Raw genomic sequence first — 243793 nt, forward strand, 5'->3', positions numbered from 1 at the left:
GTCCATTAGACATGAAGATGGCATAAAAGCTTGTCGGAAATTTCTGAGCCCCAGATCAATCTCATATCTGAAGCATTCGGAGATGATTGTTCAGATGATGAGATTTTGTTTGGAAAATAACTTCTTTGTCTTTAATGATGTTTATTATAAACAACGACAAGGGACGGCGATGGGAACTTGTTTTGCTCCCAGTTTTGCGAATTTGTTCATGGCACGCTGGGAGCAGCAAGTGGAGAAGACTCACGAGATGTACCGTGGCCATGTGAAACTATGGCTACGATACATCGATGATCTGTTCATTATATGGGAGGGCACACAATGCAAAGCACTAAGTTTCGTCGTGGGCCTTAACAATAATGACCAGAACATCAAACTGGAAGGCCACATGGATACTCAGAGTATGGTGTTTTTAGATCTGCATGTGAAGGTGTCTGATAAGAAGTTAGTTACCAGCCTATACCGCAAAGAAACTGCGGGGAACACCTTATTACACGCGGAGAGTGGACATCCAAGGGCCTTGATTAAAAGCATTCCCTTTGGTGAATTTCTCCGGGCTCGGAGAAATTGTAGCACTGAAGAGGACTTTGTGGCTGAAAGTGTTTGCATGGGAGAACGCTTTGTTGAAAGAGGGTATCAACCTTCAATCATAGAAGCTGCACGGAAAAAAGCCAGTGAAATCAGTCACCAATCTCTGTTAGTTTCCAGTGAAGTCTTAAAACCTGGGAACACCAAAGAGGAAGTTAGATTCATCTCTACTTACCATTCCAAATCATGGCAAGTTTTCAACATTTTCAAATGTCACTGGAATGTGTTGAAAACTGAACCTACCTTGAATGAGGTGTTGTCTGAAAATCCTAAGATAACTTACAAGAAAGCTCATTCTCTGAAGGACAGGCTAAGTAAGAATGAAGTGAGTCTGACTGTAACGAAAACGAGTGACATCAAAGGTTTCTACACCTGCATGAAATGCAAAGCCTGCAGGTATAGTCACAATATTAAGAGAGTCTTCTTCCCTGTCGAAGCAACTGAAAAGATAATCAACAAACACCTTACATGCCTGTCGGAGTATTGTGTGTATGTCTTGACATGCCCATGTGCTAAAAAATATGTGGGAAGCACTATGTTTCCTGCAAAAAAACGTGTCCTAGAACACATGAGATCTGTTGAGAATAAAGATCAAACCTCACTGATTGCACGTCATTTCGAAGAATTACACAAAAGCAACAGGAATCTGTTGAAATTCTTTGTAATCGACAAACTCCCTGACATGAAAAGAGGTGGCGACAAAATCCGCAAGTTAAGACAAATGGAGAATAGGTACATCCTAGAGCTCGATACCCTGATGCCCAGAGGCTTGAACTCTGAAGAAGAAATGAAATGGCATCTGGGGGATTAGGGTATAGGCAAACTGTATATGCTGAGTTTCTCAGTGGGTGATCGTTACCTTATCCACCTAGATATGTAACAGGACCCTTAGTCTTCACAGTCCAGTCTGTTATTTTAATTAATACTTTTTAATGTATGTTTCACTGTTCAATTCACTTAGCTTTTGACTCATTACAATTATGGTGGCATCTTGGTATGCTTTAATTTATCAGTATTTTGATTGGTCCACTCTCTTTTGTCTTTTGTGTCTCACTTGTAGGTATTGAAAGGTTAATGGTGCACAGGAAGAAACTCTACAGAGATATTTATGCCTGGAGCGGTCTGAGTTTATGCACTGTTTATACCACTCACTTGAGACTTTTGAATTCATGTAGACATTTATTTAGTGCCGTTTAAGAGGGCAAAGTGAAACTCACTTGAGGAATTATGAATATCACTGTTATTATTGTTTCGATCGACATTTGTTTACAACTGCTAATATTATGTTTGTAAGTAGAAAATGCCCATATGGGCAGTATTGCAAAATTCAAAATTCAAAATTCAGAATTTTTATTTTATTTAAAATGTAATACTCAACCAGGACTTAATTTGAAAACGAATTGCTTCTCAAATGTCAGAATGATTTTGTTTAATTACCGGGGGTAATATGTCTATATTATTTTGATAATATTGGTTTCTAGAAACAATGAAGTGATATTATTACCAGAAACGCACTTATTTGCACTTATTTGCATTAATTAGAGTAATTTCAAATTGATGTTTTAAGCAAATTATTTGAAACGCATAAGACAGAGATTTATTTTTCTGTGGACTATCTGAATTATGAGAAACACACTCCGTTCCAAGATGGCCACGATATGTGATGTTTTGAGTCCTTTCTTGATTATCATTACACTTAATCACGTGAAACTTTATTTAATGTTTGTTCACTGTTTTGAAACTACCCGTGACCAAGGCGAGTTGTCTCGCCGAAACGCGTTGGGCTGTTTTCATTGTTTCATCACGATGCTGCATTGAAATAAACAAATGAATTTGGAAGAACGCACTTGATACTGAATCGTTTTTGCAGTTTCTCGAGGGGAGTGCAGGACCGTAGCGCTGCTACGTTTGTGGACCTGAATATATATATATATATATATATATATATATACATATATATATATATATGTATATATATATATATATATATATATATATATATATATATATATATATATATATATATATATATATATATATACTAGCAGCCCGTCCCGACGTTGTCTGGGTATGAATTGCTGCCGGCCAGTAGTATATTGTTTTGTAGGATTTCGTTTTGATAGCATTTCTTATCTGTGACGGGCCTGTGAAACGCTCCGATTCACAGTGCACTGCTGATGCACTTAAGAGTGCACGTTCAGTAGTGTGTGAACTCGAGTTTCCCTACTTTATTTTCCCTTACAATATTATATAGCGCGAACTCGAAAACATGGCATGAGCACAATTTACATTACAGAAGAACACATTCCTTTGTGGTAGGCACGGGGAGACAAAGCAATTTGCCTGGAATCACAAGATGTTGAGCTGTTGCCGAGATTCGAACGTAGCTCCCCAGCTCTAAAGTTCGCAATTCTAGAACTTGTGGCGGGAGGTGTGTCTAAAAGTGTATGTTGGTGCTGGCCATCAATGAGAGAGACCTGTGAATTTTTCAAATGGATGGTGAAAAAATACGAGTATGTTGCTGGAGATGTGGGCCGCCGTGACACCAATGTACTTACCGGGGGAGGGTAAACACCCATTATTCCGCAACTTTCTTTCCGCATACCATCACTCCGCATACTTTCATTACAAAAGTACCATGACTCCGCAATGCCATTATAACGCATGGCATTACATTTTATATGCTTTTACCATGCATACATTTACAACAAAATTTGTTGTAAATGCATGAATGGTAAAAGCATGTTTTTTTTAAATGTTTGGATAAGGTAAGTATGGGTATAGGGGTATATGTTTTGGGGTACTGAGGTATATGTTTTGGGCTGTTTGGGTATTTTAAGGGTTCAGATATAGTTTTGGGTTATGGGGTACAGGGGTAGTTTTAGGGTTTAGGGATAGGTATGGGTTTTGGGTACAGGGGTATTTTTAGGGTCCAGGGCTAGGTTTGGGTTTTGGGGTATAGGGGTATTTTTAGGGTTCAGGGTTAGGTTTTGAGGTACAGGGGTATTTTAAGGGTTCAGGGCTAGGTTTGGGTTTTGGGGTACAGGGGTATTTTTAGGGTTCAGGGCTAGGTTTGGGTTTTGGGGTACAGGGGTATTTTAGGGTTCAGGGGTAGGTTTGGGTTTTGGGGTACAGGGGTATTTTAAGGGTTATGGGCTAGGTATGGGGTTTGGGGTACAGGGGTATTTTAGGGTTGAAGGGTAGGTTTGGGTTTTGGGGTACAGTGATATTTTTAGGGTTGAGGGCTAGGCTTGGGATTTGGGGTACAGGGGTATTTTTAGGGTTCAGGGGTAGGTTTGGGTTTTGAGGTACAGGGGTATTTATAGGGTTCAGGGCTAGGTTTGGGTTTTGGGGTACAGGGGTATTTTTAGGGTTTAGGGATAGGTTTGCGTTTTGGGGTACAGCGTATATTTATAGGGTTAAGATGGGTTAGTGTTTAAGGGTGTTGGGGTATTTTAAGGAGTAAGGGTGGGTTATGAGTATGGGGTGCAGGGGTATTGTAAGGGAGCAGGGTGGACACCCGGAGCTGGAATGTACATAACCTGGGAAGAAAAAACTATGAAATATTGGGAACAACGCTCGCTTTTTTTCCGCAATCCCGCGCCACGCACACGCCCACGCCCCCAGCACACACCCACAGTACACGATATGAGACATGGCATGAAGGGCGGAACGTACCACACGCCCCCAGCGTTTGTCTCGCCCCCAGCACATCTCCACAGCACAACGCAGACATGCCCACAAGGGACTACTTTTCTGGCACGGTTCTTTTACCTTTTAAATGTATATGGTGGGCGCCTGCATAGCCTATGTCCTTCTGCTGCAACTGCCCTTTCCAACGCTGTATTGGGTGTTGTGATTGGTGCTGTGGTTCCTGAGATTACCCGCCTCAAAGGTTTGGGCTTTCTCTTTATTATATTAGTATGGATAGATACAATTGATTTCACAAGCACAGCGCAAGCGTTATGCAGGAATAAACTAAAAAGTGCAGACAATTTATAGCGCCACAGTCTCATAAACTTGGGCTTCTGGTCGCAGTGGTGTCTGCAACCCTTGCCAGGGGGGGTGTAAAAATGCCTGTTGCAATCTCACTGTAATGCTGACAAACCTTAACATGTGCAGACAATTTATAGTGCCACAATTCCCGTAAACTGGGGCCTCTGGTCGCAGTGATGCTGGTGTCTTCACGCACTGATTAAACGCCTCATTGATCACTGTAAAGCAGCACTTTGGCAGATACCTGACAAAACCTCAGCACCCAAATTGTTTGCGATGTAGAATTCCATTTTTTATAAATGTGATTTTATAACAGGAGAGACATTTACTGTGAGTGGTGTTAAAGTGGAAACAGCAACAAATATGAAATGACTTCACGCGATGAATATCACAAACCACTGATTCTCTCTCCCTCCCCCGCCTGCCGCGTCCATGTTCCGTTATCAGGTGCTTTTATCAAATATCTCTGCCTCTTGTGAGTCTCAGTAGTTCCGGGGGGGAGGAGGGTTAATCCGGGCCTCAGTCCCTGTATTCCTGCACACTTTTACAGATTCAGAGTAACCACAGGCCTGTTTTATTTATTTTTCTGAGTTGTCGAGGGGCCTTCTTTTTGCCTGTTTATTCATTTATTTGTAGCCCGTCCCGATGTTGTCCGGGAGCAAAAGGCTGCTTCTGGGCCCCCGGCCGCCCCGACGTTAAGGCTGCTTCAGGGCCCCCTGCAATACTGACACCCGTCACAAATTGTCTGCTCCTTTCCGCGCTCCAGGAAGTCCCTTACCTCACGTCCCCACTGTAGCCGCCGCTCTCTTCCGTGCTCCTCCCGCCGAAAGCCGCATTAGTTTTCCTACCCACGGCTGTACTCCTCGCGCTCCTGATGATGTCAGCATGTTCGTGTACACGGCCGGCGCTACTTCCAAGGGACTATTTTTTTAGTAAGGTATATTTTTTAAAGAACGTATATTTTTGGGGGTTATATAGCCTATGTCACTCTGCAGACCCTGCCAATTCCAATGATGTATTGGGTGTTTGGATTGGCGCTGTGGTTCCCGAGTTTACCCGCCTCAAAGGTTCCCAGTTCTTACTTTATAATAGTAGTATATATATATATATATATATATATATGTATATATATCAGAATATGGTCTGTTTGTGAGGGCAGCTTGCACTGCTGCAAAATACCATCCTTAAAATAATGTCCAATTGTATTTACAACATAAGTCTCAGCAGACAATATTGGGAGAGGCGACAAAGTAACACAACCCTGCCTCGGGCGTGTTCTAATTTCCTTTCATACTCTGCTAATAGCTCTGCCCTAAAAACCCGACCGCCCGGAAAAGCTTCCATCTTTCAAGGTGCTTGGATTTCATGTTTTTCTGTGCTCCCGGTGATTCACCCTGAAGTGCTTTAGGCGACACCTTGGCTACAGGGCGAAGATGTGGCGTAACGACCAGAGCGGCCGATTTACAATTACAAGTTGGTAAACCAGTCTCGGCGTCGGCTTAGCATTCTGTGATTCTGGTCGAAACACTTCACCCTCCCGTGTCTACAGATCATGAATGTGTCCTTGTGTAATGTTACTGGTGCGCCGGTGCTTTCCAGTCGAGTTCAGGCTGCATAAAACTGCAACAACAACAAAAACACCCGTTCATGGGACATTAAAAGGGAAACCACGGTCGAATGACTGGGCTCGTGGAAGGCCGAGCACAACAATTCACCCCTGTGCATTCATCATTGTGCAGTGTACTTTGTGGTGACGTGGATAGATGAACGGAGCAGGCCAAACCTTCCAGTTAGCGCAGGTCGCAGGAAGGGTGTTTGGAGGGGTTCAACTCAGAATAGAACAGAACAGAACTTAGGGGCATATTATCAAGGGGGGGCGACAGGCACTTTTCGCCGGTTTAGCGGCCGCTAAGCGGCGAAAATTCTATCGCCCTATTATCACGCTGTCGCTAACAGCAGTTAGCGACAGCTTGAAGGCGATAGCGAGCGGTTTGGGGCCCGCTTTGCATGTCAGCGATATTTATCGCTAATGACATGCAAAGTGGGCGTACCCAACCCGTTAGCGACTGAAAGCAGTCGATAACGTCGCTATCGCCTATTCACAAGGCTGGCGTGGCGACGGAAATATTCCCGCTATCGCCAAAAACTAACGCCTGCTCTGAACAGTTCTTAGCCATGTTATCCAATGGGAGGTGGATAACATGGCTAAGAGCATTTTGTCGCTAATGCGAGAATATCGCTATATTCTCAGCGATATTCTCGCATTACGCCACTATCGCTGAATATTTTAGCGCTATGGAGAAAAACGTTGCTAATAGCATGTTTTCTCCGCTAACATATCCAGCGATAGGCAGCGATAAACAAAAGTCGCTAAGCGCATTTAGCGATAAATATCGCTAGTTGTTGGTAATATGCCCCTTAGTAACAAAGCCAGCAGGGCGATAGTTCGAGCGTTTGTATAATGGGAACGTTTTCTTAAGATTCACTAACACACCCTCAAAAGGTGTAACATGGGTCACAGCAATGCCACCTGCCTCTAAGCGGCCACGCCCCCTGCACCTATTCCTCCTTGCATTTAGACCACTCTTCCAATTTAAACAAAATATATTTGTTTTATATTGCACCGCTAAACCCCACAGGGTACGAGAGCTCTTTACAGAGAATGGCAGAAACGTGACCAATGAACCAGTCCCTTACAAAAATCAGTTGCAAAAGCTGGCAGCAGGGAAGAGATAAGGATACACGGACACATACTTTGCAAACTTCAGTGTTGCTGGGAAGGGGTGCGAAAAATAAGCAAGTAATACAGTTGCATTCCTGGAAAAATAGACTTGGGCTATCCCTCTTAACAAATGAGGTGTCCCTCAAAAAAGGGGTCCCAGGGTATTATCTGGCCTTAGTCTTTCAAGCGGATGAAATATACTGCTATGGTTTCCTGAGAAAAATAACCGTGGAATGCAAAGTGCTGCTTCAGCCCTCTGTGGAATGTGCCCAGTATGCATTTCTGTGATATTTGTACAGAAAGAAATCTTCAAACCCTACACTGCTGTAATGTCTGAGCTGAGGTGCTGGTACAGGCACACAGAGAAGGGCAACCCTATTTCCATTTCTGCAAACTGGAGTATGGGACTGGTGTAGCAAAGGTTTTTTTTTCCCATTCTGTGTCTATAGGGAAATGCGTTAAAACTTAATAGGCGAGGTTATGAATGGTACAAGATTCTTGATAGCAAAGCCTCTAAGCATTGCTGGAATGTGCCAGAGTGACTCTTTGGGCAGGTGGATTATGACAGCCTTCCAACCTTGCTTTCCTTGTTTGGAAATGCGTCAAAAGAGGTGGGGTCACATTGTAGAAAATAAAAAAAAATACAATTCTGAGAGTGAAAAACACTGAAAAACACTTTGTGATTAGAAAAAGGTGAACAGAAGCAGGAAGGGTACAGGTAAGGAATAAGAATTAAAGAAGGAAAACCCTCAGGGGAACAATATAAAGAAGGAATACCCTCAGGGGAACAAAATAAAGAGAAGTGGCATGTGGGTGTCCCTGTTACTTAATCATTAATAATAAATAAATAAATAATTGTGTTTTAGCAGATTAAAACAAAATTAATAATCCAATATTCATGATAAAACATTAAAGGTAAGATCGTGTAATTAATTGCTATGACGTTCATCTCCCAAGAGTAACCTCGAAGTAAACAATAAAACAAAAACAAAAATAACACGGAACTAGTTTAAAATATTGTTCTGTGTGTTTATATTCAGGTGTCATCATTTAGTATCAAGAGGGCCTCGTAAGGTAAAGCAGAGTAACTCACTACATGTGTGGTGCAACTTTATTTTGCATATATTAATGCGTACATTTATAGAGTGCTCAAACCCTGCCACATCCCAGGACTTAATCCGGGGAGAGTTAGCTGAGGTTAGTGAACTAGAGACTCAAAAGCATTAGTTGCCAATGATCTCGTGAAGGTTTTAGATCTGGTCTAAAAATAGCTATAGCTGTCTATCTTTTCATAATAAAAAATACATACATTTATATATATTGAGTGGCCTTGGGTGAGTCTTGTTCATCCAATGATCTGTTTAGGTGTCATTCACTTGTTGCTTCCACCCACCACAGCATATAGCATGGGGCAATAGCTCAGCCTACGTCATCCATTGGCTACCTTGAGTGAAGACATTTTGTATACTTGTATGTGCCTAGCTGCTTTAACAGGAGTGCTCTTCAGTGCCAGACAGGAGTGTCTGGGATGATGGACCATTCTTTTTTTTTTATATATATTTGCAATTTTTTGCATATTGTTTATATTTGTTAGAGAAAAAACACATTTTAAAACTTGATGCTTGCCAAGGCCAGCCCTTTAGGCTTTGACAATGATTGTTTTATATGTTCATCTCTAGCAGACTTTATGAAGATAGTTCAGTCTATTAGGGCATCTATATGCATAGCATCTATATGCATAGCTTCCTCTATTAGGAGGCGTCCTTATGATTTTTGGCAGCAAGGGTGTACCAGATGTAGCAATGAAGGATTCTAGTGCTTCGAGGTCTTCGTGCAAAGGTGAGCTGGTTGGAACTGTCAGTGGCGTCACTAGGGGGTTGTTCCTCGCCTCCTGATACGTAGCAAAGGAATACGATTATTTAAATCAGAGGCTCACGGTGTCACCCAACCCATTACCCGCCCGCAGGCCAAGATTATTATTAGGCTGCTGTACGACGTCAGCGTCCGGACGTCAATGACGTTCAACTTCCAAACGTCACTCACGCAAGGAGCGGCGGAATGCTTTTGCGTGATCCACTGAACCCAGGAGTACCGCGCGGCCGATCCCCACCTGGCCCCGCCGGAGGGTTTAGCTCCCGGGGCTCGGAGTTTTCTTTTACCCCATATTTTCCTGATTGTGCCCCCACACCATGGCTCACAGGCGGGGGCCTCCGAGACCGTCCGGGGCCCGCGGGACCTCGTGTGCAGACTGAGGTAACGCGCCTGTGCTGGATGCCGGCTTACTTTCACAATATTAAGCAAGATCAGTGAGACTTTCCAGTGTGTTCCACATCTTCTAAATACAAACGCTTCCCCGTGAGTTGCACACCCTCCAAATGCAATGCAAACATTCTGAGATGGATTTAGCATAAGAACCTTTATAGTAATCTGTGCAACTGTATTCTTTAACTTTCTTTTTTTAAATTTTTTTTTTACTTTTTATTATTGAAGGAAGAACAGAGAACACATATGTTATACATTTCAAAAAACAAAGTATATAAGTAGTTACAATATTAATTGGATAAGCAGTTTATGGAAAGAAAGGCGTTAAAAGCAGAGATCTGACAAATACTAAACTTTGAAAAAAATAGTAAAGGAAAAGAAATAAAGTCATCCAAACGATATACCAGTATTTGAGCTGGCCTCGTTCTCTTTCTAGTTCATATAGATCATGATTCATAAAAGTTTAGCCAGATTTTTTCCTTCTTCTGTAAAGCCCTAGGGCCCCTATGTCTTGCTAATGACAGTTCCATAGTGTTAATTTCTTTCATCAAGAGCCACCAATTGAAGACATCTGGGATATCCTTAGATATCCATAGTCTAGCAATAACTAGCCTGGCGCATGCAAAGATAATAGTTATTAATTCTTTATAGAGACAATTCGTTTCTTGGATATCTAGTAAGAGCAATTGTGCTGAAAGTGGTGGTGTCACAATTTGTTTGTTATTTAAGATTTCAGACAATCCTTTCCAGACTAGCAAGAGCGCTGGGCATGAGTAAAGCATATGTTCTATGCCTGCCTCTTCATGATCACATTTCGGGCACTTAGTTTTCTTATTTTCTTGATTGCCCCGTACCCAACTAGCTATCCTCTGTGGTGTATAGTAGAGTTGGGTAATGGTTCTGTACGTATGTAATCTCAAGCTAGTAGACTGGACGATCGAGTTTATGTGACGTAAAGAATATGAAATCTGTAAGGGATTGATATTCATACCCAATCGGAGAGACCATTTGGCAGCTATTTTCGTATAGTCTTCGTTTTTACCCTGTATCAAATATCCATGCCCAATGCTTATCAATGATTTTACTTTGTTAGAATATAGACATTTAAGTATGTCTGAGTCTATCGCTTCCATAATTTTCATTTTAGAGAGCAGATAATCCCTTATCTGGATATATTTAAAATATGTGTTATCCCTTAAGTTATAAATAATTTTCAGTGCTTCAAAATCCAAAAAACCGTTTTGTCCATAAAGATCCCCTAATGTATAGATGCCGTGTCTCTTCCAAAGGGAACCTGCTCCATCAGAGAAAATATCAGGAAGCCCTGGATTGTCCCATATTCTGAGCTCTGTGTTGTAAAATGATATTTTCCCAATAGTCATTATTTGGTCCCAAATTTTTTTAATGTGCCTGGCTGACTTAAATTTCACTCGCTTGAAGTAGTTTGGATCTTGCGAGCGGTGCAAAAATTGGTTGCTATCCAATCCCAACATGAGTCGGTGAAAAAATAATGGACTGTCATTTTTTAACAAACTTCGAATACGACAAAAGAAAGTAGCTAGAAAGTAAAACCTAAAATCAGGAAATGTTAATCCACCCTTTTCTGTTGTCAGTGTTAGTAATTTCAACGCCCTTCTCGCTTTTTTGTATGCCCATATGAAGCTGCTACATATACCCTCCAGTTTCTTAAAGAAGATGTTATTGGGTTGCAAAGGGATAGATCTAAATAAGTATAACACCTTCGGCAGGATTTTCATTTTTACTAGATTAATACGTCCCAAAAGACTAATCGGGATCTTATGCCATTTTTTGAGTGACTTTTCTGTTTCTTTTAGAAGAGAATCATAATTTAGCGTAATCATTTTATCGATATTGGATGCTAATTTAATGCCTAAATAACTTGCGCATTGACATAAGCCTGGGATCGGTTCCAAAGGTTTGTGGTTGGCTATTACCTGCGTTTTACCTACATTTAATTTGTATCCTGAGACATGGCCGTAATGAACAGCTTCTTTTATTATTTCAGGTGTAGCTTTTACTAGGTCTGTGGTGAATACAGCTATATCGTCTGCAAAAGCAATGATTTTCAAGCTTTCTCCACCATGTACAAATGGGTATATATTTCGTTGCATAGTAAGTGCATTTAAGAATGGCTCCAAGGAAAGAGCGAAAAGCAGGGGAGACAGAGGTCACCCTTGTCTGGTTCCCCTCCCTATTGCAAAGCTCCTTGACTCTTTTCCCCCTTCGCTGATTATAGCCTGCGGGCTGTCATATAATGAACAGACCCTCTGTAAGTATTTACCCTGAATGCCTGTTTTCTTTAATGCTTCCCACAAATACTCCCACCCCACTCGGTCAAATGCTTTTTCGGCATCTAGCATAACCATTCCGAGTGGGGTGAGAGTAATCGAGGCGACATCAAAGGCTATAATTGCTGTATTTACATGGGCCGTTGTATCTCGCCCTGTCACAAAACCATGTTGTTGTGAATTGACCAAAATCGGCATATTGGGTGCTAGATGATTTGCTAATATTTTAGAGAAAATTTTAGCATCTGCGTTGAGCAGGGAAATCGGCCGGTAAGAGCCACAATCTTCCGGTGTTTTTTTTTTTTTTAGGAAAAAGACTATTTTGGCTACTTTCCATGACATAGGAACTTTTCCCAAGCTGTCTATAGAATCGATGACATTTTCTAACAAAGGTATTCATTCTTCTGCGCAGACCTTATATAATTCCAAGGGCAGACTGTCCTCTCCAGCCGCTTTTCCCGGTGGTAAGGCTAAAATCGCTGCATTTATTTCAGATTGTGTTATTTTGGAATTAAGAAGTTGCAATTTTTCCTTAACAGTATCTTTAGGTATAGGCATATATTTAGCCAAGTATTGTGTGATTCTAGCTCTGGAAGGAGTATTTTCAGGAGTGTATAAGCTTTGATAGTAGTTAACAAACTGACCAAGGATTTGTTCTGGTTGGTCGTATTCTTGTAAGTCGGACCCTTTAATCAATTTAATGTTAGTTCTCGCTTTTTTATCCGCAACTTTGTATGCGAGTATTTTCCCGATTCTATCTCCTCCTTCATATTGGTTTAATTTATATTTATGTATTTTAGAACAATATCTGTCTCTTAGCGTCTTTTTAAGAGAAGATTGTAGTTTTAATAATTCAAATCTTATCTCCTCGATATTTCCATTTAATAACTTAGTTTCATCGGCTAATTTCTGCTCCAATAACAATATATCTGATGTAGCTTTTTTAGTAGTCCTACGATTTTCGGCATTGAGTCTGTAGATAAATTGTTGAGTAAACCCCCTTATACTACACTTGCATGTGTCCCAGACTACGTCAATTTTAGCTGAGTTAATATTAAATTCTATAAATTCTTTAATATGCTTCTTTAGGGAGGTGACAAAGCCCAAGTCAGTCAATAAATATCTCGGGAATGTGAATTGTCTTAAATCTGACCTTGATTCATCATTTTCAAATTCTAGTAGTATTGGATTGTGATCGGAAGTAATCCTTGGACACAGTTCAATCTTACAATTACTCAGTATTTGATCAGTTGCCCACACCATATCGATTCTCGAGCAAGATCTATGGGGCGATGAGTAGTATGTGTGTCCCGCTAGGTTGGGGTGTTTATGACGCCATACATCTTTAATGTTAAGCAATCTACCTAGCTCAAGAATCGCAGACCTGACCTTACGCATCCTGCGTGGAGAGCCGTGTCCGGTAGAATCAATTTTATAATCTATTACGCAATTAAAATCTCCCATCACTAATGTTTCTCCCTCCCACTCTAGTAACTCAATACTTAAATATTCAAATAGTTTGGGGTCGTCTATATTAGGACCGTAAACCATACATAAGACAAACTTTTGGTGTTCCATCTGAACTTGAGCTATCGCCCATCTCCCCCGTGTATCTGATGATGTTTTTGTAATTTCTATCGCTAATCCTATCTGTTTTAGTATAGCCACCCCCCTAATGGAGGCACCCAAGGTTGAACACACCACAAGCTCGTACCCCATTTGTGAAAGCAGTTTCCTGTCTTGGTAGCTGATATGAGTTTCCGAGAGAAGAGCGAATTGAGGTTTATAGATAGCCAACTCTTCTTGAACCAGTCTCCTCTTTTGCTTACTATTGAGGCCAGCAACATTCCAAATTAATAATTTTGTGGTAGACATAGCTTACGTCTAAATTCTTTGTCTTTCCTCTGCCTTAAATCTCTATTAAAACGTTTCATTACTCTGTCTGCACCATATTTCTTCCTTACAATACATTTTTCACCCATTTCCCCCCCCCACCCTCCCTCTCTCAACCCCGGTCCTTCCCTTCCCACCCAAGTCCCTTTGGGGGGAGCACCCCTCTATCCCTTGCTGCCGCTGGTGTGGCAGCCTAGTGAAATGGCTAACACGGGATAGACTCATCCCTCTTATGGAAAAAAAATTGTTCATTAAATCCACAAGAAACACAACAAATATAACAGTGTGTGAGTTATATATATATGAACCAGAGAACTAATACATACAATACTTAAATTCAACCCATTTTTTTTTCTTTTTTTTCCCTTCCCTTTCCCTTCTCCATCCCCCTGTTATTCTAACATGATCTGATATTTTAAGTACAAACATCCATAGGCTTGCAAGCTAACCCTTTCATTTCTGCCTTTCAGCTGTGAATTTTTCTAGAGCCATAACCGCCTCCTCTTGATCAGTAAAAAAGAAAGGTTGCCCATTATTAATTACCTTAAGCCGAGCGGGCTCTTGTAGATATACTGTACAGTTAATAGCTTTGAAGGAGTCTATTAGCTTTCTAAGCTCCCACCTTCTATCCATTGTTTCCTTACTTAGGTCTGACCGTACAAAAAAAGATATATTGTCAATAAGAACCGGACTATTGGGTTTAGCCTTAAATAATACAGCTTGTTTTAGCAAGAAATTTCCAAAGTATATCAAGATAGGTCTTGGAAATTTGCTATTTTTGTTCTTGTGGAACAGAGGAAGTCTGTGTACTCTCTGTAATTAAGAGTCTCAATCCCAGTCAGATAAATCACTGAACGCTTTTTGAAATAATTTTACTACATATGACCTAGCGTCAGCTCCCTCTGCCCCTTCTGGTATCCCAAACAGTCGAAGATTTTGCCTACGTGCCCTGTTTTCCATGTCCTCTACCTTAGTCTCTAGTTTGGATATCCTTGCGGTATGTTGTTTAATTAGCTCATCCGAGCAAGTAGATCCTTCTTCGATTGCCACAACGCGTTGTTTGAGGTCTTCCATTTCTAGTGTAACCCCCTCAAGCTTTCCACATACTTCACTCATAAAAGCCTGAATTTTTGTGTTGTCTTCTCTTAGTTGCAAGAAATGCTGCTGGCTTTCTTGTCTTTGGGCAATGAGAGTTTGCATTATCATATCTATGGTAGTCAGATTTGGTTGGTCTTTTATAGTTGCTGCCCTGGAAATCTTTCCATCTCGTGTCAAGTTAACCGATTCGGTATTGTGAGGACTTGATGACACAGCATTACCTGAAGTTGGCATATGGCTTATTTCAGATGTTTCTATTTCAATATCGGATTGAACCACTTCCACTGAATTTATCGTTATGTCATTCGCCCCATCGTTCTCTGTCCCAACGTTCGACGTCATAAGATTAGGAGCTAGCTCCGATGTAGTTAGCTGTGAGTTGTTGGGGCTTTGGTCTCCTATCAAATCGACTGGAGAATTTAAAGTAGGGCTAGACAAGTTCGTATCTGGTATTGTGCCCGTAGCCATATCCTTCTGAGCTGTATCTATTGGCGGTATGATTCCGTCTATGGTTGTGCCTGTATTTGTCATGGGGCCAATATTCTCCAGTCCTGAAGTAGTTTTTTCGCCCCCCTTTTGGTGCAGGTCTTCATCAAAACTAGCTCCAGAAAGCCTCAATGCCATATTCTTTACTCCCCCTTTAGCCTGTATCCATTTCCTAAGTGGACTATCATCGACCATGATCTTAGTCTTTGACCCAGTTTTAGATACAGAGGAGGAATTGTCTTTATTCAGCGATTTGCCGAGAGCTTTTTTCAGTTTATTCCTAGCTTTACTTTTTATCTTCCTTGAGGCGGTTTGTTTAAGATTGCTTTGTCTATTGTGCATAGTTTCTGTCTCACTATCTCCACCTTCTGACACCTCTTCATACTCAAAATTTGCTCCATCTTCATTTGCCTCGACTTCGTCTATTAGTATGTTCTCTGTTATGCTTATTATGTTCTGGTCTGGTATTCCATTGGGCCTATTAGGATCTATTATCAGCTGAGTATCGGATGTTAGATCAATTTTTGGATTTTTGGGAGTCTCTAAATTTTCTATATTTATTTCTTTGACGCTTTCTAGTTGGTTTCCGATTGGTATTGTTTTCTCGCAGTCAGACCTTGTCTTCTCTCCAACCCAGGCACCGTCTCTATTCAGAGTTTTAGTCGTTTGATTGAGATTGTCCTCTGATTTCTTCTCCCCTGTAGCCTTGCCCTCAGATTCAAGCAATTCTGGATGCTCTGACAGGTCTGTAGGCGATTTCAACGCTGACACTGGGTTATTAGTAATTGAAATTGGAATTGAAGGGGAGTTATGGGTTACTTCACCCCTGGTAAGTGATTCTGACTCAATGTTTCTAACAAACCTCTTAGCAGATAGACCCGGGCTAATTATTTGTCTTGTGTCCAGTATGGTACTTCCTTTAGCCCCTTCAATGGTTCCTACAACCACCGCCGCTTTCCCTTTGCCACTATTAGCGCTTTCTATTAGTTTAGAGTTACTCTTAGAGGTAGAGGTTGAGGTGTTAACAGTACCTGAGCTCTCTTGTCCGCCGTTTTTGCCAGTCTGTGCAGATCGTGTGTTCAACTTAGGAGCCATATCCGTGTCTGTATCCTTGTAATTTACCTGTAGGTTATCCGGAATTCTCCTCTCAGCTCTAACAGTAGCTGTGCTCAGTTGCGCCACCCAAGCTCCTAGTCCAGTCCAGCTGTACCAGTAAGTTTGTGATTTAAGAGCTCTTCTTGTCTTCCACGCTGGCAGTATCTTTCTGCTCAGGCGGCTCAGGTGATTAAAGAGCTGCAGCATTCAAACCTCCACCCTCCACGGGTATATTTTTCCCCCCGACATTTTAGGTTTATAAGATTGCAATTGTTGTAATGTAGCAAAGATTAGTTATCCCAGATCTCATCCGCCCAGCCACCGAAACGCTGTCTCCAGCTGTCTCCAGCAATCAGCAGTCAGCAATCCGCTCCTACATGTTGTAGTGGCATCAACATCGTTTCACTCTGGTCGATCAGCCGCCGAACAAAAAAAAACCCAAAAAAAACGTTCTCCTCCAAGACACCGATACACCACCTCCAGCAGTCAGCAGTCGACTTCCAGCTCCCAGCTTCTATGAGGTTCCATAGGTAGTGAGCAATATCGGCACCGCGTTTTCATCAGCCGTATCACTCTGTTTGGTCACACGGGCTGAAAAGCGTTTCCCCTCTCGAAACGCCGGTGATTTTCTTTCATTCGATAGCGGCATCTACACTATTTCACTCTGGTGAGTCAGCCGCCAAGTAGCGTTTCCCTCTCCCCTGTTCGATATCCAGAGTCTCGTTCGCCCAGCCTCCCGAGACACCGAGACACCGCCTCCAGCAGTCGGAAAACGGCTTCCAGCTCCTGAGTGGGTAGTGAGCGGTATCGGCACCGCGTATCCAGCAGCCGTATCGCTTCTGTTCGATCACACAGGCTGTAAGCATTACCCCTCTTGAGCGCCGGTGGTGGGTTTAGTTTAATCGGCTTCTTGCGGCTTCTTGCGGTTTTGCTTAAAGTAACGGGGAGTGCTAACCCGTGATGCCTGTTTCACCTGGCTGCATCAACCCACCATCTTGACTCCGCCCAGTATTCTTTAACTTTCAAACCCACTATCTAAATAAGAGCTGTTGCATCTGGAACCCATTTCTTGGTTGGTAATAAGGCCGTCTGGTAGCTACTACCTATATAGGAACCCGTCAGCACCCATGCATAGTGGCCAAAATGTTGGGGCTTGTAGATGTAAATTGTGTTCTCAAGAATAAACCGAATGCTGAAAAAGTAAATCCTTAAAATAAATGTTTATGGTACAGTTACAAGTTAGTTGAGTAACGGCTGTTGTAAGGTGTGTGTTTCAGCGCCAAGATAATGTTGCAAAGTGTTTTGAGGCCACTTTATCTTTTAAGCTATGAGAAAATAGTCCTAACAGGCAGTTATTTCAGCCGTGTTTGTGTGTACTGGCGTGGCTCCTTAATTAATGGCTTAGTGGCAGTATCCTAACATTGGAGCTGGAGGTATCCCCCCCCCCCCATTAATAATGTGTGCTGTTCTCTCTCTTTCAGTCGAGAATCATCTCGTGTAATAATCCAAGTATCAGGAAATGTTCGGCCTCTCTCTGGTGCTGTCTGCCTGTTTTGCTGCAAACACAAAATGTTTTTTTTGCTGTATTTTGCACCTCTCAGTCTGAGCCAGGCTTCCCTTTTAACAGCCTGGTGTTTTTCCTATCCAGAACTGTCTTCTGTTACTTTTATGTCCCTGTTCCCCCTTGTCTTTTGAGTCTGACATGCCGCTATGTCGCTCTGCGAAGTATCCGACATCAGAAATTGTTTTTTAACCCAGACATGTGTGTACAGTAGGGAGAGTGTATTCAGCAGAGAGTGGGGGAGGGGCAGGGGCAGGGCATGGTGACTTTGTGGGCTTGTTTTCTGCTCTGAAAGAGTCCTTGGTGTGCTGAGGATTATGTCAGTGCGCGCTTGGGCCCGACTGACATAAATCAGTATGACAGGGCACACTTAAGTTCCAGTGCTCGCCAGGAATCCTCAGCAGAACCAAGGCCAGCATGATTGAGAAAGACAAAATTAAACGTTCTGTTAACCCTATGATTTTTGTTCTGTATTTAGCTAACATGGCAGTGAACGCTGACGTGGCCATCATGGCGACCAACGCTTTTAATGCTTCGACCTTCAATTATGTGTTCAACCCGCGATTCTGTTTGGTGATTTATCCAGAAAAGATTTCATTTGAAGCCACAGGATATGTAGATTTTGCTTTTGATCTCATATTGTCATTCTAATGGCCCTGGCAAGCTGTCACATTTTGCTCATCTTGCACAAACATAAAAAGAAAATGGATGCTGTCAGGACCCTGGATCAGGGCAACAGTGCAGAGATAAAAGCAAAAAAAAAGTCATTGTTTTGGTCTCGTTCTACGTTAGTCTTTATGGCATTGATAACACGATATGGCTGTACCAGACTGTAGTTAATGAGATCAATGCTGTTGTGTCGGATATTCGTGTCTTCTTTACCACGTGTTATGGTGCTTTATTTCCTTTCATTCTCATCATTTTTAACAAAAAGATAAATAAACTTTACAAAAGTGACAGTACAGCAAACTAGAAGGTGGGGATGTCTAAACATCACAGATTGACGAACATACAGTTGTTTTTGGTGTGTTGTCAGAGAAAGACAAACCTTTTTCAACAGGACTCTACACATTAGTGTTGTTCTTAAGAAATACCATGACAGCCTGGGTCTGTAGTTCTTATGCTTTTATGTTATGTAGACATCTGGGCCCATAATCGATCAGGTGCACTGGCTCAGCGCGCAGCCGAGTAGCTGCATTTTTGCGTCAAAGGCATCTAAAGTTCATACATGCAACTCAGAAACATTCCAGATTGTATATATGGGTTAGGGAGGGAAAGGAGAACACATAATGGCAAATGAGGGTGAAAGGAAGGAGTGGACATGGAAGGATAGGCTACAGTGAGAATTGAGAGGTCGGTGGGCAGGCGAGAGAGCAAAAAGTAAAGCAAGGAATATGTATAATAAAGAGAGAACGGATACTGTAAGGAGAACTAAACACATGGCCCGTGGCCGCTTCAAACCTGTAAGAATGATTCCGGTCCTTACTTGGGCGCTGTGACATTCATTTCACTATCAATGTATGTCAGATGGCACACATTAACTATGCAGGACTCTTGGCGCTACAGAGTAAATGGAACCATTTACAATAAGGCGATCATTTTAGTTTGCTTAGTGGGCAGTGGCAGTGGCGTATCGAACCTTGAGGGGCCCCCCCTGCAGGGTACGTGAAGGGGCCCCCTCCGGACTCAGAGCTCTCCAGCAGACGTGCGGTGCTGAAAGGGCCCCTTAGAGAGTGAGGGCCCCCCCCACACCGCGGGGGCTGCAGGGGCCTGTGTTACGCCCATGGGCAGTGGGTTGAGACACAGAAAACTGCCTGGCAATGGTTGTATCAACACAGAGTTAGTGGTTATTAAAAGTGGCTTCAGGAAAGGCCTGAACCAGAGAATAATTCAATACGGTGGAAACCAGTGAACTAAGTATAACCCCCAGACGCAGAGTGAACCAAACTGCAGTTAAGTGAGTTTATATTGAGCAAATACAGGCACAAATGCTCGCAAAATACAGGGGACAACGCTGGACACGCAGATGAGCGTCCTGTAACTCGCGCAGGGTACCCTTAGGTAAACAGTGGAAAGGGTGCAGACTGGAAGGCAAACCCGCTGATGGCACATGAGTCCATGCGGTAAGTGGTGAGGGGGTGACACCATGAGTTACCCGCACCGGGTGACACCAACCCTAGTGACGCCACTGGGAACTTTATGCTAGTGTCTCTAATGTGTCATAATAAACGTGATCGCACAGCTCCATAAGGCACTTACTGAACCCCATCCCCAAATCCTTCAACTCCTCAGACCCCTTGTTTATCACATTCAAACTAATTTTCTTCCCACAAACTTTTAGGCTTATCCATTGCACACTCTTCTAGACTCCCAAACAGCGCTTTCCTTACCAAATTATCTTTATTTGAGAACCCGCTTCTCTGTTATCCCCGTCCCTATATCCCAGTCTTTCATAATTTCTTCGACTCTTGTCCAGACATGTCCTCTTTGGCTCTTCATTACTGCTCCTATTTGTATTGTTTTTCAGCACTTTTCTCTACTCCAGGCTCCATCTTTCTAGATCCACTGAATAAATAATTACTCCCAAAGACAACCTTGAAGATCTGCTGGGCAGGAATCTGAGCTGATTGTTCCATGAGTGAAGATTCAGACTCAAAGTGTTATGTTGTATGATTTTTATATAGCACACTGAATAGTTTGAACTGCCCCTTGACACTATTCTCTGTGTGGTGATGTTATTCCACTGGAGTGTTCTCCTACCGGTTCTGGTCTTGCAACCCTCCTCTGGGTCTGTATGTTCTTATTATTACGCTTGTGGTACTTTTTATCCCTGTTAACTTGGCATTTACTTGCTCTCTTTGTCTATGCCGTGTGAAGGACACTGTGGGGATTATTTTGAGAATTGGTGTGGTTTCTGCCCCATTTAGCAACGGAGAATCAATCTGTGACTGTCAGTGGAGCATCTGTTGTTTGGAACTGCTTCCCATTTGTAGCGAAGACATAGTAAACGCTTGGTGGGTATGCGTGTTAACTCCTGGCCAGATATTTGATCAATCATAGCCATTGTTCCATAGTGTAGGTGGTACACAATGAGAGTGCCTGCTGACTTGTGTCCTGACACTGCGTAGAGACCGGGGGGCATAATACCAAGGGCCATTATCGCCGCATTAGCGGGACTTTTCCCCGCTAATGCGGCGATAATATTATCGCCCTATTACCAAGCTGTCGCTAACACCAGTTAGCGACAGCTTTTTATTTATTTATTTTAAAAAGTTTTATATAGCGCTGGCTAGACCCGGAGGTATCAGAGCGCTTTACATGAGCATCAGATCATAGTTACAGGTTACATTGTTACAAAGGTTACATAGTTCTTAGAGCCTGGCAACATAGTTACTTGTAAGGTCGAGATAAACAATAGGCGATTGTAGGCGATAGCGGGCATTTAGGGGCCCACTTTGCATGTCAGCGATAATTATCGCTAATGACATGCAAAATGGGCGTGCCAAGATGTTAGCGACTGAAAACAGTCGCTAACATCGCTATCTCCTATTACCTACAAAGGCGTAGTTTTGGAAATATTCGCACTAAGCGCGAATATCTCCAACAGCTAACACCTGCCCAGAGCAGTTCTTAGCCATGTTATCCAATGGGAGGTGGATAACATGGCTAAGAGCATTGTCACGATAATGTGTGAATTTCCAGCGATATTCACGCATTTCAAATGATTTTGATCGTTTCTGAGATAAACCTTGATGATAGCAAGGTATCTCAGTGATAAAAATCGTCGTAGCGCGGCGATAAAATTATTCCCGCTAACCCTGCTTAGCGATAAATATCGCTATTGCTAGGTAATATGCCCCCAGATTCCATTGAAGTGGTCGAAGCTCAAACTATTCTTCACATCAAAATGCACGTAAAGGGCAGGGTCCACAAGAGGACATCACGATACCGCCCATTCCCAAACCCTGGGTTCATGGAGTAAGTACACTGGCCCGAGATCTCTGTGACCAAGTGCAGGCCTAAGTAAGAAGTAGCTATTTAGTAGCGCCTCCGAGGTATTTGTGGACCGGGCTTTGGAATAGAGGGCTGAGGTAAAAACTGTGGGCAAAGAACGTGGTGGAGATAAAGTATAATGTTGGAGGTTTGGATTGGGTGCTCAGGCAGAGGTCATGAGTAGGGCTATCCAATGACATCCTGAGGAGAAGCAGTGGGAGTCTGGGCTCTCAAAGCACCTTTGGTTGTATGCACGTCTCTGTTTGCCTTCTATAGAAGAACCAGGGTCAAGGAGTGGACAATCATATCAAAACAAGGGCGCACAGTCATGGTGACTGAGTGCTGGGTCCCGGACGATCAGACTGGTCTAAAGACCTCACTGTTCTGAGTGGCAGAGGAACAGGACTCCCCCTTGTTATGAAAGAGTAATGCAAAGTTGCCTGGTTTGAGCTTTAAAGTAGTACATGGAGATGAAGCCATAGGGATCTCTGAGGATACTTGTGCAGGGCTATTGTAAACCAATTGCCTGGAAGGCTTGTGGGGAACAGCGATGCAGTGTGGGTGTGCATGTTCAGGAATGCACGGTGTATGACACAGTGGCCACTTGACTGTCACTTTAGAAACCTGGGTGATGGGGATCAAATGATGTCGTGCTAGAGGAGCATGGGAGTATCTGACTTTAACAAGGAGGTTTCGGTCGAGTGGATTTTCATGTTGGTCAGGCTCAACTACAGTGCGTGAAACAGTGATATAGTGAGGTGTGTCAGGTGAGCTACAACAGAAGAAGTGTATCTGATGCTGTCCACCAGAGCAGAGAGGGTTCAATAAAAATGCTGTTGTCAGGCATTTGCAAGGCTAAGACAACCCCTCCTGTGAGCAGTAGAGTGTGTGCACATTTACACATGGATGCTGTGTGATATGTCGTTTTTAAGGATTTTGAGGTCTACTAGTTGCTGGTAGGACCAACGAGCTATTGAGGGGTGCACTGTCCAAGTCTGGAAGTATCAGTATGACAACCTGATATGCACCAACAGAGCTGTAAGGTAAAGGTGAACAGGCAGGTATGATCACGAAAGTTAAAGTTTGGTGGCTGCGGTTCAAAAGAAAAAGGGCAACGGTCACTCCCTGTCCTGCTACAATTAAAGGATCCCGGGAAAGCCAATAGGGGAGGTGTGGATTGGTGTAGTCCATCATTAAGATGGTTCAACTAGACGTTGAGGTCCATCCGTGGCTCAAATTTCTACTTAGCGCATATACATGTGATCACATATATCATGTGCATTCTGATATTATATTGTGTCCACTATTCTCCTCTACCTATTTTTGCAAGAATCATACAGACTGATTGTTGTTATTTTTTAAGCCCACATAGAGCATGCCTGCTGACTCCCACCTACAGCTGTTTCTATCGTCAAATTGATATGTCTATTGTGTCTATGTATCATATTATTATAATCAACGCAAAGAGGTGGCCAGGGCAGGCAACAGCCTGCCTTCTTCCATCACAACACCCTGAGGATGCAATACAGGGTTCCTGAGGGGTTTAAAGTAGAGGATTGCCTGGATGAGAGTCCCCCATCCCAACTTGTTTGGTCTGCTAGCAGGAAAAAAAGACAAAATCCTTTCCCGGGATATTCTTTCATCACCTACTCACACCCCTTAGATGGAGCAGCAGCTCCCAGTATCATATGATCCCACATGGTGAGGGGGTGGACCAGTATACCCACCTGGGTTACCCTCCCAAAACAGGTTGGCAGCGGGCTGAGATTTAACTATGACTAATAACGACTGGGGGTTAATGTTGAAAGGTAAAAGTTCACTTCTAGTCCAGCTGTTCTCATTCGCTGGTGTAAGAGCCAGTCGCGGGAACTAGGATTGGTGCAAGTCATTATGAACCAGTAGGAAAACACTTGTTTAGCCAGGAGTTCAGAACCATGATTGATTTCCTGAGGTTCACCATAGTAGGTGACCAGATATATCAATAGCACTCTAGTATGTAGTAGGGTGACCAACCGTCCGTAAATTTCACGGACTGTCCGTTATTTTAGTATGATGTCTGTAAGGCATCCGTAATTTGGGGTCCCCAAATTACGGACGCTTTACAGACATCACACTAAAATCAAATTGGGAACTTTCAGGAAGGTATGCAGTTCCCCTGCAAGAAGCTCCATGAATTAAAAAGTTTTCACTCATGGCCTCTCGCACTTATGTTTTAAACTGAAGAGGCTGCCTGCAGCGGCCCTCCCGGACCTCGCACAGACTGTGGAGTGGACGATTGTCATTCTGAGACTGCAGATGATTAGCACCTATAGAATGACTATTGGCCTTATTGTTAGTGATAGCATGTGGTGTGCCTTCTCCTGCATCAGACTAGGGCAAGGCATTCTGCTTCTGTCATGGAGCCATGCTGGAGAAAATAAAAAATAATATAACTGTGGGCGGCAGATCAATCATTTGTGAAAGAACCCAATCTATAGGTCATTTACCACATTGTCAAGGTGGATACTTGTGAAGGGTAGAAGTGGTAACCACTTTTAAAATAGTATTCAGTTCAGTTTCGGATGTCCCTAAAAATATTATCCCTTAATAAATATAAGGTGCAAGGTAAAAGAATTTGGAGTAAAAATGAATACAATAGGCTATTCAGCAAAGTGCTTCTTAATGTCGTGGTACTGGAACAGCGTTCTCACTGTACATTTAAAAGTAAGATTTAAACATACTTTAAAAAAAATACTATTTCATGTTTACTGTTACATTAGCACAAATCGTGATTGCAAAGAGGGTGTGATGTCTCTTTGCAAAGCTGCACACATTCTGAAAAACTATGAAGTGCACGATTGTCTCAAACTTATAGAAACTTATTATGACTCATGCTTATTTTGGTTGTCTATTTACTTACTTATATATTATTGTGCGACCTCTTCTGATATGTCTTTCAAACGTGTTTTGTCCCAAATTTTTGTCCTGAATTTTGACCTTCTGTCCTGAATTTTTGTCCTAAATTTTGATCCTTTGTCCTGAATTTTTACACTAAATGTCCTAAATTTGCACCCATGCCAGTTGGTCACCCTAGTATGGAGATTTTCGCCAACATTTTCCTTACTGTGTGTCAGTTTAATAATCTCATGGGCTGGCTGCAGCCACTTAAAGTCAAGCCAATTACTGATTTCATTGAATATATCTCTTTGTCCCGCAGTCTTTTTTCACGCATGGAATCACAACGCGGTCGTTGCAACGACCGCGTTGTGATTCCGCATACCATTACTCCGCAAGTCGGAACAACGACTTGCGGAGGGGGGCGCTGGATGTTGGAATAGTATAATTTACTATTCCAACTCCAGTCTGTGCGGACACTAGGGAAGGTGTTGGATTTGAAATCCAAATCCCCCCCCCCCCCGCAAGTCGTTGATCCGACTTGCGGAGTAATGGTATGCGGAATCACAACGCGGTCATTGTAACAACCGTGTTGTGATTCCATGCGTGAAAATGTTTTCGGCATGAACGTTGTTTACCATTTCATCTCCAGCTATTGTCTTCAAGTTATTGCATGTGTGTATTTTGAGTATGAAATGCTACAATAACAGCAAACAAAAGAGGGAAGCCCTTGCAATGGCTTGACCTTCTCTGACCAAGATGTTATTAGGGTGCATCATCATGGACGATGGGAGATTGTTGGCTATGAACCAGCGGCCCCATGGGTCCTCTTGGGGCCACTGCGTGCCATACCTGCATCAGAAGGATGTCATTGTAAGGCACTGATGTCACACACATAGTCTACGGGTACTGAATCATGCTGCAACTCCCTTTTGACTGCTGACAGTGAGCCGAGCAAGCCTCTCTATTATCACTTACCATCACCCTTCAATCAAACTGCTGGTCAGCAGTACCGGGGACATCTTAAAGATTTTGGGGGCGGTCGCCCTATGCTGGGGTGGGAAGCAGGCACCCAGACCGAAGCGGTGGTTACAGGATCTGGCATATTGTCAGGACCAACTTACTTGCTACTATGAGGGATTACCATCAGCGTCTCGACCACGGGATATCTGGGAACCTTATACCACATATATGCTGGTGCAGGCAGATGATTAAAGTGTACAATAATTGTATGCACCTTTCAGTGTTCACGGCATTGCTCTTCTTGGGATAGGCGGCCTGATACTACTGCTGGCTCTTGGTTAATGGAACTGATGCCCTAAACTGCATGATAGTACTAAATAGATGATGATGTTAGTACTAAATATGAAAGATGTGCTGGATGTATTGATTCAACCCTGACAGATGTATTCCTTGCCAACGATACTCATACCTGATGTATGTAATTGTGACCACTTGATTGTTCATTGTACTATATGGGAATAGAATGTATGCACATTTCACAGCTGTACTGCGATTTTTCTGTTGTTAAAATGATAAATAAAAAATAAATAAAAGATTTTGGGGGCAATGGACCAAATGTATTTTGTGGGCCCCTGTTGGGAACAGCTTTGAATTTATGATCCCATTTCAACTCTTTCATGCTCTCTTTGGTCAGGTCTCTGACAGTGCACAGGCACACTCCTTCAAATTCTAAATGTGTTTACATCTAATATTCAGGGATAGTGGCATGCTACAATATTAAAACACAACAGCAGCTCACTATTAATATTGAAAATAATCTCTGTAACACCATCCCATTTCTCATATGTGAGGTCCTGTTTTGATTTGGAAAAATATTTTTTTATGGATGTTGCATGAAACATAAACACAACATTTCTCTGCAAAATGACTCAGACTCTCACAGATCGCCTGTGGTATATCTATTGCGATATCTCTATATTTACAGAACCTTTGCATGGAAGGTGATGATGTGAAGATTGTGAGAATGTGGGGGATGATATGTTGGGGGTTGTCAGTTGGAAGCCGGAAGTCGGACAGAAGCGGTGGCTGAGACGTTTCACATTTACTTACGATACTCGAATAAATTCAAGGATATCTACAACCCCGTGTGTGGACTGTGTACCTCTTCACATCACTCACATTAAAGATACATTAAAGGAAAACGGTATTTAAAACAATTTGTTTAAGAATTATTCAAGGTCATCAAGGCAAGACTCTGTAGGACAGAGATGGCTCTATCAGAGGGGCCCCCTGAAAGGCTGGGGCCCTGGGCTAGCGCCCACTTTGTACATGCCTTAAATTGTCTCTGAGTGGTACCACACTGTTGTAACTGGGAACAATGGGGTTTCAGTACCAGAAGAGTCACCTAATTTGCACTAACAAAGGGGCATGGAGCCCTGGTATGAACATGATGGTTAAAGTTAAGGGGAGAGGATGTGACCTAATGGCTAGTGCGTTGATCTCAAATCTGAGGAACCTGGTTCAAGTCTCGGCAATGACGCTCAACATCCTGTGATTCTGGTCAAATCACTTAATATCCCCATGGCTAACAAAATGAATGTGTCCTTGTATAATGCAAATGGTGCTCATGTAAAGCGTTCTGATACCTCCGGGTCATGTTTGCGCTATATAAAACTCCGGAAAAAAAAAACCAAGTTAAGAGGTTATGATTCAAAAGCAAAAGGTCACCCGCCAGTCCTACTGAATCTAAACTGGGTAGGGAAGAGGGGTCCTTGAACTGGTGCAACATAGAGATGAAAAGGTTCGCCTTAAGGATGACACTGGGTCGTGTAGGCACATTTATTCCCAAGTCATTAAGTACAAAAGGCAGGGCAGCCTGGGACATATCAACTCCTGATATTCAAAACAATACATTTCACATTCTACAGACCCCTAATCATCCCGTGCTTGCCATTCCAAACCACCCTTGAGCATTCCAGCCAGCTAACCCAACACGTCTTCCCCTTATACAAAATATACAAAACACAATACTACTAATTAGTTACAACCTAAGGAAAGAAACTTCTACACAGACAACCGTTCTTTTTTCCATCTCTTCCCATCATCAATCATACCCACACACCTCCTCACACACACCACTTTTTTAGGGTCCGAAAATTTTGAATGCCCTTTGACAACAATTCCAATCAACTTGACTCTGACCCAATCACCAACCTTAACCACCAATCACTCCTCTGGATTCACAGCCACATATTTTCTTTGCGCAGCCTTATGCCTCTCCTTAACTTGTACTTGTTTCTCTTCTGACACCTCCAAGCCATTCATCCAAGGCCGCACCAATTTGGTTGAGCAAAGCAAAAGGTGACATCCCACCACCCACATTGGGGGTAGTGCGTATTGCCCACGACAAATCATCTAGCTCCCAAACTCAATCCAAACCATTCACTAACGACAATTGCACATTGTCCTTAATGACTCTGTTGCTCCTTTCCACAAGTCCATTACTTCTGGGATGATACAATGAAGTAGTCACATGCTTTACACCCCAATGACTCATGAACTTCCTAAAGTCATCTAACGTAAATTGTACTCCAATGTCAGTCACCAATACAACTGGTGCATCTTATGTCAAAAACAATGCATGCAAAAAATTTACTACCTCCCTAGTATTCACCGCCCTCACAAACTTCACTTCAGGCCATTGTGAATAATGGTGATCCATTTATACAATGCCGTACCTACAACTCCTTAAGCATTATTATTATTTATATTATTATAAAGGCTTTTGTAGCGCGTTCTATTACTAAAAAATAGTATCCTGGCGCGGAAAAGTGAAGGTAGATCAAAGGAGTTCCTGGAATGAATAACAGAAAAAGGAAAGAGACCTACAGAGTATTGTTAAAAAGATGGGTCTTCAGTCCTTTCTTAAAAGCAATGATGGTAGGCGCTGTTTTAATGTGAAGGGGGAGAACATTCCAGGCTCTGACTGCGATGGACTGGCCGCCTAGTCTGCAATACTTAAATTTAGGCACGGACATTTGGCACAAATTGGCCGACCGGAGGGAGCGGTTAGGGACATAGAGGGAAAACCTTTTCCTCAGGTAAACTGGGCCAATTTGATGAATCGCACAATAAGAAAGGACAAGAATTTTAAACATAATCCTATGGGCAACTGGGAGCCAATGGAGGTCACGAAGTAGAAGGCGAACACTGGAGCACCTAGGTATGTTGAACAGGAGTCTCACAGCGGCATTTTGTATGACCTGAAGACGGTGGATCAGATAGGCCGGTAGTCCACAGAACAGGCCATTCGCGTAATCCAACCTGGAGAGTATCAGAGCGCGAATCACAGTCTCTTTGGCCACTCTCAGGAGGAAGGGAAAAAAACCTAGGTAGAGTTTTCAAAGTGGAGAAACAGACCCCCGTAAGTTTTTTTAAATGATCCTCGAATTTGAGGTCATTTCCGAACCAGACTTCTAAGTTTTTTGCGGGGCCGCCAATGGATTTAGGACAGGGCAGGTCAGCAGGCCAGAGGAGGTCACTAAAATTGTCAGGAAAGGAGCCATACAGCAAAATCTCAGACTTACTTTCGTTACACTTTAGCTGGGCGAGTGCTAACCATCGGAAAACAGAAGATAGGCAAAGTTGGGCCGCCGACGTGTCTAAATTATTCTTAGGCCAGGTGAACAAAAGTTGGGTATCGTCGGCGTAGGCCATAATTTTTGCCCCTAACTGTTCTGCAAGGTAAATTAAAGGGGTAAGATAAATGTTAAAAAGCAGGGGGCTCAAAGTGGAACCCTGTGGGACTCCCGTAGTAAGTTTCTTAGGGGAAGAAGCAAAGGGAGGCATCCAGACTTGTTGCGACCTGTTATCTAGAAATGATGTCAACCAGTCAAATGCAGGACCAGTGATGCCAATAGCGGCTAGTCTAGAAAGCAGAAGGGAGTGGGGTACCGTATCGAAGGCAGCAGAGAGGTCTAATAAAATCAGAGCCGCTCTGCCACCTCCGTCCAAACATTCCCGGATAGCCTCGGATATTTCAACTAAGGCAGTCTCGGTGCTATAGGCCGCTCTGAAACCAGATTGAGCTGGATGAAGTGCCTGAGTGGTTTCAACAAACTTATCCAGTTGATTGAAAGCAATCTTTTCGCAGATTTTGGCAAGAGCTGGCAGCAATGAGATCGGCCGGAAATTGGAGGGGACGGCAGGGTCCAGTCCGTTTTTTTTCAGGAGTCGAAGCAATTTTGCTTGCTTCCAGCAGGCCGGGACGGTTGCAGTGAGAAAAGAAAGGTTAATGATCTGAGTAACCTCGTTTCCAACTATTTCCGCTAGTCACGCAAGGACTGTAGCAGGACAGGGGTCAGAGGGGGATCCTGATTTTAAGGCCGCAAGGACAGCGACGATGTCCAGTTTCGATGACAGAGCAAAGTTAGCGAACTGCTCTGTGGGTTCTGGCATCGCAGGGGGGGAGCCGCCAGGAGAGAGGGGAAGCCATTACAAACAATTAGCAAGTCATCTTGAATTTTGGCAATTTTTTCAACAAAAAACACAGAGAGCTCTTCACACCGTTTCTCCGATGAGGGCAGCAGGGGTTGAGCCGCACAGGGTGAAACAAAGCTTTTTACAATGGTAAAAATTTCCTTACTGTTGTTATTAGCTTTATTAATTCGCCCTGCATAATAGCAGCTTTTGGCTGATCTGATGGCCGCATAATACTTTTTTTGCGCCACCCGCAGATCCTTCTTTGCCTCAGGCAGATTTGCTTGTCTCCAGATCTGTTCAAGTTTCTTACAACCCGATTTGAGATCGCGAAGAGAATGAGAAAACCAGGGTTTGGAGGGGGTGGTACGTAGTCTACAAACCCGGCCTTTATTAATAGAGGCAGCGGTCTAAGCATGTTCTTGGGGACAATGATGTCCATGCCAAGTTTACTCCACAGTTTGTCTGGCACTGGCACCGACTCACAGGACTTGGCACAGTCACTTGAGACTTATCACTTATACTAATTGTGCAGACCACACAATCTCTCACCCAATGCTCTACCTCTCTATCCATGCCTGGCCATCAAAATTTGTCCCTGATCCTTCTCGTCATCATGCCCCTCATGTGCCAACTTTAATTCCTTTGGCACACTCCTTGGGGTGCAACCAATATGTCTGGACTAAGCATGGGCGGATCTAGCGGATCTCGCGTACGCGAAATTGCGGATTTACGGATTCGCAATCCGCGAAGATACGCGAACTCTCGCGGATTTGCGGATTTTCCCATTTTTTGTGTTGGCGCGCGTTCGCGACGATTTTGGGACAATTTCGCAATTGCGAACTTACTTTTCGGCACGCAACGGCCGCGACTATGTTGTTTTTTGGGGCGCGAATCCGTGCGAGATCGATTTCGGGAGCCGCGAATGCTTGCGAATACACTTATTTTTTTTTTGCGACGTGTATGTTCGCGTGCTTTTGCGCGTGTTCGCGAGGCGCTTGTAGCTATACGTTTGCCAAGTTACCCTAGCGGTCGTACACGGGCGCGGCCATCTTGTTTGCGTGACGTAATTCCGTTTCCGGCCGCTATGTGTAATCTCGCAAACTGTGCTGCTCGCTAGTACAATTTCGCGCGTGCTCGCGAGGAAAATCTCGCGCGAACTTACCCACGCGGTCGGGAACGGGCGCGGCCATCTTGTTTCTCATTCATTGCTATGGTTCTGGGCTTGCTTTCTGTATCCTCTCTGAATCTCTGCCATCCTTTGCTTGTTTGAAGTTTATTTAATCTATTTTACTTATTATCTATCCCTCTATTTTTCTAGCTGTATATTTTTGTGTTTTCTGCTACTTTTAGTTACTTTTAAACTACTTTTTTAAACTTTTTTCTTTTCTTCTTCACTATTCTATTTCTTCTTTATCATTTAAGTTTATTTCTGCCCAGACCATGGTAAAGGGAGCCGGGAAGCACCCTGAGAAGGGGAAGGGTCCCGCACCCCGTGCCCGGCTCCAGTGCGGGCGTTTGAGGGGGGAGCAAGTGGTGCCGCGGGAGATCTTCAGCGCGGAGGAAGTGGCGGCACTCATCTTCCACGTCCAGCGCCGCCTCCCCAAGACGATCCTGGGAGGCGGCAAGATCGCGACTGGCTATGGCATCCGGGAGCGCCGGAAGCGGTGGGAGAAGGTGTGCCGGGCCATGTATAAGCTCTCTGGGGTCCGGCGCACATATAACCAGGCCACCCACCGCTGGACCGATGTCATGGACCGGGAACGGGACTTGCTGGACGCGCTCGGCGTAGAGGTCCCCGGGCTTGGTGAGTACTAGTAGTAGTAGCTATTCATCACTACTCTGTTTTATCCGGCTCTGTTATTTGCAAATCTTTGTTCTTTACCAAGAGCAATAATGCTGCCGATTACATTGTAGGTAAATTATATTTCAAAATCTTCTATGCATTTCAGGTGCACTGCTCTCCTTCTCAGTAGCCTTGCTTGCTACTATGCTTATTTGTTTTGTACATTGTGTTCATTTCATTGGCCTGAGAAATTATGTATGAGTGTAGTGTAAAGATAAGAACTGCGTAATGCTAGACACTAAGGGTCATATTTTCAATTACCGGCGCATCCCTGCAAAGTAGCAGGGATGCGGCAGTAATTGTGTGCCATGCCACCACCACCCATTGGCCCAAAACGTCACAGAAGCCTTACGCATCTGTGCCGTAAAGGCGGCGCATTGCTGGAGTTGCGTGCCAACGATGGCGCAGCTCCAGCAATGCTCTGGGGTACCCTATCTCCCCAATGCTGCATCAAGCCGTACGTCGGCTTCAAGCGCGCAGGGTTTGACTCATGCATCATTGTCTTAAAAGTGACTGATTGACATCTTGTAGATTTCCCTCAGCCACTTTTAGGATTCGTCCCTGCGCAGGTACGCCCTCCCTTGCGCCGGAACGCCCCCTGATGGCGCAGGGCTTTAAAACGTGATGCATCGCCCATAATTTCTTTTTTTTTAATATATACGCCGCACCAACACCATGGCGAGTCTTTTGTTCTGCCGCAGCGTCACAAAAGTCACGCAACAATGGAGGAAAATGAGCCGCAAGGGACTTCTAAATCAGCCCCAACAGACTGAAGTCCACTCCTTCCTTTAGACACATGGCTATAAGAAGAAATAGTGGTGGTGGTGGGTGGATTGATAGTTTGAGTATTCACTGATCTGCAAGCAGGATGGACTTTGTCTGTCACTTCGCGTGCTGCGGACTGCTGCCTGCAGTGCCAGGCCTAGGCAAACCTCTTTAGTAGTCTGTTTATTGAGTTACATAGGAACTTTCTAAGTCAACGGTCCGCAAATCAGGCAATACGAATAACGTAGTATACCACATGAGATAGATCCCGTGGAATAGTTGTCTATCTATTTGCTATTTCTCCAAAAAATGTTGTTATTGTTCTTTTGAAATGGTTGATTTGGTTGACAAATCTCATCCATGTTTTCTGGTCTTTCTTTCTTTCATGTTGTACATCAGCTCCCCCCAAGGGCAAGAGGACACAGGAGGAGGAGGGTGCTGTTCAGGATGCAGGCCAGGATCGGGCAGGCGAGGGCTCCTTTGCTGGCCCCAGTAAGTTTTAATTGTAATAAAGAGTACCTATTTTTTCCTAGCGTTCCTCATTCGATTTTTTCTAAATCGTCTTTGATCTTCTTGTAGACTGGATATAAAATCTTATCCTGGCTCTAATATGACTCCCTGTGGTATTACTAGATTATTCTTATTAGTCTGTCTGTGTAGCTAACTAAGATTGGACATTTGGCAATTCCATTGGACTCCCATTCTATTCAGCAATAGCTCTATGCACTGTCTCCTTACTGACTAGATAGTGTGGCAGAGTCATTCAGCTCCCGAAGTCACCGATTATTGATCCCCAATGATCTCTAGATTATCGTACGCAGGACAAGAGAGTACGGAGTCACAGCACAGTCAAGAAGTGTCAGAGGCACTCATGCTTGCAAAAATTCCAAAACCTTTAGCTCATCCACTCTAGTCTGGAGGACCAAAAACCACAGAGTCTATTTAAGTTTAAAAGCTTTATTAAAAGTAAACACATTTATTAAAATCTACTTTGTCATAAAACTATTTAACTGAAAACGGAAAAGTGGTTAGTGCTGACGATTAATTGGACACATTTCTTGTGGTCGAGCCGAGCTCTCACCTGGTTTGAACTTGATCCTGGTCGTGTTCTTAGGAGTCAAGCTTCTGTCTGTTAGGAGAAAAAGTGGTGCGTGTTAAAAATAAAAAGCAAGCATTCATCAGTTGTGCATAAAAGTGCAGCAAGACAACAGCCTTCCCTGGAAAAAGGGAAATTTTTACTTTGGAGTAGACAGTCACAAATTATTACATTGTATTCTGTTTTTTTAACATTTCTCCTAGACCAAATATTATATAGTAGTGAGTGGTGTATTCTAACATTCTTAAATGTACTTTGTAGGTGTAACATCTGGTGACGGGGCCAGCGCGGAGGTGGCTGTGTTGGGCGAGGACTCGGAGGACTCTCGGGAGGAGGCGGTGCAAGAGCCGGCGGACGGTCCTGTGGGGGTTCAAACGGTGGTGGCGGAAACAGGTAAGCTATATATTCCTTACTTATTGAGATTGAAGACTGCATAGTGTGCTTTCTGCATGGGTGTATTACAAATCAACCAGGTAGTAGCCTCCTCGAAATGTACTTCGACTTAGCTGTGAAGTTTTTGGTGAGAAGAATCCCAATAAGTTCTTAGACGAACGTGATGGATGGGATGAACGAAAAGCGAAAGAAGGGTGTAAGTAAGTGGGACGCGAAATTGTATGATGGCTGGCAAAGAAGAACGATATGTGTTTGCTTGGCCCCCGAGGTGGCTGGGAAGGAAAGAATATGGTATGGTGCATGGCTGGGTCAATGATGAAGCAAGGATGGGTGGAAGGACAGCAGCCTGGGTGGGTGAAACAGAAACTGTATGTGTGCGTATACTTTGACTGAATGTATGCCTGGAGCATGGTATTCTCTGACTCTTAGATAGCACATGTGTATCTAGAGAGAGTAGATGGTCGCTGGATGAACTAAGTGTTACCTTGAAGAGCATGTACCACCGCACCCGCACGTCCGTTCCAGTGCAGGGAAGGCAAGGAAAAGAAATTGTAAATGTGTCCAATACTACCATGAATAGTAGCAGTACTTTGTATTGCGTCTGCAATCCCAGCATATATCTGGTTATTAGGGACACTCCGTACCTCTCTTAATAACTTTAGTTTACTTGTAGTACGTCATTCATGTGTGGGTGTATCACTGTTCACTCAATATTAAGCAAAGCACCTAAAGTCATCCCATATGTCATCAAATACGTCCCATGTGAAGTGATAGATAATCAAATTAGTTAGCTTCTTCATTTTCCTTTTCTAGTACTCATTTCCACTGTAGGGTGAAAGGTAAATTAATTAAGCAGTAGCCCTTGTAACAGAGTATTCTCAGTGCCACCCGTAATAGAAAAGTAATAGCTTCACCACCTGCATGTACTGGACCGGTACAGTAACGCACGTCTGTCTCACTCATCATGGTGTGCAACTTTTTTTCTCGGGTGCAAGTTCACTGTGCTGTCCATGTCATTCTGCCGGCTTGCATAAGATAACGTACCAATTTTCCTAAACAAGAGAGAAGAAGAAGAATAAGACTGGTGTACTGTCATAGTCGACTGTAATGGAAGTCCATAGTGGTCGTAGAATTTGTTCATTAAACTACCACTAATGTTAGAGCAAGGATGCAGAAGTGGGAGGTTACATAGATACTGTCCTCAACAGTTATGTACTGTGCTTTCAATTTGCTACTTGTACTGTGACCCAACTTTCGGCTCAATCACTTTGTGTTATTAATGCTAAGGAGCATTGGTTACAGACTATGTCTTTCTTTCTTCATATAGTTGCTCCTTCCAAATCAACAACACGGAGGGAGCAGGCTAGAATGGCCCGGCAACGGAGGCTGGATGCCACTGTCGCCGAATATCGGCGGCTGGTGGCCCTGGAGGAGGAGGAGGACACGCAGTCGAGCTGTGCAACAACAACATCCTCGGCTGGGACCGCTGCATCCTCCTCCGTGACCCCACGGGACGCCAGCATGCGCAGTGCTCCAGCGGGACCGAGCCGGGCTAACAAAGCCAACCGCCACCGCCAAGCAACAGAAAAACCAGCTGCCCCCCACAGGAGCTGCAAGGAACGCCAACGCCGCCTACGAGTCCGAATGTCCAACCTGGAGCAGGAGGTCCAGAGGTATAAGAACTTGGTGAAGGGCCTCCGCTCCGAGCTTGCCACCCTCCGCAAGGAGTATGATGCCCATGCCGCAAAATGCACCAGCAGCACCCTCCAGTAGTGGAGTGTCCCTTGCCCTTTTTTTATAGACTTTTGGGGGGTGGGATTTGGGAGTTGGGATCGTTTTGGGACGTTTCAAAGACAATCGTTGGGGTTAGGGTGGGTCTTGAGGGAGATTATTTTGTTAGGGCTACATAAATATACATTTTTAAACTTTATCTGACCATACCTGTTTTTTACTGCTTTTCAGTCTGGTGGGTGGGGGACGGGGGTGTAACAGTAACTTTGTTTTCCTGAACAGTCGTAGGACTTTAGTAGTACAACCGTCAATCTCTTGTCTACTCCGAAATAATACTCCATTATACTACCTCCCACCAAACGCTTATCTTACCTGTAATTTGTGTTAGAAATTAGGGCTAGGCCCAGGGCTGGCTCCACGTGAAATGGGGATTAACGTTGTCAATCCTGGGCGGGTGACATTTCCTCATTGCGGTGGTACTAGTGGTGTGACACAGTGGCAGTTGCATGCCTATGGAAAAAAAGAAAACGAAACCTTGTTTGTCCTTACTGTAGCATTACAACGGTTACGGTACGATCGAGAATATAGCAGGTGACAGTACACTAGAACAGTGCCATAATGTAGCCTAACAAATGGTAAAGTATTTGCTTGCAAGTATAACTAGTACTTGCGTTGAATTTATTTGACATTGGCTACTACTACTAGAAGATATAGTACTGAAGCTGAGTAAGTCTAGAAGATATCCTCGTATTCCTTCACCAGCCTGTTGCTATGACCTTATCCTCCCCAGCAAGTGTGTGGAATTATTGATGTCATTTTAGTCAGACATCAAGCAAAACAACACAGCCCGGGGGAAGAGGGTTAGGGTTTGTAAAATGGATGGGAATGGGGGTTTCTTTTTGGGTAGGTTTTGTTGAGAGAAGAAAAAAAAAGCAGAGCATGGACAAACAATAATTGAAGATAAAGACAATCTTTGGTTACAAACTAAAGCTAAGCACATGCAGTCACACTCATAGAATAAAACAATGGAGACTGTATCTGTATTGCGTATGTTGTTGGAGTTGTCCTGTTGAATTTGGTAAGTAAGTTGCATGCAGCAAACAATTCCTCTTATTGGCGGCACTCCTCCATTCCAGCTGACGCTTCGTCCATCAATGTTGGTGACCACTGACAGAAGACACCCTGTCCACTGCCTGCCTGGCGGATGTTGACTGAAACCCGGCCTGTAATTATTGAACGGAAAACAGGAAGTGCTATTACAATACCACTGATAAATAAATAAAAGGTATGTACGCTGTGTGGTTCAAAAAGTGACACTTTGATTTCCCTAATAGACAGTACAATATTTTTGAAATTGCGTGCTCTGTCTGAGTCACCTTTTTAAGGATAAATAAGTATGGCCAAAATATTATAGCGGATCTTTCCCCTCAAGGTAGGTGTACTGTAAACTGTGTTTTAGAACAAAATTTGACCTTCCCTGCAATGCTCCCACCAAGACCCTTACTAAAGCCAGTCGCAAAAATGTAGAAGAACCCCAATCAGATCTCCAAAAACGATGCCTAGCAGAAAAATGGTTACAAAACGTACTTTGAAAGTAACAGTAGGCCCAAATACAGACCGTGGATTGTATTCAAACCACTTGCAAGCAAGCAAAAGTATCCATAGCCAGCATCGCTCCAACAGTGCTCTACAACACCAGAACTGCGTTGCAATAGAACCCCCCGAAACACATGCAATCCTGCTGCTAGGGCTAACCCTAACGAACCCTAACTTACAAAAAGTGCCAAAACTGGTGTTTCCTTATGGATTTTGTCCAAAACACTTCTAGCCGGTATTAGACCTTCCCAGGAATGCCCCAGGCAAGACCCGCCAACCCACCCGAAAAAAACCACCCGACAACACCCCCAAACAGCGAAAAAGCTAAATCTCATACTTACAATATCTCTCGGCCTTCGGTCCAAACGCGCCGCTGTGCAGCTAGGTCATCATCATCAATCATCATAAGTCCTGTTTTCCACCACGGATTTCCTGAAAAGCAAATGCAATCAAGATTAGATTGTCGCAGCAGTGCTTCGACAGAGACCCCGGCCGCAACCCACCCACGAACAGCAGGAAGCCCCCCAAAACGCAACATTGAGCAAGATGACAGAAGAAATAGCAAAAAAAAGGCTGTTCCTTAAGGATTTTGTCCAAAACACTTCTATCCGGTATTAGACCTTCCCAGGAATGCCCTAGGCAAGACCCGCAAACCCACCCGGAAAAAACCACCCGACAACACCCCCAAACAGCGAAAAAGCTAAATCTCATACTTACAATATCTCTCGGCCTTCGGTCCAAACGCGCCGCTGTGCAGCTAGGTCATCATCATCAATCATCATAACTCCTGTTTTCCACCACGGATTTCCTGAAAAGCAAATGCAATCAAGATTAGACTGTCGCAGCAGTGCTCCCAGACACCAAAAATCACCCACAAACACCCGGAACCCCGCCAAAGAGCACCCCAAAGGCAAGCAAGTCAGCAAAAACGGCAAGAAATTTCCACCTCATATTTGGTCCAAAACACTTTTGTCCATTACTAGAGCTTCACAGCAATGGGCCCAAATCCGTCAACTCACCCGCAAAGAAGTACAACACCCCCACAAGTGCTGAGTCTTTCTTCATTGGGCGTAATCCAGCACTCTGCTTTGAGGGAAATCGCAGTCTGGAGGAGGAGGATAGAGGAGCATGTTCTTCAGAACTTGTGAACCTGAGGAATGTAGACTGCGGCACCTTCAAATCAATGAGCAAACAAGTGAAGACAGTTCTGCTGATGGTCTTGTTTTTGGGATTAGGTGATTAAAGTTTGAATTAAATTAACTGTGCAAAACAAAGAAAGAGAGACAAACAGGAATAAAAGTGAATAAGGACGAAAAAGAAAGTTATTGATTCATTGTCTCATTTTCAGGCCTCGGTGTCAGGGAATAAGAAGAAGATTTCGTCATCATACTCGGCGAATTCAGGCAGGATGAGGTCAGTGCCACCGAACAGAGAACAAATCCCCTCATCTACGTTGCCGTCCTCCTCGTCTTCATGCGGCGTGCTTTCTCGTACTTTGTAATCTGGTGGTATGAGGTGCTGATTCATCTTGATCATTGTCAGCCGCTCCACATTTTTGGGCGAGAGGCGGCTCCGTTTGGGAGTTACAATGCCACCAGCAGCACTGAAAACACGTTCTGAAGACACACTTGCGAGTGGGCAAGACAAATAGTTTATAGCCAGGTTGGAGAGCTGTGGCCACAATTGTTTTTTGCCATGCCAATACTGCAATGGCTCATCATTAAGAAAGACCTCTGTTGAGTCATTCAGATAGTCCTGCACCATCGACTCAAGGTCATCAACGGTTCCTCCACTTTGCTTACTTTTTGCTGTGCCTGTGACATTTTTTCGAGAACCATACCCAAGCAAACTTAGCCAATCCTCCACAGCAGCCACTGTTAGTGTTGTGTGTGGTGCAGATGATCCACTTGCCGGTGTCTTTAACGGCTGAGAGGTCACTTGTGCCCCAGCCACAGGTGCAGAAGTGGATTCTTGTGACTGGGGATGGCCTGCTGATGCTGATGCTGATGCTGATGTACTGCCTTCTCCTTCAATAACCTGCCGTTCTTTTTCAAACCTCTTGGCTGACCAGACTAGCCAATGTTTGTAATTTTGAACATCTTCATCAGCATAAGGAAAGAATGCTTCGCCTGCCAGCGCCTTTTTGTAGCGTGGATCCAGAATAGTAGCACAAATGTAATGCTGTTCTGACTTGATCTTTTGAAGACGTTCATCACCACGTAGGCGCTCTAATAATTTCTCAGACAAAATAAAATGGTCTTTTTTTTGTACATCTTTTTCAAACTCAGAAGACACCGCCATCAGTTGGTGCTCCAGCATGCACAACAATGGGATAGCTTTTCCCAAATTACAGTCCTCCTGGCTGACTGCACGCGTGAAGAACTCAAAAGGACGAAGCATGTCTGTCAGGCTTTTAACTATGTCCCATTGCGCCGCACTCATCCGCAGGTCCTCCTTCTGAGATGTACCCTCTGTGAAGAAATAGTGATCGAGTACCGTATACTGCTCATACAGACGCTCAAGCATGTAGAAGGTTGAGTTCCAACGTGTTGCCACCTCCTGGATGAGTGCTTTCACTGGTATTCGACTTTGAAGTAGCAGCCTCCTCAGATGCTTCCGGGCCTTAAAAGAATGGCTGAAATGGTTGCACATTTTGCGGCAGGTGGCCATAACCGCGAACGCTGCACTGTCTCTATCACTCAAGAATTTTTGAACTACCAGGTTGATACAGTGCGCCAAACATGGCACTCTGAAATAGCCACCCTGCGACATGGCCTTAACTACATTGGCGCCATTATCCGTGGAAACATAACCAATCTTGCGTTTTTTGGGGGATAGCATTTTCAAGACCTTTTTGTCAAACTCTTCCAAAATGTTTTCTGCTGTGTGACTTTTCTCCAAGCCAAACATGGCTAGTGTTGCATGTTTCCGAGCAGCTTTGAAAACTTTGTCCGGGTCAACACCTGCGTTTAGCTTTGCTTTAACACCTGAAAAAGAGACCCAGTGTGCAGTGATGCACATGTAATCAGCGCCTGCGCCACTGGTCCACATGTCTGTTGTCAGATGTATTGTGTGAACAGCACTCTTCTGCAAAGCTGCCCCAATCGCCTCCAGCACATCTTCATGTAGTGCTGGAACCGCAACTCTGGCAAAATAGAACCGGCTAGGAACCTTCCATTTAGGGCAGAGCGTTGCCACTAATTCTAGAAAACCTACCGCTTCTACAAAAGAAAAAGGGAGAAGGTCCACAGCTAGCATTTTAGCCAGCTTAGTGTTATACAGACGCGTCAGTGGGTGGTTGCGTTCATATGGCACGTCTGAAGTAAGCATTGTTCTAATGTTGCCCTGGACCAAGCATTTACGGGCTGATAATGATTTCGTTGACCCAATTTTGCTCGCTGGTGAACTTTTGTGCGTTGGTGTCTCACTCGCTCCAACACTCTTAGTGTGCCTCACATTGGGTGTGCTGCTGACAAGGGTACTGGGTGTAAGGGAAGTGTTTGACACGTCTTCTTCCTCCTCGTCATCATCAGATGAAACATCAACGTTTCCTTGAATTCGGCCTTTCTTGATCGCATGTAGGTGCGCAAACCATTTGACAGTGTGCTGTCTCCTAAGATGACCTCTCTGGCCTCCGGTACCATAGTTGGTACCTGGCTTACCACGACTAACTGCAACCTTACAAAGGGTAGAAATGGCAAACTTTGGATTTTTTTGACAAACAGTAAAGAAGTCCCAAACTGGGGACTTCAAGTGTCTGTGGGACCTGGAGGAGGCGGCGATAGTGGTTGTGGTGGTCATGAAGCTAATGCCAGATGAAGTGGAGGATCTGGATTGCCCAACTTTTGTACGTTGTGCACTTTCACCGCCACTAATTAAGGTCGAGGTGGATGGAGGTCTCTTCTTGCCAGAAAGAAATATGGAAGCGGGACGAGTTGGTGTACTACTTAACTCCAATGATTGTGGTGTTTCCACTGCCTCCTCATCGACAACATCATCATCATCATCACGCTCAGCAGCTCTTCGGGCTAGGGTCAAAATGTCTGTTTGATGCATGCCCGCTGGGGCTGCAGTGACCTTTATGATGACTGGGTCGTCGTTGGCAGAGTCTTCATCAGCAGCAGTATCCGCCACTTCTTGTTGAGCCTCATCACACTCCATAACTCTGAGACTTTGGACAAGCTTCCTTTTACGCTTAACTACCTTTGTCGGATCATGGTGTGCCTCACTCTCAGACGGCTGTGGTGCTGGTTCCCAAGTTTGATCCGTATCATCAGAAGGAGGTGTGCTTGAAGAAGATGTAGACACCACCCTTGATCTCTTCCTTGCTAGGGGTGTGGAAGACAATGAAGGATCATCAGGAGGAGTGGCTTCCTCAAATGATACCTCGCCTTGATTGTCGATTTCCTGATGTGCCCCTACTTCGGGAGGAACAACTATTGTGGGCACTTGTGACCCTCCATGCACCTCTGCTTGCACATCTCCTTGCGCTGCCTCTCCTTCCACATGTACTTGGGCTTGTACTTGCACATGTGATTGTTGTTGCGGCTGTGGTTGTTCAACACTCGTCAGATGAGCTACAACAACCTGTGTTGATTGAGGGACATTGCTGCTGCTTTCTTGCGATGAGCCAACATCACTGGTCGATGGTGATTGAAGAACTATACTGGCTGCCTCTGCAGCACTCAAGGCCTTGGACTTAAGTTGGCCTGGTGGTGGTGGTGGCACTGAGCCCAATGGAGCGGGGGTGCTGCTGCCAGCTTGGTCCCCAGCAGATCCCGCTGCTGCTGCAGGCATACTTTTTTTTTTACTCCCAAAAAAAGGGGCGGGCGGCACACCAGTGTCCTTGGTAACTTGCTTCTTCTGCTCCTTACTGGCACCTTTCTTGCTAGAGGAGCTACGGGTTACTTTTTTTGGGGCCATCTTCTTCAGAGCAGGTCAGCAGGCAGCAGTTGCACGAGTTGCAGAGGGTTCTGTGTCCAGACGTGACGTCGCGTGACGTTATGCTGCACACACACACCGCTGCAGGACTTCTTCCTAGCACTGGTGGTTCTCTTGAGTCTTCTTGTGCACCTAAAAGCAATGGAAGACAGAGGAACATCAGTTCAGTTATACACCCCAAAAAATTGACAAAACACAGAAAAATGAGCACAATCCCATGCCATCCATGATGTTTACATTGAAGACACCCCACAGAAAGACTAGGGACATGCAAGTATGCAACACTCACTACCCCTGGGCATAATGGATGAAAAGTAGGCAAAATAAGTGCATGCCTCAGACACTGCCTCTCTTCAAAATGGCCCCTTACACCCCAAGCACATGTTGCCTGTACCAGCCAGCACTCAAGATGGCCACCACCACCACCCACATGGCCAGTCCACATCAACAGTACACCCCCAAAAACAGAAAAACAGCCAGAAATCACTACAATCCAATGCCATCCATGATGTTTACATTAAAGAGAGTGAGACCACACCACAGGCACACTCAGTCCATGCACCACCACCCCTGGGCAAAAGGCCACACCAGCAGCCCCCAAAAAACGACAAAAAACAATACAATAAGCACAATCCCAGCCCATCCATGGCCTCAATTATGTTTAAATTCAAGAAGACACCCCACAGAAAGACTAGGCCCATGCAACACTCACCACCCCTGGGCAAAGGGCCCCACCAGCAGGCCCAAAAAAACGACCAAAAACAATAAAATCAGCACAAGCCCAGCCCATCCATGGCCTCAATGGTGTTTAAATTCAAGAAGACACCCCTCAGAAAGACTAGGCCCATGCAACACTCACCTCACCACCACCCCTGGGCAAAGGGCCCCACCAGCAGGCCCAAAAAAACGACAGAAAACAATAAAATCAGCACAATCCCAGCCCATCCATGGCCTCAATGGTGTTTAAATTCAAGAAGACAACCCTCAGAAACACTAGGCCCATGCAACACTCACTACCCCTGGGCATAATGGATGAAAAGTAGGCAAAATAAGTGCAGGCCTCAGACACTGCCTCTCCTCAAAATGGCCCCTTACACCCCAAGCACATGTTGCTGCCTGTACCAGCCAGCACTCAAGATGGCCACCACCACCACCCACATGGCCAGTCCACATCAACAGTACACCCCCAAAAAACAGAAAAACAGCCAGAAATCACCACAATCCAATGCCATCCATGATGTTTACATTAAAGAGAGTGAGACCACACTACAGGCACACTCAGTCCATGCACCACTACCCCTGGGCAAAGGGCCCCACCAGCAGCCCCAAAAAAACGACAAAAAACAATAAAATAAGCACAATCCCAGTCCATCCATGGCCTCAATTATGTTTAAATTCAAGAAGACACCCCACAGAAAGACTAGGCCCATGCAACACTCACCACCCCTGGGCAAAGGGCCACACCAGCAGGCCCAAAAAAACGACAAAAATCAGCACAATCCCAGCCCATCCATGGCCTCAATGGTGTTTAAATTCAACAAAACAGTTGTATCATGCACCCCTAACCAACCCTGGTCCTACTGGATACTGTGGCTACCCACAATATAATTTATTTAATGTTCTGAAAAAGTTCCAAAATTGTACTTGCAGCAACTGTAATGCCCCAAACAAACTTACTTGTGAAAGTTGATTTCTAATCCAAAAGTGATCCAAAGACAGTCAAAAAGGCCTCAAATCCAAATATCCAGCAGCACCCACAAAAAGTAATCCTTCCAGCTCCAGATCCAAATGAAAGTGACCAGGAGATGGACAAAGCACTGGGAGGAGCCTGCTGGACAGGAACAGGAAGTTGGAGACTGTGGGGCACTTCCTTCCTCCCCCCCCCCAAAAATGGACTCCTTGCAAAAAAAAAGGCCATGCAAATGTCAACCTGAGGAGTGATTCTGATAAAAATCATAATTTTCTGAAGGTTTATCCTGTTTGCTGGTGATTTTCTTGTGCAGAATTGCAAAAGCTCTATTTCGCGAGTGCGAGATTGTTCCTTTCCGCCGCAACTACGTGTTCGCAATTGCGAACTCTCGCGAGGTGTGCTGTGCAAGGTGGCAAGCCGCGATTACGTATTCGCGGGCGCCAAACTCCCGCGGGATCACGCAGCAAGATCCAAAATGGCGCGGCACTCGCAAAGAAAAACAACTCGGCAAACGCTAAATGACGGAAAGTGAACGCCGTGCACCACGCCGCGCGCCGCAACCAAGCAAAAAATCCGCCGCGAGCGGATTCACGGATTTTCGACAAATTCGCGAGAGTTCGCGGATTGCGAATTTGCCGAAAATCCGAAAAATCCGCGATTGGTGCGGATTTTACGCCCATGCTTAGTCTGGACATCTTAGAATTCCACTAGAGACACTGAATTCTTCTTTAAAAACCTTCACCGAGTCAACCACAATCTCCTTGGGCCAACCCTTGTTCAAGTATGATATGAGTTCTTGCAATGTCTTGTTTTGCCCTACCACTTTTCTCCACTCCCCCTTATCCATGCAGCACTCTTCATCTGCTGAAGTACACGCAACCACACAACAATCTTCTTCCTTGACCACTTCCCACTTTCGTGTGCAACTACAGGCAAACGGGACAAACAATCAGCAACAACATTTTTAACTCCTGGAATGTATTCCAATTTAAATTGGAACTCTTGCAACCGGTAATGCCATTTGGCAATTCTGGGAATCCTGCTTTGCAAGCTCCCTTGGTGGTGGTGAACAAGCAAGCTCCCTTGGTGGTGGTGAACAGATTGAGCAAAGGTTTGTGGTTCATCCGTAGGGTAAACTCCACACCCGATAAATATTTTCTAAAAAGGTCCACACCCCACCAACACACCAAAGCTTCCCTCTCAATTACTGAATACGTGCTTTCAGCTCCATGACAAGCATCCGAAGCAAATGCCACCAACTGATCCTTTCCATCATGTGACTGCATTAACACTGCACCTAATCCGTATTGACTAGCATCAGTATCTATAATACAGGGATCAGAAGTATCAAACAGTTTAAGAGGAGTTGAATCAGCAACCTCCTCCTTAATCAGATTAAACTCCTTACTGACATCCTCACCCCGCACAAAATGTTCACTTTTCTTCCACAAAAGTCTAATCATCTGTGTCCTTTTAGTACACTTAGACACAAACCGTTCAAAAAATTCTAGCATGTCAAAAAAAGAACGTTAATGTGACGGGGTGCTGGGGGAACCCCGATTCGACCCGGAGTGGTGGTCCGCCGCTACACTCTCACCCTGCCACTTGTCCCCACAGCTGCCAGAGAACGAGTGGCGCGAGACCCGGGATGACTGCTGGACCCCACCGGAATTAGGCACTGGCGCCTTTAACAGGAACAGCGAGGACGACGTGGCTCCGCCCCCTTTTTACGGAGCAACGTCAAAAGGCGGAAGTATCCCTGCTTCGACGGACGGCGTTTCCCTGGAGGTGGACGGTGCGGAGAGAAGTCGGAGTAACGCGAGGGTGTATTCGGAGGAGGACGAAGAGCAGAAGAGACCAGCTGAGAGCGTCAAGCCGGGAGGCCAACGTTTCGGTGCATCGCCCCGCCACGGTCCCGAGGGAGGAAAGTGGCTTAACAAGGTACGGGGCAGAGTTGCGGAGTGGGTGGGACGGAGTAGCCCTACCGAGTAGAAACCGCAGCCGACTGTACATAGCATCCCCTGTGACCCTCCCTTCACGAGCACTGAGAGCACTACGTGACGTGTGTACAGCACTTTCACTTGGTTTCCTTCACTCCCCTAACCCTCATTGATTGTATTGGACGTCCCAGTAACCCGTGGTTCTCTCCTTTTGCTTTCTGGGTCCGTTGCTGTGACGAGGGAGGAAGACCCCAGCTACGGGAGAACAGCCAAGACCGAACTCCTTCCCCAGAGGCAGCAGAGACCCCGGACTCTTCCCACGAAAGCACACTGACCTCCCCCTTATCGGAACATTGTTTTCTTCCCTTGTAAAGAGACTACTACCCCCCCCTGTTGGACTCTCTGTCTGTTATGCAGAGGAAGACCTACATACCAATAAAACCCTTGTTAAAAGCACTTATTAGAGATCCCACCTTTGTGTTCACTCCAAGTTCGGTATCTTCTGAAAGGCAGGTAACTCCTGAGGAACCCCCCCTGGGACAACTGGTGTCAGAAGTGGGATCCGAGACACCATCCATCTGCCCTACCGAGATGGAAGCCCTCATAGACCACATCATTAAAGGCCAGGAGAAGTTGGAATGGGCAGTACAGCAACAAATACAGTCAGCCCAAGCTGACAGGGACTTGATTAAAACCACCGTTACTGCTCAACTTGAAGGCCTTAGGAATGTGTCGCCTCCACCACTAGTCCACACGGGCGAAGTGCGCCAAGTCTCCCCACATCACGCAGGTGTGGCTCTACAAAAATACATAACAGGAGAAGATCCCGACGCCTTCCTCCTCAATTTTGAGAGGGCCGCCCGGGCTATGGGATGGCCCGAAGAAAAGTGGCCATTCATCTTGGCTCCTCTCCTCACCAGTGAGGCCCAGTCTGCCTATCAGGCTGCGAACCCCTTAGGGAACACCGCCTACAAAACAATCAAAGAAGTCGTCCTTGACCATTTAGGCCTGGATCAGGAGGCCTATCGGGTGAAATTCAGAAAAGAACGAGTTGCTCCGGGAGAGAACCCGAAGACCCTTTTCTTTAGACTAAGAATGGCTGCCGACAAGTGGCTAAGACCCGATGTGTGTACGAAGGAAGAAATACTAAACAAAGTATACTTAGAGCAGTTTATGGAGGCCCTGCCTTATGCCACCCAGCGTTGGTTACGACAACATGCCAGTCTGGACGTTAACCAAGCCATTGAGATGGCGTCGCAATTTGCCAGAGCCCAGCCCCGGTCGATAGTATGGGATGCCGACAAAACAGAGAAATCCCAGAAACCGACCCTCCCGGGGAAGCTGGAGAAGAAACCCAAAATAGGGACAGAAGCTATACGTCCCCGTCCATCTGGGATGACCTCCCCCATGACCAGGGGCCCCCAATGTTTCGAATGTGGGGAGTGGGGCCACATCGCCCGGTTGTGCCATCGGAAAAAAAAACCCGAAGAGCCCATGGAAGTAGGCTACCTCCCCAGGACTGTGTTATATTCGGCGGAACTGGGCAGCACGTTTTATGTGAGTATGAAGCTCAACGGACATAAGGTAAAAGCACTACTAGATTCCGGGTGCCGACAGTCGGTGGTCCAGGAACGTTTCGTTGAACCTGAACAGCTGTCCTCCCCTGGCCTAGTTTACATACGATGCGTACATGGAGATGTAAAGCCCTATCCTGTGGCAGAACTAACTCTATACCTGCCCCTGAGAGAACCGTGCCAGGTCAGGGTGGGGGTAGTGGACTCCCTACCGGAGGACCTGATCCTGGGGACCGACAACCCTGAATTCCTCTCCCTCTTTAGGGAAACCCTGACCCCGTCTCCCTCTAACAAACCCCTCATACCATCCACCTGCCTTTCCCCCGAGCCTTGGGTTATCGACAAGAGTTTCCGTTTTGCGCAGACCGAGGACAGGACCTTATACAACGCTTGGGAAGATGCCCATTCTAGCGTAGAAACCCGTGCCCCGACATATCCCAGGTTCTTGATCAAGAGGGACTTGCTGTACCGACAAGCCCAGTGCGACGGGGTTTTTCAATTGTTAGTCCCAAAGTCCTTTAGGGAGCAAGTGTTATTCTTTGCTCATGCCCATCTAACGGCCGGTCATACAGGCAGGGAGAAAACCACGGATGTCGTTCTGCGTAATTTCTATTGGCCCGGTATCTATAAGGATGTCCAGGACTATTGCGCCGGATGCGAGATATGCCAAAAGAGAAACACTCAAAGACCAAGTGCCGCCCCTCTACAGCGGATGCCGATTATAGGAACACCTTTTGAACGGGTCGGCATGGACCTCATAGGGCCTCTACCGAAGACCCCCCGAGGACACTTGTACGCCTTGGTTATTGTCGATTACGCCACCCGGTTTGTGGAAGCTTTCCCCTTGCGTACCACCACGACGGCAGCGATCTCGGAGAAATTTGTAGAATTATTCTCCAGGGTCGGTTTTCCGAAAGAAGTCCTTACCGACCAGGGAACCCCCTTCACCTCAAAACTAATGAAGGAAGTATGCAAACTCCTAAACATCAAACATCTGAAGACATCCGTGTACCACCCTCAGACGGATGGCCTCGTCGAGAGGTACAACCAAACCCTAAAATTGACCTTGAAAAAGATGTTAAGCGCAGAAGGACCTTTCTGGGACAGGTTGCTACCCCTGGCCCTTTTTGTAATCCGTTCACAAAAGCAGAGCAGCCTAGGCTGTTCTTCCTTTGAATTAGTGTATGGACGTCTACCGAGATCACTGTTAGACATGACCAAGGAAATGTGGGAAACAGAGGAAGAACAAGACAAGAGGGGAATGCTGGAATACACGACCCAACTAAGAAATAAACTAGGAAAACTCCGGGAGTTGGCTCACACCTCATTGGACTATCAGCAAGAGAGAAACAAAAGAAGAACTATGACAAGGGGAAAAGGTTACGCACGATCGCTGTAGGAAAGTGGGCCCTGGTTCTTCTACCCTCCCTCAGCAGCAGTTCCAAGAGTGAATGGCAAGGCCCTTATCAAGTTCTGGAAGCCATAGGGCAAACCAGCTACCGGTTAAGGATAAATGCAAGGAAAACACAAACTTACCACATTAACATCCTGGAGGAGTGGTTGGGGCCCCCTCCTAAAGACAACCAGCTGGCCGTACCGACTGCGACGACACAGTCATCCTTACGGCAGCTTGTGGTGAACGAGGAGTTAACCAACGAACAAAAACAAGAGTTGCAGGACGTACTCGCCCCCTTTTCTGATGTGTTTTCTGACACTCCCGGGAGGACCAATATGGTAGAACACAGGATTGAAACTTTACCGGGGAAGATCATGAAACAACGGCCCTACAGAATACCGGCAGCCCGCCGGGAAGCCGTACGGAAAGAAGTCCTCGAGATGCTCCAATTGGGGGTAATACGTCCGTCCCAGAGTCCCTGGTCATCCCCGATCGTTATGATCCCCAAACCCGATGGATCGAAGAGATTCTGCATGGATTTCAGAGCATTAAACGCAGTGTCCCACTTCGATACCTATCCAATTCCCCGGGTAGACGAGCTGGTGGAGAAGATTGGAGACGCCCGTTACATCACCACCATTGACCTCACGAAGGGGTATTGGCAGGTGCCTCTTCGTGAGGAAGACAAGAAGAAGACCGCTTTTGTCACTGACGAAGGCTCGTATGAATTCACAGTTCTCCCGTTTGGCCTTCATGGGGCTCCAGCAACTTTTCAGCGTCTCATGAACCAGGTATTGCGCCCGTACACCACCTTCAGCTCAGCGTACCTGGATGACATCATTATCTACAGCCCCAATTGGAGTGACCTCTTGAGACACTTGCAGATCATCCTCTCAGCCTTGCGGAAAGCGGGTCTACATATTAATGCGAAAAAGTCGAGAGCAGCCTTCACCAAAGTCAACTACCTGGGATATGTATTGGGCGACGGGGCCATTGCTCCCCAAAACGAAAAAATCAGAGCAATAGAGAAGGTGCCTTTCCCCGCCACCAAACGTGACATGAGGGCATTCCTAGGGTTGGTGGGCTACTACCGCAGGTTCATTCCTAATTTTGCGGAGACAGCTGCCCCCCTAACAGACCTCCTACGAAAAGAAATCCCGACCAAACGGTTCACATATCCATCCCGGAGTCAGTAGAAGCTTTTCTGTCATTGAAAAAGTCCCTGACCACAGCCCCAGTTCTCTTATCTCCGGATTACACCAAATCCTTTATACTGGCTACTGACGCCTCTAACGTGGGAATAGGAGCAGTGTTATCCCAGACAGGGGAGGATGGGACTGAACACCCGGTACTGTATGTTAGCCGGAAGTTGTTTCCCCGCGAGTGCCACTATTCTACCATCGAGAAAGAGGCCCTGGCCATCAAGTGGGCCATCGATAAGTTAAAGTACTATTTAGAAGGCACTCAGTTTCTCCTCCTTACGGACCATGCCCCATTGAGATGGATCCACCAGAACAGTAGCCAAAACCCTAGAGTCCTTCGGTGGTTCCTGTCGCTGCAACCCTATACTTTCACTGTACGGCATCGCAAGGGCAAGGACAATGGTAACGCAGACTTTCTGTCCCGGGTCTTTCCTCTCCCCGATCGGGAGAATCCAGGGGGGGAGGTATGTGACGGGGTGCTGGGGGAACCCCGATTCGACCCGGAGTGGTGGTCCGCCGCTACACTCTCACCCTGCCACTTGTCCCCACAGCTGCCAGAGAACGAGTGGCGCGAGACCCGGGATGACTGCTGGACCCCACCGGAATTAGGTACTGGCGCCTTTAACTGGAACAGCGAGGACGACGCGGCTCCGCCCCCTTTTTACAGAGCAACGTCAAAAGGCGGAAGTATCCCTGCTTCGACGGACGGCGTTTCCCTGGAGGTGGACGGTGCGGAGAGAAGTCGGAGTAACGCGAGGGTGTATTCGGAGGAGGACGAAGAGCAGAAGAGACCAGCTGAGAGCGTCAAGCCGGGAGGCCAACGTTTCGGTGCATCGCCCCGCCACGGTCCCGAGGGAGGAACGGGGCTTAACAAGGTACGGGGCAGAGTTGCGGAGTGGGTGGGACGGAGTAGCCCTACCGAGTAGAAACCGTAGCCGACTGTACATAGCATCCCCTGTGACCCTCCCTTCACGAGCACTGAGAGCACTACGTGACGTGTGTACAGCACTTTCACTTGGTTTCCTTTTCTCCCCTAACCCTCATTGATTGTATTGGACGTCCCAGTAACCCGTGGTTCTCTCCTTTTGCTTTCTGGGTCCGTTGCTGTGACGAGGGAGGAAGACCCAGCTACGGCAGAACAGCCAAGACCGAACTCCTTCCCCAGAGGCAGCAGAGACCCCGGACTCTTCCCACGAAAGCACCCTGACCTCCCCCTTATCGGAACATTGTTTTCTTCCCTTGTAAAGAGACTACTACCCCCCCCTGTTGGACTCTCTGTCTGTTATGCAGAGGAAGACCTACATACCAATAAAACCCTCGTTAAAAGCACTTATTAGAGATCCCACCTTTGTGTTCACTCCAAGTTCGGTATCTTCTGAAAGGCAGGTAACTCCTGAGGAACCCCCCCTGGGACAGTTAATGATCTTTATTCTGCGGTGGAGGGAATGCTTTAATAGCCTCCACGAGACTCACTTGGCTCCACCCCTCCAGCAGACAACTTATGTCCTGAATATTCCAACCTGGCCACCACAAATCAGCCTTCGGTCGGTTTCAAAGTAACCCCTCTTTCCTTCAGAATGGACAACACTAAGGTTAAGGTTTCGTCATGTGGTGGTTCATCAGGACCGAAAACCAGTATCAGCATCTTGGAAACACCTGACATTGGCAATGCCTTTAAGCATGGCTTCAATACTCACTGGAACACAGATGAGGTTGAAGCCAACCCAAACGGCATACAGTTAAAACTGTAAGCTCCCCCATTGGTGACAAAAGATGTTAAGTGACGAGAATCCAGATGTAATGAGATTTGATGGTAGGCGGAGGCCAAATCCAAAGTCGTGAAAATATCTTCACCTCCTTCAGAGTGCTTAACAGGTCAGTAATGTTTGGTAGAGGATGTCTATCAACCAATAGCCGCTCATTTAAATCTCAGGTCAATACACATCCTCCAACGTCCCATTACCTTTCTGGCTAAAACCACCGGAGACAGCCACTCCGACAGTGGCTGCTCACAGAGGGACTGCTGCGGGGCTGGGGAGGGGCAGGTGGGGGGGTGGTGGACTCGGACATATGGCGGAACAGAGTAAAGTAAGTAAATAAATAAAACGATTTACCTTGCCCGGTCTACATCGCCAACTCGGTGATGCAGCGCACGCAAGGTAAATAGTTTTATTTATTTATTTACTTACTTTACTCCGTTCCATCATATGCCAGAGTCCACTACCCCCACCCTACCTCTCCCCCACCCCGCCCCACCACTCCGCAGCACTAGCCTGCGAGTCGCCACTGCCCTCCGAACTCTCTATTGGTTCAATTATGCCTTGGTCACACAGGTTTTTAAGTTCTTTGCTTAACTCCTACTTCATGGCAATAGGAACATGTCTGGCTTTGTGCACCACTGGTTCAGCACCTGCTTTCAAGCGAATTTGATGCATGAGCTCCTTAATGTTCCCCAACACATTGCTGAACATTCCGAACTTGCCTTCAACATTGCAGCCAGCTAAACCCAACAAGAGATTATGCCAAGCTCTGCAATATCTTGTATCCTCATTAAAGAGGGTTTCATAGAAACATCAGAACTGAGAGTGTCATTCTTGCAATCTTGGGAGATATGAAATGTGGCCTCATGGTGGTGATATTTTCCCTTTGAGATGCCTTAACCCTTTGGCTGCGGGGTGTTTTCCCCCGCTGTGTGGGGGGGAGGGGTCTGCGCGCGGCGCCGCTGTGCTGTTGACGAGCTTGGCTCGTCATGAGGCACAGCGGAGCTGCCCTCGTGACGAGCTGAGCTCGTCACACCACACCCGTTTTTCGAACGTTCAGCACAGCGGGGTAATTATCCTCGCTTGCGATCGTTCCAACGGCTGTGACGAGCTCAGCTCGTCATGAGGGCAGCTCAACCGTCCCTTATGACGAGCTGAGCTCGTCAACAGCACACAAGGGGTTAAACACCATTGGTTCCGGTGTTTTTCTCCAGCAGCTCTTTGAGGCAAGGGTCTGTCAGTGCATTCATACTATGAAAAGTTATTTCAGCAGCTACTCAGAATGTAGTTCTTGCTAGGTATGAACCTGCCTAGAGGCATTTGAATGGGGAGTCCTTCAGGCATCTGCTTTTCCCCCCTTCTTACTCAAATATTATTTGTGTCCCCATGTCAACTACTGCATTGTTTTCAAGTCAATATTTTTATGCACGCCAAATGACTCACCTTTGTTTTAATATAAAGAGACTACTTCATTAGTTTCATCATCTGTTTGTTTGTGCATGTTAAATCCTGAATGGCAGGCACATCTAAGGATGGTTTAAATCCAGCTGACCTAAACAGGGGGAAAGCAAAACAAAGAGGATGTGCAAAAAAGAAAGTGGACCTTCAAGGGAGCACAGCAAAAGAGAAGGAGAGCTGGAGGATAAGCCTCTGATGTATGTAAAACAAATACAAGCTGTTCACATATTTGACTTTGGGTTTTGCTGGTTTGAACACAATAGTCAATAGCACAAAATGTCATAAGGTTGACTCCATCTAAATCCAAAATTGAACTCATGCAAAAATATTCACCATTTTGAGACCACTCTCTGTGGTATTCCTCCATAGATGACAACTCTGACCATCGCCGTCAGGCAGAGAGCACCTGGAAGGACTTTGACAGCTCCTAAGCTCCTTAGATATTGGTAACTGACCAGAAGATGGTTTTAATTGTGGTTGCTGTATCATGTTCTTTGCCTGTTTAAGAGTGTCTCTAAGAGGTTGTTAACTCTGTCTGTTGCCACGGGGTGGACACCATTGAATTATTCTTGCTATGTTGTGTAGTTCCTATATATCCTATATAGGATCTGCGCTTTCGGATAACATAAACTGTAGGTTTGGTGGTAGACTGGTTCCAAGCACCCCCACCGGAAATGTTAACCTGTTTTGCATAAGCTAGCTCACAGTCCCACTAGAATCTCCTCTTATCAGGGAGAGAATAGTTTCTGGCAACTTCAGAACATGACAACCCTGATCCCTCAGGATCGTGGAACCAATACACTACTTTTCGCTCAATCACTAGTGCTCACTTAGTTTGTCTCAGAGATACACAGAATAAACAGTCTGGGCACTTCAATAAGGATTTATTGAACAGTTGTTATTCTAGAGCAGAATAGATTTGCTGTTACAACCATTAGACAGTAGCTGAGATACATGATTAGCAGTATTACGAAAGTAAAGGGATGGTACAGTTCTACCATTTTGCAGTAATCATGACTAAATACAAGTACATAAAATGCATGATAAGAACGTGCGTACTCCTACAATGTCTCTCTAACTAGATGTACCTAAATGTACCTATCATTGGTGTAGATGTTATGCAAAGAAACCCTCTAGGATCTAGTCAACCCCATTACCTGAGAAAGAAGAGAATATGGGATCCCATCCTGGTCTCGAGTTGGACACCCCGCGAGGGATGTTAGACCACTGTTAGCCGGAGCGTCTGCATGCAGGAACCTCAGCGTCTCTGGTCAGTGTGTCAGCAGGGAAATCATGGTCTCCTCTTTTTGTCTAAGCAAGACATGATGTATATATACCCACAGGTCTCCCCAGGGGTCCTACCTTGCTGTGTTACTGTGTCGGCCTAAAGGATGACATCAGGCTTGAACTTTAACATAGATATTATACAGGAGATGTTCGTCCTGCTGTCAGTCCTGCTGTGCTTCCAAGAAGCCTCATGCATAATGTATGAGTTTCGAACTAGGGGAAAACCCACGTTCTGACTGCAGTGTCGTATCTAGGTAGAAGGTCAGTCCCTATGAACCATTATGTATGTAATGTAGGGAAGGACATAGGTGAAAAGTTGTAGTATTACCTGTGCCAATATAGGGTACCTATATGCAATATAACAGCTACTTCAACAGCGTCTACAACGGTTTGACTCCTCTGATGTTACTAGGTAAGCTCCATATATCACAATAAACTCTACTGATACACATCAAAGGTGGTTTCCTTGTATGATACAGCCCACTCCAAAAGATGTAAGTACCTGCATGAGGGCTGCCTTTATTCTCACACTCTTTGCAACATCCATGTTTATGTACAGCAGCACTCCGCGTACAGTGCACCTGCCATGTCATCAAACCTCATGCCACTCATTAACATGTCATGCATAGCACAAACCATAAACAACACCCTAAAGGGCACCAATGGACTTCATGCAAATTGAAGCACTTAATGACCTCTGCAGGGATATGAAGTGCTATGAGTATTGCAACCCACATTACAGCCAGGAAATCGCATTAGGTCCAGTAAGGGCCTTTACCTCACTGTTTGATAGTATTGAGAGCTTATGTTTTTTTTAGATCAAGTTATGGAAGTTGCATTGATATGGACCTGCAGACCTATGCTGTGCAACAGCTCTGACATCTTCAAAATGTGACATATACAAAATGATCAAAAGAAGTCTGATCACATTTACTACAAGCTGCAGACCGTACAATGTCTGTCTCTTTCAAAGTGCATACTTTGAAAGACACTTTGCAAGACTTTTGGTATTGATTACAGAACCTTTTGTCTTAGACAGCTGGGTTACCCAAGTTTAATATGCACATGTCTGGCTGATCGTCCCAAGATGGCCGGTCAATGGGACATGCACACTTTAAACATAAGTGCAAAGCTCCCTGCCGCCGCTCAGCAGCAACTGCCCCACACCCGGAACAGGAGGGTTCCTGAAAAATAATATGGTAATAAATAAACTTTACTACCATTTTATTTTTCAGCTCTGGGGCTTTTGGGGGCATTTTTTTGATGGGGCAACGCTCTTCCACTCTCACTGAGGAGACACCTCTTCCCAGTTTATAAGAAAACAATTTCAGAAATCTCATCCATGTCATTCCCTTCATACCTCACCCAACCTTCTAAAGATTTCTCTAGGTTGGCATCTGTTTAGTACAATGACTTCTGATTTCAGGAATTTGAAATTCAGTCACTGTCGATCTCTGAAAAAAATATATATATTTACCCCAAAACCTGCAGCGATATGTTCGAAGTAGGTGGCATATGTTGGAAACGGTGTTCCTACAGAATTTTGATTTAGAATAATCTGTCATCAACACACTAGGAGCTATAGGGGGAATCAAAAGGACAGGCCGCCCCCCACTCAACGCACTGTAAATCAACACTAGGCCTGTCCCACTATAAATACACCAAAATCTACAATTCCAACACTAGAGGGGTCTCATAATTTTTGTTTAAACTCCCTCAAAGACATTTTAGTCAAGGTGTTGTGGTGTATCTTAATTAAAATAGCCTACCATCATAAACCCACCCATGCACAAGAAAAAGAGAGAACGTTTTTAAAAATGTATGAGACCCCTCTAGAGTTGGAATTGTAGATTGTGGTGTATTTATAGTGGGACAGGCCTGGTGTTGATTTAGAATAATCTGTCCCATACTTCTTAAAAATAAAAAATGCGTTCTGGATCGCATGATGGAGTCTCCATGGCCCATGGGTGCTCCCTAAGCAAAGGATTCCGTCATTAATATGGCGCCGTCTGGCTGGCCTTGGCCCATATAGGCAGGTAGGTGTGGCGGAAACTGTGAGGTTTGAAATAGTAGCTATCCATGCCAGTGCCACACACAATCCTGCATTCAGTCACAGACACATACATTAAAATTGTATAATCTTTCTTTAAGCACAACTAGTGGCTGATATTGCCAGAGGAAATGAAAGTGGCATGGAAAGCCACAAATGTGCAGCCTGTATACCCCACCTTAGATAAGACCACAAACAGATAAGGCCAGAGACATATTGGGGTGGAGACAGAAATGGACAGATGGGCATGAACACACATACTATTAAATGTTTTATATGAAGGATCAAAAGAAAGGGAAAATGTAGAAACTGAGAGATAGGGAGAAAAGGACATGGAGAGGCAAATAGGGGTATAGATTAGAGATGCATAGAGAGAGAGAGAGCGAGAGAGAGAGAGAGAGAGAGAGAGAGATGTGTCAGAGACATATTGGGCACATCAATGAAAAGAAAGACTAAAATGGACAGTGGCAGACACCATAAGGAGAAAGAGGACTAGAGAAAAACAGGAAGTGGCTGTGTGCTTAAACATGGGTAGAGGGGGACAGAGATGCACAAAGACAGGTAGAAAGGGGCGCATATACACAGAAAAGTACCCAGGAATAGAGAGAGAAGGGTGTGTAGATTAAGCAGACTGCAATCCACAGAGAACGCCCGGGTATTTTGAGGCAAGTAAAAACAGATTCCAGCCCCGTTAGCTTAGCACAGTTCGTTTCTGCATGCATGTTTTCCGATCTGGACTACACCAGCAGGATGCTAGAACTGGAACATATACATACATGCCAATAGACCCGATTCAAGTGGGAGACTCCCGATATCATAAGCCAAAAGTTGCTTCTTTTTAGCCGTCTACCGCCTGAAATCGCCTCTCCTTTACCCCCTTCCGTGCTGATGACGGAACCGCTCCGTCATCAGCCGCGGTGGCGCTGTGCTGATGACGAAGCGGTTCTGTCATGGCCCGCCCGACGCACCTACGCGGTGCTGATTTCGCGCCTGCGCGGCGCTGATTTCGCGCCTGCGCAGCGCGTTCTATTAAGCGGGCGGGGCCATGACGGAACCGCTTCGTCATGAGCACAGCTCAACCGCGGCTGGTGACAGAGCGGTTCCGTCACCAGCATGGGCCCGCCGCGTGGCCCCCCGCCCCCTTAGTGCTGCGGCGGAATAGCCGCCACAGCGATGTGGTTAATAAAAGTCAATAGGGGAAATAAATGTTCCAGATTATTCTGGGATACCTTTTGAAACCATTGTAGACTCCGACAAAGGTGAACCATGAATGAACAAACAAAAACGCTGAAACAAAAGAAGAAAGTGAGAAGAGGGAACATTGAGAGGAAGAAAAAGGGAGAAAGCAGTGGGGAAAAAAAGAGTGTCAGAGATAACGAAAATGGAGAGAGATTGAATCCACAGAAATGAGCAGGGGCTGGTGGCTAAGTGTATTAGTCCATTAATTCTATTACTCTGTGCTCGACCTCATGGTCACAGGTGTGAATCATAATGGATTCACTTGGATAAGAAAGGAATGGGTAAAACATTTTAGAAGTAGAATATAAATGTCCATGTTATGCGCTACTGTCCCCTCCCATCGCTGGTTGTCCCAAGGCTCTCTTTGCTGGTCGTTACCTTCATTTCTTTAGCTGGATTGTTCTGTCAATAGTCGTTGTCTCCCTTCCCAGGTGGCCCTATTTGTATACTGCAGGTGACAGTAATTTTGGGTGGAAAAAGGGGGTGATTCAAAGCACGGAATCTCAAGTAGACCCTAGTCATTCTCTGGATTTTGGATGTGATTCCTTACAGTATTTGCATTGCAGGTAGAATGTGCACACGCTGGCTTTGCCTGATCAGCAGAGATACTTCATATTAGTCACTTGATAGCACTCCATTTCACGTGTTCCCATTAATTTTACTCTGAAACACTGAACAATTTGCACTGATTTAGCCTAATTTAACGTTGGTCATAAGAGCTTGCTCAGAAGGGCCCTGAAACTTTCTACGGGAACCTTCTTAGACTGGCTCATCCATTTCTCTCCCTTGGCTAGTTGCCTCCTTTTTCTCTTTTATCGGTCTGCTCCTTTTCCATCACTGCTTTCTGGGATGTTAACTAAGGAAGTCTGCAGATCAAGCATTAAGGATAGGATATAGGGACAAAGATGTTTAGGTGGTGATAATCTAGGGGAAGAAAGACAAGTATAATACATATGTTGAATGGACAGAAGTGGGGGAAGTAGTACTAAAGGGGGAGAGAAAGGAGAAGTATGAGGAGGAGGGTGAGATTGTAAGGCTTAGGGTGGATTGCACAACTGACACCAGGTCAAGGAGAACCTCAGATTTGCACCTTATGATGTGTGTTTATGTGAATAGTTTCACAGTAAACATATCTGTTTGAATGACCAACCCCATACTAAAAGTATGGATGCTGTGCTTCTTATAGCCAAATCAATAGCTCTGTTCTACTGACCCAGCTCACCCCCTCAGTGAATATCCCTCTCCTATTTTTGTATCCTAGATCACAGTTCGCATACTTTGTCTTTTGCAATTTGACCACTGCTGGAGAGATCTGCCACACGTTGCTGCTCATAGATGACTCTAACAAGAGCCCTCCTGTGGGATCTGAATAATCACAGACTCTGCACACTCACAGACTCTGTGCACCGATATCCTAAAATGTCAATAATAAAAATGACGCCAATAAAGCATTGTGTTGTAATTTGGAATCTTCCCACTTGGTACCTGCCTCCTCCCTTCCCCTCTATTGTTAAGTGGAATGTTCCCAATGATGGTTCTGAAGTGTGCCTTAGAATGTTGACAGATTCCTGTGAGGCATGCTGGCTGTGACAGGAGTGGAGCAGTGGAGACGATCAATAAAGCCTTATTGAACCCACCTGAGGGTCTGTACTTCTTCCACCTGGGTATCTTCTTCGTAACTCTGGCGATGAGTTGGCTTGCGTAAGGGAGCAGCCTTCATCTTCTCCCCTTCGCTGTTCTTCACGAGTCACAAGCTGTATTACCACCGTATTGAGGTACTGTTTCATTGTTATTCCATCTGGCCGCCCCACCATTGAATCAGCAAAACCTTGGGTCATTTTGCTTGCTGCCTTCTACCGTGGGAAAGAGTGCCTGAAGGTGGACCTCTCCCTCTTGTACTCTAGTCTGAGACGGCCAGGACGGTGTTCCTGTCACAACACGACTTCTGAGCAGTCTGCCAGCTGTGTGTCAGCCCCTCAAGCGAGCCCAGGTGTATTTGAGACTGTTGGCAGCTCTGTGTCAGTTCACCCTGTCAATAATCAGTTTCGTAAGTCTGCTACCTGTCTGTCTGCTCTTCACCCTACGGAGCTTGAAGGAGCTGTGCGACAGTTCCAAGTGCGGTGCGGTGCGGCGCAGAGCTTCCCGACCTCGAAGTCAGCTGTGAGGCAGAGCAGTATTTCATTCAGTCAGCTGCATGGGGAAGAGCCTTTAATGTAATGTGAGACTGTCTATTTATCTCCTGCTGTCTTAATCCAAAGGGCGTAGTTCCACCTCACTTAACAGCTTTTATCCCCTTTCCAGTCCCCCCTCATTATTACAGACATGGCATCAACTGGAATGTCCCAACCTGTTTTTGAAAAGATGGGAGAACCAAGTATTCCTTGGTAGGAGTGGGCTAACATCTTTGAGTCCCATTTGATAGCAATTGGGGGAGAAAAGTTTAGTCCCATCAGGAAACAGCACATTCTCCTCCATAACTTGGGTGCACATAGGAGAAAAGTGTATAATTCTCTTCCTGATCCAGTTTTTGATGATGAAGCTGATGAATACAGGGTAACATTCCTCAAATTAGAGAAGCAGTTTGGGGATAAAATGAATGTGGTTTTGGAATGGCACAAGTATTTCTCCCTCATTCAGTGTATCTTGAACTATGTGGCCGCTCTTAGAGGGCTGAGCAGTTTATGTGACTTTGAGGATTTGAACGATTCTCTTATTAGAGATCAAATTGCACGTTGCACTAACAACATAAGAATCCAAGAAAACTTATTACAAAAACAACCTGACTTGGAAGAAGCAGTGGAAATTGCTAAATCTATAAAACAAACTTCAGAATGCCTGAAGGAAATCAGATCGACGTCCTCCAATGATTCGGTCTCCGTAATAAAAGAGTTGAATGCAGAAGATGAGATGTATAAAATAAGGAACCCAAGCGGAGCCAGACCTAAGTTCAAAAGTGAGAACAACAAACTTAAATGTTTTTATGCGGGAGTAACAATCACCTCACCAATTCTCTTTTCTGTCAAGCCAAATCTGCCACTTGCAGGAAGTGTAACAGAAGGGGCCATTTTTTGAGGGTCTGCAGAGATTCCTTTTACAAGGAAAAGCATCGCGAAAACAAAGAACAGGAAGAGGTCACTCAATCAGTCAAGAAAATAATGTTACAAGTGGGAGACCTTACCAAGGTTCATGCAGTCAACTATCCTGTCTGTGATATCAGCTTAGATGGCAACCCCATCAAAGTATTCGGTGACTCTTGCTCTCCCTACACCATCATCAACTCAGCAGATTTTAGCAAGATGAAAATAGCTAAGGAGGAAGGCCTTCAAATCCCTGACATTGCTCATAGTGGGTAGAATCGCGACCCAATTCCCCTCAAGGGAATGTTCAAATCACTCATCACCTTCAAGAGTCGCACTACAGTAGGCAAAGTCTATGTGGTCCATGAGGTGTCCAACCTACTGTGGTGGCAACATCAAAAGGAATTGGAGATAAAATTAGATCCAAACAATCCTGAGCAAGTCCTGGTGATCAGACAATCAATTACAGGGGACTGAATCTGCGAGGAATTCCCAGAAATATTCAATGACAGATTAGGTCTACTGAAAGACTTTCAGCACAAAATTAAACTCAGGAAAGACTCCAAACCTGTTGTGCACAAAACCAGACCCATTCCCCACCTCATGAAAAGCCTTTGAAGAATGAAATGTGCAGGTTACAAAGTCAAAGGATTATTCAACTGGTTGATAGCTCTGACTGGTTGGCGCCCATTGTGATCGCTAAGAAAGACCTGGGCAAAGTGATCAGGCTGTGTGTGGACCTGCGTGACCTCAACCGAAATATCTGGCTTGACAGGCACCCACTTCCTCGTATCCACCAGATGCTGAGCACCATGGGAGATGCAGTGTGCTTCTCTGTTCTCGCCCTGTCTAGTGCTTACCACCAAGTTAAACTTTATCCCGAATCCAGGTGGTTGGCGGCTTTCACCACTCCAATGGGATCTTTCATGTTTTGCAGAATGCCTTTTGGACTAGTGTGTACTGCCGCGGTGTTCCAAAAAATCATGCAAAGCACCCTGGAGGGAATTGCTAAAACTCTCTGCTTCCAGGATGATGTTTTAATCTATGGGGGCACGGTGAAAGAACATGACAAGTGTTTAAGACAGGCCCTGAGCAAACTCAGAGATGCGGGACTCACACTGCAAAGAGAGAACTGCCAAATTGGTGTGAGTACTGTGGAATACCTGGATCATTCTATTTCCAAAGATGGATTTAAACCCAAAATGTGCCTGTTGAAGGCTGTCCAAGATGCAGTCACTCCTATAAACAAGGAGGAGCTGAAATACTTCTTGGGACAAGCAGAATTCATGCAAAATATGTCCGGAAATGTTCAGATCTATCTCATTGTGTAAGAGAATTACTTAAGAACCATGCTCAATTCAAATTGGTTGGAAGTGTCAGGATCCGTAGGCTGGTAATGCACTGACTACGCGATAACGTGGAAAAACCAGGAAGTCCCTCTACAAACTACAATTCGCAGCGGGAACCCGTGACCCCGATGATGCTTGAACCCGGATATAGGAACACCAAACGCTTTAAACGCGTCCGTTTATTCCTGAGTCCCTGCGGCCTTTAGCAATGTCCTGATCCGGAGATTTTTCCAAGGCGGTAAGGGTGCTTCCCGCACCTCGTTCTTGTTCTGGTTTGAGCACTTTGTTTTGACGCTGGAGAGCTGCATTCTCAGCGTTTTCTGGGCCCATGTTTCTCTGTTGGAGAAAACAGCATTTTTGGCTGTGTTCATGCAGAGAAGCCTAGCGGCAGCATTCGCACTAGTCCCTTGCAGACTGGCTGGTTCTTAGCAGGACAAGCTCCTCGCTTATTTACAGTCAGTCAGAGATTTCAGGCAGTGAGAGGCTTGTGAAGCAACAGCGTTTCACTCCTCTGTTATTCATTCCCTGTTGGCGAGATCAGAGGCTTCTGAGTTCTCATGGAGGGAGTGGATCTGTTTATTTTGGCAATTATTTCCTGGAATATAATTTAACATTCATTGGGATTCCCTGCATTTGAGGATCCTTCGAACCTTGCCTTCCTCATTATAACTCACCTCTGCGCATTCTAAAAGACCAGCTGATTTCTGAACTTCTCCAGTGGAGCGCCTTGTGATTTTATGGTACAGAAAGCATTGAGCACATCATTCTTGGTTTTTATTCATGTATGGTCTGTTCTTGTATACCATTTCCCAGGAGATAGGGAGAATTAGAGGGTGTTTGGAAGTTCCTATATTGCTTTGGGACTATTCCACACATGACCTGGGTAGGTGGTGTAAATACATGTTATTCCTATAACCGAGAGAATTGTGGGGGAATGTATAAATACTGATGGATGTTTTCTTCTCTGTACCGTGTTTTCATTTTGGAAGACGGCAATCACCCTCTCCTCTTTATGCTGAGATAATTATACCTCCCGTTTCAACTAGTGGGGTAAATACACAGATTGAAAAAATCATGTTTACTGAGGAGGAAATATTAGAGGCAATTGAGACCACTGCAAATGGGAAAGCCCCAGGCCCGGTTGGGGTCCCTGCGGACCTGTATAAGGCGGACCCGAATCACTGGGCAAAGATTTTAACTTCTGTTTTTAACGCAGCCGTTAACGTTGGGCTACCTGAGAGCTGGGGTCGAGCAGTTATTGTCCCAATTTTCAAAAAGGGAGCGAGGGAAGATCCGACATGTTATCGGCCAATCTCACTCCTAGATTCGGCTGCGAAAATTATGGGAAAAGCTGTTCTAAATCGATTGACAGACTGGTTGGAAGAAAATAATGTTCTTTCGGAACTGCAGTATGGGTTCAGAAAAGGAAGAGGTACTGCCAGCCAATGTTTAAATTTACATCTTCTTATAGGGAAATATACAGTCGCAAAGCAGGGAGATCTGCACCTAGCTTTTATGGATTTGTCGACTGCGTTTGACCTTGTAAACCGGCAAAAATGATGGTCTTCTTTAGCTGACATGGGCTTGGACCCTGTTTTAATATCCTTCCTAGCAGAAATCCACGATAATACCAGTGCAGCAGTCCGCTACAACCAGGATGGAAGTCTTACTGATGCATGGCCTGTAAAGCGGGGGGTACGGCAGGGCTGCATTTTGGCGCCCCTGTTGTTCACGCTTTATATAAATAATCTAGGCGATGCTTTAACCCTAGTTAGTAAAGATATCCCAAGAGTTGGCGCCAAAAAAATACCAGCGTTACTCTATGCGGATGACGCTGTTTTACTAGCAAGAACGGCAAGAGGGCTGCAATCTCTTTTAGATTGTTTTATTAATTTTATGGACTCTCTAGATCTAATAACAAATTTTTAAAAATCACATGCTATGACAATTGGTGGTGGGAGGGCAAAGAAAACATCTTTTTTCTGTAAAGGTCAGGTTCTCACTAAAGTACCCACATTCCCGTATTTAGGTGTTGTTTTTGATGACAGAAGGTCGTAGGTTGCACAACGTGCCCTGAAAAAGAACATATTAGCAAGAGCAACAGGTGCACTGTTGGGGTTTGTAAAACGCTTAGGTTGTAGACCCTTACCAGCTCTTGTAAAAATCTACGATGCAAAGTGTGTACCCATGGTCCTTTACGGGAGTGAAGTTTGGGGTTATTTGAACATGTCTGAGATCCAAACCACAGAAAATTTATTTTTAAGAAAACTGTTGTCGCTCCCCCAAACTGTAGCTGCTTTTAATGTTCATGAAGATTTAGGGGTGGGTTATATTGCAGATCAGATTGCTTTGGCCCCATTGTTGGGGTGGCCTAGAGTGTGGGCGCAGCAAGCACCAAATCTAAATCAGTTAATTATTCAAAACAGCCTGTCTCTAGACAGGGCCCTGGACATCCCTTGGATCAGATATATTAAAATTCAAACTGAGTTAATGGGTTGTCCTGAACTGTTTACGAACCCTATAGCTTTGAGTAAAAGTGCTATTAAAGCGGTAAAGGCCCTGTTTTTGAACAGGTTACAGTCACAGAGAGAAGAAGAGGAACTGGTGAAACCCTCAGTGAGGAGTTTTATAATGTTGAGTACCTCTAAAGACATTCAGCCGTACCTGACTTATATAAACAAGCGGTTCCATCGCTTTGTGCTGATAAGATTTAAGTACAATATGCTCCCATGGTTACTATCCTACCCAAAAGGTTTTGCACAAGTGGGGACATTGGGGCTGTGTCCATGTGACAATTGTTCTGTTCAGAATACTCTTCACATGATCTTTTTTTGCAAGTTCTACGTGCCTCATCGTAGGAAATTTATTGTCCCATTTTTCCGGGGCCAAAATTTTGACCAAGTCAGACCGGCTTTGACTTTTTTACAAATGCTTGGGTCCCCAATGGTCTGTTTTGGGGTAGCAAGTTACATCATTGGGGCGATAAGGACCCGAAATAAAACATCTTTACCATAATTCTGCTATAACCCCCCTGCAATTGGGTGCTTTCTGATCAAGAGTCTGTGGGTAACAAAGTGTTTTTAACTGTATTTATTTTAACCAGGGTTGTAACTTTGTAATGTACTTAGTGCTACCTTTAGTTTGTATCCAGTTATTTAAAATGTGAAAATTGTTGGATGAAATGCTGTACTGTGCTTTGATGGTTTTACATTTTTTAACCGAATAAAGAAGATTCTGATTCACCCTCTCCTCTCTTCTGGTAGAAACTCTTCTTTAAATTCCTTTACAAGTAGAGTGCTATATAGATTCCCTAAGGTATACTCCTAGAGCGTTCTCCTGTTTCATTATATTGTTGCACCAAAGCTGGGTATTTACTTTGTTTTTCATGTGTCATCCATAGGTCTCCCTCCCTGCTGTTCTTACCCTTTCCTTCCCTCGCTTAACTATTCCACTAGTCCGCGTGCACTTATATTCTGGACTTGGGGCAGTTGAGATATGGACCCCTTTCAGCATCAGCACAATCCCGAGGATTCTGGAAGGCGGAACCTGACAGGAAGAACATCAAAATGCCTTTGAGAACATCAAAAAATCCACGGATGCACTACCGTAGCTGGAGCGGATACGAACCGATTCCCATACTACAGGTCTTCTATCACTTGCATTTTTACGCTTGTTTCTTGAAGCTCGTCTATCTGAAGCTACAACTTGCCTTACACAAAAAAGAAAGAAAACATTTTCATTGCTAGCCTTGAGAAAGTCCTTTCAGACTAAACATGTGTCTGCTGCCTGTTGCTTATGTTATGGATTGTGGCAAGAAATTAAAGGACATATAAAAGGAAATAAAGGACACCTTGTGGACTTCCTCTTTTTATATTGATGGTTAATGCCTACACTACAGATTTGGACTGACTTTGGTTGTGCCTCAGCATATGTGTAATACACAAAACAGCTTGATACTGCCCCAGAGCCAATGGGCTTGTGGAGAGAATCAACTGCATGGTAAAGGAATGCATCCAGTAAGCCAGTGTAAATCACTTGGATGTGGAAAATGCCTTACAGGAGAGGTTGTGGGTATACCATACCACCCCCAGTTCTGTAACAGGAGTTTTGCCCTTTACGGCCCTTAGAGGAAGGAAACCCGGTACTAAATTATTTTCTATGTGGTCGGGTGGGGGAGACAGAGTTGTACATGATTCCAACCTGGCCAAAGACATAATTGCACTCCACCAAGCTAAGTATGAGAGCCATTACAATGACAAACATGGCACCAAGAGCCACCATGTAATGTAGGGGACTGGGTACACGTAAAGAAGCTTAGTGGTCGTGAAGGATCTATGTCCAAATTCTTTCAACCCATGAGCATTCCTTCAACCAAACTAAATGTTGCCATAATGGACAATGGACAATGTTGGAGAATGGACAGACTGGTTTGTAACAACCCTCGCCCTGTACCTACCAGCGGGGGTTCTTCAAGCGGCAAAGGAATTGGGCCTCTGCAGCAGAGAGTTCACTGCACGTCCAGAAGCCAAAGTGCCGATCTGGCATAAAGACTATGTCATGGATACCTGAATTATTTCCCCGGGATGTGTCAGCTACTTTCCGCTGTTGCCTTTCCGCCTCTCTTCTCCTTCCCCTGCTCGTCCCCTCCTTTTCTTTTTCTCTCACTGCGTGTTTCTTCTCCCTCCTTCTGTTCCCTAAGGGGAAAGATGTGTTGTAATTTGGAATCTTCCCACTTGGTACCTTCCTCCTCCCCTCCCCTCTATTGTTAAGTAGAATGTTCCCACCTAGGTTTCTGAAGTGTGCCTTAGAATGTTGATAGATTCTTGTGAGGCATGCTGGCTGTGACAGGAGAGGAGCAGTGGAGACAATCAATAAAGCTGTATTGAACCCACCTGAGAGTCCGTATTTCTTCCACCTGCGGATCTACTTCGTAACACAGTGCATCTTGGCAATTCTCCCCACATGGCGTCTCATAATAGTAATAATATGAAGGAGAACTGTAACACAGACTACCTGGGCAGATCTCTGATTACCGTCACTTTCTTTACCCCGTTACCTTTCCCAGAGCCAAAAGATCTCAGAGTGGATGACCTTCTACCACAGTCAGCATATGTAATCAGATAGAGAACATTAAAGAAAACAAGCATTTGCAATGCAATAGGTCTCGTATTAGGAAAGTGTGAGCTATTGGTATTGTAAATGACAATTTTTTTTATGTGTTGGCTTTGCAAAATATAAAAATGAATAGCATTGTTATTCACAAAGCCAATAGCTTACACTTTCCTAATGCCAGTCCTATTGGCTATGGCAATGCTTATTGGTAGCAAGCAAGGGCAGTGCTGTTGTGGTTATGAGTGATGATGTGGTTGGGCTGAGTGATGTGGTGGTGTATTAGAGTGATGTGTGATGTATTAGAGTGATGTGGTGGTGTATTAGAGTGATGTGGTGGTGTCCCAGAGTGATGTGGTGGTGTCCCAGAGTGATGTGGTGGTGTCCGTGGGTGATGTGGTGGTGTCCCTGAGTGATGTGGTGTGTTCCCGAGTGATGTGGTGGTGTCCCTGAGTGATGTGGTGGTGTCCCTGAGTGATGTGGTGGTGCCCCTGAGTGATGTGGTGTGTTCCCGAGTGATTTGGTGGTGTCCCTGAGTGATGTGGTGGTGACCCTGAGTGATGTGGTGGTGCCCCTGAGTGATGTGGTGGTGCCCCTGAGTGATGCCCCTGAGTGATGTGGTGGTGTCCCCGAGTGATGTGGTGGTGTCCCCGAGTGATGTGGTGGTGTCCCCGAGTGATGTGGTGGTGTTCCCGAGTGATGTGGTGGTGTCCCTGAGTGATGTGGTGGTGTCCCTGAGTAATGTGGTGGTGCCCCTGAGTGATGTGGTGGTGCCCCTGAGTGATGTGGTTGTGCCCCTGGGTGGTGTCCCCGAGTGATGTGGTGGTGTCCCCGAGTGATGTGGTGTTGTCCCCGAGTGATGTGGTGGTGTTCCCAAGTGATGTGGTGGTGTCCCTGAGTGATGTGGTGGTGTCCCTGAGTAATGTGGTGGTGCCCCTGAGTGATGTGGTGGTGCCCCTGAGTGATGTGGTTGTGCCCCTGGGTGGTGCCCCTGAGTGATGTAGTGGTGCCCCTGAGTGATGTGGTAGTGCCCCAGAGTGATGTGGTGGTGTCCCCGAGTGAAGTGGTGGTGTCCCTGAGTGCTGTGGTGGTGTCCCCGAGTGATGTGGTGGTGTCCCCGAGTGATGTGGTGGTGTCCCCGAGTGGTGTGGTGGTGTCCCGGAGTGGTGTGGCGGTGTCCCTGAGTGGTGCGGTGATGTCCCTGAGTGATGTGGTGGTGTCCCTGAGTGATGTGGTGGTGCCCCTGAGTGGTGTCCCTGAGTGATGTGGTGGTGTCCCTGAGTGATGTGGTGGTGTCCCTGAGTGATGTGGTGGTGTCCCTGAGTGCTGTGGTGGTGTCCCTGAGGTATGTGGTGGTGTTCCTGAGTGATGTGGTGGTGTTCCTGAGTGATGTGGTGGGGCCCCTGAGTGAAGTGGTGGTGCCCCTGAGTGATGTGGTGGTGTTCCTGAGTGATGTAGTGGTGTTCCTGAGTGATGTGGTGGTGTCCCTGAGTTATGTGGTGGTGCCCCTGAGTGATGTGGTGGTGTTCCTGAGTGATGTGGTGGTGCCCCTGAGTGATGTGGTGGTGTTCCTGAGTGATGTGGTGGTGTTCCTGAGTGATGTAGTGGTGTCCCAGAGTGATGTGGTGGTGTCCGTGGGTGATGTGGTGGTGTCCCTGAGTGATGTGGTGTGTTCCCGAGTGATGTGGTGGTGTCCCTGAGTGATGTGGTGGTGTCCCTGAGTGATGTGGTGGTGCCCCTGAGTGATGTGGTGTGTTCCCGAGTGATGTGGTGGTGTCCCTGAGTGATGTGGTGGTGACCCTGAGTGATGTGGTGGTGCCCCTGAGTGATGTGGTGGTGCCCCTGAGTGATGCCCCTGAGTGATGTGGTGGTGTCCCCGAGTGATGTGGTGGTGTCCCCGAGTGATGTGGTGGTGTTCCCGAGTGATGTGGTGGTGTCCCTGAGTGATGTGGTGGTGTCCCTGAGTAATGTGGTGGTGCCCCTGAGTGATGTGGTGGTGCCCCTGAGTGATGTGGTTGTGCCCCTGGGTGGTGTCCCCGAGTGATGTGGTGGTGTCCCCGAGTGATGTGGTGTTGTCCCCGAGTGATGTGGTGGTGTTCCCGAGTGATGTGGTGGTGTCCCTGAGTGATGTGGTGGTGTCCCTGAGTAATGTGGTGGTGCCCCTGAGTGATGTGGTGGTGCCCCTGAGTGATGTGGTTGTGCCCCTGGGTGGTGCCCCTGAGTGATGTAGTGGTGCCCCTGAGTGATGTGGTAGTGCCCCAGAGTGATGTGGTGGTGTCCCCGAGTGATGTGGTGGTGTCCCTGAGTGCTGTGGTGGTGTCCCCGAGTGATGTGGTGGTGTCCCCGAGTGATGTGGTGGTGTCCCCGAGTGGTGTGGTGGTGTCCCGGAGTGGTGTGGCGGTGTCCCTGAGTGGTGTGGTGATGTCCCTGAGTGATGTGGTGGTGTCCCTGAGTGATGTGGTGGTGCCCCTGAGTGGTGTCCCTGAGTGATGTGGTGGTGTCCCTGAGTGATGTGGTGGTGTCCCTGAGTGATGTGGTGGTGTCCCTGAGTGCTGTGGTGGTGTCCCTGAGGTATGTGGTGGTGTTCCTGAGTGATGTGGTGGTGTTCCTGAGTGATGTGGTGGGGCCCCTGAGTGAAGTGGTGGTGCCCCTGAGTGATGTGGTGGTGTTCCTGAGTGATGTAGTGGTGTTCCTGAGTGATGTGGTGGTGTCCCTGAGTTATGTGGTGGTGCCCCTGAGTGATGTGGTGGTGTTCCTGAGTGATGTGGTGGTGCCCCTGAGTGATGTGGTGGTGTTCCTGAGTGATGTGGTGGTGTTCCTGAGTGATGTGTTGGTGTCCCTGAGTGATGTGATGGTGTTCCTGCGTGTTGTGGTGGTGTCCATGAGTGATGTGGTGGTGTCCCTGAGTGCTGTGGTGGAGTCCCTGAGTGATGTGGCGGTGTTCCTGAGTGATGTGGTGGTGTCCCTGAGCGATGTGGTGGTGTCCCTGAGTGGTGTGGTGGTGTCCCTGAGTGATATGGTGGTGTCCCTGAGTGATGTGGTGGTGCCCCTGAGTGGTGTCCCTGAGTGATGTGGTGGTGTCCCTGAGTGATGTGGTGGTGTCCCTGAGTGCTGTGGTGGTGTCCCTGAGGTATGTGGTGGTGTTCCTGAGTGATGTGGTGGTGTTCCTGAGTGATGTGGTGGGGCCCCTGAGTGAAGTGGTGGTGCCCCTGAGTGATGTGGTGGTGTTCCTGAGTGATGTAGTGTTGTTCCTGAGTGATGTGGTGGTGTCCCTGAGTTATGTGGTGGTGCCCCTGAGTGAGGTGGTGGTGTCCCTGAGTGATGTGGTGGTGTCCCTGAGTGCTGTGGTGGTGTCCCTGGGGTATGTGGTGGTGTTCCTGAGTGATGTGGTGGTGTTCCTGAGTGATGTGGTGGTGTTCCTGAGTGATGTGGTGGTGCTCCTTAGTGATGTGGTGGTGCCCCTGAGTGATGTGGTGGTGTCCCAGAGTGATGTGGTGGTGCCCCTGAGTGATGTGGTGGTATTGCTGAACGCTTCCTCCTGGTCACGTGACTGCATGCAAGCCGCTTTCTGAGCAAGTTGTCATGGCAACTGATGATTTCTATTACTGCAACGTGTTCTGTTTCACATTATGCCCCTGTCACTTGCTTGGAAATTTCCAGCTAAAATATGTATTTATGAGGAGAAAGCTCAAAATCTTCTGCAGGAGGGGAGGGGGAAACAGAGTGGGGTAGAATGGGGGCAGAGATAAGGAAACTTTGAGGAGGGGGCAGAACTTATGGCGACTTTAGGTAGTGCTGGGGAGGGGGTAGGGGGTGCACTATTTCAAAGCCCCGATGGGCATGGGTTTACGCGGCTCCTGGCGGTATGACCTTCAGAGCTCGAGTATGGCTGCATTTTTAATGCACCTCGTTTTCAGTCTTTTCTTATAAACATCATGGTTTTCCATTTGGTGTTATCCACTTGGTACTGTTCAGCTAAACCAAAACTACGGGTCCCAGCATGCACCACTGTAGTTACGGAAAGCCTAAGACTGGAAATGATGGAGTCCTGATACCAGTTGCCCCAATGAACAAATGGCACCAGGGCCCCGAGGCAAGTCATCCAAACGTTTTGGGTTGCTGTAACCATATTCTTCACTTGGTTCTTTATTTCAGTGCTCTTTACATTGTCACCGGTGGTCTACGTAGTGATAGGTGAATGTGCTGCGCCTTGATTCTCATTGTTTTTCCCATCTGTCTCTGGACCGAGCTTTCATGGTATGGGTGGGATGGTGCATGCGTTGGGTTGAAAAGGGGAATCGAGAGAGAAAGAAGAGATGGCGAGTCAGAGTGAAGGGGAGAGAAAGAGGTGAAGTAAGGGGGAGAGGGTGAGACAAATGGAAGACAGACTGCAGCAAAAAAGACGGAAAAGAAGAGAGAGGTGCAGCTATGGAGGCCGTGGCATCCCGGGAGGTATATAAGCTCGAGTATTTAATAAAAAGCAATTGAGGGAAGGGGCGAGTGAAGCTAGGAAGAGAAGAGCGTGAGAAGTGGTGAACAAAGGGACAGCGGAAAGAGAGGCAGAGGAAAGAGGAAAAGCAGTTAAGGAAGGGGGGATATTTAGGGAAGACAGAAAGAGAGCGATTGGAGGGGCGAGCAAGACAGAGGCAGAGCGAGCCAGCGATGCGGAGAGGGCTGGGGAGGGCCTAGACACGGTGTGGGAGGCGGGGGCTGGAGACGCGAGACATGGCCAGACCAACGCGAGAGCAGGGAAAGACACTGTATAGGGAGAGAAGGGCATTCCTTTGAAGTCTGATGCGGCGGGCGGGGGAGCGGCAGCCTTTGAAGTATGATGGGGGGAGCGGCAGCTTTGAAGTCTGATGCGAGGCACAGACAAATGGTACTTTGTGACGTGGCTGGTTTGTGCACGCGCCTGTCCCACATGAACTGTGGCTAATCCGCAGTTTTGGTAGAGTTTTCGGACCGCTTACTAGAATCTCGACAAACAAGCATTGCTAAAGCAATGCTTTAGGTCGAGACCTAAAAATACTAGCACAATAAAGGGACACGCAGAGCTAATAGCATACCGTGAACTATAACAAGCATTGGAAATGCAATAGGTCTCGCATTAGGAAAGTTTGAGCTATTGGTCTTATAAATTACATTTTTTTTAATTTATGTATTTGTTAAAATAGCTAAATTAATAGCTCTGTCATTTACAATGCCAATAGTTATAACTTTCGCAAATGTGACACCTATAGCATTTGTAATGCAACATGTTTTTTTATTTACGTGACTTAGATGTATTAATATTACAAATAACAATGGCTTTTATTTTTTTTGTTAAATTGTTAAATACTGTATTTAATTTGTAATGGCAATAGCTTAAACTTTTGTAAATAACTTTTGTGAAGATTATATTCAGTGTTTTTTATTGTGACGAAAATCCAAGAACAGAAGTGAAATATTAACATCTTTTTTGTGATTTGTAATAAGGCTTGAAAGCTTGAAAACAGCTTGAAACAGTGTCGCCTGTCGTGAACTGAGGGCTATAACTCACTGTGTAATGCACTATGTAAAGGCGACCACAAAATACAGAAACTGTGAATTGAACTTTACAGGTTTGAAATTTAAATGATTCCTTTCTGAGGCCGTACATAAATAATTCATATGTGGGAAAGAAGGGTGGTGGTTGGTGTGGTGTGCATGTATAATAGAGATTGTTTGGAATGAATACCGGGAACGCAGCAATTAATTTGAACCGGGGGTTTCCAGGGCTCAGTACGGGCACTTTATTCTCAGTGTCGGCGCTAATGACAGTTCACACATGGTGGCGCTGTCTGCTTAATTATAAGATGAGAGCAACAACAGTATTTAATAATTCAAAATACATTGAAAATGGCAATTGAGGCTATTCCATGCCATTCGTATTGGGAGTCCTGGAATAGTTTGAATTGTTACACTTGTAACATTGCAATGTGTTGTAGTTGTACTGGTACTTTTATTGGCAGTGCAGGCTGCAGTGGCATCCAAAGAAGGGCCCTGACACTTACTTTTTTTTCAAATATAAATTACGCACTAGTTTCAATAACAATATAGAATTATGCAGAAAAGGAGGCATCTGTGTAAATTTAAGATGATACAGGGGAAGCAGCGAGGAGAGTGCTCTGATTGTGGAAAACAAGCAGCAAGGAGAGAGAGAGAGAGAGAGAGAGAAAGAGAGGGAGTGGGGGAGAGAGAAAGAGAGAGTGGGAAAGAAAGAAAGAGAGAGAGTGGGAGAGAGAGAGAGTGGGAGAAAGAGAGAGAGTGTGAGAGAGAGCCAGTGGGAGAGTGGGAAAGAGAAAAAGAGAGAGAGTGGGAGAGAGTGGGAGAGAGAGAGAGAGAAAGACAGAGTGGGAGAAAGAGAGTGAGAGAGGGAGAGTGGGAGAGAAAGAAAGAGAGAGTTTGGGAGACAGGGAGAGAAAGAGAGGGAGAGAGAGAGAAAGAGAGAGAGTGGGAGAAAGAGAGAGTGGGAGAAAGAGAGAGAGTGAGAGAAAGAGAGACAGTGGGAGGGAGAAAGAGAGGGAGAGTGGGAGAAAGAGAAAGACAGAGAGTGGGAGAAAGAGAGGGAGAGTGGGTCAGAGAGAAAGAAAGAGAGAGGTTGGAAGGGAGAGAAAATGAGAGAGTGGGAGAGAGAGAGAAAGAGAGAGGGTGGGAGGGAGAGATCGAGGAAGAGAGAGTGAGAGAGAAAGAGAGTGGGAGAGAGAGAGTGGGAGAAAGAGAGAGAGTGAGAGAGAGAGAGAGAGAAAGAGAGAGGGTGGGAGGGAGAGAGCGAGGAAGAGAGAGTGAGAGAGAAAGAGAGAGAGTGGGAGAGAGAGGAAGAGTGAGAGAGATAGAGAAAGAGAGAGAAAGAATGAAAGTAAAATAGAAAGGAGAGAGGAGAGACGCAATGAGGGACAGAGAGAGACAAAGGGACAACGAATTTGCGTGAGATAGAGGTAGAAGAGAGAGAGACAGAGTGAGAGATAGAATAGAGAGTACAGAGGAAGATGATGTTGCTTCTTTGCGCCTGTCTATCACAAAGCATGGGGCCAGATCAGGCCTCAGGAATGGAGTGGCAGTTTTTGCAGTCTGGATGAAATAGCTACGCCTGCACCCTTTGATCGCTGGTGCACGGGAGTATCAGATCTGAGCTGAGACTTTACTCTGGAATATATTTGTTCATTTTGTCCTGGTTTTTAGATCCCGATCTTTACATTCAGATATAATTACAGCAATATTTCATGCACTTTGTCTCCGCACTTCAAGGATAGCAGTGGTGATTTGATGCATCTGATATTTGATGGCACTTTTTATTCAGATGGTTCCAGGAGACGACGTTGGTATTATGTGTGATTTCTTCTAATTTTGAACAGGGGTCGCATCGCACTAATCCCGGTCTCAGAGATGAGGAGAACCTCAGGTATCTGACCGGTGACAAGATCATTCATGAGTGAACTATCGGTTCTGAGACATAGAACAGAAGGAGAGCCAAGATAGCGCTGTTGGTCAGAGTGCACGGGTGCATTTGAACGGCGCTATGCGCAGGGCATGGCCGTGCCTGTGAAAGATGACAACCAGGTGACAAGATCATTCATGAGTGAACTATCGGTTCTGAGACATAGAACAGAAGGAGAGCCAAGATAGCGCTGTTGGTCAGAGTGCATGGGTGCATTTAAACGGCGCTATGCGCAGGGCATGGCCGTGCCTGTGAAAGATGACAAACAAGCAGATCATAGATGGAATCGAAGCTGTACCGAGGTGGGGGCTAAAGGAAACCAAAAGAAGTGAACAGTTGCAAAGGGACAACAAATACAGTCAGATGAAGGGCAGGGCGACAAACAAGAAAGGAAACAAGACGGAGGGCATTGCTGTGGGGAGGGGGGGAGGAGAAATGCACACGGCGGGCAGGGGAGGGGGCGGAGCGGGGAGAGCGGCATGAGGGTGTGAAGCAGCCGGGGCCTTTTAAGTGAAGCTAAGCTTCACTTCAAAGGTGTGGGAGGAGTGTGGCTTTGGGAACAGATGGCGATTTGATGATGTGCACGCGCATTTTAGGTCAATGCGCTTGCGCATTGACCTAAAAGCGCACGGGCACAGCACCAAATCGCCACAGTTAGTTAAACTTTGTTTAAAGCCCTATAGTCTCGCTTCTCTCAATACGATTGCGCATTGATAGGTCACGAGACCTAAAAATGCATGTCTATCTCTAACACTCTCTCATCCATCACACCACAAAGCACTGCATCCCATAACATAATAAAGAATCCTTGGTGATCATCACGCACATGGAAACACTTCCTATATAGGATCAAAGTAAAGGCAACCACAACCCCCACATGGTATAGCGTACAATCCACATAGTTAAGCGACTGAGCGCTCCGCATATTTAAGAGCTTCAACATATATATAGAAAGTGCTTTAAAAATGCACAGTATAATGCAATCATTATAGACTCAAGGGTGCACTGAACATCTGGCCATATGGCAATCCGAAATTTAACAGTCAACAACCAAGGCACTTTCGAGTGCCTTGGCCCTTACTAAGCCTCTGCGCCATTTAAATAACATGTACTGTTTGTGACCCTTTTAAATTTAAGTCAAGGAGTAGCTTGTTTCTTGATTCAGTTTCCAGTTATTTCTGTCTCCAATTTATCGCTGGCCCTTACCCCGCAATAGATATAATTGCTACCCAAAAAATGCTATTGCTTTGTCTCTACGATTATTACTTTAAGTTAAACTATATGTAAACTATCTGTAAACTCAGCACGCCCCGTCTCCCTCAATATAACAACCGTTGCCAAATGAAACATAAGACTGACATAACAATAGAGAAATGCCCAGCCCGCTCCCTGGCCCCGCCCCTTTCTGTCAGTCCTTTTACCCGGCCCCACCCATACACAGGAAGCCCTTCTCCTCTTACCCCATAGAACAGGAAGCCACGCCCAGCATGACTACAAGGCCACGCCTTTTCGGGGCTGCGTCAAGAAAGCTAACTCTGAAACAAGGAGGCCACGCCCTTAAACGAGGACGTTATAAACCAACCTCATACTAACCAGGAAGCCCTGCCCCTCTGAAGGACTGTCAGCTTCTCCAGAGGAAAGAAAGCTCCGCCCACCAGCTGCTACCGCGCCTCCGATACGCATGGTGATCCAATAGATTGTTCGACTGCAAAGAAGCCCCGCCTCTTTTCTGTCCGCGAACTTTTGGCGTGGCGCTTGGTTGCCTAGTTACGGGTCCCCTCGCCCTTTGACCCCCACCAGGCTCCGCCCTTCTCGCTGATACGGCGCGCGGAGCTGCGCGGCGGCCATCTTTACCGGAGCGATGAGCGGCCCAAATCCTAAAACGGTTCCTCTGGGACCAGCTAAGGACGATAAGAAGAAATCGGGCGGCAGCGTTCTCAACCGGTTGAAGGCTCGGCGCACCCCTGGGGGCGAGGGTGGACCAGAGCACAGGCGTATTACCCCCATCACTGAGCAGGAGTTGCGGGCGCTGGACGCCCTGAGGCCCGAGCACGTTCTGGGGCTTGGACGTGTAACCGAGAGTAAGTGTTGGGCAGGGGGCGGTATGAACATTTTGAGGGGGTTAACCGATTGAGTCAAACTGAACTACCAGGATGGACTTTTGGGGCAGGGGCGGTGCAAGAGTGGGAGGTGATGGGGCAGAGGACGCCAGCCTACCTACTAGTTCAACGACCAGGAGCCGGAGACTGGCAAGGAGTCCAGGTAAGTGGACATCTAAAGCGAGGGGGCAATCGTATCCGGTGCAGGTTGACATCCCATGGAAACAGTTGATCGATAACCCGTGCCCAAGGAGATCACATGAATTCTGAGATGTGGGGAAGTTAACTGAGCATTTCCTTTAAAATTTCCTTGGTCAGTGTGGTAGAGCGAGGTCACGTAGACTTAAGACTACTTACTTGAGGTTAGAAAAACATCAAGACAAGCAGGCAACAATAAGGCCCACGGAAGTCGTGAAAGTAACAGTTGAGGAAAATGTAGGTATAAGTTTGCTCATGTTCAAAAATACTTTATTCGGATAGGACCATATCCATAAAAGCAAAATCACATACATCAGCTTAAAAGCACACATTCATGTTCACAATAAAAAGGTTTGTGATATTTGTCACAAGTGCAAAATATATTAAACACATACAGCAAGTATCTGATGGAGCCCTCGGGATACTATTCATGGATTACACATAGTTTTGCGAGCCCGTACAGCGGGTCTCAAAAAAGTGCCAACACGGAAAACTAGCTCATCCTCTTCCAGTTTAAGTAAACTCCGGTGTGCATCTACTAAATGGATGGGCAATGTTTCCCGTTTTTTAAAACTGGATTAAAAGCCATTTTGCATACTTTATATAAAACTTGGTATATGATTGCGGTGGAATGTGTTGGGTAGCTGAATATGTCTTTAGAAAGAGACTAGTTTTCGAAGGTCCGTTTGTCATCACTATCTGATGAGAGCAAACAAATGGAGGCGGTAGATGGGCAAAGGTGACTGATTCTACTTGAGGTAGAATGGCTAGGTGTGAAGTATCCGTCAACCAGGGCACACAAGTTGGTATAACATCCCATCTTGGTCCATGGAGCAGAATGTCTGGTTCTTCCACGATTGAAATTGCATGCTCCTAGTTATCATGGGCTTGATGTTGGGTGTAATTATTGTACGTCGTTGGGCCGTCTATGCAGTTAGACTAGGAGAATGTGGAATGACAGCTTTTCAGCCTGGATGCTGAATTGATGTCCTTTCACAAGCAGTAAGTACATCCTCACAAAAGTAGTTCTTAAGTGCCACGGGTTACTATGTAAGTGTTTGCTTTTTGTGACCATAATATATTTTTGCTTTTAGTCTTTTATTTTTTTTATTCAACTGTTGACGATACTCAATTACTTCCCTCAACAAAAAATATCTGCCTAACCCATAACAAAACAAACATGGACTATAAAGCCAACAAGCTCGCCAGTCTTATTGGCTTGCCAGCGTTGTCGGTTAGAGATTTTAGTCCTGTATTCACAGAAGAAGCCCCTACATTTTAAGGAGGTATTTGTAGAAGGTTCGAGTTGCATGTGTGACGTGATAGGTTTTTGATAGTTTCAAACTAATGAGCCATTGTAGCAATTATGCCACTTCATAGGCGTTAACAAATGCACAAAAGCGGGATATTTGCCACATAATGAACTGACTTTTAGCAATTAGGGAGAAATGTGATCCAGACCTTAGGGAGGAAGTTAATGTAATTACTACTATGCGAAACGATTTCTGCAGTAACGCGTACTTTTCCGAAAAAGTGCTTCTAGTATGACCAGCTGTCTTGTAGTTAATGTTTACAGGCCCAAACTTGCCTGTGTGTGTCCTGTTGTTGGCAACAATTGTTCATTGCGATCTGTTTACCTAGATTTCAAGGTTTGTCACGTGTGGCAGCCAAGAAACGGAGTGTGAGGATTGTAAACATCCCAGTAACAATGCTAGTGAACAAAAACAGCAATCGGTTTAAGTGGCAGCTGTCAGTTTTATGGTTTTATTCCCATCCGAAGATAATGAAAATACTGTGTTTGAAACTGATGCTCCTTTCAACCATTGGTGTTATTTAGGGTGCTGGTAAAGTTAGCAACATGTACGCACACCCTGGTGTGATGTGGAAGTTGGTGTATGAAACCCTACCTCTAAGGGTTTCGCATGATTAGATTTATGATCTATTGTAGTGGAATTAGCTGTGAAATGTTTTTTTTAACTGTATTAAAGTGCATGCTTTCAAGGCGGTTTACCTATTGCTGTGTAATCGTTGCAATCCGCTAAGCAGATACTCTATTCATGGGGAGAGTCAGATCATTTATTTGTTAATCTAGGCCCCCCCTGCTTGAGCCAAACCCTCCCCATCCCCTTATTCCTGTGCTGCCTGTCGTAATCTGTCAACTGGTCTGTCTAAGCTTGTTGGAATGTAACTAGCCTTGTTCTTCCTGTTCTAAGAGCCCTGTAAAACCGGACGCAAGGAAAATAAACACTTCAAGACATAAGAAGGTGTTTTAAGTTTGGAAAAGGCAGTCTTCTGGTTTATTTATTTTGAAAGTTTTATATAGCGCGGACAAGATCCTTGCAGATATCAGAGCGCTTTACAGAGAGAAGTACATGAGTAAGCATAGTCAGACAGATAAATCAATAGGTCAAACAGTACAAATCGTGAGTAATAAAACAATTAATACAAATAATCAAAAGTGTCAAACATGTAGCACATATTGGTGCAGAGTACTAACAGTGTTCGAGATAGTAGTTCAGGTGTATTTAGCCATGAGGATAGCTTTTACTTCCTTTTTAGGTTTCGTCTGGCGTCGGAGCTCCTAGCTCCGCCCTGGAGAAATCTTATGTCCCTACAGTGTAGGGCTTAGTTCCGCCCTCTGTTCCATTGGCTAGCTCCATAAATGGAGGCTAGCCATTGGGAGACAGAGGCTGTCAATCACGCTTTCTGGCGAAAACGCAATTCGGGGGCGTTTCTGGGACTTTTTTTAAGTCCCGCCCCTTTGTCCCGGGCTGCGCCGTCATTGGCTGCCGGCCGGGACACCCCCGTGATGTCATTCCCCGGGCCGTGCTGTGATTGGCTGGCCGGCCCGGGACCTGACTTGTTTCTCCATTGTAACCTGGCCGCACTGACACTAAAATATCACAGGTACTGCGTCTTCGCTATTTCCTACGGGTTTCTGCTCCGTGTCTGTGCGCCTGTGGTCTGTTCACTACAACTGTTTGTTCACTACAGCTGAGTTTTCAATAGACTTGTGCAAAAACGTTACAATAAAAGGTGCGCTCCTTTTATCTTGGTGGCTTGTTTTCAATTCTCAAACATTTAAAATTTTATGGTCATCTTCAGAGGCCTACGCTTGATTCGTTTCTCGTGCGTGGGCCGGGCTGGGGTAGAATTGAAATGTTGACCTGGGTTCTTTCTCACTGAGGCCGGGGCGTTATCTGCATCTGGCCGCTATATTTTTTATTTTCGTTTGTTCTTTTCTTCCACTGCACCCAATGCAGCTCCTGCAGGGAAAGCGAGGAGCAGACGTTTTAGCCTGGATGGGGGGGGGGTGGGGGGGTGGGGGGGAGTCGGGAGGGAGGGGAGGTGAGGAAGAGGTGAAGAGGTTCAAAGCGTTCAGATATTTGTTGATGGTATTATTTGGGTAAAAAACCTGGTAGCGGCTTCACAGTTACAATATTCTAGTGCCTGGATATACCTATTCTTTTCAGTTATGGTTTTATTTTAGATTTGTTTTTATTTATGCTCAAACCTTTTACTATCTGTACACAAGATATTTTAATTGTTATTAAAAAACGAATCTTGTAATCTCCGTACCTTGGTGACAGAAAATCTAGTCTAATTTTGTCGAATCAAATCTAATTGTATTTTTGTATACAGCTAAACACGTGTGTAGATGCATTAACTGGCCTGCGCGTTTGTACATGTGAGTTTACTCGTGTGTGTTCAGAGACAGACATAGGTGCAGGCCGACTGTAATTATGCGGTTCTGCAGACGGCGTTCCCGCCTAGTTATTGATTTGCCATAGTGTATCACCTGATCATCTTTCTGTTGCTTTTTACGGTTTTTGTGTACTAATGAAGTGAAACATCTGTCTGGGTAGTTGCGACATGTGTATAACTGGTAAACTAATAATCGCCATACTATCACAAAATGTGGCATAACACGCCGCATAATTTTCCTTTCCTTACTGTCTCATAATTTTGCCCTCTCCGCTGTATACCTCCAGCGGCCCTTCATATATGTATGTTGAGTATGTGTGTTTGCGCATGTCTATGTGTATGCGTTTATGTTTATTTGTGGGTGTCTGAATACATAGATCATGTATGCATGCATGTTAATGCGTGTGTCTGTGAGTATGCGCGTTTGTTTGTTTATATGTGTGTTTTTATCTGTGTGTGTGTGTCAGTGAATCTATCTGTAACTATGTGCGTGTTTATCAAAGTGTTGATAGGGGGAAAACACCATCCTAACACGCAGGTAAATATCTTAAAATACGCTATCATTTATGTAAATTGATAGCTTTATCAAATAAACATTTGCGCCCTGTGAGCCAGCCTTCCTCCTAAACAGCTGCTGTGAAGGGAACATAACCCCTTGTTTTTATAAAATGTCTACGGGGATGTAGTTGAACGCGGAAAACATGCAAATAAAATCCCTTTTATCCGGATCATAAAACGCAACTTTTTCTTCGTTTGACGCCCTTCTCCCCCAGTCAGATGCGGGGAATGAAACGCACTTTTGCAGCCCGGGGCGGCGCGAGCTGGCTCTAATTACAGGGTGGGGGGCTGTGGGAAGTCACCCCGGGATGGCTTGATCAAATTAACGCCGATGACGGATTTATTAGCGCTGCTGCGCCGCGCGGGGTCGGTTCCCACCGGGGAAGGGTTGGGTGGGGGCAGGTAGAGCAGCCCGCAGGGCAGCGGCAAGTGGATTCATTCATACACTCAGGGCCCTTCACAGCGCCGAGTGCGCAGAAAGCGCCGAGTGCACAGAAAGCGCCTAACACACCTGAGAGCACGATCGACTGGCTGGCTAATAATAACTCATGGGTAAGTTTAGTTTCTGATGGGTGCTGTATCAATAGTCTACATTATTGTTATGAATCTGATTATTATGATTATTTTTATTGTATTTTTTGCAAACAGTTAATGCCTGTCGCAGAACAGAACGCAGAGCACCCGGCTCTCTTAAAGCACACTGACTCCGCATGAGTCACGGAGTTAGACCAGATGACTTTCATACTTGTGCACAGGTGACTTTCACAGTTGTGCCCAGGTGACTTTTATACTTGTGCACAGGTGACTTTCATACTTGTGCACAGGTGATTTCACACTTGTGCACGGGTAACTTTCATACGTGTGCACTTTGTGTGAGTTGCTGAGTTCAACCAATCAACATCACTTTATTCGCATTTTTGGGAATCCATAAACGTACAGACATTAAAAATAACACAGCGCAAAATTGACAACAAAGTAGAAATGTTGGCAAATTGATTGAATGTTAAAAAACCGAGGCACCAAACCTATAAACACATTAAAATCCCAAGGTGTACGTTAGACAGGGTATTAAAATCCCTCTACCAAAATATTATCAAACATTAAAAGTACATGAGAAAGTTATTAAAACAGCACGGAGGCGCAGAGTTAAACCAGGTGACTTTCATACTTGTGCACAGGTGACTTTCCTACTTGTGCACATTGTGCGAGTCGCAGAATTAAACCACGAAGACTTTCATACTTGTGCCCATTGTGCGAGTTGCAGCGTTAAACCATGGTGACTCTTTTATACTTGTAAACATTGTGAGACTCGCAGAATTAAACCCTGATGACTTTTTTTTATACTTGTGCACATTGCGCGAGTCGCAGAATTAAACCCTGATGACTTTTTTTTTTTAACTTGTGCACATTGTGCGAGTCGAAGAATTAAACCATGGTGACTTTTTATACTTGTGCACATTGTGCGGGTCGAAGAATTAAACCATGGTGACTTTTTTTTTATACTTGTGCACATTGTGCGAGTCTCAGCGTTAAACCATGGTGACTCTTTTATACATGTGCACTTGCCACATTGTGCGAGTCGCAGAATTAAACCACGTTGACTTGTTATGCTTATACACATTGTGCGAGTCGCAGCATTAAAGCAGTTGACTTTCATACTTGTGCACACTCAGCGCAGTTCCAGACACATGGGGTGTGCACAGAAAGAGATGCGAGGGCGCCCTGCACAGCGCTGTCCTGGGTGAAGCGCTTTTTACCTGCCCTTCAAGTAGTTTGGACTCGTTGGTTACAAATAAAATATACAAGAGAATTGTTTCACCCGGAAGTCATGTGAGGTGGAGTAATTAATGGCATTTGTGAACATTCGTCCGACAAAAGTGGCTGGCGGTTTTAATAATTTCCAAGAGGTTTCTTGGCGCTATGTAAAAAAACACAAACAACAACTTTTGAAAAGGCGAAACCGTTGCATTGTAAATGCTTGTTAAAGAGTGTAGTGGAGGTGGCTCTGGCTTCTTGCCTTGGTTCACAGAGGATGCGCTACCTCTGCTGTATTGCTGTTTTCCCTCCAGACTAGGCCGGAAACTAGATTCTGTATGACGCCTTACTTGTTGTGACCTGGGTGGAGAGTATCTATCTACAGAAATGGTGGTAGATTGCGCTTGCCGAGAGAAGCGTTGTTCAAACCCAGGAAATCCGACAAGGATCAAGTGACTGAAGTATCCGTATGGAGGTCACCTTAATATACATAACATGCTTCAGCCACACGATCCATGTAACGTGCTGCCCCAGAGCTGATAGAAATTCCGAATATCAACGTCTGTATTGTGAACCTATCATTGAGCTGCTGAGCTTTTAATGACTTTGAGGGTCCAGTTAGGACCTCAAGCTAAGCTGTGAACCACAAAGGACTTTCCCCTGCCCAGTACCAGTTACTGTGTCCATGATTAGTTAACTTACCAGAGACTTCGACTGATCCGCACTTTCTATAACCAGAAGTTAGGGTAGGGCTCTGTTCACGTTTGGGGGTAGCAGGTTTGAGGACTCAATACTTTATTAATTCAGAGCTAACCATTGCAGTCGACTCCCTGTGATAATTTTCAGAAGTTGAAATGTTTTCAGAGACTTGGTCAAAGTCCTCACATCCAGTAGGATGACTGGAGGAGATGAGCATTCGCAGCTGATATAAACCCTGATCATGTGACCTGATCGACTCCACCACCCAACTTGGTACTGTTAATAAACGGAGTACCATAACACCTAATAAACAAAACACTATTTTCAGTGTTATTCCATATCCTTTCCACAAATTCTGCACACTTGCTTAACATTTTCTATAAGGACACACCATAGAACATCTGGGGCTTAATGTTTTGAGTTGTAGTTTGGCCCCCTGACGGTGCTAGTGTCTTAGTTTTTGTGCATGTTATTTAGAACTGGTGTTTACATGTACTTGTGAATTGAGTAATCATTTTCTTTTGTTATCAGACTGACTTGGCATTGATGTTATTTCTTGAAGTTTTTTTCTAAGTTTCCATCCATATTCCATTCCCCTGAGTGAGCTGTGCCTGCTGGTGTTTATCTATAGTCAAGTTTCCAGAGTGAGTTGCTTGGTCATTCAATTGGTGTGTTGTGGTGTTGGTAGCCCTGTTACACTAGTAGTAAACAGCACCTACGCGGACTACTGTTCATTGATCCCTGAACCCCAAGAAAAGGTAGCTGAGTAAGTTATACTGAACTTATTGGTGCAGGTGTCTTATAGGTGGAGTGTCCTCAAACAATTAAGCAGTTTGTTTCCTTTATATTGGGAAATGTTGGGGAGTTTTATAGTAGCTTCGTGCTCCTTAGCTGGCCTGGTTTTCTGCTGCTTCCATTTTTTTGTGTTTACAAATGAACAGACTGGAAAATGGGTTTTATTTTTCATCTGTTTTTCTAGGGCATTCGCTACATTATCACCAATAAAGTTCAATTTTTGTAGTATTGGCGTCTGTGCATTGGGGTTGTGCAACCTTTCTCTTTTCAGTTGGGGTTATCAGCACTTTCTGAGATGAAGGTTCATCCATTTGCCTTATTTTGGCGTGACAGTATGGATCTGATACGGTCTCTTATTGTATTTTGTGCAGGCATGAGCTCAGCGAGCTCAAGTCCTTTAAAATCTCCTGTTATCATAGTGCCATCAGTGTGATTCTTATGAACTGAATTAAAATATCAATCAACGATGTTGTTGGAGAAGAGGAACATGGACTGGTGTTTTACACATTTTTCTGTGACAAAGATCCAGAGTGTTATGATTCCGACAACCCTGTCAGCGTAGCACTTTTCTGCAGGGTATGTATGTAAAAGTGGACCATCACCTGGGCTCAAGAAAGCAGCATATGTACAGTTGCTGGTGTTACATAATAGAATATTTTCTTATTTAAAATACACGCACAGATCTTGTGTATCAGAATGATTTAAATTATTGTAATATCAGCAGTCATGATAAAAGAAAATGCTCTGGGTTACAATGTTTGCATTGCACATCCCTACTACCAGCTATAATTGGTGTAAACACTACCTAAAGCATATGTCTATAGTGTTATCTGCATCATAGTTATGGTATTGGCTGAATGATTATTTTTCCTCACAACCTTATTCCAAGTCACGTATTTTCCTGCATATCCTTGGTAAGCTTCCAGGCCTGCAGTCATATATTGTCTCTCTGGCATTTAGCCCAAGCTACCAGTTGAATGTGCCATTCCACAAATGCATAGGTCTTCTACCTTTCTTCCATGTGATTCTGTATGGGGAGGGGACGTTTGTGTAGTATCTTGTATCTGCCTCATTGCATAAACAAGGCTTCAGTTAGAAACCTACCCAAAGGGAAAGCAGTTGTATCAAAGTATGCTTCCTTCGACATTAGCTCTGTGTAGGTCGTGCTGCTTTGTAATGTTGCTTGCTGCATGGTGGACATCAGAATTAAAGTTTCCTCTTTGCTGCCTTTCTGCTTTTTTTTGTTAGCAACTAATGTTAATCTGCTTCTAAAATATCATGGCAATCTTTCAGACACTTTTAGCAGCTATTGCAATTCATAGTAATCGTTTTCTAGGCCCTTAGTCTTTCTCTTGCTTGCCATACAATTAGGCCTGATTTGTATGTAATGTTTTCATGTCCCCTCAAAAGCCCTGACTCATCAGTAGCTATGTGTCTACTATCCGATCAGGTTCCCCTCTAGACCCCTGTCCTCCTTCGGTACTAAATCGTCTTCCTGACACCATTACCTTACCTCTCAAAGACATCTGTAATGCCATGTTTCATACAGGAGTCTATCCGGAGATCTGGAAAAGAGCAGTTATCAAGCCCCTATTAAAAAAACCTTCTCTGGATCCCTTGCAGCTAGCAAACTATAGACCCATAGCTTGCCTCCCCTTCCCGGCCAAGATCTTTGAATCCCTTATGAACCACCAGATCTCGGATTATGTCAATCAACATCACTTACTGGATGATACCCAGTTCGGGTTTAGGCAGGGTCATGGTACCGAAACGGCATTGATAAAAGCAGCAGATGAAATCAGGACAATACTAGATAAAGGCGGAGCAGCGGTCCTCATACTGTTGGACCTATCTGCCGCATTTGACTCGGTCGATCACTCCATCTTGATCGACCGTGTCTCCGCCTTGGGGGTCAACCACCGAGCTAAGGATCTTTTGGCCTCCTTCCTTGCCTACCGCTCACAATCTGTTAAACTGGGTACATTCTACTCACCCACTTTCACATTGCCGTGTGGAGTACCCCAGGGATCATCGCTACGTCCGACACTATTTAACATCTATGTGTCGGACTTGGCGAGGGTCATAAAATCTCATGGACTGAGTTTAACCACCTATGCGGACGACACCCAACTGGTGTTGGCCCTTCACAAGGATGGGGCAGCGGTTGCCTCGGGATTCCAGGATGGCAAGCGAGCCATCAGCCACTGGATGTCGAGGACTTGCTTAAGTTAAACTCGGACAAGACCGAGGTCATGATTTTTGGCAGCCTCTCCCCTGGATGGTCTGACAACTGGTGGCCACATGACTTGGGCCCCCCTCCAGAACCGGTCACTAAGGTTAGAAATCTTGGAGTCATATTTGTTGATAAATTAACATTCTATCATCTTGTTAACACAGTGGTCTCCTCCTCCTTTCTGGTTCTAAGAAAAATCAAAAACCTGCTTCCATATCTACCAACAGATGCGGGAAAAACTCTTATGTCCACCTTAGTTTTCTCCAAATTGGATTACTGTAATTCTCTCCTGCTTAACGCTCAAGAACAGGTTCTAAATAAATTAGTCTATCCAAAATGCTGCAGCCAGGGTCTTACTTTCCACTCCCAAGTTTCATTCAATTGCTGCGGGAATCCGGCAATTGCACTGGCTACGTGTCAGATGCCGCATTAAATTTAAGGCGCTTTGCATTGCCTATAAGGCAATGCACAACTCAGGACCACACTACTTAAGAAAAGCTTTCGCAATTTACAGCCCCCTCAGACCCCTTCGTTCATCTCTGACTTATCTCCTACCAGTTTCTCGCACCAGGACAGTCTCCTGGGGAGACAGACGCTTTCAAGTGGCTACGGCGAAACTTTGGAATACTCTCCCTCTTTCCATCAAGACCAGTCCCACACTTATCATCTTCCGAAAGCAATTGAAGACCTGGCTTTTCGACCAATGACCTCCTTCTGTGTGCTTTGTCCTTTGGTAAATCTTAGGCGCTGAGACACCTTCGGGTATTTGTGCGGCATACAAATAAAAAAAAAAAACATAAACATGTGTCCGTGTATGCCAAGATGGATTGAACTTTAGCAAGAGTTGTTTGGATGCAGGCCGCAGCGATACAACACCTCATGTTTATACCTTAATCTTTTATTGTTCTCGGGTTCTTCTGCACCCATATTTTCCTTCTGTGTACATAATTTTGATAAGGCCCAAGTGAGGTATTTCTGTAACATTTACGTGTCTGTTGGTCTCAGAGAGCCAATGCCACTCACTGACATTTTCTTCTGCTCGGTCATATCTCAGAGGCATTAGCAAAATGCAAGGGACAATATCCTGTCAAAAGCAGAGACCTCAGAGAGGACAACTAGGGAGCAATTTACAGGAAGATCCTACGGTTCGATAGACATACTCAACTGAACTGGCACTGAAAATCTGCATACTGATTTTTCTTGAATATTTCACATTATGCATCCTAATCCTAGTGTTATTTGGATTCTCGCCCTACATAAAGCTCTTGTAGACCGGCCTGACAATGTGAAAGCTAAGACCTGTAGACATGACTTAATGTGTGAAAACCAAGACCACGCTGACTAGTTTTCTCCTTCCTTTTTAGGTCGGGCCTGTAACAGCGCATGCACTGTTCTGGCGAAGAGTTTATGTAAGGGCTTTCAGAAATCACACCAGAGGCTCACATACGCTCCTGCGTGTGCCTTTTGTTTTGTGCCAGGCTATTGGCCTTTGCATGCGTCTTTTTAACAAAGACAGCGCGCAATTTGCCCAAGGCGGGCGATTGCTCCGCCCATGGCCGATCGGTTGCAGTTACCCGGACGGCCGCCATGTTGTTTCAATTATCGTGCCCAGACACGGGTGCGGTAATTGAAACCAGATGTCTCGCTGTGGCGCGCATGCGTGCAGCCACTCGCGGGCTTCTTTGCTTACTGTTGTGCCGCAATGCTGTCCCCTGTAGCGGCGAGCATGGATAGCAGGTAATGGGCACCATTGGTTTCTGCAGTCAGTACTTTTCCTGTTTTTGTTTTTGGGCAGCACACCAAGAAGCGCTTGAACTTTCATAATGGCGACCACGCACCTTTCTTTTGATCTGTGCGACTTGTGTCTGGCACGTTTGTGTTAACTCCATGGGATCTGGGGTCTTTGAGTGCACTTCAGAAGCACAGGTCTCTGAGCGGGAACACTGGAGACACACAGAACCTGAAGCTGCACTCCAAAGGCACAGGAGTCGGAAAGTGCACTCCAGAAAAACACAAGTGTGCACTCGTATTCACGGTGTCGAAATGTGCAGTTAAAAAACCTACTCTTGTACACTTCAGCGACACGTAGGTTAGAATGTGCACTTAAAAAGCGCATCTGTGTGCCCTTCAGAAACACGATGATTGGAATGTGCAGTGTAAAACCTTACTCTTGTGCACTCTTGAGACACGGGGTTTGTCTTGTTGTATGTGGAGAAATGAATGGGTTTCGGAGCACATTTAAGTCAAACAGCCTCAGAGTCACGGAGTGTTTTCAGAGGCTCGGTATTTTTCACCAGAGCCACTATTTCCATATATAGCTAAAATGTGCTTTGCAGCCTATTCGGAGCGTTATGAGGTGGACTCCTTGTACGAACTCGTTAATTCCAGGTGACTGGGACAGCGCAGACGTTTTTTCCGACCTGTGAAATCTTGTTTTACTGTGTGACCCCAAGGGTTAGGCTATCTATCCTTCACCCTTGTCACTAAAGCGGAAAGCATAACTGTTGTACGTGGGCTTACAGAACCAGCTGGTCTCGTCTCATATGGAAGGTCACAGCACTAGCCTGGGGGCGGGGAATGGGTTGTTAAGCAGACTCCATTTACTGCTTGATAATTAAATACCAATTGATCATTGCAAATTGGGGTGAACAAGTTCAATGGACTTACCTCGATAATAAATCTAAATGATTGTTATTAAGGTAGTTTTCCTATAAACGAGACTGCATCAGATGGCCATATGGCCTTACTTTTTTTAAAGTGAGGTGGCTTAGTAAGGTAAGGCTCACCACTGATATATGCAGTGTTCAGATGATCACTGGTCCTAATCCCGGCGGACCTGTGAACCCAGCCTTCCATGGTAAATTGAGTGCCATTTAACTTGGTTATGTACATCAGTTGGAAATGGCTGAAAAGTGCTATGAAGTGCCATTTATATTAAAATTACTGCTCAACAAACATTTAGGTATTCACAAATGGCTTTTGGCGACCCTCTGTTGCATTCTGTGTTTTACTATAATTCAATTAAAAAAACATTGATCTATAGATAGTGTCATCTCTTGGAATGCCACAGTTAATTGCTATTGCAGGGCAGGTAGCAATTGCAGGCAGCTGAAGATGGCACAGCATCGCTTACTTGTGTGTCATATGCATGAAGGCAACAATCAGGGCAAAGGGCGCAATTCATTTGCGGTACAAGACAAATATTAGCTGCCATATTTGCTTGTAAAATAATCTTGTGTAAACATCAATTCAGGGTTGTCAAGTCGAGCAATGTTTTTCCCTGACAGTTACCACATTGGTTTACAAAAATGGTCAAATGTAACAAGAGTAGACTTTTCACACAAAAAAATATCTGCACTATAGAGAGGATGTGACGCGTTGTCTTATTTTACGCGTGCATCAGCAAGTAGTCGATCGCTACAACAGGCAGACTTATCAACAACTAATTTCTCATACTTTCTACCAAAACTAAATAGATTGTGCCCACACCTATGTAGCCGGTTAAAGAAGAGCTTTTGGGGAAACTGCACTTAGCATTCATACATTTAACAGAGAAGACTAAGTTGGTGGTTTTATATTTTTCACTTGGAGGCATGGCATTCTAAAAAGAAATTGTTCTACATATACATTTAGTTAACTAAGGCAACCTGGAGAGTTGTTTCACATTCATTTCTAGCTTCATTCTTTTAAAAAAGCAACCCTGGCTACCAAAAATTGTTTTAATGAATGTGATTTACGTTCAGATGTAATGAGAATATTGACATTATATAGAATGTTTTTTTTCAATTTCTGTTAACAAAAATAACAAAACACATCAAGTGACATTTACAGACCGTACATAATTCTCGGTGACATTCCATACTTTCAAAATATTGTGCAGTATAGACAATCGGTGGAACAAGGGGACACATGCACATCTGCTTCTTCTAGACACATCGGAGGGGCACAGATATCTCCCCTGTATTGATTCTAGGCCTCCCACACTCAACCCCACTTCCTTGGACATCCTCTGGTAACATAAACCGACCTTTCCCTGAACATAGACCAGTCCAAATCCTCTTTCCATTTTGGATCTGACGGTATCTGAATTACTCACGGTCGTTCTGTTGATACCGTCGCCTAAGATAATCAAATGTGAGGATTGTTCCCTCCCCCAGACATCCTTTATGTGCGCGATACCTATAAGATCCCACTTTTCAAAGCCTTTAAATTTCCATAGACTTCCCAACCTCTCCGAGCTCCACAGCGGGGTGGCGAGCGTGAGTCTCCCCTCCCACTTAAAGTGCCTGTTTGCCGCGTGCCACACCTGGACGGCATGGGCCGTAGGTCCTGTGAGCGGAAATCTGCGGGTCTCCTCATAAAACGCATTAGTGTAGTCACCCCCCCGGCACTTGCCAGCAGTCCATAGCGTATCCAGGGTCCTCTGGGGGCCCATATATCCTGTGGTTTACTGCCGCCAACTGTGAAGCCCAATAGTATTTCCTCTGGCAATCCTATCCCCCCATCGTACCAGGGAAGGGTAAGCTTGGAGAAAGCTATGCGAAGCCGGCCAACCCAGAGAAGTTGTCTCACGATCTGCGTTGAATTCCCCACTTTAGATATTTCAGCAGCTACCGAAACTTGCAGGTCCATTACAGTCAGAGGGGGATGGTCGCTCTCTGTTTGAGTGGGGATCTTCATCGTGACTGACTAACTTGCCAGAGATGGAGATAAGAAAACGTAGTCAATGGTCGAGGGATTCTTAAATGTTAGAGACAGATGGGCACCAGGATCCTGTTCCAATGCGATTTGCTTTGGAGACTGTAAATTGTAATTGGTTAAAAAAAGTGATCACGACTTCTTGCTCTTTGGTTTTGGTGACTAAATGAGCTTTGGATCCCAGATCTCTGATGTTAAAATCGTCTTATAACAAAACTTCTGCAGAAGTGAACTCCAGTAAAAGCTCTTACAGATGTTTGGCCAAAAGGGCTGTTGCCAGTGACTTTGATGTTTTAGCTGTGTTTTGGTAACAGTTGATTAAAAGCAAAGGGAAGGCCCTGGTAGAAGTTGAAAGACCGGTGATTAGTACAATTTGCCCTGCCGTTGAGTTCCGATAGAGAGGGGTAGCTGCGATCTTGCACCTATGTTTGATGAAAATGGAGAGGCCCCCAGAAGGTCTTCCATAGGAGTTAGGCTGGGTTGCGGATTAAAAAAGTTCATAGTAGCCACTGAGAGCTGATGGAAACGGAGACCAGGTCTCTTGAAAACCGATAATTTCACTTTTACTCAGATAATATCAGGCAGTGGGTGACTGATGAATATTCCATTAGATTGAGCCTGAAAAGTCTCAAACCAATGGCTGAAAGATTTTGTTCGGAGAAAGCCTTGGTTGAAAGTGACCGCCCCAAACACAACTCTGTATTATAAGCAGTAGGTCTATTTGACAGCTGCACTGTCAAAACCCAGGAATTGGAATAGGCTGAAAAATACCCAGGTACGTATTCTTGCATTTATGCCTTGATCTAAATGGCCCATGCTATCAACTAAAGAGTGCATAATGTGCTAGTTGCATTAAAATCCTTCTGTGGCATGAAGTCCATCTGCATGCAGACTTCTAAACTCCTCTTTAGTTACCTAGGGCAACATGTGGGTCTTGTTTTGTGGATACTTGCTCTAGTTCCTGCTAAGTGGTCAGTTTGACTGCTGCAAGGTACCTGAATATTTGTTCACTTGTAGTCATTCTGGCTGTGCAAACTGCGGCCAGTTAATAGCTTTTTGGGACCGCACATAAAATAGAGGTAGAGCAGTTTCCCTTGCTTGTTGTACACATGGCACCCTTGCTGCAATACTTTTTTTTTATGGATTTGAGGAGTCAGGAAATACACATAAATGGTAACTTGGGAATGGCCAAGAGATTCTAATTTAATTTATTGTGGGTAGTCTGTCGTTGATAGGAAGAGCAAGGGACAAAAATCTGTGCTTTGTTTGTCACACTCCTGCATTCTACAAGCACCAATCTGCATAAATGGTATGCTTGTTCCTAGAATATACGTTTTTGCCTTTTTACCACTGCTTTTGGGATTTGGCCTTGTTTTGTATGCATCATCCGAAAATCATGCTGTGTGCATAGAAGACGACCTCCTCCTGTTAAAGATGGGGGGGGGGGCATGTGCAGTTCGACATCTCATAAGGGTTTTGTGAGCGTACACACACAGCAAGGACAAAATATGCTTATAATAGCTGGCTTCCTGGCCTTTACCAATTACAGACTTGTTGGTTGGGGGAGAAGGTAAAAGGAACAACACACCTAAACTGGGCTACGATACATTTCAGATTTGCTGTTGTCTGCAGAATTCTAAAATTAAGCATTCACATTGTAGAAGTACATAGACAAAATGCAAAAATCTGATGTGGAACGTCATGACAATTGGCTACCCACCTACCATCATTTGGGTAGCATGTCGCAAAACCTGGCTTTTCCAATGCCCTCCTGTAAGCAGGAATTGCTGCTTCATGTTCTAAATAAATACATGCACTCCCTGTGCAAGGAGCTTAAATAGGGCAAGATTCCTTATAAAAAGTTGCCAGATATTGCTCTTGAAGTCCTATACAAACCCCGGAAGTCACAGAAAGCAGCAACCAAGCAGTAAAAAAAGGCAACCGTAAATTCACACGACAGCAGTATTTTTCTCAAATCTGATGTGCGCATCCTTGTGTGTTGGATCTCACTGCAGTGCACTTCAGTTACATCTCGCTGTAGACTCTAGGCGCTACCTAAAGTTTTATATGTGGCTCGATCTTGTGCGAATACACGTTTGCTAAAAAACCTACCAATTAACTGTCTCCTTTGCCCCATTTACTCAGGGATGTTTCAGCTAATGGATATAGGCATGAATCCTGTTACAGTCCTTGTGAGTCTGCACATGGAACTGTAATTCGCTTCCCTGTGCTCTCCAATTTGCATGTACTCCTGGGTTCCTCATGTTTTGTATTGAGTAGTTTGAAAGTCCATCTTTTTATTCATCTCAGTTTAGGCCCCAAAGTTTTGCTGTTTATGAGCTGCTAAATAGTTGCAATTTGTGAAAATGACTGAGATGCATTTGTATGCTATATTGCTTAATTATGGTATCATTGAAGTGAGATGGAGAGGGTGTTGACTTGGATTCTGAGCCGCAACCATGTACACACCACGTATTGCTACAGTCGGACTGCAAACTGGCGTTTTAATCTTTTATAGTCTCATTTGCTCATGTGATAGGTGTATGCATGCTGACAGCTGGGCAGCAAATTTGGTTCAGGCTGGGGGTTGAGTTGTGAAAGTGATTTTCATTATAATAGTGGCCCTCTGTCATTTTTTATTCTCGTATTCTTTTCACAGATTATTTGTGCAAACCTGAAGATAACATCTACAACATCGACTTCACACGCTTCAAGATTCGTGACTTGGAAACTGGAACAGTACTTTTTGAAATTGCTAAGCCTTCAGCCTCGGGTAATTTAATTAATTTATGTTCCATTTGTAAAGCGGCGGGAGTGTAATCTGTCCTAAATACACTTGTGTGCCTTCTGAATTTGGATTTTTTTCTTTTAATACATTTTCTTTTATTTGCTGCTGCTCTTTAATTGTCGTTGGCTTCCCAAAAAAATAGTGAAATTGGTGGCTTCCCATGTTGAAAGAAATTCCTGTCGGGGCGCAGAAGAGTTCATAATGTTGTAAACTTTGGTGGTAGTGAACTGTTGTAGACTACCATCATAATCATAACGTGTACCTCAAACTGAAGCCCGGATCCCAAGAAAGTATGCATGGAAAAGAGTTCCTTCTTTACCACATTAAGATACTTAAATATGGCTGGTGTCCTTTTCAAGGTAAACTCAACACGTATATGTATTAATTACCAGTCGTGCAGTGCCCTACGTACTTCAACATCATAAAGGCATAGAAGGGGTATTATAGCTGGTCTTGGTTGATGACGTCTTGCTAAATGCTGATGAGGGTCAGATTCAGACTCGGTCTGGTGATGCCTCCTTTAGAGTAGCGTAGAGCTATTCTTGGTATTAAAGTTAAAGACTTACCAATTGAGTCCTGTGATAAGTTCCCACATTTTGTGGCAGGAGAACCACTATGATGAAGAGCTGGTCAGGTCTACTGGGTAACAAATCTAGTTCATGAAGTGTAATGGATTATTTTTGCCAATCGATTTTCCTAGAACTCACAAACAGAAGTACACAGACATAAAGCCCGAGACAGATAAAGGGGGGGGGTTAACACTGAGAAATAATGTTTAAGGCCAAATCAGTACCATGTTGGGGTGAATAGGCAAAAATAAGTGGTCTATCTGGCTGCTTTCCTCCATGCTCATTGACTGCATTACTCTACCATAAAATATTTGTATTACCAGAACAGAAAAGCTCAGTATATGCCCTTTATCATGATTGTTGTGCCAAAAACTTAATTGGGTAGTCCAATTTACTGTCTGAGTATGCAGTTTTTTTTAAAGTGCTCTTACTGAATAGATCACATCAGACTTGCTTACTATGTAATTCATGTGACATACTATTGGAGCTACTGCTTCACGTGGGATGTGCGTTTCCATACTGGGAGTCCCTCTGGACATCCTATCTGATTAGCAGCGTGCAGAAGTTCCACACCATGGTAGGAGAAAAGATGATCTCCATGGTCACAACTGTGTCTATTTGCAGCTTGAGCATTGGGCGAAGGACAGTGGCCTGCCTCTGGTATCAGTAGAGGGCATTGCCATGACTGCTTTGCAATTATTTATATCATGTCTTAAAATGAAATCTTATTACTTACATTTTTTGATTATATAAACAATAACATAAAACAAATACTGCGAAAAACAAATCCAGTCTGGTCTGATCAGTATTCATAAATATCAAGTCACAAATGCACACTAGTATCAAGTCATGTCATCATCAAGGGTCTATCAGCATCTCTACACAGTTAAAAAATGTACCTACATCGCACAATGATCCTTGTGTAATGAAAGGCTAGCTGTGTTATAGCATATCCAACTCCTTTAATCAATTTCAAGATCAGAAACCCTTGATATAGAGCCATCATCTACCTCCTTTATTCCCACCCATGTCAATATGCCTAAATGTCTGCTTTTTCGTTACAAAAGACCACATCCCTATGCGAGTCATAGGGCCAGATGTATCCAAGGGGTTTACCCATTCTGTGTCTTTGGGAAAATGTGTTTGTACATATGGCACATAGGTCCTAAGAATAGGGCTCTTAAGTGAGACTCTCACAGCCTGGTGCCTAGTGTGTACCAGTGGCAGTGCACTGAGCTTTCTCTTGTTCTGGGAGATGGCTACTAGGCCTCTAGTCTTGAGTGGCAGATATACCAGTCAGTGACTTTATCCATTGTAGTGTTAAATCTTTGAGAAGTGTGCAAATCGGTCTTTTTGGCATACAGTTCAACACAACTTGGTGTTTTTTAAAGCGGGTAGAGTACTAAACCAAATAAGCCATACAGTCCCAAATAAGGCTGAAATCAATCTCGAGAAAATGTAATAGCCCATTGCAGCTACACAAAGGAGTTAAATGCAGAAGTCAAGCCCTCAGTCAAGGATATTTCCTCTTTTCAGAACAGATTAGACTGTACATTACATAACGTAGTATCTGTAAACCCGATGATAGGCTGGAACATGGTGCCCAGGTAATAGATTGGGGTTAAGAATTGGGGTCTTTACATAGAAAGACTGGGGTCCTGGAAGACTGGAGTTGAAGAGATATCTGGGTCGCAGGGCTTTAAAAGAAATGTAGACAGGTTATCTTTCCTGGGACCCTTTCTTCTCAACATAGTGGACCAGAATTTTTAATAATGGATGGAATTTTAAAGGGACCACAGGGTATGGTTGAGACACACCTAAGACTGGCTTCCCACCATTTATTTTGGCCTGCCTTTTATGCCACCAGCAGACTAGACATATAATGATGGTAACAATCAAAAACAATCCCCTCTTAAGTAAACATTTTAAGATCATCTTTGCATATTTTGCCATGCACACCTTTATAAAAAGGGAAACCGATCTTGCACTCCTTCCACAGCTTAAGAAATGGGGCACCCCCATGGACTCTTGGTATAGTCTACAGTGCTGCTTACTATGAGTGGGAAAAATAACTAGAAGTCTCTTGGCTCGCTTCTATGGATATGTTCTGCCCAGGTGAATGTGTGCAGAACATATCCACTGCTAACACCACATCTGAAAACCCAACTAGATACGAGGACCGATACTTATTTGGCTTCAGAATAAGACCACTTAGTCTGTCACAAGTCGATGGGCAAAGATCATGTACTTGAGGAAGTGATAAACTGAGAGGGATATAGCCAGATCCCTGCGGTCAACCCAACCGGGTGCCTGACAGCGGACCTAGATTTTGAAACGAAGCCCAGGGTTGTACATTTGTCCATCCATCCCCCCACCCACCAGGATATGATGTCATTTATCACAGAGGACCACCCACAAAAGTAGATCGTAGTGCAGTTTGAAGAAGTAGATAAATATCATGTTGGTTCGCTGTGGCACAACCCTGCCCAAGCAGTCTGCCTCAATAGGTTGTTCATTCCCGAGGCTCCCCACCTCCTCCTAGAAACAATCAGTGACTTTACTATGGGCTAAAACCACCTTTGTCTGCAATGTTTATATCCTTTCATGGCTTACATTATTACTTTCTTAATGGTGTGGAGCAAGAAGGTGGGGATTGTCCCTACCTGTTTGTTATTCCTTGTAATTTGGCTTAATATAGGCCCTTAATAGGTTGAAGTCCTCTTCTTTCCAGGTTATCTAGTTGTCTTACTGATCTTGGTAAAACTAGGTTGATACTGGGGAGGGAGTGCAATCTTACTATAGTACCTATACTGGACAAATCTGGATGGCCTGTCTGATGTGGTCTTTGCTAGGTACACACCCCTTTTCAGTAAACTACTGGAAGATCATGCTCTTGTGTATATGTAGAGACACTTGCATCCTTGTGAGAGGGACTGCATTTTGTGTTGTGTACATGGCGCATGTTTCCTACACCAGTTCTACTGTTCAAGATTTTTTGCTTGGTACTAGCTCATAGGATGCTCCCGTACTCCTGTATTTAGTTTTAAGGACCATGGAACCAATTGCGCCACTCTGGTGCATGAACATCTGTATAAATGCCTCGTGACAGTTGTTAATTGTAGACTTTCCTCTCGACAATGAAGGCTTAGTGATCTCTTACCAGACAGTAAGGTCTGCTGGCAAGGACTGCATGAGGGTGCACGTGAGAGAATAGGCTCTGAGCAGGAAAAAGGCTTCGGAAGATCAAATAAAATTAGCGGTGGCCATAAGGGATATTGCCATCTGCTACGATAGGCCCCAGTTCCCTTCTTCTACAGGAACTAATTAGGGCAAGTACGTTCTTAATGTGGATTTTACACCAGAAGTAGAGTATGCTTTACTCTGTTTAAATAGAAAAAATGTTAAGGTCTTTACCTATTAATAGGATTCCACTTGTCCCCAGACCGTACATTAGGTTGCTGAATTAATGTCTGTCACAGTTGACACGTTGACTGTGAATTAGAGCACTGAACCAGGTGGTAGTATCGCTTGTGGAAGAATCGCTTGTGGAAGAAATGGCAAAAGTAATCCATAACATTTGCATTGGAAAAGCCCCACTGAGAGGGTGAGGAGTGAGGTGGAATGACTGATTCCCAATAGTATACTACAAGAGAAACAAGGCCAGAGTCTCAACAGTTGGGTAAAGATCCCTTTCTGAGTGCCAGTTAAATGTCTATTCTTACTGAAAGCGGATTGGAGTATTTTCACCAAAGTACAAGCGGGTAGACTTAACTTGGTCATCCCTGTTCTCATGCAACCAGGTCAAGTATACTTTGTACCTCTGAGACCCTCAGATGACAGTATTAGGAATGGCCAAGATGAGAATGTGGGCCCATGCTTTTATGCCTTGAAGGCCATTACTTTGTGGAGTGTGGCTCTCTTATCGGGGCCATGCAAAGGGCTGGATTGGAGGCAGAGTTCCTAAACTAGGTACTCTGGGTATATTCTAGGCCTGCCATGAAGGCATTGAGACACGTTTGTGCTGTCAAGATTTTGATTTATGCAGACTACATACCCAATACAATGTATAAACTCGCAACGTCCATTTGTGAAATCCTGACACATTTTCATTTTTTGTTAAGTTCACGTGAGTGGGATACTCGTCTATCAGAAATGGACGCGGTAATCCAAAAATGAATGGGGCTTTGTCAGGGATGCCTCAATTCAAGTCATCAGAGTTGCACGCTATGCTGAATGGAGGCCTACGGGTACTGTAGATTAAATCTTATTATTTGGCACAACTTTTCAATTTGTTAGACATCTGTGACCAAACTGCTGTGTTATGGTATTGTGAGGCAACTGCTGTCCTCAATTGAAATAGCATGTGGGGCTCACAGGACCTCTGAGAGGGCAACCTATTTATGCATTCCACAGCTCTTGATTGATTCACTGTCATAGACCACTTCTAAACACCTAACACATCTGCACTAATGCCCGTTTATGGGGTAACTTGTGACATGGGGGGCAGAGGGAGTGGTTGGCGACGGGCATTGGTGGATGCGTATTTTCATAACACTGTCCTGCAGTCCCACAGGTGTTACCTGCACTTTAAGGTAAGCCAGGAGCGTTTCCAGTGCTCCCTTTTGGCTTCAACAACTTGCTGTTGCAGACGTGCTCGCTGCTGTCAGTCTTCGAGCACCTCAAGATCTTGGCGAACTTCTTTACATTGTTTGTGTTCATGAACAATGATTCATTCACTCCTGACTCCTTTGCAGAGGTTGTCATTTGTTGGGGCTCTCCTGGACTCTGTCAATTCAAGGCCTTTCCTTCACATCAGCAAGTCCGTGGCCTTTGGGCTACAATCCTGCTGTTTTTATCCTCTCTCCTGGATTTCAGTGAGCGTATCCCTGAGGCTTCTTGGTCTCTTAGCCTCCTGCACATCTCTGGTCAAGTATGACAGGTTGCACGAGCAGACTATGCAGTGGAATTTGAAGGTTAGTGGGTCAGTCCCAAGGAAATCTGATGGATGCCATCAGGATTTTGTAAGAACATCTCCAGATCTGCAGTGGTGGCTGCTCAAACACAATTAGTCCATCTGCTTTCCCTTCCAGCGCTCGCTGTAGTGATTGGCCTGTCACTACTGGGTTGGGTAGCTCAACTGGGAGAAATGGCTATTGGAGAACCGTGCTCTCCAGCAAAAACCTAGCTCTACAACAATCAGTTGTAGTTTTGAGTCATTTGTCTAGACTTGATCTGGAAGGACCGCAAGTCATCCTATTGATTCCAGATTGCTTGTTGCATCTTCTAACTTTAAAGGTAATCTTCCTTATTCTGATCATTTTAGCTTGACACATGAATGAATTTCAGACATTGTTGGTGCAGCTGCTTTACACCACCAGAAACTGGTTGAGGACTCTGGCTACCTTCTTACTGAACGTCATGTCTCCATTTCATGTTGGCCAATTAATCACCCTGCCAGCGTTAATCTGTCACCCCTTACAAGAGGAGAACTTCATCCACTGGACCCCAAAAAGGCTTTAAGCTTTTACATTTGAGCATACCAAGGACTATTAGATAGACTATCATGTTTTTGTTGTGTTCTCTGGGGCGAAGAAAGGTAATAAGGTGCTGAAGATCTGGTTGAGGTGGATAGTCCTCTGTATTAAGATATGGAGATCACTGGTGAAAAAGTATCAACTGGGGTGTCTGAGAGCTCATTCCATCAGAGCCAATATTTATACCACTGCATTAGCACACTGAGTGTCTGACCGGATATCTGTCGGGTTGCAACGTTGGTGCCAGTAAACAAGTTTGCCAAAAACTACTGTCTTGACATCCAGGTGCCCGAAAAATACTTTTTGCCTGTTAGCCCTAAAAGTCCTGCATGACTGTAGTCCATTCCACAGGTATCTATTGTAAGGTGACAAATCTGCAGTTAGAAACATCCATTCTGAACAAGAAGTTACTTGCATTCAGTAACACTTTCTAGTGGCTACTCCTATCTAACCAGATTCCACAGATCCCGCCCACCTCCATATTCTGTGGAGTGGTCTTAACATCTAAAACGATCCCAAGTTACGGCGCTGCACCGTGGTAATGCTAGTTTCACACTCACTTCTGAGGGCCTGGAAAGAATCAAGCAAGAAACTGACAGTGCACAGTGGGGGCGATTGTATTCAGCTCCAGTCCATCAGTTCTAGGTGGTATGGAGCTAGCGCAGAGCTGCATGGTACCATGGGACTCTAGCTGGAAAAGGTCTGGATCAAATATAGCATCTCAGGAGTATTCCTAGATGAGGAGTCTGTGGCTGAGTATCCACCAGAAACACCATTACCCAATGGTAAGTAACTTGTTGGTCATTGCTATGGATGTAATTTGTAAAGCTAGAGCGCATATTAAATTGTATGGTTAGACATTACTCCTATAAATATGGTCCTGATGTACATTAGAGAGGTTTTTTTTTTGTTTCCAAAATTCTTATCGAGCATAGTCCAGGACTCTTGATATTGCTTGGCTGTTCATACTGTTAAGGCTGAGTCATGATGTAGTCTAATGTACGATATTGTTAAGGAGCTAAGCTTGTGTTTGGCTTGCTCTGGGTCTACCATTGGGATACCAACTAGTTAGCCAATATATGGTAGCACTTGGTTGTGGTTTGTTTGTGCCAATAGTGAGTATGCTTTTACCTGGATTTCCTGTTTAGTTTTTGACAAATGCTAAGCCAAGTAGGTTGCTTAGAGCAGAGTGATCCCCGTCCTACAGGGGTCTGAATTAGTCTCAAGTGTGACCTAAGGCATTGACCAAAAGGAGCATGATACTAAATATAGTGCTGCTGTTCATCGAGGGGGGAAAATGGAGTGGCAGTGAGGAATTTGTAACTTCTTTTGTTGTTTATGTCTTCATCGGGAGTAGGTATTGGAAGGGAAGGAGGTATCGGGGTTCCTCCACTCCAGAACTCAAGCTATCCAACTGCATTGTGCCCACCATTGATCTGCTCCATCGCTGGTCAGCTTGAACCTATACAGGGAGTCTCTGAGTCTGACTAGCTACCAGAGTGTGGAAGATGCTTTGCTCTGTCAGTCATGGCTAGAATAGCGTTAAGTAGGCTGAAGGACTGCCTTGCCAACGTTTGACATTGTATATCCGAGGTCTCCCTCTAGCTGAAAACGTCTGAAATAGTTGCTACTCATAAACACCAGTTCAAAGTAACAACGGGTTCAGGAATTACTCTCTGGTCTTCATTGGGGCTCATGGGTTTCCCAGATCAGTGCTTAAGTAGCTCCTAGATCTCCTAACCCTTCCTCCATTTAAATAATTGCTGGCTGCTTGCAGGCTCTTTGCACAGTTCAAGCTCAGTGTGCAGGGCTGCAAATGACATCAGTCTGTTGTTGATAATGGATTAGGACTAACCCCTGGAGAGTATATGCACAATAGCGGAGTAATATGCTTTAGCATAAGTGGGCTTTTTGTTTACCCGCTGATCATTGTGATGGCAAACTTAATTCTGGCTCCAAACAAGGACTCTGGCTCGAGAAACCAGTTGAAACTTCATCGTTAAAGACTGAAATCGCAAATGTGTTGTACTTGCAGGCTGAATGACCCCAGCATTTCCACCCCCCATTTTCTTCTCCAAATTCTTAGAAGTTTGACCCTTATACATTACCTAACCAAACTTAAGGGATAGTGAAACATCTTGTGTGGATTATACCATTCAGTAAGGCCTACATGTCTGCATTGGAAACAGCAGGGATTGATTTTTAGTTAATAAAATTGTAATTTTTGCTTTTTTTTTTGTTTTTGTGTCTGCTTTTAGTAAGTTGCTGTGCAGTTCTGCGCTACGTTTGTGTTTGTTCATCTCCATTGTTAGATACTATTTTGTTCTGAGACTGAGTAAAATAAATAGCTGTGTTAGCGACGTCAACCTGTAGGGTAGTTTGACTGCAGAACATAGTGTAGAAGAAAGCAAATGCAGAAATATTGGATGATTATATTTCTTCCATCTCTGCACCTCGGGAGGTTTTTCTGCTCCTTTTATTTCCTTTGCACCAAAAACTGCTTTTTATCCTGTTAGGTGGTCTTTTGTTGTGTGATTTGGTTTCCCTACCAGTATTTTGTTTCTGTGGTACAATAAATCAAACAACCAAATGTTTTTCAATGTATGTTCTAGAACAAGATGATGATGGCGAAGAAGATAATGTCGACCCTGATATAAGCGCAGGTCGTTTTGTACGCTATCAGTTCACTCCAGCTTTCCTCCGGCTCCGTACAGTTGGGGCAACGTAAGTCATTTTTGATCCAGGTCATTACCCGTTCTTTAATTCTAATACCCCCTTATAACTCCCTCCCAGTTCTTCCCTCATGCATGGCAGAGGCCATTTTTCTCCGTGCTCTCTGAATTTGTGTTTATAAAAGCTAAAGCGGGTTACTGTGGGAGGTCTGAATTGATCCTGCCCATAAATACTTGTTTTCTACAAAAGGAATACTTGCTCTTTTTTATGCACACTATGAAACTAATCTGGGAATGTTATAATTTGATTTCTTGGCCAGAAGTGTGTGTGGTGGTAATGTCTGGTTTAACTGACAACAGCATCAGGACTACAGCTCATACTAGTGCAATAATTGAGTTGTTGGGTCAAGTGGTCTTGCTTGGGCAATAGAGGTGCCCCAGACACGTGAGATGATCCTGGGTGTCCTTTATCTAATGAGTTTATTTTTGACCTGGTTTACAGAGTTGAGTTCACAGTTGGAGACAAACCAGTGAGCAATTTCCGAATGATTGAAAGGCATTACTTCCGAGACCATGTGCTGAAAAGCTTCGACTTTGATTTTGGGTTCTGTATCCCGAATAGTAGGAACACCTGTGAACACATCTACGAGTTTCCCCAGCTCTCAGAGGACCTTGGTATGAATCTTTTCACCATCTATTGTAAAATTGTGTAAATGTATACCTTATCGGTAGCTGTAAGTAGCAAGTATCCACAAATAAGAAACTACTTCTGCTAACTGATGAGAAGATGTCATGAAAAACACATTAAATATTTGTGATGTGGCTCAATTTGTACTTCACTGTTGGATTTTGTGGTGTTTAGAAAGCAATCATGGAAGGTCCGTATTTGAAGAAAGTCAGTAGTTTTACCCTTGGAGTTACCTGAAACACCTTTGTGAAGGACTCCGTGGTTGGCAACTTTGTATTCCTTTATAGTCTTTATCAGCATTACCACGCCATTGTAAATGCTATTGGTATATCCACAAATGTTGAACCAAGTGATTAATCTTGATTGCTGTCAGAGTTAGGTAGTGAGAGTGTTAATTAGCCTTGATCAAACAGTCCTACTTTTGGATGCCAAGTTCTCTGTATTCTAGTGTTACACAAGTCAAGTAACTAGTGTACACCTAGAAAATACGGAACCAGCCTCTGAGCATCTTGTACAGGTTCACAGGAGGTGAAATACTGGCCCAAGGCAATACACAGACATTAATGAGACTTAAGAAGAAAACCTAAGTCACTGGTTGAGAGGTTGGGATTGTTTGGAATGCCATGAGAAGGATGAGAGGCTAATTTACAGCCAAAGTGACAAGGATTAAATTGATGAGACACGGGAAACATATTGGAGTGAACAAATCTGATTGCACAGGGAAAAGTAGAAAAGAGAATTGGTTGTGGTTAAAAGACCACTCAAAATACTTAAGCAGTGAAAGAACTACAAAACTGAGAAGAATGGTCTTTGAAGCAACATTGTCTTTATTTCATTTGCGGTATTTGTAGTGCAGGCTAGGTTTAGGGCCATGGATCGGTTTATATGTTAGACATCCTTTACTTTAAGGGATATGCAAGTCACCATTGCACAGGCAGGTGTTTTTTACGTTGACTAGAGTGGCAACCTTGCACGTGAATGGATGTTCACTTGTGCTTGTACAGCAAATGCATGGATTAGTGGCAACACTGTCATGGACACATGACCAGACATTCAGCAGTAGCCAATAAGGAAAATAAAGAATTGTAATTGAGGAATAGTTTGATTTACCTATTAAAGAGCCAATTTCTATGCACTGCGTGAGCTTGCACTCGGAGTTGGAATATTTAAGGAAAGGTGTAATCTGCAGAAAGGTAAGGTTGCTACACACTTTTCTGATGAATACTTCTAACCTTAGATTCTTTACCATTTCAATCTCCCCAGGCGCCAGACTGGATTCATTTTTCACCAAATTTTCATACATTTTTGCAGAGTTGCCTCCGAAGGCTGTTATCAAGCAGTGCTACAGATGTCCATAACAGACCTGCAGAGCATCTGTTTGTGCCACATGGGGCCAAAGCATGACTCCAAGTTGTGAAATAAGTGTTCTTATGCATCTGAAGGTCATCAGAGAAAGAGGGGTCAAACTTTACATTGCAATTAGTGGGGTAGGACTCGATCAAGGCCTCCCTAATCAAGGTCTAATTCTGCAGATTTTCACGTTCATTCTGGGTCTCCTTGGTGCACCTACCACCATCATTGACCCATCTGGTTCATCAGCTTGGTTTCCTTCAGCGGGCCCCTCCCTTGTTCTGACTGACCCTGAAAAAGCAGCCCTTACATCGACTGCTGGTCCTGTCTCCACTACACTGCTACATGCTCCACTGCCTGGCCCTCTGTCAGCAACATGAGTAAGACAATAACGCTGTTGATGCTTATTCCCATGTCTCATTAAACCTTTACCTTGCCAGTAGCTTGGATACTGCTCCACAGTTTACCCTACAGCCACACTTGGGCCTTTCTTTGGAGGAGAATGCCTCTACTGCTATAGTGGTTCGGCATGGTTGTGGAAGTCCTGGACCTAACTCTTTCCAAAGAAGAGACTATGGCTAACATTTCAGAAATTTTAGAAACCTGCTGTACTCTTCTGCGCCTTTGTTGCTGTTTGACTATTCCCTAACCAACTCAATCCTGGCAGCTTGCCTAAAAACAAATCACCCCGCCCCTCCACCCCTAATTGTGTGATTTCACAGTTCACCTCCCGGTGACCCAACACCACTCTTTAGAACCTTTTAATAAAGGCAAACCCACATTGTTTTTCTCCCACTCCCGACTGAATCTTCCATTCAATCAATCAGGGGTTTGTTAAAGTGCGACTACTCACCCGTAAGGGTCTCAAGGCGCTAGGGGGGGGGGGGGGTGCAGGTTCCATTCCATCAAGGAGGGGGTCTGTCGAAGAGCCAGGTTTTGAGGTTTCTTGCGAAGATGGGGAGCGATGTTGTCTGTCTGAGGTGGAGCGGAAGGGCGTTCCATGCTTTGCAGCGAGGAAGGAGAAGGAGCGGCCTCCCGATCTGGTCTTTCTGGTGCGGGGGACCACGGCGTAGGAGAGCTGGGCTGATCGTAGGGTCCTTTGGGGTGCGTGGAATTTGAGTCTGCTGTTCAGGTATGCTGGTCCGGTGCCGTGGAGGGCCTTGTGTGCGTGGGTGAGCATCTTAAAGGTGATTCTCGCCTCGACGGGGAGCCAGTGGAATGTGCGCAGGTGCTGGGAGATGTGGCAGTGTTTTGGCAGGTTGAGGACCAGTCTTGCGGCGGCGTTCTGGATGTTTTGTAGCTTGCAGATGAGGTTTTTGTTTGTTCCGGCATAGAGTGCGTTGCCGTAGTCGAGTCTGCTGGTGACCAGGGCGTGAGTGACTGTCTTTCGGTGTTCGAGGGGGATCCATTTGAAGGTCTTACGAAGGAGGCGGAGGGTGTGGAAGCAGGAAGATGAGACAGAGTTGATCTGGCGGTCCATTTTGAGCTCGGAGTCCAGGATGATTCCCAGGTTGCGTGCATGGTCTGTGGGGGTTAGCGGGTTTCCGAGGGCGGTGGGCCACCAGGTGTCGCTCCAGGCATCGGGGTTTGGGCCCATGATTAGTACTTCTGTTTTGTTGGTGTTTAGTTGTAGGCAGCTGTTTTTCATCCATTTGGCGACGGCTTCCATGCCTTCTCGAAAGTTGCGTCTGGCGGTGTTGGGCTCGTTGGATAGGGAGAGGATGAGCTGGGTGTCGTCTGCGTATGACACGATGTTGAGTCCATAGGTTCTGACGATGGGGGCAAGTGGAGCCATGTAGACGTTGAAGAGCGTCGGGCTGAGGGAGGAGCCCTGGGGGACTCCACAGGTGGTAGGTGTGGGGTCCGAGAGGAAAGGGGGGGTCTGACCCGCTGCGTCCTGCCGGAGAGGAAGGAGCAGATCCAGTCGAGGGCCTTGTCCTGGATTCCTGCGTCATAGAGTCTGCGTATTAGGGTGCGGTGGGAGACTGTGTCAAACGCCGCTGATAGTTCGAGGAGGATGAGGGCTACTGTTTCTCCTTTGTCCAGTAAGGTACGGATGTCGTCTGTTGCGGCGAGGAGGGCGGTTTCCGTACTGTGGTTTTTTCTGAAGCCGGATTGGGAGGAGTCGAGGATGTTGTGTTCTTCAATGAATGTGGCGAGTTGGCTGTTGATGGCTTTCTCGATGACTTTCGCTGGGAACGGGAGCAGGGAGATGGGTCTGTAGTTTTTGAGGTCGGTGGGGTCCGCTGAGGGTTTCTTTAGGAGGGGGTTCACCTCAGCGTGTTTCCAGTCGTCGGGGAACGAGGCAGTCGCCAGGGAGCGGTTGATGGTGTGGCGGAGCATGGGTGCGATGGTGTCGGCGGCTCTGTTGAAGATGTGGTGGGGGCAGGGGTCCGTGGGGCTCCTGAGTGGATTGACTTCATTGTCTTCAGTGTGTCTTCGGTGGTGAGGGCTGTCCAGTCATCAATCGCTGGTTTCCGGGTGTCGGGGGTGGTTGGTGAGGGTTCAGTGTGTTGGTTGTCTTCGTCGAAGTTGTCGTAGATGCTCTTGATTTTGTGGTGGAAAAAGGTGCTGAGTTTGTCGCAGAGGTCTTGTGAGGGAGGGATGTCGGTAGACTCGCTGGTGGGTTAGGCGAACTCCTTGATGATGCTGAAGAGTTCCTTACTGTTGTGTGCGTGGGTGGAGATTCTGTCTTCAATCGCTTTTTTCCTAGTTTCTCTGATGAGTTGATGGTGGGCGTGGGTGGCGGCTCTGAAGTTGTTGTGGGCTTCTGTGGATTTGGTGTTTCTCCAGGCCTTTTCGAGGCGGCGGCATGTGCGCCTGGATTCTCGAAGTTCGGTGGTAAACCATCTGGCTTTCTTGGCACGGGTATTGTTGTTTTTCTTGAGGGGGGCTATGGTGTTGGTGCTGTCCGAGATCCATCTATGCAGGGTTCGGGCTGCGGTGTTGGGGTCGTCGTTTTCCACGATGGTTGGGGTGGAGTTGTTGAGTGAGGAGGTGAGCTGGTCGTCGGTGATTTTGGTCCAGTTTCTTTGTGGAAGCAGGTGCTGGTGTCTGTGGATGGTGGGTGTTCTGAAGGTGAAGTGGATGCAACGATGGTCGGTCCATCTTAACGAATTTGCCCTAACAGCAAAAAGGTGTTTTCTTCTGCCAGTTTGGCATAATGCTCCCTGAATTAAGTTTGCCTTCTGGACCTTTACGCTCACTCATGGGGCATGGCATGTAAGAAGATCTTGTCAACATTGCCCGAGGGCATGTGCAACGCATTCACTCAAATAGTGGAAGAGTTAGGATGCAGAAAATTAAATGTAACCACCTGCACTGGGCACTACAGGTGTTGTTGCCCTTTCTTTATGCACTGTTGTCCTCATTAGATGGCATGATTGGATGTATTCAGCCTGATTCTCAGGGGACTTCATGCCATCTTGTTTGCCATACCAATTGATCGACCTCTGCTCTGTGGCAAGAAATTTGAAGACGGCTGAACTATGGTTCGTTCTCTGGGTTACTTTCCCCTACTTGCCAGTTCTATCAGCAAACAGACATGATACTCACTGGAGCTTAACTGTGACCTTAAGACCATTGGTGGTCCAGCATTGCATGCCTTATTGATAATCGATTCATACAAAAAACATATATTCCTTGAGGAATTACTTTGATCACAATTATTTCCGTACTCCATGTTGGTCCACACAGTGAATCCAAATGTTAAATCATACAAAATACAACTAACAGTCACTGAAATATTCAGAAAAAATATATTCTTTTACTTCATTAATGTACAATTTTGTATTATACATGTTGTTCCCAACATTATATCCAAACAGTATTTTTAATCAAATCCTAACACTGGCAAATCCAGATATTCCCAGCATCTGTTCCAGTAATTTATATCATGAAATAAATGGAAGTGCAGTCACCTCCTTTAATGCAGATAATGTTAACATCTATTGTAATCCCAGATTTATAAGCCTGAAGGTATTAACATCAGTGGGATGTAACACAATTAAATGTATAACATTTGGGGTTCTAAAGGATATGGTGTTGACGTTTCAGTCTTCAGTGGGCAGTTAGGTCACTGAGACCAGCTTCAGGACTCTGCGTTGTTGAACAGTTCACTCCTGTGAATACTTGCTTCCTTAAACATTAAATCCAAACAGGCAGCATAAGTTTGAATATTACCAATAGCAAATGAATTGGCTCCTCTCCTTCGCATTTTGTAAGAAACCGCCTGACAGCAATTTCTGATCCGAGCTGGAGATCTATCCACACACGCCGACTCGAAAGTCTTGGTTGTGCAACACCGAGACTTTAGAGTCTGCGTGTGTGAACTGGATCTCCTGCTCGGATTTATGCTGCCTGTTTGGATTTGATGTTAATGGAAGCAAGGCTTATACATCTGGGATTATAATTGATAGCATTATCTGCGTTAAAAGGAGTAACTGCACTTCCATTTATCTCATGACAGGAAGTTACTGGAACAGATGCTGAGAATATTTGGAATTGCCAGTGTTGTGATTTGAATGAAAATACTGTTTGGATATAATGGGAATACCCATGTATAAAACAAAATTGTACCTTAATGAAATAAAAAGATTTTTATTCTTAATATGCCGTTACGGTTAGTTCTTTTTTTGTATGATTTAACATTCGGATTCACTTTGTGGACCGACATAGAGTACGGAAATAATTGTGATCAAAATAATTCCTCAAGGAATATTTTTTTTGTAGGATTAGTATTTGAACCAGTTCCTTGGGGACAATTGGTTTTCCCTGGTGGGTGAATTTGACATTCCAACACATCAGACCAATGGTTGGTTGTCACTTAGACCGTAGTTTGTTAAACTTACTTCTCAAAAAGATCAGAATGTTATCTTTTGTTCAGATTCTGCTGGCCTTGCACCACAAGGACTGGATGTCATCCCTGGGCCTATAGGATAAGTACTTCCATGTGCTAGTCCTGCAGGCCTGCTGGAAGCATCTCTGCTTTTGGTGGAGGCGAGCCCACTTCAACTGTCCTGACTGCCCTTCAGCGTTATTTATTGGTATGAATATCGTAAGATAAACATTGCATCTTGTCTGCGAGTTATGGTTTGCTTGACCATTGTGTGAGTTATGGATTGTGGTCCTAACCATAACTTTTTATAATTTTTTTTAATGGTTTTTCGATTTTGATTCGTAACCATGACTGCAATGAAAAGGTGCTTTTAGGTGAAAGTTTTGAGGAGGTCTTTTAACACACGTTAGGGTTTTCTGAAAAGCACCTATAACTTCAGTGAAACTTTTGTTTTGATTTTCTGGTCATAGGGGCCCACCCCCCAACATTTTTTTTTTTATTGTTGGAGTTAGCGGGTCCATAATTGGGCTTTTGTTTCAAGCACAAGCTCAGCATGTGAAAAATAACAACCTAGGCAATTACATCTAACTTGTCATATATAATAACAGAGGAAAGAAACTAATCATAATATGTATTCTACTGTTTATTTACATATTCAGTTAGAAAATACATGTTTACATTAAAAAATTGATTCTCAAATACAATCTATCAAGTCACATCAGTAATGATCAATTCAGTACTCCAAAATTATACAAAAACAAATTAGCTAAAAGTTTAAAAGTGGCACAAATCTATCTCGACGCGCATTTCGGCGACCAGCGCCGCCTTCTGGAGTAGCCATGTATTACCTAAAGAGAAAAATAATATATAATAGATACCATTTTACAGATCAATAAAAATAATAATACATTCAAGTACTTAAACATAATGGCGTAATATTTCATAAAATTTCAAACTAACCTCATTATTTGACAAGTATATACAAACTATTAATGATTCATGATGCTTCATAACAGTCAAAATGACAAATTTATTTCATTGCTCATTTAATTTGTGAATACTGTATTTTAATAAATGGACAGTACGATTATATTAGAGAGTATATAGAATAAGGGACGTGTTGATTGACACCATATTTATCGGATACCTATCTAATAACACCTTTGATATTTTTAACAAAAATTGACTTCTAAGTGGATATTGGTCCTAATTCTCATATATCTCAATAATATTAGTCCATACTTACTAAAAACGCTGAATATATGGCTTAGTACAGCAGAGGGGCCCGCAGTCTTTTGGTTAAAGAGGAATAACTATAAAAGATAATATTGATGTGCCATAATTAAAAATACTACATGCATGGCATGTCCTGTTAAAGATACACGCTGTACCAACTTCTATGAAATTCAAGAACTTACAATCCGCAGATGCTTGATATTTATTGGTTCGATTCCAGAATATCACAATTTCATAGGTATCGGACTTTTTGTTAACTGCGGAAGACTATATATTAAGCGAAAACAGATCTTTGTGCTTAACGAAGCGGTGTCACGATGACTAAAATGTGAAAAGAAATCACAGAAAAGGGATTTTGTGATTATCTGGGCTAAAAAATGGTTCGAAAACCACGTGTTAAACCATACCAATGAGGACGTTACCTTTAATTTTAAATACCGGAGCTTTGCCAATAATTGTGGCGCTCACATCTGTGCTTCAACGGCTCCTGTCTAAAACTACTGGAGCATAAGGCTAAAACAAACAAGCAAAGCCCATTTTACTCCTTATTCAATCTTTTTCAAGTCTTACAAAAATAGTAAGGTAATGTAAACTTGTAATTTCTTTCAAATTACCTAATGCTGCGTGGCAACTGATGTGATTGCACAGATAGCGATATGAATAAAATACACAAATCTACAAGGGGAGATCAAAAATTGTATTTGATACTTTATAGCTAAATATTGGGTAAAAGATGTAGCTATATCGCCTATTATAGTTACCTAAGCCTTATCCCAGATACGAATCGCCTCCTGGTTGATGAATAAAAGGATTGAGCACTACAAACACAAATGATATAAAGGTGAAAGTGTGCTCAATACCACTATATAATCCCAGTGGGTACGTGAAAAAGGAACGTGAATGATTTCTACATAAGCCTTCCTGCGTTATAATGCGTAAGCGAAAGATCCTCCGGATATGAGGTTAGTTTTAAAATATATACCGCTGTAAGGTGGAAAAATAGTTTTAAGAGATAAGGTAGAATGTTTAAACGCACATAACATCGATAAATAACGGGAGGAGAAAGACATTCTTTATGTCAACGCTTACCTATTATATTATGCGGCTCAAGCAGACCAGAGGCGGATAAAGGCTTACTTCTTGTTTCAAAAATGATGGCAAACTAATCTTAACCTGAGGGGCTTTTTAAGTTAATTGGAGTGACCCCACCTATTTCCTCACGTGATGTTGCTGATAGCTCGAAACGGCAAAAAGCATTGAGCTAGAAAGCGGACCCGATGATAACCGAAATAGATGTTCTCGTATTGTTTGTTAGTTTATCAAAGATAGACAAGGGACTTGATATATGACCCTAGCCTCATCTATTTCTTTGCGTGATGTTACCAGTAACATAAGGATACTAATTTATCTGTTTTCCTGATGTTACCAGTAACATAAAGATGCTAAAAGCATTGAGATAGAAAGCGGACCATATGTTAGTTGCAACAGATGTTTTCGTAAAGCTTCTTTATTCACTAAAAATAAGCAAGGGACCCGATGTATACCTTTGGCCCCATATATAACGGATATCTAATTCCAATATATTACTGCATTATCTTTATATATAGCTACTCAAAAAGAATATATACAGTGACATCAATGGCAGGGATTGTGGGAGATTGAGTCCGAATAGTGGAAATAATCCTAAATCTACCTTGCTGTGTGACTATTAAACCTCCCTAACAGAACTGAATTAGTTTTGTTTTGGAAAATATATATTGAAAGGGACGTGTTAATTAACATCTCCCTAAAAATTCAGTTTGACAGTGTATATCGGAAACAAAAAAGAAAAAGGATTAGTTACTTTTTGTCCTATCCATGGATTAGCATATCGCATTTTCCCACGGAATCTCACTATTTAACCCATTTTTGAATGTATCAAAGACAATCCAATAAACCTCGTTTTTTCCTAATTAGCATACCTCTTTAGAATCTTGCATATGTACTTTTTCAAGTATCCGCCATTTGAATTCCTCTGGACCATGATTCTGCTCAATAAAATGTTTCACCATAGGGGCAAGTATCTTCTTTGTCTTTATAGCAGAGCGATGCTCTGTTAAACAGACTTGAATGGACCTGGAGGTTTTCCCTACATATCAGAGTAGGCACGGACACTGTAAAAAATAGATTACATTAGAGGTTCTACAGTTCCACATTTGGTTTGCATTAGTAGTATGACCATTGTGACTGAATCGTTCTCCAGAAATGATGGTATTGCAGGACTTGCATGAGGAGCAAGGTAGTGTACCTTTAATAGGTTGATTAGTAAGAATAGACTTCTGGACAAACTTCTGCTGACTAGATCGATTATTGAACCATGAATGCACGATACAATCCTTAATATTCTTGTTGCGGCGATGCGCAAAGAGTGTTTTGGCTAGTTTCTGATCATTTGAGCAATTACTGTTAAGTATATGCCAACTTGAATTAATGATCTGTTTTACCTTAGCATTGAGGGTTGGAAGTTTGGTAATGCAGACTACCGGTTTATTTTCTTTGACGGGTTTAACTCTCAGAAGGCAATCTCGATCATAATAGCGAGCCCTCTTGTAAGAGTCTCTCCCCAGCCGGTGAGGATAACCTCTTTCAGTGAATTTAGATCTCATGATACCTGCCTGTTTGTCAAAATCTGTGAGATCCGTACAGTTACGCCTCACTCTTAAAAATTGTGAAAAAGGAATACTATCCTTTTGATTACGGGGTGAAAACGTTTATAATGCAATAAAGTATTTCTTTCCGTAGGCTTTACATATAGGTCAACTTTGAGTTTGTCATGGTCATTCATAATGACAATGTCTAAAAATTCAACTTTTTCAGCACCGATATGTGATGTGAATTTTAGGTTGGAATCAACCGCATTGATCCAACTTAGAAATTCAACTAGAGTTTCTCTCCCATTGGTCCAGACGAAAAATATATTGTCGATATATCTGGACCAATGGGAGACGGACTCATAGAAAGGGGCAATTTCATTGTAAATACATCTATTCTCAAAAGCGGCCATGAATATATTGGCCACCGATGGAGCCACTGATGCACCCATGCTTACGCCTTTAATTTGGCGGTAAACATGAGTGCCAAATCCAAAAGTATTTTCTGTAAGGACTATTTTTAGGCACGTAAGGATATAGGTGACAGGGCAAGGTATCTTCTGTTCTTCAATGAACCACTTGGTGGTCTCCATTGCTGCCATTAAGGGGATGTTACTATATAAGGACTCCACATCTAGTGTGACAAGTAAGTCATTGGACTTACTTATCACACTAGATGTGGAGTCCTTATACAGAGCAAGGTATCTTCTGTTCTTCAATGAACCACTTGGTGGTCTCCATTGCTGCCGTTACGGGGATGTTACTATAGAAGGACTCCACATCTAGTGTGACAAGTAATAATTAAAAATGTTCTCATTGGCCCGAGGTCTGTCTGCCCTGGATCCCGGCGACTGGATGGTTGCCTTGGTCTTGTAGTATGCATGACTTGGTTACCTGCGGTTTAAGGTAGGACAGAAGCGATTTCAGTTCGCAGTGCCCCACTTTGGCCGTACTAGTTCCTCTTGGGTGTTCACGAAAGTGATGGTGGTGATTGTTGCCTTTTTGCCAGAGGTTGGGAGATACCTGTTTTTCCCCTTACTTGGTGGCTGCCGTAGGTAGGCTCTCCACAGTCTGTTGTAAACCGCGTACAGATGATTGAAAACCTACTTCCCTCTTTGGGGTTCCTCGTCAAAGAGCCAAAGTTCTCCTGACTACTTTGCAAAGGCTCCCTTTTATAGGGGCTCTTCTGGACACTGCAGTTTGGAGCTTTCTTTTCTCATGACTAGTCCAGGACATTCAAGTTCTAATCCTCACGTTCAGCTGTGGTCCTGGATTTCAGTGAGCGTGGTTCTGAGACTTCTAGGCCTGCTGGCTTCATTTATTCTGCTTGTCCACTGTGCCAGGTTTGAGAGGAGACTGCAAGATCTGTATTGGTGGCTACAACAACTCAATCTGACCAGCGGCAGATTCCTCTCACTTCCGCATCCAGAGCGGACATTGGTGATGGATGTACCCCTGCTGGGCAGGGCAAGTCTTCTGGGCAGGTGCTCCCACTAAAGATCTTTTGTCCTGGGATGGACATCGAGCATATCTACTTTTTGAAAATATCCAGGACAAAGAACCACCATTCCTTGTCTGAAGAACAGTCTGAAAAAAGATTGAAAGCTGATGCCTCACACTGCCATTGAGGCCAGTCAGATGCTGAAAGGGCTCCCTCCACACCGGAGTACATTTGAAGCCAAGCAAGTCTTCATCCATTTCACATTAAATGCAGCAAGAAGACACCGCACCCATATACTTGACAAAGAAACCTTTGACTTCTGATTCTTTCATGCTTCACATCGCTAAGAAGTCGGCACTTGTAAGATTTACAGAAGACACTGCCTCCTGCCTTCAAAAGTAAGAAGATTGTTGTGGCATGAAGGGCTCTTGTTTGGGGCTAAAATGCAGTGGCATAATGTCAATACTATGGGCATGCTCGCCAGCACCAATAGGAGGAGATGGAACTAAAGCAGCACCCTCATGATGATTATAAAAAGAGGGCTACAGAGGTCTTCGACAGCGGCAGACTTATTTCCAATGTTTGTATCAGATGTTCCTTGGAAACAGTGCAGACCGCCTCAAGGCATGTCAGTGCAGATATACTTTAGCAGCTTGGCTAATGAAGTCTGGATTCCATCTTGAAGTCTAGCAGCACCTCTCAGGTTTGCTAGTTGATGACTAGAGGTGCTCAAGGATGAGCACCGCTGCCAAACAATAACCTTCCTCTCGTTTTCCCGAACACCTGTTAGGGGGAACGCTGTGAGTTGTACCTTTCATATCTTAAAGGAACAGGTTAGTGGTAGATTCCTTACCATAGAATATCCCCAGGCGTCAGACTGGATCCGGAAAGTTTTGCGTAGCAGTACCCCCTGCCCATCAGTAGGAATCGTCTGCGGCTCAGTCGTCAGCGTCATTGGCGCCGGGATGACGTCGTCGGAGTACTTGCGCGCTGGCGTCCGTTCTTCATTTTTCCGCGCCAGCAAGCGCAGATCCGGAAAAAGCAGTACTCCTTAGTCACTTTTTGACAAATTTTTCGATCTTTTTGATCCTGTTTCGAGTCATAAGACTATCGGTGCCGGTAGGGATGCCTGGGTTCAAGCCCTGTGCCGATTGCAACCGACTCATGTCAAGAGGCACAAGAAGTCGAAGAGAAAACATCGCTCTTCCGACTACTAACCCCCCCTCGCCTCCTCCCTCTCCCCTCCCACCTCCCCCTGCGATGTGGCCGGGTGTTCGGGCGACACCGACCACGCTCTCTCCTCCGTCTGGTCCCGTTGTGGCGGCTTCGGGCCCTGCAGCCCCAGCTTTGGCCCCGGCGCAGTCGGCGACTTTGGTCCCGACACCGCAGGGCCCCTCCGGATCCTGGTCGACCTTACGACCCCTCCGCCGGCGCCGACCCCCAGGGTGTTTTCCCCAGACGCCGTCCCCGGGCCCTCCCTCGGTCCGGATCCGGCGTCGCTCGACGCCACATTCGACGCAGAGAGAAGAGCTTCTCTTCTATGATCCAGCCCCATCCTTTGCACCTGACTATCAGGAGATGGGAGACGAGGACGATTGGGAGGGGCCTGAGGACCCTCTGGCACGAGAGTGCCAGTCGTATCAGGACTGGGCAGTGGATCATGGGGAGGCCAGTGGTTTTGACACTTCGCCCGACACTGGCTTTGTCTCCCCTCCTACCGTGGCTACGGAGGAGGGGGCTGCTTACAGCACGGTGCTGACGAGGGTGGCCAAGGTCTTGAGTCTTGAGCTCCCCATCGCAGCCGTGACGACTAACCTCCTCACCGAGGTCCTTAAACCGCAGACAAGCTCTTCGTAGCCTCTACTGCGGTTTAATGAGGCCCTTTCTGACGTTCTGTTGGGCACTTGGTCCAGGCCCGCTACAGGTCCGCCTGTAGATCGGAACGTGGCCAGGCGCCACCGCCCGGCCCCAGGCGACCCTAGCTTCCTGTCCACCCACCCCACCCCGAGAGCCTGGTTATCCAGGCTTCTAACTCCCAGACTGCATTCCCGACTGCTCCACCTGATCGGGAATCCAAAAGGTATGAGCAGTTTAAGAAGCTGTTCTCCTCACTTAGTTTGGGGTTGCGGTCGGTCAACACCGCTTGCCTTTTGGGCCATTATACCCACTCTCTGTGGGACACGGTCATGGATGTGCTGCCAGCTTGCCCTGAGGAGGCCCGGGTCAAACTCGCTCAAGCCCTTGTGGAAGGGTGGAATGCAGCACGGTACTCTATCCGATGTGGGCTGGATACCACAGATTTGCTGGGCTGGGCTATTTCCACGACAGTGGCGGTTCGCCGCCACGCCTGGCTGAGGTCCGCCAACTTTTCAGCTGATGTCCAGAATTCCCTCATGAACATGCTGTTTGATGGCCGTCGCCTCTTTGGCGACTAGGCAGACAGCTTGAGCGTTTCAAGGACTCCAGGGCTACGGCCAAGTCCTTGGGCCTGTCAGGCCAGCGCCAGCAAACTTCTGCCTTCCGGGCCAAGGAAGGGGCGCCCCCTCACTTCCTGCCACGGGCCACAGACTAACATCCAGCGTGGCGGCGGACGTGGTAACTGCCGTGGCGGTGCCAGGGGACAGCGGCGAGGCCAGTCCACATCCACCCCTGCAGCATTCGCCTCAAAGCCTTCCTAGTCCGAGCTTTCAGGCCCATTCGACGCCAGTGAGGGGCAGGGTTTGCCATCACCTCCTCCACAGGTGCTCCATCACTTCGGACAGGTGGGTGCTGCAAATCGTCTGAAGGGGCTACTCCCTCCCCTTCGAGGCGACCCCTCCAGCCATGCCACCGCAGTACCACCGCGTGCCGGGGGATCACTTGCAACTTCTGCAAGAGGAAGTTACGGCCCTCTTGGCCAAGGGGGCCATCGAGCGCGTTCCTGGGCCAGAAGTAGGGTGTGGTTGTTACTCCCACTACTTTCTGATTCCCAAGAAGGGCAAAGGGGCCCTACGCCATATCTTGGACCTGCAGAACGTCAACTGCTTCCTCCAGAAGGAGAAGTTCAAGATGCTGACTTTGGAAGCAGGTCTTAACTGCCCTAGACCCAGAAGACTGGATGGTAGCGTTGGACTTGCAGGACGCATTTTCACATCCCCGTCCTGCCGGCCCACCGGCGTTACCTGCGGTTCACAGTAGGCCGCAAGCCCTTCCAGTTTACTGTGCTCCCCTTCGGCCTTACCAGCGCCCCTCGGGTGTTCACGAAAGTGATGGTGGTGGTCGCAGCTCATCTGCGCATATATGGGGTGTCTGTCTTCCCCTATCTCGACGACTGGTTGTTGAAGGCGGGCTCGCCCCAGACAGTAGTCAGCCACCTCCAGACTACGGCCGACCTCCTGCACCTGCTGGGGTTCTCCATCAATGTGCCGAAGTCACACCTGTGTCCCTCTCAGAAGCTCCTCTTCATCGGAGCGTTTCTGGACTCTGCGCCGTTTCGGGTTTATCCTCCCGTGGCAGCGGGTTCCGGATATTCAGGCTCTGATTCCGATCTTTCAGCCTTTATCCCGAGTCTCGGTCAGGTTGATGCTGCGGCTTCTGAGGCTGATGGCTTCCTGCATCCTTCTGGTGCATCACGTCGGGTGGCGGGTGCGGGCTCTGCACTGGGACTTGAAGTTTCAGTGGGCCCAGCATCATGGCAACCTGTCCGACCACGTCCTGATCTCGGAGGGCACTGCGAGACAGTTGCAGTGGTGGCTCACAGACCGCGATTGGGTCAGCGGCAGATCCCTCTCCCAACCGGAGCACGTAGTAGTGACGGACGCGTCTCTCCTGGGCTCTGGGCACATGGGAGAGGCGGAGATCTGAGGCCTCTGGTCTCCGGCGGAGATCAGAGGCCTCTGGTCTCCGGCGGAGTCCCGGCTTCATATCCACCTTCTCGAGCTGCGGGCGATCCGGCTTGCACTGAAGGCATTCTTCCCTCTGTCCAGGGAAGTGTAGTGCAGGTGTTCACGGACAACACCACCGCCATGTGGTACTGCAACAAACAGGGCAGGGTGGGGTCGTGGACACTTTGTCAGGAGGCTCTGCGCCTCTGGCAAAGGCTGGAACACCAGGGAGTGACCCTGGTGGTTCAACACCTGGCAGGTTTACTGAACGCCAGGGCGGACTAACTCGGCTGCCGGTGCATGATGGATCGATCACGAATGGCGTCTGAACTCTGATATGGGGAGAGCCTTGGTTGGAACTATTCACCACAGAAGAGAACGCGCAATGTCATCAGTTTTGCGCGTTGGAATTTCCAAGGCGGCACTCGCTTGGAGACTCTTCGTTGCGAGTGGAGCTGCGGTCTGTTGTACGCCTTTCCGCCTATACCACTTCTGCCCAGAGTGCTGAAGATCAGGCGCGATCGGGCCCAAGTCATCCTTGTGGCTCCGGACTGAGCACGAAGATACTGGTATCCCGAGCTACTCAGCATGTCAGTCCTTCCCCCCGCTTCGTCTGCCTCTTCAGGAGGACCTTCTGTCACAGGAGCAGGGGATGGTCCTCCACCCGAACCTGTCCAGTCTCCACCTCCATGCATGGAGATTGAGCGGCGACAGTTGAGGCCATTTGACTTGCCTCCCGAAGTCTGTGATGTGATTCTGGCAGCCAGGCGTCCCTCCACAAAATCGGTATACGCCTGCAGGTGGAACAAATTTGTGGCATGGTGCACAGCAAAGGCTGTGGATACCCTTTCTGCTCCCCTTTCAGAGGTTCTCCTCTTGCTTCTTTCTCTTGCCCAGCAGGGCTCTACTCTGAGCACTATCAAAGGCTACCTCTCTGCCATTTCAGCCTTCTTAAGGCTTCCTGATCAGCCTTCTCTTTTCAAGCCCCCTGTTGTTAATAGATTCTTGAAGGGCATCATTCACATGTTTCCTCCTGTTCCTTTCATGATGCCTCAGTGGGACTTGAACCTTGTTCTGACTTATTTGATGTGCGCTCCCTTCGAGCCACTTCACAATTGCCCTCTTCGTCTTCTTACTCTTAAGACTGCATTCCTGGTTGCCATCACCTTTTGCCAGGAGAGTGAGTGAGCTCCAGGCTTTATCTTCTAAGCCTCCCTTTCTTTCTGTCCATCCGGACAAAGTTGTTTTAAGAACGCGTCCTTCTTTCCTGCCCAAGGTGTTTACAGCCTTTCACATCGGGCAGTCCATCACCTTGCCCACCTTCTTTCCGCTTCCGTATCCCTCGATAGAGGAAGAGAGGCTCCATCGTCTGGACCCAAAACGTGCGCTCTCATTCTATCTGGACCGCACATGCCAGTTCCGGGTGGACGACCAGCTCTTTGTTGGTTACGTGGGAGCTAAGAAGGGATGGGCGGTGCATAAACGAACCATTTCTCGATGGGTCGTTTTGTGCATAAAGGTGATCTATATGTAGTAAAAGGGGAGTTTTAGGCTTGGCAACTAACTTTAAATGCCAAGTCAATGTGGCAGTAAACTGCGGACGCAGGCCCTCCGTGGCAGAGCCCCGAGACAGATTTGAATGGCTACTTCTGTGGGTGGCATAAGGCGCATTTAATTTACGTGCCCTGGGTATGTGGGATACCACTGAACAAGGGACTTACAAATAAATTAAATATGGCAAACGGTTGTAAACCAATCCTACCATGTTTTTATGAAGAGAGCACTGAATAGCAGTGGTAACCTGCCCAGGTCTTAAAGCAAAAAAAACACAGGTCAGAAAAAATAAAGGAGGAAGGCAAAAAGTCTGGGGATAATCCTGCACAAAGTGCCAGGTCCAAAAAGTACACCTATTAACAGATGAACTGGAGTCTATTCCTGGAATTCTGTTTCTCACAATTTGTATTACACTTGACATGGTCACTCTGATTTAGTTTATTTCGTTTGCATCCAGATTCAGTGTCTGACTAGGATTTAGTAAGACAGTATTGACAACCAATCGCTAATATTTGGAGTCTGTGAAGTAAAAACTCCAAATCATAACCCAAAACAGATAAGACTAGTAGCAATGACAGGCCGAATAATGTGGAAGGTTTTGCATGGCTCCCAAAAACAGGTTACTATTGGTGGGGGCTATATTCCATGTGGTATGTTATTTCTCTTGCTTTTTCTATTGAAAATCAACTTTTTTTTAGGCTTTTGGATACAGGTCGGACACAATTCCAAGGGCAAGGGTGGTTACCAAGTTAGAGATTTAACTAGTTCTGTTTGGTTCAGATATTACAGACCTCAGTTTTAGTTTAGAAGGCTGGAATGAGTGACAATGAATGTATTTGGAAGAGTTTGTTTTCTCAAATTATGTAGTTCATCTTTCATTTTCAAATAACTCCTCCAGTTGAGCAAGTTTACAGATTCCTTACGTGTGAAAAAATATTGTTCCTTAATAGGAAGAGACTGAATCACCTGAGCCGTAGTGAAATTAAATTGGTTACTTATAATCCTGGTTCTGCGTTGTAGGAATTTTCATTGAGGTGGTACATTTTAGAATAATGTCCTGCTGCGTTAGCCTACCCAGAACACTTCACACCAATACATTTGGTCACGCTTTCTCAGATAAGGTTGACATTTCCATATGCCCATACAATCTGCAGCACCTTTTAGGGGCCCATCAAAAGACAATATTTTTCTGACATTTAGACTGCCAATCGCCAATGAGCACTATCAAGACTACAATACAGCGTTTATGGGGAAAATGATGACTAACATTGAGGGCATTTGTACCCGGGCTAAGAAAACCATCACAAATAAGTTGATATGAAGTGTTCCGTGGTCCAAGGAGTCCAGGCACGGAGAAAGGGGGGGGGGGGTGAATCTTACATTTTTGACTATCAATGAAGATCCTACATTTGCATAAGTAGGATTATCGTAAGGGAGTGAAAGATGTCCGAAACGATGGGAGGAATGTGATAAATATCCAAGAAATATAAAAACATATGACCGATAAGGTAGATGACTGATAAGACAGATGGCTGCTGGGTAGAGTTCAGAGATGTGAAAAGAGTTGTACATTAGGACTGTGTGTGTCAACTTTACTGGGTAATTTTGGACTACATACTGAACAAGTTCGATGCCAAATTAATTTCAGATGGCAACTTTAATCTACATATGCAACGGTTATACTAGCTGTTTCAGCAGCACCCATCCCACCTACCAGGGTCACTAACCAACAAAGTTTACCACTCTCTACCTTAAGCAGACCTCAGAAATTGAAACCTGGTCATCTTGCATAAAGGATATTCTTGTCTGTCGTGTCCACCTCAATCTCTGTTTCTAACATGTTTCTCTAGAACACATCCAGTTTTCTGTTCATACACGAAATGTCTTAACCTTGTTTATAATTCTCGTGTTGAATGAGTCCTGAAATGAGAATGCAGTTCATGTTTCTGATGCACTTTCTCTGATCCATAATGCAGTTAATGATTTGAACCAGTTCTCTGACCTTCCTGAATCAGTTTGGGGTGGAGGGGCAGGGTGAGGCGCTGCCTTCTGCTGTAGAATTTCTTGTAAACGTGTTCCCAGGATCAATGACTTGCAAAAGTTCCGTGCAAGAGTTTCCCCCATCCACATACCGATCTGGAAGACGGAATATCTAGAGGATAGCGCCTCTGTTTTTGTGGTTTGTTTTTTCCTTCAGTTATGTGATCTTTTTTCAAACGAGTGCCTTGGTTCTTGTGGCAGTTAATTGCTTCTACTGGTCAGTTACAGTATCTTAAAAACTCACTCTGAATTAGAAGATGCCAATGCTGATTCTTGCCATCCGTGCATGAATAACATTTCTGGTCCTGTTGCTTCTGTGTATGAGGTCTCTTCTATTGCAGCAGATTCCTTCATGACTGTGTGTTGTGTTATATAGCACGCTAATCACCCATGAGGGTATCCAGGCACAATGTAGCAGGCGTGAGGCCATCCCTGGGGGCTTACTTGAAAAGCCACATCTTTACTTTCTTGTGAAAGTGAAGAGGAGCAGGCTCTGATGTGCGGTGGGATGTTTAAAGTGTCCAGTCTTGTGTATCGGGAGCCAGTGGAATTCCCTAAGGGCGTAGTGTGATGTGGCCTCAAAAGTGGGAGGTTGAGGACTAGTCTGTCCAGTGCTTAATTTGAGCCGGAGGGGCCACCGGCACTTATTTTTCCGCATCAGATTTACCGAGCGCCAGAGAAGGGGAAATGCACAGATTGGTAAAATAGACGAAGAGAAAGGTGGCAAAGCCGCAACAAAGGGATAAAGCAGGACCCTGCAAGAATGAGATAAACGGGCAGAGAGTTTCTGTTAGTGGATTTAAGGCTATCATGTTTGGTATTCGACGGGCCTACAATTCATTGCAACAGCTTTGTGCTACTGAGCAGAAGTTCAGGCACCACCACTTATTCATTTACAAATTAAGCACAGTTGGACTGGTGCATTTTTGGACCGTCCGCAGTCTACTTGTTAAAACACAATGTTTTTTTCATTGATGGAAGAAAATTGAACAGGTAGTTCAGCCTTTGTGTTTTTAAGGTTGGTTCTAACATAATTCTATCTCTAGATATAAATCTTCTCAGTATTTGACCCTTTTGTGCAGAAACCTGCAATGCCAGGGACGCACTTAGTAGACTTTGATGTACAGATGCAATGTGTTGCACAGGTTGTGCTCTTCAGTTTTATATAGGGCAGCCCATTAAATGTAAACCGTGCACTGGCCATGATGCCAGTACGCCAGGTTCTGGTTCTATGTAAAGTCAATATAGCATGTTTAGATTTCAGAAACTGTGCCCACACTTGAGTCAAGAAATAGAGTATTAGTTTTCTTGCAATATATGCCACCCAGTCTGCTGTCCACTGGGGTATTTCCGGGCAGCTACGTGCATCAGTGCTGTTAATTTTTGGTGTCAGGTCAGCAGCACAGTCATTGAGGAACAACTGATTCAGGGAGCTGTTGAAATACTAAATATGTGTTTTATTTCATGGTTTTCGAGCTACGTCTCGTCAGACACATGAGGAATTCTAGAAATGGATTTTGGGTTCAGCTCCTTCTGTGGCCATTTTAGTAGACCTTTCCTTCCACCAGTGCACTGAAATGCAGAGTGTTGTGATGTATGCTATAGCTGCTTGCCAGTTACATATGAATAGCATTATACATTCTTTGAGGTTATTTGCTAAAATCTGTTATGCTTTTAATTTTTTCCCCATCCCTTTCCTTTACATATTTCTTTCCCAAATAAATGCTGCTACGGTTCTGAAATGCATCAGTGGTATTGTCCTTCCATGATCCTCTCCTGTTGCGTAGTTGTCTCCTTTTCAGATGGTCCGTTCACTCCTTTTAACTGATTTCTTAATTTGTCCCACAGTTCGCCTGATGGTTGAGAACCCCTACGAGACTCGTTCTGACAGCTTTTACTTTGTGGACAACAAGCTGATCATGCACAACAAAGCAGACTATGCCTACAATGGAGGACAGTGAAACCGAGTTCTCCCTCCCATGCAGGTCTCTTCTGCAGCTAACAATTCCAAATATAAGAAGGGAAGAAGGCTCCCAGGCGGCTCTGAATACCCAAAACTGGAATCTTGGAGCTTGGACTGCCCAAGTGGTACTGCTAATGCTGCTCCTCCCGTCCCCAACCTCCCTGCTTCCAGCATTGCAATACACATGGTCAGGTTACCTCTGTGAAGGTAGCTCTGCAGAACAGCAGGGTAGCATTTTGTATTGCTGTTTGCCTAGTTACAAGGGAAGAAGCTTTATTTATTGACTCTATAGTATTTTTTTGTATCTTTTTCATTCCTACTGTTTGTTACGCAGACAAAGCTGGCCAGCTACTCCTTGGAAAGGGGTCTAATATCGGCCAGCTCTTCACTATCCGCAATCAGCAGACTCAAGTAGCCAATGCAATATTATGGGGGGAGTTTGGTGGGTGAACATCTCTGGCAGTGAGAAGTTATGCCTTCTTCATGCTGATCAGTTTACTTAATGCACAGTTTTGCCCAACTCTCCTTCCTGTCTCAGTATGCCTCACTGGTAAAGAGTTTGGTAACGCCTACCCTTGTCAGTTTTCTGGAAGAACATTTTCATTGTGTGCCCGTGAAGTGCCTGTGGTGTGTACACCATTCTAATGACCGTTTCTGCCTCATGGTCAAGACCAGTACGTGTTCACGGATATCGTCTGTCACTACCTAAGGAAGCCAGTAATGTGAACAGGGTGGGCATGACTTTGCACACATGAGGTGAGAGGGTACCTTGGGCCAGCCAGTGCAGAGAAACTTGTAGACCTGCTCCTTTTAGGGATTCCTTCTAGCATTCGTTGGTTTCAGCCTATCAAGGTGGTGTACGTTAAGCAGAAAGGCTATGGAATATTTCAGGCACTAATTGTTAACCTGTCAGAACCTACAAAAAAGCAGATTGTGCACATTGAGTTGGTCCTTTTGCAGCCATGAAGCGACGTTACATGTCAGTTTAGCTACTAACTGTCCGAGTTGATTGTTGGAGATGCAACAGTTTTTCCAGGGGTCCAAGGGAAGTGGTAGCAGAGTCTGTGGTTCACTGTAACGATAATGAGCTCGTGCTTTTTGCAAGATCACTATCCTCAAGAGTGTCAAATTGATAGAGCATAATGGTGGTTCAACTTTTTCTGAAGAGAACGGGAAGTTGTCTAGTCTATTTGAGGAGTAGACTTGTGAGAAAGCAATATGCATTGTAAACCTTATTTACAGGTGGAAAGAGTGGGTAAAGACTTTGGCGAGTGGAGTGTTTTTCTGTCTCCAGATGGTGATCGTTGTCCTGTCTTGCTTGGAAGAGTAGATTCCAGTTTATCTTGTGGAAGAACGAATGCATTGAGATTTGATTGGTCCTCCGTCCTTGAATCATTTTTCCATCACTTAAAACTACTGTAGTTAGTTTTTTCTTGGATACTCACAGGTTACACCTTGTGTGCCATGGCTGGCTGCTACTGCAGCTAAATACATTCAGCAGTACTGATGGAGTGAGTGGGGAGTCACTAACATCGCCTGGTAAGCTGTAAAAAGCACTGTCTCTGGCTGTCACTGACTTCCTGCAGGGTACACAGTAGCAGCGAATTACATCAGATACCTCTGGTTTCAGTGTAAGCGACAGCAGCTTGCTCCAGAAGCACACCCAAGTACCCTTGAAAGCTGTATGATAAGAGCAACTAAACTTGTTTGGTGTTCCCTATGCCCAGGCACTTTGAGAATGGCTTCTGCAAGGTTTGTATAGCACAGAACCAAAAAAACATAATTTCTAATTCCAAGCATTTTTACTCAACAAGTCGGCCCGGCCATTAAGAGCACTACAGTCTCTAGGTTTGTACCTCATTTTTCTCTTGAGTACATTTTCCACTGTTTGAAGTTACCAATGAGATCATAGGAGGCTCAGAAGTAACTTAAACATTTCAGAGAAACTGTACGGAGGAGCTACTACAATCCCAGGTTCAGTGACAAGAATATGATGCCCTGGAGTGTGGCATTGCGTTGCTTTCTGCTTCACTATCTGTTCCTGATGTTTTGAAACCTGTTTTGAAGTGTTTCCTCATTGCCCTATCTCTTTCTAATGTACTAAATGATGTCTTGGAATATCTTTAAATTTGCCAGTTCAGAATTCACTGAGCTGCTTGGTGATCTGTAGCAGCAGGATTTGGCTTGCTAACAAGCTTTTGATATGACCAGTGTGCCAGCCATTCTAATTTTCTTAGGATTCAAATTAAAATTTTGTTAAAAAAAGAAAAAAGGTGCAAACTTGAAACTACTGGGCAAGTTTTTACGACCATCCTAAATTTGCGTTCTTGGGCATGATATGAGCAGCATTTTTTTTCTCATTGTACAATGAGGCATACAACTGGTCTGATAGATTCATAAACTGTTTCCTGAATCACTGTACTTTTGCACTAGTCGAAGAAGGATATTTGTGTGCAACGTATTTTGTATCACTCACTGAACGTACTCTGATTCTAGCGACCCGCAGTTTCTGAAAGCAATCCTGATGGAAGTATTTGCCTGCAGCAGCAGTAAACCTCAAACAAAATGGAATACTTGGAGCAAACACATGAATGTTCGATGAGTTACTACATAAAAATAGACATAAATGCACAGTAATGCGTAGGCTAACTTTGTACCCCTGTAAGCTTTCACTTTTTTTTTTTTTTTTGGACCTTGGCATATGGTGCAAAAATGTTCAGCATGTGTTGAAAATCTGCAAGCCCATCTTTCCTTTTTTCCTTCCTCTGACAATCTATTTTCTACGTTTAAGTATATTTAAAAAGGGATGTTGCCCTATAATGGTGTGCACCGATTTTATGCACCCGGCAGTCTCAGACCCTGTTATTTTTTGTATGCATTTTCTCTGTGGCATTGCTTTGGTGCTCTACTTCGTGTTGCTGGTGCACCATCTCCATTCCCTCTACCAGCACAGTCCCCTCAGTTTTGCGTTTTTAACATGCACATTAAGTTTACTATTTTGCAGTTGTAGGTTGTATCTAGTTTCCTTTTGCCGAGTTGATCTGAGATGAAGACTACAGGAGCCCATATCCACAATCACAGTGAGGAAAGTTGGCATTGAAAAATTCCATTGAGAGGGTATTTTCATAGCCCTCTCAACATGCTGCCTGCTTACTTTGGGAAAGGACCAATCAGCCAAGTCTTCCTTTACACTTGGACCATTTGTTTCTGTAGCACAAGGCCCTGGAGCAATGTTAGTGTGTAAACAAGACTTTGACAAATTGTTAGATCACGAAATGTTTTCAGGATGCGTTCTATTTATTTGGTATTCAGTTGTGGGATCCACAGTTTTTTTCCATATGTAGAGAACTGTACAGAAAAGAAAACCGTAACATATTTGCTGTTTTGTAGTTAATTTTATTGGCACTCCTTCCAGTCGTAGTCTGCTCTGGGATGGTTTGGTTTGCGTTTGGTTTGCAGAGTAGACCTTGCACTTTTGTCAGCTGTTTTCGTATTATCTACTCTGTTGGGGAAAATCACACATTCCTCGCAGCATGTCTTAATTGGTCAGCATTACTTGTCTTTTGAAAATGGTAGGTTTTTTTTCCACCTGAAACACCAATACAAACGTTGTATACTTGTGCCGAGTTCTTCCTTAGCTCCAGGGCCGAAGTGTCCATATTTAAATGTATATATATTTTTGTAGGTACTGAAATATATTAGATACAGTAGGTTTCTTTCATGGACATTGCTAACTTGTCATAATGTGTTTTTATTTGTAAATGCTTTATTTACTCCCATCTTTCTGTGAAAAAGTTTGGAAAACGATTTCCCTGCTTAGCTATTAAAAGTTGGATTTCTGTCTGTCTTGTAATGGATGGCTTTTCTTGTTGAAAGTAAACTAGGGGACATATTTGTATAAATGGTTATTTTGTCACAAACAAAAGAAATAAAAAGAATTTTCACAGAGTTGATACACGTTTGTGTGTTCATTTGATGGTAAGACCTTTCTTGGTGTCACCATCTAGATCAGGAATGCTGGGTAATAGTAATTCGTCATTGAGTGTGTGTTGACCTAACGAGCTAGTGCGCCTGCATGTGATAATGAACAAGTTACTTACATTCTGTAACGATGTATCTGTAAGAGACATATGTTATAGATTCATTACCTTAGCAGGGGGCGAAAAATTCACTCAACCGCTCGTATTTGCGAGTCGGATTAATTTAGGTCGAGCTATTTTTAGGTCCTACTTGCCCTTTCTGGGGAGTAGGAATACAAACTGACACTTGACCTCTGCCTCTGAAACCAGAGGAAATATGACAAGATAGCAAGATTTAAAGGCATCTTTATTGCTCATAAAGTAAACGAGCAATAAAAATGCTTTTAAATCTTAACTTGTCACATTTGCTCAACTTTCAGAGTCCGAGGTCAAGTGCATTTCAGTTAGGTCGAGGAAATTTTGTAGGTTACTAGACCTGCAGGGCTAGTGTGTTTTTTTTAATGATTTTTCGAGCCCTGCTTAGAATTACCCCCAGGTGTCAGACTGGATCCATAGAATTTTTTCTTAGCAGTACCCCTTTGTGTCAGTAGGTGGCGTCGGTCGACGCCACGTTCGTCGTCTTGTTCGCTGGGATGTCTTGCGGTGCCTTTTTAGATGCCACCCCTGCGCTCTGCCATCAGTTCTGACACTACTTCCCACACCAGAAGCACAGGGCCATGCAAGACACTGACCACTGGTACGCAAAAGTAGGGCCCTGCAAGTCAATCCCTGTCCCTAGAAGTAAGTTCGCAGAGCGGGGAGGATGGGTGCGGTGGTAAGGAATCTATAACTAACGCATGTATCTTACAGATACATAGTTACCGAAGGTAAGTAACTTGTTCATCTGAAAGATACTGTTATAGATTCCTTACTTTAGAATAGATACCCCAGCAATACCAACCCCAGAGGAGGGTCTGCGAACTAAGTTCTCACCAGAAAGTCCTACAGGACTGAATGGGCAAAATAGCAGTACCTCCAGGCTTTGCAGTAATGTCTGGTGAATGTCTGCAAAGATGCCCCTGTGGCTGCCTGACACAGGTCAGAGCGGAAGTCCGCGAGCAAGAGCAGTAGTAGCCGCCATAGCTCTGGTAGAATGAGCACGGAGCCCCACTGGAGGTTCCTCCTTCACCAAAGCGTAACATATTTTAATACAAAGGACAACCCATCTCAATGTAACTCCTTTGAACAGCCCGACCTTTCTTGGTACCCATATAGCCAATGAAGAGTTGATTGTCCACCCGGAAATCTTTTGTGCAGTCAAGGTAGAAAGACTACGCACGTTTGGGGTCCAGACGGTGGAGTCTCTCCTCTTTGGAAGGGTGCGGAGGTGGGAAAAATCTGGGCAAAGTAACGGTGTCTCCAATGTGAAAGGGTGTAACCACTTTGGGAAGGAACAAAGGCTGTGCCCTAAGCACCACTTTGTCCGGATGCACAGAGAAGAAAGGGGGCTTAGAAGAAAAGAGCTTGGAGCTCACTCACTCTGCGAGCAGAGGTGATGGCAACAAGGAAAGTAGTCTTCAGAGTGAGGTGCCTGAGGACAGTTGTGAAAAGGCTCGAAGGGAGCGCAGATAAGATTGGTTTAGACCAGGTTGAAGTCCCATTGGGGCATTATGAAGGGAGAAGGGGGAAAGAGGAGTAATGCCCCTTGAAGAATCTATATACAATAGGGGAGTTGAACAAAGATGGCTGATCTGGAAGCCGAAGGAAAGCAGAGATGGCTGCAAGATAGCCTTTAAGAGTGCCCAGGGCAGAGCCCTGTTGGGCAAAAGAAAGTATATACAACAGGACCTCTGAAAGAGGGGCAGAAAGGGGGATCCACAACTCATGCCTCAAAGTTGTCCCATTGACAGGCGTATACCGTCTTAGTGGAGGGACGCCTGGCTGCCAAGATGACGTTACAGACTTCGGGAAGGTCAAAAGCTGTCAACTGTCGCTGCTCAATCTCCACACAAGGAGATGTTATGTTATGCTGTTTTGTAACGCGCTCAATTACTGCCGGAGTATCCTGGCGCGATGAAAAAGAAACAGACTAACAGCCAACACTACACACAAAAAAAAAAAAAGGAAAACAAGAAAGCTAGAAGGCCAATCGAAACAGATGAGTTTTCAGCGCTTTTTTAAAAGAGCCAAAATTCAAGGTAGCGCGCAGAGATAATGGAAGCTCATTCCAGGCCGAAGCGGCCTTCACCGCCACTGATTGCCCTCCCAACCGGGCACGCCGGAAACGAGGAACCTGCAGCAGATGTTGAGCGGCAGAGCGCAGGGGTCTATTAGGAGAGTAACGACTAAATCGTTTCATCAAATAGGCGGGTCCTTGTCCATTAATAGCTTTGTGAGCCAGTGTCAAAATTTAAAAAATAATCCTTTGTGGAACTGGCCAGTGCAAACTCTGCAAGTGATTCCTTACGCTCACCCGGCTGGAAATATTACCCAGCAATCTGGCGGTCGCGTTTTGAATCACTTGAAGACGCCCCACCATGTATGCCGGGGAGCCGCTCAGCAAGGCGTTGGCATAGTCGAGGCATGAGAGAATTAAAGCTCTCGCTACTGACTCTCTTGCTGAGGCGGGAAGATAAGGGAAAAACTTCCGCAGCGCTTTAAGGGTCCCGAAGCAGCCCCCAGTCAGCTTCTTGATATGGCCCTCGAACCGAAGGTCTTCTCCGAACCAGACCCCCAAGTTCTTAGCGAGGGCGTTGACTGAGCAGGGCATCGGAAAACCAGCCGGCCACAATAATTCTCTGAAATTAGGGGGGGAAATGACCTTAGAGTAAAATTTCCGTCTTATCCTCATTACACTTCAGTTGTGAAGAAGCTAACCAATTAAAAACTGAGGCTAGACAGGACTGAATCCGCTCTGTGTCTAAGGCAACACTGGGCCACGTAAATAACAACTGCGTATCATCAGCATAGGCAATAATTTTGGCCCCCAGTTGTTCGGCTAGCTCTATCAGGGGGGTCAAATAAACATTAAAAAGCAGAGGGCTCAAAGTGGAGCCCTGAGGGACCCCTGTCAAAAGGCTTAGCCAAAGATGAGAAGGGGGGAAGCCAGACCTGCTGGGATCTAGACGAAAGAAAGGAGCTCAGCCAGTCTAAAGCTAGGCCAGAGACCCCAATATCAGCAAGCCGAGCGAGAAGGCGTTGGTGAGGCACCGTGTCAAACGCGGCAGAGAGGTCCAATAGAATTAGAGCCGCTCTGCCGCCGTTGTCCAGACACTCCCTAACCGCTTCAGAGATCTCAACCAGTGCAGACTCCGTGCTGTGTGCAGCACGGAACCCCGATTGAGCCGGGTGTAGAGCCCCTGACGCTTCCACAAACTCGTTCAGCTGCCGAAATGCCAGTTTTTCGCCAATTTTTGCCATAGCCGGAAGCAGTGAAATTGGCCGATAGTTGGCCAGCACGGCAGGGTCCGCACCTGCCTTTTTAAGCAAAGGAGGGAGCTTAGCCTGTTTCCACTCCGCAGGCACAATGGCTGATTTAAATGAAAGGCTGACGATATGCACAACTTCCTGCACCACCACTTCAGCTATGCCTGCCAGCACCCGCGCCGGACAGGGGTCAGATGGAGATCCTGATGTCAAGGATTTAATCACGGCCAGAGTGTCAGTTACTGAAGGGGGTACGAGCTCCCCCATCCTGGAAGATGATAACCCTAGAGAAGGGGGGAGGTAAGGAATGCCATCCGAGATGTTACTGGAGCTAAAGCTGGACTGAATAGCAGCTATTTTTTGCTCAAAGAACACGGACAGACTCTCACACCATGCCCCCGAGGCTGGGACCATCCGTTGCTCAGCACAGGGGGAAAGAAAGCTATTAACAATCGCAAAGATCTCGCGGCTGCTGTTATTAGCTCTTTCAATCCGGTTGGCAAAATATTCGCCCGTAGCTGTTTTAATGCAGGCATAGTAGTTTCTCTGCGCCCCACGTAAAGCTGCCTTAGCCAGGGGGTAGTAGGTTTGGCGCCAAACCCGTTCTAGCTTTTTATAGGCCAGCTTGTGAGTGCGCAGCTCGGGGGAAAACCAGGGTTTAGATGGGGTAGAGCGCACTCTGCCATTACTACCTCCTTTAGATGAAGCAGTCCCCCCCCCCCGCTACCACCCATTCTTTGAAGTTCAGCACCGTTTTGGAAGATCAGTGCCCAGCACGGGCCTACTCTCATTCAGGGTGGCCGCCAAAGTCTCTATGTTGATTTTCTTTGCACAAACTGTTTTCGCCCCCCTAGTGGTAATTTTCTGGGCTGACCACGCAAATCTGATCAGCCGATGATCCGACCACGTAAGGGCTTGAGGGGCTTCCACCTGGAGGGGGAAGTTTGAGCAAATCACATCGAGTGTGACCCCCCGAATGTGTAGGCAGAGAGACCCATTGGGAGAGATGTGCCAGATTGAAAAAATCACACAGAGCTTTGCATTCCGGGAGTTCCGCTGCCTCCGCATGAATATTAAAATCACCCAACAATAAAAAATGAGGAAATCTCAAAACTCGAGGCACCATAGACTCAAGCAATGCTGTCAGAAAAGATCCTGCCGGCCCCGGAGGCCGATAGATTAACGTACCATCTAAAGTGAAATGGGGAGAGAGGACCAGGGAGAAATTCATAACTTCCCCAACTCCTAAATCCTCCGGGGGGGTCAACTTGAAGAGCCCAGGAATCTTTCAGGATGATTGCCAGACCCCCCCCCCCCTCTTCCCAGTACTCTATCTCTCCTATATATTTTATAGCCTCTGGGGATGGCCAACTCGACATCCGGAGCGCTGGCGTTATTAAGCCAGGTTTCTGTCACAAACAGAATGTCCAGAGAGCCATCAGCGAGGAGTTCAAAAATATCCGCAGCGTGCTTGCTCAGCGATCGAGCATTAACCAAAGCCGCCGAGATTGCGTGGGATGGATTCGCAGGAGGAGAATGCTCGATCAATGTTTCAGCACAGCTGAAGCCACAGGTAGAGCAAGGGTTAAACATAATAAAATTCCCCACACCCCCTCCTGAGCCGGGACAGCTCATGGGACGCAGCGAGCACAACTGCTCACGAGTATAGGAGATACCAGCATTGCCGAAGGTTTGGAACTTTAGGGCAGCGAGTCCTGCGTCCGCCACGGCCGAGGCGCGGACGGGCGCAGACGGGATGACCTTTGGCGCGTCCGCCACGCGTGACCACTGAGCGTCAGAAAGGGCATGATGTTTTTATAGGAGCACGTCCCTCCCCCAGCTAGACCGCTGCCACAGGTTCAGCCGGGGAGAGGACTACTAGCAAGATGGCCGCCCGCCCTCTACACAAACGGCACAACAGCCGCGGTGGACCGGGGCAGGGAAGGCTCACCTCGCCCCACAGAAGATATCAGGTAGGTCGTAGCACCCCAATGATTTAGATCGCTTTTTTAGAGGACCGCAGCAGAAAATACACTGACTCGAGATACGAGTCTAAAATGTGCAAAGTAGTGCAAACATACAGAAATATATCCGTTCAGTCAGCAAGTTTAAAATATTAAAAATTGCAGGAGTATGGCCATAAAGCAAAGCGGGTCAGCATGGGAGCTGCCACCAACCCACTCTCACCGCAGGTGGAGGCTGGATAGGTTCAGGTGAAGAACCCTCCCCTGCTGCTAAGACAGAAGATCTCCCAAAGAGGCAGTCAGAGTAGAGGATCGATGGCCATGCTCAGGCCCTCTGGGTACCAGACTCTTTGTGCCCAGTCTAGGGCCACAAGAATAACTCTGGCCTGGTTGCGCTTGATCTTCTTCAGCACTTTAGGCAGAAGTGGTACAGGTGGAAAGATGTACATGAGGCCGGAGTTCCACTCGCAACAAAGGGTCGACAAGCGAGTGCCGCCTTGGAAATTCCAACGCGAGAATTGCTGACATTGCGCGTTCTCTTCAGTGGTGAACAGATCTAACCAAGGCTCTCCCCACCGCTGAAAAAGACCTTGCACCACCTCCGTTCAGAGAACCTGCCAGGTGTTGAACCACCAGGGTCCTTCCCTGATGTTCCAGCCATGTCCAGAGACGAAGAGCATCTTGACATAGGGTCCACAACCCCGCCCTGTTTGTTTTATTACCACATGGTGGTGGTGTTTTCTGTGAACACCTGCATCACTTTCCCTTTGAGAGAAGGAAGTAATGCCTTCAGTGCCAGACAAATCGCCTGGAGCTCCAGCAGGTTGATATGGAGCCTAGACTCTGCCAAAGACTAGATGCCTCTGATCTCCGCCTCTCCCAGATGGCCACCCCATCCCAGGAGTGACTCATCTGTTCCCACTGTGAGGTCTGGTTGGGGAAGGGGGAGGGATCTGCCTCTGACCCTAGCTTGGTTCGTTATCCACCTCTGCAGTTGCGCAGTCCCCTCTGAGATCTGGACTTGGCTGGAAAGATTGCCCTGATGCTGCGCCCACTGGAGCTTCAGGTTCCACTGCAGAGCCCGCATATACCACCAGGCATGATTCACCAGCAGGATGCATGAGGCCCAGCAGTCTCAGGGTCACTCTCACTGAAATCAGGGATAGAGGCTGAAACATCGGTATCATAGCCCGAATATCCCGGACTCACTGCTCGGGCCCGAAACTGCACTGTCCAGAACGACTCCGATGAAAGGGAGCATCTGAGAGGGAGTCGGGTGACACTTCGGCAAGTTGATAGTGAACCCCAGTGAGTGCAGGAGGTCCGCCGTAGTATGGAGGTGGGAGACAACCTGCTGGGGCGAGCCCGTTTAACAGTCAGTCGCCAAGATAGGGGAAGACTGATACCCCTAATCTGCGCATATGAGCTGCGACCACCGCCATCACTTTCGTGAACACCCGTGGGGTACTAGTAACGCCAACTGAAAATGCTCTGGTTGTCCTCTGGGGCCAGAACCGCTGGCTTCGAAGGCCCAGAACTCCCGACTGGCTATGCAGCGCCCGAATAAGCACCAGCGGAGTCGGGCTGCTAAAGATGGAGTGGAGAGCTTTATAAAATTAACGAAACTAGGCAGGGGATGCTCCGGCCCCCAGAAAGGGCGGGCGGCGTGGAGTCTTCCCAGAAGGAGGCACCGAAGACTGACTTTGAGCGACAACGCTTTGGGTCCCACGTCATGTCAGCCCAACCGGGAAGAATGCGAAGAGCGACGGTGCGTCTTCGTCTTCTTGTGGTTCAACTTACCTGAAGACTTGGAGTGCGACTGGGTGTGGGGGCTCCACAACCGTCTCGAGACCTTCCTCTCGAGCAGGACCTGGAACGATGCGAAGCAGATTGCTGGGCCTCCAAAGGCTTTCGGGACCGCTCCTACAAAGACTTGGGATTCATCGACTGACAGTCTGAGCAGTACTTCAGGTCGTGATCTCGCTCCAGGTACCAGAGGCACACTATGTGCGGGTCCGTCGCAGATATCAGTTTGTGACGGGGCTTGAAACTGGTCCGACAATGAGACATCCCTTGCGCATCAGAAGTTGAACACTCAAAGTCGTCGATAAAAGTGTAGTCAAAAAGTGACTAAAGGGGTATCTCTCTCCGGATCTGCGCTAGGCTGGTGTGGAGAAAGAGAGAACTGATGTCATTGCGCAGGGGCGGCATCTAAATGCTCACCGCAACGTCATCCCGGCAAACACGACGCCGATGACAGACTCCCCCTACAGACGCTAGAGGTACTGCTAAGAGGAAATTCTCTGGATCCAGTCTGACGCCGGGGGGGGCTAATTCTAAGGTAAGGAATCTATAACTAACAATCTTTCTGATGGTAAGAGAATAGATGTTTTTTCAGTTCTCTGGCTTATTATTATTTTTCGTGCTATTGGGAAGAATTAAATATCAAGCATTGGCAAGGCAATAGGTCTTTCCTTTTGGACCTATTGGCTTTGTCGGTGAAGTCTACCAGTGCTGTGCAGCATCCATGCTTTGCAGAATCGGCAAACATAATGAAAGTAAAAAGGTGCAATAATGCATGCACATTTCTACAGAATGGCATTGATGCCTTTTTCTTTTATTAGGTGAAACCAGATGGCAAACTCAGATTTAAGCTAAAATAAAGGACCGCGAGGGTGGAGTGCAATGGAGAAGCGGGTTGGGGGAGGAGGGTAAAAAGCAGCACATAAGTGGTATAGCAACAGCTGTGGCAAGAGGAGAAGCACACACCATGGAGAGAATAAAGAGCACAGGGCTAGTGAGGGGGGAGAAGCACATGAGAGCAGGACAGCAAGCAGCACACTGGGGAGAGCGCAAAACAAAATTGAGGACTAGGTATTTGGCAGTGGTCAAAGCAACAAGAGTGTTGCAACATGCATGCTTGAATGCTTAACCAAAAAGAACTTTCCTAAAAGTGAACAGTGGAAGGCTACAAGTCAACCAGTGGAAACAGTGGTAAAGCTCCTATGCTCCAGAGGAGGGAGAAACCCAAATAGAGGAAGGCAAGACTTTGACTAAGAAGCATGCAAATGAGTGAGAATAAAGTCAACCAGTGGGCAGGCTGGAAGTAGATTTAACGTTCAGAAAGGTCTTTAGCAACCAGTCTGGTAAGCCGAAACCTAAAAACATGGTTCCCTGTGGGCCAGACAAGTTAAATACCATGCACTGGAATTAGAAGTGATTTGGGGGTGCAGGGTTGGCATTCTTGTGGCGACTGGTACCTCTCTCTTCATGCACCATTCTTGAGTCTAGCCTTGCCAGACTCTGCACCCAATCCAAACACCCGGTATAGAGACAGAATGATGTAGGAGCGCCCCTGCTTCCTAAATTCACTAGCCCCCCTACCACATAAGCTGTGCTCAGCATTCCTGCATTGAAAGGGTGGTACGTTTCATGGAAACTGTAGACCATACATTAGTCATCCGGACAACACTCTGGTCTTCTAGCGACTGACCGTGCTCCCACCCCCCTCATTCGCCCAGGTCCAAGATGTTTCGAAGGACTGCTTAATGACTTGATCCATGGATGATTTCTCCCCCAAGTCCCAACAGTATGGTCACACTTACCAGATTAATGCGGCTAAAGGGGTGTGGGGGGAATGTAGTAACGTCTGGGTCCCCATGCAAGAGATGTGATGGTGCTTGATGTAAAATGTCGCTTGTTGCCACTGGGGCTATAGAGAATGTTCAGAGGGGAATTTGCATCCTAGCTGCACAACAAATAAGGGAACACCGGGCAGACGATTTTCCAAAACGAACGCATGGTGTATCTCTGGTCCCAGCTCATTAAGGGCAGTGGGACCTGGGAGCCGGTGATCTTGTTCACATCTGGTTACACAAATTAATGATTTTCTCTCCTGTCATTTCCATGGCTGCAGCTGACAATATGCTCCTTAGGAGAGGATCTTAAAATATCAGAGTTCCCCAGACTGGAATCCGGATTAGCCCCGGCCTCCTGACTCTGACTAATACCAGCCTGCAGCTCCTGCTATTCCTCAGGAGAACGTGTCCCTTGACTCCTTAGTGCGCGTAATGTTCACGAAACACAAATATGAAGGAAAGTAGCCCTTTGAGGCTGGTATGAGCACTGGAAAATACGTCCTACGCAGGAGTGCGCAGACAGCCAATTAGTCCAGAGCAGTCATGCCTCAAGCACCCAGTATGTGAATGTGCCTTTAAACCACGATTCCCACACTCGTGCTTGGTCTTAAAATGTTGTTTACATTTGTAGTCTCCAAACGGTTCTCAAGAACTTTCCCACTGTGTTTAACTTTACCTTCTTTTCACTCTTATTTTATGGTCATCTGTACCAAAGTATCTCCATCTATAATGCTTGCATGGGTAATAGTTCACCTAGTACAAATATTACGTTAGAGTATTTGTCTCCTTGAGATTCAGCCCCTTCCACATGGCTGACTTAGACACTTCATTCTGTGCATGTTTTCTAGTTCTCAAAACCTTTTGTAGAATGCTTCCAGAGTCCCATTCTTCTTCTGCTATGGTTGTCTCTGGATGAATTGCTCATAATCCGGATTTATTTGTGAGTTGAATTGCACATTAAGAGCAGCAACTATTTTGGCATAGTCCTGGTCTTCGCCCGTCTGGAAAGCTTTCAAAAACGTGTTTTGTTTCCAAACTAATGCACATCCACCACGGAGGTGAGCTTGATGCATGATGTCATATGATACTTGTCCCTGAGAGGTGAGTCTTCATGGAACGCAACATAATTCCTCTAGGTTTGATCTAGCAAATTTGTTCCTGGAAACGCTTAATAATTGCCTTTTATGGTACGTCAGCATGCAAGCTTACTGTATCCATTATAATTCCCAGTTCAGTCGGTTACTCCTTATACCAGCTAAATTGGGAATTACGGTCAGAATAAGGGTCGTACAGTAAAAGGACCCTTCAAACTGCAGACCTATGGTTGCTAAACTACAAAAAGCTATTAAAAATCTCCTGTCCGGTGGGACTCTTATAATTATCGTATATATTTTTCCTTTTAAAGATCCCTTTTCTTGAATTACACTGTTTTTTTATTTAGACATAGCGCCAAATATAAAATACACATTTATACATGTCATTTTTCATTGAAATGTGATAATTGTCTGCTTGAATATAGTCAGGTTATTTTGTATAAAATATAAATCAATTTCTGTGCTCTAGTGACTATTTTAAGTAATGAACAATGTTTCATAAAAGCTGATAACTTCCTTTCTTGTTTAATATTTTTAAATAATGAGCATGGTATTAAATCCAGGACGCAGGGTGGTAAGTAAGAAATTCTTTATTACCTGTCCATAAGTGCATCTTCTAACCTCCTCGACCAGCAGCAACTGCCGCTCTCAGAATTCGCCCATAGAATTTCCCTTGCACAACATGCTTTGTTCCATGGCAAACTAAGAAATGCAACATATCTCCTCTTTAGTAAATAATAATTAAGCAAAGCCATAGACAAAATGTGAATATGAAATGACATCATGAAATACAGTTGTGACATAAACAAGCAAAACTATATACACACAAAGATAAATGACATCATGAAGTACCCAATGACCTGGACATTCCGGCTACACTCCACTTCAGCATCATGGCACTTCATTATTTTACTGGCATTCCACACATTACCACCTTCCAACTCCACGGTATTACCCCACACTCTGAACACCCTGCATGGGGTAGACCACACTGACTTACCCTTTCTACCCAACCTTCCTTTCCTATACCTGACCCCACCGCCCATCTTTGAAGGATGCATTTTTAAAATTTGTAGATTCTCCATGCCGCCACTGGTATCCTTGCTTATATTTCTCAACTCTTTCCTTCACTTTGTCACCTCTGCATCACAAGTCACCTTATTCCTTTTGCACATCCTTCCTGGATATACCAGTGAGTGTGGATTTCTTCCTTTTAACAAACAAAAAGGTTCGACACCAGTGGCAGAATGGGGAGTTATTCTATAGTTCCACAACCTTTTCTGCACCTCTTTCGTCAAGTCCAGATTACGACACACCATCAATTGCATAGACTCCACCAAAACACGATTTAACCTCTCAATCAAACCATTCTCCCTGGGATGATATAGTGCTGATGCACAACACCATTGACGTTCAAAAACTCCGCCATCTGACCAGACACAAACTGAGGACCATTGTCGGTACCTTTTTCCTTCGGCCATCCTTCACGCATAAATACCACCACAGCACTAGTATTCATGCAACTAGCAAACTTAACCTCAGGCCACTTGGGAAAAATAATCCATTAGCACCTAAGCGTACTTTCCCATGCATCCTTTAATAACAAACTCCCCACAAATATCCATGCCTAACTTCTTCCATGGCCCATCGGGAATCTTCGCGGGAGTTGTCGGCGTCTTTTGGGATCTATGCATTTTATCACTCCTTGCACATGGCAAACAACTTTTCACTCTCCTCTCAATCATGCGGTCTAGTGCCTGGCCACCAGAAATGCGCTCTCGCCTTTCTTTTCATCCCAGACATGCCATCATGGTCATTGTGTAACATTTACCAACCGATCCCTTAGCTATTCATGTACCACCAACTGTTCACCCCTATACAGTTTACCATCCGACCAAGTGAACTCAGCCCACACTTTGTTGAACTCATCCAACATAACCATTCTCTGCCAGTCCCTTGGCCAACCCTCAGACAAACATTCATAACACTATCCGAGAAAACTTTTGCTAACCACTCCTTCCCTTGAATGGCACATTTTCCACACTCGGAGGCAACCACAATATCCTCCTCCATATCACCTTCTTGCATTTCTTTACCATTGCAACATGACGGTAAATGTGACCAGCAATCAGCACTGACCTTAGTATGGCCAGGAGCATACTTTATCTGAAATGAAAATTCTTGCAAATAATACAACCTCTCGGCTAATATAGGTGTGGCTTTACCCTCACCTTTGGTAGAAAACAGATCAACCAATGGTTTTGATCCGTCCTTAAATCAAATGAACTGCCCTATCTGTAATTCTTGAAACGCTTAATTGCCCACCTACATACTAAGGCTTCTTTTTTAATTACACTATGGGTTCTTTCTGCTACCTTAAGTGTGCGAGAAGTAAAAGCAACAACTCGTTCTTTACCATTTAGAAGTGTTATATAGCGCCTAAATTGCCCCAGAAGGGGTATATCTGCGCTTGTGGACTGACGTGAGGGAACTGGCACTTTGAGAAGCGTCTAGAACAGATACGTTTTCAAGGACTTTCTAAACTGCAGATGGTCTGTACACAGCCACAGTGTAATGGGGAGCATGTTCCAGTGACGGGGCGCGAGATACGAGAAAGCTTTCCCCCCTGTCCTAGACTTGTTAATCCGGGGAACTTTGATGATGGATTTGGAGCTAGATCGAAGGTCTCTAAGGGGAGTATAATGGTTGAATTTCTCCGGGAGGTATGCTAGGCCATTGCCAAACACAGCCTTATGAATGATGCAGCAAACCTTGAATTTTATTCGTTTGCACACTGGAAGCCAGTGCTGCTGCTGAAGCAGTGGAATCGAAGGTGATCTACAAGGGGCATTTAATACCAGCAGAGCGCTGTATTTTGGACTACCTGTAATCAGTCCAACGAGATCTTGTTGGCTGAGACCAGCAGAGCATTACAGTAGTTGAGTCGACTCAAAACTAGCGTCTGAATGAGTCTTCCCTGTATAGTCTGCAAGGATAGGAAATACTCGTCTCAGCAGACTCAACACATGAAAACAGGAGCTCCCTTTTTTTCTCGCTTTGGTCCGAAGGAGCCACTTTGCTTCTGGGTCGAGAAGGTCATATGACCGTCTCTTTTCAGCTGCCAGGGTCTGGTATGCCTCCAAATCCAATCCCTTTGGATATGTTGCACTCCTTCCATCTGTGGTGGGCTGCTGTTAGCCAATGAGTTTCACTGTTGCCCTCATCGGTGGGTTGGGCAGTGAACAATCTACTTGTCTTTTGTCACAGCTGGAACACATGTTTCAGCTGGGGCGGTAGAACCCCTGATCAATTATGCATTTTCAATAGCAGACTCCTGTTTGGCTAATTAAATTGTGGGAGCAGGCGCGGCCTACCACCTAGAGCTGACACAATGAGAACTAGAGCATCAGGCCTGGAATCTGGGCAGAACGCTTAAACTCCCCCACCGTAAATGTGTCACTACATTGGGTCTTGTGTAAGCCGGTCTGATGCTTGTGGGAAAAGATCTACAAATGAAGGCGCCTTGTCTGCAGGGTTAGTGTAGTTGGTAAAAGCGAGAGCCGTGCTTTGGGTCTCTCTTGGTGCAAGAAGCCAGTGTGAGTTCAGCGAGAAAAAAGACGATTGGCATGTGGACCATGCAACACTCACCATTTAAAAGTATTATAAAGTATTTTCAATATTTGGAAAAGTGGAATTTTAACATGCAGAAGCGTTTCACATTCAGACATCAGATCAGACTGTATTACTGCATTGAGAGGCATTTGTTTAAAGGAATAGTTTTAAACATCAACTTAGGAACATCCATGATCATTCTCTTCCGCCTTGATGACAATAAAGTTAGCGATATAATAGGAAAGTCGTCAGGTCAGGCACACCCTATACCTAGCCTGCATTACTTTTTTTCTACATGAAGCAACATTATAGCCTATTAAAGGTGAGACACCAGGCTTTTGTGCAGCTCACATCCTTAATTCCTGCATCTGAAGGGTTCTCATCCACAATAAAAGAGAAAAAGAGGTCACAGTGAAATTAAACATGCCTAGGTTCATCCACTGGGGCAAGGTAAACCCAGGATTGATCCCAGGTTTTCCGTTTTCGTTCCATTTATTTATTTATTTATTTGCGAGTTTGTAACGCGCTAGGATCACCTCCCGAAGGAGTATCTCCATGCAGTTCAATCCATTTCTCTTCATTTTTACGTCATGAAGGCTTCTCTTCGCTGTGCTTGGTGGAGTCGGTGAAAAGAGGTGGGCAAGCCAAAAGGTTGACCGGGAGAGCCGAGCCCGGGGACACGCAAAGCCAGGAAAACAAAATGTTTGCCATTTACATTCTGCAAAAAGCATCCTAGGCAAATATGATAAAATCTCTTAGAAATTCAGAAAACTGGAATTTTAACATGCAGGAGAGTTTCATATTCGAGCATCAGATCATTTCACAGCACTGAGAGGCTTTTGATAAAAGTGATTGTTTTAAACATCAATTTAGGAACATGCATGCCCCTTACTTCCGCTCTGAAAACAATAGCATTAGTACAGTAAGAGGCAAGGCAGTTTTCAGGTGCACCCTATGTGGCCTAGATTCTTTTTATACGTAGAGCAACATTCCCTTCATCCTGGTCCCAGTCTTCATCAGGAATGTAACATTTCTATGGGCACAAAACAGGAAACATTACTAAACCCTACCCATCCTCAGCGTGGTCCATAAATGTCGCCATCCCCACTTCCTGTTTAGTTTCCTGTTAAAATGAGGGGCGTGGTTTAGGGATGCAGCGGTAGTAGCTGGGCTACAACCTCAAACAAATTTATAAAAGTTGGTCTCCCTGCTCGGTTTTAGGAGTTCTTGTTTACTTACATGGGAGTTGCAAGCCTTGGGGAGTGGCAGAATGGATCCAGGAGGCATATAGGATTATGCCACAGAGCCGTTAGCGCGTCTTACCATGGCAAGCATGACTTTCACTCTTCTATTTAAATCCCCTGGAGTTTAGATGTTTTAATTTGTTGTTTGAATTAGAATCAGTGCTTAATTTGAAAAATATAGGTGCCAGGTTCCTCGTCAGGAGGCCAATGCAGCTTGAACCACCTAATATCCCTTCCAGCACTGCAAATTACAGTAGCAAAACAACTACTAACCATCGCACTCCTACAAATTTGATTAATTCAGACTACTCTAGGTCCCTAAAGCTATAAGAATGGCTTCGGTGGCAGGTACTAGTCATTATTAATGTATATGGAATTAAAATTTAGACCAACATGCCACCATGTGGCAGACTGTCTTAAGTGCCGGTACCAAACACTGGTAACCACTGGCTCAAATTAAGCACTGATTAAAAGTGGTCGCATTCAGCCCCCAGGAGTTCATGTATTCTGTAAGGGTATGTACGTCGAACTAATGTTCCAGCACTGGCACAATATTCTCCTCTGTGCAAGCGCGTTCTGGTTTTGTCTGCACATACATTCTCTTTCAGTTTCTAGCACACACAGAATGTGAATTAAAATGATGTAATGGAGGAAAGAGCGCAGTGAGGAAGCAAAGAGGTAGTCTACCTTGATGGCAAAGGAAGAGACAGTTTGAGGTTTATGGTCAATGTATTGGGCAGAAAAGGTCAGTGGGCCGATTGCAAAGTAAGTCTGAGCTAGAAAAGTATCACATCTTTATATTGTAAAATAATTTGCTAGCTTGGTCTGTTTTAATCACTTGCATTCCAAGTGCAAAATGTACTGTGCTGATTAGCATGCTAGTAGAGCAGATTGCTCAACAAAAGGTTGAGCCGCTGGGGGTATTTTATTACATACACTGGCTGTCACATGGGGCCACCAGGACTCCGCATGGGAGAAGAGAAATGCATTTAGTGAGACAGTGTGAACACTTGTCAGGAAGCCCCACCCCCTCAAATTTCTGAGGTTGACTCGACATCTGCTGCCCTCCCTTTACTCGCTTCCAACTCTTTTCCGCTGCCTGTCTCTCCTACGCATATTTCCCCCTCTTCCCTCAGAGTTTACAAATGTACTATTTCAGCAGTATTTAGGAAGAGGGACAAAGAGTCTCTGCACTCCAGCTAAAATAATGTATATACATTTTTCCTTGGAGCGCTCCCTGTTACCAACAAAAATGCTATTTTTGGACCGTTTATTTTGGTTTGGTGGGACTATGGCAAGAATATGTAGCTCATTGCTTGATGCTCTGTTGCCTTCAGCTTGCTCTTTATTGAACAGCTGGTGGCTCTTTATCTGTCAGTTACTTCAACATGCTAAGCACACCCTCAGTCATATCCCTGGCCTCATCTTTAGGGCTACTTTCCCAGCGCAGCTGTGGGCAAGCTATTGTCTTACTAATTCTTTGAAATGAACTAGAATAGTTGTGTCTCGCCTCATGCTATTGGCTGCTAGGTGCATCATCCCACTCCCTAAAGAAATGCTTGAATTGCAAATCATGAGAGAATTTTACATTTCCAAACTACACTGAATCATCACTAAGGCTTAAAGTTTTCAGTTTTCTTGATGTTGACAGATACATTCAAACAGGAAACAGTCTTTTCTTGTCTGTGTTTATTTTTAAAAGCAGAAAACTAAAGAAAATTGTGTGCTTCTTGTGAGTGACTCCTTGTTGTTGTTCATGAATTCAGGACCAACTGCTAAGCAGATAGACACCCAGCGGAGGTAAAAACAGTATGAGATTCCCTTAAATACAAACATATGTCAACATATCTTTGTATATAGTGGTACTTGTAGGTGTAGTGTTTTGTTATATTTGTCACCAGTGCCACCTGGTGGCTGTCTAGAGAACTGCACCCCGATAGAAAGCTGCAGCTGCTATCCAGCTTCACAAGACCCGGCTGGAAGCAATCCAATGCCATCTATGCCCCCTTCTGGTGGGCAGGCTTCGCCCTCTTCAGCCCCCGCAGTGCATGTCTAGGACGTTCATACCCACTGTCTGGGTCAGCCATCAGTTTACCCTGGTAAGCCCCAGGACAAACACCTAGGGTGACCAACTGGCATGGGTGAAAATTCAGGATGGTGAGTGTAACAATTCAGGACAAAGGGTCAAAATTCAGTACAAAAATTCAGGACAGGAGGTCAAAATTCAGGACAAAAATTCAGGACAGGAGGTCAAAATTCAGGACAAAAGGTACGTTTTACAGACACATCAGAGAAAGTTGCGGACTAGTAAGCCCATATTTCTAAACATATTCATTCATTTGCGAACCTATCCATCATGTTTCCTTCCGTCCATCATTTCAGTCATCCATCCCTCCATCCACCCTTTCACCCTAACCATCCGTACCCTCATCCATACACTCTTCTACCCATCCATCCTTTCATTTACTCACCTATCCAGCCAGTCACTAATCCATCCACCCATTTGCCTTTCAGTCATCCATCCTCCCTTTCTCTCTCCATCGACCCTTTCACTTAGCCATCTTTCCTTCCATCCATACACCCACCCTTCCATCTACTCATCCACTCATGAGTCCAACCATTGACCCTATCACTCATCCATCCATCCTTTCACTCATCTATTCATCCTTTTGTCCATCTACCCTCCCTTTCACTCTCATCCATCCTTCCATCCACCCTTTCACTCACTGTCCATCTATTCACCCTTTCACTTATCAGTTCATCAATCCATCCATCATTTCATTTATGCATCTACCCATTCACCTGCCCATCATCCACCCTTTAACTCATCCATCATCCTTTCACTTATCCATCCCCACTTTTACCCATCCATCTACCCTTCCACCCATACATCCATCTATTTACCTTTTCTCTCATCCATCCATTTATCCTTCCTCTCATTACCCATCCATTCACCCTTTCACTAATCCATCCATCCATCCATCCATCCATCCATCCACCTTTTCATATCGCCCAGCTTTTCATATTAATTATGAGCTGAGCCTCTGCCTGCAGAGTTGCAGGCAGAAGAGGCCCATCAAGGACTTCACCCCTGCTGCAGTTCCTAAAGCAAGGGGTGGGGTTGGGTGCGGGTAGAGTTCACTCAGCCCCAGGACATAGGCAATCTGAAAAAGTGAAGTGATGAATGATGCACAGTGCCAGGACACAAGGTGACTGTGACATGGTGTTGTTTCCAGGGTTTCAAACCGGATGAAAAAAAGTGGGGGTCTCTCCAAAGGCGGTATTTCATGTAAGTAAGGGCATGGCTTAAAACACCTAAGCTAAAAATCTGTGCTTAGTATAGTGTGCTGCCTGACTGGTATTTTGCCTGTTCTGTCATTGCATCCAAATATGTAACACAAGTAACGTTACACCTACAACAAGCCAGAACTATTGGCTTTGTCAATGGCTGTTAGTTGCATAAAATAAAAAATAAAAAAGCAGCAACCATGGCTTCAATGAATATAATATTGAAAATGCATCAGTTCTAAAATGATGAGACTGTAAAAAGAACTCTAGCCCCAACTTTTTAACTTGTTCACCGTTTCCCATCTGACATTCTGCCCTCCCTTAGAAGAGGCTGGGGGAGGCCCAACACATGCTTTGCAGCCCAGACTGTCCTATTGTCATTCTGTATGTGGCAATCAGCCCCATACAGAATGACAATGGGTGGAATTGAGCCTCAGGGAATTGAAGCTACATGCAGGGGAACAGTGATGCTCCCTGCATTGCCTAAAATTATGGACAAAAGGTGTCCGTAAAAGGGATCATCACGGACAACGGACGTGAGATCCAATTTACGGATGGTCTGTGGAATTTACGGATGGTTTGTCACCCTAACAACACCCTTGTTGCTCACTCACTAGGGGAGATGACCCACCAGGCTAGGTCTTCCCCAGACGTCGGTCCCAGGCTCACTGTGCCACTGGATTCAAGCTAGCCTGGCAGATGAGGGGTAATACCCTGAAACCGGTCCTAGGATGCTTGTTTCCAGTCCAGGGAGAGCCTGGCCTGGCAGTTCGGGCTCGATTGTTCCCATGGGGAGCAGGGTCAAAACTGATTTCAATATGGCTGGGTCCAAACAGGGGTAGTGGCATGATAAGAAAACGATTGATTAAATCCAGATCTGTGACTAGGTGTGAATGTTTGATTTGTTCAGCATTCTGTCCATCATCTGTTCCTTTTTATTTTGTAGTCTTCAACCCTGCGGCATCTAAACCTATGCCAGCCTGGCATGACCTTGGATGTGATCCTCCTACTAACTCACTCGCACAAACTCAAACAGCCACGCTGAGGAAATAGAGCTAGCACTCACCAGGACCTGGAGACCAGCAGGGTCAAGTGAAGGGAGCTCCACTCATTTTAAGGAGGAGAGAGTGGACGCGGTCTACAGATGATCGGGGCTCAAGCAGACGACGGCTCCAGCGAAGTGCAGAAACTGTGGCCTAGAACAGCACCAAGGAGATACCTGCCCACTAAAGGCAAGACATGCTCCCGGTGTGGGAAAGGGAACTACTTTACGTGTGTCTGATGATATGCGGAAAAAGGGCTACACGCCTCGCTGTAAGATCTCACAGTGGAAAAGACCACCACGGATGATGGAGGCGTAGATCCGGAAAAGGCATCCCAGGCAGTGAATAAAACGACGTCTTCACCATCTTTGCGACACAGCCATTGGACAGTAAAAGGAAGGTGCCCCCAATGTGCACCATGATGGTTGTTTTCTCTGCTGTGACCATGTCCTGTTCATGCTCATGCCCACCCACGGGATGAAGGAAGCAAGCTCCTACAGGAAGCTTTCCTATCCCTTTCTCAGTTTGCTGTTTCTGGGGACCGTGGCACTTTCCGCTGTACCAGACCGGGGGTGGTCTTGCTGCTTTTCTTGTTTTCTGCTGCATCGAGACCATGACTGCCTTCCTGCAGTGGAGTTTGTAATTTGGACACTTCGGCAGTCTGCGTAGGCCTGTCAGAGTCCATAGACGGTTCACAGTGTTGCCCCTCTTGAAAGTTGCCCTACTCTGTAGCTTTCGTACAAGCTTTGGCTCAGCTCCTTAGAATCATAGACTATCCTAGCTGTGGGGAGCCACTGCGCTGGCTGGCCACATGTATTCGGCTTGCAGTTTTTCTGTTGCGGGCTTGAACAAGTGCATCGGGCAGAAGCAGGAATGCAATCAAGAAATCAAAAGCCACTACAGCATCACACTGATTAGCTACATGCATTGGATCATTTTCGCACTGAGTATGGCTATGTGAAATACACTACGTACTTTGGATACTCCTAATAAAAATCTAGGAAAAGTGTTAAATGTCAAGTGTCGGCGCTCTCTCATTACCCCAGTATTGTCACGACAGCAGCTGGTGGAACAGCCGCTAGCTCTTGTAGGTGGAGGCAGCGATCATGGACACTGAATGGTCATTTTATCTCTTCCAGCAAGAATAAATAATAGCATTTTTATTTTACCTTCGGATTGGATCGGATCTTGAAAACAGTTAAGGTCTGACTTTTCCTTCCCTCCACTGAAGTTGAGCAGCTAAGTGGTTGGAATTATGACCATCGACACAAGTAAAGAGACAACCTGTGGTGCTCCGAGTCAACGGAGGACATATAAAATGTATGTACATTGGCTCTAAGGATTACCTCCCTATTACCCCTGAGTTTTTTCCAAAGCTAAAATCTTTGTGACTGATACGGCAGTTTAGCAAAAAAAGGAAATCCCTGAATCAGCCCCTTTTCCACAGGAATCTTCAGGTAAACAGATATAAAAGCTATCCCTGGGCAAAAATACTTGATACAATTGGGCAACAAAAAAGTTTAATCTTCAGAAAGTTAGCCCAGGAGTTACAGGATAAACTAGAATTAACTCAATTGTTATCGCCCACCTAGACATAGATATAGATCTGGATATACTTGCTTATGAAAGGAAGAATAAAACTCTGAATACAACTCCGAAAAATACATTGATTGAAACTCTTTAATAGTACTCCAAGCGTTGAACCAACTCACATGGACAACCTTTCTTTTCACCCCACAGGATACTATGTATGCTTCTCTGGCGTTCTTCAAACAATATATTGGAGTCAATGATGCAGATATTAGAAAAAACACTGCCAATTCAGAAAACATGCTCAAAACTTAACTGCATTTTTTTAATTATTAAAAATACTCTCACCTCACATAATGAATCTCGTTTACCACCCTAGAGTAAAAGAAATAACACAGTTGAAAAGAATCAATTACAAAGAAGGTCAGAGCCAACTGAAGCTGGGAAAGCCTGAGTGACTTATAAAAAAAATAAGCAGGGTGGTGACAACACAGGAACTGTCTTCTCCCTGTGCAAGCTGTTCTCTGAAGAAGCATCAGTTGCACAATCACCCACAAACTTAATTTCCCTAATTTGTTTCCCTATCTTCATAAAACAGTTGATGCACAAGGACAGGGAGATCAGATTAAACTGAAGCAGAAATATGACCAAACAAATCGGAAATTCCAGGGGTATGAGGCATGCTCTAAAAGAGTGCATAAAAAAAGAACAAGAATCACAAGAGACCCACGATGGATAAGATTCAACTTAAAGGAATACTGTTAAGAAAATAGTGAACCTTCTGTTTCTATCACCTTAGAATCAAACACAGACCAAGCCCTAGAACCTTCTCCAGGATCTATCACTGATACCTTCAATGGTTCAGAAAGGCATTTAAACCCACAGGTACCTCAATTTAAAGTTACCTGTCTTGGATCAGAGGAATTAGCACTGCCCTCTAAAGATATTTAACTCATTACTAAGTTTGAGAAAATGAATACAGCAGAAGAATACAGCACTCCTCTACAATGTTTTTAAGGTATTGAAATTAGAGATCTCTTTCCTATTGTTACTAGCTCTTTAATTACGTATATATCCTCAACTTCAATCACTTTACTTAGTAGGACTAAAGTTGACTTCCTTCCCAGAAAAATATCATTTAATCTATAGTTCGAGTTGAATTTGTTCTAATTTGATTCCTTCGATAATCATAAGAGAATGAGACGTCATATAAAAATGGCTTTGATGTAATCAGCATTTATTAGTTAAATCCAAGACGCTCTCATATTTTCACATCTGATATAGAATCTCCTAAGTGTGCCTCTCAAGTAACTTCACCTACCACTTGATATGGGTTGAGGTAGTCCTTTTTGATTTTTGAGAGCTGGGTGGTACGAAACGCCAAGCAGTAACTGTGGGTGACAGTGGAGGACACAGACTGAGCAGAAGTTATGTCCACCCAATATGAAAGGTACAGCTTGCAGCCTTCCCTTAACAGGTGTTGAGGAGAATGCGAGGAAGGTTATTGTTTGGTGGCTGGGGAAACTCATCCTTGAGTACTTCTAGCGACAAAGTATAGCAAAGTTGGGAGTAAAAACTGCTCCCATGGAAGTCCCTTTAATCTGCTGGAAAAAGTCCCCGTCAAATTGAAGAAAGTTGCGAGTTAAGCAAAGCTCCAACAGTGTGAGAGAATAAGCGTTTTTGGAACTGCGTGTGGACGTGTCCATGATTCGAGGATTCTTAAGGATCATTGAAAGAATCCTCGAATCAAGGTCATGCACACACGCAGTTCCAGCAGATTAAAGGGACTTTGCTGTACTCTTCATGGACCACTTAGAAACAGAGGTTATTATGTCCCATTACAATCCATTTCACCACCAAATTAGCCACTGGGTTCGCTACATAGATATCTTTATGATTTGGCATGGTTGTGAGAACACCCTTACAGATTTTGTCAACCGGCTCAATATGCACTGTTGTGGATAGAAATGTTCACTCTCTCACAGTAAGTCATTATTCGCTTTCCTTGATCTACTGATCAGACGTCCCCAGGCGGACTTTTTACATCTCTGTTCCGCAAACCCACAGAAAGAAACACCCTTCTTGCTTGCACTAGTTATCTGCCTCGGGCCCTTATGTATTTTTTACCCTTTTCACAATTCCTCTGACTTTGGTGAAATTGTCCCTATTAACAGGATTTCTTTTCAGAAGCCAGAATCCTATGCACTAAACTACAATCCAGGGGCTATCCAAGCAGACTGATGAGGCAGTCAATGAAGAGGGCCTGGTATTGCCCTAGGGAAGTACTTTTGACACCAAAAACTAAGAAAAACAATGACTGCATGGTTTGCGTAACCGCCTTCTCTCCCGTTGCCTATCATGTAAAGAAGTGCATACTGAAACACTGGCTAGTGTTGAATGCAGGCGAATTAAACTTGGACAGACCATTGTTTGCAATCTGTACGAATAGAAGAATCAAAGATAACTTAGTTAGGGCTAGCCTTCACTACTAAACTTACCCAAACCTTACCAGAAATGTGGGGGTTGGACCCCTGGTTGGGGCATTTCAAATGTGATAATTGCAGCGTCTGTCTGTTCACTATTGAGACAAAACACTTTTCACACAATAATGTGAACATTGTATTGAATCAATTTTCGAACTGCAATACCCTGCTTGTTATGTATGCCATTATTTGCCCTTGTAAATAGATTTTTTATAGGGCACACAACACAAAAAGTGTGCATTTGAATCTGTCAACACAGGAGCCGCATCCTTTGCAAAGTGAGCAATGCACCATTGGTAGACTATTTCAAACTCAAAGGTCACACAGAAAATGACTCACATTGGCAAGTGATCACAGTGATCAAACCCCCACTAACCCGCAAACCTAAATTCATTATTGAATAAAGAAGAACTGAGTGGATACTGACTAATAGCTTACACACTGGTCTGAACAGAGCAGAGCAGAGGACTGGACAACTGTACCTACCCTATGACACCTACTTTACGCTGGTATACTGTGAATGGACTCTACCCTAGACCTAAACCATAACACACTCCCATTGTGTGTTTTACCATATTAATTGATTGGCCCGCTTTGCGAATGTCTTATCTACTAATTGCCCCTAATGCATGAACATCCATCATAGGGAGCATTGCAATGTCATATGTCTGATAAACACAATATTTCCCTCTTACATTCCGATTGAGGAATTTTAGCTCTGTTTATCAATACTTTATTAATGGTTGTCAATCATATTGATCCTCTTATCAGCCTTAATTGATAAGAGATGGCAATTGGTAGGATCTGTGTGTATGTCTTGATTAACTCTGAATACTGGTTCCCCCAGCTGCTTTATATTTTAACACACTATGTGCAGTTAATAACACAATGAAGTTGTTTGAGTATAATGCATATATACATTTTTATGGAGTTAACCCTTCACTCTGCTTCTGTGAGCCTGGATTTCTTATTCAAACTGTTTCACTTTCTGATATTCCTTGCCATTACTAAGATGGCTGCCATGTTGTCCTTCACTCCCTGCTTTTATCGGTCACCCTTTCACTTAGAGTCAGTTGCATGCATGTGCACTATTTTTGCAATATGAACTGCAGACAGAGATACCACGCGTTTGCTGGTCTCATGCAAATGGTTGGTTTGAGGATCCTCCTTCATTCAATGCGTATATAGGGTAAGTGCAGGACACTTCCTCTCATGCTCACACTTTCGCCATACTCCCTTTCAGTTAACTATAATGCTGCAAAGCGGGTTTTGGCAGTCAATGTCAAAACTATCTATTTCCTTGGTAAGCGGTTATTCATGCACCACCAGGTTCTACACTTAATTAATGCGGGGTTGCATGGTAATGTTCAATTTACCTCCTCTTGTTCAAGATTCACATACCACTATATCCTCCCTACATACAAACTTAGTTTGAAGTGACTTGACTCCACTTTGCAGGATTAGGTTTGTGGCAGGTTGTTTTCTTTTGATTTGCCTTACAGTTTTGTTAGTACTCATCCTTATTGACATTTCGTTTTCCTTAGTTTCGTATGATGGATTTATAACCACTCGTCTCAGGATTTCTTCACCCAAACTGGGTTGATGTTAGGTCAGTCTAATTTTCTCTGTAGTTATCTTTAGCTATAAACTATTATGCAGTTTGGTTTCTTCCTCGTACTAAAATCACTTAGTTTACACACCCAGAAACATATTTTTTTTTCAGCATGCTCTTTATGACACCGTGTCGATTGTATGAAGCACGACACTAAACCACGTACATGCATGGTATGAGGTCATGATCTTCTAACTTGGCTTGGTTTATTATTTAAAATCTTTTTTCTTCCCTGCCTCCCCTCCCCTTTTTTGTTCACCCATGTCTCCTTCCTGTTCCTTTTTCCTACAGGCATTTCTTAGTCTCATGCATAAAAAATTAAGTCCTGATGATGATCCCCATACATAAAAGTGGGATATAAACATCATAGACATACAGTACCATGACAATTACAAATGACTTGGGTCTATAAATTGATTGTATTGGTACTTCAGCAATTGTGACAGCATTTGTTCATTATGTTTACAGTCACTGCAAAAATGTCTGAGTTGTAAAATAACATTTCAGTTTCCTTGTTGTTCCCCACTAACGTTTTATTTCGTTTTTGTGTGTTATGTGATTGAATAAATACCTGTATTTTTTCATTTTGAAATTTTGTTAACATAGAACTTATTTATCTTCTATGGTTAGTATTTCGTTTTGAATTTATACTAAGGGACCACTTGTTCCTTTACGAATACTTGTACCCATGGTCCCTTATATACCTCTGAGTTCCCTGGTTTTCAAAACCACATATAATAGAGGTGAGCAAACAAACAAACTATCAGGGAGATCCAAGCCAGGGGCGGGCCCTGGCTCAAAGACCCTGCGCAAAAGCTGTACCATCAAAATAACAGCCATGTGAGAGATGCCACAAACAGGTTAGAATATGATAAAGTGTTCTAAATTTAAAAAAAGTGCATTTTGGTACCATGTATGAGCTTTGACTTTAATATGTATTATTATAACACTGCACTGAGGGTTACTTATTAATAGTGATAGTTTTCAAACATGAATTTAGAACCATTACTGCCAATGTTTCCACACTGGTGACAGTGCCATTAGTGAACCAAGAGGCAAGCCAGTTGTCACGTGAACACTGTATGTGGCCAGATTATTCTAGAGCAACACTGTAGTCTATTAACAATAAAAAACAGGTTTTTGTACAGGTGGAATTCTGAACTCAAACATTTGAAAGTATTTCCATTCCTGATTATTGGTCCAATCTTTTATTCACACATATCAAAGCACAGAAACACATCGTATATGCGACTTACTCACTGCTCTGTGTGTGGCCACTAATCCTGACATTGAGCGTTGCAGCGCTACTCATGTGGGTTTTGACATACAAAACAAAATAAACTAAGAACAAACCCAAACCCCCTTCCAACCCTCCCTCCCTCTACCAGTACTCTGGAGTGAAGCCTAGTGTATTTCATCTGTGATGAGGTGGGACATATCTATTTATCCTCTGTTTGTAATAAGGCCTACTCTAATTCCGTTAGCCGGAGGATGCGTAGGTATTTAGGGCAAGTAAGTTCTCTACATTCGGTGGCTAGGAGGGTGAGAAATGGTAGCCACACCTCGCAAAAAGTGGTCTTAGTAGTTGTAAGAGTGGCAGACAGCCTTTCCATCCCTAACATAGACCATAGTCTGTAGAGCCAGCCTAAGTGTGTGGGAGTAGTAGAGGTTCCCCAAAGGGCAAGGATATTCTGGAGCGCGGCTCCAAGACCCAATCCCATCTGCCTTGCTTTGTGAGATTTGAGTGGATAGGTCAAGGGCTTAGGTAATCCCAGGACCGAATATGCAGGGAACCGGGGTATCTGTGCGTCAAAGTGTGTGTCAACCTCGTCTAAAATCCGGACCCAATAGGCTGCAAGGTTTGGGCACTCCCAAAGCAGATGTACGAGCGTACCTGCTGATCCACCCCAACAACTAGGACTGTGCTCAGGATTCCCTTTATTGAGGCGTGCTTAAGTCAAGTACCAATAGGTAGCTATCTTGGTGGCCGCCTGTATACAAGGTGTATTCCAGGATGTATGCTTTGCTCTATACTTAATCTCCCTCCATTCCTTAGTAGACAAATCCCTCCCAAGTTCCTTTGCCCACTGCCATTTTTTAATTTTTTTTTAGAGTTTTATATAGCGCAAACTAGACCCGAGAGGTCGGATATCAGAGGGCTTTACATGAGCACCAGTTTCGTTACATGAGGACAGATTTATTTTTGTTAGGCGCGGAGAGATTAAGTAATTTGCCCAGAATGACAGGATTGTTGAGCTTTGCTGCCGAGACTCGAATACGGTTCCCCAGTTTCGAGGTCGGCCGCTCTAGCCTCCAGACGTTGACTGGGTGTGGGTTGTAAAGAGGCAGGCAGATGCAGTATTACGTAGAGTTCGGAGATCAGTCATCTATCTGTGGTTTTTGTAACCAGCCTTTTCTCATATCGGGTTAGCTGTCTGCTAACTGTGGGAAGATTAGAGGGATGTAGCAGCCAATGTTGCACTTGAAGGTAGCGTAACCTTTCATTCTCTGGCAGGTTATTTTTAAAAAAAATGTTTTTATTGATTTTAACATATTTATTCCCCCCCCCTCCCCTCCCCGGACAGGTATACATTCTGTACATTAACATCATGAATTTTACGTTGTGTTTTGTCATATTTAAATATACATTATAGAGTATTTACAAAATATATTCCAAGCATCACGAAAAACCAATTAAAGCAATAACATAAATACATTACAGCATTGATAATAAATCAGTTTTGTAGATCTCGCCAGTGTGTGAGAGGAGTCCAGATTTTCATGCCCCTTTCGCGTCGCCGTCTACCTTTCCGCTTATATATAGCTATCTCGATATTATGCACAGCTAAAAGCCTGGCTAGCCACTGTTGAAAAGTGGGCGGTAGCGGGTCTAGCCAAGCAGGGGCTAGACATAGCCTCCAAACAGCCATAGCAACAAATATAAAATTGTGACCGCTCTCAAGATTATCTGAATATTCCACCCCAAGTACCATTACCTCTGGTGACAAGGCGACCTTTCTATGAAGAACAAAAGTTAAGAACCTCTCTATATTTTGTATCAAAGGTATTCACACCGGGCAAGAGGCAAATATATGGATGCAGTCTGCTTTAGATAGGTTGCATCTCGGGCAGCAGGTCCCCTTACCGGTTCCCCATTTTGCAATCTTATCGGGTGTATAGTAAAGAAAAAAAACAGGTTTTGTAAAATTGTGCCTGGAGTTTGGTAGAAATAAGGATGGTTTGAGCTAGCTGATAAGAATATAAGAATCCTTCTTTAGAGATCTTGAGTTTACTTTGCCACCTCGTTGCCGTTTTATCTAAATCGTCTGGTAACCTATCCATCAATGAGACATAAACTCCACCGATTGTATGTTTCTTAGAATGTATAATTGTCTCTACTACAGTAGATTCTTCCCCGAGTGTCCTTGCTCCAGATTTGTGAATTAAGAAGTCCCTAATTTGGAGATATTTAAAAAAATCCCGCCAGTCTAAACCAAATTCTCCCTTCAGAGCATCAAAAGATTTAATCCCCTGGTTAGTATAAAAATCCCCTAATTGTGTTATTCCCAAATTATACCATTTATTAACGCAGTTATCTTTAAAGATTGTTGGTGGAAGAATTGGGTTGTTTAGTACCGGAGTGTAATATGAGAATCGTCCTATTCCTAATACTTTTTTTACAGCCTTCCAAACCTTAAAACAACTATAAAGAGTCTTGAATTTGACCTTTTTGTGGTAACTGTCGTGTATGTGTCTCCAAAAATAGCCATAACAGGAACTCCCCACCAATAGCTGAAAGATTGAAGCGGTATGTACCTCTGTTTTGTTCCCCTCTTGCAATAATTCCTTACTGTAGAGTAATACACATGACCAGTAATATCTCTTTAAATTGGGAAGTGCCAACCCACCTCTGTCCTTAGGAAGGGTAAGATATTTATATGCCCGTCGGGGTTGAGCGTATGACCATATAAATCTAGAAAAAGTACGTTCCATTACTGTAAACCACTGATTAGAAAACTCTAGACAAACTGCTCTGAATAAATATAATATTTTGGGAAAGTACACCATTTTAATTGCATTTGCTCTTCCAAAAATAGACAGGTGAAGGTTGTCTAACCGTCGTAGATCCTTTTGTATCGTATTCAGCATTGGCTTAAGATTTATGTCCACAACTTCCTCTAACTTTGAAGAAATTGTGACACCCAGGTATGTCGCTCCCTTCACCACCCTAGGATCATCCATTACAATTTTTTGATTTAGGACAATTTGTGTCTTTCCCTGATTTAGCGCGTAGCCAGAAACCAGCCCAAATTTCCCGGCCTCGGCCTCAATGATCAGCATTGCTACTGTGGGATCTGCGGTAACTATAGCAATATCATCAGCGTATGCTAATGTTTTTGTCGGGTACCCCTGTGATATAATGGGGGTTATATGATTGTTTTTCTCCAAATAGCGAATAAAAGAATCTATATATATTGCAAAGAGCAATGGCGAGCAAGGGCACCCCTGGCGAGTTCCCCTGGAGACGGCAATTTCCTTAGTTAGGCTTCCATTGACAGATACAACAGCCCTAGGATTATTATAAATTTTTTGTATCGCCTGAATAAACTTGGTTTGAAATCCCATCATCGCCATTGCTTTCCAAAGAAACTGCCAGGAGACCCTATCAAAGGCCTTCTCTGCATCCAAAAGGATCAGGGCCATAGGGTCTCCTGTAGTTTCTGTTCCGTCAAAAAGTGTAATAACCCTCTGGATATGATTTATCGTTGACCTTCCAGGGACAAAACCGTGCTGACTGTTGACTATTACTTTGTGTATAATAGGTGCAATTCGGTTTGCCAAGATTTTGGAGTATATTTTAGAATCAGCATTTATAAGGGTTATACGGTGATATGATCCTAAATGTTCTGGGGGTTTCCCCTTTTTAGCAAAAATCACAATTTTGGCCCTAGACCAGGAACTGGGAGGTTCCCCCCGGAAAAAATATGAATAATCAAATCCCTAAATATGTGTTTAATTTAGTCTATAAATGTGCCATAAAACTCCGAAGGTATGTTGTCCAGACCTGTTGCCTTTCCTTTAGGGAGGCTCTTGACCGCGGTCAATACCTCTTCCATGTTCTGAGTTTCCTCTAGAGCCAGCTGCGTATTTACCTCTAGCTTTACGACTTCACAATTCTCTAAGTACCTTTCTATTGCTATGACGTCTTCCTTGCCGTTATCCGTGTATAATTCATTATAAAACCTCCAAAATGCTTGCTTAATCAACTCTGGGTCTTTTAACTGGCCTTCCACTAGATCAATAATTTCCCTTATTAAATTAGCATTGACCTGTTGTCGCAATTGCACCGCCAATTGATGTCCCACTTGCTCATTGAATTCATATATTAATTCTTTTCGTGCCGTGGCTTTCTGAATTGCCTTATCTGAAAACATATTAGTGATTGCAACCGCTACTTGGGCTAACGTGTTAGAGATGTCCCCAGTTGTGTCTCTATTGCTAGTAACACTAATGAGTCCTACTTCTGCTGAAAAAAGCTCATCCTGCAACCTCTGCATCTCCTCTTTCTCTCGCCTGTTTGCTCTGAGGGAATATGACATAGTCTCACCCCGAACCCCTGCTTTCAACGTGTCCCAAACAACCTCTATTGATGTACTATTAATGTTTTCTGCTAGGAACTTGGGTATCCAGTCTTTCATGTGAATACAATACTGAGGGTCGTTCAGTAATGCTTTTTAAAATGACCACAGGCTAGGCTCTGATTTAACTAGTCTAATAGTCAGTGTACAGAAAAGGGGGTTGTGGTCAGATAGTACCCGAGGCAATTTAACAGTTTGGGAATTCCTGACTAGTGAATTTGAGAGTAAAATATAGCCAATTCTGGCATGCGTACGGTGTGGATTTGAATAAAAGGTATAGCCAAGGTCACCGGTGTTGGTGTTTGAAGTCTGCCAGCTATCCACAAGTCCATGTATAAGACACAAGTCTTTAAGAGAGCGGAATACTTTGGGTTTACGTCCTTTATAGACCCAGTCATCGTTTAAGGACCAGTTGACCGGGAGGTTTATATTGAAGTCCCCACAGACCAACATCGGAAGAGGCCAGTGTGATAGTTCGTTAGAGACCTCATCGAAAACCCCGGGGTCATCTGTATTGCTTCCATAAATAACACAAATTGTCATTTTTTGCCCTGTTTGATAGCTGCATTCGGTGATAGCCCAATGGCCAAACTTATCCGTTTTAGATTTGTTAAACACCAATCCACTCCCTTTAGCCAGAATAGCAACCCCTCGAATTTTAACACCTTGTGAGGTAGCACACACCAATTTATATCCTAATGTATTTAACAGCTGGCTCTGGGACCCTTCAATATGAGTTTCCTGAATACATACAATATTGGCTCCCCAGTTTTGTAGGCCAATTGCAACCATTTGCCTTTTTTTAAGATCGTTCAGACCACAAATATTCAGAGATAGTATTTTTATCCCAGCCATACTGCTAATAAAAGAGTACCATATTTTATATCCCAGACATTCTGGTTTCCTGTGATCCCTTTAAGTATTTCCATATTTCTTTTTGACATAAATTTACTTCCCTGTATGTCTAACCTGTCCGGCCTTCCCCCCTCACCTTTCCCCCCCCTCCCACCACCATCTTTGAAGGTTACCTGGGCCTGTCTGGACCAGGGGTGCGACATCCGCGCAAACGGGCTCTGCGAGCTAGGCTAGTTTGTTAGTATAAGTAGTATGCTTATCTTTTATAGTTGACCCTAAGCCTACATTTCATAATAATTTCCCTATACCAATCTGCCATTCCGCTAAAAGTCCATGCTTCCCCAATACATACCTTCTACTTGATACAAATTGCAATAGTTAATTCATCTTATATATTCCTTTTACTACAAGTCTTTGAATCTGATTTAGATTATTTCCCCGGATTTCGAGAAGCTGTATCTGAGATTTCTCGAAGATAGTCTTCCGCCTGTATTTCGCTGTTAAAGCTTCTTGTTGCACCTTTAAATATAATTTTCAGGCGTGCCGGATTTTGCAAGAATACTTTTGCTCCAGCTTTTTCAAAGGGTCCAAATAGCTGACGCATTTTCCATCTTCGCTCCACAGTGGCGTGAGCGAAGTCCGGTCTGACAAAAAATTTGAACCCCTTATGCTCTCTTTGGGTTGTAGGTCTTGCAAGGTCGTAGATATTTTCCCGAAGGAGAAAATTCCCAAAGCAGACCAGCATTGCCCTGGGATATTGATTTTGCTTGTTAAGGTTTTTTGATAACATTAGGGGGAAGCGATGGGCTCGCTGGACTTCCCTTTCCATATCCCAGGCTTCCAATTCCGGAAGTGATGTTTTGAGTATGTTAACCATTGCCTCTCTAGCATCGCTTCCCTCAAAATTCTCCGGAATTCCAAGAAACCTTAAATTGTTCCTTCTGGATCTGTTTTCATGATCTTCCACTTTGGCCGTAAGATCTCTTATTATTCCGTCTTGTTCTGTTTCCTTTTTTTTTTAAGCGTCGCGACATCGGTTTCAAGATTCTCGGTACGAGTTTCGACCATGGCCAGTCTTGCAGAAATCTCGGAGCAGATACTGCCCACTTTCTTCACAGCGCCTTGTAATTTTTCAATGGCCAAGCGGTTCTTTTGGCTGTCTTTTTTCACATCCTCATGGAAGTTTTTTATTCAGCTAAGCACCTGGCTCAGCGTGGGCTCCGTAGTTTTTAGGTGTCTATCTTTGTTTGCTTGAAAGTTCGGAGTTTGACGTGGTGTTTCTCCTGATGATTCAATCCTTGGGCTTCTTCTGGGGGGATTAGGTCTACTTTTGACATAGTCCGTATTATTTCCAGGGTCTGTGGTTTCCTCATTCAATAAGTTTCGTTCTCTTTTGTGTTTTGACCTTTTTTTCCCCCTGCTCCTTTTTTTCCTGATGTTGATTTTGCTAGATAATCTTGAGTCATTGGAGCCAGAGATCTCCAGAGATACGGCGCCCCTTCGAGCGCTAGGACTTGATTCTCTTGAATTGCTCAATTGACTTGAATCACTAGAGATAGACATCCCTGTTTCGTATACCTCGGATTCGGAATCTTCATCCGAGAGAGAGTGATTAGCTGGGTATGATTCTTTCCCCACTGAAAGATCTTACGAATTGGGAGAATTGGGAAAAGGGATCAGGTCCTTCGTTTCCTGGTTCACTTTTTTTTTGGGATTAAATTGTTCCATTTGCTCTCTCTGATTTGATGTTGCTGCGTCTATCTCTATAGATGCCCTTGTCTCTTGCTGGGACACCTTTGAGTCAGCATTCCAAGTTCCTTCGCCAGTGCCTATAGTTCCGCTTTCCTCCAAGTTGGTTGGAGGCATAAGTTGAGCATCCTTACAGCTTGTATTCCACTCCTCAGAGTTCTTGTTCTGCATTTGGATCTGTATTTTTTCCTCATTATTTGGTGCGTCGCTCTGGCAATCCTTATGCAGAGGGCTGAATATATTAGAGATTCTTGGTTGGGATGACTCAATTATGCCAGTATTTTTTGCAATTGCCTTTAAATTTTTAATAGTCTGTAATCTCTGCGCTTTTTTGACCATTAGTTCCAGTTTGGCATCTTCCTCTGTTTCACCCCCTTTCTCCTTCTTATTGCCAGCCTCTTTCTCCTTTTTTTTCTCTTTCTCTTTCTCTTTCTCCTTTCGTTTGGTTTTTTCTCTTTCTTTTTCCAGTTTTTTTTCCATATTTTTATCTTTAATTTTTCCTTTTTCTTGAACCTCATTTCTTACCAGGTCTTTTACCGGGTCTTTTGCCAGGTATTTCTCCTTTGCTCTGGTTCCTCTGGTTTCAGGGCCTTTGTGTCTGTTAATTGTATGTTGGGCAGGTGTCAGCACAGTTTCTGCATTCTCAAGGTCTTGTAGGGTAGATATCTCTCCCTGTAGAAGCTCACCTACTTCATCCCCTTTTTCCTTGTTAAGAGCGACGTTATTTGCTGCCCCTGTGTGTATTTTCTGGCCTTTTTGCTCCTTTTACAGGGTGAGCCCCTCCCCTCTGTCCTCCTTGTCCTCCCTGTTCTCTCCGGTATTCCTTTCCATATCTGAAGCTTTATAGGGCTTAGAGGGGGTCACAAAACATTTTTGATAGTTTACTGACGTCCGTACACCCCACCGACCTCCTCCCAGGAATTTTCTCTTGTGCCTGTAAAAGGATTGCTTCAAGACAGTATTGCGTCTCTTTTGGCCTTTCAGATAAGTTTTCAGCTCTCTCTGTAAGGAGGCAGTATTGAGAGGGTAACTCTTCCCTATTTGGAGTTTTATTTGAGGTTTTGCTGATATACCAGAAAAAGATATAAACACAGATATTAATACAGAAATAGTATTAGTCACAGTTTCAGTCCCAAATAAAAGCAATGAGGCAGATGGACCAGCACAAGTTCCAGTTCCAGCTGTAGCTTCAATTGCAGAGAGCGATTGAGAAATAAACCGCCTCTCCTTCGTTTTAAATCTGCTTCTCCTGCTTCTATTCCTAAGCACCATTTGCCTTTTGCCTTTCCCAGCCCTTTTCAACGCAGGGTAGAGCGTCTCCCTGGCAACGGGACACGTGGGGCGTGCTCAACCACGCAGCGCGCGTAAAATTTAAAGCCCGATATTCTCCCGTCTGCAGATGACGTCTGGGACCCCAGGGAGGAGGACGGGGGGAAGCTCCGGCGTCTCGAAGGCAGAGAAGGGCGGTAAGAGTAATATGGGCCAGTTACTGCAAGTTACAGCAGTCAGTGGAGTTAAATTGAAATGTATGAAAGACCAAGGCTTCGATCAAGGCTTTGACACAAGAACGATGGCCAGGAAAATCTATTCAGGAAATTAGTAGGCACAAGTAATCTTTGACGGCAGATCACGGCAGGTCACTGATAGAAAATCGACACTGTTACACTGAGGCTCTGACCCAAAAAGCCGTCCAGGGGATAATTTCAAACAATAAAGGACGAGCAGTCACTGTAACAAACCAGCGAAGCAGTCATAGACAGTCAGTGACAGATAGCACATGCAAATATGTCCTTCCACATTTCAATACGATGTAGATGCAAAATACAAAAAAAAATGAAAAACTACTTGCAACCGAGGTCGAGGTCAATCCGGGACTTCTCCATCCGTTTAATTAGTGATTAGTTACTGCCCAATATGTGATATTCGTGCTGGTAATCCTGACTGGGCGCCACACAGTTCAGCACAGTTCAGCGCCTCCGGTCTCTTTCTTCCCCTGCCGCTTCCCACTGCGGCTCATGACGCTGCTGATGTATTATCAATCACAATGCAATAAATGGCGCAGCTCCCCGCTGTGGCTCACCTGAATTGTTATCTGTAAATTGTACCAAATCGGATTGTAATATATTTTGGAGCTATTGCTTTCAGCTTCCACACTGTACATATTATTTCACTCCCACAAATTGCGCCGTTCACGCTGTCCACAATTGTCACTTGCGTCGCCACCTATGTCACATGCACATACCGAGCACCAAGTGCAATTCGGGTTGTTTTTCAATTCACCTTTATACAGTGCTGCTGTAACTGTATGCCCTATCTGTGCTTAAATACATGATGCTACTAGCACGTTCTACAAACTAATTGAGTCTCCTTTTTCTTTGCAAGTAAAGCCTTTGGCATACATATTTAACTGTCTATACATTGATACCTGTTGGGACGTTGTTTGTTCATTTTATCCTTCTACCCTGCTCCCAACCTGGTTTATGGGTCATACTCCTGTAGTATGTTACTGCAATGTATCAAGGGCGTAAGCCCAAAGTCTTCCTGTCAGTAGCTCAGCTGGTTAAAGTACATGGGCTTCTTGGTGTTTGGGCCGATAAAGAACCATTGGACCCAGGTTATACTTATTATTCTGCCCTTCACAAGGTCCACGCTTCCCTAGATTATTTTTTTATTTATAGCAGGTTGATCTCTACCTCTAGAAATTTCCCCGGGTGATGTCCGACCACAATCCTTAGTATTAGAACTTGATATTCATGCTACTTCGCAATCCAAGGGGGGATGGTCATTTGAAAGGGCCCTGTTGTTGGATGAAGATTATATTTTACATATGAGAAAGTGGCTGACAATTTAGGGACTGCTCCCAATGAAGTAGTATGGGATACCTTTAAAGCATGGATTCGTGTAGAAACTGCGAGATATAGTTGGAATAAACAGAAAAAAGAGAAGCACCAATTTATAGGGACTTTATCAGGGCTTATTGCAGGCCAAGGCAGGTCTGGTAGAAGCTGTTACTATGGGATTTGACATTGAGGCAGCCCAGCTTCGGGTTATATTGGCTAAAACAGCAATAGTGGACATCTCGGTTAAAAAGTGGCCAAAAAATATACGATATGGAAAAACAAAACATATGAAGTGAATGAAAAGGTTGGGAATACCATAGCTCTGCGTGCTAGACAGCAGGCAACTTATGGTGACATTAGACAAGTACAAGACCCTGAGATTGGCCCCATCTCCGAAGCAGGGGGGATACTCTTCGCTTTTCGAAGATATTATCAGAAACTGTATGCTGAGGAGAAGGTAGATCCAGAAGGGATAGAAACATATTTAGATCATGTGGCTATGGATAGGTTGGGCAGGGAGGATCAGGAGATTTTAGATCTACCCATTTCGATAGAAGAAATTACAGCTACCGTGTTAGGATTAGCATCTGGAAAAGCAGTGGGGACAGATTTAATTCCGGGGGAATTTTATAAAGTTTTCGCTACCATCCTTCATAAATTCATGCTGGAGGTATTTTTGGCCGTTCAGAAGGACAGTCTTCCTCCTGATCCAAGGGCTTCTGCTAGGATGGTGGTATTCACCAAAAAGATAAAACCGGTGAATCAGCTAGGATCATATCGGCCTATTATGTTAATTAATTCTGATACCAAGGTTTTTGCTAAAGTCTTAGCCTCAAGGCTATCCAAGGTTATACAAACAATTGTCTCAACCGTACAACACAGCTTTATTCCGGGAATGGGTACCACAGACCACATTCGCCGGGTAATCACTTTATGTGATGTGGCCAAAATCCAGGGAGGCCCAAGGGAGCTGTTACTATTAGACGCTGAGAAAGCATTTGATTGGGTCTCCTGGCCCAATTTTGGGCCACTTTATAACGTGGTTTGAATGTTACATATTAAACCTACGGCTAAAATTGCGTTAATGGGGGAGAATCAGAGATAGATAAAATCCAGCGGGGGACAAAACAGCGTTGTCGTGTTCCCCCCTGCTATTCGCCCTCTATATTGAGCCTTTAATCCTCCGGATCCAAGGTAATGTTTTAATCATGCCGATGGTAAGTAGGGGCTGGGAGACTAAAATCTTAGCTTATGCAGATGCCCTTGTGATTGTTACCCCTGCCCCACTAGATGCAGTCAGGGAGATCAAAGTAGAGGCCGATCTTTTTGGGTGTATCGCGGGATACAGACTTAATAGGGATAAAACACAGATACTTATAAATGAGAACACTAGGTTTGAGGATACACGGGTGGTCCCGAGCGCAGTTTATCTGGGTGTCAATATCAGTGCAGATATGGATGAAATGGTAGAGGGTAATTTGGGTCCGTTAATCAATAAAAGGAAGGCTGAGTTGCTTAGATGGAATAATCCCAGACTCTCCCTGATTGGGAGGTGTAATTTAAGTAAAAGGATGTTCCTACCAATATTTTGTATTTCTTAAGGGCTATGCCCCTAGAGGTAGATAACGTGGTTCAGGGCCTTGGACAGCATGATTAGGAAGTTTCTCTGGGAGTATGCCAGGCCCAGGAGGGCCCTGATGTTCCTCTCCCTTCCAAGGGAACGGGGCTGATGAGCAGTACCAAACTTCCGGTTGTACTACTGGGCCTCGGCGCTCCAACAAATAATACCCCTGCTGTTTGACCCACCTCAGGGAGGGCTCAGTTGGAATACTCTCCCGTCATGCTTTGAATTAACCCTTGGAGCTGTGGTTCGTGGCTGCTTGTTCCAGCAATTAGAATATGGCTATTTTAAAAAGGTTAGGTTCAAGATACTTCTATATGCATTTAGAGTGTGGACTAGTATTAGGGAAAAACTTGGGATTGGTTGTTTTAGTTTGTATACACCCTTTCATGATAATCCCCCGTTACCGGATATATTTTGTGATCTTTATATTAGGCGATGGAGGAAAAATCTTGGTTCATCTATTTTCGGGGGCTTCTTTTTTGATAAAAGCTTTACTACTTTTGAAAATATGAGGAGTAAACTCCTCTTAGGAAATAATTAATTCTTTAACTTTCTACAAATTGGGGATTTCTTAGGGAAGAAAAGGGGAGGTGGGGAGAAGTTCAATAGGATTCAAATCCTAGATCTACTAGCCAGACATACAGCCTCGATTGGAAATATCTACAAACTATTAAATGATAGGATGGGGGATGAAATTGAGAAACATACTACTCGATGGGTGAGGGTAAAGCAGTCAACCGAGGAGGACACCCTCTCCTCCTTAGTATTAGCTCGGTCAATACTTATTTCCGCCAACCTACAAATTCAACACTATAAAACTTGGTTTAATCTATATATTACCCCGGCTAAAATTGCAAAAGGGGGGGGAGTTCTGATACAAATTGTCCACTGCGCCAGGAAGCAGGGGCACATTTGGTGCATATGTTGGTGAATTGTCCGGCTCTAGTAAATTTGAGAAGGGATATAGCCCATTTTTTTTAGGTACAATTAAACCTGCAGACCAAGGTTACCTTCCAATTGATTATGTTAGGAGTCCAGGAGCAGGAAGCTCTTCCCTCGGCTCCTCCTGCCATGGCAGTACTCTGCCTGTGCATGGCAACAGCTTGGCTTGACCCCGCCCCTCCTTCATTCAACGTTTGGTTGGCCCGGTTAATCTCAATTTATCACATCAAAGGGCTATTTATACACACAAAGGTCACTGAGCTCGGAAAAGGGGGACTCAAATTTGGGCCCCTTTGAGGGATTGGCTTGTATCACAGGAACAGGAATGAACTGCCCATTTCTCCCTGATCACAGGGGCTCCTTAAATTCTATTTTTGGTTTCTTTGTTCCTTTTTCCCTCTTCGGGTACCTGGTGTTATGATGTGATGTATCCAGAATAGTTATATGTCCTTATTATATATGCAGGCCCACCATGTCTCCTAGCTGATAACTCAACCTTTTTCTTTCTTGTGACTTTGTGCTCGCTTGGATGGGGGGGTGGGAGGTAATTAAATGTCTATGATAAAATGCACTAAAGACATTTAAACATAAATATATAAAGGAAGGGGTGGCCCTAGGAGTATGCAACTCCCAAGTTCCGCAGGTGCGAAGTTGCTGGTTGAAATTCCCTCCTTTTCTGCAGAGTGATCATGGTCAAGTCTTGATAGAGAGAGGGATTTTGGCCTTGAAATGTTTAGGGGTTGCCTCTATCGCGCCTTCGTAGGATCAGCTCCTACAATTGAAAGTCTGGAAGATAGGTCAGAATATCTGGTGGTGGAGCTGTAGGACGTCTCTGGAGTCCCATACGATGCGCTTGGTCTATTTTTATCTCAGTTCCTGGGGTGGCCTCCAAAATATAGATGAAGATGTTGATGTTGGAGCCCTCTGCCTGGGATAGCACACCTTTGTTTCGAATGTTCTTCATCCAGGAACGATTTTTGAGATCTTTGGCATGAGCTTGGAGTTCTATCTGTTGTTCACGTAAGGGGATCACCTTCTGCTGTAACTGCTCCACTTCCTCATCGTGGGTGTGCTCTTGGTGTTCTATACTCGCCACATGTTCCCCAATTGAATCCACATCGTGTTGGATCTCTTTAATGTCATTGGATAGTTCCCTGCTAAGGGTTTACAGGTCGTCAAGCAATGAGGAAAACAGCGCCTCCAGAAAGGAACAAGTGACTGGCTCCTCTGTGTTTTCTGCTTCTTGACCAGGATGATTGCTAGGCAACGCCTGGCCATCCCCCCAGTCACAGGGGTGAGTTTGGTCAACATGTCCTTTAGTGTCTAATCCTTCTCCCCTTTGCAGAAGACATGCTTAGGGGTGTGAGCAACATTTTCTGGTATATAAATCTCTGTTGCAGTAATGAGAATCCGCCTGTTTGTCGTAGCTGTGCGGCCTTGTTAGTCTTGTGTGTCTGATTAAAAGCATACTGACTCAGGGTAACCTGCACTCAGGAACATGTGTCTCTTCCTCCGATGGGTGCTGACAGGTCTGGATTGTCCCCTAACATTTGCTCTCCCCATGCGCTCTCTGTTAGGTGGTTGCTATTTCTAGGCATGCTCTGCCCTCTTCGCAGTAGAGCCGTTCTGTGTCCGTTGTCTGTTGTGCACTGTGGTTAGCTCCATGGGTTCGTTAGTCAGTTCTCGAGATCCCCCGCAAGCTGCTGGCATGGCAGTGGAACTCCCCGGCTCCCCACCTTGTCTCTGGAGGTCGTCTTTTCAAGCCCACTCACATCTGGGATCACTCTATTGACTGCTCGCCGGGCCCCTATGTGCTTTGTAAATGGGGCCCGGTGCTTTGCCTCACTTCTTCCGCTTTTGCCTCTCTATGAGGGACTCTTCAGGCTTTCTGTTTGGCTGGGAGTCACTGTCTCAGAGCCCGCTCTCATCAGGGCTCCCTCCCATGCCATCTATGGGAATCCTCTGGCCGCAGGGGTCAGGCCTGGTGTGGTGTCTCCAACCTCCTGATTCCGCCACTCCTGGTGACATTCCAGCATCCTTATGAGCACTGGTTCCAGTTCTCGTCCCTACAGTGCCACAAGGTCGGGTGGTCCGCTACGTTGCCCCTCAGCTTTCTGGTCCCGCCGCCGCCCTCCCTTTCTGCTCACCTTGGTCTTCCAAGCGGGTGCCCAGTGTTATGTACCTTTATCACGCCGCTGTCCTCGGCCAGGTGCAACGTCGTACACCGGCGTCAGCTATGCGTCCATGCCTCCCCTGGCCTCTCTCACTTGTGTGGCAGCTTCCGAAAATGCTCTCAGCCACGGCCCCCGTGACAAGCAGCCAAACCTGTCTCTCTCTGTCAGCCGTCAGTCTTCCGGGGTGGTAAACCCACTCCAAAGCAGGCGCCAATGGTTGGCGTTCACTCTGAGCCCCGGTGGGCTTTTTATAGTTGGCCAGGCGTGGTATTACAGGGCTTCCACCTCAGTCACTCACATTTGGTCTCTGCAGGCCCACTGTGTGGGTGGGAGACTCTGCCTCAGGGCCCACTGCTTCCCAGGCCTCTTTCTCTCGTCTTCTACTGGGTTTGTCAGGCCTTGTGGGGCAGGCACAGTGTGGTGCCCCAGGTCTCCTTGATTCGCTGCTCTCTGGGAATTACCCCGGTCTCTCTTTAGGTGCAGGCTCCGGTTCTCTTCCTTGCCTATGTTGGAGGGGCCACTGTACTACCTCGTAACTCTCGAGCACCGCCTCTGTCCCCGCCCTCCTCTGCCTCGATTGTCTTTCCGGGTGTCTGGCATTCCCACCCTGTTTCAGCCGCTGTTGCTTGCCAGAGGCTGCTTCGTCCCGGGGCGATGACTGTCGCCCAGTCTGCCGCAAATCTACCTCTGCCGAGTAGGGTCCTTATGACATGCTCCAGACTGCGGCTGCCACTGTTTGCAACCAGGATGTCTCTCTCTATCTCTGTTGGCTGCCGATTTCTCGGGATGGCAACACATCCTCATCGTGCTAGTTTACGGCCCAATACACTCACTTCTCTCAGCCCGCGTGCCCTATGCACCCCTTCCTCCTCCCCGACCTCATGCCCTTTTGTGACTCCCTTCTATCCCCCCTCATTCCGTCCTCCCACCACAGCCCACACCCTTCTCTTCTCAGTTAGAACTACATTTTTTTTTGTTCAGTGCATGCCCAGATAATTTTCTCTCCACCACAGCTGCACCGACAATCACTACCAATCAACATCACTTGAGTCTCCCTCCACTCTATATTCATACACCCAAGCACACCTTTCTTCCCCCCCACTCTCCATTTCAAATTGAACTCCCTCCTGAACCCATCAACCCACTTAACATTCCGTACCCAGCTCTACTCTACATAGAAAATAAACTAGGATATCTCATATCCTCTATCTCCCAGCTTCAAGCTACCATCTCCCACCTAAGTGCTAAAATATCTACTTTACCCAACACCCTAATCTCCCTGGCGAGCACTCACTTCCCCAAACTCCAGAGGAGTACCCTGCTCCCACGCCACAAAATAGCTGCACACAATCTGTCCCCAACAGACATTTCCAATTTATTGGCTAGGTACAGTACTTCTAACTCCAACCCCCACCCCATCTCCTCTCCAGCTAACTCTAATCATTGCACTATTCCGACCATCTCTCTTGCCCGAACCAAACATCAGCCTTTTTCTACCCAGGCACCAACAGTCAGGAACATTATCCCTATTACCCCTAAAATCCCTGACACCCCTTCACCAAAACAGTCATTTCAGAGTAGCGCTGTTTGCTTCTCAACTGCAGATCTGCAAACAAACACAAGCTGGAAATTTTAGACACCATCAATCTTCACAATCGTGATATATACATTTCCTCTTTGAGACCTGGTTCAATGACACCTGTCATACTACTTTGATTCTTCTGCTCCCCACCGACTATTCAATCAATCATAGCATTTGTAAAGCGCACTACTTACCCGTGAGGGTTTCAAGGCGCTGTGGGGTGGGGAATGCTGCTACTGCTCGAAAAGCCAGGACTTGAGGAATCTTCTGAAGGTCAGCAGGTCTTGGGTCTGCGTAGGTGGATGGGGAGGGTGTTCCAGGTCTTGGCGGCGAGGTGGGGGAACAATCTGCCGTCAGAGGTCGCTCTTCGGATGAGGGAGACTGTGGCGAGGGCGAAGTCGACGGAGCGGAGCTGGCCGGTGGGGGTGTAGAAGCTGAGCCGTATGTTGAGGCACGCTGGTCCGGTGATGTGGAGTGTGTTGTGTGTGTGGGTGAGGAGCTTAAAGGTTATCCTCTTGCTGACGTGTAGCCAGTGCAGGTCTCTCAGGTGGGGTGGGATGTGGCTGCGGCGAGGGATGTCGAGGATCAGGCGAGCAGAGGCGTTCTGGATGCATTGAAGCCGTTTCAGGAGTTTGGCCGAGGCTCCTGCGTAGAGGGCGTTTCCGTAGTCCAGTCTGCGGGTGACGAGGGCCTGGGTGACCGTTGTTCTCATTTCGGTGGTGATCCACTTGTAGATCTTGCGGAGCATGCGGAAGGTGTCGTAGCAGGAGGAAGAGACGGCGCTGTCCTGCTTGTTCATGGAGAGGGTAGAGTCGAGGATGACCCCTAGGTTGCGTGCGAGGTCGGTAGGTGTTGGAGCTGTTCCCTGTGCGGTCGGCCACCCGGAGTCGTCTCAGGCCGAAGGGGTGGATCCAAGGTTGAGGGCCTCCGTCTTGTCCGAGTTCAGCTTCAGTCGGCTGTTCCTCATCCATTCGGCAACGGCCTTCATTCCTTCGTGCAGGGTGGTTTTGGCGGTGTGGGGGTCCTTGGTGAGGGAGAGGATAAGCTGGGTGTCATCGGCGTAGGAGATGATGTTGAGGTCGTGCTGTCGGTCGATGTGGGCGAGCAGTGCCATGTAGATGTTAAACAGCGTTGGGCTGAGGGATGAGCCATGATTCCATTATCAGAAATGATAGAGAAGATAAAGTTGGGGAGGCGTGGCAGTTATCATAAGAAACTTCCTTAAATTCAAGGTTTTTCCCGACAGCTCTTCCTGCTTCTTCGCATACCGTTCTCTGGAGCTTCAAGTACAGCACAGCTCCCCTTTCAGGGTTCATGCCATTCATTAGCCGCCTAGTGACTGCTCTGTCTTCACAGCGGAATTCACTGACTTTGCTAGCGACCAACACTCACAAAGCGACAAACAGATTTTTCTTGGAGATTTTAATCTTCACTGGGGCACTCTAGAAGACTCAGCTGCCAACAGGCGTCCACATTTCTCTTAGGAAATGATCTTGTCCAACATAGTACAAAACCAAAACACTTTAAGGGCTCCATTCTTGACCTTGTTATATCCAAAGTAGATATGCTAACTACTGGTGGTCCTACACCAGTGACTGGTCCGACCATTTCCTCGTCCCCTTCTCTCTGTACCTATCTCACTCTGTAATCCTTGGCCTACCTAAAAGGACTGCTACCTGGATCTGTAACACCAAAAATATTGACCTTGACATTCTGTGCAACTCAGCTATGATATCACTTACAATCTTAGACCCCAACTCTGATGTCAACGATGTTACCACCCAATGTCTCACCAGTCTTTCAGTTGAAATTGAAAATCTTGCTCCACTACAAAGTAAAAAGAAAAGGCCCACTCCTTCTGCACCATGGTTCAATAAATCCCTCTGTGAAGAAAGAAAGAACTTGAGGTACCTGGAGAAACAATGGAGACAATCTCCTTCCACCATTAAGCTCTCTTATCTCCGTTACGCAAGATCACGCTACCACAAACACATCTACCGTGAAAATGCAATGCACTTCAGAACCCTACTCGACTCCAAGAACAGACCTAAAAAGCTATTTGACCTTATCAAAAGTACCAAAATCTCTCTCTCAACCATCAAATTTGATGACTATCCCAAGAAAGCAGCAGAATTTGCTCTATTCTTCGATGAAAAAGTGAAATCGCTCGTGGATCAGGTCACACACTACCCCCCCCATCCTTGAGGACTGCAACCCCTTAGTCTCGTTGCCTAACTTTGATATCATCACTGAAGATGCCATCCTCGAAAGCATTCTAGAAACAAAAACTTCTAACCATTCTATCAACCCATTCGCTAGTTACATCGCCATTGACTTCTACACCTACACTCTTTACTACTGGACCAGGCTGGTAAACCTCCTCCTCAACCAATGCTCTCTTGCTGTTGCCCTTAAACAGGACAGGTTACCCCACTTCTTAAAAAACCCTCTGCTGATGTGAATGACCTCAACAACTTCTGCCCTATCACCGACCTCCCTTTTCTTGAGAAAATTACTGAAAGCTTTGTGGCGAAGCAACATTCCCAACATATCAAGGATAATAACCTTCTTGACAAATTCAAATCTGGTTTCATGCAAGGCTGCAGAATGGACACAGCCCTGCTACAAGGGATCGTCGATGCCCTACGAGTACTTGACTCTGGTGAGTCTTGTCTCCTGATCCTTCTTGACCTATCCGCAGCCTTTGACACCGTTAATCACAACACTTTTCTGAACACTTTAAAACAAAGAATGGGTGTTGAAGGCACAGTGCTCAAATGGTTTGACTCATTCCTCTCGGGCAGATCTCAGATAATCAAAATAGCAAACTGTCTCTCTACATCAATGGCTGTAGGACAAGGCGTCCCTCAAGGGTAGATCCTCACACCCACGCTGTTCAACCTTTATGTGGAACTGCTGGGAAATCTAAAACAAATCTGTGATCCATTATCATCTCTATGCTGATGGCACCAAAATATACCTTAAGGTGTCTTCCGTACAGGACATCTCAGTCTTCACCACCACACTCAACTCCATCCAAAATTGGATGTCAACTCATCAACTAATTCTGAATCCTTCCAAAACGGAATTCCTTCTTCTCTCTACCTCACTTTCTCCTCCTCCTGTTCAATCATGGATGGACAATCTGAACACACTTAACAACAAACCTATCGCTATCGACAGCACCAGATCCCTAGGCATCATGCTAGACAAAAGGCTCAACCGATATTCCCATATCTATACCATCACCAAGAATGCACGCTACCCACTGCGCCTTCTCTGGGGGGTTTGGCGTTTCTTTCCTGAGCAAGAACTAAAAACCTTGGTCCAATCACTGATTCTCTCCGAATTGCACTAATGCAACTCTCTCCTTGCTTGCCTCCACAAAATCCATGTTTCCCCTTTACAATCCATCCTCCATTCAGCAGCACATTTCATAAATGGGGCCAAAAGAAATGATCACATTACACTCATACTGTTTTCACTGGCTTTCCATCGAAGCTAGGTCAATTTATACGACTGCCTGTATCGCACACAAAGCATTGCATACTTCCACCCCTCTCTATCTAATGAATAAACTCAACATTTCAGGCGGATCTAGACCTTCACGCAATGCTGAAAACGTACTGCTTGAGCCTCCTACTTTCAAAAGCAAAAGATTTATGACATACTCCTGTAGAAGTAAGTGGTCACCAAGAATGAGGAAGAGGCACGATTAACAGGTAAGGTATTTATTCAAATTACAGAGTACAGAGAGCGCCGGGAGCCGCGCCTGCTCTCTTCGCGGGCTCCGCTCTATCTGCCAACATGGCGGTCACGCTCTGCGTCGCTGCGTCGGGACGCGTCGACTAGAGCGCAACACTACATATCTCCCCCATTTAATCACCAAACTCAGATTGAGAGACCATGTCCCAAAGTCTATTTGCTTCCCAGCACGTTCACCTCTCCCATCTCATAGTCTCTGTACCTCGCTGGTTTTACCACTGTTCTGCCTGTGTGGGTACATCTCACCGGGGTGCTGGAGGCGTTCCCTGTGTCTTTTCTCGGAGTTCTCGGTCCTGATCTATCTCCACACTTTGGTCTCCCCTTCGGCGTCACTTTCGCTTGTACCTTCCTGGCGTTTCTGTGTGTCCTGATCGTCACTTTCTACTGCCACCATTTCTCTCGGGACATCTCCAGAGGTTGCCTTCTCTTCCCCCAAAGGGAGGATCTCAGAGTGGTTGTTGTTTTGGTGTTCAGACTGTGACCCCTCTGCTTTGTCCACTGCAGTATCTTGTTGCACTTGGACATACGATCCTGGGACCAAACCCCTCCGTCACTCGATAAAGCCGCTCTGTTATAAACTTCCTTCACTTGCATAGGTGCGCTGAACTTGCTGTCGCCTTTTCTTCTCAGTTGGGCTAGTTTGACTCGGAAGCCGTCTCCTTCACGTTACATCGTTTATTGAAGTGTTCCGTTTACCATCTTTGTGCCCTTTCCAGATTGTGGTGGACAACTGCTGGAGGCCATTTACTCACTAGGTGCGTTCCTTCCATGCTACATTGTCCTTGGTGAAGGGATCCCGTCCCCTTAAAATTTTGAAGGGACTGTATCCCGTGCTAGTTGGGGTGATCCTGTATGCCCACAGCGTGTTCCTCAACTCCGTTTCCCAGTTCTTTCCCGCGCTGATCGCCGATTGTACTGACCCCATGATGACTCTGTTAAACCTTTCGGCTAAGCCATTGCCGGTCGGATGGTATACCGACGTATGCTTGACCTTGATTCTGTTCCTTCTCATGTAGGCGTTCCACTTTTCGGACGTGAAGTGGGGCCCATTGTCAATTAGGATGGAATGTGGAATACCTTCCCTTAGGAAGGTGGCTGTGAGAAACTTCAGCACCGTCTCCGTGTCTATGTCCTCCTGTATGTCAATCTCGGGCCATTTGGAATATATGTCCATGAGCACCACCACATATTTCTGGACTCCTTGTGCGTCTAACACTGGACCTAGGATATCTACAGACAACTCCTCCCAAGGGTTTGCTGGGTTGTCAAACCTTCCTAAGGATGGCCTCATCAAGCTTTGGGATTTGTCAGCATTTTGGCATTGCGTGCACTCTCTGACGTGCCTTTCTATCTGGCTGTCCATTGCCGGCGACCTGTACGTCTGTTTCGCTCGAAGCTTTGTTTTTACAATGCCTAAGTGTCCTTCATGCAGGATGGAGAGCAGGTGTGGTACCAAGGAGGTGGGCGGGACTACTTTATCTCCTCTTAGCAGAAAGGTGCCCTGGTCTCCTATGGATAATTCTTCCCGCACTTCAAAGAACTTCCTGTGCTCTGCACTCAAGCGTTTCTTGTCGGGCCACCCTTGTAGGATAAACTGCATGACCGCAGTGACGCTCATCACTCTCTCGTGGTCCTCCATGAATGCCACGCTGACGTCCTCTCCCTCCACGCAGTGAGGTGCTTCCTCCATGGCTGAGGCTCTGCTGAGGAAATCAGCAACCTTGTTTTTTGGTCCTGGTTTGTATTCGACATTGTACCGGTAGTCCAACAACTTTAGTGTCATCTTTGCAATGCGGGGGGTAGCGTTCGCATGTCCGCTTGATGTGAGCACCTTGACCAGCGGTTTGTGGTCCGTCCTGAGCCGGAATCTCGAGCCCCATATAAATTGGTGGAACTTCTCCATGGTCCAGACCACCGCCAGCATCTCCTTTTCCACTACGCTGAACTTCTGCTCCGTGGGCGACAAAGACCTGGACGCAAAGCTGATGGTGGATACTTCACCTTATTTTGTTTCCTGCATTAGGATGGTTCCCAGTCCCCTCTCACTTGCATCCGTAGTTAGTATGGACACCGCATGTTGGTCGAAACCGTGAAGGGGAATTGCCATACTGATGTCTGCCATAATGCTTTGAAACTCTTCTTGTGCCTCCTCCGTCCACACAAAGGATGTTCTGTCTTTGAGAAGTTGGCACAAGTTGTGCGTCTTTGTGGCGAAATGCGGCACAAATTTACTATAGAACTTGTAAGAAGGAGCGACCCTCCTCCTTGTTTTTCGGGGGGGGGAGCATCACGTATGGCTTTGGCATTGGATTGTTTGGGCGTAATTCCTTGGTCGCTGATCTCGTGGCCTTAATATGTGACCGAAGACATTCCAAATCGACATTTCTCCCATTCCGCAGTGAGTCCGTTCCTTGCCAGGAAGTGCAACACTGTTGCCAATTTTATATCATGGTCTGCTCGGTCCTTGCCCATTATCAAGATGTCATCTTGAAAGTACTGTACCCCTTCTGTGTCCTTGAACAGCTTATGCATAAGCTTCTGGAATACGGCCGCCGACGATGCTAGTCCAAATGGCATCCTGCTAAATTGGTAGCATCCGAATGGGGTTATGGAGGATGTCAGCTTGCGGCACGTATGATGTAAGGCTATTTGATGGTACGCCGAGGTAAGGTCGATGGTGGAAAACCATTTCACATTTTTAGTCTTGGCCAGCATTCCGTTTATTCTTGGTAGAGGGAACTTTTCTACTACTATGTTTTTGTTCAGCTCTCTCAAGTCCACACATAGGCGTATCTTACCGTTGGGCTTCCTGGCCACTACCAACGGCGCCAACCATTCTGCACTGTTTATCGGCTCGATGATGCCGTTGTCCTCCAGCCGTTGCAGTTCCAGCCGTACTGTCTCCCTTATTGCCAACAGGATATTTCTCACTTTGTGGCACACAGGCTTGGCGTCTGCTTTAAGGTCTATTTTGTGCGTGAATTTTGTAAATGTTCCTATTTTGCCTCCGAACACTGTGGGAAACTCCCCCTTCCATTTGGTGGTTTCTGGCTGTCGCTCCGGGCTGGTCATGAGAACCTGCGTGACACCTCCCGGATCCAGTTGTATGCCCAACTTGTCCCTGGTCGACCCATCCTAAGACTGAGGGCCCTTTTTCGGCTACATATAGCTTGCCTTCTGCTCTTCGGTCCTTAAACTCAAATTGCAGGACTCGGTACCCCACCATGGGGATGGGCTCGCCTGTAAACGTGACTTTTCGAATGTCCAGAGGTACAAGGTGTGGTCCTAGGCGTTGTCTGAAGTGTTCGTCCCACACCTTGCGTTATATTATGGTGTACGGTGACCCTGAGTCTGCCTCCATTTTTATTTGTACTCCCCCTATTGACAGTACACATTGTGGTTTCTTTGATCGGTTGCAGTCGATGCCCAGTATGTGTTCTTCTATGCATAACACGTTGTCATCTTCTTCGTCCTCGTCTCCTTCATTGTCTGATTCTTGTGCGATGTACTTGACCGCCGATCTTCTCTGCTTCCGGCGACACACTTACTCAAAGTGCCCCATGATTCCGCAGAACAAACATTTGGCACGGAATGCCGGGCAAAGTTTGTCATGGGCTGCATGGGCAAGGCTCCCACACCTGTAGCACGTGTTCTTGTCTTCGCTTGTGGATTTCTTCATGGGTAATGGTCTGGGAACATATCTGGTCTGCATCTTCGTGTTCCCCGCCTCACCTTTGCTGCTGTCTGGTGGGCCTGCTTCTGTAACTTTGTTGACCATGGTCCTCGTGGTGTTCTCTCTTTTTGCTGCCTCAGCACATCTTTTAGATAGTTCTGCTTTCTTCACCATGGCTATGACTTTTTTCAGGAACGACGCGTCTCCATTGACCCATAGCTTTTCTTGGATCGCGGTGTTCGTGGTGTGCATGACGATTTGGTTCTTAACAAACTCGTCATGTAAAGCGCCAAACTTGCAGGTGACTGCCAGTTTTTTTAGTGCTGCCACATATTCATCTATAGACTCTCCCGCTCCCTGTTTTCTCTGTCGGAAGTTGTACCTGTCTATGGACGTGCACACCACTGGTCTATAGTGGTTGTCTAGGTCTTCAATCGCGTGATGGAACACGTCGTCATCATCAGCCTGTCGTATTTTCGGTACTAGATTCCGGAAAACTCTGATGCCTTCGGGCCCAGGTTATGGAGCAGTATCCTCTTCTTTCTTTTGCTGGAAAAACCATCCACCACTTTCGTCTTCCAGCGCTTCTAGGTAGTTCATAAAGTATTCCCTCCAATCTTCCCACTTCATCGAGGGTTTCCCTGGCCTGGGTAGGAAGGGGACCGGCGTTGTGAGCGAGGAGGTTTGGGCGCTCCTCTCTGCTTGCCTCTCTGGGAGCTCTTCTTCTCCTCTTGGACTTCCTGGTGCGCTATGCCTGTGCTGGCGTGGTGGGCTCCTCTGAGGCGGAGGTTCCCCGCCCGCGCTGTGCCTGCACCGCCAGGGCCACGGGCGAAAGGCCGTCTGCCGCAAGCGTGGTGTCTGACACCACCGTGTAATTCGAGAGTCTAGCCGCCACATGTGTGCTTCAGCTGGAGGGCTGGGTTAGGAACATGTGGTCGCGTCCCCTTACTCTCCACCTCCCAGACCGCCTTATTTTCTTTTGGCGCTTGTCCTGGTGCTCGGGTGTGCCCGTGGGTGGTCCGTGCTTGGCACGTCTTCCTGGCGGGTAATATGCTTCCCTCCGCGTGCCCACGTGGTCGGGCTGATTCACCCTGCCGCCGTCTGTTGTGAGCTCCGCCCTCCTGTCCCGGGACGGGTCTCTGTGTGCGGTGGACCGGGGTGGCGGTTGCGGCCGCTCTCCTCTGCCACGCTCTCTCCTCTGCTAGGTAACTGCCGTGCCGTGTTGTCGCTGCCTTGTGCTCATCTAGCGTTGTGCACGAGAGGTGGTGATCCCGAGCAATGCTCGCTCTCCTTCCCGACCTCGTCGCCAATTTGTAGAAGTAAGTGGTCACCAAGAATGAGGAAGAGGCACGATTAACAGGTAAGGTATATATTCAAATTACAGAGTACAGAGAGCGCCGGGAGCCGTGTCCGCTCTCTTCGCGGGCTCCGCTCTATCTGCCAACATGGCGGTCATGCTCTGCGTCGCTGCGTCGACTAGAGTGCGACACTACAACTCCTTCTCAGGCAATGCTGCTAGAATTTGGAACTCGTTTCCTTTAATCCTCCAAACCACCACCCCTATCCGGACTTTCAAAACAGATCTTAAAACTCTTCTCTTCCGAAGAAACTTCCAGGAATAATTCAACCCATTTCATGACCCTCACGGCCGCTTGGCATTCACTTGACCTCAACTCTGTGGAAATATGCATTCTATACCTGTATTAACCTGTTTTTGCCACCTTTCATTTTTAGGTCTCGCCTGTCGATGCGCATGCGCATCGAGCAAGGCGAGAGTATTGCGACTTATCTACTCTTTATCCACACTGCAAGGAATCGTGGCGATTCCTTGCAGTGCCCGTGACTTTTAAGCTCAATGCGCATGCGCATTGAGCTTAAAAGCGCGTGCACGTCCGTCTTTGTTTACCCGCTCCGCCCCCTCCCCTTCCCGCCGTGTCGCATTTCTCCTCCCCCCTCCCCTCTCTTCCCTCCGGCTTGTTTGTTTATTTGACCCGCTCCGCCCCCTCCCCTTCCCGCCGTGTCGCATTTCTCCTCCCCCCTCCCCTCTCTTCCCTCCGTTTTGTTAAAGTCCGTCGCTATGCTACTTGCCCTATCCAAATGGCTCTGAAGTGCCAGACAGCGGAACAACTTGAATTAGTCACTGACAAAGTCGATAGGTCGCTACCATGTTCCTTCAAAGAAGTTTTTGCGTGCTTTGCATGTACGTGTGATTCACAAGAGAAATAGGGGCTCGACGGTGCCTAGTTTGCACAAGTCTGCCTCCCGCTGTGGGTCGGCCCGATGAGAAGAGCTGCGCTGATTGGCAAAGTGTCCCCTCTACATTGTTAGTTGAGCCGGAGCTGTTGCGACTCAAGGTAGGAATCTGTGTGCAGCGAACTCTTATGTTTTACTACTTCGGACTGCTGATGCTTATTCTTGGGAATGTCGCACGGCGCATGCAATCTCCATAAGGTTTGGTGCTTTGAAAACTGGTGCCGAATTCCACTTTCATTCTCAGTTGCACTAAAATAGCCTTGCAGATGATGGTCACTTTTCATCTCAAACGTTTTAATGTCCTTCTATGGTTATACATATGTCTGAAAGCTCTGTTGAACTGCCAGTGCCCTTTTGCTTTTATTCTATAATTGCAATGCTTTTTAATTAACACGCCAATAAAGATGTGACACATGAAATTGTTTATGAAAAACAGCCACAGAGCACACGCTAAAAGCTGAGGCAGGCTAGGTTCAAAGTGTTTCCCCAGCAGGGCTTTAAGTGAGATGAAAACACAGGGGTGGTGGTCTCACAGAGGGCCATGGCCAAAGTAATTAAGTGCGTTGCTTAAACACACCTAAGCTAAAAATCTGTGCTTAGCATAGTGTTCCGCCCGACATGTATTTTGCAGCAATTATGGCTTGTTTTTTTTACTTGCCATTGTTTTTTAATGCGGTATTAGATCTCTCAGATTTGGGTTAGGTTGCTTCTTTTACGAGGCACGCGTCCTGCATCCAGTGGTGGTGGCTTCTCTGTTGCACTTCTTGGATGACATCACTGTCTGGCGCCGCTCACTTATTTCCTGGAAATAGAAACGTACTTTCTGCGGAGAGGCAGGACGTGCCCCTGTAAACGGCGATCCAGCATTTCTATCAGATGTGCAACGTAAAACCTGACCAAGGCGAATGGAGGCTCTTTTGGGGGAAATTAGGGCAGAAAGATTTCATTTTTCCAGACTTTTATTTTTCAAGTTCGCCTGACTTCACATTCCTGGATTGCAGTCGCCGAAACAAAGCGGCCAGCTCTTCTTCCCTGAAGCGAATCCTTCTGGCGCTCAACACTGCCGCTGACGTGCTTTCAAAGGGGCGTTTAAGAATGACCCGACAGGGAGCTTGCTCGGATCGTTCCTTTGTTCCCCAATACGGAAGATGGGATGCAGCGACCCTCAACCCCTCACTCACCCTCAACCCCTCACCCTCAACCCCTCATCCTCAACCCCTCATCCTCAACCCCTCACCCTCACTCACCCTCACCCTCACTCACCCTCAACCCCTCACCCTCACTCACCCTCACCCTCACTCACCCTCAACACCTCACCCTCACTCACCCTCAACCCCTCACCCTCAACCCCTCACTCACCCTCAACCCCTCACCCTCACTCACCCTCAACCCCTCACCCTCACTCACCCTCAACCCCTCACCCTCACTCACCCTCAACCCCTCACCCTCACTCACCCTCGACCCCTCCCCCTCGACCCCTCCCCCTCAACCCCTCACCCTCCCTCACTCACCCTCACCCCCTCACCCTCACTCACCCTCACTCACCCTCACCCTCACTCACCCTCACCCTCACTCACCCTCAACCCCTCACCCTCACTCACCCTCACTCACCCTCAACCCCTCACCCTCACTCACCCTCACCCACCCTCAACCTCACTCACCCTCAACCCCTCACCCTCACTCACCCTCACCCTCACTCACCCTCACTCACCCTCAACCCCTCACCCTCACTCACCCTCACTCACCCTCACTCACCCTCAACCCCTCACCCTCACTCACGCTCACCCACCCTCACCCTCACTCACCCTCACCCACCCTCACCCTCACTCACCCTCAACCCCTCACCCTCACTCACCCTCAACCCCTCACCCTCACTCACCCTCAACCCCTCACCCTCACTCACCCTCGACCCCTCCCCCTCGACCCCTCCCCCTCAACCCCTCACCCTCCCTCACTCACCCTCACCCCCTCACCCTCACTCACCCTCACCCTCACTCACCCTCACCCTCACTCACCCTCACCCTCACTCACCCTCAACCCCTCACCCTCACTCACCCTCAACCCCTCACCCTCACTCACCCTCACCCACCCTCAACCCCTCACCCTCACTCACCCTCAACCCCTCACCCTCACTCACCCTCACCCTCACTCACCCTCACCCTCACTCACCCTCAACCCCTCACCCTCACTAACACTGAAACCCTCAATCACCCTCACTCTTACTCTCACTCACACTCTACACCTCAGCCTCACCCTCACTCACCCTCAACACCTCACCCTCACCCCCTCAACCCCTCACCCTCACTCGCCCTCAACCCCTCACCCTCAACCCCTCACCCTCAACTCCTCACCCTCAACACCTCACCCTCACTCACTCTCAACCCCTCAACCTCACTCACTCACCCTCAACACCTCACCCTCACTCACTCACACTCACTCACCCTCAACCCCTCACCCTCAACACCTCACCCTCAACACCTCACCCTCAACACCTCACGCTCAACACCTCACCCTCAACCCCTCACCCTCAACACCTCACCCTCACTCACTCTCACTCACCCTCACTCACCCTCACTCACCCTCACTCACCCTCAACCCCTCACTCACCCTCACTCATCATCACTCACCCTAACCCCTCACCCTCACCCTCACCCACCCTCAACACCTCACCCTAACTCACAATCACCCTCACTCACCCTCACCCTCACTCACTCTCACTCTCACTCACCCTCAACCCCTCACTCACCCTCAACCCCTCACTCACCCTCACCCTCACTCACCCTCAACACCTCACCCTCACACAGTGCAATAGGTCTCAGAGGATTTTTAGTTAAAGCTTTTACAATTGTTTATGGCTTTTTTGATTTGTAATTCTTTAGCATTGGCTACAAGAAATAAAAATGCTAAAGATTTACAACAAAAAACCCATAAACAATTCTAAAAGCACTAACTCTAATGCTGCGAGACCTATTGCATTTCCAATGCTTGTTTGATAATCCTGACTGAATATGTAACTTGTAAGTAAGTAAATTTCCTTATGTAACTTACTTGGTTCTATTGTAAAGTGGCTCTGACACCTTTGGGTAAAGTTCGTGCTACATAAAACGGCACTAAATAAATAAATAACTACATAAATAATTTAATTTTCCCTTCATGTCAATGTCACTTTACCATTAAGATGCCCAGCAGCTCAAGGACCATACCTGCAGCCTGACGCTAAGGCGCCGCCCCAGCTTAACGAACTGCGCAGAGCGGGCTAAATTAAACCCAGAAATGGTCATAATATCGCCCATTTGTTTGGGAAATAACTAAGTCAATCTGGCAACTCACACACCGCCTCTCGCGAGCGACCGGAAGTTGTGGTACAGCAGCCGTCTAGCGTGAGACCGGAAGTGATGTGCCTCAGGAACTGTTGACAGTCTGGCCGAGCCTGGCTGCCAAGTTTCTCGGGATGGCTGCGGCGGTGAGAGTCTTGCGGGCCGGGAGCCGAGGCAGCCTCTGGAGGGGTGAGATGGCAAGCGGGAGGAGGGAGGTATTTCCGAGCCGCCATTACACCCCCTCTCGTCCCACTCCTGCTGTGGGCGAGCCGCTGGGGCTGCTCGAGTTAGATGCCGGGCTCAGCTGGAGGTGCTCTTCTAACCTCCAGCCAAGGTTTCACTGGAGGCGATGTGACCCAGTGGCTGCAGCTCCAGCCATATAACACGGAGAGCCAGGTTCCAATCCGGCTTCCGCTCACCACCCTGTGAGATCGGGCAACTCTCCCTTTGCTCAAGGAAAGAAAGTGTAAATTAGTCTATTACGAAGCCCTGTTATATACTTGAGGCAAGGTAATTCGTTCTATTTAAACCGTCCAAACTAAAATGTAGATTATGCCTGTCACTGGTACTCTATCATCTCCTCCTCCATGAAAAAGTATATAATTAACCTCAGAGAGATCCACGTGGTGGATTAATTGTGTAGTGCAAAACTGGAACACCAGTCAAAATCCCGTCTTTCTTGCATCACCAAATTGTGTCATCCAAGGTTAAATATTTATTTAACTGAGCCTCCTTTTTAGGTCTCGCCTAGGCAGCGCGCATGTGTTGCTCTATGAGAGCCTTTAGCCATCGGTCTTTACTTTTCAAGCACTGAACTCTTGCTTGTGGCGCCATCCCCCTTGCGCGACCGAGCAGGGGCGCCCCACAAGCACGAGTGTAGTGCTTGTAAAGTGAAGACTGCGCACGTATGCACGCACCACTCCCGGGCTTGTTTTTCTTGGCCTCTTCTCCCCGTCACAGAACGCGGCTATGTCCCTTTCTTTCTTGGCCTCTTTTCCCTGTCTCAGACTGCGACCATGCCCTTTTCTTTACTGGCCTCTTACCCCTGTCTCTGAGATCACCCATCTCGGACATTTTCCCCCATTTACACAACAGTTCGCCGCCTCGCCCTGTCTAGAGGCTCTCTCGCGCTCTATGCTCTGCTCCCTTCCCCCTCTCTTCCCCTCCCTTGCGTGCCTGGCAGAGTTCACTCACGCGCCCACACAGTTATTTTCCAACTTAGAGTCCTTTTACACGCACCTCTCCATTTCCTTCTAACCGTTTCTCACCCATCTCACTAAATCCTTGGCTCGCATAAGGGCCACTTCAACTCTGTTGTTTTTTCCCCACCATCCTACTCTCACTCATTCACTCTATTTCCATAGGTCCATCTTCCACAGGCTCGCACACCCTTTGAAGAGTACATTGGTGTAGCCCAATTCGCAACCAGTTTCCTCTCTCAAGTCTCCTCCTGCACCCCGCTCATTGTCTCACCCTATTCTCTGCTGGTATCACACACCATTGCCAGAGATTCGTCCCCACCCTCTGTTTCTCCTCTTCCATTCCCATCTCATTCTTGGTTATCTTTCCTCACGTTTCCTTTCTCTTCCATGATCTCACACACGGCTCGCATAATTCTTTGCCCGCCCTCTCCGTTCCCTTCTCACTGTCCCCTTTTCTCACTCTTCCTCTCACACACAGTTCATCTCCCTTCCCTTCTCTCACACATGGCTCACATTTCTTTCCTTCGCTTCCACTGTCTCACACATTGCTCACCTCCCTTTTCTCTTTGTTTCATGGTCTCACACACCCACACTCACAGTGTTCTTTTTTCCCCACCCTTATATCACTGTCATTCCGTTTTCACTATTTCATATTTTCTCTCTTCCAATGTCTCACATGTGCCTCACCTCCCTTTCCTTCTATTCCACAGTCTCACTCACGGCTCACAGTTTTCCCGCCCTATATTATGCCCCAATCATTTTAATCTCACTTTTCCATTTTCTTTCCTCTCTCTTCCATTGTTTCACAGACGGTTCCCCTCCCTTTCCTTCTCTTTCACGGTCTCACACACTGCTCACAGAATAATTTTTTCCTGCCCTTTGTTATGCCCCTCCCATTCTCAGCTTACTCGCCTTTCTATCCCCTCTCTTCTGCTGCCTCACACATGGCTTGCAGAGATCTTTTCCTGCCCTTCGTTTCCCCTTCTCTACTTGTCTCTCCAACCATTGGGTTTTTATCATGGCTCTGTTCCCAGACTGATTCCTATCTCCCTCTCACACGGGCTCTCCGACCTTTCTTCTCTCTTCCACAATCTCACACATCCCTTTCAGTTCCTTCCCCACGCTGTTTCTCCTCTCCCTCTCTCTACACTGCAGCCTCCCTCTCTGAACTCAAATAAGTAGGCCACACCTGCTAAAATTATATATAGGAAAAAAGACATAAAACCTTGTTGAATTTGAACCAAACAGCCCGCCCACTTTTGGATTATGTTTTAACCAATCTTTGATTCTCCAGGTAGGTAGCATACATTTTCTGATACTGCACTGTGGCTTCCTGCTAAAATTATTCAGCGTGACGTTTATGTGTTGATATCATCTCGCATTCCTCCTATCCGTTCAGCAACAGAACTGCTTCAGGGAAGGGAGCAACTGCATGATCACTCCCCGTAGGAAAGTTTATTTCTTAACCTTAGCATTTTACAATGGTAAGCACCAGGACTGTGTTGTTAGATTAACACAGAAGAATAGCTTTCTTGATTGGCTGTGAACTGAACCACAGAGAGCACAGCTAGCAACAAAACAAGCATCGGCATAGCCAATAGGTTTCGCATTTGGGACCTTAAGTGTTCTGCCATGCAACATTTGATGTTGTTGCACCAAGGACATTGTGCTGCATAACTTAAATACTTATAAGGTCCCAAAGGAAAGACCTATTGACTATGCCAATGCTTGTTGATGATTATCACGTATGAGAGCACCATTAAATATTTGAGTTCGGGATGTGTGTTGTACTAAAATCCATTTGTCTTTGATTCAATAGCCCATAATGTTGCTCTATGAATTTTTCTCTGTTCATGTTTAAGAACTCTCACTTTTAATAAATACTTATCAAATAATGTGATGTACTTAGGTGGAACACTTTCGCATGTTAAATATATATTTCTTTCAATTGTGAAGTTGTCTTACATTCGAACATGATTTTTGCTGCATGTTAAACATGCCAGATATTTTCTTTTTTTTTTTTTTAACAATTTTTATTATTAATCTAGGCAACCATAGGGCATACATAGAATCATTTTTTGCATACATAGAGATCGGTACATGTAAAATCTTGATACAAAAACATACGATAGAAAGCATTTTGATTAAAGCATATGGATACAGTATGTGTCTACCTGCATTCCCCCCACCCCCACACTCTGTCAGAATCGCTGTCACTGTTCATCGTCAGAGGGTCACATATATATGCCAGATATTTTCAAGGCGCAGCTCTCCCTGTCCTATCCTGCCGCTCAGGCAATGGAGAAGTGCCATCTTTCTCTTCCATGTGGCCTAGTGATGGGCAGGTTGGATAACTGAGCAGTGGGTTCTCAGCCGGTCCAGGAAATTGCACTTCACCTTAAGTGTTAAGACTTACAAAAAGTGTGAGTGACAGCAGCATTTAGTGCATTCGGAATGCCAGATTGTGAAATGCATATCCCCTGAACCTTTTGAAGGCGCTTGGCGGGTGAAATTTGTCTGTAGACTACAGATTTGTTTTTCATCTTTACTATGACATTTTACGTTTTAGCAGTGTTTATTTAAAACAAATTGGATAACCGTGATTGGATATTTAACAAAATAATATTTATTTATATGGGTTCTATCTCGTCTCCATCTCCCACCTGAGAAACTGTTCTACCCTGCCCTACGCTTAGCTCAGTAAGGTAAACAATTGTGATTTTCCCAAAGTGATGAACTGTAGATCAAGCGTTTCAGTTCTGGCAGTCCAATAAAGTTGAGGATTTTTAAGTGGATCAAAGCATCAAGTACTATCTAGCGAGCTGTATGAAAAGCATTATTATTAAACTCAGGTTGTCCATAGATGCTGCTGTCATTGTAGGTAAACAAGGGAGGAGAATTAGTTGTGAGGTCTGTCGAAATGTGTTATAAAGGCTTCAGTTACACTTCTTAGGGGCTTTGGCTTTGAGCTCATGGCCCCTGCAGGTATTTGCCAGAGCAGAAAAGATTCTGTCTTTCACCAGTTGAGCCGCAGGTAATCCAGTATAGTACAAACTAATTTTTAAATAGCCCAGTATTTGGGCACCCGCACAAATTATTATTTTCTCACGCATCTAGGTACTTTTTAGCTCAATTGTGTGAGAATTAGGTCAATCTCACAATACTGGTCTTCGGATGACTTCAGCAAGTCTTACATTTTCAGCCACTAAGGGTTTCCACTATGAGACTTCTCATTTAGCATTAATAAATCTCAACATGCAATGTGTTTCCGGTTTAATGAGCAACTTGGCAGTTATGGAGAAAGTGATCTCCACAGAGGTCGCAATCTTGCCACCTGTAAATGAAATCAACAAATTACAACAATGTTATTCAGATGATCCGTGTACTCTCACCTCAGTCAGTGCATGAAAAAAGATGCTTCCGTCCTCTGGATTTCTTTTGCGTAGGTTTACCTTTCACTGGTCATTGTAAATTTGGTGATTTAATCCAATAATTGTTAATTCAAACCAAACTACAACTGCCAGAATCCACTGGTTTGTTAAAAGCCATGGACAGAATTGTGTGCTTAATGACATAGATGTTTCAGGTAGTGGCAACTTTTACTCTCATCTTTAATCTCCTCAGGTCCCAAATTCTAACGGCACAACATACTTCAGACATGACATCATGGAACCTTTACTACGCAGGCGTAGCTACCATGTATCGCTATGGTATCGTGGCATCCTCAGCAACTCTTGACTTTTCAAGTAGCATCACTGCATTCTGAAACTTTTAGTGAATAAAATGGTTCCAAGTAGGGGTGGGCGTAACTCGAAGAATTTACTGTAGCATAATTGCAGCAAGATTACATGCAATACTGTGAGGAGCGTAACCCACCATTTAGGACTATTTTCTTAGCGCAAAATGCAAGTTTGCATCCAAAATGGACCAGAGGATATATTTTGCACTAAGAAAACCTCTCTAAATGCAACAGAACACGAACAGCAGCAGCTTATCACGCATACTAAGTTAATCGTTTCTGTGCTACTGCAGTAGAATGTTTGTGCAAAATGACTCATAATTTTGTGAATGGGCATACTTGCGTAATTTCTGTAATTTTGCATCAAGAGTAATGCGAAATTGACGTGAAGGAAAGCAAGCTGGGGATCGCGTAGGATCACCTTACTGGAGCTCCCACCCCTTCACCTCCTGTAGGACGTTTAGTATGACTTACCTGCAGGTCATGGATGAGCAGCCCGCCTTGGGGGCCATTGGAGCCTCGGCCCGACTCTTGAGTCTCAGACAGAGTTTGCCGGCTGTGTATCTGCACGGAGGGTATGGGGGAGCATGTAGCGTGGTGTTCAGTGTGGATCAAAGGGGGAGCAGCCTCGCCACGAGCAGTGTGTTGGCTGCAAGACTTGTTAGGTCTCTCTGTGGTGCACTGAGGGCGTGGGCAGGCCTTGCTGCTGCTGTCAGTCTGGAATTCGCCCATAGGGCGCGGGTAGCTATAATTGACTCTAACTTGGCAACGGAGACAGGGGGAATGCCTCCTAAAACAACAAGGCAAGCCAAGTAACCTGTGGGACAGAATCCAACACAACCCCATAGTTCAAGACAGAAGTCCCCAGTGGTGAACGCTGAGGTGAATGCAGGTAAACCCAACGAGCCCCGCATTTTTAAAAAGCAGCTGGACAGCATGGGGGCAGGGAGGCAGAGGTACTTTACTGTATGGGTACAAGCCGGGGCAGGAAATTAATAGTATCAAAAGCAGTGGAAGAAGGGGAGCTCAACCTCTGACTGGGATAATCTAGTCACTAGCCCTGCGCCACCCCAACTGGCTATTACGGAATTCTTTAAAATTAAGGTTGGAACAGGGAGCTAAATCTCCTCTGAATCCCTGTACGAATCAGACTCCAAGATACCTGACCAAATTTTAAGCGAAGGTATGGGGCACCACCTTGGCGCATCAGGAGGACTTGGAGGAAAGTGAGACGCCACACAAAGCTGTATGCAACAACTGCCCCGTACTTTGTGCAACCAGTATACCTCCATCAAATCGGATAGGGGTTCAAGGCGGCACGGTTGGCACCCCAGGAGATATGACTGTAGGAGTCACTGGGAATGAATTCCAAACGGTATCTGACTTCCAGTTTAATGCCCTATCTACTCTACCTGATGGTGCTTCTGGGGGGCCGACTTGTATCACAGGCCTAGATGGGCTACTAGCTGCCGACATTATATCTGATTGGACAGACACATTTGTTTCTCTCACCCGGGGAATCACATTCAGGAGCTTCTGATTCCGGCTGCAGTGAAACTGAGGACAGTGCATCAACCTCAGGCGCTAATACACTTGAAGCCCCAGAGACTGCCCTTAAGCGCCAAAAACACTGAAGAAGCTCTAAAGGATCTAAGGGGCATACAGAGGCACGAAAAAACAAGGGAAGATGCATTGCCAGTTCTTGGATGAAGTGGGATTTTTCACACACAAGGATACTGGGATCCATGGACTTGGTGCCTGCCCAGGTAGAAAGCTCCTTAGGTGGACAGCAAGCTGAGGAGGTAGCTAATATAAACCCTGCTTTGAGTCTGATCCTAGAGTCAATTAAAGAGCACTGTGCAGAGACCCAGGCGGACGGAAAGAAAGCAAGACAGGTTACAAAGAAATTGGAAGGATCGGTACGGAAAGCCTATGCGGAGATCGGCTAAATACCATGGAAGAGAGAACATCTGTAATGGAAAATGCGCTTACTGCTATGAGAGAGCAGACAAAGTCTCATGCAGCTCAACTAATCGATGCTATGTGGAAACGAGAATCTGGAGAACCGCCAGAGAAGAAACAACATCCGCTTCCTTGGGATTAAGGAAGGCTTGGAAGGAGATGACATTCGGTCTTTCATTCTGGACCTTCTTAAAGAAGCCTTTCCTGAGCTTACAGGCTGGGATTGGGAGCGTGAAATTCAGAGGATACACCGGTTTCCATTTGTTTACCACAAAATGTCCAGTAGAGATCTAAATCAGCCGAGGGCCAGTTTAGTCTTTTTTGGTAATTTTATGCTTAGGCAGGCTATATTCGAGAAAGCCCTCTCCGAGGCTAGAAGGCAGTATAAGGAGTCCTCTTTATTCGTCCGCCCTGATTTCTGCCATATAACAGTGGAAAGTAGATGGCGATTATGGCAGTTATTCAAGCCTTCTCAAGATGCCGGATTTGAGGCATTTTTGCTCACCCCGACTGGGCTGAAAACAATTGTTAAAATACAAGCCAGAGAGCATCTGGACCAGGCTCTAGCGGAGAAAAGAAGTGTATAAGATCTTTAAAGCATATCAGCTAAGGGGGTTCTTAGCTAAACTTCATAAGATAGGGGCTTTTCTTATACAGATGGTTTACCTTTAAGTGACCCTTTCTTTCTTCTTTGTCATTTGTTTGCTTTTTTACAATATGGAGACATTCTTTAACTGGCTGGATTCCTTTGTGTTATCCATGGATGGCCTAGTTTGCAATAATGGTTTGATGGGGTGTGTAGGGGGGTTAAGGGGTGGGTGCTACAGTGTTTCTTGTTATCTCTATCACTAATACCTGGTGGGTCTGGCTGCTTTCCAAGGTTGGGGGGTAGAGGGAGGACGGGGGGGAGGGTGCCCCGGGGGGGGTCTCTTGGCAAAAAGTTGGTATGTAAATTGCAGCTGAACTTTGTTTTTCTTTCGATTTTCTGGTAGCATTAAAGGTTAAAGAACAACGTGCAAATAAGATTGGATCAGAGAGCTTTCTCGGACAGTATAATGCCTTTGTTAACTGCAATGAGGAAATATGGTTAGTCAAGATGATCTATTGGCATAATGGCTAAGTTGCGCATCGCCACTATTAATATCTGTGGGTTAAATGACTGCGCTAAAAGGGGAAAGATCCAAGAAGATCTTACATTTCTACAAGCAGATCTGTATTGCCTTAAGGGGACCCACATATCATGGAACAATAGCAATTTGTTAATTCTTTGTGGCTAAAAGTAGCTTCTTATACAACTCAAGATGTCAGGACCAAGGGGGTAGCCATTTTAATGAAAGGTAGCACTATTACGCCTGGGAGAAAGGCAGTGGATACGAATGGCAGATGGGTAATATTGGAAGGTAGAGGATGTATAGGCTCATTTACATTCTGTTCAGTCTATGCTCCAGTATTAGACGACCCTGGCTTATTGAACTTTATTCGCTATTAAACTACTCTGCTGGCCTGCACTGTACATAGTTTGTGGGGATCTGAATATAAATGGATCCAGGGGAGCTCTAGGGGTTCATGGGGCATCCATCAAGGGGCGCAAACCACAATCTTTCAGGGCAATGAAAAATCTCTTAAGGGATATCGGACTGGTGGTTGTATAGCCTAGTCTGAAAGCCCAGGAGCCTGGATACACTTAATATTCTGCTCCTCTCTGCAAGTTTGCTAAGCTTGATTCATTTTTAACCTCACCATTTTTACTTATGGAGGCCCGGGTGAAGCTTTTGCCCAGAGTAATGTCAGATCATAATCCTGTTGTTCTAGAACTCCCTCTTGTAGGATTAAGAAACGAGTATAAGAGGTGGACGTTTGAGAGGGCACTCCTATTTGATCAAGAATATGTCAATTATATGAAGGGCTGGATCAGGGAGTTTTTTAATAACAATAAGGGTAGTGCTCCTCTAGGAATGATTTGGGATGCTTTTAAGGGGTCAGTGAGAGGAGAAACGTTGCAATATAGCTTGATCAAACAAACGAAAGGGGCAGGGCAGGTTAAAAGGCTCGATCAAAAACGTACCTTTCTAGAAACCGAACTGATTAGCACGGTGACCAGAGGAGGCAATATATCTCCAGCTTTGAACTCAATTGCGGTAACTAAAGCCTGTCTGAATGATTTTAATGGCGAGAGGACGGTGGGGAGGTACCTTGCCAAGAGGCAGGAATGCTATGAATACAATAAAGGGTTGGCTGACTACTAGCAGTCAGGGCTAGGCAACAGCTGGCGGCAGGGCATGGTCAGAAACATGCAGGGAAAAGTAGTCTCAGATCCTGCTGACATTAGGGAGGCCTTTAGTGGGTTCTATGAGGATTTATATAGGACCTCGCCTACAGGAGGTCCTCATATGTATGGTGAACTGTTTGAATTTGCTCAGAGTGTGAGGGTCTCCCACTGGAGTCGGATATCTCTCAGGAAGAGTTCCACCTGGCTATTCAAGCCCTTTCATCGGGTAAAGCCACGGGAACTGACTGTATACTGCTAGAGTTCTATACAATCTTTTTTAGAGAAATCCGGGAGGAATTGCTTGGACTATTAAAGGAGGTTAGGGATGGGGCTGCACCACCAGGCTCTGCCACCAATGTTATTTTTCTAAAGAAAGGCAAAGACCCTATCAATCTGGGTTCCTATAGACCTATCACACTTTTAAACAGCGATGCTAAATTATATTAAACGATTTTTTGCCACCAGATTGAATAATGTAATGAAGCATCTTGTGTCAGTCCTGCAGTATGGTTTTATCCAAGGGGAGGCGGTGGGGGCGGTAGACCATGTTAGGCGGGTAATTTCACTTTTTGATGCTACGGAGGTTCTGACGAACCCTATGGGGGTTGCTTTCTTGGATGCTGAGAAGGCTCTTAACAGGGTGTCATGGAGCTATCTATGGTGGATCTTGGAAACCAACGGCCTAGGGGTTTCTTTTATCAGGGCAGTACAGGTTTTGTATGCTAAACCTACAGTGTGACTGCGAATGGGGGAAGAATCTGAGACATTTTCAATCGGCAGGGGAACTAGGCAGAGGTGTCCGCCCTCTCCCTTGTTATTTGCATTGCATTTAGACCCCCCCACCCCCTCAGACGGCTGGAGGCCTCCACTGACATTATTCCTGTTAGCTTACAGAGTCGGGATACTAAGCTACTGACGTATGCCGATGACCTGGTAATAATTACTTCCAACCCTGATAGAGCCCTGCGTGTAGTGGAAATCATTGCGAAAAAGTTTCGGGACCCAATCGGGTTTTTCACTGAATAAGGCGAAAACACAGATCTTGACAAACAGATTTACCAATGCCTCCGACAGCAGGATTGTGGAGGAAGCAGTCTATTTAGGTATACATATCACGGCAAAGGTGGAGGATATTGTAGATTTTAACCTGGTCCCTATAATGGGGAAAATTAAGAATGACCTTCGGCGATGGGACAAATTAAAGTTGTCAAAAATGGGGAGGTGCAATTTAATCAGAATGATGATCCTGCCAAAACCACTGTATATCTTTTGTGCGATCCCCCCCTGGAAATACATAATGATTGGTTCAGGCAAATTGAGAGGGAGGTGGCTAGATTTATCGGGTCTTATGGTAGGACTAGGAGAGCTAACGCATTTCTGTCCCTTCCTAGGGATAGAGGAGGATGGGGCTTCATTACTTCAGGCTATACTACCTTGCCGCAGCTCTGCAATACTGTGGGCCCCTTTTTGGTATCAAGGCGAGGGAAGGAGATGATCCCAGCTATGTCCCGTCTATTTTTGAGATTCTGATTGGAGCACGGGCTAATGGCTGCTTCTTGAAATTTTACGATTCAAGCTATTAAAAAAAAAAACACGGTTTAAGAACTTAATCGCTGCTTTCCGTAACTGGGCAGGCGTATGGAAAAAACTTGGGGTGGGTAGATGTAGTAGGTATACCCCCTTGATTGGGAATGATTAGCTTCCAAGGATTTTACAAGATGAGTGTTTGGCATGGTGGGAAAAAGGGGGCTTCTACAGTATAGGGGACCTCTTGGCTATGGACCATATAGCATCTTTTGAAGCAGTTAGGGAAAGAAATAAACTCCCGCTTGAGCTTCGTCTAGAACCTTCGGAGGTCAGGTTCAGAGGAAAGCTCAAAACATATCTGTTTCTTCAATAACTGGGGCGCTGAAGTTCAGGGGGGTGCACGCGGATTCTACTCATCACAGCGCGGGGACACGCCGGTGTGCGTAACCAGGCGCTTTATAAGCTTCTATATTATTATTATTATTTAATATTGACCCCCTAGGACTTATTCAAGTTTTTACAGCAGAGGGACTTTCTTCTCAAAAAAGCAGGCGGCGCTGTGGACTTTGCACCATTATTCCTAATCTAATTGTTAATAGGGGCTTCTGGTTCTTCGATTTCATAACTATATAGATGCCTGCTGGAAGGGGTCCCGGACGATTTGGACAAGCATAGGCTGAGACGGCAGGATAGGCTAGGGGTCCCGGATTCTTGTTTTTTTAAATTATTAGAAATGGGGTGCTCTGTACTGTGCTCTGCCAACCTGCGGTCACATTTTAAAACCCTTTTTGATCTATATATAACACCTGCGAAAATCGGCAAATGGGAAGGAGTGGAGGGGACCCAATGTTTCAGGTGTAAGGTATATGTGCGAATCTGGTTCATATCTTCTCCACATGCCCTAGTTTAGAACCGATCGACCGAGAAATATCTAGCTTTCTGCGGTACGTATTGAAAGAGGATGTCCCTTTGTCACCTCAGCTTGTTACTAGTCGTAACTGAACAAGATGGGAAAACTGGAGAAGAGCTTATTTTTATAGCTGTGTCAGTCCTCAGACTCTGAGTAGCCTCAGCCTGGTTAGATCTGTCACCCCCGATCTTCCAGCAGTGCAAATGTCGATTTTTGCACGTATATAATTTAGAAAGAGCACTTTATGAACAGAGAGGCAGAAAGGGAAGGATTAAAGGTAAAAGGATCTGGGGGCATTAACTGCTTCAGCTACCCTACTCACTTAGGCTGAATGAATGTTGAGGTAATGAACAAATCATGATTTTGTATTTATGATGAATGTTTTATTCATCTGCCACCATTTGTATGGTATTTATGCCAAATAGTATGCTGCTGCTGTTTTTCTAGATGTATTGGTTTTTATGATTAATGGAACCCTAATGAAGTCTGCTCTGGTTATAGTCTGTATAACTTTATAACATTTTAACCTTTGCACTACCGCTTTCATCGGTCCGTGAACTACATTGGTTTTATAAACATGATTACTTTATTAAGTGAAATGTGTTTTTCGAAATGTATTCATATGTATTTTGACTTTATGCTGCAATTGCACTTTCTCTGGAAAAATATACAAATTTAAAAAGGAGTAATGCAAACTTACTCTGATTGCTCCGGCATAAATACAATTTTGTCTATGCCTTGTTACATTGACAGGACCCTGTGGGGATACATTTTTACTTCTGTACTATCAACAGGGAGTCTCTATTGCTTAATCCTGTTACAGCCCCACAACAGGGTCACCTGACAGTATACCTGTCAATGCACCTGCATTTGGTGGACTTCACCTGCTTTTTACTTGCATCACCTAACCTAGCGAAATGCGTCCATAATTCTAATAGTCACCCCCTTTTCAGTCCTGTATCACCCTCCAAAAAGTGTTAATTCCATATTAACTTTAATTGAATCACCCTCTTCAATGCTTTACTTCACCTCCATTTTTGAGGTTGACAGGTGTGTGATAGTAGATCCCACCACATGAAGACGAGTCACTAAGAGCTCTTACATAAGTGGAAAATCATGACTGTCCCATTTGTACAATGTTAGAGCCATGAACTTTCAACTGGTAACCTTAATTGTTTGTCTTACTTACCTCTTAACCCAACAATGTGGTCCTCGAACAACAGCAAGGAGTCCTGGATTCGACCACTCACTTCAGTTAGTTACCCGAACCACCCCTCCCCCCGGAAGAAGCATGGATTCTCCCAGCAGGGAAATAAGGCTGCATCTGTGACACTCGGTCGAAAGCCCATGCAACGCCAAAGGGTCTGTCTACCCAAATACCAGGAAACCCCCCTTATGCCCAGTCTCCACAAGAAGTATCATGGAAACCTTACAGAGAAGCAATGTATCTTTATCTCCTTCACTTAACTTGGAGAAACCACAGCCCATAGGTGCACTACAAAGTTTCTGATTTCTTCATGCATACAACTGGTCCTTGACTCACACTATCCTGGTCTTGGAATCCACAGTAAGACCAACTAAACCAACTAAAGCCAGTTACTGCTAACAGGCCTTACAGCAGGACACCAAAATGTAACACCTGCAAATCCACAGTATTAATTCTTGACCGTATTATACCTCTGAACATAAAGAATGAACTTAAGCACTTCCTTATCCTCCCTCTGTAGGAAAATTTGCCATCTGACCAGGCAGCATAGAAAAACAAACCAATCTCCAGCTCCCTTGGCTGTTACTGCATGGATACCTGTGCTTTGATGTGATTCTCCTTATCCTTCACGTCTCGAGGACTTCATCAGAGATTTGTCTAATCTCTCTTCAAATAGTGCACATCGGTTATCAGTCTTAAGAGTCCTGTAAACCAGCTCACATTTATGAAATTAACGTAGTGAAGTACTGTTTCATTATTGGCTTCAGTCCGCTAAAATGGTATGTTTGCACATTTAATGAACTGAGCATGCCATGCTATCTTAAACGTGAAGTTATACGGGAATGAAGAAGTTGGAGAACAGTGAATGCTGTTGATGGTGCTCATTGAAGTGTTCCAGCACTGTGACACCGGTTGGTGGCTTCCTATGTTGTCTTAGCCACTGGTGGTACAATCCGAAACCTGGAAATAAATTCTAAATGGCATTGAGGGAACTAATTATGTGAACAATGAGCAAGGAAATTAGCAGTGAGCCACTTAAAAATAGTTTTAAGGGTCATGAACTTGGGTGATCAGACAGCTTGTCGAGTCAGCAAATCCAACATATTTGCAGCTAAACTCAACTGATAGATATTATATGTATATTTTCCTCCTGCATATCAATTGTGCATTTCCTGAAACCTAATTTGCTTCTTCAATGGGTCGACAAGCTCGACCCTAGCTTAGAGACTGACATGGATGTATCGATCGACAGCTATGGACCTTGGAGAGGATGTACCTAAAATGACTAGAAAAGATTGATGATTTGCATGATCGAATTGCGGTAGAAGTATGAATGTATGTGTAGAAAAACCTAGGTGATGCAGTAATGTCAGAAACCTGGGGAGAGACACCACCATTATGGGAGTGGGCATTTCGGAGTCGTGGTCCCTAAAATAGGCGCCCCTACTTTGTTCTAAGGGTACTCTGTAAGTTGATGTGCATTAATGAGACTGGTGATAGATTTCCCATAGCAGGATACTGTGTCCCTAAAAGTTATGCTAACAAACGCCTTCTGCCCACAGCAGTGAGGTTTGGCTGCTCCTGCCAACTGCACACGGTGTACCAGACTGCTGAGCTGCCAGACACACACCAGATGCTGCGCCAGACATGTCGTGACTTTGCGGAGAAAGAATTAGCTCCCATTGCTGGTCAGCTCGATAAGGAACACCGCTTCCCTGCAGACCAGGTACAAGGGAGCACAGCTTGGGGACCCTGTAGGCGTGGTGTGTGCGCCCTGCATTTTGTGTTCTATAGTTCTGCTGTGCTGATTCATTGGTGTCGCAGAATCATTGCTCTTATGTTTTACCATTGCTATCCTCTTGCTTCTGTCTCTTTAATGCTTCTAATTGAATACATGGGCTTCTCCTTCTCTCTCCATTCGGGCTTCAGGTTATAATGGCTTTTTAATTATTAAGTAACATAGGGAGTCGATGCTTCTGTATGGATAGGGCTGATCAGCGTGTATGGAGGATAAAAGGCATATAGTCTTGGGTTGTTTTGAGACATTTATTTTATTTTCTTCTAAGGTTAGAAATTTTTGAAAGAATTTTTGCATACAGTCTCACTCGAGGAATGCAACAAGAGTATGGCACAGTCCAAAGGCTCTGACGAGCCCCCCTTCCCCCTGCTTCACTGGCACCAACAGTTCACCCTAAATTAGAACCCAATATACATTCATAGAGCCTCAGAGGCTGTCAGCCACAGACCTGTTACTTCATGCTGTCTCTTAAGTTAGCCCACTTGATTACGCTTTCTTCTGTTTCTCCACACTGGTGTTTGCGCGTGTGCCATCTGTAGGCATCATTGTTGGGTGCCACATCTGGTAGTCCCCTTACAGTGTTTATTCCAGAGGTGCTAACACCGCCATCTTCCACTTCTACCTGTTTTTGTTGCTAATGTCCTTTTCTGTCGGTGTCCCATCTGATCCTCCACTCCTGCAAACACATGATTTATATCAAATGTTACTCAATTTTGTGCTGTTCTCTATGCAGGTGAAGAAGATGGGGCAGATGGGTCTCATGTCCATCGATGTCCCAGAGGAGCATGGCGGGACAGGGCTGGATTATTTGGCCTATTCTATTGCGCTTGAAGAGATCAGTCGAGGCTGTGCATCTACCGGAGTTATAATGAGCGTCAACAATGTGAGCTTATTTATTTATTTATTTTATTTATAACAGTTTTCTATAGCGCGAACTAGACCCTTGGGTATCAGAGCGCTTAACAACACAAGATCTATAATAATAACAGCATTGGCAATAACACACATAAATGAAGCCAGTAACAGTGTAGTATATATCTGAATGAACCTATAAGGGCAGATGTAAGGCTGCCGATAGTGTCTTCGAGCTTCCTCTACTTGTGGCATGCATTCCCTTACAAACGTGTCCCTGCCATACACGTCCGATTACTTGTGCACTATTTTTGTTGCTTGTTCCCACCAAGCCCAATACCTGCTGTACACTTTTTATTGTGGCAACACTCCTCCCACAGTGAGCCTTACCGATTCCGTTTCGGTCACATGTACCCAATTCATTGCCCTTTATTCTGGCAATAGTCAGTCTGTATTTATTGGTCGGTCAGTCTTAAGTTTGTAAAGCCATAACTTTAGCACCGTTCAACAAAATTGCATGAAACGATCCAAAAAATGGTTCATCCAATTTGAATTTGTCATGACAGGGTTCATGCTTATCCACCCGTGGAGGCCGGGGAATATATGGAAAAGGGGTAAAAAATAAATTTTAAAAAAGCAGTGTTTCTTCCAAAGGAATCTATGATCTCTGCTACTGGAAAAAACGCTGAAATGAATTACACCAAACTTAGCACGAAAATAAACTTTACTCAAGGAACTGCCTTTGCCTGGTTTGGTGTATACCTCTGCAGTAGTGTTTGAAAAATGAGCATTTCAAAATTGTGTTGGGTGGGCTTGATTTGATAGTTGAACATGTGTTTTATGATTTACCTATAACTTTAGTGCTATTTGAAAATTCATACAAAATGTCTAAGTTCTTACGCTAAGCTAATCAGATGTTTGTTTTGCTTCCTCTACATTTTGTAATTTATGCAGATTAGACAAGGGTGGGCCTAGTTAAAAGGGAGAGTCAAAAAGTGTTAATTTGCTAATAACTATGGCTTCCATTGAAAATTCACGTGGTATTTGGTAGAAGTTTTTCATGTTTAGTATTCCGTGGGTACCACAAGTTGTGTGCAGATGCAGCCAGAGGGGGGAAAGTTAAACAAGCATTTACAGTGCAAGGGTCTCTGCATTATTAAAGGTAGAGCTATTGGCATTGCTCATGACATTTTTTTTTTTTTAAATCATAAATAAATGGCATTGTCATTTACATTGCCAATAGCTTAATCGTTAAATAAATGGCATTGTCAGTTACAATGCCAATAGCCGGGCTGGGGGTCCACGGCGCTCACACCTTCGTGTGTGTGGTGGCTGTCGGCTCGGACAATGTTCTTATTTTCTTTTAATGTGCAAATTCTGCCTTAGTGTTTTTTGCCATAGTTTAGATGGCTTTGACATACTTTTGAAGCATGTTCTTCTTTTTAATGTGTTGCTTACATTTTATATTTCAAATGTGAAACATACCAACATTTGCTGAGTTTTCGGAGCCTTTACATAAAAATACTGTTCATGTCTATGAAATACTGGCCAGGAGGCAACCTTCTGTCTCCGAAATGACCCAAATGACGTCAGAGGCAACAAAGCCGTTGCTAGTGTATTCTTCTCGGTGTCTTGGATACCTGAAGAGACCCCCCCCTTGTACACAGCGCCACAGATACAATGTTACTGTGTAAATAGTATGATGTTTATAAATGTCGCGTGTGTGTGTTTTATCTGTTTTAATTGCACCCTCACAATTCCAGGTCATATGTGAAAAAACGATTTGCCCTTAATTGACACCTTTAACCGTAGGTGTGAGAAGGACGTATATTTTAGGAACCAGGGCCTAGCTATGGAAGCCCTGGGATGTTCGAGCTGCGAAACCCTGGGTTCTGTAACACTGTACACTTTTCAGGGCCGGGCTACCCCGAGAGTGCTGGGACGTCTCCGAGCAGATATCGCTTGCTTAATTGGTCAGCTCAATTAGTTAGAACTTAGTGCTATGAACGAGAGGCTCGCAGGTTTGATCCCTGTACCGACCATTGTTTCACACGATTTATTGTATTGACCACCTTAAACCGAGGATTTAAAGGCAAGCCTCACATACTTTGTCCCTTAGCGGGCTCCAAGCTTTTAATCTACTATTTTACTAGGATTTAGACTTGAGACGAAGGTGGTGGTTGGCGGAAACACATTCAGCTCACGGCTTTTTGTGGCGAGCATTGGTGCCCCTCCCCCCGTTTGCGAAGCACGGCAGCACGGCGCCAGGGCCCAAGCGGGGCTGTTGCTTTGAACCCCGTCACTCACCATTATGCAAGTGCTTTGACCAACGGGATTTCTAGCTTGGGATTGATTGTTCAATCTAGATGCTGTGTCTGTTGACTGCTCCGACGGCAGTCTTTTGCGTGCAGGCAGGCGGGGGGCGTGTTTTTGTTTTCGCGCCAGTGTGGTGCCTTGGACTTCGCCCCTGCAGGCAGGGATGGTGTGCTTGGTGTCCGCCAGGGAGAGGGTGCAGCTCCTAGGTCCTTTGTCCCTGTGTAAAGGGACAGCGGTCGGAGTGCTCGGCGGGTTTCTGCCCGCATGTCCCCTCCTCGGACTGCGGCGCGTTTCGGAGCTGGTCTTAGTTTTGTTTCGGAGCCGTGAGTGCCCACCACCCTTGCCTTTCAGCTGTATTCCACAGCGGAAGAAGGTCCCCAGTGGTACCACCCCCCCCCCAGATATTAAGTGGACATGCCTTGGAGAGGCGGGGGCGGGCCGTCTGACCTCGACATAGCTGCCATGATTTCAGATTGCTTATGTGTGACGTTTTCTTCATTTAAAGGTAATGACGACTGACCTATTGTCTTGTGATTAAAATCAGTGTTTGTTTGCCAAAATGTAAATTAGCAGCAGACTACATAGGAGACTGTGTCCCGGCTTCGAATTCCAGCGGTGGGGGCTGAAAAGACAAGCAGGCGGGGAGAGGCGATGTCAGAGGCCTCTGTGCGAGCGCAGCCTGTCTTTTCCAGGGGTGGGGCTGCAAATGGAGCGGTGCAGTCAGAGGCCCCTCTGAGATCTCCGCAGGGGATTCCTGCGGTGCGGTGGGGGCTGCAAAGGGAGCAGCGCTCCGAGGCAAGAGTGCGGGGCGGTCCGGCCGAGCGGGGGGGCTCAAGGCGCAAGGCGATTGGGATGAGAAGCAGAGCGCTAGGGAGTCACGTCCACCATCATAGCGAGCTTCGGGCAGAAATGGCTGCCTCAAAGCTCAGAAATGTACGGAATCGGGGGCGTGTTTTTATGTTTGAGTGACGGATGACGTCACAGGTACAAATAATGCAAAAAAACACGCTCCCGAATCCGAAAATGACCGGGCTTAAAGGGAGTGATGCCCCTCTCCTCCAATGGCTGGCCTCCTTTTAGGATGCCAGCCAATGGAGAAGAGGGGCGGGTTCCAAGCCCCCTAACTCAAAAACATAAAATCTTCGGACTCCGCCCACTGCTACGCAGTGCGACGGTCCCCCAACCTAAAAAGGGGTGCAAAAACATTGCAAAAAACGTTGGTGCTTTTTAACGAACCTGCATGAAAATTTTGCGGGTTGTTAGCGAGGAAAGCTTAGTGTAGGAATTTCTGGTTTCTTGCAGATCTTATAGTGGGGGTAAAATGCGGGTCGGGTTTGTTCAGAAAGACATTGATTTGCTAATAACTTTATTGCAGTTAAGCAGACCTGCTGTACACTAGTTAAATATGTTTAGCTTGCCCACTGAAAGCCACTAAAATTTACCAGCATTTACTACATGCCATAACTTGAGCTGCCCTCCACATGCGAAACACAAATTTGTCAGCGGTACAAAGAAAAAAACAATTGACAGAACAACGTGGTGGCATACACCAATTACGGCCTATCTTGTGCGCGTTGCTAATAACTGGCACATTTTAGTGGTTTTGCACATTTTAGCCAGAACCATAGCACGATTTTTTTGTTTTTTTGTTTAAGAGATTTTTATTAGGTTTTAGCAAATATGATACAAAGCCATACAATGATAGGAGTAAACATACTAAGATAAAACATGAGGCATAAAATGAATGTAAAATAAAGGGTTAAACCATGGGAAGAGGAAAGAGAAAGAAAAGAAAATAGTAAGAAAGGAAGAGAAAAAGGTAAGGGAGAGCAGGGATAAGAGCAAAAGAAGAAAAAGAGAAAAGTAAACCAAGAGTCAGGATAATATATGCAAGGAAGGAACGGATCAAGCAATCAGTTTGGAGGATTAGACGAGAGATAAGTAACAAAGGGGAGCCATAGGAGATCAGATTTAATTTCTAAAGAGACAGAAGAAGAGGAGGCGACAGCAATCCTATGCTTGTCACAGATGAGGTTCCACCAAGTAATTGTAGATAATTTGGAGTTATCTTTCCAGCAAGATAAAATTACTTTAAACGCAATAGCAATGAAAAGATCAAGTAATCTAGCTTTAGATGTGACAATATCTATATCATCGGATACAGAACCTAAAAACACATTTAGTAATGATAACGAAGAAGAACATTGAAACACTCGCATGCATATATTCCAAACAGAATTCCAAAAGGATAAAACAGATGGGCACTCGTATAATTGAGGTTTAAGGGTACCTGTTACTGAAGAACAAGACCAACATAGTGGGGAAGATAATGGCGAAAACTTAGAAATACTTACAGGTGTGATAACAACTCTATGATAAATAAAAAACAGTGATTGAGTAATGCGTGCAGCAATAGAAACTTTAAATAATTTGGACAATAAACGATCCCAAACATCAACAGATAAAGAAACATTCAAATCAGTGTCCCAAGCAATCTCAGTAGACGATTTGGGTCGGTCAATAACATTAGATAACTACATTTTATATACAAGGGCAGCTTTAGGTTGATGTAGAGAGAACAAAGGACAAAGTGGAGTTGAGGGAGAGAAAGAGGGTAGAGTATCAGGTGCGGAAAGAGTTGATAAGTGAGATTGTATAGCGGTAATTATGTTGGTATACTCAGTCAGACAATAATTGGGTAATTGATATACAGTTTGCAATTCATGAAAAGGAAGAATAGAGTTATTCAAAAAAAATTGATGGACAAATGAAATACCCTTTTCTTTCCAATACTTGTAATAGAAGGATTTGCCCTTTTACTTAAGAAACTTATTGTACCACACTATGGATGCCAAAAAACATTGAAGAGGAGATAAATCCTTAGAGAATGTGTCATGCAACAGTGTTTGAGAGTATTTTAGAACCGGGTGTTTGGCCAAAAAAGAACAGTTAGACATAAAAACAGTGTGTTGAAACGAGAAGTCCTTTAATAGTGAACGTTCAAAAGCAACCCATGTAGGTATTGGGGAGTCTAAAAAATCATATGCTAAAGAGAAGGATTGTTTAATCAGGAAAGCAGAGTGGTAAGTTTTAAAGTTGGGAAAACGGACACCGCCTTCATTCTTAGGACGGATGAGTTTTTGTAGGGCGATGCGAGGGTGTTTATTATTCCATAAAAATTTAGAACAAATGGAATTTAAGCGAACAAAATATGAATTAGGTATTTCTATAGGAAGCATAGAGACAGTGTAAAGTATATGTGGCGTGATCATCATTTTAATAGTATCAAGTCTACCCCACCAGGATAGGAATAAGGGAGACCAAAGTTGGAGTAGGGATTGGATTTTATTTATAAGGGATGCAAAAGTAAATTTGAGTGTGTCAACAAGGGATGAAGAAAACCAAATGCCAAGGTATTTGAGTTTGGAAGGACACCATGGAAAGTCAATAGAAGTAAACATATATTGATAACGGGTGGAATAATTTAAGGGTAAAATTTCTGTTTTAGATAAGTTAAGTTTGTAACCTGAAACGGAAGAGTATAAACGAACTTCTTCCATGAAAAGGAGGGAGAGACGTTACCGGGTTGGCCATATACACCAATATGTCGTCAGCATATGCAGATATCTTTGTTTCAATAGAGGTGAATTTAAAACCATTAATATTCGAGTTATTACGAATTCGTTCCAAAAAAGGTTCAAGGCATAGGATAAACAATAGCGGGGAAAGAGGACAACCTAGTCTTGTACCCCTAGACAAGGAGAAAAACCTAGAAAATTGGCTATTGACAAAAATACAGGCTAGAGGAGAGGAGTATAGGAGTTTGACCAAGGAATTAAAGGAGGGACCAAAACCAAACCAAGGTACGGAACATAAATTGCCAATTGATGCGATCGAAGGCTTTCTCCGCATCCAAAGACAAGGCTGCAAGTGGGGCTCTAAAATTTTTACTGTGGGAGATGATGTTGGAAAACATACGAGCATTATCTGCGGCCAGTCTGCCTTTTACAAAGCCAACCTGGTCAGTTATAATTAAAAGTGGGATGAGGAAATCAAGACGTGAAGCAAGAATTTTAGCAAAAATTTTACAATCATAATTAATCAAGGAAATCGGACGATAATTTTTACATTGGGTGTGGTCTTTGTCAGGTTTGGGAATTATGATAATTAGAGCATCCAGAAAAGACCCTGATGCCTTAGCATTAGAAATAAGAGTTAAAAAGTTGAAGTAGTTTGGGTACAAAGATGGCATGAAACGCAGAGTAGAACTCAATTGGCAACCCATCAGGACCTGGTGCCTTTGACTTCTTCAGAGAGTTGATAGCACGAAGAACTTCTTGAAAAGAAACGTCTTTCTCCAGCTGGTCAAACTCATCAGGAAGCAACAGCGGAGGGGCGAGACCATCAAAGAAAGATGTTAAGTTCCGCGCAGAAGGATGTGTGTCATCAGTATAAAGAGTTTGATAGTAGTTATGAAAAACTTCCGCAATGTCTTCATCTGATGAAACCAATTTATTGATAGAATCATTAAAAATAAGACCTACAGTTTTACGTTCAGATCTGATTTTTAGATAATTTGCCAACATTTTACCCGCCTTGTTTTGACCTCCATGATATTTAGATTTGATTTTAGTAGGGTATTAATAGGGTAGCAATTTTATTTAGCTCGGTTTTAGCTTTAATTAGGTTCTGGAGGACATCAGTAGATTTAGAAGAAAAATACAAGTGTTCAAGCTGCTTGATATTCTTAAGTTGGTCCTCATATTTAGATCTATTTATTTTCTTCTTTTTAGAGACATAGGAGATAGTGAATGCTCGAAGGGCAGCTTTGAAAGCATCCCAATTATTAGGGATAGAAGTGTTCGATGGGTTGTTGAAACTGAGAAACTCATTAATAAACAGTGACTTCTTTTACAAAAGCATTATCAGACATTAGGAACGTATTGAATTTCCCATAGCACGATTTTTAACTCAGTTTTTTCAGTGAAAAAGTATATATCTCTATCTATTTAAAAATTTATTGCTATGAGGGGATAAAAGCTATATTACGGAGCGTTTGTGCTAGCATTTTATTTATTTATTATTATTGATATAATCTTTGTTTTTAGTCCCTCTATCTAGGCCCCATTTTGAAGTTTGGCTCTGAAGAGCAGAAACAGCAATGGATCACGCCGTTCTGCAGCGGTGACAAAATTGGTTGCTTTGCCCTTAGTGAACCAGGTAATTTATACAGAGTTGTCAGACGTGAGGCATGAAGAGCAGAGTACAAAGGTGTCATGCCAGTTGTACATATAGTCGCATTCACACCAGCATGGTTGTTACGTTATTATTTTTTTATTATTTGTTATTTTACATTTTATTTCAGAAACTTGGAATAAAGTAAAAAAAAATTGAATTATGATTCAGGCTCCCGGTTTTTAGTTTTTACAGATAAATACAGACATAACCATTTATTTTCCTGTCTGGATTTATTTTTAATGTAGATAAAAACGGAAATTGGATTCTTTTTTGAGAGATTCTAAATGCCGTTAGTCATGACTGCCAGGCCAATAGAGGTGCAGATTTACAGGTAAGGGGTTAAAAAAACAGAAAGGGATTTTAGTAAATTGGCTTAAACAGCAGTAGATATGCACAACCTTGATATAAAAATGTTTATTTTCATATTAATGCATGAATTTATCATCTGTAGGTGTTCATGTCATTGAAACTTTCCAGGCGTTCAAGCATGAATGTACACTTACCAATTACATAAATGTGGAAATATACTAGTTTCAACTTCATTTTTTCACAAAACTCAAAATAAATATGGATAAATTCAGATAACATTAGCAAAAAATAAATACGGATAAATGCGGACGGAAATGTAAAAAAAAAAACAATAAATTGGGATCCCTGATTATGATTGAGGCAGTCATTAAGTATTCCATCAAAGACAACCATATTCGCATGGAAGCAGTTTCCAAAGTTAGCAATATAATGCATGTTAAAATTATATTTGGTATAAATATTGCAAATATATAATTTGTAGGAAAAAATCGTATATGCTGTTTCTTTCACATGAACCCACATGTAGATAAGATAACATTGCAGGAAGAGTGGTTAGCCCCATCAGGCTGTATATGATAATAAGTGCTGGCTGAAGTTTCTGGTAAATGCATGGTCACACTGCCCGCGTTGCTTGGCAACACCCCATGAGAGATGAAGGTCTGAACTGCAGAGGTCTTTTGTCAATCTTGTTATCTTTTCTGGCATCCTTTCCCAGGGAATGGCAGTGACGCAGGTGCTGCTTCCACTGTTGCACACTTGGAAGGCAGTGAATGGATCCTAAATGGTACTAAAGCCTGGATCACCAATGCTTGGGACGCCTCTGCTGTGGTCGTATTCGCCACCACAGACAAATCATTGAAGCACAAGGTAAATGGGGACACTTTTCCCTGCCCATGGTGCAAATAAAATGAATGCAGATCCTTTTCCAGGACTTAACACATCACTATCCTAGATGTCTTCTGATGAAGTCTGAATGAGTTCCTTTGGTGTGTAACAGGCTCTGTTGGTGCAGGTTGTGAATACTGGTTTTATTTTTCAGGGTATTAGTGCTTTCTTGGTTCCGATGCCAACGCCTGGACTCTCGCTGGGGAAGAAGGAAGATAAGTTAGGAATTCGAGCCTCCTCCACTGCCAATCTTATCTTTGAGGACTGTCGAATACCGAAAGATAATCTCTTGGGACAGCCTGGACTGGGCTTCAAGATTGCCATGGTAAGAGTGGAATCCTGTCAGAGGAGAGTTCAATCTAGCCCTCCCTTATCAGCTCATGATATCACCCTTGGCTTATGACTGTATTTTCACTTATCATTATTGTAATATTGAAGGGCACCACCAAGTTGATTGTAAAAGACAGGTCTTATGTATTCGCGGTCATAATTCAGTCCAGGTGAGCTACGTAAAAATGTTAAATTAATAAATAATACATATTCGAACATTGCAATGTTAGTAGCTCCATTGAAGAAAATGCAGTGGCTCGGGGCTAATGATGACTGGCATAAGCCTTCTGCTCCAATGTTTGTCTTAGTTTCTTCCTTTTTAATTTAGAATATACTGGTCTCAGTGGGTGGAATTTTCTAATAGCCTTATGTCCCTTCTGCCTTGGGCCAGACTGGTTATTAAAGGCCCTATCCCTCGTTGTAGGCCTTCACCTGAAGGTATGGCCTATGACTCGAGTTTAGCACCTTTAGCAACTGATATAGCCCTCATCAGGGGACCATAAGGCTATAATACAACATTGGAAAGTTGAGAGTTTCATTGAAGGCAGTGGCCTAGCTCAGGGCCAATATTGGCTGGTACAGATGTTCTGTCCCAACATTCTATTTGTTGGCTTTCTGTTTCCTTCCTTTTTAAGTTACTACATTCTGCCCTCAGTGGGTGGAATGTTCTAAAATCATTATAGCCGTTTTGCCTCAAGCTATAAAGGTAGTTAAAGGCCCTCACCCTTGTTATAGGCTTTCCGTGACAGCTAAGGTCAGTAGTTCAGGTTGAGGGTCTTTAATGTTAGTTTTAGCCCTCGGCTGTGGGCTACACTGCTATATGAAGGGCGGTAAAATAGCACACTTTTAAATCAACAAAGGAAACTCAACAGTTTAAAGGTACGGAAATGGCAGGGATATAAGAGCCCGGAGGGGATAAGGAAAAACAGTGAACATTTCAATTAAGGGAAAGTTGAAAAATCAGTACTTGATGTTTTCTCCAATATATTGTTGAGCATTGATCTCATAGCTTGGCTTATTGGCATAGACCAGCACTGCAACGTGGTCTCTTTTGAAGCACTGCCCCATAACAAACTGAAAATGTTGATTTCCAATGCTGACTGCACATTGGACACTACCGCTACTTTAAAAGATGACATTGGTAACAATAGGCATTGTAAGTGATTCTAGAAGACGGGTATCATTCTGGCCAGGACCAAGTGGCAAAGCAAAGATCCCAACTGTGTTTCTGCTGCCATAAGTAAGGCACAGAAATAACCTTTGACCTCACAACAATACTCCTTTATTTTGTTAATGTACTAAGTTGAGTGTTCACCGCTGACACCCGAAAGACTTCCCACTTCAGTCATATACCTGGCCTCCACAAATTAGAATTTCATCAGATTCGTGATTCAATTTTTTTCTTCTAAATTCCACTTCTCTTGCAAATTGAAAGGCAGAGAGGTCTGGTAAAAACACAGGCACTATCTTTGTGTGTGAAATGTGTCCCCATAGCCAAAAAGGCACCAATTGTATCTTTCCTTAATTTCTATGCTTTCCCGATCCTCATCACAATGGAAAAAGGTATTACTCTGTGGTTCTAATTAAAAAAAGACTATATTGCAGATAAACAAGTGCAAGTTTCCTTTTCTGTTGTTTATGGTCACCTTATAGACAAATTATCATCTGATGGGTCCTTCCTTAGTCTCTTTGTTTAGGTTGCTCATTGCAATAGAAAAAAACACATCCGAGGTACTCCACTGTAGAAGTAATATTAGACGTGTACACTTGGGTCTAAATTATAAAAGCCCACCAAAGCAAGCCTGTGTGTAAAATTACATCGTGTAGGTCCTTCTGGGATCAGTCCCGACATCAGTTGGCGCACTTCCGGCAGGAACCCAAGCCGGTGAAAATGTCCAAGGTTTTAGAGAATGAAAAGATTCGCACTCAGATGTTTATCCTATATTTTCTGCTCCACCTCATACTTCTAAGGAGGAGAGAATCCATTGCCTTGACCCGAAAAGTGCCCTCTCCTTTTTACATTGATCACATCAAAGATCAGATGGACAACCAGCTCTTTATTGGGTTTACTGGGGCGAAAAAAGTCAAGGCTGTGCAGAAGCAGACCATCTCTCAATGGATTATACTCTGCATTAGCATCTGTTATACATTAGCAAAGAAGCAGCCACCTGTGGGCTTTAGGGCCATTTCACCAGAGCCTAGGCCACTACTACTGCTTTGGCATTGCGGGGTACCTCTGTAAAGCTGCTACATGGGCATCACTCAACAAGTTTACTAAGCACTACTGCTTGGACTGTTCGATCCCTCAGATGGGCATTTTTCCTGTTCCACCCTCCAGAATTATTTTGTTTGAGCCAGTTTGCAGACCCACCTTCATGGAGGTATTGCTTATGCATCTATTCTAAAGTGAGGAATCGGTGGTTAAAGTCTCTATCAGAAGAGCAAGTTACTTACCTTTGGTAACACCTATCCTGGTAGAGACCTTACTTAAATGTAGATTATTCACTGACCCTCCCATCTCACCCACTCTGGGAACGGGGCTCTACATCCTAAAGATTCCATTAGACAATGAACATGGGTAAAACCTAGGCTTTTTACATGGCTCCGTGTTTTCAGTACAGAAATATATTCACACAAAAAACACTGTCAGCACACTGGGGTGGCACTTTTATTTGCAACGTCACTTCTGATGAGGACGCCGCCACTATGGAGCAGATTGATGCCACGTGCAGAGGTACTTATCAAGATTTTCAGGATCTAGTCTGACGCCTGGGGAATATTCTAAGATGAGGAATCTGCAGTTATATAGTCTCTACCAGAACAGGTGTTATCGAAGGTAAGTAACTTGTTCATTAATGTCCCACTTAGCATCTGTTCTTGTATCAACTTAGGGATGATTGTTTGTGTTGCGTGAATTCAGTATTCCATGTCACTTTCATTACTCCTCCGGAGTGGTCCGACATCTATATTGTATTTCTTCCATGTAGTCCTTTATTATGGATCATCTCCTTTGAGCTCATGTCTTTGTGACACGTGTACTGTGTTTTTGGTACTGTTACAACATGTCTTCTTACTTGATTCCCATTCTTACCTGCTGGTTGTTGTTTATACATAATTTGGTAACTGTTGTTTAAAAACATTTTTTTTTTTTAATCTTCATTGAAATGCTATTATTGAGGCCCACTGCAAGTGTTAAGCCTTTTAATCCAATACTATTCCCACATCAAAAGTATCAGATCATGGTCACACTCATCAGGCTTTCATATTTTTCAATGACTTGGAACCTTTTTTTTTTTTTTTCCTCCACAACTTTTTTGACATTTTGAATATAAATATACAAAGTGAGCATGTAATATGACTCAATCCAAAGCATATGGTAAAATCACGTAATGCAGAAATGGACTGATGTGAGGTGGTAGTGGATTGACATACCACAGGGTATCTCTTTGGGGCATAGGTAGCTCTCACTGCTGATCTCAAAGCCCATCGTTAGTTTTGCCCTTCCAGTCCAGCACCGCAGGCCCGACCTGAGGCCAGGCCATGGCTAGTCCGTTAATCAGTGTCCACATCTTGGTGCACAGGAGTTTTGCAAACCACCAGCCTCTTGGCAATAGACCTCAAACCTCTTGGGACATCCTCTAGCTGAGTATATGACCTTTTCTGAACCCATACGGGGTCGATCTAAGCAATCCACTTGGTCTTGGTTGGCAAGATCGATGAACTCTCCCCACCCCCAATCTGGACAATATCCCTCTTTGCAACCACCAAACCGAGTGTACAGAATAGCACCTTCTTCCCAGGAAGACTGATGTCCGCATGTACTCCTAGCAGAAGAAATTGGAAATTAAGTGGAATGCTTTCCTCAAGTATGCCCTCCAACTCTCTCAGGATCATGTCTCAATATCCATACATCCCGGTCACTCTCAGAGTGTGTGAAAGAAAGAACTTTTGGCACTCAGGCATTTCAGGTAAGCAGACGTGAGGGCTTTCCCCATTTTATGGCACTTGACTTTGTCCATATAAGCTCTGTGCAGCACCTTAAATTGGATCAAGCAGAAGCACAGTCTAAGGCATGGGTACTCACAAACTTTCTCTCGGGGGCCAAATTTACAGTGTGGTTTGTGTCCGAGGGCCGCACCGGTGGGGGCGGGGTCAGTGGGGAAGGGGGCGGGGCTAGAGCAACAAAAAAAACTGCGACCATGAGGTTGATCACAGGTCCCTTCAGCGGACACCTTCGTCCACTGAGCCACCAGACCCGGCATACACACATCTCTCTCCCTGTCTCCCTCCCTCTCTTTCTCCCTCTCCCTCCCTCTCTCTCTCTCTCTCTCTCTCTCTCCCCTCCCTCTCTTTCCCTCCCTCTGTCTCTCTGTCTCACTCACTCTGACTCTTACTCCCTCTCACTTCCTCTCACTCCCTCTCTCCATCTCTCCCTCTGTCTCACTCACTCTGACTGTCTCTCTCCCTCTCTTCCTCTGTCTCACTCACTCTGACTGTCTCACTCTCTCTCTCTGTCTCCCTCCCTCACTCTGTTTCCCTCTCCCTCACTCTGTTTCCATCTCCCTCACTCTATTTCCCTCTCCCTCACTCTATTTCCCTCTCCCTCACTATATTTCTCTCTCCCTCATTCTGTCTCCCTCTCTCTCCTTCCCTCTCCCTCATTCCCTCATTCCCTCTGTCTCCCTCTCTCTCCTTCCCTCTCCCTCACTCTGAGGTCTCCCTCTGTCTCCCTCACTCTGAGGTCTCCCTCACTCTGAGGTATCCCTCTCTCTCCTTCCTTCCCCCTCACTCTGCGGTCTCCCTCTCTCTCCTTCCCTCCCCCTCATTTGGAGGTCTCCCTCTCTCTGAGGTCTCCCTCTCTCTGCCTCCCTCTCTCTCCCTCCCTCTCTCTCCCTCCCTCCTTCCCTTTACCTCCCACTCCCTCCCTCCCCCTCTGTCTCCCTCTCCTCCTCCCTCTGTCTCCATGACTTTCCCTCCCTCTGTCTCCCTCCCTTTCCCTCTCACCCTTGCTCTCCCTCCCTATCCCTGCCTTTCCCTCCCTCTGTCTCCCTCCCTTTCCCTCTCACCCTTGCTCTCCCTCCCCCTCCCACCCTCGCTTTCCCTCCCTTGCTCTCCCTCCCTCTCCCTCCCTTTCCCTCCCTCCCTCGCTCTCCCTCTGTCTCTCTCCCTTTCCCTCCCTACTTTTCCCTCTCCCTCCCTTTGTCTCCCTCCCTCCATATGCCTCCCTTTCCCTCCCTCCCTCTCCCTCCCTTCATATGGTCTTGGTACTCTGGGGTGCTTTGCAATATCCTTTTAATGCAAATCACAGGGTACTTTATTTCTTATAATACATGGTGACTCCATCACCCTTCCCACACACTGCTTAAAGTCCTTGGGTTGTTGCACTTTCATATGAAATCGATAGTATGTTTGCTGACCTGATGAATAAAAGTAGGACCTGTACCACAAAATTAAACACACCAAAGGGCAGTTAGACTTTTTTGCAAAAAGATATTGGAATCAGTTTAATACATATCAGATTTTTTAAAAATGTTGTAGTGCAGAATGCAGAATCAATGTGCATGGACAGAAACAGAGATGATATATTTTTCTATAATTTCCTCATGCATGCAAAAAATAAATATATGTTGCCATAAATGTCTCCGTTCTACAGATCATCGTTCATTCAGAAAATGCGAGGGTTTGTTTTTGAATGTTTAAATAGCAGCTTTAATGATGCTCCATGTCCTCCCTTTCACCTTTGCCGCTGGCTCTGGCATCAGGCGTGTCAGAGCTCAGCTGTAATAAGGCATTACAGTTGATCAGCTATGTCAGTTCTTTTTCACAGGCGACTAGAGATGTCACAAGTCGCCTACCGTATGGAAATCAGAGACACGCTTTAATAAAGGGATTCCAGTCTCTCCTATATTATCAATGCCCTTTTAATGCTATAAATGAGCGTGCGTTATCCACCCCCTCCCCCTCCCACCACCCCTTCTGAAATCTGCTCATCATAAATAAAGTGCAGGTTCTGAAATGCGGCTCCCTCCCTCTGTCTCCTCACCCTCGCTGTGTGTGCCCGGGCAGTGACAGCTTCCAGGCGCAGGCCCACACACACACAGCCGCACCCGAGCTCTTGACAGATCTTGACAGATCTGTAGTCTCACTCGGACTATCGCCGGAATCGCCCAGCCCCCACAGAGCAGCAGAGTTGCCGAGTGGCGCTCTGGTTGCAGAGTAGACACAAACTTTAAAAAAAAAAAAAATCGGGTACGATATCTGCTAGGTCCGCGGGCCGCCAGGGAAGGCTTGCCGGGCCGCCAGCGGCCCGCGGGCCGTACTATGAGTACCCCTGGTCTAAGGGGTACCTCTTGTGGGTGAATAGGAGCAGCCTCCCAATCCATGTCTTCCATAGATCCCACATTTCGCTTCAACCGCTGTCTACGGTCCTGAGGATTGTCAGGGATATTATTTATTATTTCTTTGTATATTTGGGAGACCACCTCCTTCCCGAGTTAGACTCACAGTAAGTGTCCCTCTAGGGGTGATGCCTCAGGCAGATCTTCCCGGTCAATGGCATCAGCATGGAGAGCATGTCTGAGCTGTGTATATTTATAGAGCTGTGAATTTGAGAGGCCATATTCTGCTTACAACTGCTCAAAGAACCTAACGAATTTGAGAGGCCATATTCTGCTTACAACTGCTCAAAGAACCTAACAACCCCATTTTCCACAACATATTTTATTTGAGAGATGCCAGTCTGGTCCCAACTAGCAAATCTCTTTAACGTGAACACTTCCTTCAGCACGGAGCCTTCACATTGTGGGGTTTCCATCGTGGCTTTGCCTTTCCAACCCACATGGCACCTTGCTCAATTCCAAACAGTTAAGGCAGGGGAAAGTAGGTCGGATCTACCCGTCCCATCATATAAGTAGTGTGTCCAAGTGGCATGATCCATAGTGCATCCGTCCAACTGAGCTGATGAGTTGTCTTGTAGGGCATTGATCTGTTGGTGTATAGTCAAATGTTGGGAGACCCAATAATAGTATGCCCGCAGATGTGGGAGGGCTGTATACCTGAAGAGTAACTACGCATTTGTAGAGAGGAATGATTCCGCTCATGAACACTGGGACCAAACAACTGTTTTTCGATGATGCTGTTGGAAAAGGCTGCTTCCATGCATAAGTGGATAGACAGCACTTCCAAAAACAGGTGTGTAAGAGAACGAGAGAATAGAGATTAGACACTGGCGGAAAGACAGTCTGTTTGAATACAGTGTCATATAGATATTGTTTCGGGAGATGAGATAATAGAAACGGCATCAAGAAAAGACGTACAGTAAGACATCTCTTAGAGACCCGCTAGATAGGCCCTGCTTCGGAGCACCAGCTTGAGAGAAAGAGGGGGAAATAGAAAGAGAGAAGCTACTTCTAAAGACAACAGGAAAGTTGGCCCCGGTCGTCAGAGACTGCTTCCACTTATGGCATGTAGTTAGACATGGGAGGCACACTTTCAGAAACAGGAGTAAAGACCGTGCTTCTAAAGACAGAAAAGGGAGAGATTGCTTGTGACGGGACAAATAGAACTGGCTTCTTGGAATCGGGTTAAGGAGGGACTGCTCCTAGAAATAAGATGGATAATCTTTTTGCTCCTTGACACATCAGTGCTAGAGCGAGACTGCTCGAGAAAGAAGGGAGGGAGACTGCTCTAGAATAAGGTAGACAGACAGAGCTTTCCTATGCATGCATTAATACGGTCCTTCTAACCACATCGCTGCTTGAGAGTTTCCCCTGATGTACTGGACAGCAACGAAAACGGGTGTGGTCATGACGAGCTCAGCTCGTCATGAGCATCTGAGAGGTACATGCCATGACTAGCTGAGCTCGTCATGAGCATGGAAGGGGCTAAAGACACCGCTGCCCAGAGGATGCTCCTAGAGACGGGAGAACTGAGAGAGAACTTTTAAACACAGTGATGGGAACTGCCTAGAGACAAAAGGGGAGGAAGAGACTGTTCGCAACCGAAGCAGAGTGGGACACAGCCCTGCATGTATGGTAGATGGACTACTCCTATGGACAGTGTGGAAAGACGGCTCTGATGGTAGTATACTGTCCCAGGTTTTCCACGCACTCGGGCTGTCGCAGAGTGCTTCGCCAGCAGGGAGTTTCTACTATTTCCTTAACGTCAGGAGACTGCTCCAAAATCCATGCAGCAGGTGGGGTGCACGGAACCAGAGACCCCTTGGTCCTGCTGTTCAAACCACACCACCAGGATTCCTGCAATGGAAAGAGACGCGTCCGTAGGGTGAAAATACCTGAAGCGCCTGTGCGCAGGCGCAGACTGTACCGATTCTTCTAGATAGCTGTCCCTTCGCCACTGCGGATGAATCGGCGACATCTCCTCAGGGAGTCGAGAGTCGAGACAGGCTGCTGTCTTGGGAGAAAATGGCAAACGAAAAGTAAATGCGTGTTGCCAGAACGAGAAAACATAAAGGACCAAAAAGATAGAAACATAATGAAATGCACCGATGAACGTTAAGCAATCATACGTAAGTGTTAAAAAAAAATTCGAATGGTGGAGCGTAGTTATATTTTAAGCACTATAAAATGCAAATTTCAAAAGTATATCTGTTTGTTGTTGCTCTTGAAGAGAAAAGGAGGCATTTGTGCAAGTGTTATAATGTGGCTGCCTGTTTACCGTGAGGAGATGTTATCCGGCAAAAGTGAAAGCAGTTGCAGCATCCCGCGAGTGGTGCGCGAACGGCACAGGTGTGCTTAAGGGCGCGTAGTCTGCTCATTTTCAAGCACTGCACTCGTGCTTGTGGCGCGCCCCTGCGTGTCCTGCAAGGTGGATGCCGCCACAAGCACGAGTGTGTGCTTGAAAATGAGCAGAGCGACGGCTAAAGGCCCTCCTATGCAGCGCATGCGTGCTGCGTAGCGGTGACCTAAAAAGCAAAAGGATGAATACAAGGAGTAATACATCGGAAAACAAAGTCATGGTAAGAGCAGGGAAAAGTTTACGTATGGGCAATACGTGTGCAAAGGTCGTAACATTTAGAATAATTTACACAGCGGTTTAAGACTTTCAGTCCCAAAACCAAACTGCAGACCACTCAAAGTATTTAAGATCCACCTGCTATTCTGTTGCCACTCGTGAGTAGGGTTTTAGGTACATGATGGTGTTTGCCCAGTTTGTCTGCATGCACACTCCTAACGCCTGAAAGCCAGATTTCACAGCTGAAAGCCAGATTTCACTTGCAGAAGGGAACATAGCATGGGTCACCCTCTTAAGCCATTATACTTTCCTCTTGAGAATTGGGAGCAGTTGTTTATGGTTAGGAAGAAGCCAGAAGTCTGGTTCTCCAGCATGGCAGTTGTTCATGGATTGCTTTAAGGTGTGTATTGTTTTTTTAAATCAGTTCTACTTGGCTTACCAGTTGGCAGGCCCTTCTTCCCCTCATAGGTGCTGACAACAGTACTTTCTCCCCATTATCGGTGGATGGTCTCTAGTTCGTTAGTACTTAGCTGACAATATCTTGGGGGTGTGGGCCATGGGCCTGCCTTAGGTTCAGTTGATACCATAGGAAAAAAGAGCTTGTAAAGAGCAGTCAGGTTCCTAATCTGTGTTTGAAAAACCTGTGAAATGTTGTCAACGCTGGATTTGAGATTCACCTGGTGGCAGGGAACCCCCAGCATAATGTGATGAAGAGGATTTAAAAGAAGGGCAAACAGATGGATCTGGGCCTCATATGCTGGGTAGGAGCCTAAAAAAGCAATAGCAATTTGTTCGAGACATGTGTGCTGTAGATACACATGCTTTGTATACTCCTGCCATCTAGTGTTGGTTCTGGATGTTAGCAAGTTGTTTTTCTTCAAAGAAGTCTTTCTAATCACAAGGTAAAGTGACTCCCCCTTTCAGTGATGGTGCGCATGGGCATCAAATCCATTGTTAGATTGTTTTTTTCTTTTCAGCCATCAGGTTCGGAAGTGTAATGCTTCACTCTGGTTCGAAACCAATCTTCGGGTTCCCCTATGTGCCCAATTTACTCTACCCTCGACAGTATTTTATTGTACGCCTTCCCCTATTCTCCAGATATCGAATCGTTCGCGAAATACTTTATCTTCAGTCGGAAACATCGGGGGTGGCCCTTGGGCCTAACCGCGTCATTCCACCCTTCTGCCAATTCTGTCTTCGGTGCCACGCCAAGTACCCTCACACTGACCTACATCAAGTTTGTAACTTGTGCCTGTCACAGAAGCACAAGGACTGCAATGACTGGAGGTCGTATCGTTAGAAGAAAACTCTACCTGATCATTAGGCTTGATGATATGAAATGCAACACCAAAGCATTCAACACACTCTGGATATCTTCGGCGAAGAATCAGAGTATGAGGAGGTCGACGCGTCGGCGGCAGAGGAAGAAGAGGCCATCTCTGTTCCAGGGTTGGATTCTGAACTCTGAATCGACTTGGAGTACGAAGACGTGCCTCCGGGACAGGGTGCCGTGAGTACCGAAGACCCCTTGACACCAGAACCTTTTCCAAAAAGCATAAGGCTACGGCACCACCTCTGCCTTCAGGCCAAAGTTGTCACCGAGATAATGTTTCTGACGCCTTGCCTCCTGGCTCAGCACCCAAAAAAATCTTCAAGCCTTCTGGCTCGGGACAGAATCTGTCAAAATCATTTTCGATCCGAAACCCTCCGGTTCCAAGGACCATTCTGGTTCAGAACCGAAACCCTCCAATCCAAAACAAAAACATGCTTTGGAGCAGAAACATCTGCTTCCAAAAGCAAATCTATCACGGTGCCAAAATCGAAAGACAGCCTCACTGATCCTCCCAAACCAATTTTAGGCCTTCTGAAAGCTAAATTGGATCTTAAACATAAGAAGATTTATATCAATACTGATACGGGACATAATTCTGGTCCCTCCATATAAAATCCCTCTGAAGAAGAAAAAAGACATGGCTACCAGCCCTGTTTATCCTGCCTCACAATCCCCTCCACCATCTTCTCCACATTTACCAATTCTAGTTCCTTTATACATAACACCTCCAGGATCTCCATATACACAGCCCGAATGGTATGATATTGATGAATAAAACTCTCATTTGCCTGTAGACCCGTGGAGTGATTACACCATTGGCTCTCCATTGGATACTGACCCAGACCTTTACCCTGCAAAGCCATCACCACAGGATGATAATGTGGCTTATCAGGAACCTATTGTTAGAGAAGCAGAGTGTCATGGTGTGGCCTTACATAAAGAGTCCTTAGAGGAAGACTTTTTGTTTGAAACGCTTGGGCTCACACACCGGTCCAGTCAAACACTCCCAATGCTAAAGGGCATGATGAAGCAATCAGATGAAATCTTCAAAGACCATGTGCGAGCACATATTTTAACTCCCGGAGTCAATCATATAAACCTGGTCCATCTGATCCTGTGTTTATCAAAGGACAATTACCTCCCAATTGGTGTCCAATGCTCACAAAAGGGCTGATTCGCAAACATCTGATGATGCACCCCCCCACCCCCACCCCCCTAGACAAGGAATCAAAGCCTATAGATGCGTTGGGGGGTGGGGGGGGGAAGAGTAGCTGCTCAAGCTGCTAACCACTGGCGCATTGCAAATACATAGAGCCTACCAGCTAGGTACGACAGGGCACACTGGGATGAAATGGAACAACTGCTCCAATACCTCCCAGACGAACACAAAAGCAAAGCCCAAGAGTTAGTTCAGGAGGGCAAACTAATTTCTAACTTGTCTATCAGATGTGCTCTAGATGCCGCTGACACCACAACTAGGGAGATAAATACCAGCATTCTCCTTAGAAGGCATGCATTACTTAGGATTTTGGGGTTTAAACCTGAGGTTCAGCAATCCATTTTAAACACCCCTTTTGACAAGCAGCGCCTCTTTGGTCGTGAGGTCGGTCAGGCTTTAGAAAAAATGAAGAACATTTGAGGTGGCAAAGACTATGGGAAGTGCTCCAGTCTCCATCAAATAGAGGCTCCTTTCACTGCTCCTTTTACAGAGGAGGGTCTAAAACCACACCTTTTGCCCAAATGCTGCCTCATATAAAGATAACACTAAATCGTCTCCTTCTAGAGGTTTTTATAGAGGAGGGTATAGAGGAAACCATTCCAAAGGTAGGGGTAGAGGTGCCACAGCACACAACTCCCCTTCTCCCAACAAACAGTGACTTGCAAACATACCCCCCTGATTATTTCACACCTGTCTCGGGTAGACTTCAACAGTTTCTCCCCATTTGGCAATCCATAACAGTGACAAATGGGTGATGGATCTTATCCTGCATGGTTATTGCCCGGAGCGTACCACCAATCCTCCAAATATTCCACCTCACACTCACAAACTGTCATCAGACCACTTACAGTTACTCAAACAGGAGGTGCAATCTCTCTTAGGAAAGGGAGCCATAGAACCAGTTCAGTTACAGTACCAAGGTTCATGGGTGTACTCTCTCTACTTTCTAATCCCCAAAAAGGACAGCTCCTTAAGACCAATTTTGGATCTAAGTGTTTAACCTGTACATACTGTCAGAACACTTCCATATGGTAACGTTCCAACAGGTGCTTCCACTTCTACAACAAGGCGATTTTATGTCCACACTATACTTAAAAGGCGCATACTTTCACATTCCGGTCCATCCAGCTCATCGCTAATAGCAGGCAAACAGTATCAGTTGAAAGTACTCCCATTCGGAGTAACTACTGCTCTCCGAGTGTTTACCAAATGTCTAGCAGGTGTGGCAGCTCATCTCAGAAGACAACAAATTCACGTCTTCCTGTACTTAGACGACTGGCTCATCAAAGCCACCACACACCAGAAGTATCTAAAACACTCTCCGATCACGCTGAACCTACTCCACCGATTGGGCTTCACGGTCAACGCGCAAAAGTCTCCTCTACCGCCTTTACAAATACAATCTAATCTGGGAACCACTCTCAACACTCACTTGGCTCTAGCCTCTTCTAGTGCAGCCAGAATTCGCAATATTCAAACTCTGTTATTACGGTTTCAAGCTTATAAAACCTTAACAGCCAAAACGTTCATGCAGCTGTTAGGAATGATGTCTTTATGCATCGTAATAGTGCCTCATGCAAAAATGCACATGTGTCCTGTACAGGAATGCTTTGCATGTCAGTAGAATCAGTCCCAATCAATTAACAGATCAGTGTTGGTAGACTGCCTCACTCCGCTCTATGCAGTGGTGGAACCCACAACATTGATCAAAACGACAGCCTTATCGTCCCTGTTCCACAGATCGTGCTAACAGCAGACTCATCTCTCACAGGGGTGCCCATTTCCACAGTTACACAAGTCAGGGTCTCTGGGACAACAAGCACAAACGTCTCCACATCAACTATCTAGAGCTTCTAGCAGTATTTCTAGCGCTGAAAGCTTTTAAGTCTCATCTCACAGGCAAAGTTGTCCTAGTTTGCACAGTCAACATGACAGCTATGTACTAAGTACAAAAACAAGGGGGGACACCCTCTCTCAGGCTGTCACGCCTCTCTCAGACCATCTGGAGATGGGCAATTCATCACAGAATTCATCTTCAGGCAGAACACCTTCCAGGAGTCAACCATCAAATTGCCTACCTACTCAGCAGAAGGAGGCAGCAAATATACGATTGGGAACTTCATCCCCAAGTTCTCCATCCATACATTCAAGAATGGGGATTCCCACAAACAGATCAGTTCGCCACAATGGACAATGCAGAACGCCCAAACTTCGCCTCCAGGTTCCTACACCCTCGCTTCAACGGCAATACCCTATGTATCAATTGGTCAAAGATATTTGCCTATGCTTTTCTGCCTCTCCCACTTCTTCTGTTTCTGGTTCAAAAGCTCAGGCAAACATCGCTTACACTGATTTTGGTGGCTCCCTCATAGGCCCATTAACCATAGTACACCACACTTTTGGAACTCTCAGTAGTTCTGCATCAAAAGCTGCACCTCAATTCCAGCCTTCTCACTCAGAACCCTGGAGAAATCAGACACCCAAACCCCAAGGAGCTCAACTTAGTAATTTGGCTCATGTAATCATATGGTTTGGATACTTGAATTTACCACTAAACTGTATGACCATTCTAAAAGAAGCAAGAAAGCCCACTACCAGAGCTTGTTATGCAGCAAAATAGAAACTATTTGCTATCTATTGTAATAACAAAATTAATCCTCTAGATGCTTCTGTTCAAAACTTTGTTTGTTACCTTTTGCACCTACAGTAAACTAATCTAGCTTACACATCTATTCGATTGCACCTAGCAGCTGTAGATGCATATTTACAAAACAGACAGCATTTATCTTTGTTCAAAGTCCCCGTGATTGAAGCCTTTATGGAAGGCTTAAAGAGAGTAATACCACCCAGAATACCTCCGGCACCGGTATGGAATCTCAACATTGTACTTGCAAGACTCATGGGTCCACCCTTTGAACCATTACACAATTGTCCTTTACAGTTCCTTTCATGGAAGGTTGCCTTCCTCATTGTAATCACATCATTCAGGAGTGTTGGTGAGCTACTGGCAATAACCTTAGAATAACCATTCTTTCAGCTTCATAAAGATAGATTAGTTCTTCGCACCAACCCAAAATTCATACCAAATTAGTTTCTACTTTTCATCTTAACCAATCAGTTGAGTTACATTTGTTCTTCTCTCAACCTGATTCTGTAGCAGAACAAGCTCTTCACACACTTGATGTCAGAAGATTGTTATTGTATTATATCGAAAGGACAAAATATTTTCATATAACAAAGAAACGGTTTGTCGCATTTGCACCACCTCACAAGGGCAATCCTATCTCTGGAATTTCACAATGGATTGTTAAATGCATTCAAACATGCTATGCAAAAGCTAAAAGAACTTTATCTATACCCCCTAGAGCGCATTTCATTAGCAAAATAGGGGCATCTATGGCCTTTTTAGGTAACATTCCTATAGCTGACATTTGTAAAGCAGCAACATGGTATACTCCACACACATTTACCAAATGTGTGGGTGTATTAGCACACCAACAAGCCAATGTAGGGCAAGCAGTGCCGAAGACACTTTTTCAGACAACTGCAACATCTACTGGTTAGCCACCGCTTTGGGAGAATACCACTATATAGTCTATGCAAAGCATGTGTATCTACAGCACACATGCCTTGAACGGATTATGTCACTTACCCAGTAAGCATCTGTTCTTGGCATGTAGAGCTGTAGATTCACATGCACACTCCCACCTCTCCAGACACCTGTTGTTGTTGCAGTTCTAATTATTTACATTACATACGCATGGACATCTCTTTACTACACTCACTTACTCCATTCTCACCCTCTTACGTGAAAACAATCTAACAATGGAGTTGATGCCATGCGCACTATCACCAAAAGGAGGTGTCACCTTACCTCGTGACTGGAAAGACTTTGAAGAAAAACAACTTGCAAACATCCAGACCAAACACTAGATGGCAAGGAGCATGCAAAGCATGTGAATCTACAGCTGTACATTCCAGGAACAGATGCTTACTGGGTAAGTAACATAAACCTTCTAGTCTGCTCCCTTACCGAGCCAATGTTGGTAAGTACTGAGAATGTGAAGAAGGCGAATATGGAACTGCACTTGTGCATAGTTCGTGGTCTGAATAAATGTGTTCCTGAATCTTCACATTAGAGGAGATGCAAGTGTTAACGTTTATTGCAGTTATTATGATGCAAGAGAAACAATACTGTCACACAGTAGAAAGATAATTTCTCACCTGACTGCATAAGTAGAAAACTGCAATGGCCCTGGTCTGGCTCTGATTGTAATGGTATTTCTGAACCGGCACCTTGTATGAAAATGCTATGTTCTGATTCGTATTTACAACAAGGGGTGGTGAGGGACAGAGTCTCTGAATTAAGCAGAATACTCTCACCCAGTGAAAAGATCAGGGCTAGATCCAACACCGTTTTTTAGCTCATTGCACCATCCCAGTTTCAGAACCTGGCTGTATGCAAATTAGTCTGTCCCTGGCCCAGTGCATCATGGGAACAGGGCAGACCAGACTACAAAAGCCAATTCTTTCACTGGGAAGGAAACAAGCTTCCGGGGACCGGTTTCTGGCATTACAGCCGTCTTCGGCCCGGCTTGCTTGAATCCTGATGGTGCAATGAGCAAGGGACTCATGTCTGAGTATACCCTTCCACGCTTAGGGTGGACAAAAATATTTACAACAAGGGGTGGTGAGGGAATTGACTTTTGTAGTCTGGTCTGCCCTGTTCCCATGATGCACTGGGCCAGGGACAGACTAATTTGCATACAGCCAGGTTCTGAAACTGGGATGGTGCAATGAGCGAAAAAACGGTGTTGGATCTAGCCCTGATCTCTTGACTGGGTGAGAGTACTCTGCTTAATTCAGAGACTCTGTCCATCACCACCCCTTGTTGTAAATAATGTTCTGATTCGTGGCTGTCTAGGCAAAATCTTTCGGGGAGTGTCAGCTCCTTGTATTTATCCCTTGCAGATATGTGGAAAGCTGATGAGAGGAAGGCTTCCTTTTCTGTTGGCATATGACACACACTGTCAGTGTGTCCGTGATTTTTTTTTCCCAGCAGCTTAGGGAATTCAGTGCCTCTTTCCACAGCCAAAGATTTAAACATACACTCCTGGTGTCCACTGGTGAAGCAGCTGGATTCCCCTGATGCCTCATCTCCAGTCAGCTGGTAGAGGACTTGGTGTCATGGTGGAGAAGTAGTAGTTTGATTTGTTTTAGAATTTCTGGCCTCTATCGAGACAACGTGTCTTCAACTGGCAACAGTGGCAAAAATCTCCTAATTACACCAACCAGTTCAGACACCTTTGTCGAATCCATACCTTCTATCATTCCCCTCTGTGCCTCCTACCACAATATAAACAGTGTAACAACCAGCTGACTGGCAGAGAAAAGGAGAACCTTTCATGCCACCAGTAAAGAAGGTGTAAACTGGCTTATTCCTGACTCAATAGCCTAAGAAAGAGCCACTTCGTGTTAACAAAATTGTCTGAGAAAGGGTCCGTTAAGATTGACCAGATATATAAAATTGGACAAGTCTTTGATCCTGGTATTTCAGAACAGTGCTTGTTCCTCACCTTTTTGTAATAGTGAAGGACTTTAATGGCCTCTAAAATACCTCGTCCCCGTTCTGTTCCTTCACCAAAGAGATTTTGATGCCCTGCATAAAATTAGAACAATTTAAAGCCATTCCCAGGTTGTCATAAGTAAGATAATCTTTTTTGGAACTAGATCTTTCCTATTTCTTTTTTTCTCCAAATGAACTTTCTTGAAGTGCTACAGATATGATGAAAACCGCTTTATACCATCATGGAACCCAGTTGAGATTTTGCAACCAACATTTTTCAGCCTCAATTTCGTACTATTTTGGTTTAAACAAGAGGCGGGGGTTGAACTCTATATCCTTTGGGTCATTAATATAGAACATAGGTTCTACCTTAGCCGTTTTAGATTAGGCACGGTCCACTTTTTGATAGCTGACCCCCAGCATGGTTCATGGTTTCACAGCATACCCCTTTGTCCTTGCGATGGCATTGCAAAACGATCTCTTGTCCACTTTGTTTTTCTGCAGACTTTACTCCGAACCCAGAAGGTCTTTTCCACGACCCATGCTGCTGTAATTCGGGGTTAGAAGCCATAATGCCAGCTTATCCCGTCTTTTACGACTCAAACCAATATATTGTTGCTTTGCTATTACTAGCTTTATATGTGGGACTTTGAAATTTAGACATTCTCAGAAATAGAGTTGGCTCAACATAGCTGCAGCATTTTTAACATTCAGTATCCTTATACAGCATTTTTAAGTATTGACCCTTCATAAATCTTATCATGTATTTTTTATTACTGATTCCTTTTACAGGTTTTGTATGTAGCTTATTATAATACGCTTTGCTCAAGTGGTATGCGTTTCGCCATTTCGGTTTTACGTAGCCCCAAGTAAAACGGACTGATAATTTTGTCTGACTCATTTCCGGTCCGACATCCTGAGTAACTTGGCTGACCCTTTATGTAATCTTTTATGGACTATTTAAAGGTTTTAGTTTTCTCAGGTTTGTCTTAATCAAATGGTATTTTATTGCAATGAGGTGCTGTAAAACGTACTCCATTTTATGTTATGCTTTTGCACTGTGACCTTTATTTTATTGTTTTTTTTATATTTATCCTGTTCACTTTTATGGTTCCTTTGAACTGAATACAGATTTATGACTGACTGACCGACCTCTTACAGTACATTAGAAGTACTGACCTCTGTATTTCTTTACAATTTTTGCTAAACAGCAAACCCTGGACTGTGGCAGGATTGGTATTGCATCACAGGCCCTAGGCATCGCACAGGCTGCCCTGGACTGCTCTGTGGATTATGCAGAGAAGAGACTTGCCTTTGGATCATCAATCAGCAAACTGCAGGCTATTCAGGTGAGTTGCACATCGAAGTATTTGTTTTAGTGTTTTCTGTGCTGTCCATTGGTTGGTGTCAGGGTTGTAGGGTGTTCTCAGGTTATCATTTGGGTTGTGTATTTATTACTGTGCAGACTGTGTAGGATTTGAATTGAATGGGTTGCTTGTAAAGTGTTTACTATTACCCAAAGGCATAAAGGCCCTAAAACTCATGTCCAGCTGTAGGGGGCTCGGAGCAAAGAGTTTTAAGGACTCTTCTAATTAAGAGATGATTTTCCAAGTATTGAAATGGAGATGGAGCGAGGGAGAGCATTCTAGTGCTTAGGAGCTCTTAAAGAGAGGACTCTTCCTCCTGGCCTTGCTTTAGTAAAGTGAGTAACAGCCAACAGTCGTAATCAACTGGATCTGACAAAATGCTTAGGAGAATATTTGGGCAAAAGAATTTGGAGAAAGAAAAGGCCAGACTCATAAAAATCCTTATGACATAAGCAATGCATTTATAGTCAAAGGGAAACACTAGGGATTACTAGGGACCTGGGGTTTCAGTAATATTTCAAAGCGTAGTGGTCCCTATCATAAAAGTAGTATTGTGAGATGGACAGATTATATATTGAGACTTGTTTTATTATAAAATATAATGTATATAGAGGCACAAAGTCTACATGGAATTTCAGTGAGGTGGAGAAAACTGCTTGGTGGTCAAGCGATCTTTGTATTTGTGTGCAAAGTGTAAATGTAGATGCATCGCATGCACAAAAGTACAGGTATGGCCCACATGTAACAAATAATAACATAAGGGAGGGTCCGTATCATATGTCTCTGCGTTTCCAATCATTAGAAATAGAGGATCATCATCAGGACTTAAATCTGTACACAGCCAAGGACCCACATAAGGTAACAGGGAAACATACAAAAACAAGATGACATATATAAATTAAAATCATAATAATTGGCAAAAAAGCATGACAAATAAACAATCTATTTTAACTCATTGGTGGCGAGTACATGATTGTGGCATTTCTTGCATATAATTATTTGAGAATTATTGCAGAGTTATGATTCTACCTGAAGGACAACAAGAGGAAGGAACCATCAGGAAGAAGTAAAAGGAGATCAAATGGGGTGGTATATGGTTTGTAGGGGCTATGGAATTGAAACTGGCTTACCAGTCAATTATAAGACATCTGACATCAGTGTGAGCACTGTTTCTGCAGGTTCCAGCTGCCAGGGGTATGTGACGTAAGTGGGAGCCCTGTTTCTGCAGGTTCCAGCTGCCAGGGGTATGTGACGTCAGTGGGAGCCCTGTTTCTGCAGGTTCCAGCTGCCAGGGGTATGTGACAGAACTACTGGTATCATTAAGGAATATGTGTAAGGCTAAAAAAAGGAAAACCAGCTCCTCCGCACACTGATTTAGTTATAAGTTACTGGGCTATATCCAGAGATTCCGACATACCCGTGGTGTAACCTGAATACAGTTATTGTGGAAATATTATTAATTTGTGACTTGCGGGCCATTTGTACTTTAGACTTGTGATATATATATACATTTACACTTTGCCCAGCAGTATCCCAATTGTTTGAGCACCGAGCACGGTTTCCAACCCCACTGATATTCCATGTAGATTTAGTCTCTCTTGTACATGTTCTAATGTTTTAAAACGTGTCTTAATATTCAATATGTGTTCATATCACAATGCTACTGCTACCATAAGGACCATTGTGCTTTGAAATAATATGACTGATGCAAAGCATCTTAAAGTGAATACTATTTGAGATTGGGTGCCAGCGTAGTGATCACCAAGGGACCCAGATAATTAGGACATCCATGTTCTAAATATCATGCAATTTGCGATGGAAGAGACTGGAAGACCTAGATAACAAGCTTTAGCATAATCTAGTCTAGAGGTGGTGGGTGCATTAGCCACAAGTTACTTTCAAATGGGAAGAAATAAATGGAAGAATGTTCTTCATGAGTCGGGTTTCATGGAAACGTAGAGAGACCATTAAGCTAATCTTCGAAGACAGATTGAAATCTCCCACTGTTGGGGGAGCATTTCCAAGAGAGGCAGGCAAGAGTGCTGAGGACCAAGAAGGATTACTGCCTAACACCAGTAGTTCAGTTTGTGGCCCATTTCGTCGGAAGAAATTACCATTCATTCAATGCAAAATATCCTGGAGGTTGGAGGCATCCTGTCATGCCTTCCTGGAAATCAGAGAAAGGTTTGTTGAGTCTTTAAATCAGCTGGGAGTCATCAACACAGAGAATAACTCTAAAACCGTATTTATTATATTGGGAAGAGGACCCACAGGTGTTGCTTGTGACATAATTTGGGACTTATTCACAAGCTGCCTTTTGTTGTGTATGAAATTGTACTACTCGCGTACTACAAAGTGCTATTCATAGACCTACAGGGGGAGACCTTTGCCTTGCCTATCTTTTCTGTTCCTGTTGATCTCTGCACACATAGTTATACATTTCAGTAGTTAATGTGGGCAAGACAATGGAAATTGGCTTTAAAATGGGGAATATTTACTACCAGATGGTAAGGGTTATGGGGAATTAAAAGCAGGATTTAGGGAAGGACATGCGGATACAAATGCACATCTTAAGTCCCAGACATTTGCTATTCACAAACTACACTTCTAAAGTTACCATAGCCCTGCAGTTGTCAAAACCGGCTCAAATGTAATCCAGCCCACATGCAGGTTCTGCAATACATTTCCATACAAAACAAGGTAAATAAAGTAACACCCCATACGAGCTACTGAAATTGTATACTTTTACAAATGTAAACAATTATTAATACGTAATTTTAAAATATATTGAAAATAAATGTTGTCTAAAAAAATAACCTTTTTAACTTTATTTGGAAAAAAAGATTAAACATAATTTAGATAACAACACATTGAAAAAAAATGACTACATATTAAATAATAAAAATGTTAGTGAGGGTGGCATTTTTTTAAAAAATGTATAAATTAAAATGTTTACAATAATGAATGCACATTTAGTTGGCGCTAATGTGATGTAAAAATATATATGTGCTCTAAGAACAAATATTCAACATTATTTTACAGTTATATTAGCCATTGAAATATTTTTATATTGTTTAAAGAAAGAATATTAAACATTTATAATTTTCCTTATAATTTCCCATAGGTAGACCCCCTATGTGTACAAAGATACTAGTCCTAGTTTTACTCCTGTAAATCCTTTTGTAGGAGTCTGCACATGCTGATTTTAGGGGGTTGAGACATGTAACTCAACTCTCAGAAATGGTAAATAGCAAAATAGTGTAGTGTGGAAGTAGTAGTAAATACAGATGATTAAACGTTCACATGTATATTACCTTTGTGAATAGTCCCCCTTTTTAGGTCTCGCCTGTGTTGCAGCGCATGCGCGGCTCGCTGGCGAGAAATTTTGTGAGAGGGATTTCAGAAATGGACCCTCATTTCCATTGGCTGGGGTCACTGTTTATGCTAAACGGTGGCCTGCCATTGGAAATAAGCTGTTTGCGTTGCCTCCCTTTCGCCTTTTGGTCCGGCCCGTCCGGACTGGCTCATCTGCTTCACAGCTGTCGTGAAGCAGTTTCTTATCTCAAGAGGCATGTTATATAAACAAGCCGTGAGATCCAGTCCGGATGGGCCCTCCCAAAATTAGACCGGGCGCTGCATGTTTATTTTTGCATTGCGCTTTCACTTTGAGTGAAAGCGCGATGCAAAAATAAACAGCGGCTGCCTTCCCGCAATGGCAAGCGCTTGTTGTTTAGGCAGCGCTTTGAAATAGAACTTCATGAAAGGCCTCTGAAAAAATTGATTGCTCTGTCCTCAACACCGATGTCACACAGCTGCGAATGAAACTAGAACGCGGAGGGGTGCCCTAGGGCTCTGCATGAATCGACGGGTCTTCGGGTGTCTGTAGAGGTCTGTCTGAGAGCTGGCAGTGAGGCTGAGAAGATTCTGTGGCATTATTCAGCCGGGTGCTTTCTTAATTTTGTGGGTATCAAGCACCGCGCGCAGTTACACTGGGAACACGAACACCCTAACAAGGCTAAAACATTACTATAGAGTCCAAGAGCATTTCATATCATTTGTCTTTGATTCTTTCCTGTATGTCCTGAGGTAACAAGTGCGTCATCTGAAAGGTATGGATGGATGTACACATTGTGCATAATTCACATAGGTATAATATACGCACATGCGTGACGTGCGTGATTTGTCATGGCGTTCTGGTGCACTTGCACTATCGAACCGCTCTTTCAAAAGTGGGAGTACTCCAGGTAGGTCAGAGCAAATGCCAGGGAAATGCAATGTAAAGCAGAGCTCACAAGTTTCACAGGCTCATGCAGTCAGGTTTTTGTTTATTGGGATGTGCTGTCCAGATGCTGTAATGAAAAAAGCAGGACAACAAGTCCCCCTATGCAAAGCAAAAACCTGTACTGCATGAGCTACTCACGCGCAAACCTTGGAAACTCGAGAGCTCCGTGTAAAATTACCCGTAACGTAAATAACTTTTGCATGTTCGCAAAAATCTAGACTCAAACTTCTCTTGTTTATGTAATGCATACAGTTTGGGGGTGCATTAATAGTTCCAAATGTTTACAGTAATTGATAGCATTTAATTTAATATTTTTAATGAGGAAAATAGTACTATTAAAACAATTACATTTCACAAATCTTTAACCCCACACGTGTTATAGGTAGGCACTATGCACATTACCCTCACCCTAACGGCTTGGACTTTGTTGTAAGGTACTGTGGTTTGTGTTTATCGTACATTTATGCACATACATTACAGCATGAATACTGTACACGAGTGACTAGGGAAAGTATGAGAATACATTAAAAAGTCAAAGTAAACGCCAATAATACTCTGTGTAGCTTACATCAACCAACTCGACACCTTAGTGGCGTGGCCCATAAAGTTCCTTGCTCGACCCTCTGTGATACTCCTCCGTTTGTGAGGTAACCCTACGCCTCTTCTGGAGCAAACTCGAAGGAATGCAGTCCCTGATGGTAGTGACAGGGATCACGTAGGATACATGTTATAGTGTTTGTTGCAACGATACTGGGAAGTGGGAAGAAGGTAACAGCTGACACCTGGTACTACTGTCTGATGAATCGGGCGAGAACTATGAAAGTAACCAGCAACGTGGTAAAAAAAATGCTATTGTAATTTCAATTAAGCATTAGTATTAACCAAGTCCTTCTTAACAAATTATAATGAGGGCGACTCAAGATAACATCCGAGGTTTTCTTAATCACCCAGCAAGGAGTCAGGGAAGGTTGTTGCTTTACGCCGTAGTACAGGTGTCACTGTTTACCACTGGCAGAGACAGACCAATTGAGGCTGCCTAAACTTTTCTTTCACAATCCTCGGACACCCTACATAACAAGCATTGAAAATGTAATAGGTCTCACCTTTGATTAAGGTAAAGCCATTTGCTTTGCTAATGGTATTGTAAAGCAAAGTAAATGGCTAGATCTATTGCATTTTCAATGCTTCTTTATCAAGCTTTAGGGAACTTGTCTTTGTGTAGTGGATTTATTACAGGCCGTAACACCTAATAGATTATCATATCATCGGGAAACCCTTCTTGGGTAGCTGAGCGCCCTACAAATTTAACAAATAATAATAATAAATTGATAGACTATCATAAACTAGATTGTGAAGAGTGAATGAGTAAGCTGACAATTAGTGACATAGATTTTAAAGTCTCAGAGACTGCGGTTGTGTTTTGTTGCTGGTTTTTCCGATTATTCTGCTAATGCTCTCTCAGGTCTTACCTTGAATTTTAAATACACCAGTTCTGGTGTCCTTAGTGAAGGGATGCTCTGCAAATTCACTTTTTTTTTGTCAGTGGCAGATGTGGAGGTGCTTCTTAGATACACCTCGAAAGTTGATGTGGGAGCTCTTTGAGGATAGCTGGATATTGTAGGAGTTCTGATGTTAAGAAATGTTTATTTAATGACCCAGCAATGATGTTTGGATTTAGGTAGGAGATCTCCCTACATGTTTTAGTTGGTGTCTGGTTTGGGGTACTCTGGGCCTGACCTCTTGCAGTTGTCTTGTTTTTAGTTAGGTACTCTCCTGCTGCCCTCTTATAGTGGCTGTCGGGTTCTATGGGTGTTTGTGGTCTGCATGTCTGTGACCCTGTGCTTTTGTTTCAGTTTAAACTGGCAGACATGGCTCTGGCCCTGGAGAGCGCTCGCCTGCTGACGTGGCGAGCAGCAATGCTGAAGGACAACAAAAAGGCCTACACTAAGGTATGGAATCCCGGGCACACAGTATACTACCACCCCCTCTCCCCCCACAAAGCGCTGCTACTCTTCTCCACAATGGCCTATGTCCTGCCACTACCCTCAGACACTGCAGCTCTTTCTTTACAGTGTCATATGCTTGCTCCATTGAAGAGCCCCAGTGCCCACAGCCTGCAGAGTGCTGCAGCACTTTCCCCCCAGTATCTTGTGCTTCCTCCATTGAAGCCCCCAAGCATCACCCACTCCCCTCTGAATGCTATAGTGCCTATTCCATAGTAGTATATGGTTTCATAATATCACCCACTTCCCTAAGAGCGCAGTATCGCCCCCAGTCTGCAATGTGTGCCTCCTCCAAGAGGTAATACAGTGCGATCAATTGTATTTCCAGGTATTGTGAGTGTCTTCTCATTGCTGAGGTGCCAGTGTCACCCACTGTGACAACTATTTTCTTTAAGTGCTGGGTATAGTACTACTAACTAGTCCATTTCCCATGATGCCTTTCTGTTCAACCACATGTCCATCTCTCTCATTTTTACAACTTTGCCTTTCCTTTGCTGATGGGGCATTAAGGCATTTGTCCTTGAGCAGCCGTGGCCCCTTTTATAGTGCCTCCCCCGTCAAGTACCGGTATTTACTGCCTCCAAGTTCTGCAACGATACCACATGTTCTGCTTTTAACTCTTGAGGTGTCATTCTAGGAAGATTAGCCCTCTGAGTGAAAGAGGAGTACTCCCCTCCTGCTTCTGCACTTCCTCATCTCTTAGCACCTTGATGAGTAAGGACTATTTCAACATCTACCCATTGTTACTGCACCACAGGGGGGTATTTGAACGAACCATTCTCTTTTTTGTGGTGGATGTTATGAAATCACAAATAATGCGGAATACCATATTCCTTTATTTGAAACTCAATAAGCAGAACTTTCGTCATTGGTGTTATCTGGGGGTCTAGCTGCATCCACCAGGAGGACGAATAACAAACGTTCAACAGAGAAATACACGATATATGGGGGATTCGTTTGAATGTTATTCCGAGGAAGATGCACTGGAATAAATGTTTACTTTTTGATCTCCTGTGTTCTTTAGGAAGCAGCCATGGCGAAGTTAGCTGCATCAGAAGCTGCAACAGCCATTTCTCATCAGGTAAATACTCGGCCTCCCTAGGGTAGATAAATAGGTGGGAGTAGAATGACAAAAACATATCTGGCCCCTTTAAGTTCATAGATTATTTAAACAAGAACTCTATTTTTCAATTTTGTGCAACTTAGATTGCATACTATCTGAGCCTGGTTCATGGTGGAAATGTAGTGGGTCAATCAACAGATTGGTGTAGAAGAGGAACATTTTCTGACAGAAATAAGTTGCTTTGAATGCGGCATAATTTATTTCTTTTTTAAAGTATTTGAAAAGTTTTATATAGCGCAAATGTGATCCTTGCAGGTATCAGAGCGTGTTACAAGTGGATGAAGGCACAGAGATAGATCAGTAAAACATGGTCTATATACATATGACAAGGGAAATTCTAAAGGCCTATTCTAGGAATGTGTTCACAAATAGAAGTATGACTTCTTTCTTTAAAGATGTATTTGAAGAGATCATTCTCATTTCAGAGGGGAGAGAGTTCCAAATAAGAGGGGCAATGCCAGAGAAAGCTCTGTTGTAGGTTTTCTCCTGAAAAAACTCTGAACTTTAGTAGTAAGATGCTAAAGCCCCCTGAAAGTTCATGCTTCTTAGCGAGATAGCTTGGGGTGTTGAAGTGTAGAGCTTTGGGAGTCATGCATGCAATTTTCAATTGAATTCCTGCTTCGTAGGGGAGCTCATTGTGGGATTTCAGGTCAGGAGAGATGTGATTGTTCCTTTTTGATCCCGTGATGAGTCTTGCAGTAGAGTTAAGGGAGGCCCTTAACGGGGCTGATGTGGATCTGGGCAGCCTGGAGACGTTTGTGCTTCCATAGTCCAATCTGGGAATCACAAGGGCTTGCATGGCAGACTTTAGGCCTTTTGGGGATGGAAGGATTTTAGTTTTCTTAATATCTTCATTTGGCGGCTTACTTCTTTAGTAGTGGCACTAAAGTGATTCTGCTTAATGGCAAGAACTGAGCACTTAACCCGCTACAAAAAGACTTAATAGCTTAAATAGTCTTACAGAGTCCATATTCTAGTCTTTCCGCTTTTTGATAAGAGTTAATTTTTGCAAGATGAATTGCTTTTATTTTGATGTCCTCGGAGCATGGAACAACAGTGTATGGTATGGAGTAAATCCTTTTACAAACTAAAGAAGAAACTTTCTTTAAAAAACTGAAGAAGTAAACTAAAGAAGAAACTTTCTTAAAGAAGAACGGACCTCGGAATACTTCACAGCTGTAATATGTATTCATAGTGAAGGTAAACGTCCTGTCTAATGTTGCTATGCACCCTCCAGAATTCTATACAGGCAAGATTTTGTCGGCTGTATATCGTATTTAAAAAAAAAAAACCTTCTCAAAACTACATTGCAGTATTCATACACACATTGCTGCCTAAATGTCTAACCAATGAGGGAGAATGCTGCCTGAGAGGTGTATATTGCAAGAGTTAACAAAGCACCCTGTCCTTTCAAGGCTCCAGGAACTTCTGTTATCCATGATGCCTCACACTGGCTGTTGCTGCTCAGTCATTTCCCTCTGAAGTGAATAGTGGAGCCTAAATATCTGGGAAAGGGAGAGATTCCTCTTTGAATATGTCTGAGGTTTGTTGGGGGAACGGAGGGAAAGCCTGTATGGCATCTTTGTGTAGCAGCAGAGATTTACTTTGTGCTGGTTAATACCACACTGGTGTTTCTTTTTGAAGGGAGGTGGGCAGGTGGGTTTGTGAATATAAAGAAAGTGCAGGGCGTTCCCAGAGCAGTTAAGTTGGAAAAGTGCTCCAGTAACACTGTGATACCAGTAGCTATCCACATAATCTGTAAAAGAAAGTATATTTCATTGGCTGAGAAGTGAGTGTAGAATAAAGTTTGCTGCTCAGACCACTACCCGACCACGCTGGCTCAGTGCAGTATGGTATGAGCCAGGAGCCTTTCCCCACCAGTGTCACAGTTGTGACACAAAGGGCACGCTGACTTGACTGCCTGACCTGGGCCCTTAAAGTACAGGAAGCCTTAGCCAGTACATTTTTCAACAGGATCTTGTTTGTGGGAAGTATTGAAAGATTGCCTGCCGCCTTAGATAAGTGACAGTGGGCCCCACTGGCACACATTACCTACAGCCTGTGTCACCTGAGACTGCGCAGCTGAACAGGAATGAAAATCTCCATCCTGGTCCTAGTCAACAGAGCCTGCACTATGACAGTACATTTAAAAAAATAAAACTGCTACCAGAAGGTTGTGAGTATCTGATTTGGAAGACTGATCTCAGCAGAGCCATACAAAGTGCAAGGGGTGCACGCAATTTCTGATTTTGCTTTTGCTCAATGTGGTTTCTGAGTCTTTCAATGTTTTGTATCCAGCAGAGGACTTTAATTCGTGTCCTTTCCCCCCTTCCACCTGAACAAAATGAATGATTCTCACAAATAAAGTTTATATCACCAACTCCTTGGTATTCTACAGATGATGGAGGTTTTACATTGGTTATTAATAGCTTCTTCTTGATCAGCACATGTTCTTTGATATCTCTAAGATTGTTCTCAGGGTCCTCCTGTTTTTCACGTTAATATCCAAGGGCCTGCACCATAACACAGTTACCACTAGCCTTTCTTGGCCATGTCTACAATCTGTTCCTATTTCTGTGTGAAGAAGCTACCTCCACTGTTTCTTCTGGATAGGAAAAAAGTGTAGAGCATTCTCAGTCTGAAATGGTGTCCATTGTTATCATCTTTATTTAACTTGAAACCACTGTCTATACTTACTCCAGTACCAATTGATCATATTCCTCAAGCTAAATTCTACCAGTTGACAAAGTGCCTTCTTGTCTTTGCGCCCCCAAAAAATAAAGGATGGAAATGCAATCAGGCTTTATATTAGACAAATGTGAACCCTTGCATCCAACAGAACAATTGTACTTCTTTAACAGCAAACTTGCATCTCGCTGAGCCAGCGCATGTGGTGCTCTGCGAGGCATTTAGTAGGTGGGTTTTCAAAGTGCTACCCCCACGCTTTGGCTGGCCTAGCGCTTGGGTTCACGCGAGCGTGCACAGCCGCCATCTGTCTTTCACAGGTCATTAAGCATGTGGACGCTGCAGCTGCTTTCACTTTTGCAGCCGCACGCCCACTCGCTCTGTCCGTGTCCATGTTGAAGACTGCTTTTTTTTCCTGACAAAACAAATCTCAAATAGTAATTATCAGTATCTTCTGTCACAGCCAAAACGGTTTACAGTTTTCCTCGGAGGTCAACCCTTGCACTAACACTATTTGATATTTACATGTGGAAATTAAGCTTAAGCCTAAATTATTATGGCGCAGACCTGCACTAATATGCTGACGGCACCCAGATGTCGCTAAAAACATCACCAATTGACATATTAAGTAATTGTCTATCCCAGTTACAGATGCTGATGAGGGAGAACTTACTTCTTCTAAACTCCCAAGAAACTGAATTCCTTCACCTCTCACCTCTCAACATCAATAACGAGTGAATTTGACTCCAGTCTTTGCCATGTTTTCAACAATACACTTCACCTTCCTAATGTCAGACTCGCAGCTTACACGGCCCCCACAGAAATAGACCTGGTTCTTCTCCTTCTGTCAGAACCGCACTGTCAGGCCCACAGCACTAGCCCTGACCCCACCGTCAGTCCCAGTTATTCTTCTCAACCAGTAGCCTAGTGGCTCAACGCAGTGTGGTATTCTTGAATAACCTAGAAACTATCATATACATAACACAACTGTTCAAGTAAAATTCTCATCTATACATCGGTACTGATCTCAGTTTCTCCTTGCACTCAAAGGATCTTCTCGTTTTCCTATTATTTAAGTCCGACTGTGCGATCCCATTTTACATTCTTCCGTTTGAGTCTCTCCTCCAGATCACCACTCCCTTACTTGAATCCCACATCATCCACTGACCACCTTTATCCGAGCCTTCCGCCCTACTCTCTACGTATTATCAAGGAAGAGTTAGCACCCACCCATACATAGTATTTACATGAGAACTCTCACTAAAGCTACACCCCTTGTTCGCTGTACCCCTCTTATGCACAATTGCATCTATACTCCTCCCCACTGCAGCCCCAGCTCAATTCCTCGCAGTATCCCCAGACCCGCCACTTCACTGAAACCGCCGTTCACTCTGTCCACTCATTCTTACTATTCGGGGTTCATGGCTTCTCCTCAGGCGGCTCCTCTGATGTTCAGGCTACTGCTGTTGCTGTGGCTACTTCCGGTCTCTGACACTCCTCAGGCGACACATCCGGTCTCTGACGACACATCCACCTTCTAGAGACGGCTGATCCGGGATGGGCCGCTTTCGATGAGAGCCCAGAGCCGCTTTAAGTTCCATGCACCCAGTCAGCATTCCGGAGAGTATCTCATCGTGGTAAACAGAGGAAAAAAATTGCATCCCGGAGCGTAGCATTATGTAATGCGGCGACCATCTTTGCATGGGATAACACATCTAGTCTATGTTCCTGACCCTGGCAACAGACGTGTAATTATAACTAATTACGATCCGGACATATTAAATTTGAACGACTTCTCACAGACTAAAACTTTTTCGAGCATACCCATCTTAAATTTCCTTTTCAATTAAAGGACTCGGAGGCAAGGATTATGCTTCTCTTTCTTCGTTGTTTATTATCACCCTTTTCCCACCAGCCAATCAAAATAAACATTTTAAATAAAAAATAAAAAAACTTTGCTCATGATCCTCTCCTCACATGATGCTCTTGGTAACTTATAAGTCCTTGTCACTATATTAGTGTCTTTTTCTTTGCAACGTTGTAAAATGATAAAATAACATTTACCCTGAACAAGGAAAGAACATCATAGCCCTTTGAAAGAAAAAGCTGCCCAGTTTTCAGTGTGCTTACGTGTGAAATTTCTATGGTCTCTGTGCTCTTATGCTTTAGTATAAGTAGAACAAAACTGTTCCATCCATGTAATGCACATTTTTTCAAAAATAATCTCTTTGTATAACATACAATGCTCCTTATGTGTGTAGGCATTGACAGTCTTGTGAAAGCTGGGTGTCAGCTGGCAGTCTGGTCAATTGTCTGTGGAGAAAGTGGGCTGCTATCTGTTGATGGGAGTCCATAAATCTGACCCATGTCCTTCCCCGGGGGCTTCGGCTTCAACTGACAGCATTACCTGCATTTCACCCTGCTTTCAACTGCTCTCAAAAACCTTTAGTCAGATCATTCATTCTGTCAACGATGATGCATTACTTCAAGTGGATGAGCTAGGATTAAACAGCTTACTTCAATTCAAAATAACCTTCTGATAAGAAGTTGGGATCATCCAGCTTCAGTTTACAGTGAGAGACTGACTGACCGGACACACACACAGTCATCCTCATACAGTGCAGGCTGAGAAACAGGACCGTAGGTAGCAACGATGCCAAAGGCCTTGGTGCAAGCAAGAACAAGCTTTGGCATAGCCAATAGGTCTCGCCTTTGGGATATTATAAGTGTTTAGCCATGCAGCAGTTGATGTTGCACCAAGGAGATTTTGCTGCATAGTTAAATACTTAGAAGGTCCCAAAGGCGAGACCTATTGGCTATGCCAATGCTTGTTTATCCTGTTGTTCTTTAAACTCCACATCGTCTAACAATCTCAGCAAGAATCTCTGCTTGAATCGTGCCCCTGAGGTAAAACAGAACAAACTTCACCAACTTGCCTGGCAGTTACCAGGCATTAGTTTAATGCAACCCATTTCAAAATGAGATATGCATCAGTACCACCTGTGACTATAATATAACTACTACATAAATAATGCCATCATTTGATAATGCAATTGGTGGGATTATGCTCACCTTCGTGTCATTGTTTGCATTAAGACTTTCTGTTATTTAGTAAAATGTACATCCTATTTCAGAACTAGAGGCGGTGGAGCTTGATGCTCCTCCACTCACTGCCTGAAACCAATGAGCCCACAGATTGAGGCGCTTGGAATGCAGTTTTACAGTTAGATTTAGTGCTTCTTTTAAAACGACTGCATGTTTACCTGCCAAGGTTTCCAAATCTTACCTTAGGGAATATTCAGTGCATATGAATCGAGAAAGATACCAATGCTGATGCGGTACAGGGCTGGAACTGTTCTTCCTCCGAGGCCTGCAGTGTGGACGTTCTCTGATAGACCTCAGTGCCATGCAGCTACCTACACTGCTGACTTTGAGATGCAGCGCTAACTTCCTGTGTCAACATAGTTCATCTGTGGACTACAGTGCCAGTTTCCTGTCACACATTATTTTCATGTTTGCCTCCTTTACTGATTTTTTTGTGTGAAGTGCAGGTTGCTCTGAGGCCTCTGGGGCTGATTTCCTAACACAGACTAGTTACTCTGTGGGTTGCTGAGCTAACTTCCTCACTGTCTAGTTCGTGTATGGAGTACAGTGCTAACTTCCTGTGACAAACTGGTTACCCTGTGGTGACCTCCAGCAGTGCTTTTATTTGATATACTGCTTACTCGATGACTTCCGGTGATTACTTCATATCACAGGCCATTACACATCCTGTCACTGACTGGTAACTTTCCATGACACATTTGTTTACCTTTGACAACCCCCAGGTGGTTACTATGTGGGCTGAAGTATCAATTTCCTTTTTCATGGTGGTTATTCTGTGGCCTCCAGGGCTGATCCCCTGACAGATTCAAGTTATGAGTGTTATGCTGATGTTCTGCGCTGGCTGCAGTGCTAACTTGCTTTGACAGACTGGTTAGTTGTCGTGTGGTGACCTGCAGTGCTGTGGTACTCTTTGACTCCACTGCTAAATTCCTGTAATTTACTGGGTAATCTGTGGGGATTTGCAACCACGTGCAGTTTGTGTTCCCCAACTATGACTGGCCTCTTAACAGTGTATTTTGATTATTTCATAAAGGCCTGCTGCTGTGCTTCTATACAGTTTCGTTTCCACCCTTACTTGTTTCTTCATGCTCTCTACTTGCTGCTCTTTACATGTTGTATTGAGATGCCTCTGTCTTGGCTCTACCCTTCTTCAGGCTATCCAGATCCTGGGTGGAATGGGCTACGTGACAGATATGCCAGCGGAGCGACACTACCGGGATGCTCGTATCACAGAAATCTATGAGGGAACCAGTGAAATACAACGGCTGGTCATTGCCAATCAGCTACTGAAGGACTATCGTAGCTAACTGTGATTTAAGAACAATATGGGCCACCATCTGAATGTGGCTCCCTCATACCGCCCCGGAGGACTGAGGCAGCGGTCAGTTCCCTGAAGATCTGAAGATAATCACGCACAATATTGCGACTCCAGACCCATGGGAAGCTGTTGATTTGCACTTCTAATCTCAATTGAGGTCTTTTTTTAATTTGCCGAAAATATGTCGGGAAAGAATGACCCTCAAAATGTGTAACCTCTTTTAGAAGATTACAAGCTGTGCTGAATGTTGGAGCATCTTTGGTGATTCCTGGTTTCCACTAAAAATACTCAGAGCAATACATGTAGTATTGTCATATCTGAAGCACATGAGGGTTAGTTGATAAAATGATGGACCCTCTGTCAGCATCTGAATGCCTCATACAGGATTATGGGTGAGAGGGATACCTTACCCCAGCCCTTTCAGCACCATTTCTGTGCCTTATTCAGTGATGCTTCATTTGTTACTCAGGGATGTGATGATCCATAAGGTGGAAAACACCGGGTGATTTATTGAGAAACTGCTACATTTGGAAGGCCGGATTGGAGATTGTAGAGCTATGTTCATGGTTTCGACTTTTATTCTGACTTTCCAGGTTTTAACACCATAATGCAGTCTTTTTACCGTTGAACGCATGCCACCGATCAGTCTGACATGCATATTCACATATAGTAAAAACTGAATTGTGATCTCACCGCCTTTGTCTTCTTTTCTAATGTGAATAGCAGCTGCGTTATTGCAGACACAGTAACTTTTTAAGGGAAGTATCTGCAAGTAGGTGAAACATGTTGAGAGCTTACAAAGAAACAGCTATGTTCTATTGTGCTTTACCAACATTGTATTCACACAGAAGACTGACGTAATAAGCAAATTAAAACGAGTTCTTAGAATTTACACGCAACATTTTTGTGAATGATCAGTTCAGTTGGAGCCTTGTTACATGTGTGCTATTGGTCTGGTGTGATAATTGTGAACCTAATATTTACAATTCAGGTACATACTGGGTGGGCACTTTCCTCAGTTTTGAGTTCTAGAACCTGAAATGGTGATCATGAATGAATGATTGATTGAAACACATTCATTATAGCACAAAACAGCTACTCATGAGAGTTTCCAGGCGCTGACAGAAGCGGTTATAGGAGAAGCAATGGTGCGCTGCTAAGTTTTAAAAAGCCACGTTTTCAGGTGTATTTTTTTTTCTTCAATATTTTTATTAGATTTTTAATGACAATGTACAGAGATACACATTACATATAACGGATGACAATTATCGCCGAAGACACGCCCCGGTTTTTATTCCATCTTTGTCGCAATAGTTGTTCAAATGTTCAGGTATGCTTTCGAACATTTAGCAATGAGCGTGTTGGTCGAATGTTTTACGAATCTTTCACCAGTTTTTAACAAATAACATAACATATAACATAAAGGCGTTTGGCTGATGGTTGAAGACTGAGATATCTGAAATGGAACGTAGGGCGGCTTGGAGTCTGTTCCAATACACTAATTGTTCACGTTTTCCCTTTGTCCCAGATGTATATAGCCAAGGTTTGTTCTTTTTCCAGTACAGTTTCTTTCAGATTTGATCTGGCAAAATGTGTGCAGACAAGCACTTGTGTGAGGGTGGTGGCAAGGGATGGGGGAGATTAATGTCCTATATGGAATGAGCGCCAATAGAAAATGGAATATTTTGATTGAAATTGTATTCGTGACACAGGTTGTTTTTTCACTACAGACTTGAAGCTGCATTAGTGAAATGTACAAAACAATGAAACAGTGAGCCTATATAACAGTCGCA

The 243793-nt window shown here is 44.9% G+C and overlaps 2 protein-coding genes and 1 long non-coding RNA gene across 4 annotated transcripts; 2 read left to right on the top strand and 1 right to left on the bottom strand.

Annotated features, from left to right (window-relative positions):
• Window positions 1–77081: 77081 nt before the first annotated feature.
• Window positions 77082–129127, top strand: UNC119B (unc-119 lipid binding chaperone B). The gene is made up of 5 exons (XM_078667700.1): window positions 77082–77352; window positions 94671–94784; window positions 103515–103626; window positions 104077–104249; window positions 125062–129127. The coding sequence occupies exons 1-5, from the start codon at window positions 77133–77135 to the stop codon at window positions 125172–125174; spliced, it is 732 nt and encodes a 243-aa protein (XP_078523826.1). The 5' UTR covers window positions 77082–77132; the 3' UTR covers window positions 125175–129127.
• On the bottom strand, window positions 111158–184488 carry LOC144792597 (uncharacterized). The gene is made up of 3 exons (XR_013602586.1): window positions 184369–184488; window positions 139855–139959; window positions 111158–111297 (listed from the first exon to the last, which is right to left on the bottom strand). It is a non-coding gene; the product is annotated as an uncharacterized LOC144792597 (long non-coding RNA).
• Window positions 184489–184513: 25 nt separating this feature from the next.
• ACADS (acyl-CoA dehydrogenase short chain) lies at window positions 184514–242892 on the top strand. 2 transcript variants are annotated; one of them, XM_078667698.1, is made up of 10 exons: window positions 184514–184671; window positions 198861–199024; window positions 199830–199979; window positions 207373–207484; window positions 208527–208678; window positions 208851–209021; window positions 227329–227466; window positions 233620–233715; window positions 234794–234850; window positions 241837–242892. In XM_078667698.1, exons 1-10 carry the CDS (start codon window positions 184617–184619, stop codon window positions 241987–241989), a joined length of 1248 nt encoding a protein of 415 aa, XP_078523824.1. In that variant the 5' UTR covers window positions 184514–184616; the 3' UTR covers window positions 241990–242892. The 2 variants fall into 2 exon arrangements, with proteins under 2 accessions (XP_078523824.1, XP_078523825.1); XM_078667699.1 differs by having other exon boundaries at window positions 184534–184671; window positions 198864–199024.
• The last annotated feature ends 901 nt before the right edge of the window (window positions 242893–243793 follow it).

The sequence above is a fragment of the Lissotriton helveticus genome, chromosome 11 (genome assembly GCF_964261635.1).
Source record: "Lissotriton helveticus chromosome 11, aLisHel1.1, whole genome shotgun sequence".
Classification (NCBI taxonomy): domain Eukaryota; kingdom Metazoa; phylum Chordata; class Amphibia; order Caudata; family Salamandridae; genus Lissotriton; species Lissotriton helveticus.

What these genes read in the sequence shown, in the direction of transcription:
- UNC119B (XM_078667700.1), top strand. Translation starts at nt 77,133, where the DNA reads ATGAGCGGCCCAAATCCTAAAACGGTTCCTCTGGGACCAGCTAAGGAC. An exon ending in TGCTAAGCCTTCAGCCTCGG is followed by an intron (nt 94,785 to 103,514) that starts GTAATTTAATTA and finishes TGTATGTTCTAG; the next exon opens with AACAAGATGATGATGGCGAA. An exon ending in CTCCGTACAGTTGGGGCAAC is followed by an intron (nt 103,627 to 104,076) that starts GTAAGTCATTTT and finishes CCTGGTTTACAG; the next exon opens with AGTTGAGTTCACAGTTGGAG.
- ACADS (XM_078667698.1), top strand. Translation starts at nt 184,617, where the DNA reads ATGGCTGCGGCGGTGAGAGTCTTGCGGGCCGGGAGCCGAGGCAGCCTC. An exon ending in ACCGCTTCCCTGCAGACCAG is followed by an intron (nt 199,025 to 199,829) that starts GTACAAGGGAGC and finishes TTCTCTATGCAG; the next exon opens with GTGAAGAAGATGGGGCAGAT. An exon ending in TGGGCTTCAAGATTGCCATG is followed by an intron (nt 209,022 to 227,328) that starts GTAAGAGTGGAA and finishes TTTGCTAAACAG; the next exon opens with CAAACCCTGGACTGTGGCAG.